The 288,358-nt window shown below is 41.3% G+C and overlaps 3 protein-coding genes and 1 pseudogene across 6 annotated transcripts in view; 1 reads left to right on the forward strand and 3 right to left on the reverse strand.

The window, feature by feature from the left end:
• Positions 1-68,283, reverse strand: part of PLEKHA7 (pleckstrin homology domain containing A7) — a 211,985-nt gene extending 143,702 nt beyond the window's left edge. The window contains exons 1-3 of the mRNA XM_034645328.1: positions 68,210-68,283; positions 67,901-67,977; positions 67,752-67,809 (exon numbers count right to left, since the gene is read on the reverse strand). Coding sequence (XP_034501219.1) covers positions 67,752-67,809; positions 67,901-67,977; positions 68,210-68,268 — 194 coding nt within the window. The 5' untranslated portion in view covers positions 68,269-68,283. The remainder of the gene's footprint in view (positions 1-67,751; positions 67,810-67,900; positions 67,978-68,209) is intronic.
• Positions 68,284-81,036: 12,753 nt separating this feature from the next.
• On the forward strand, positions 81,037-81,136 carry LOC117796883 (annotated as a pseudogene).
• Positions 81,137-106,787: 25,651 nt separating this feature from the next.
• RPS13 (ribosomal protein S13) lies at positions 106,788-109,845 on the reverse strand. The gene is made up of 6 exons (XM_002925144.4): positions 109,693-109,845; positions 109,497-109,545; positions 109,244-109,322; positions 108,076-108,245; positions 107,513-107,613; positions 106,788-106,907 (listed from the first exon to the last, which is right to left on the reverse strand). The coding sequence occupies exons 1-6, from the start codon at positions 109,713-109,715 to the stop codon at positions 106,874-106,876; spliced, it is 456 nt and encodes a 151-aa protein (XP_002925190.2). The 5' UTR covers positions 109,716-109,845; the 3' UTR covers positions 106,788-106,873.
• A 6,970-nt stretch (positions 109,846-116,815) lies between these two features.
• On the reverse strand, positions 116,816-214,222 carry PIK3C2A (phosphatidylinositol-4-phosphate 3-kinase catalytic subunit type 2 alpha). 4 transcript variants are annotated; one of them, XM_002925145.4, is made up of 33 exons: positions 214,090-214,222; positions 189,336-190,470; positions 176,232-176,335; positions 168,408-168,565; positions 166,373-166,493; positions 165,544-165,655; positions 164,035-164,114; positions 163,840-163,903; positions 158,413-158,556; positions 157,099-157,147; positions 156,808-157,018; positions 154,782-154,904; positions 153,554-153,721; positions 148,203-148,314; positions 147,679-147,824; positions 145,912-146,100; positions 144,802-144,895; positions 144,233-144,327; positions 143,745-143,925; positions 139,931-140,035; positions 138,225-138,317; positions 136,564-136,693; positions 132,439-132,575; positions 129,878-130,047; positions 128,292-128,448; positions 127,555-127,664; positions 125,035-125,242; positions 123,742-123,866; positions 122,518-122,635; positions 122,359-122,431; positions 121,947-122,056; positions 121,733-121,858; positions 116,816-119,952 (listed from the first exon to the last, which is right to left on the reverse strand). In XM_002925145.4, exons 2-33 carry the CDS (start codon positions 190,404-190,406, stop codon positions 119,770-119,772), a joined length of 5,067 nt encoding a protein of 1,688 aa, XP_002925191.1. In that variant the 5' UTR covers positions 190,407-190,470; positions 214,090-214,222; the 3' UTR covers positions 116,816-119,769. The 4 variants fall into 4 exon arrangements, with proteins under 4 accessions (XP_002925191.1, XP_034501726.1, XP_034501727.1 ...); XM_034645835.1 differs by having other exon boundaries at positions 214,080-214,183; XM_034645836.1 differs by lacking the exons at positions 153,554-153,721; positions 154,782-154,904.
• Positions 214,223-288,358: the final 74,136 nt, after the last annotated feature.

The raw sequence follows: 288,358 nt of genomic DNA on the forward strand, positions 1-288,358 counted from the left end.
ACCCTGCCCAGCTGACTTTCTGTGGTCCAGTAAAGTCTGCATCCCAGCCCCATTCTCCGAACCAGTTTCCTGGGAGCCAGACTCCAAGAGGCAACACATAGAGCCTAGAGGTCAAGGAGGAGAGGCTGGAAATAGGAGCTGCGTGCGGAAGGAAGGTTATCAGGCATCTTGCCGGCTTGTGAGAAGGGGACTTCTGACCCCCTCCCTTCCACTTCAACACTTTTTTTCAGTCCTCCTATCACTGAAGCCCGTCCGGGTGTGAGTCCCCGGACTGCTCACAAGGGCCTGAGTGCGATGATAATGAAAGTTTCCAAAATAAGCCTCCCACATTCAGGCTTCCCAAATTCCAGCCTGGCGTCCTGGCTGTAGCATTCTCAGAAAAGCAGCAACCTCGCTTGATAAAATACCTTCGGTATGGACACCTCCTTGGCTTGGAGGAAATGGGTGTGTGCGTTAGAGGTCAGGTAGAGGTTGGAAGAAAGAAAAAATGGCAACTTTTAAAGTTCAGCTGAAATGTCAGGAACATGAAGCAGCCCATGTTTACGCAGAGCTTTCCAAAACGGAGACCCACTTCCAAGTAACTGTAAAAAAAAAATGGCTATATCAACTTGTCCAATGAAACGGCTTTTTAGTTTAACAGAAACAGACCCGGGCTGTTCTCATTCTCCTTGCGTCCTTAGGCTTAATCTCCTAACATAATTTATACTCAACTGTGGCTGATACTGATTGTTTTATTTCTTATTCATATTGTATCCCTTTCCCTCCCACAAGCAGCCTCGAATCCACTGTGGAGCAGGATAAAGCAACAGATGAACAGACAAATAGTGCACCGTCTTGACATTCCTGGATATTAAACTTACAAATCCACATAGTTCGCAAAGGCTGTTTATTGTGGATATTAATTGCACGTTATGGGGAAGAAATACCTAATTAATATGTAAAACACTTAAAAAATCTGATCTCCTTATGTAAAAAAAAAAAATCTGGTAATAATGAACACCTGCATTTTTCACATTTTTCTGTCCCTAATTTTCTACACAATAACTTATGGGGAAAGAGGGGGTGAAATCTTCTGTCTTACGTAGGTATGGATGATTTTGTGGCTCTTAACATTCAAACTGGGAACAACAGGATGCCAGTTCAATAATTGTGATGCTTCATCTTCCAAATAAGAAACTGTCAAAGCCGCTGAAGGAGATCAGAATAAGACTCAATCTAAACCTATCCACGGAGCTGGAATCTCCATCCTTTCCTGGCATGGGGAGGTAAAGGCATACTCTCTCTGGTGTCCTCCGAAATGCAGGAACAAGCTTAAGAATATGAAGTAGCCGAAGCCTGGGAACGCAGCTTTGGAGACATAGAAATTATTAGGTTTTCTAAATCACTGACATGAGCCCAAAATCCTTCCCGAGACGAGGGGGCCAAAGATAGCACCAAAAGCCTCCTCGCATTTACAAACATCCCCTTAAGTGCCTTCTTCGGGAACACTCTCTCTACCATAACCCTGAATGTAGCAATTATTCAGATCCCCATGTGCAGGAAGCAAATGTTTTTGAGGAGGCTTATTCTCAAGGGAGCAAAGGAAAAGTGGTATTTTGGACTAAAATTTTTTATCACCAGAAGTCACTGGAACCAGTGTCTTGGCACTCTAGAGCACTCAGTGATGACAGATGCTTATAATGTGCACCCTGAGGACTTGCAACCTTGTAGAGGAACAGACAGATCAAATTATGCCTTGTTGTAGTTTGAAATGTGTTTTATTGCCTTCTAGGTTTTTGAAGATTGACACTCCATGCAGAACACGGTAGGTGGCAACACTGAGCCATGAGACTATTCCATTTGCCAACCTTGGTGAATAGGGAAAGTTTAATGTAATAATGAACCCCATGCTAAAAATTAGGTCTCTATCAAAATAATGACAACAGGCACAAAGTCATTAAAAATACATGCCTGACAAATCTGGAATCAAATGCACCATCAAATGTACTTCCTGGCATGCTGTCATTTCCCACCTGCACTCTACCAATCACTGGGCAAATCCAATTATTGCTTGAGACGACCGAACTGTGCATCTCCTCTCCCCTTCTCCCTAGTGACTTTCATGAAAATAATATTCAACGTTAATGCACCTGCACTTCAGGAGACTACGTGACAAGAGCAATAAACATATTCTCTGTGTGCAAAAACCAGGGAAAATGAGATCTGAGAGACCACCTTTGCCAACCCCAGGTGTGGGCCTTCCTTCCCCAAACTCAAGAGAGACTGGAACGTAACAGCTGTCAGAAAGCAGCAATGGCCTATGCCAGAAATACTCTGGCTGCGCAGCTCTAATTGCCAAGAGATAAGAACCCATAACTCACATAGACACTTGTGGCTCAGGCTCAGACACAGCAGACAGAAAGGAAAGAGCAGGAGCTCTGGAGTCAGACCAATAGCCTGACTTTTACCAGCTCTGTGACCTTGATCTAGCTGATTCCCTCCCCTGAACCTCAGTTTCCCTCATTTGGAAGGACAGGCAGCAACGTGCACCAAGGGCTGACTACAGGATTGGACTTAGAGAAGATCCACGATACCCTGGAGTTGTTACGATTAACAGTCCCTGAAGGGCACACTGAAGTTAAATGAACTTGGGATGTCCTGGGCACCATGGTGCTCAAGCTCCCCGGATAAGAGATAGTTGGCAACCTTGAAAGAGCCTCAATTTTCCGTGAGAGGTACAAGGATCAGTCACATAAAATCCCTGGCTGCTTTGGCCTTACTCATTTGTGCAAACAAGTATTTGCTGAGATCTTACAGTGTGCCGGGATTACTCGAAGCACGAGGACAATATGGCCTGGCCTCTTGAGTCTGATAGTCTAAGAAGAAGACAAGCTTTCAAAATAAACACAAGTGTAGATGTAAATATATGTCTGTGGTGAGTACATATAGGAAAGGTACATGGCCATCTGTAACATGGCCACCTAAAATGAGGAAATTGGCCCAGTCTGAGGAGCTGCAGGAGGACGAGGGCTTAGTAAAGACAAAGAAGAAAGCTGAAGAGGACCTTGGTGCCACACCCTCAGTGCCTCTACATAAGATATTTAACTTAAAGGAACAAAGTAGGACGCTCTTGGCTTCCTCTTAATGAGTAGGATGTTTTTCCTAACAGTAAAATCCAGAAAACCTACTATTCCCTTTTTGTTTTGGCTGCCAGGAAGCTCTAAATCAAATGTAAAGCTCAACAATAATACAAACCCGTAATGCATGAGTATTTATATTCTCCCCAACCCCCTTGGTTTGTCTTCTTCCTCTTACTTATATTTTCCCTGATCCTGATTTCAAATTCCTGTTTCTATTTTATCATCGTATCTAGTGTTCATGGATCTTGGGTAGAAGGAAGCAGGATACAAACAGAGACTTACTAATACTCTTTCTAAGGCTAAGGGGCTGAACTGGAAAGAATTAACAGAGTGCCCTCTGTATCCCTGCCTGGCGTGTTACCCCAGAGGCAGAAAAAGACATGTGGCTTGGTCCGCTTTTGTACAAGCAGTGCGTTCCTTGTGACTGTGTCATCTAGCACAGTGGTGCTTTTTCCCAGAGTCACTTTATCGTGTCACGTTTCTATCCTAACAAGCAGCTTTCCTTTAGCTCATTTTTCCCTGAAACGTTCACTGACCTATATTTACAGTGAACCTATATTCTGGATATTCCAAGATAGGAGCTCCCTTCCCTCCCCACCCCCACTTTTATTTTTTTTTCAACTTTCTCTGTTGAATAAAGACAGCTCATTAAACATATAACTAGAGCATCCGTTTACACCTCTGAAAGGCATGGTATACACATACAAATCCCTCACCAGGACATATGTCACAACTTTTGGATCAGAAAACAGTCATTCTTCTCCTGTGATGAATTCATGTTCACATGCTGAAAGTTGAAAAAAGATTAGAGATGAGGTGAGACGAGCTGTTGCTGATTTTCAATGTGCCATTTATATACACCATTTAAAAAAATAGGATGTTTTATGAGTAAAAGGTCCATTTCTTATAGAAAACTCCATTCCTCTTCCTGGGAAGATAAAATCTTTGTAAATGATAATTAGACATAATTCCAAGAACTGCAGATTGAGACACTGTTCTTCTTATTGGGTCCCTTTATATGGCAAAAACTTTAAGCTATCTCAAAAACACATAAACACAACTTCAGACAGTTTGAGGGGATTCAAGGACCTCCTAAAAGTCCATTCATTAACTTCTTGGGTACTCTCCCTAAAAATGGAGCAAATACCCAAGGGCGCCCAAGGTGGCATGTGGCAAGAGAGCTTGGAAAAAAATATACAAATACTATAAATAATAGTTACATGTAACATCGATAAGAGTGATGAAGGTTAATAAAAATGAATATGAAATTATTTCTTTAAATTCACTTTAGTAGTTTTAACTGGGTCAATTTAAAGAAAAATACTGGGGCCCCTGCGTGGCTCAGTTGGCTCAGGTCATGATCCCAGAGTCCCAGGAGTGAGCCCCGCACTGGGCTCCCTGCTCAGTGGGGAGCCTGCTTCTCCCTCCACCCCTCACCCTTCTCTCATGCTCTCTCCCACTCTCTCTCTCTCAAATAAAATCTTTAAAAATAAATAAATAATAAATCAATAAAACCCTGCAGATACAGTGTAAAAGTCATGATACAAGTGTCCAACCCTGCAGAATGTACACCAAGAGTGAACCCTCATGTAAACTATGGACTTGGGGTCATAATGACATGTCAGTGTAGGCTTATCAATTGTAACAAATGTGCACTCAGGTGGGGGGTGCTGTGATGGAGTGGCTGTGCGTATGTGGGGGAAAGGGGTATGTATGGGAGGGTAAATTCTGCTCAATTTTGCTAAGAACCTAAAACTGCTCAAAAAAATAAAGTCTATTTTTTTAAGTCCCTCTCATAAAGCAGTTCATTCCAGGCCATCCTCCCCCCCCCCTTTTTCTCTCCTCATGTTCCTCCAGACCAGCTAGCTTGGCAACACACATCCCCATGTCACTCTTATCCCTCCGGGGCTTCCTTCTATTACGAGCCAGAGGACTCCTGGTTTGTTGCAGATTATGAAGGATGAAAGGCTGCCCAGGCATAGCAGACGTGTGCAGGGAGCTGCCTGGACAGAGGTATCTGACCAGGGTGAAGTGACAAAGACCAGTCACTTTTCCCTGACACCCGGGATTTCGTGACACCCAGACATCGCCACAGGAAGTGAGTCAGAAACCCAGGAGAGCAGACAATGGTCCCAGGTTTGCCAAACCAAAGGCAGGGACACGGAAACATGAGCAAGAAAGCTAGGGAAGAGCCACCGTTTGGACTGTCTGTGTGGGTGTGTCTCCTCCTCACAGACAACCAGGACCTTAAAGTTACTGACTTGGTGCCTGTCTCCCCTGCTGGGCTACAGCTTCTACGAGAAGGACGGCTTGTGTCTTCTCAGCCCTGTATCGCCAGGCCCTAGCACGGTGCCTGGCACATCACAGGCGCTTTGAGGGAATAGAAGAGCCGAGCTACTTCTGGGAATGAAAAACAGAAGATCCCATCTTTTCTCTTCTGCCCTCTGGTGGCTAGCAGGGGCTCTGTATCAGCCGATGCTCAGGAAATGGTTCTTTTAAAACCAAATAAACTGCCTGATGGAACAGCATTTTGCTTTGTTTTTTAAAGATGATTATCATTTTAAAAAAAAGAAGAAGAGCAAATGAATGCAGCAAACAAGTGCCTTTCTTTTTTCACTCCCTGTAGGCAAGTCCAGGGTGGCCAACAGCTGAAGGAGTGATTGAGACCAAAGGTAAAAGCTGGCTGTGTCTGCCCAGGGCTGGCTGAATGCTCCAGACACTCCTCCACTCGCCACCTGGCTCTGAAGTTACCTCCATCTACCCCAACTCCAGAGAAGGGCAGGTGTGGCACCAAGCCCGGGTGCCCTCTACTTTCTGGAAGAACAGTGTGGTGACAAAAGATCCGCCCCTCTCCAACTCAACCCTAATGCCTGCCTGCAAGAAATTACTACACACAGGAGAAGAAAAAGTACTAGAGGGAAGTCTGTCACAGCAAATGCCCCCACCTGGCTGGGTGGGACAGAGTGCCTCCAAGGTCACCAGTTGCCCTTTAGAAATGAGTGCCCCGGGGCGCCTGGGTGGCACAGCGGTTAAGCATCTGCCTTCGGCTCAGGGCGTGATCCCGGCGTTGTGGGATCGAGCCCCACATCAGGCTCCTCTGCTATGAGCCTGCTTCTTCCTCTCCCACTCCCCCTGCTTGTGTTCCCTCTCTCGCTGGCTGTCTCTATCTCTGTCAAATAAATAAATAAATAAAATCTTAAAAAAAAAAAAAGAAAGAAAGAAATGAGTGCCCCAAGGTGCTAGGGTGATCAGGTGCCCCTCCCGCGGGCTTCCTTACACAGCTGGATCCTATGTTGACGATTAAACAAAGCCTCCATAACCTCAGAGCTCACAACCACAAGGCCCATCCCTTTGCAACACCCTTGCCTACTGGTGGCCTGCCTTAGCTATCACCAGTGATGAGTGACTAACTACCTCTCAAAGAAACTCTCTACATCTTTGGGCAGCTCTACTGAAATTCTGGATCTGTTGTTTTTCTCAGGAAAAGAATATGGTTTTCCAAGGTATTCCTGAACAACCTTGCTTAGAGAGTGGACACCAGAGGAGAACATGAGTCAATTTCCCTTTCCACCAGCCTGAGGATCTTTTCATTTAGAACCACTGACTTCCAGAATCTCTACAGCTAGAAGCAATGGCAATCATAGTTAATCTTTACAGAACACTTACTAGGAGTCAAGCATACGCTAAGAGCTTTACAGGCATTATCTCACTTAATACAGTGAAAGCTCATACTCTCCTTTGAGTAAGATATTACTTGTTAACTTCTTTATAGGTGAGAAAATGAAACCTTGGGGAGTTAATATAACTTGCCCAAGGTCACACAGTACCAGGTAACCTAGGAATGAAATCCAAGGCTTTGCATTTGCTTTATTTTGTTTTAGCAATAGAACTCTTTAAAAAAAAAATCTTACTGTCAAATCCAATAAATAAAATAAAATGAAGCACAGGGTCTGTAAGGCTGCTAAGGCAGTGACATACTCTGGTAATTATAATTAAAACACACTTTAAATTCCTCTCCTAAAAATGCCTCTCTCCCAGGGAGTTTTACTGCTTTTTTACTGCTCTGCCCAGTGCTTAGCACAGCACCTGGCACATAAAAGACACTCAAAAAATATTGCTGACTGAATGAATCCAATGTTCACTGAGTGTTTACTATCTTCTGGGCACTATTCTAAGACTCTTACAGGTTTTATTAGCTCGATTAACTTCACAAGAGGTTCCAGTATCCATTTTACAGATGAGGAAAGTGAGGCTCAGAGAGGTCAAGTACGTTTCCCAAGGTCACACAGCTAGTAGGCAGCAGAACGGGAATTCAGTCAGCAGTCAGACTTTTAACTATATTGAGCCTCTACTTCCTTAATGTATTGCAGGAGAAAGATCTGAGACCTACAGAAGAGAGCCTGCTAGCCCCAGAAATAGTTAACGGCAGAGAAACTAGACCTTTACTATCGTGTACCTGATGTCCTGCCTTTTGATTTTTCCTTTTTATTTCTCATAATTCCACCGTGAGGCAGACACAAGAACTTTTAGCATTGCCACTTCAGAGATGAAGAAAATGCTCTGAATTCCCAGGAATACTGCCATTTAGAGAGAGAAATCAGCAACCAGTGCCCACTCCAACTTGGCCATTGCTAAATGTGTTTTTCTCAACCTCACCGCTGAGTGCCTGGCTGGGTCTCACACACGGTAATCACAAAACCACATCAGGGGAAGAGAGAGAGAAAGCAGAGGGCTAGGGAGAGGCCAAAAATGATTAGAAAAAGGGTAAGCAGTGCTTTCATTGCTGTAGCACAGAGGTTTCATCCCAAGCCCACAGTTAAAAAAATGAACGGCGGTGTCCACCATACACTGCTGTCTTCTGGGCTTTGCAGCTCTGCAATAAAAATCCGATCTGAGCAAAGCCATTTCTCTACGTAGGCTTTCTTCTTGCCCCTCCTAGAGATGTTAGAAAAGACTCTTTTAAAATAGCAGATGAGCCACAAATGCCCTTTGGACACAATTTCATGAAATCTCCACTTCAAAAAAAAGCAAAAACAACACTTCAAATATTCAAGGTCAAGTTAAATGATTTGGAATAACTGCTCTGTATGTCCATTTCAAATGTGAACCCCACCTTTTGAATTTGCAAACAGAGGAAACATCGTAAACTTTTTGAACTGGCCCCCCAAATTGACTTAAACCAGAAAGCAGTACTGCCTGATGAAATATAAGGCAAGCCACATAATGCAATTTTAAACTTTCCAGTAGCCACATTAAAAAAGGTAAAAACTAGTGAAATCAATTTTGATAATATACTTCAACGCAATATTTCCAAAATATTATCATTTCAACTTGTAACCAGTATAAAAACTATTGATATATTTTATATTCTTTTCATTAAGTCTTTCAGATCTGGGATGTATTTCAAATTCGGAGCCCATCTCAATTTAGACTAGCCAAATTCCGAATGCTCAATAGCCACATGTAGCTAACAGCTACCTTGCACGACAGCACAGACCTCAAGCTTTCAAATCCTTAATCATAAACGCCTGGCATTGTCTCTCCCTCCACCTGATAAAAGGAAAGTATGCAGACAGACCCCAGCTTAGAATCAGAGGCTTTTAACAGCAAAAAAATTGCTGTTAGGCCAAAGCACAGGCTCTTGCTCCTTATTTTACATTAAATCCTATGAGAAGCAACCACAGGCTTAAAAGATAAATGTGTGCAGTGGTGACTCTGATTAAATTGTTAGGGGAAGAAGTGGGACTGAGAGGAAGAGACTGTCGTAAGGAATGAACAGAAATGATAATCCCTTACATTTAGGGAGCCCACATACAAGTGTTCTCACTCACCATCTTGTCAGACACCCACATCTGAAAAGCCTGGGACTCAGAGGGCCTAGTAACCAGCAGGTCACTCAGGTAGACAGAGGCAGTACCAGGAGAAGCTAAGCCTAGTACTTGGCCTCAGAGTGCCGGGTACTGTCCTAGGTTCCCTAACTGAGCTGCAAAACAGACTGTCCGAAGGCACTTATTTAAAACACAGACTTCCAGGCCCTTGCGCAGATGTTCTTTCACCAAATTGCACTGTTGGTGTTATTCCTTTCACTTATGCTGAAGCATGTTGCAACAGACAGGTTTATACGACTTGGGGAATTCATGCTGAGCAAATTGTTCACGTTTTTCTCTGCATTTTCAGTGACTTCCCTCCAAGGATCCCAGAGGAAGTTTCTTCTCTGACTTTGATAATAATTACAATAGGCAATATTTATGGAACAGTTACTGTGTTCCACAAATATGCATTACCTCATTTAATCCTTAACAATCCTATGAGGCTGGTGCTATTATTACGCCTTATCCAATTTACAGATGAGGGAGCTGAAGCTCAGAAGAGTTAATATCTCTTTTTAAGATTTATTTATTTATTTTAGAGAGAGCAAGCAAGCATGTAGGAGGCAAGGGCAGAGGAAGAAAGAATCTCAAGCGGACTCTGTGCTGAGTGCAGAGCCCAACATGGGGCTTGTTCTCAAACCCTGAGATCACGATCTGAGCCGAAACCAAGAGTCAGACCCTTAACCAACTGTGCCACTCAGGTGCCACAATAAGAATTAATACTTTTAAACAAGCTTAATTTGAAGTAGGTCTGTTTAAAAAGCATCACTATCATTATCCCCCCTAGTACTCAAAACTGGTAGGTTTCATTCCAGCATCTAATGTGTTCTCATCTTACACGATGAATGACCATTAACAAATCCAGCCCAGGTGCCCCTCCTCTGTCATCCCGCAGCCCACCAGACTTGCTCCTGTACTTGACTGTTGTCTGCCTTCTCCAGCGGCCTGGGGTTCTTTAATATTTGTACCTCTTTCTATCACATGTATCTCTTTTCCCAGAGACTTCACAAAATCCTGTAGTACCGGGTAAGCGCTAGTTGGACAGATACAAGCCTGATAGGTCGCTGGACTTTATCAGCTAAATAAATGGAAGCTCCATAAGGTTATTAAGCAGGGAACAGAATAAAATCTTTGGTCAGGAATATCTGGTGCTCTTTGGAGGTGAGGGGCTGCAAGGGGACATGGGGGGAGGGGAGCTGGGGGTCCTACAGATAACAGATAAGAAGGCTGTATTAAAAGGCAGTTTCAAAGGAATCGGGGGTCTGGGTGTAGGAAAAGTCTGGACCATGAGCCCAGTAAGGACCTGACTGGGAACAAAGTCCTACAAAATCTCCTACTTTCACTCTCTGGCCTTAAAGCACACCACTGCTTTGCTCTCTCATTTTGATGACTGGTACTTTTGGTTTTGTTTTTAAGCAAAAAAAGCATTCCCTGACAGGCAATCTGCGTCAGCTCACCCACGGAGCCACAGACAGGAGCCAGCCAGATTCCCTCCACTGTGGTTTCCTCAGCCTCTTCAATATAGGGGGAGCCAGACCTCCACTGTGGGGGAAGTTCCTCACTTTCCCAGTCGTCCTCATGGGGGCAGCAGGAACCGTCTGTGGTGCCACCCTCGCTCTCCACATGGGGTGCTTCTGCTGTTGGTTCCCACAGCCCTCATGCTGCTAGATGAGGAAAGGTGGGCAAAGCTAACCAGGGAAGCTGGCACTCATGCGAGCGGGAACCCAGTCAGCCTGGGACTGAGGCTTCCAGGCTTCCTCCCAGTGCCTTCTCCCAAAGTCTAGTCACTGAATTACCAGCCGTGAAGAGGACTGGACACCCTCACCTGCAGAGCCCTCAATCCTGAGACCCCCCCCCTTAAAGTGTGAAACCCTCTCTCCTCATTTAGTATCACAAAGCAGGATTACACCAACCTTAAAGTGAAGGGGGGATAGGAACTTCAAAACTGGACACCCAAAATTTTTAGGGCTTGGGAATCACTGGGATTTTTGTTTATGTTGACTTTTTTGATGTGTTCAAAGAATTTCACTTCAAGTGTCTCCCAAGAGGTTCACAAAATCGGGATGTACAAAGGGTGCCACAAGCCTGCCCACAAAGCCCGACTCCGGTGCCTAATTAGAATGGCAAATCAGGGCATTTGAAGGCAAATCAGGTTTTGAAGTGAAATTTCTGTAGAAAACAGCAAAGAGTATTCATTACTGACAGGCCCCAACTTGCTGTGGGTCTTAATGAGATTCTGTTCGACTCCAGCTCTGGCAACACACACCCACTGCACACTGCAGACCTAGGGGAACATCCCTCAGCTGCCTCTCTCCTCTGTAAGGCAGTTTCCTCTCTGCTGATCAAAGTGGAGGAAGAAGGAGTCATTCTCAAGTTCAAAAACCCCCATTCCAGCAGAGGAATTCACGGCCCCTAATCCCTGGGTGAAAGATAAAGTGATTGGGTTATCTGGGCTGATGGTTCCAAAATGCAGCTCCATCAGCATCAGCAAGTGCCCCTGGTAGCTTGTGGAGAATACAGACGCCCGGGCCCCACCCGACCTGGGGAGCTGAAGTGTTATTAAGCCCCTTTGGTGACACAGAATAGGCTACTGTTTTCTCAACTAAAAGCACATCCATATGTACCAGCGTATCCTGCATTACCTCCCGCTCCATTTCCCTCACACACAGCAAGTTGCTACCAGCGGTAGCAATGAGGAAGAAAGGATAGGTAAGGGGCGCCTGGGTGGCTCAGTCGTTGAGCGTCTGGGATCGAGCCCCACATCAGGCTCCTCCACTGGAAGCCTGCTTCTTCCTCTCCCACTCCCCCTGCTTGTGTTCCCTCTCTCGCTGGCTGTCTCTCTGTCACATAAATAAATAAAATCTTAAAAAAAAAAAAAAAAAAGGAAAGGATAGGTAAAACAGTATCTGCACAATTACCCGTGTACGTGTACACACACACACACACACGGCTGGGGAAACTGTGAGGCAGGATAAAGGGGACACACACACACACACCCTTCCAGGTTCTCTGGCAAATTCACAGGTGCTGAAGATGATTTTTAAAAGCACAGAAATTTGAAACAAGGAAGATACATTCTCACATCAAACATGGATGAAGGGTTTTAGAACTTGATCGTGAGTACCAGGGTTCCCACTGCCCTCTCCAGGAAGCCCCTCCCCATCTCCCCCACTCCTGAAGGACATCCTCAACACAGAGAGGGAACAGCAGGCCCTGCAGGTAACAGGTGCACACAGAGGCCTACACTCCAGTCTCCTCAACAGCATCTTTAAGGCAGGAAGTCACCACTCCTCAGCATGGCTCTCAAGCCCTCATGACCTGAGTCTGTTGTCTTCTGCTCCCCCTCATGTATTCCCATCCACCAACCCAGACTCCTTGTCATCCCCACACTCCAGATTTCTCACCTCCACGCCTTGCTCATGTCGGTGCCCCCTCCCAGAAAGCCTCCCAACTGCCCCTCTCTTTATGCTCTGTCCACCTCTACTTAGCAAGCCTTATCTGTCCACCCATTTCAGTGTGACCTCCCCCACTTCCTCTGTGCTCCCCTCCCATTCTCCACTTTACAAAAGCCATGACTTCCATCCAAGTCCCATCTGCCCTGAAGGTGAGAACGGATGGAGAGCAATCCAGCTCACCTCTCAGATCTCATCTAGAAGACACCTGGTGCTCAGCAACTGAAATGCATTTATAAGCTTGACCCTTAAACAAGAAGTTCAGATTTCAGTGAGAATAAGATCCCGGGGGAGGGGGGGTTGCTTGTTTAAAATGCAGACTCCAGAGGTGCCTGGGTGACTCAGTGGGTTAAGCGTCCAACTCTTGGTTTCAGCTCAGGTCATGATCTGGAGGTTGTTGGATCAAGCCCCGTTTGGGCTCCGCACTAGGTATGGGGTCTGCTCCAGATTCTTTCTCCCTCTCCCTCTGCCCCTCCTCTCTCTCTCTCAAATGAATAAAAACTTAATCAATCAATCACAGACTCCAGAGTCATACTCCCAGAGATTCTGCTCCAGTAAATCCAGAAAGGGACCTGAAACCTGTGTTTTTAACAAGTAAGGCACTGGCCACCTGGGTGGCTCAGTTGGTTAAGCATCTACTTTTGGCTCAGGTCATGATCCCAGAGTCCTGGGATCAAGCCCTGCATCAGGCTCCCTGCTCAGTGGGGAGTCTGCTTCTCGTTTTTCCTCTCCCTCTGCTCCTCCTCCCTACTCATGTTCCATCCGAAATAAATAAAATTTAAAATCTTGGGGAAAAAAAAAAGGCATCGTACATACCTGAATCTGATGCTGACAGTTTGTGGGAAACATTTTGAGAAACTCCACTAAGCGGTTAACTTACAACAAATCCCAAAAAAGTGTTAGCTCATTCCTGTATTCCAATGTCCCACTATATGCCGTACTAGGCCCCCGGGGAAATAAAGAGAATTAAGAACTGGATCTTGCCTAAGAGTCTAGCACTGGACTTAAAAGACATGAATATAAATCACCACAGAAAATCAAAGTACAAGAAAGACAGTGACATGGGGCACCTGGCTGGCTCAGTCAGTAGAGCATGTGACTCTTAACCTCAGGGTCGTGAGTTTGAGCCCCAAGTTGGGTGTGGAGCCTACTTAAAATGAAAAAAAATTTTAAAAAGAGAAACAAATGCCATTAGAGATATCATAAGCCACAGAAATTCAGAGAGAGAGAAATCAAACTGGAGACAGGAGAGGGGAACAGAGAGGAGAGACCCGAACAGCAGCCAAAATGAGGCTTTGAGAAAGAGAGACTGGTCAATAAAGTCAAAGAGTGAGGGAAGTGGCCTTTAGGCTTGGTAAGCAGGAAGCCAAGCAGATCTCAGAGTGGAGTGGGGAGTGCAAACCAGTGAAGATGGAGTGACTGAGTGTGTGGAGGCAGAAGAAGGCCACAGAGAAAGGAGAAGTCAGAGTCAGGCAGCAGAGAGCTGAGAAGGGTTTCCTCCTCACTACAGACTATGGACCTAGAATCTGTGAGGTGAGACCATGGAGAACCAATGGGCATGGCCATGACTACCATTACAGGTGAAGTCTCAGGTGAAGGCAGAGGAGCCCTCGAAGGAATGGAAGAAGAGCTCCCACACCAGTGCTGGGAAGAGATGCCCGGTGTGGAGAAGCTTCCAGGGAGCCAGTGTTTCCTGGCACAAAGCTGTCCCTAATGTTCCAGGGAGCTGGACAGAAAGAGATGTGAGGAGCAACTCCTTCAGGTCATCAGGGGGATCAAAAAAGCCATGCATATCCAGAAAGGAGAGATTTCCCTATTTCCCTGACCTTTGAGAAAATCAGATCGATTTTTCTTTTCCATGAAAGAAAACCTCTACTGGATACAGAATGAAGTCCCGACTCCAATCTAGTGCGCAAGCGCCCGGTTGGCCTGACCTGCCACTTTGCCTCCACAGGTACTTTAGCCCTACCTAACCTTGGCCAAACACACCATCTAACTGTCCCCTCAACCTGAGCCTTTCACACCTCCAAGCCAATGCACACAGGGCTACTCTGCATGAAACACCTTCTTCCAAACATCTTTTCCTGACTCAGGTACCCTTGCCTAACTCCCAGGCCTTTAAGCCCCACATCTAATGTCCCCTACCCACCCCTCACCCCAGCTCCCTGTTCACATTTCCCCAACTACTCCCTCCTCTGAGTTCCCACAACATTCAGAGAATCCTTCCATTTTGGCACTCATTACACTGGTTATAAATCATCTGTGAGCTCCCTGAGGGCAGGGAACCAGTCTTACCTACATCCCCAGCATCCTTTGATCACTATTTCAAGGAACATTCACTGAGGGCCCAAGGTTGGAGAAGCACTACCCTGAAAGACACAGGAAGGTCAGGGAAAGCTTCATGAAGGCTTGAGCTAGGTCTTGAAGGCTAAGGATTAAGGTGCCAGATGCACGAGAGGGATAAAGAAAGAGCACTCCAGGCATATGTAAAGGCATGGAAATGATACATCCAGATTCCACTGGATTATATATTCTCATAGACAAGCCTTAAACCTCGCTCTTCACAGTAATCAGCTAATCAGCTAATATTAGTTTATTGACTAAATGAAAAAGTGAAGGAACCAGAAAAAGTTATAAGAAAGTTCTTTTGTGAGTGCTAATGAGACTGTAATCTACAAGAAGTCTTAGAGTTCTAAGAGTTTATGCCAAAATATATATATTTATATATCATATTTATATACATTTATATATTTATATTATATTTATAGGTTTGTATATTTATATATTATATATAAATATATTTATATTATATATATTTATATATTATATATATGTGAACAATTATGTGCACCATCGCAATTTAAAAATTAAATAAGCTAGACCAAATGATAAGGACTAGGGATTTTCAGAATGGTAATATACCACGTAGACCCTTGATCACATGTTTAAAATATAAGATTTCATTTTATGCACTATGAATTTTTATACTGAAATAGAAGAACTTCTACTGACAAAGTTTACATCCAAGCTCTTTACTAATTAGCTTTTTTTTTTTTTAAGAGAGAGAAGGTGGGAGGGGGAGGGACAGAGAGAGAGGAAGAGAGAGAATCTTAAGCAGGATCCACGCCCAGCACGGAGCTGACCCAGGGCCCAATCTCATGACACTGAGATCATGACCTGAGCTGAAATCAAGAGTCGGACACTTAACCGACTGAGCCACCCAGGTGCCCCTACTAATTAGCTTTTAATGTTTGAATAAATAGTACCGCATTTATAAACACAATTTAAGCTATCTGCTAAAGGAAAATTAATCTGGTTGATTTGACAATGTTTTTCTAGTTTGTGTTTATTTTTGTTGTTCAAATAAACGAAAAGTCTATTTACTCCGCAGAAAATTCAAAACAGATTTAGAGGGTGCTTATGTTTTTCTTTCCCTTCCCCCTCAAGAAACTGGTAAGACAGGAATGTGCCAAATTGCACCAGGTCTCTAAAAGAATAATTTGGCCTTTATCATGATTAGAAAGTTGACTCACCAAACAGAAACTTATGGAAAGTTCAGAAACTGACCCCTCAGGCCCACAGGAAGCTAACCTGAATCAAGGCATGAGAATGGAAGTTCAGGGTTTCACTGGGTAAGCAGCAGACTTCACACAAAGGAAACCCCACAAGGTAAGAGAGATTTGTAGGGTTTCTGCCCCTCTATACTGTGTTACTCAATAACAACCAATCATGAAATAAAATAAAAGCATCACCATCAATGTTCTCTTACCCAGTACTATCAAAGCACAGAATAAAAAAATATATAAGATGTTGTAATTATCTGAAAGAGCAAAAAAAAAAAAATCCCCCAAATAAATCCCTCTGGAAAACAAAACAATTAACAAGAGGGTTAAATATAAAATGCATACCTTAAAGTTGCCTAATGCTTTATTTTCATACACATTATTTCATTTGAAAGTCGGTTTCTACAAATGTCAGAATTCTTACTTCCCTTACGTATCAGATGAAATTTTTTATTTACTCACGTTTTCCCAATCGGTATATACAAAGCACTATGCGAAGCACCGTAGAGAATACAAAGAAGAAAATCTAAACTCCTTTTTTTATAATATTTTTTATTATATTATGTTAGTCACCATACAGTACATTCCTGGTTTCTGATGTAAAGTTCGATGATTCGTTAGTTGCGTATAACACCCAGTGCACCATGCAATACGTGCCCTCCTTACTACCCATCACCAGTCTATCTCATTCCCCCACCCCCTCCCCTCTGAAGCCCTCAGTTTGAAAACTCCTAACAAACCATGGGCCTAGGCTGCAGCGGGTAAGCACGAGACTTGCTGAATGAATGAATGAATGAATGATGAATGAGAATGAGTATTGCCAGAATACTCTTCCCGGGGGCGCCTGGGTGGCACAGCAGTTGAGCGTCTGCCTTCGGCTCAGGGCGTGATCCCGGCGTTATGGGATCGAGCCCCACATCAGGCTCCTCCGCTATAAGCCTGCTTCTTCCTCTCCCACTCCCCCTGCTTGTGTTCCTTCTCTCGCTGGCTGTCTCTATCTCTGTCGAATAAATAAAAATAAAATCTTAAAAAAAAAAAAAAAGAATACTCTTCCCGTACCCATCAATAAGGCAACTTCCTACCCATCCATCCTTCAAGGCCTGGTTCAAATGTTGCTTCCAACCGAGCCTGTCCCATGGAATGGATCCAAACCCCACACCCCCACTGTGTGCCTGCGCATTCTATACACATCCTCCTGAGGACACTCCTTACATTACAGTTGTTTGTGTATCTGTTTGTCCCTACTGGCCTATGGCGCCTTGAGAAGCCATGATTTGCTCCTCCTTGATTCCCCAGCATTAACTGAATTAATTCAGTTGTTTACAGACTAAAAGAGAAGATAGTATATGTACACTTAAGCTCAGAATCAATGAAGCTTAAAGAAAATTACTGATCTAGATAGAATTCTAAGTTGTTGTTTTTTTTTTTTTCTTCTCCAGGCCATGTCAAACATGAGCCAGCAATTCATAATGTCCATAAAGAACAGTAAAGACAACCCCAAAAAAACTCTACAATGGCAGAAGGGAAGGATGGGATTTTAAGGACTACTCCCAGTTACCTAAAAGGAAGGCGGGGTTAATGAGCCCACACAATGGATCTAAAATGACTGGGGCATGGTTAGAGACCCAGCCACCTAGAAAAGGGGAGATTTTAGAGACCATACACAGCAACTGGAAACCAATGTCAGTGGAACCACACCCAGTGATCTAGTTTGTAGGAGTATGTTCTTTTTGTGTATATCCTACAGGGACCAGGCAAATAGGGATACCCTACAGTCATAATAGAGCAGCTCAGAGGAGTGTGCATGTGTGTGCATGCTCACACAAGTGCATGCTGAGTGCTCACTCTGGGCCAGGCACTGTGCTAGGCTTGGAGAAAATAGTCATCACTGATGGCCCAGCAAGTGCAATTCTGAAGGGGGCACAAATGCCCAGGGCAACTCAACACTCACTTAAGTACAGACAACCTGTTTCCTAGAGAGGAGCAGTGCCTTGCCTGAAGTCACACAGCTAATTAATGGCACAGCAAAGATAAGACTTCCCTTCAGCGTTCCTTCCATCAGCATCCCTGGCTCACAAGGCCACACACAGTAGGAGTCAAAGGTAGCCCATGTTTTAATAACACCTACCCCAGGTCTGTGACAAGGATAAAGGAAATCGTGCCAGTCTTGAATTCTGCAGAAGTCTGAAGCGTCTCCAGGAAGCCTGTCTCTGGCTGTGCCCTCACCACAATGTCTACAGGGACATCTCACAGCCAGCCTTACTCTGGCACTTCCTGCACCTGGATGAGAGACAAGCAGCAGCAAATTACCTTTACCTGAGGTCTCTGGCAGTTACAAGTTCTGCAAGCACTGGCCAGCCCTGTCAACTCCGTCTAAAGCAGTTTAACCAGTCTCTGCGAAAGTTATGCTGCCCTTGAAGAACAGAAAGGTTCTGCAAAAACAGCCTAGATGACCCCAAGGGAAGAGGCAGGTTGAAGTGCTGCGGCACTATCACCTTGCAGGGTCTAAGGCAGCAGGAGTCACCCTTGCTAAGGAACTGCTTTGATGGAAGAGAGAAGACTTTCAAAAAAGCAACAGGGAGCCCAAAGGTTAGAGGCAAGAGTATTTCATTCAAGGAGACCTCCCCACCAAAAAAAGAAAAAAGAAAAAGAATGATTTTACTTCACAATGACTCCAAATTAAATTGCATGGATATATTCAAGAACATGTGTCCTTGCCAATCCGAAATACAAAGAGAAATTTATGCACAAAGATGTTCAACACATTACCTGTAGGCATTAAAAACTGCAAACCACCTCAGTGTCCAGAAGCAAGGGATTAGATAAATTATGGTATATCCATATGACAGAATCCCAGCTCCTGGATGGTGGACCTCACATTGAAGACCTGGGACCTCCTCAAATAGATAAAAACCACACCATGCAGCCATTAAAAACCATGTCTCAAAAAAAACCAAAAAACAAAAAAAACCCAAACCCAACCAAAACATCCACAAAAACAAAAAACACAGAAAAAAATCATGTCTCATGTAGGATTCCATTTACATGAACTATCCAGGAGAGATAAATCTATAGACATTGGTTGCCAGAGGCTGGGGGAAATAGAACTCCCTAATGGGTAGGGAGTTTTATTCTGCATGAGGGATATGTTTTGGACCTAGACAGACGTGGTGGCTGCACAAAACTCTGCATATACTAAATGCCACTGAACCATTCATTTTAAAATGGTTCATTTCACATTACATAAATTTCACCTAAATAAATTATTTTTCAAAACCATGTCTCAGGAAAACTGTATGTCATGACACACATTTATAGGATATTTTTTAAGTAAAAAGGGAAAAGAAAAAGGATGTCTTTATATGCATGATCCCAATTCATGGTGAGAGAGAACGTGTGTACATCCTTGAGAACAAAGACTGGCAGCGTATGCAAACAGTCACAACAAATGGCTGGCTCTGGATGAATAATCCCAGTCATTTTTACTTTTCATTCTGTGCTTTCCTTCTGTATTTTCCAAGTTTTCCACAATCAAATGTGCATTGTGTCTGTCATAAGAAATAACCATTCTGTAAGTGCAAGATATAGACAGATATGGATAGTGTTAAGACCTCAATAATATTCTTAAAGGCCCCCAAAAGTCTATAAGGAAATACGGTAAGACCTTGACTATCATTATCTATTATCCTGGGGTGGTAGGATTACGGGTGACTTATTTTCCTCTTTGCTAATTCCTTAGTTACACAGCAGCTGTAACCAGAGAAAGAATATTGAAAAGGAAAAGCGTGAGGTCTCTCAGGAGCACAAGCAGTCCCCACTGCAAGAATGGAAGTTGTCAAGGCTGTGGGTGGGTGAGTGTCCAGACCCTGCCCAAGCCAGAAACTCTCTGTCTTCACACTGGGGGACCGGCCACCAACCAGCCCAGCCTTTCCTACTTCCCTCCTGGACTCTTTACCACCACTGCCTGATTAATTTCCAGTCTCTTCCATAGAGTGGGAACTGATGGAATTATAAATGAACATGACAACTGGAAAGAACATTCAAAGCCCATCTTGTTTGTGCCAGATTACCTTGAGAAATTGAAGAAAACACGTTTGTAAATGTTTAATAAAACTCACAGAGCCAAGAAAACGTGTCTACATGCTCGGGTTATCTTTTTCCAGGCTCAGCACCCTACGAGAGTGATGTCTCAGGGAGACGCCAGGCCAAGAGTTAAACCGAATTGGAAAAAGCAAACCCATGGGGCCCTAAGTAATAAAATCAGGGCTGAATACCCCAGGTGGTAACAGACCAAAGTAATGAACCTGAATTGGCTCACTGAAACCGCCCGAGTATTGAAACCACCTTGGTTAGAAAGGGTCCTGCAACAAAAGGCCCACTCAGTAGAAATCTAATCTGTGGTAATTAACGTCCCTGAGAATGAGAACACTTTATCAGCCATGCTCCTGGCTGGAGCTCTCCCATAAAATGTGGCTCTGCGGTGGAGGGGGCTGAGGGTTTCCTCAAAGGCCCGCACCTCCAAATGGCTCACCCCAGGTCAAACCCAGGGGAAAGAGCCCAGATACCACCAATGGATTTTCAGAGCTGGAACCGAATGCCCCCAAGGGACCCACTGACGACCCAAGGATGCGTGCCGACTGTGTGCACTCCACGTCGCAGCCCTCCACACTGCCACTAAGACTGTATGCACACGTGCACACACACACACACCTTCACACCTTCATAACCGCCCACGGCTCATCCAACCATACCCCTTGCTGTGAACTGGCTTTTCTGTCCACCTTGGGCCACGTGTCCTTTCAGTTCCCATGACCTCTTCTTCCTGGATGCTGATTCCTATTCTTTTCTGTCCCAAATGCCCAAGCACTCCTGCTTTTAAAATGGTTAACGCCCAAGCACCTCCCACCCCCTGGGAGAGGCCAGCACAGCCCCCAAGGGTCTGGCACTCTGAGCAGGATGTATGGCACCCAGGGCCAGAGCTGGGCCAGGGAACAGGAATGAGATGAGAAGCCACTGAAGATGTAGATTCCACACTCCCTGCTGGATTTACTAAATGGTTGCTGAGACCTGTGCGCCAGGCACCATGAGAGTAAGCAACACTCCCTGGAGGCAGGGGAGAAGGGTGGGACGGGGTGCGGAAAGAGGGACATGCATACTGTAGCAGCAGACACAGGCACTGCAGGAGCCCAAACAGGAGGGAAGAGCCTCTCTGGAAATTCCAGAACGGCTCCTTGGCCTCCATGACTAAGCCATGTGGAACACCTGTGCACACCCCAGGCAAGCAGTTGGTGCTAACTACAAACAAGTGATCGCAGGGTCCAGCCGAGAAAGGGGACCCGCAACTTAAGGTGACACTCCACCCACAGGCCCCTGCTCAGCCACAAGAGAGGTGCTTAAATAATAAATAATGACAACAACAGAGTAATGGCTACACTCCGCAGCTGCGGCCTGCAAAGCTGCACGGCAGCAATGCTACCAGCAGAGAATTTCACCCTGACATACAGGTGGAGGCACTGAGGCACACAGGGGGCCGGCCCAGGGTGGGGAAGAAGCTCTCACTCTAGTTACCAGCCAGCTCCTTGAACCCAAACTTGTCCTCAAACTTCGGGCTTCCTCTCATCACCTCTGTCCCCACCCTCCGCATCTCTAGTCCGTGCTCCCCAAGAACAGACCCAGCCAGCAACTCCCCCTTGCACCCCTCCCGGAAGCCTACGGCCATCTGTGCCCGTGGGGGTCTCTGGCTGAAAAGCCTAATTCTCTGAAACATATTCCTCCGCATTTTCTGGCTACAGCTTTCTCCAAACCCAAAACACAAAGCCCTCAGGATTTAGAAAAATCAGATCATTGAGCAAAGTTTCCTCACTGAGTCTCCCAAACCACCCTGCCCCAAGCTTATTCCTCAGCCGCTCACCAGGAAGACCAAGGCTCCTGAAGAAATGACAGAGTCTCGGCAACTCAGCCAGGAAGGGCTGCAGAAAGGCTCCCAGCCCGAGTGATCCTGCTGCCAGCTCCCATGCGGCTCCTCAGAGGACAAGCCTCAGAGAGGGAAGAGCACCTGCTTCTCACACCTGCCTCGGCCCCTCAAAGGCACTGATCCTCCCTCTGCTGCCCTTGGCTGAGAACTCCAGAGAGTTTACAGTTACGGGCCACAGGCAACCGGAGAAGTGGCCCAGAAAAGAGGCCCTTGGTCCTGCACACCCCCCCGGCCACACCCAAAGGGGGGCACCCTAGCTGTTACTCTCCCAGAACACACCTGTGGGACACCTGGGGGAGGTCATGAGGACCCTCCTCTCCTGTCTCTGCCCCAGCATCTTTCCTAGAAAGGGCAATGTTGTTTCAACCTTGGCCCTCAGACCTACCCTGGCATTATCAAAGCCAGAGATGGGATTTCGGCGGAGCCAAAAGTGAGGGAGGTCAGAGCAGGCCCACTGCACTGCATGGGGAAGAGGGTGAAAAGGCCACGGACTTTTTAATCGGATGGTCCTGAGATCACGTTAAGGTTCTGCTTATTAGCTATTTAATGTGGGCAAGCTGTTCACCTCTCTGAGCCTCGGTTTCCTCACCTGTAAATTGGGAGCAGTAATACCTAGCTCCTTGGCCATTGAGATAATATGGGTGAACACCTATCAAAGGGTCTGCACACAGTAGGTGGTCATGGTGGGCCCCACCAAAATGCACCAGATGGAAAGCAGGAGCCTGCATGCCGAAGTCAGGCTGACACAACCACCACTCCAGGAGAGGAATAAGTGGGGGAAAGCAGCAGGGCAATCTTTATTATGTCCTTTCTCCCAATTCAGGAGGTCAGGGGAAGAGCACCAGGGCCCTGAGTCCCAACTCTGTGCCTCAGGGGAGGAGGAGGCCTGTGGCTTTGGCAGAAACAGCTAGGTGAACAGGCCCTAGAGACAGACTGCCTGGGTTCGGATCCCGTCTTTACCTCTTGCAGGCTGGGTGGCCCTGGGCAGGATACTTACAGTTTTCCCACTCAAACTGGGCATGACCACAATGTGCACTTCTCAGGGTTGTCGTGAGGCCAGTCTGTACAAAGACCCTCGGAGACAGGCCTATATGCAGTAAGTGCCCATCCTTCACTACGGTTACTATCTTCTCCATGCAACACTCACTTCCTACAACAACCCCAAGTCCTTGTTCCTGCAGTCTCAGCTTGGGCCTGTGCACACCGGCCCTTGGATATGCCCCTTGAACCTGTGTTTCTGAGACTCTCTCATGCACCCCAGTCTGCCAGCACCCAGGAGCAACAAGAAAAGTCACAGTGCCTGAGACGTGGGGCTTGGCGACTGGAGCCTTGGGAACTAGGTGGTACGAAGGGGCTTCTGAGTTAAGGGCACCTGTCCCCAGGAGAATCAAGGGCTCACCGACATTTTGGGAAAGGCAGTAATGAGAAGCAGGGGCGGCCACGGTGACCCATGGGGACAGTCATCATGGTACTTCTTGGCTTCAGCCTCCTCATCTGTAGAACAGGAAGCCTCCACTCCCCCCACCAGCAACATGCATCGTGAAAGACAAGGCCTTATTTTCTGGGAGGAGGGTGACGCTGTGCCGCTCCAGCACTGGGACGGGGCAGGGGTGGCAAAAATAGAAAAGCAGAGAAGCAAGCACCTGACCAAGCAGCCATACATGGTATTTTCCAGATTTCAGCATCTTTTATTTTTAGAGGGATGTGTTCTAATTTGGTTGAGGTATCTTCAGGTTCCCTGTACCATGCTTAATTTAGTACATTTTTTTTTCTTTTTTGGTGGTGGGGTAACAGTTAAATACAGCTTCTCTCAGCCACCCCTGGGTTCTAAGCCCTAAATTTAACTCCAAAGAAACCTGTCTGCCCTACTTCATGATTCCAACCCTCCCAGGAAAACCATTACCTGCTTCTGAAAATCAGAGAGCTCTGACAACCGAGCAGCCAGAGAGGTGTGTCCTCAATCACAGGGTGCTGGGCTGCAGTACCAGAGCGGGCATCAGCTGACTGGGGAGAGGGGACAAGACGGGGGACAAATGGACCTACTTCATGGCCTCAATCCTGATGACCATTCCCCTGAGGGGAGGCTGGAGAGCTAGTTGTACAGCCAGTCAGAATGGCCAGGGTGTGTCCACAGGTGTCCCATTCTAGCAGCCCTAATGCCCGGCACCGGTGCCCACAGGGATGGGGACAGTCTGCCATCTGACCCACAGTGGCACCACATTCGGACAAAGGAAGTAACCAACCGCCTGTCCTCCCACCCCTACCTCCAGCCTCTTCTCCTTGCTTCCTCCTCCTTTTTAAAAGTTTTTTCTTATTTTATTACATTCACAATGTTGTATAACCATCACCACTATTTATTTCTAAAAGTTTTTCATTAGCCCAAACAGAAACACTATAACCATTAGTAGCAATAACACCCATTCCTCTCTCCTGCCCCCCCCAGCCCCTGGTAACTTCTAATCTTTATGTTTTTTATGTATTTGACTAGTCTAGGTACCTCATACAGGTGGAATAATACAATATTTGTCCTTCCCTGTCTGGCTTATTTCACTTAGCAGAATGTCTTTGAGCTTCATCCATGTTGTAGCATGTGTAAGAATGTCCTTCCTTTTTATGGCCAAACAATATTCCATCCCACATGTATACTATATTTTGTTTCTCTGTTCGTCTGTTGATGGATACTTCTACCTTTTGGCTATTGTAAAGTCCCTGCTTTCAAACCCTTTCAGCATATACCTGAAAGCTGAACTGCTAGATCATGTGGTTAATTCTATTTGGATTTTTGAGAAATCACCAGTGTTTTCCATAGTGGCTGCACCATTTACATTCCCACCAGCAATGCACGAGAGTCCCAATTTCTCCACATCCTCACCGATCTTTGGGCTGTACCCAAGCCCCAGGAGACAGCCTTTCCCTCATCATCCCTAGGATGACTTGCAAGGTGTTGGGACTGACTGCCGAGCTCAGGAATAACAACAAAGGCCTGCAGCCAGAGCAGCAGCTAGGAGAGCTTCCCCCTTGCTTCCAGTCCATTTGGTAAAACTCTAACCAAAAATCATGAGGCTGCAAGGCCAGGACCTGCCTGCCTCTGCAAATTAGAGCACCTAAAAATGGAGGGTTCTGTCACATGTGCCTTCTCACGGGCCACCACAATCACGGAGCATTGATCCGATAACTGGGGGGACAGCAGGGGTATCCAAAGTGGGGCATACTCAACCTTGAGGTGCTCGAGATGACCTACTGCAGTTCAGGAAGAAAATATTAGAACATCTATTCATGTTTATTTCTACATCATCCTTTTAAGTGTGTGTGTGTGTGTGTGTGTCTTCTACGTACATTAGCACAGCAGTTTGTGTGTATAATTTATAAATGCGTCTACATATATTTGGGTACATGCTAATTTATTAATGGGATATACATGATCAAAAAAGTCTGAAGACTCCTACCTTAGACCGACCCCTCCTTTGTTGCCATTTTTCCCTTCTGATTTTTATATATTATACCGATGGCCATGATAATGATAACAGGGGGAAATAAACTCACAAAACCCACCACGGCAAACTTCTCAGAGCCTGACACTTCTCTACTGCCAACTCACCTTTATGGGCTCCTATGCCAGGGGGAGGTGAGAGACAGCTGTCTGTAAACAGCGGAATGCTGGGGAGGGGAGAATGGAAGCATTTTTTTTTTCTCCCCCAGGTACCTACTCTATTTCAGCTCAAAGCCTAGAAAATGGGAGGTTTGTAGCCTAGAAGTTAAGAACTCAGCTTTTGAATCAGAGATATTTGTGGGTAAGCCGTGGAATCACCATTAACTTCTGTGGCAAATAAATGAATCCCTCTTGACCTTGACTTTCTCATCTGTAAGATGGCAACATTATAATACTAGCACCTACTTCCCAGGGTGGCTGTGGGGAGTCAATGAGGCAGTCGACATAAAACATTAGTGCAACGCCTGCTCGGTGTACACTAGGTCTTCTATTAACACAGGTGGGGTGAGGACACACACGAGGGAAGAGGACAACTCTGGATGAGGCTGGGGAGATGGGACAGACTTGGGGGCAGGAGTGGAGGCATGGAGAGTGTGTGTTTGTGTGTGTGTGCACGCACATGTTGCACACAACTGTAATTTACCACCCCATGTGTTCCCCAAACATCCCCTGAGCAGCCACTAGTGTCAGACACTTTGAGGGACACATTTACAAGACAGACAAAGTCCACTGTCCGAGCTCATGTCCAGGGCCACACTCTGAACCACAAGCCCACCGGGGCACCAGCGAGAGCCAGCAAGATACAAGCACATCTGGAGTCAGTAGCCACAGCGTGAAAGTGAAGTCGGAAGCTTAAGCTTAGAGAGGGCCTGACTGAGATCCAGGGACTCCAACAAAAGGTACCAATCTCCTGCCGTAACACACACCGCTCAGAATCCAAGAAGAGTCTTTGTTTCAATTTCCCTAAATTTTCCATTCAGAGATTTTGGTGGGTTTTTTTTTTTTTTTAACTTCTTCTCTTTTCCAAAGCAAACTCTGCAGAAGGACTTTGTCATCTCAGATACCAGAGCAGAACTCCACTCCCTGCTTTATTCCTTCAGCCAGCCCCACCCTTGCGGGGCCCTGAGGGTTTTATCGCTCTTGCGCCCGGAGCTTCTGTCTGCTGCAGGATGTGGAGAGCTCACGGCTCTGTGGCAGCCTCTCTGACGGGGCTTCCCACCCTGGGAAAAGCTGCCCCGGCGTTATGGCTTCACAAAGTGGGGAAGTGGGGAAATGGCTTTCTGCTTCATCTGCGAATGGGCTGCACAGTAAATGACTTTTCAGGGACAGGGAGCCCAGCATCAGCACCTCCTGGAAAGGCCACCAACAAGAACAGGGCCACTGAAACCCTCCCGGTCAGCACAAAACCGCTTATTCCAACAGAAACACAGAAATCATTCCAGGACACGCGTGCTCTGGATGTCCTATTTTTTAAATTCCCTACCTTGTTTTTTAAATTGGCTGTGAAAGTTCAGGTCAACAGCTTACCAGGTACATTATTAACAGGAAAACATTTCTTTGGTTTGCCAGTTAAAGTTTAGAAAAGAACATTCCCATTAACATATAATTTCTCCAACTCTGAGAACAGCCCAGAGAGCATGTCATCAGGGCAGGCCTCAACTAGCAGCTTCGTCGTCTCCCCCACTCAGATTTTCCCAATCTGGCTTCTTTTCTCCTGCAGCAGAGATAAGGACAATTCAAAGAGACCCTCAGCTGGTATCCCAAGTCTGGGCCGTGCCGATCAAGGACAAATGTTAAACAGACACTCAACATAAAGCTCTCCACCAGGATGGGGAACGGGAAGGCAGAAAACAGCTTTGCTTGATGCCACAAGACCCTCTTCCATTCCTGAGGTCTACCCACAAGTCATCTCCTACCAGGGAGCCCAGGGTCCCACTGGAGCCTGGACCCAGAAAAGAACAGCCCACCAGCTGTCTCACCTCCCTCCACTCGCTCCCCTTCTCCAGTGCAAAAGTGTTCTGCAGACCAGTCTCCTCTGGTGTGACAGCCCAGGAGCCCAAAACGAGCCCCAGACAAGGAAGCATTTGTCTTGCATCCTCCAGGTACCAGAGTGATTTAGGCACCCCCATTAGACACACAGACTTGCCAGCTCACCGCCTCAAACCCCTCCTCAGCCGCCAACCTCAGCCTTGGACTCTAGACCCTGCTGCCCTGCAAGAGGGGCTCATCTAAATATGTGGAAGCTGCTCCTGGTCTAACCAACCCCCAACCTCCCATAGGGTGGAATGGGGGCTCAAGGCATGTAGTGAAGGAAAAAAAGTGCCCCAAACAATGAAGGAAAGGGAGGAAGGGAGGCAGAGAGATGGAGACAGAGTGAAAGAGCGAGGATGAGCAGACAGAACTCCATTCAGCCCAAGGCAAAACCAAAAGTCCAACTGGGATCTGGTGGGGCCAGGGGGACAGAGAGCTACGAGGAAGTCACAGGAAGTCACCTAGATGTCAACAGGACAGACTGCCAAAATATTGAGTGGTCTGGCAGACCCACCTTGAGGTGAGGAGACCCCGGGCGCCCCTAATGCTCATGCTCAGAGGGAACTGCCTCCCTCTCCTCCCAGGCAACCGGCAGAGAACTGCTCGAAGACTCAGATCCAGGCACAAAGACACACAGCACACCAGGCTCCACCAGACCCACTGGGCCACAGAGAAAAGGCCATTCTCTGGTGTCATTCCTGCTTGACTCACAGGCAAGCCAGTGCCTAGATTAGACCTCCTGCCTGTCACTGTTTGTGGACTCAGGACCTTCTAGGGCGAGGCTCCCCCACTGTCCCCTGTTCTCCAGGGGTCTCTCCGGATGCTGCTGTCCAAGTCTGCTTCTGCCAGGCCATCTGATGCTGCATCAGATTAGCACCACATACCGCTGGAACAGCTGCCCGTCCAGCTGTCCTCTCTGAAGGGCCGCTTTGTGTTTCTTGCTTGCAAAGGAAGAAAACTGTTTTTATAGCTAAACAACAGTTTGGAGCCTTCAGTAGAGCAACACCAATGCCACCCGCTCACCACCAAGAATGCCTGCATGCAGGAGGCTGCCACAATCAACCTATTACCCAACGAAGCCCCCAGGGACTTCCAATCCACTGCTCGCCACCCTGTACCACTGAAGACTTCTAGGGAACCTGCAGTGCCTGGTAGCCTCTGGAAATGGACCTATGCTTTCTCCAGCATACCTCCCATACCCACCCATGCCAACAAGTTCTTAATATCGAATCTGGATCCTCCCTACTTCAGCTAAGTCCACGTGGGGCCTCAGTAGGAAAGCAGACTGCCTGATGCCCTTCCTGGCAAGCTCTGAACTTGAACCAGAAGGCTGACCTCATGGGCCACAAAAAATAAAACAACAACAACATCGACAAAAACAAACAAAAAAAACTGTAGAGGTTTTCAGGGGAGGGAGAGGTAGGAGAAGATTCCGGCTCTTTTAATGAGGCCTTCATTCCCTCATTCCCCCCCCCCGTCCCCCCTCCCTTCACTGAATGTCAATCACACCTATCACCTGACTACAGAGTGCACTGAGCTGGAGGGAGCCCATATGCCACATGACAGAATCAGGGCTAAAGGGTCTCAACGGGCTGATTCTCTGGACCCAACACAGCCATATGAAATCTAACAGGGGTAAGCTTAAAAACCTAAATTTCAGTCCAAAATATCCCAGCAAAAATAGTACAAGAGAGGAGAAAGAGAGCAGCAGCACTTGGTGTGATATGACTACACATTAATAGGGAACCTATTTTGATTTTAGGTTGCATTGATAGAAGTATAATGTTGAGAAAAAGAGAGATGGTGATTCCATTCTCTTCTGAGCTGGCCAGAGACCACCAGGCACACAATGCTCAATCGTACATATCACAATATGGGCATGCACTACTTACACACTTTTCTTCAATGAAGACTACCTCCCCACACTGTCAGGTTGCACCTGTCAGCTACCCAAAGGGTACTCATCCAAGGGGTGAGCCTAGGATCCAAGCAGGGCCGATCAAAATCTTCTCCAAGAAGTGATACACAGATCCTAGGAGAGTGAGCACTTGGGGTCCAACAGTGCCAAGGCCAGGTCAGATCTACCCCTGGAGTTCCCAGTTACTGGAACTGATAACACTTGCTTTTCTGTTAAAGCTAGTTTGAGTTGAGTTTCTGTCACTTCCAACCTGAAGTGCTGATTAATACACACCTTAAGAGGATTACTGATAAATTACTATATGTCCACAGCAGTACCAAAGACAGTAAATAAATGAAAAACCACACTTCATGAGCAAAAAAGGATGATCTAACTCAGAAAAGGGCATGCTATGGCCACATGGGAGTCTCTGTTAATATTTAACGAACAAACTTGTTCTATGTGGGGCCAGAGGGCAGATCCATGACATGGGTGGAAGTTATAGAAAGCGGAATTTCTGGAAAGTCTGTATAGTATGACAAAACTGATAAACCTGAACCCACCTCCTACTCTATTCTCTCTAACTCACTGGATTAAAGTGATTCTTTTTATCATTCCAAAGTAGTTTCGTACCTTCTATAAACTTCAGCTTCCAATCTGTACAATGGAGATACTAATCCCTCCCAAACCAGCTTCAAAGGTTATTTTAGGGATCAGAAGAGAAAATGTAAATGGAGAGTGAATTATCAGAGGCTGATGTCATAGGACCCAACAACGATTCTTCCAAGATTTTATCCTAAGGAAACGACCAGTGATGTTCATAAAGGCAATGGTGTTTATAACAGCATCATTCATAATAATGAAAAAATTGGAAACAACCTAATGTCCTAGATTTGAGGATCACTCATAAAAACTAGACACTGTAGAGGAACAATTAATGATGGGCAGAAACGTCTACAACAGATCAGTGAAAGAAACAAGAATCAAAACCATATGTACAACACAATCCCAAGTTTATAAAATTTACAATACATTTGCAAAGAAGAAGACAGGAAGAAAAAATGTTAACAATGATTATCCTTGAGAGATTAGAAATAGTTTTTCCTTCTTTGGACTTTTCTCTATTTTCCTAATTATACAATGAATATGTATTCTTTTTAAAATTAGGAATACATTATATATACTATAAATCCTGTAAAGTGTTTTGCCAATTGTAAGAGCTATGGAAACAAAGCAATGCAGTTCTTAAACTGCATTCATTTGTCTTTTTTGCTCTGAGCACAGCAATTAATTCTTGATTACAGAATGTCTATTTTATTTAATAGAAACAGATGAAGGTAATAAGGACAACACTGTATTCTTACAAAAGACCCAAAACCAAAATCCTATGTAACCTTTAAGCAAGTCAATTTCCTTCCAATAAAATGAGGAAGGTGATAGCATTGCTTTGTATGAATGTGGGTTTAAACATTCACTGAGAACCTCCAAATGCCAGCCTGTTTCATAATTTTCTTTTATCTACCAAGGTACAGGGAACATTTTCCATATCATTAGTTAATATTTTACAGCACCATTTTAAATGCATGCATAGTAATTCACTGTATGACTATTATCACCAGTGAATAAAAGGAGTTTTTTGCTTGGTTTGATTTCTGATATGGAAATAGTTAATCTCCTCAGCAACCCTTTGAGCTTAGGTGTTCCAAGTGCAGAACTGTAGGATATACTCAGTAAATGTAAGCTATTATTACTGCCATATTAGCCACCATTACTATCACGACTCAGGCTGCAGTGAGATAGCCAAGTTCAATCTAGTATTTTAGGCTTTTGAAAATGTTTCTCTAGTATACGGATATTTTAGAATCTGGCCTCCTTGTTTTTTGTTTTGTTTGTTTGGGGGGTTTTTGTTGTTGTTTTTTTTAAAGATTTTATTTATTTATTTGACAGAGAGAGAGAGAGATAGCCAGTGAGAGAGGGAACACAAGCAGGGGGAGTGGGAGAGGAAGAAGCAGGCTCCCAGCGGAACAGGGAGCCCGATGTGGGGCTCAATCCCAGGACCCTGGGATCACGCCCTGAGCCAAAGGCAGACGCTTAACGACTGAGCCACCCAGGCACCCCTATTTTGTTTGTTTAATATTTTTTCTTAATTTGTGTGTTTCCTTGATTGTTTGTTTGAAAGAGAGAGTGCACAAATGGGGAGTGATAGAAGGAGCAGGAAAGAGAGAATTCCAAGCAGGCTCCATGTTCAGCACAGAGCCCAAGTCAGAGCTTGATCTCACAACCCTGAGATCATGACCTGAGCTGAAACCAAGTGTCAGATGCTCAACTGACTGAACCACCCAGGCACCTCTGGCCTCCTTATTTTCTAAACACCTCCAAATATTATGATGAATGGACATCAACATACCAAGACACATGTGGTGTCACCAAGCAGCTAATTTTCAAAAATGCCTGAAAAATTAGACACGTTCTGGCCAGTAACCATACTGCCTGCTACAATAAAACAAAGGGTTTCCCAAAGAGGCATAGACCCCACAGCCCCTAACAAACCCATGGACCCAGGTGGGCTCGTGGGGAAAAAGCGGACTAGTGGTGAAAAGAGAGAGGTTCCACTCTGACTGGAAGTATACCAGAAGGTTCTCACATACAGCCTAATGGGCACATCCAACCTGCAACGTAGACTGCGCACCTGCCTCTTAGCCAGGCCCTGTGCCTTCTGCTTTGAGCGCACCCACGTTTCCTCCTTCCAATGACCCTGTGGTGTTAACATTCCCTAGTCCCATCTCACAGGTACAGGGCTTGAGGTTCAGCGAACTAAGCGACTTCTTGGGAGTCTCACAGCCAGTAACGGGTGCGGCTGGGGCTGCAGCCCACTCTGTGTGCTTCCAAAGTCCAAGCCCTCCCATGCTGGTGCTCTTCCCTCTGGTTACTCAACCCGGGTCTTCCTCCCCAAAAACTGCGAGTGTCAAACAAGGAAGGCCTTGTTCATCTGGGTGAGCCCCCACAAGGGCCGGGACACTCAGGCCCCGGGAGGCAGGAAGAGGAGCTCTGCCTGAGGTAGGGTGGGCGGGCCCACAAGCATACAGAGTGAGCTCCAGCACTGGCCCGACCCTTTACTGACTGAGACAGACTCCAAGAAGTTACTTACCCTCACGGAGCCAGACAGAAGTCCTGCCCCTCTGAGACAGGGCCTTGCCCTCAGGTACTTATGAAGACCTGAGCTACAGCCATACCAGGGGCGATTTGGCCAGAGCCCCAAGACTCAAAGGAAAGCCACTGGAGTTTCTCAGGGTATGTGGTCTTCTGAAGTGAGTGACATGGTCCCCACCACCTGGGCCTTCAGAAACAAGCCCTGGGAATGAGCTATCAAACCTTGGGCAACTGACGAGGATGTGAGCCCAGCCAAAGCCTCTTTGAACTTCTGATCTGGGGCCTCAATGACCCACAGAGGAAGGGAGGCTGCCCTGTTTGAAACATTTTGCCTCTTCCATTTCTTTTTAAATTTATTTTATTTTATTTTTTTTGAGAAAGAAAAAGAGAACAAAAGTGGGAAGGGGCAAAGGGAGAAAGAGAGAGAATCCCAAGCAGGCTCCACGCCCAGTGCAGAGCCCAATCTCGCCACCCTGAGATCATGACTTGAGTCAAAATCAAAAGTCAGATGCTTAACCAACTGAGCCACCCAGACGCCCCTCACCATTCCATTTTTAGTTATTTTTTTAAAGATTTTGTTTCTTTATTTGTGTGAGTGAGAGAGAGAGAGCACAAGCAGGGGGAGCGGCAGGCAGAGGGAGAAGCAGGCTCCCTGCTGAGCAGGGAGCCCAACGCAGGGCTTGATCACAGAACCCTGGGATCACGACCTGAGCCACCAAGGCGCCCCTCACCTTTCCATTTTTAATGTCTACCCTATTCCCCATTTCTCCTCTAGCCCCTTCTCCCACCCAAGGGCAGAACCCAGGCTGGGAACACTGGCTCATCCAGGGAGAAGAACCAGTATGGTATGGGGCAGGAGTACTAAGAAGCACAGAGATTCACAGAAACTTGCTGTACAGCTCATAGGAATTCCCCCAACATCTAGAAGGCCCCATTGTTTGACTCACCTCTAAGTTAAGGGGGTTGGACTAGATGCTGTCTAAAACCCCACACCTCCAGTAAAGCTCTGTCCCAGAGTTTCCTCCATAAGATCTTACCTATAGTGAGAAGCAATGTTTTCACTCTAGTGGAACCACCAGGCTATGGAGCAAATTGTTTTCTTAAAGCAGTTCAGATGTTTTATCTGTACCTTTTTTTTTTCCCCTCACATGACATTTACTTTCAAAGCCAGACCCAAGGAGGGGATCGTGTCTGTTTTGCTTACTACCATACACTCTAGCTTAAGTGCAATGGTTGACACTCCATGAATAACTGTTGAATGAACGCATGGTGCCAACCATTCTTTAATCTAACCCTTCTGTAAGTGTGGACCCACACACCCCCTGGACTAGCACACACAGCTATCTGTTCTGTTTACTGTCAGGACTATCACATATCCAAGTCAAAGTAGATCTGACACACCCAGTCCCCTTCAGCCAGGACATCTCTACCCCTCCCACCATTATTCTCAGGGTGGATAGGTAAACACTCCAGAGAGGTGAGGCAGCTCTCCCTCGCTCCCTTCATCACTCCACATTTTATACCACTGCTGGAAGAACTACCCTAGGACTGCTCCCCTCCCCCCATCAGCTCTGTTCAAAACCCTTCAATGACATCCCGATGGCCAACAGACACATGAAAAGATGCTCAACACCACTCCACATCAGGGAAATGCAAATCAAAAGCCACAATGAGATCACCTCACTCCTGTCAGAATGGCTAATACCAAAAAACAAAAAATAACAACTGTTGGTGAGGATGTGGCGAAAAGGAAGCCTTTGAGCACTTGGTAGAAATTGTAAATTGGTAAAACTGTTACAGAAAGCAATATGGAGATTCCTCAAAAATTAAAAACAGAACTACCAGATGATCCAGCAATTTCACTTCTGCGTATTCATCCAAAGAAAGCAAAAACACTAACTCAGAAGGATATCTGCTCCCCTATGTTCACTGCAGCACCATTTACACTAACCAAAATCTAGAAACAACCTAAGTGTTCCCTGATGAATAAACTGTGGTATGTGTATGCGTGCACACACACACGCACACACACACACGCAATGGAATATCATTCAGCCATAAAAAGAAATGAAATTTTCCCATTTGCAACACCATGGATGGACCCTGAGGACATTATGCTAACTGAAATAAGTCAAATAGAGAAAGACAAACACTCTATGATCTCACCTATATGTAGACTCTTAAAAACAACAACCAAGCTCACGGGTACAGAGAAAAAAGGCTGGCGGTTGCCGGAGGTGGGGGTGGGGAGGAGGGTAGATGAAATAGGTAATGGAGTCAAAGCTACAAACTTCCAGTTATAAAATAAATAAGTCCTGAGGATATAATGTACAGCATGGCAACCATATTTAATAATACTGTATTACATATTTGAAAGTTGCTAAGAGAATGGATCTTAAAAGTTCTCATCAACGGAAAAAAAATCTATGTATGGGTGACGGACGTTAACAAGACTTACCGTGGTGATCATTTCACAATATATACAAATATTGAGTCGTTACGTTGTACACCTGAAACTAATATAATGTATGTCAATTATATCTCCATTTAAAAAAAAAAAAAAGCAAAGCCTCCCAACCAAGCTTGCACTCCTCACCTCCAAGAAACCCCCACTTCAGCCCAGACCCGCCATCCCTACACAGTTGCTCACGGCGTCCTCTTGCAGCCCACCAGCCCACATCTGTTCCACTGGCTGCTCCTCTTCAGCCTCCCTCCACCTCTTGTTTTCTGCCATCCCTCTTTATCCCTCACCACCTCCAGCTTTATCTCCCCAGATAAGAATGAGTGACCTCAACCAGATGGCTAACTAGGCAAGGACAGTGTCATCCTGGCCTCTTCTCTGTGTCCTCCAGTACCCAGCATCATGTTGCATACACAGCAGATATGAATTAAATACCTGACAGGTGAACTCTCATCCTGCCCCAATTCAGACGCTCCCAACCCCTTGCCCACCACCAATGCTAAACCACACAGCAGCCGGGCGTACCAGCCTGGAGCCAGCCCCTGCTCTAGAATCATTAGCAGTGAGCAGAAAGCAAAGTCTGAGGGCAGACAGAGCTGGGATCAAATCCTGGCTCTACCGATTCCCAGCTGGGCAAGTTTTTCAACCTCTGAGCCTTGGTATCCTTGTCTACAAAATGAGACAGAGTTGCTCCTTCATCTTCAGGCTGCTGTAAGGATGAAACAAGGTAACATAAGGTGCTAGCACCCAATAGATGTAAGGCAAAGCTTCCCCCGCCCTTTGCCACCCCAACAAAAACCCATCAGCTCGGGTGTGCATGAAACCAGTTGGACAGCAAGCACACCTCATCTCCCCTCACCTCCAGCTGGCTCCCTAAGACAGAGGAAACAAAGCCTGAATGTCCTCTGGCTCCTCTCAAGCAGGGAGGTCTCTGGAAGAGGTCTTTGTTAACACAACTTTAGTTTAGAACCTTCTTTATGAGCCAGACACACTGTTTCTTTTTATAAGAGGGAGAATCAGCCTACAGCTTAATATCACTTAATGGTGATAACAAGGCCTTTTGTTCACATCCCTCAATTAAATTCTGCAATAATTAGCGGCCACCTACTCCTGTTGCTTGAGGGAAGCAAGGCGGCAAGTACAAGCCATGGTTCTTATTCATAGTGACCCAGACGCAAAACAGTTATCAAGTAACATTAAGACAGAAAGTCATACACAGGGAAAAAGAGCAAGTCTGACCTCAATGGGTTTTTGAATCATGGAAAAGGATGGCAAAGGGGTAGCAGGCTAGGTGCTGTACATATGTTATTCTACTCTTTCATGTGATACATGTATGTTATCTTGCTATGTTCAGAAAAATAGGCCAGCAGCAACATTTCATGGTAGCATGTCTCCATAATTTAGTTAACTGACTCCTAACTGATGGACAATTAGGTTGTTTTCAACTTCTTAGTATTATAAACAAGGCTGCAAATGACCACCCTGTATGTAAACCTCTGCCAATTGTCTATTTCCCACCCTGGAAGAATGGAGCCATAGCAAGGGAAATGCTAGGTGTCTGTACTTCTGATGATCTCAATCACCAAGGAAACTATCAATGTGCACATAGAAGGTTTGACCCTTTCCCAGAGCACATACATACAAATACACACACACACACACACACACACACACACACACACACACACACAAAATACACAAATGTGCCTCGTGTCCTCCTCCATGCCCACAGCCCTGACTCAGTTCAGGCCTGGATCATCTCTCACGGAGATCGTCATGGGCGATCACGGTCAGGGCAGCTAGCAGGTGTCCCTGCACAGAGCCACCAGAATGAGATCTGCAAAATACCAACCTGATCCTGCACTCCAGTGCCTCAAGCCATTCTGCCCCTACCCCTGACAAAGACTCAACCCTTAGCCCATCTCCAGCCCGATCCGCAGGTAGCCTCTTCCCCACATGCCCACAACCCCATCTTCACCCTGGGCATATTTCTATAGCACCAAGCCATGTTTGCCTCCAGCTTATGCCCCCTTCCCTTCTTATCTCTACCCCACTCAAGTGTCACCTCTTCTGGAAACTATCCCCTGACCTCTCAGAGTTAAGAACCAACATACCTTCTATATGCTTCTGGCAAAGCACTTGCCAGTCATGTTCATGACGGCTATTCACTCACCTCCATCTGCCTACCTTCACCTCCATCTCTAAGCTCCAGGACAGAGGAGATCATATTCTGTCCATACTTAGATGCCTGGCTCTGGGACTCAGTAGGTCTAGCAAAAATTAATTGAAGGAATGAACAAATATGAATATACAAGAACACAAGACCTTGAAAACTACCCTGGGAGGCAGGCAAAGCTAGATGGTTATTCCCACTTTACAGATAGGAAATCTGAGGCTCAACTTGCTCAAGGTCATATAGTCAGTGACAGAACCAGGATAAGGCCGCAGCTCTCCTGACTGCTGAGCCCCGTAGTCAGAGAACCAAGGGGACATGAACTGCACATCAGCATGGCTTCCCAAAGTTAAATCCCCCCCCTTTTTTTCCCTTGCTCTTTCTAAGGCATTTCACCAGTTTCATTGTTTCAGTGAGAGGTACCTGCAAGATAACTCAGTCTCTGAGAACCTGGCCCTGTGAAGTCTGCAAGATGAAAAAACACATACTCTAGTCTTCTTCAGCAGAAATGCGTTATCTGGCTAATCTCAAGTCAGAGCAATTCACTTTGGTCCACAAAGACTTCTCATTTGGTTACCAAGTGGCCCATCCACAGACAGGTAAACCCATCCATAAGCAAGCAAGTCTGTGTACACAGAGTCTCCACACCTTGGGAGTCAACCCTGTGTCTGTTACCTAGCTGTCACTACAAGGAGTGGCCACATCCAGGAGCACAGTCACTGCCTGAGAAGGAAGGGGTCCTGCCATGGACAGACTGGAGTGAGGCAAACCGTCCCTGGCCCACAGCAATGGCCAAAGGCCACAGGAAGTGCTAGGCAAGATAGGGAACCCCTGCTTAGACCTCCCTGAGCCACTGAACCTCTCCAATTCCTCTTTTCCCCAAAGAACACTGGTCTAGTGTTGAGCCTGCAAAGAGAAATACTCCAAACAGAAAAAATTTACATCAAAGCTTTGGAGAGATTGCAAAAGCAAGAACAGCTAACATCTGCTGACACTCAAAATAGGTCAGGCGTTATTCTGAAAACTTGATGTGTATTAACTCCTCACAACAAACCTATGAGGCAGCTATTAGTAGGGCATATCTATGGCCACACAGGGAGTGCTGGAGCAGGATTCAACCAGAGCCAGCCCCCTGCAGTCAGACTGGCCAGTGGGCTCTCAGCCTGCATCCACCATCCCCTGTGGGAACCCCCAAACTTCCCCAGGCCAGTCTACTTCTCCAGATCCACAGCCACCACCCACAGGGCACCCTTGGCAGAAGGCAGAACATGCACAAAGACATAGAGGACAAAGGCCAATAAAACACCAGAGAAGAACAAGCCATCCTTTGAGGTAGAGTTATATTTTTTTTGGTTTGGGGTTTTTTTTCTTTTTTTGGTTTGGTTTGGCAGAGTAGGGGAGAAAAGATTAGCAAGATAAGGGCCAATTAAAAGGAACAATCTTCCATTAATAAAATATCACACAGGGATGTAATGTACAGCATAGGGAATATAATTAATAATACTGTAACTAGACCATTTCATAATGTACATAGATATCAAATCAGTATGTTACACACCTGAAACTAACACAATACTGTATGTCAACTATTCTTCAATAAATAAATAAATTACTAAAATAAAAATAGGGCCAATAGATGAAAGCTATACTTTGGACTTACTCAAAACGAGCAGATGTACACCAAGTGCCCAGTACTTAGCACACAGTAGGCCTTCAATAAGCAGAAATTCCTTCCTCCGTATGCAGAGGCATCAGTGGGGACTCACTGAGGCTTTCTAAGCCAAGGAGTGACAAGAACAAACTTGCATTTTAGAAAGAACATTGCTCTGTCCTTCTTGCAGTCTCAGAGGAAACCCTTGCAGGGTAAAATGTAATATTAATGATGATCAGGACATAATATTAAAATGATGTAATATGGGGCACCTGGTGGCTCAGTTGGTTAAGCGTCTGCCTTTGGCTCAGGTTATGATCTCAGGGTCCTGGGATCGAGCCCCATGTCAGGGTCCCTGCTCGGCGGGGAGTCTGCTTCTCCCTCTCTCTCTGCCTCCCACTTGTGCTCTCTCTCAATCTCTCTAATAAATAAAATCTTTAAAAAATAAAAAATAAACTGGCATAATATAATGATGCATGTACTTACTAAGTAAAGTAAAAAACTTACTAGTAAATCTAAACCTAGTAAATCTAGGTTCCAGTATTATCCATAACACTCGATACTGCTAAATTCACTTAATTCTCACGACTGTCCTAGGAGTCAGACACTATTCCTATCCGCATTTTGCAGATGAGAGAACGGAGGTCCAGAGAGGTTAAGCTGGGAAGTGTACCTTGGGACTGCAACCAAGTCAGCCTGACTTCAGGCCCAGTGCTCCCAAGCACCAGCCAGTCCCGTCCCAGGGGAGGAGAGCTTCCCGGAGCACCTGCTGTTCCCTGCCCCACGCTGACACCCAGACCCAGTTACAGGTATGTCTCCCAGCCACCTGCAGCCCTCACCCCCAGCCTTCCTCTCTCTTCCCAGTGCCAAGTCAGCCCAGGGCAAGCCACCCCCAGGCTGGAAACCATTCCGCCCCCACAAGAGGCTGCTAATATTAGAGGGGGAGGCGCTGCAGTAACAACCTGGCTCTTGAGCTGCAAAGAGAAAAGGAGCGTACGAGGAGGAGTGGGCCACCAGATACCCGCAGACTTCAGGGTGGAAAGTGTTCAATTAAAATGCATTCTGCTGGAGCTCAGCAGCGTTTCAACAGAGCCACCATTGTCTCCATCTAAACTGCTGCTGCCCACAACCCGGCAAGCAGCAACGAAACAGGCTGTTGTCATGGAACCGGAATGTGGGGTCCCGGCCCTCCCGACAGCACCAGAAACGCTGCTCTGTTTACCCACGTTGCCCCTATTTAAAAACAAAACAAAAAACCCCACTCCACCATCAGCCCTTCAGCATCCAAAACACCAAGGAAGGACAGATAGTGGTGGGAGGACACTCCATAGGCCAGCAGTGTGAGGCGGGTCTGCCAGAAGATTCCCGAGGAGGCGGCCAGGCTGGGAGAGACAGCCCCCCTGCCCCAGGAGGCTGGAAATGTACTTTGGGAAATATACAAAAATCAGATACAAAAAGCTATCTGTGTGGGGCATAAACAGAAACTGCCAGGCCCTGGAAGGGTCCCAGGCCCCTTTAGAAAATGTTTATGGCCAAAGAATCTGGAATGTTTGGCCAAGGGCTTGGAGTCCAGACACTGTTCATGCCGAGTCCCCGCATAAATGAGACACCCTACAGGGCAGAGACAGGCCTGTGTGTCCAGCCCACTATGGGACAGAGACAAACTGAGGCTGACCAGCCATGGCCACAGCATCCTGGCCTCCTTCTCAACCCATGAAAGGGGTTATCAAGATGCAGGAGCCCAGAACCAGGCGCACCCGTACACTGAACACAGAAACAGGATGTCCAAGGCACATTCAGGGTACTGACTTGTCCCCAACTCCACTCTGCAGAAGTCCGAAGGACAGGTTTAATTGGCAACCCCAGGACACAGCAGAAAGGAGAGTTGGAGGTACTCAAAAACCCATGTATCAGTTCTAGGAGAATGTGAGACCTGTGGGTCCCCAAAAACCCATTCTCCTAGGCAGTTCTCTGACCTCAGGTCCACACCCCTGGCAGGTCACAGGTGGCCCTTCATGCTCTGACTCTGGTGTGCTCTGACTTGACCTTTCAGGCTTCACCTCCCCCACAGTACCCTATATCCTACACACATGCACACACACACATTCTCTCTCCCTCTCCCTCCCTCCTTCCCTCTCCCTCCTTTTCTTTCCTTCCCTCCCTCTCCTTTTCTTTCCTTCCCTCCCTCCCTCTCTTTCTCTCTCCCTCCTTCCCTCCCTTTCTTTCCCACTGTCTCCCTCTTCCCCCACCCCCTACTGTTCCAGTGATACCAAATTACCTAGGATCTAGAATTCCTGAACTCTACACACTATTTAAAGACACCATCTTACCTTCTGCTGCAAAGGCTTTTCTTCCCTTCCCGATCTGGCTAACCCCTCCCCCTGCAGGACCCCGCTCAAGCACCCTGTACGCTACAAAGTTCTCCTTGACCTCTCCAACCAGGTGATCCCTGAGTTAACAGAGCCAGAACAGCACAGAGCCTCTTGAGAAACTAGTAAACTTCTACCTAATAGAGGATGGGTAGATAGAAGGGGGGGGGTGGTAAGAGGAACCATCACTCACTCCCCATATTTCAGAACTAAAAGCAAATGAGGAAGTCAGAGCAGAAGAGATTTCAACTTCAGAATGGAGCCTCCAAACACCACTCCAGGAGGGGCCGCCCTGTCAGGCTGTGCACCCTGTCAGGCTGTGCACCCCTCCTGCTATACAAAGTAATCCATCAGAGGCAGTCTGATCAGATGCCAGAGGCCTTTCTATACGGGGTGAGCAGGTAAACCGCCTCAGAGACATCAGGGACCCAGATCTTTCCATAAAGGCCTGAGATCCTGAGATTCTGGGGGTGGAGGCAGGAGGGGATGCTCATGGTGAAGTCCTGGGAGGAGGGAGCAGCTCTGCGTGCAGAGCTCCAGCTCCTCCTGAGAATCCTAGACCACCAGGGGAAGGAAGGAGCAGAGATGGAGAAGACACACATTCCGGGGACAGCTGGCTTGGCATGACCTGGAGTGAGCCATGCAACTGACGGGAAGCTCCCGAGGGCCAGGTCAGGCTTTCTAGCCCAGGTTTACAGCAGCCAGGACTTTTCTCCTGCCTCTTCTCCTGCACCGCTGCCAACATCACCACTGCCACCACCCCCTCACCATGACTACTAAACAGAAGATCAAGAAAAAACACAGCCAAAGATTCAGACACCTTCTCCCTCCTTATTCCTGAGCCCAGAACCCATCACTCTGCTCAGGGAGAAAGAAAGCATCGTGGATGCTGCAGCTCCTGGGAGGGCAGAGGGTAGGTAGGAGGGGGGCCCAGGCCAGGACCAGCAGGCATCCAGGTCAACCTTTAATAACATTATCATCGAGACCGACACTACCACTTAAGGAAGGCTTCCTTGCCAGGCCCTGTGCTAAGCACACTACTTACACTGTCTCTGAGCTGTCTGTTCTCTGCACAACCAGAATTATCCTTCTCCTAAACTAAGAGGTGCACCATATCACTCCTTTGTTCAAAGCCCTTCAAACGAGGACTACCACCTAACTTACGTTGAAAGCCAAAGTCCCATCAAAGTTTGCAAACACTACACACACACACACACACACACACACACACACACACACAGCCACCCCTCTCTAACCTCAGCTCCTACTCTCTTTGTCCTGGCCACACTGGCTCCTTGCTATTCTATCAACAAGCCAAGCATACTGTGGCCTCAAGGTTTCTGCATTTGCTGTTACCTCTTCACGGGATGTCTTGCCCCCAGATGTCTACCTGCCTGATCACATCTCTACTCAAATTTTATCTCTGCAGAGAGGCCTCCTCTGACCATTCTACTTCCCCACCAAGTCTGCTCTTCCAGTGCTCCTCACCTCTTTCCTGGCTTCTTTTCCTTCATTGAGCTTACCATCCTGATACTATATATTTTAACCATTTTGTTTCCCGTCTTTCTCCCACTGAGATGTAAACTGCATGAGGGCAGAGACTTTTATTGACTTTGTTCACAATCCCCTCACCAGCATCTAGACCAATGCCTGGCACAGATTATGAACTCAATGGATGGATGAATGAATGAATGAATGAATGGCTCTACAAAGGAGACCTTCTTACTAGTCCCTTATTAAAAATGAGAAGACTGAAGTTCAAGAAAAGTTGACTCAACTGATACCAAGGGACAGAGATGGGATTGAACTCCAGGCCTGTCTAACACCCCCTTTAACTCTATGTTGCCACCAAGGGGAAGGATCTGGGCATCCTACACCCCACCTGTCCTCATGTTCCTCCATCTGGGCTCAAGGCAGACGCCTCTGCTTCCTTCATCAAAAATGCCCAGCACCTAGCTCGGGGCCGGTACACAGCAGGTGCCCACCAGAGGTTTCTGAATACATCGACCCACCTCTAGGCACTTGGTCTCTCCTTATATTTTTCTTTCTTACTGCAGCACTCCACATATTGCTCTTCATTTTACTGACTACAAGGAAGGGCAGAAACTCCAAGTACACAACTGACAACCAGGGGAGGGAGAAAGAAAGGATGTAGACACAAAAGGTGTAATATGAAGGAGGCCGGTCATGTGAGCAGCATGCATGGTGCCGGGAGAGTCCGGGGGAAGACGAGGTGCTGCACGCAAGCCTCAGGACATACGTGCCCTGCGGGTGGATTAGGGGGGATCTCTCATTCATCCAACACTAACTTTTAAGGTTTTCTTTGCCAGACCCTGTGCTGAGCGCTGGAGATAGATGAATAAGGCATGAGGAGAACTCACAGGCTAATGTGGGAGAGAGAGAAACACTGTATGAACTAAGGAGATATGTGGCAAGAGAGGATGCTAGGCTGTAAGCTCCAGGAGCACAGGCGCCTTGTTTCATTCACAGGCTGTAATCCCCAGCACCTGTAACACTGTGGGCACGTAACCGCTGCGCACGACATAGTTGCTGAGCAAGAGAACGAAAGCTGCCGTGAAGGGATATCACAAAGCCTTGGTGGAGGGTGGTCAGGGAAGCCCTCCTGAGGTAAGGTCTGAGCCTTAAGCAAGCACAGGAGCTATCTGGATGGTACGGGGTATTCCTGGGAATGGAAACTGCAAAAGCAAAGGCTTAGAAGCAGGAGAGTGCTGGACACAATATGACGGTGCTGGGCTGAGTTCAGGCCAAGGTGAACAGGGGCCTCTGCCGGATTGCAGACCACACAAAGAGAAGCCCCAGGGTAGGAACACCTGGGAAGGCCTTAATCAGGAGGTACATGAGGAGATGGTCTTTGGGTCCCTGGAGGGAAGACAGGGCTGAGGCTTGACAAATGTCAGGACCAACTGCACCAGCCCAAGTGTGAGCTGGTGAGGGCAGGGCCTCCAGGAGGCACCAGAGAAAGGCAATGTGCAGGAATCCCTTACCAGTTACAGGTGCTGGACCTCACTGGCAAGGGACACACTGAGATGAGCCAGTGCAGGCTTGTGGGCACACAGAAATACATGCTGCAAAACTGCTTGGCAGAGATGGGAGTAGAACCATGTCACACCCTGTACACAATCACCAAGGCAGTGACTGGCTGGGGGCAAGGAGGAAGTCAGGGGAGAGAACCAGAAAAAGTGCTATTTATTAGAAATGAGATTTCTGGGGGCGCCTGGGTGGCGGAGTCATTAAGCGTCCACCTTCGGCTCAGGGCGTGAGCCCCACATCATGCTCCTCCACTAAGAGCCTGCTTCTTCCTCTCCCACTCCCCCTGCTTGTGTTCCCTCTCTCGCTGGCTGTCTCTGTCAAATAAATAAATAAAATCTTTAAAAAAAAAAAAAAAGTGCTGTTTATTTCACTTTCACTTTGAGCACACCAGAACTGGGAGAACACACCCCAGCGTAGGGAGAAATCTGGCTAGTGTCCCAGCTATCACCAATGATCTGAGTGACCTTGGGCGGGTTACCTCACCCCCTGGGGCTCAGCTTCCCCATCTATAAACCAGAGCTGCCACCACGAGCCCCATCCCAACCCACCCTTAACACCACCCTGGAAAAGCTCCAATCAGATAGGTACCAGCTCTGCATGGCTCTATAAAGCACCTACTGTGTGCTCTTCCCCGACCCAGAGAGGAGGGCATGCTCAGGCCCTGCCCGCAGTGAACAATTTAAACAGGGGCCCTGGAAGGCAGTGCAGAATTCTGGGAAGAACATTCTGGGACATTCTCCGGCCAGTCTAACTGCCCAGCCAAGGGAGGGGGAGAGGAAGTGGTGAGCTGTTTTACAATCCATCAAATTAATTACCCCAAATGGGAAATTTACAGGCCTCCTACAGCCTCCTGCATATCCCATAATCTCCTATGGCCCTAATCTGAGAAAGAATGCATGAGCTGTAATCTTTCCAGCCCAATGCGCTCAGGGGCAATACCCTGGACAAACCTCAGTTCCTATCGTTAGTCACCCCCAACCAAAAACCTCCAGCTTATGGCCCTCCAGGGCCTGACCCCACCCACCTCCACCCTCCAGGAGCCAGCCCAGCTGACCTTGGCCTAGACTCCAGCCTCAGCAAGAAGACCTGCCCAACCAGCCCCTTTGGTAAATACAACTTTGTTCTCTCCTCCTTTTCTCTCTTAAAGGTAACAGCCTGCCAGGAGGCAGAACCAGGAAAAATGGAGTCTGGGCAAAGTCATCCACGGGGCACAGTGAAAACAACCCCCAGATGAGGTATGGGGCACTGAGTTCTAGCCTCAGCTCACCCTGTGCTGGCTAGGAAACCCTCTCCCATCTCTGGCCTCACCTTCCTCTGAGAAACAAAGAGAATATAAAGTCTCCCAGGAACTTCTCTTCCCACCTCTTCATGACCCAAGTGTCACCAGCAAACTGCAGTAAATCTGGATCTCTTTCAACTATCAGAGAGCTTCAAGCTCTACTGTCAGGAAGGGAAGAGTCTCCCAGCTGGCAGGAAACACCCACCCCAGCATCTGGTTCTCCCTCTCCATGTCATTTGTACCCATTTGCCTGTGCCTCCTCTAGGCCTTTGCCCCTCTCTCCACATAATGAAGTATTTGTCTAGGCCCTACTCAAATGTCACTTCTTCCATGAAGGCCTCCTGGATCTCTCCCTTCTTAACACCTGTTCCTTTCTCTCCTGCCTCCTCCACTCAACAGGTCTCAAGGGCAGGGGACTCTTACTCATCACTAGCAACGGGGAACTTTATCACAAAATATTTCGGAGGGCTCTGCACAAACCTGGAGCCAGTTCTCTAAAGCATTTGCACCTAACAAGTCCTCAATACCACTGAGTGAAGTTTCCCAGACACTGTTTGGAAGGCCAATCTCCTTGAAGTTGATTATGCTCCTGGTGGCCAGTGCAGCACCTGTTAATGATCCATGCTTGACCCCTTTCTCCTTGACAGAGAGCTTTCTCACTCACTACCTTACAAAAGTCCAGCAGGGGAGGAACTGGTATGATCCCCTTCTACAGAGAAAGCAAATGTGCTGCCCAAGGTTATACAGCTACAAGGGGCTGAGCTAGGATTCAAACCCAGGTCTTCCCATTCTGATTCTAACCCTGTGTTCTCCCAACCACGCCTGGCGGTGCATGCAGTCCTGGAGCCTGCTGAGATCTGGGCTTGGGCAGACGTCACCTAAGTCCTCCGACTCTGTACCCACTCCTGGGAGCGACATCAACAGCAGCAGAGACAGAGCCACAGTCAGGGACTCCAGGCCGAAGGATGGAAGAGAACATTTACTCCGTACTCTCCACGGAGTCTCCATCTGTGCGTGATTACCTCTGGTGACAGTTCGCTCACTATAGACCGAGATATTTTAGAAGGTTCTGTTGTAAACCCAGAGCCAAAACCTTTCTCCCTATAGATTTTCCAGATAATAAGGCTCTTCTATGTGACAGCCCTTCAGAGATTTGCAACCAGCCCTTATTTCCTTGTGGGTCTCCTCTTCCCCACATGAAATCCCCACCAGTTCCCTCAGCTGTTCCTCAGAAGACAGGGTTTCCGGTGCCCATCATAGTCGTTTCCTCAGAACGGCTTCGAGGAGTCACATACCTCTTAAAAAGGTAATCCCAAAATGGACTCCAATACTCTATCTCCAAGAGGAGAGCAGCACCATCATCTCCCATGTGGTGAGCACCATACTTTCATTAATGCAGCCTCAAACAAAACCAGCATTCTGGATGGTCACATCATCCTGTCAACTCCTATGGAGTTCATGGTCAGTAAACTCCTTTTTCCACCCGAGCTGTGTCTCCCAGCGGGCATCAGCCATGCAGGAGCATGAACAAAGCTCATTCTCCTCAGCCGGATAGAGCAGAAAGTACAGGAACTTTGGAGTCAGACCTGGATTGGAATCCTAGTCCTGCTACTTATTTACTGAGCGACTCAGATAAATTATTCATTCTCTCCAAGTTTTAAAATCCTCAAGTACAAAATGAGGAAAAATTTTTCCTCCCTAGGCTGAGTCGAAGAATAAATGAGACAAAGTATGTAAGCACCTAGCCCAGACCAAGAACATGCCAAGACCAAAGATGATAAGTGGTTAAGAGTCAAACTCAAGTCTGCCAACACAAAGCTTTGTGGCCTTTGGCACCATGCTACTACCCCAGGCTGTTTTCTTGTCCCACAGCCCTTACCCCCTGAAGAACATCTTTGGTTTGTCTCTCCCTATGCTGGACTATGAATTCCTTGAAGACATCCTTGTCTTTGTAGCCCCAGAATCTGGCATGGTGCCATCTGGTACAGAGCAGGAGCTAATAAACTGTGATGAGCAAATGACTGTGTGAACAAGTTGATTAAACTGATACCAAGATAGGCACCCCTTCTGCCCTCTTAGCAGCTCCAACCTCACCAGCACTAGCTGGGGGGCAAGAAGCATTTACTTCATAAGGGCTTGCATACCGAATTAGGCTAGCACTACCTCCCACACCCAGACAGGGAAGCCAAGGTCACAGTCCCCAGTTCTTTCTCTGGGCTCTTCCCCTACCCAGGACATGGCCACGTTCTGCTTTCCCCAACCACAAGACCTCCAACACTGGTGAGGTTTGCCCTCACCTGCTTCTGGAGCCAGGCTGAGCTGCATGGAGTCAGATGAGCATTGTCTGGGATGGCCCCTGGTGACCCCAAGATGCATAGGTCCTATGTTGCAGAGGGGTGATCCCAGGGTTTTGCCAGCCCCAGCTCTCTAGGGCTTCATTACAGACATCCTCTCCCAGTTCCCAGGTAATTAATAATAGGAAAAAGAAGGACACACCTATTCATATTCAGCAGGCTGTCTCAAAACCATCTAAGCCACACCTGATAGAGCACTCCTGTCTCATCATCTGTGTCGCCGCTCGATGCCACCTGTCCCCCATGCCCCAAATACTAATGGTCCTTCACAGCCAGGTTGTGATGTCCCCTCTAAAGCCTTTCCCAGCTACTCCCTAAGGCTCTGAAGTGAGAGTCTTGGTCCCATCACTTCTGAGCCTTAATTTCCTCATCCCATCAAATGGGCACACAATCATGAACCTCAAGGTTCAGTGTGAGATGATTACGTAAACATCGTGCCTGTGTACGACACACAACAGGGGTTCACTCGACCTCGATTTCTTTCCTTCTAGTCTATTACACGCTCAGCTCTGAATCATTCTGTTGTCCTGGGCACAGCTCAAATCCAGCTCCGCAGGGAGAACCTCGAGGTATGGGATGGCATCTCCTCCAGCCACCACAAGGATCTGTATGGCTTTGAGAACTCAACGGGCATCCAAATACTCCCAATGGTTAGCTGGTAAGCCAACACATTTTCATTTGCTGTGGTCACTGTGGATAAGCATGACAGAATACATTGATTTTTCAGAAAATTCCCCAGAAGGAGTGACTGGAAGCCAGAATGGAGATAAATAAGAATGCCATGTGATCCCCAGACTGGAGGAGTCTTTGGGGACACCCAAGCCAGCAGACCCAAGGCCCATCCCTCTGCTCTCAGGCTACAGTTCCCTTGGGTACAGGGAGGCACCGCTCAGTGGCTGACTAGCTTCTCAGGAAGAGTCCCAAGAAAGAATAGCACAGGTTCAATGTACCATTTAATAAATTCATTCAACAATTACCTTCTCTCACCACGCACCAAGATAGTAACCACAAGAAGTTACGCATGTATTAACTATCTCAGTAGTGATCATTCCACAATATGCGTGTGTGTGTGTATGTGTATATATACATATATATATGTATAATCTCAAAACATCAGGGGTACATCTTAATTACATACAATTTTTTTTGTCAATCGTATTTCAATAAATCCAAAAAATTATTTTCTAAACACCTACTTGTTCTAACCACTGTTTCAGGCACTAGAGGTACACAAAACAGACACTCTCTGTGTCTTTACAGACATTAAATTCTAGTGGGAAAGACAAACAAATTAAAATATAATGTATTTGGGTTGACTGTGAACTCTAAAGAAAAAGAGAGAGTTAAGGGAATAGAGTGTGCTAGGCGAGGGGAGTCCAGAAAGGCCACCCTGAAAAGGTGATATCTGAGCAGAGACCTGAAGGAAGTGAGGGAGCAGTGGCCAGTGGAATATCTTTAGGAAAACATTCCAGGTAAAGAGCACAGTGCATGCAAAGGCCCGAAGGCTGGTTGCCTCACATGCTGGAGGAACAGCAAGGAGGCCAACATGGCTAGAGCAGAGCAGCAGGAGAGCGGGAAGAAATGAGGTCAGAGGGGTAACGGGTGGGAGCAGATGACGCAGAGCCTCGAGGACCTAGGATTCTGCTGTGAGATGGGAGCCCTTAGATGGTTTGAGAGGGGTGACATAATCCAAATTCCACTGGAGAACAATCTCTAGCTGCTGTACTGGGGGAGGGGGAGAGAAGCACAGGGACTAGTAAGGAGGGTATTGCAAGAGTCCAGGCAACAGATGACAATAGCGTGGACTAAGGTGGTAACAGGTCATGAGTACAATCTGACTCGATGTATTTCAAAGTAGAGATGGCAGGATTTTAAAAGTTCCCTGGAAATGTGCCTGATGCCAAGTAGTCCTGGGCATTGCCAGCTGCTTGTACTGAGTACACCAAAAGACAAACTGAATTTGATCTCCAGAGCCCCAGCCTAGACATACGAATATGGAAAGTGCATGACAGCAGAGTGGCAGGCAGGAAGCCATGTGACTCTTGGTTTGGGTGTGAAGAGAGGTGCAGAAGCCCTCACCTGGCCAGGAGGGGCCTCTCGCTGCAGGACTCACCATCCTTTTCCCCCTGCCTCTAAAGGGCTGGGTGGCTCATGGGCAAACTGCTCCTGTTTTCTAAAGGTGGAAGAACTCCTTCACAAGGATGCCAGTGAGGCAGCTTGGTGATCTGAGTCCCAGTCCCAGCTCCACTACCTCCCACTGTGTGACCCTGGGTAAGTCTTTTGAGTCTGGATCTCAGAGCCACAGGTGCAAATGAGAATTGCAACATACGACCTAAGGTTCTTACAAAGTTTAAATGTGTGCTGTGCAAAAGCTGGCCAACAGGTGAATCAGAATACACTAACCACTCCTAGTTGTGTGACCCTGGACGTATCGTCTCCCTGGGCCTCTGCATCCTCCTCTATAAAGTGGGGGGAATAACACCTTTTAGGGCTACCGTGAGGGTTAAAACAAATGTGTGAAAAATGCTGGTGATATTTATAAGTGAGATTTGATCTGATCCTATTGAATCTCTTCTATGCCATCACCTCGCCCCTGCCAACCCTGTCCACCCTTCCCACCTGCCCACCATGAGAAGAAGCTGAGGCATTAGGAAGACCCTCAGCTCACACTCCTCCCTCCTTTCAGGCTCAGAACCAGGAGCCCACTCCCACATGCTCAGCAAAATGTCCTGCCCATTTTATTTTTTTTTTAAGATTTTTATTTATTTATTTGACAGCGAGAGAGGCAGCGAGAGAGGGAACACAAGCAGGGGGAGTGGGTGGGAGAGGGAGAACCAGGCTTCCTGCTGAGCAGGGAGTCCGATGAGGGGCTCAATCTCAGAACGCTGGGATCATGATCTGAGCCGAAGGCATCTAAGGCAGATGCTTAACGACTGAGCCACCCAGGCGCCCCTGTCCCGCCCATTTGAAGCACGGCCTCAGGCTCCAGCTCCCTAGAAACAACCAGCACTCTGGGTGCTCCGTGGCAGCTTCTGCTCTCAGCTCCAGGGGCTCTCCCTGCTGGCGGCACCAGCCTCACAGGGCCCTCGTGAAGGGCTGGCAAACACACAGTAGGTGCTGAATAAGTGGTGGTTACGTGATTACAGAAACAAATGCGGGGCACCGCCCCCAACACCAGATTGCAGACCAGAAAAACACCACTGCCACAGGGGCGCCTGGGTGGCACAGCGGTTAAGCGTCTGCCTTCGGCTCAGGGCGTGATCCTGGCGTTCTGGGATCGAGCCCCGCATCAGGCTCCTCTGCTAGGAGCCTGCTTCTTCCTCTCCCACTCCCCCTTGCTTGTGTTCCCTCTCTCGCTGGCTGTCTCTGTCTCTATCAAATAAATAAATAAAATCTTTAAAAAAAAAAAAAAAGAAAGAAAAACACCACTGCCACAATGGTTAGAGGAAGCCACTCCACACGCCTGCACTGGCCATCTTCACAGTGTGTCAGACTCACAACCCCAGGTCAAGTTTAAAACGTCCTGCTCAAGAACCTTTGGCAGATCCTGCATGGGAACTATCAGCTCTCTAAGTCAGTCCTGAAGGCCTCAGAGAAATCAGACAGACCAAAGGAAAATGAGGCAGTGGGCCTAAGAAAGTGACAGCCTCCACGTTTACTCTTCCCCGCTATCTCTGGGTGGCATTTAAGGAAGTCAGGAGCCAGGGTGGGGAGACAAAGGAGGGAAAGAGTGTTACTATCTGTCAGATCATGAAGTCTGTGAGGAATTAGGATACTCTGTGGGGGAACTAAAGCCTAAATATAAAGAGTTTTTCCTCAAAGTCGTCTTCAATCGACTCCAGCTCCTTCCCCTTCCTTTCCCTTACTCACAGCACCCCCGCCCCTATCCCTTTCCCACAGCCTGGGAACCAGACTTCCTGCAATCGGGCAGGGCCAAGGTCACCCGCCACAGGACTTATGCACATTGCCCAGAGCTGAGGAGGGACCAGGTAAGCAGGGCGAGGGTGAGGGTGGCTCTCGCCCTTCCAGGGGGTCAGGTTTTAACTAGGTCACCGCTAGGACACTCACACCACCCACTCTTTATCTCCATCTCTTTCTATTTTAAGGCAGCAGTGCTGCCAGGCAGTGGTATGGGTTACCCAGCTTCTCCTCCTTTGGAGGCCAATGCATGACCTGCTGGGGGGATCCCTCACAGTCTCCAACCCACTTTCTCCAGCCCCCCTCCGTGGATGCCCAGCACCCCAGTATATCCCCTTCTCCTCCCGCACAACCATGGTGGGGCCCCAGTCACGGCCCTGCTCGTGCCCTGGATCCACTGCCCTCAGGACGGAGCCTCAGCTCCTTGGAGCAGCCCTTTTCTGCGCCTCCTTCCTCTCCCTCTTCCAACGTCTTGAACGAGTCGTATTCTCTTACTGCTCTGCCCATGCTGCTTCCTCTCCCAGCCGAACTTCCTCTTGTCATCCAACAAATCCCTGCTTTTCAAGGTCCAGCTCAGGTTCCCCTTCCCCACCAGAAAGCCTTTCCTGGCCAGCCCTCCTCTGTGCCCCTCCAGTCCCCGTGCTCTCCTTATCAAGTCATTTTCACAGTATCATCTAGCTGTCCCCATGTCTGTGTCCCCACCACAGGTGAGGCTCCCAGGTTCCTGGACGACACCAATGGTACTTTGACTCGTTAACTGAAGGCTTACTGTGTACCAGAGAGCATCTGAGAGCCAGCAACATAGCAGTGAACACAACCGAGAGAGAATTCCTGCCCTCGTGGAGGTCATGTTCTAGGGATAATAAACAGCCAACACACAGGGCTACTTTCTATGTTCAAGACTATTCTGAGTACTTTATATGAACTCATTTAATCTCCAGCACAATAATTATTATTCCCATTTTACAGATGAAGAAACTGATGTTCCACGTTATCTAACTTGCTCAGGATCCATAAGCTAGTAAGTGGCAGGGCAGGGATTCAAACCCAGGCAATCCCGCACCACGCCATGCTCCCAAGGGCCACTGTGCCTCTCAATACTACGTTCTCCACCCTGCCTTACTCATTTTGGTATCCAGGGCCCAGGCAGCAGCGCTCAGTAAAAGTCTGGTCTGCTAAATGAAGGGACCCTGATGATGAATGCTGTCCCCCTGAAGCACCCACTCCCTCTCTTGTCCCCACCCAATCCCAACTCATAACCCCCCCCCAAGTCTTCCGTGACTCCTCCAACCCCTGAACTGTTTCCTCCTGGACATTCCTCTCCATGCCGCACCCACACTACTTACCTGACACTTAGTCACACGCCACTTGACCATCCTATCACCTGAAGCTGTGCAGGTGCTTCACCAGCTCCCTGGGCTCCCTGAACTTCCCCGGAGTGCAACAAATATGGTGCCAGTACACAGCAAAGGCTAAACTGAATCCAGCCTCCCCTCTTCATTTTTCCATTATTACCAGCGTTATGTCTCCCCATGCCCAGGGGAAGCAAGCCAGAGCTTGGGTCAGATACGATCTTTGCTGCAACTATATCCAAATTACCTAACAAGCTCCTCAGCTGTAACAGTCAACGTCATAATTAGGGAACAGCAGTCGTTACAAACAGCAAGCACAGTTGGACAGTTTTAACCCTCAGCGAAATGCCCGTGTCCTCTATTAGAAAATGCCTGTAACTGAAAGTCTGAACTGGACAGTATACACAAGTACCCTCGGTGTATATCAGAAGATAAGAGTTGCTGTGAGATACAAACCAAGGAATTACCCAAATATGCTTGGACCAATCAGCCATTACAGAGAAACGCATTCATGGAAATACTTATTAAATTTGCTAAACTATACTATGCTCTGAGAATTGAGTATTTCACATGTCCATATTTCCTCAACCTACAGTGGGGTTATATCCTGATAAACTCATTGTAAATCGAATATATCAAAGTTAAAAATGCATTCAATACGCCTAACCTATCCAAAGCCATAACTTAGGCAAGCCTACCTCAAATGTACTCAGAACAGTTAGGCTAGCCTACGGCTGGGCAAAATCATCTGACACAAAGCCTATAATAAAGTGCTGAAAATCTCGTGTAATGTATTGAATCCTGTACTGAAAGTAAAAAAAAAAAAAAAACCCAAAAACAAACCAACAAAAAACAATGGTTGTAAGTCCATTGGTTGTTTACCCTCATGATCTCGCGGCTGACTGCGGGCTGTGCTCACTGCCACTGCCCGGCATCACCAGACAATGTCGCAACACCTATCGCTAACCCAGGAGAAGATCAAAACTCAAAATTCAACGTATTGTGTCTACGGAATGAGTATCACTTTACCACCACCGTCCTGTCAAAAAATCATAAGGTGAACCATTATAAGTGGGGGACTGTCTGTATTACTCTCACTTAACCACAACAAAGGACCCATGGGACAGATACCAGCATTCGCCCCGGTTTGTTCAGAGGTTAAATGACTCACCTGAGTTCCATGGCCACAAAGCTGGGCTGCCAAGCCTGCAAGCCCAATCGCAGCCCTACAGTTCCCCCTGTGCACTGCAGCACGGTGGAAACAGCCGCGCAGGCAAAGGGCCTGTGGAGACCACCAGTTAGGGGTAGCTGGGGATGATTCCCGCCCTGCCCCCTCTCACCAGTGCTTCAAGTTCTCTAACCTGCCTGGGCCTCACAGTCCTCATGTGTAAAATGAGGATAAGTACCTACCTCATAGGGTCGGTAGTGGGATTAAACGAGCCCATGTCTGTTAAGCCCTTAAAACAATGCTCGTGGTGAGCACTAGATAAACATTTGTAAAACAGCCAAATAAGGATTCAACAAAAGCAACTGGCTTCTCAGTGTGACGGTCCCTCTGTCCTAGCGCTCACTGAACCCCAAAACCAAGCCAAATCCAACACAGACCTTAAAGAAAAAAACAAATTCTCAAACCTTTCCATGGACTCAAGAAGACAATCAGCACCAACCAGTCCTGCTGGCCCCAAGGAGCAGCCTCAAAAGGCCCAGGGACATCGTCCACAACACAGTCATTACATCTTGAATCGCTGGGCTCCTCAGACACATGGAGCTTTTGAAATAAAAAGAGTGTGCTTTGGATTCTAATTTAAATATCTACCTATTCACAGAATAGGAAGCCAATTACTTTCCTCAACCCCAAAGAATTAATATCCCCACTGAGTTTTATAAACCATCTGGTGCCAAACACACAAATACATCTATGCATTTTCAGGTGCGGAGGGCTGAGAGAAGCCGACGGAGCAGCTCTCCAGCTCCCGCCCACACACCAGGGCTCAAAAAATGTAATTATTCAAAGCCTCGGTAAATGGACGTAATTTCAGATACCACCAATTCCACTTAGAAATGCATTAATGGGCACGGTGATTACAGATCTTCAGCTTTGCAGCATTCTTCCATTTCTTTAAATCCCCAGGTCACAATGTGCTGAGAAAAAAATCCCTCCCGACAATTTCATAGGCAAGGAAGGAAACCTTTTTCCCTCCCAGGGATCCTGACCATGGACTTTGTGGTCAGCTTACAGCCCCGATTTACTCCCAATTCCAATCAACTCTCTCTCCTTGTGTGTCTGCCAATGTCAAGAAGGTCATGCCAAATGTCAGATCAACCAACCCACACCAATTTGGCTGAGGACTGGCTCTGTGCCCGACACTGTTCCCAAGGAGCTGGTGAGCTATCCGCTGCCCCGAGTCACAATCCCGCCCCTGCTCCATCTCCCCCAGGACCAGCTCAGGGGCAACAGCAACACCAGACACCTTACAACTTCCTCATCATCACCACTGCTCACCAGGACACATCTATTCTCCCACGCAGAGTAGCATTCCCATTTCTCAACTTAACTGCAGCCTGCTTGCCGGCTCTGGCTTTCAACGTCCATCACTCAGAATAACACACCCCTACTGCAGGCCTTCCTCTGCCCTCAGAAGGATTGCTAAGTAGTCCTGGGGTTCTGAGACGTGGATGTGCCAACCCACCCCCGTAGGCAGATGTAGTCCCCACTCAGTGCTTACCCACATGACCAGCCCTACTGTCTACCTCTAGGACCGCCAGCATTGTCTGGGCAGAGGGAATGGCAGCACACTCCCAACCTCCATGGGGGAAACCAGAGGCCCACCAGGGGCCAGGGATCTACTCTGGGTAACAGGGTGGGCATTAACAGAGAGCTGTGCCTACTGACGCTTTCTCAGGGCCTTCCCAGAGCCTCATCCAATCAGTTCCAACAGAGGGCTTTCTGTAAGTGAAAAGCCTCGTAACGCGTGAACACCTACCAAGTGCCTATCGGAGCTGCAGACAGGCCATCACATCAGAGTCTCAGTAAATTCTCAATAACACCAGGAAGGAAAGCAGCATTATCATTATCGTACAATATCACTATTGTGGGGAAGCTGAAGCTCTGACACGTTTCCACTTTTGGCATCCACAGAACCACTCATGGAACTTGTAATAATGCTGATTCCCAGGTCCACCCCCTAGAAGTTCTGACTCAGCATTCTAGAACAGTTTCTGCTTCACGTCCACCCTTACTATTCCTTCATGAAGTGCTCTGGCATAGACACCGGGGTCACTACCTCCAAAAAAAGAGCTAGATGCCCTTCGGGGAATGCAAACACTAATACTAACACCAGGGAACCCTCTCCCCAGGGGGTGGGGGTGGAGGATGAAAGGGGAGGAGATCAAAACTGCCCATTTGGAAAATGTCTTGATCATAAGTACGAGAAACCTATTCAACTTCTTTCTGGTTGGATACAGCCACACAGGGCTTCAAAGATGAGGAATCGTTTCTTTGGTATTTAGGCACCAATGACTTAATGCCCAGCTTCCTTTTAAGGACAAGTCTTGACAAGAAAACACACTTCTCCCTCCTGCTAGCCTGATCTCAGGAGATTTCCCCAAAGACAATGAACCACAGCTCTCTGCTGACTGTGCCACCCTTCATCACAGGAACGGGCTTCCTCTCTAGAAGTAGGAATGATAATGGTTATTCTTACATAGCATGTGACATTTGTCAGGTACTATTCTAAGCCGACAGTACAGTCGTTGTCCCCGTTCTACAGATGAAGAAACATCTGAAGACACAGAAAGGTTTAAGTGACCTGTCCAAGCTGGCAGCAGAGCCAAGATTTCAAATGGTACTGAGACTCCAGAATTCATGTTTTATAAGCCCCACACAGCACCACCCCTCAGACACAGGAGTTGGGGACCCCCTAGGGCAAGATCCCCAATTATACCACTCTCCTGAAGCCCAGCTACTACTGGTAAAGGGTGTTATCCAGGACCAGTCCCTATGCCTCAACTCAGCACCAGCCTCTTCGAGACACAGACAAGCACACACATACTCTACATTCGCCCCACCCCCAACTCCTTCCAGTTTCCTCCACTGGCCTCTCTTGCCTCGGGCTGCCCACTGCTCTGCTCCACAGATGCCTGGCCTTCCTCATACTCACCCTCTAAAGCTCCCTAGGGCCCCGTCCTCAGGGCCCCCAGCCCCTGTCACCTATACTGAAGTTGTCCAGTGTCCCTCTCCCCTCCTGGACTGGCACTGCCAGAGGGCAGAGATGAAGATGTGCATTTCTCTCCACAGCACCCAGTTTGGAGACTGGCATATAGCAGATGGTTCATCAGAGTCTGGAGTCTCAACAGGTGAATCCTGGACCAAAAGCCCATCCAGCCTCTCATTAAACTGCCCCCCCAATAAGATGTTCACCACTCTTCAAGGTGGCCTACTGGTTCCACCTGTGAACATACACAGACAACTCAGTTTGCAAGTGAAGAAGGTAAGATTACTGCAAAGGCGACTGCACTAATCTAACCTTCCTGGCTCCACTCCTCCCGGGAAGGAGACTGTCTCACCTCCCACTTCACCCAGGGGGCAAGAACGCTGGAGGCTATGCAGCCAGGGGCCTGGGTAGAGGGCCTCAATGGGCACTCTGCCCCTTCCATCCCCAAGCGCACCGCACCCCACCTGCAGTGCAGACTGTTCCAGGGAAGCACAAGAGGTAGCCAGCAGCCCCTGGAAGAGGCTGCATGCTAACTCCAAGCTGTCAGACCTCGAGAGGATGAGGGCCCGGCCTTGGCAGAAAAAGCCCCTGAGAAACCCTGAGAACACTGGCTGTGACGCTGGAAACACTCTTCTGGCAGAACCTGAAAGAGACAGCCTGGCTGTAAGCAGGATTAAGAGGCTCATCAGCCCCTAAGCTGTGGTCAGCTGACATGGGGAGGTGGGGCGCGGGCCACTCTCCCAAAGCACCAGGGACCTGCCCACTGTCCTGCCTAGGGACCATCCAACCCACGCATCACTTTTTTTTTTTTAATTTTACTTAAATTTATTTTTATTTATTTTTTTTATTAATTTTATTTTATTATATTATGTTAATCACCATACAGTACATCCCCTGATTCTGATGTAAAGTTTGATGCTTCATTAGTTCACGCATCACTTTCTGAAGGAGGTCCAAACGGTCATCAGGGAAGGTACAGAGGACCAATTTGGGGGGGGGGGGATAACCCTACAGGAGGATTCAGTACAGAGGGAGTGGCTATGTGAGTCAGAAGACACCATGGTAGAGACAGTGCACAGATTTGGAGCCAAGACAACTCAGGTTCTAAGTCCCAGCTCGCCTACTGTTGCTCTGGCATCAGGAAGGTCTTTTAACCCCCGTCCCTCCCCCAGCCTCCACTGCTTGATCTGTAAAATGAGGCTAATAAAAATACCTGCCTCTAAAAGGAATGTATGTGTTTTTCAACTACAGAGTACCATGAAGATTATTACTGTTGACATCTGGGGCTCAGGCAGCACCAGACAGTAAGTCTGTCCTTCAGCAGTCAGAGCCGATAACCAGGTGGCCACCCAGATTAAGGAGCGGACATCTGTGCAGCCTTCTGAATGCCCAGGAAACAGCCAACCCAGGAGTATTTTCAAACCTCATTACCCTGGGCTCTTGGTCCCCAGGTCCCTGCAGCCTGGACAAGGTACCCGTGGCCTTGGGGCAGCATAGCCCTGATGGTCAAGGTAGTGTTGTTTTTTTTTAAACTTTTAATTTGAAAATCATTTTAAACTTAGAGAAGAGGTACAAGAATAGCACCCCTCACCCAGACTCACCCACTGTTAACATGTTGCTCCATCCGCTCTAACATCTGCTCCCCGACACACACAGACACACACACAGTTTTTTCTCAACCACTGGAGAGCAAATGCGTCAGTACCTCCCAAGAATGAGGACGTCCTTTTAATAACCATAATGGTTATGCAGTTTTTACTGGTCCAAATTCTGAGTTGAGTCCTACAGTTTGCATGCTCCTGACCCAGGCAACCCCAGTTCAAGGGCACCAGATTTCTCCACCAGCAGCTGAATGTAATAGGCTCAGAATTCACATTTCCACCCCATCTCATAGCTGTGTGGATGTACAAAGAGCTCACATTTATTGGGCATTTACTAGGTGTCAGGCACCTGCGAGGCACCCTTTCCACCAATTAATTCATGTAATCCCCACATTTATCCCCATTTCATTGGTGAGGACGTGAGGTTTAAAGGGAATAGGTAACCCACCAGGATAAAGAGCTGTAACTGGTGGAACTGGAATTAGAATCCGGGAATCCAGAGCCAATGCACCTACCCAGCAACCACCTCCTTACACACACTACCACTACATACACAACGCCTGTACATTTTTCTGCATGATGAAGTTGCCTGGCTGGCTTTGGCTTCCAGAAAAACCTAGCCAGCATCCAGGTGACCGGGAGACAGAGGGGTGGTCTGGCACAACTCAAAAGATGACCCGAGGTCTCAACAGCTGCTGACGTCTTCCTCAGAGCCTGTACATCTTGGAGACACAGCCCAGAGAGGCTGGAAAGCCAATGAGCCATCTCCCCACATTCCCCTGGTCCCTTAAGACTGAACAGGGGAATTGGGTGTCCCGGGAGCATGTGTTTCTGTCTAGGAAAACCAAAGCCATACGACAAACATGATACATCCCACCAAAGCACTGATCTTAATGGAAGATATGGGAAGGGATTTTATAATAAGTTAAATTGAGGGTCAAGTCCACATGAATTTTTGGATAGTACCCACATTTTGATGACATTTCCTACCATCCAATCTCCCAGGGGAGATCATCCTCTTCTGTCATTCCGCTGTGGCTGAGAAGTCTGAGAAGCCCTTGTCTGAGACAACAACATGTCCGTGTCTTCTCTGAACTCTGAAAAGGCTGAACTAACACAGCATAAGGCTTTCGGAAGTCCCTTTATCCCTCTGAGCCCACTTTTCTGCACTGAAAAATGCAGTAACTGTGAGCCTCCAACCAGATAATGTCCATGAAGCACTCTGTAAACAATAAAACATTAACCCAAAACACTTGTCATTTCAGAAAATCAGAAACAAATGTTTTGACAGCCATTTAAAGGCAACAGGCAAACAAAACCATATTCCTCCATGTTTCTCCCTCTGCCAGTATTGACGTAAGACCCATGCCAGTTTACTGAGCAGAGATTCAAACCCATGCTCTCTTCTGAAGAGATGGGAAAAGTGGAGCAAGCACCTCATTAAATCACTAAAGAGTCCACTTTCTGATATGCTTTCTCAAAGAGACTCCTTTTTCTGAAGCCCTAATTTAAGAAGCCCAAAGTTTACTCCCACAAATACCAAGAGAATGGACAATCAATGCACATGAAAACTCCACCACCCCCCTCCACACACACAGCACTGGAAATTGGGGATAGCCCCCCCCCACCACCCACCCCTGTCCTTTCTTTGAAGCACATCTCTCACAGGGGTGAAGAGCCTTAAGAGCAACTCACAACCGTTTTTCTTAAAGAGGTTTTCCCAGATCTTTTCTGGGATGGTTTTGAGAGCGTGGTACAAATCACAGCTCCTAATCCTTCCTTCTGCTTTCTGCACAACACCGCTGTTGTTCCCTTTGTATGGGACCTAACACTTCAATCCCTGAGCCAGTTTTCACTCTTGATAAAACAACCAGGAAATGAAACGTAAAGTGTGGGATTATGCCAAAACTGGCCAAGCTGGGAGAAGCTTTTCTTAACCTTCAACAAGAGGTTTCAGAATTTCCATTTTAAATAGATGTGAGCTGCTATTTCCCAGAAAATTCTTTGCAGAACTGTTGCTTTCTGGTTTGAAATAAAGTTTCTGGGACTGCTGTTCCCAGCAATGAGAAAGATGACAAATGAGAAAGAGGGCAAATGAATGAACAAACAGTTTGGCACTCTACAAGACAAATTTCACTAACATGAAGTTCAACATTTATCTGGGGAGAAAAATGTGGCAGACAGGAAATGTAGGGGGGCCTGGAAGACTGTCCCTTGGGTGATGGCATAATTAAATCTCAAGAGGGCACATTCCCAGGCCTTCCAGTAATGACAGACTTTTCCAAAGGACCTTCCATACTTGGTACCTACAGCCCACTGGGGACCCCCGTGGACATTCTGTCATCCCTGGTTCAGCCTTCATTCCCCAATTCCGCTTTCCCTTTAATTTCAGAGAAATGGGTTTCCTGTTACAAAAACATGCTCCAGATATTTAGCATCATCTCTAGAACAGCAACCGTCCTGAAGAAGGTTTAAAGTCTTGGCTCATGCCTTGTCCCCACTCCCTGCCTCCGCGGGGCATGTTCTTAACTGCCTATTCCCAGCCACCTAGAGCCCCAAGCTCCATCCAGCCTCCCGGCTCTTCATTCCTGTCCAGGAGAGCCTGAGCACCAGTACCCTTGTCTTGTGGTGCTTGGAGTGGGCATGGTGGTGGTGGCTCAGCGCACAAGGTCATCGCCCTGATGTTTGCATTCAGAATACTGCATTCAAAATATTTCACAATACAGACATGAACGTGAGAGCCATGCTAGTAATTTGATTTTTTTTTTATTTAGAATAACTTTGAATAGCAAATAAAAAACACCATGACCAGTTGAAAGAAAAAACTACAGAAGAAAAGATAAAGTTTTTAATACTTAAATACCGTGAGTGGCACTTTTTCCGGCTTTGTGAGCAAGTACCCCCACACTTTATTTTGCACTGAGTCCTGCAAATGATGTAGCCAGGCAGGACCTGCTGCGGTCCGAAGGGCTAGGGAGGGGAAAGTCGGTCTTGCTCCAAGCCTCAGAACTGTCTTTTCCAAGGGCTTCACTGGCCTCACTTGGGGCTGCGCACGCACAAGGAGAATGGCACCTACACAGGATGGCCCTGCAAGTCTCCAAAGCTAAAACTGAGGAACTTAAAGCTAGAAGACACCTTGCATAATCAGCTGCTTCCCACCAGGACCCTGGAGCCAAGTCACAGAGAACACCAGGACCCTGGCAACCAGGGAGGCAAAGAACCAACAGCAGACCCATTCCCCAGATGCAGAGCATGAGGTTATGGGGTGAAGGAGCCAGAGGAGGCCGGGTTCCTACCTCAAGTGCTGTTCTTGACAGCAAGCAACTATATTCCAGAAGGCTGAGATCCAAGCACCAGCCTTGACAGGCATGGTTCCTGGTTGCTTTGCTTCTTTCACCTTGCCCAGTCTCCCCCAACCCCTGATCTCCTCCCCAACAAGTTTTCCAAAACCTGGAATACCGACTAAACTCACTGAGTCCCTTAAGACACTACTGCTTCAATAACTACCAAGCGCCTACTCAGAGCCCAGCGCTCGGCTGGGTACCGAGGTCTCTGAAATGCAGAACAGGGTACCAGGCTTCAAGGAGCCACCCTGGCACAGGCAGGGTGGCCAAGACCCCTCCTCTCTCCATGCATCCTCTTTATTGACTCAGGACCTATTCAAAGCCTGCTGCAGGGAGAACCCAACCCACGGGGTGCCACAGACCCCCAAAAACCAGCCCAGTGTAAGACTCTTGCTCCCAAGGCCTGCTCTAGAACTTTACCCTCATGGGTCTCACATTCGAAAAGGCTGTGTCTGCCACACTGCTTTTACTAATTAATAATTAATGTCTTCCATTTCTTACGAACCAAAGACCGATACCACCACCAATCAGCTCAGGAGACCAAGGGACGCTGCCTTTCTGGGGCGCCTCAATCCCCAGCAAACGCAAAGAAGGACTCTGGCCCTGTGAGCCTTGGGCAGCCTGACTCGGAGCAATGGCACCTGGTACAAGGCTCCTTCAACTACCAATGCTGCCTCACATCTGTGACCTGGGGCAGAAGCCACCCCACTACCGTGGGTACCATATTAGAGACTGAAGACCTACTTTCTGGTCCCAGCTCTAAGCACTCCAGACAAATCACTGAACCTCCATAGACCGGAGTTTGATCATCTGAAGAATACGATAATCTCTGCTCTTCTGCTGTTACAAAAACCAAGTAAGAAAAGGTACCAAAAAAAGCCAACTGCCCTTTGCTGTTGGAATGCCCAGGATTACTATGAGTTTCCACATCAGTAAAAGGAAACTAGTAACTGTTCCTACCTCATCAAATTGTGAGAATTAAATCACATAATAGTTATAAAACAGTTCCTGGCATTTTTCAAAGACTAGAAAAGATGAAGCTATTACATAATTGCTACTACTGTCATTGCTGCTGCTGTTAATGACACTATTATCTCCATTAGTATTATATCTTGCTACCTGGCTAAGAGACTCATGAGAAAGTGGAAAAGTTTTAGAGTATAAGCCTTCTTTTTTTTTTTAACATTTTATTTATTTGAGAGAGAGAGAAAGCAAAAGAGAAAGAGAGCATGAGCAGGGGGAGGGGCAGAGGGAGAAGCAGACTCGCAGCTGAGCAGGGAGGGGACAGGAGAGGGAAAGAGAATCCCAAGCAGACCACACTGAGTGCAGAGACGGGGGGCTCAGTCTCATGATCCTAAGATCACGACGTGAGCCAAAACCAAGAGCTGGACACTCAACCAACTACGCCACCCAGGCTCCCCACATTAAGGATATTCTTTTTTTTTTTTAAGATTTTATTTATTTATTTGACAGAGAGAGAAAAAGCACAAGCAGGGGGAGTGCCAGGCAATAGCGGGGAGCCCAATATGGGACTCGATCCCAGGACCCTGGGATCATGACCTGAGCCAAAGGCAGATGCTTAACCAACTGTGCCATCCAGGCACCCCTAGAGTATATAAGTCTTCTTAAAGAGGATATTGGCATCACCCAGTCTAGAATTAGGAGATCCAGGAGTAGATTCCTTTATGTATTTTCCCTAATCCAAAACTGAACCCAAGTGCAGAAATCAAAACCAAAATTCACCAGCCCTAGCTCGAGTTTCTCTGCTTTAAGACATGTACTGGGGGGGGGGGGTTCCTGGCTGGCTCAGTTGGTAAAGCATAAGGCTCTTGATCTCAGGGTCATGAGTTCAAGCCCCATCTGGAAAGAAAAGAAAAGAAAAGAAAAGAAAAGAAAAGAAAAGAAAAGAAAAGAAAAGAAAAGAAAAGAAAAGAAAAGAAGAAAAGAAAAAAGAGAAGAGAAGAGAAAAGAAAAGAAAAGAAAAAAGAAAGGGAGAGAGAAAGAAAGGGGAAGGAAGAAAGAGGAAGGAGAAAGGTGGGCAGGTACTCTGGAGAGTATCAAACATCTGTTAAATACCAGGAGCAACTGATGCATCCTAAAAACCTCACACAACCTTCCAGACCAAGGATCCATCGGTGAAAATAAAACCAGCTACGCCGATGCTTTGTCCTTCTAACTGAGGCATATTAGAGGAGGATCCAAAAAAAAAACAAAACAAAACAAAAAAACCATTCAGAAATGATCAGAACAAATCTCAGAAAGCTGACTGACTAAAGCAAAGCATTTTTGATGTGAGCAAAAGGAGAACAATTACTCCCAAACCCTTCAGTCTCTCAAGAAGTTGTCTCAGAAGGTGACTGCTTTCCCCTAGGCCTAGGAGGACCCTGGGGGTGGGGAGCCAGAGCTTGCTATAGGATAATCACTAGGGACTTCATAGGGTCACCACAGAAGAGTCAACAAAAGAGAGGATGGTCGGGAGGCTGTGGCAATGGCTGACAGAGGCCTACCCAGCCCTCAAGTCCCCCAAGTCAAGACTTAGCCTAGTACCTCATGGTAAAGACAGATACCATCAGACAGGAACACCGATGTCTCCCCTCATCGAACCTATTGGCCTCTAGCACGGGCTCTGGCATGGGCAGCCCTCCCTCCCATCAAATGAATTAAAGGCCCTGTTTCCAGCTAGGACCCCTGAGACCTAAGCCCGGGATCCCCAGATCCCCGCCCTCTCACCTTGTCACTAACACTGCTCCAGGAACTGTCCCATCTCTTTCCTGCTTCATCCATTTCTCCCTCTGTACTGGATCATTCCCAGCAGAACAAAACATGCTCTACCCTCTCCCACTAAAAAACAGATACCTCCACCCTCACCTCAAACCCACAACCTCCCCAATTCTCAGTTAATGTCTCAAACCTGCTTCATAACAAAACTGCCTGAAAGATTCACCTATGCTTATTGACCCCAATTCCGCACCCCATATTTTCCCCTCCACCTACTCCAGTCAGGTTCTGTCCTTTAAGCTTTCGTGAACCCCTCATTCTACTGGGTTTCCTCCTATCTCCTCAGTCTCCTTTGCTGGATCCACCTCTTTTCCCAACCTCTAAATGCTGCTATGTCCCAAGGCTTAGGTCATTTTTCTGTCTACACTCTCTTCCAAGGTGAATTCAACTAATGCTGTGGCCTTGAACACCACCTACAATACCCAAATAGACCTCTGCAATCCTCTCTCTCCCCTGAGCTTCAGGATCCATCCATCTGACTAGTGGACATACTCATATCTCAAATGTCAGAACAGGCTCTCATGCTCTCCCCCACTCCAAGCCTGCTCCTCCTCCCAGCCGTCCCATCTGATGTTATGAGTTCCATCCATTCAGGTGATTAAGCCTCTGGGAGTTATCTTTGATTCCTCTCTCTCTCACAGACTGCGTCCAAATCATCAAGCCTGATCTGACCACTTCAGATGAAAGCATCTCCGGTGTTACACGCTCAGTCAACAGCAGCAGCCTGCTACTGCTATCCTGCCCACTACAGCTGCCCACCTACACACAGCCCACTCTACAACAGGGAGAATGATCTTTCTAAAAATGCACATCAAACCACATTGGTCCCCCACTTAAAACCCTCCAGTGATTTCTCACCGGGCTTAGAATAAAGTTTAAAAATCCCTTACCCTGCTCATAAAGTCCTACACCATTTGCTTTCTCCTATCTGTAACCTCTTCTCTTGCGTCCTTCTCCCTTGCTCACCATATTCCAGCCACACTGGCCTCTCCACTCTGAACCTGAAGCTTTTTCTGCCTTAAAGCCCTTGCACTGGCTGGTCTCTTCTGGAAATGCTTGGCCATCTCATCAACACAAGGATGGCTCCTTCCTCTCATTCAAATTTTACCTTAAATGTCACCTATTCAGAAACACCGCCAATGACCTCTCAATCAAACACCACCACCCAGTCACTTGATATCACATTATTTTAATTTTCTGCTTGGTAGTTACCGCTGACACTATTCTTGATTTTTAAATTTATTTTTTGCTCCCTCTCCCCACTAGACTGCAAACTCCATGAGCATCCAGATGTTATCTGCCTCATTCATTTCTGAGGTTCCAATGCCTAGAACAATGCGTGGCACACAAGGAGAAATCTAATAAATATCAATGAATGCAGTTATGCCCAGACAGGTCCAATGACTGACAGGTTCTGAGGTCTTAGCTCTCCAACTTCTCTCTCACACACAGACAGACGTGAGGGAGGACCCCAGCCACAGTCCTAGTGTCCACTTGTATAAATCTCATCCACCAGAATTTCAAACATCCTACAAGAGCCCAAACTAGGGAGGAAGGATCCAGGATTTTCTGTGACCATCGAGCTTCGATGAGGCTGCCCCAGTACTGACTAGTAGTGTCTCCAGGTGGTGAAGAAAGGAATTCTGACTCACGGCCCCCAAAAGTAATAGTACTTGTCAGACCGCCGTCCAGACCTTGGCAAGTTCATTCATTCCGTAAACAAAGATTTACCGAGTGCCTACTTTGTGCCAGGCACTGGGCACAGGACCAAAAGCAGCTTCTGACCTCAGCGAGCTGACTGGCGAGCACGCAGAGCGTTACACAGAAACGCAGCAACACACGTACCCGCCTGGTACCCGCCGGAGCGGGAAAGTAACGGCCATACTAATGCTCGCGGCTGGGCGGCGCCCTAGCGTACTGCCCCGCGATTTCAGGTCCACAGCCCCAGGTCTGGGGTAACCTGGCTAGCGGCGCAACGCTCGCCGGCCTTTTCTGAACAACCGCTTTGCTAGCGGAGGCAGGAGTGACTGCCCCGTGGAGCACCGGCTTTCCCAGACGCGCGGTGCTCGAGGAATATTATTGGCTGATGGGTTCCCTCCCCAACCCCCACCTCTCCCCCGCAGGCCCGCGCTCCGGATGGCCAGGGGGGTGCGGCTCCGACTCTCCACCACCATCCCAGAGAACGAGATCGGAAACCAAAGTCCTCCCCACAAGAGATTCCCTCCGTCTCTACTCCCCACCTTCCAGCCCCCAGTTCCCGGACCCCGGACGCAACTCCTAGTTCCACTCTCCCCACCCCCGCCCACCCCGGTGGGGCACCGCCGGGGTCGGAGCTGCCCCGGACCCCGGCGGGGAGGCGTGTCCGGCCCCACACACCGGCGCCCGAATCCCGCCCAACTGCAGGACCCGGGGGCAGTTTGCGGCCCCCGCCCCCTCTGTGGCCCGGACTGCGGGCCCCCCGCGGAGATGCGGACCCCGCCGCCCCCTCTCCCTGAGCCCGCCACACAACTCCAGCACACAAAACCCCACAGGGGTGCGGCCGCCGCGCTATGCGCGCCAACTCGCCCGGGACCCGCGCGGGAAGCGGAGGGCGGGGGCGCGCGGCGGGAACCGGTCGGATCCCGCCGCACAGGTACGAGCGCGGCGCCCGGGTCACTCACTCGATGAAGTAGCTGGCTCCCTCTTCCGTGAAGCCCTCCTCCCAGCCGCGGGGCAGGTCTGCGGAAACGCCAAAAGTCGGGTCAAACTTGAGCCGCCCGGGCGCGCAACCCCCGAGCGCTGCCCCTCGCCCCGCTGGCCCGGCTCCCACCTGAGCGGATCATGTGGCCCGAGTTGACTGGCTCTCCGGTGCGCGGGTGCAGCCAGGTCGTGCAGCGGAGCTCGTCACTGCGGGAGAGAGGTGCACCTGTTAGCGCCGCGGCCGCTCCGGGGCGCCCGCCCGGCCCCGCGCCCGGTCCGGCCCCGCGCCCACGCCCGNCCCCGCCGCGCGCCCCTTGGCCCCTGAGGCCCGGAGCCCCGGGCGGGGCCGAGGGCCGTGTTCGGGGCGCCGTGAGCAAACTCCGGAAACAAGGTGCGCCCCGAATGCTCCAGGGAACCCCACCCGACCCCCATGACAAACCTTCTGCCTCCGGGAACTGTACTTTCTGAACCATGCAAACCTAAACAGGTGGCATCCATATTTCGAGCCTCGGTTTGTACCTTCCTCTGCAAAATAAAGTTACCAGTAAGTGCCACAGGGATTGTTGTGCAGATTATATGAAGTTACAGTGGTGTAAAGTGCTTAACTGGACCCTGGCCTGGAGCAGTTGCTCTATTATTAATGCCAGGTCAAGCATGATTTCATTTTCCTCTGAAGCAGCAGGGTGCAGGTTCTCCCCACATACACCATACACAGCCCTGAAGTTCCTCGGATCGTAGGCTTCTGCCTTCAATTCCTGTCAAGTGACAGATGCTGTAGACCGGCTGTACCTCAGTCATCTTTAGAAGAGCAGACCCTCCAGACCGGGCCTCTAGTGAGGCCTCTAGAAAGTTCTTTACATGGCTGGAGCTTTCTCATAGTCAGGCCTGTGCTCGAATCTCAGCTCCTGGGGGGTCTCTCCCCTGACCCCTTTGTCCAAAGGAGACCCTTTCCCTTCTCCCTTCACTCTCTATTCCATTACTTGTGTACACTTCATTGACATTCTTGTGCGTGTGTGTGTATTTATTGCCTTGTATGTTGTATATTAGCCACCTGCACACACACTAAAATTTCAGGGGGATGAGGGGAGAGAGGGACCTTGTTCTGTCTCATATACTGCCATATTCCCAATGCTTAGAGCAGGGCCTGACTGGTGTACACATTCAATAAATGCTGGAAAAGTGCATAATACACACTCCACACTGACATCCTGTATGCTGAGCATGGACAGAGTAAACTGGACCCTGGGAGATGTCAAGCCCAACCTACAGCATAGGCTGTAATTGGTGGAAAGGCTCACAGGAGACTCTAGGTAGTGTGGGCACAGTTATTCAGAAAGGCACCCCAGACAGTTGGACCCAGAAGGAGTGGTCAGGTCTGACTCAGAAGAGAGCATCCCAGAGGGGAAGGATGGGAGAACAAACACAGGCTCCTGGGAAGGGTATGGTATGTTGAGGCCATAAAGATGCCCTTCTTTGAGACAGTATTGTTGGGGAAGGTGGCTGATATGAGTTAGAAAGAGGGAATTGGTGTGATTGTGGAGACCACTGAACATCTGTTTGAGAGGGTCTCCAGCCTTCAAGGTGGTTCTTGAGCAAATGACAATGAGAAAGTTGTGTTTTTATTCTTAAATATTGATTTAAAATTATAATGAAATGGACAAAGGATATGGACACAATTCATAGAAAAGTAATACAAGTGGCTTCTAAACAAACAAAAAGAAGGATGCCTGGGTGGCTCAGTCAGTTAAGCATATGCCTTCGGCTCAGGTCATGATCCCAGAGTCCTGGGATCAAGTCCCACATTGGGCTCCTTGCTCAGCAGGGAGTCTGCTTCTCCCTCTTGCCTGCCGCTCCCCCTGCTTGTTCTCTCTCTCTCTCTGACAAATAAATAAAATCTTTATAAAAAAAAAAAAAGATACTCAACCACCTCATAATAACAGATTAAAATTAAGGTGAGATACTATTTTTTAGATATCAGATTGGCAAAAATGTGCATTTTAGAGAAAGACATTCATTAGTTGGTGGGACTATAAAATGGTTGTCTCTTTGAAGGCAATTTGGCAACAGCTATTACAATTTAAATACAATACCTTTTGACCTAGTAATTCCACTACTAGAAATTTATCTTACATTAGTGCTCAGAGACACAAAGACCTGTGTACCAGAGTATTCACTGCAACATTGTCAGTAGTTACAAAGACTGGATACAACCTAAATGTCTGTCAAAAAAGAACAGGTTTGTATGGTGATGTTAACTAGATTTAGTATGGTGATATTTTGCAATATATAGAAATATTGAACCATTATGTTGCACACCTGAAATTACTATAATGTCATGTGTCAATCATGCCTCAACTTAAATAGAAAAGAACAGGTTAATTAAATTAAGTCATACTGCTACAATGGGATGCTATTCAGCTGTTAAAAAGAATGAGCTAGCAATGAAAATAAAAAAGTACCATATGTCAAGGGACCTGAGAAGAGTCTCACCCACATGTTGCATTGGGCAATGGGCATACATACCTTGGTCCCACTGTGGACCTGCAGTGGCCCATGAATCAACCCCAGCCCCTCCCAGCCAGCAGCCCCTGGAGAGCACTGTCTTAGACAATCACTTACAGATGAGAGAGTCTTTGTAGAAGTACAGGTTTCCAGTGAAGGAGTTCCAGCACACAGCTGGGGGAAAAACACAAGTTTAGATGCATTGAAGAAGGTAGTTACCAAAAACTAGAGGAGGTGACTGCTCTTTCAAATATGGAGACAGCAATACAAAACTTCAAGGAATGTGAAACATAGACCACGATAATCTTTCAGTAACCAATCTCAGTATGGAGACCTGCAATTTACCCAATAGATAATTTAAAAAGGAAACTCAATGAACTAAAGGAAAACACAGAAAGAGAATCCAATGAAATCAGGAAAACAATACATGAACAAAATGAGAAGTTTAACAAAGAGAATTCATAAAAAAAAGAACCAAATAAAAATTCTGGAGCTAAAGATAAAATGAATGAAGTGAAAACTGCAATAGAAACCATCAACAGGGGGCGCCTGGGTAGTGCAGTCGGTTAAGACCCTGACTCCTGGTTTCTGCTCAGGTCCTGATCTCAGGGTCATGAGATGGAGCCCTGTGTCTCGCTCTGTGCTCGGCTCAGAGTCTGCTTGGGACTCTCCCTCTCCCTCTGCCCTTCTCCATCCCCTCAAATAAATAAATAAATCTAAAAAAAAAAAAAAACCCTCAAAAACCCAACATCAGGATGGATCAAGAAGAAAGAATTTGTGAGTTAGAAAGATAGGAACTTTGAAATGATCCAGTCAGAGGAGAACAAAGAAAAAAGAAAAAGAGTGAAGACAGCCTACATGAATTATGGCATACCATCCAAAGAAATAATTTAGGGACGCCTAGGTGGCTCAGTCGGTTAGGCAGCTGCCTTTGGCTCAGGTCATGATGCTGGGGTCCTGGGATGGAGCCCCACATTGGGCTCCCTGCTTGGTGGGGATCCTGCTTCTCCCTCTCCCTATGCCTGCTGCTCCCTGTGCTTCTGTTCTCTCTCTGTCAAATAAATAAATAAAATCTTAAAAAATAATAATAATTTATGAATTACAGAGTTCTAGAGGGAGAAGGGAGAAGAAAGCTTATTTAAAGAAATAATGGCTGAGAACTGCCCAAATCTGGCAAGAGGTTTGGATATCCAAGTTCAAGAAGCTCAAAGAGACCCTCTCTAAGACACATTATAATAAAACTCTTTCATTCAAAAATGAAAGACAAAGAAGGAATCTTAAAAGTAGGAAGAAAAAGAAGCATGTAACTTACAAGGAACCCCCATAAGGCTATCAGCAGATTTCTTAACAGAAGCCTCAGAGGCTAGGAGAGAATGGGATGATACATTCAAACTGCTAAAAGAAAAACAAAATAAAACAAAACAAAAACTACCAACCAAGAATACTCTACCTGGCAAAGTTATCCTTCAGAAATGAAGGAGAAATAATTTCCCAGAAAAACAAAAGCTAAGGGAGTCCATTACTGCTAGACCTGACTTAAAAGAAATGCTGAAAGGAGTTCTTTAACTTGAAATGAAAGGATACTAATTAGCAACAAGAAAACATACCAAAATATAGAACATGCTGGTAAAGATAAGTATATAGACAAATTCAGAACACTCTTGATACTGTGATGCAGTGGTATGTTAACCATTTAACTCTGGGATAAAGGATGAAGGACAAGAATATTAAAAATAACTACAATATTTCTTAATGAATATACAATATAAAAAGAGGTAAATTGTGACATCAAAAACAAAAAAGGAGGAGAGCAAAAGGGTAAAGATTTTCTGTGCAACCAAAGTTAAGTTGTTATTAGCAGAAAATGGACTGTTCTATCTATATGATGTTTTATGTAAGCCTCATGATAACCACAAAGCAAAAACCTACAGTAGATTCACAAAAGATAAAAAGAAGGGAATCAAAACATACCACTAAGGAAAAGCATCATTTCACAAAGGAAGGCAGCAAGAGAGGAAGAAAGGAACCAATGAACTATAAAATAGCCAGAAAACCATTACTAAGATGCATTAGTAAGTCCTTACCTATCAATAATTACTCTGAAGGTAAATGGTTAAATTCTCCAACCAAAAGGCATGGAGTGGCTGGATAGATTTAAAAAAAAAAAAAAAAAAAAAAAAACACAAGACCTGGTACACCTGGTTGCTCAGTTGGAAGAGCATACAACTCTTGATCTCAGGGTCATGAGTTGAAGCCCCACCTTGGTGTAGATATTACTTAAAAGTATACAGAGGTGCCTGGGTGGCTCAGTAGGTTGAACATCTGACTCTTGGTTTCGGCTCAGGTCATGATCTCATGGGTTGTGAGATCAAGCCCCAAGTCCATCTCCCTGCTCAGCAGGGAGTCTGCTTGAAGAGTCTCTCCCTGTGCCCCTCCCCCACTTGCTTTCATTCTCTCTCTCTAAAATAAATAAATAACTCTTTTTAAAAATAAATAAACTTTTTAAAAATTTTTAAAATTAAAATAAAAAAAAAGAAGACCCAACTATGTGGTGCCTACAGGAAACTCATTTCAACTGTAAGGACACACATAGGCTCAAAGGGAAGGGTTGGAGAAAGATATTCCATGTAGATGGAAACCTAAAGAGAGCAGGGTAGCTATTCTTATATTAGACAAAATAGACTTTAAACCCAAAACAGTAACAAGAGACAAAGAAGAGCATTATATAATGATAAAGGGATAATTCATCAAGAAGATAAGCTTAAATATATATGCACCCAACATTAGAGCACCCAATTATATTAAGCAAATACTAACAGATCCAAAGGTGGAAATAGACAATATAATAATGGTTGGGGACTTCAATACCACACTTTCAACAATGGATAGATCATCCGGACAGGAAATCAATAATGAAACAATGGACGCGAATGACACTTTAGACCAAATGGACCTAACAGACATTCGCAGAACATTGCATCCAAGAGCAGCAGAGCACACATTCCTGTCAAGTGCACACAGAACATTCTCCAGGAGAGATCATGTGATAAGTCACAGAACAGGTCTTAGCAAATTTAAGAAGATTGAAATCATACCAAGTATCTTTTCTGACCCCAATGATGTGAAACTAGAAATCAATAACAGGAAGAAAACTGAAAAATTAGCAAATATGTTGAAATTAAATAAAATACTCCTGGGGTGCCTGGGTGGCTCAGTCAGTTAAGCATCCAAGTCTCGATTTCGTCTCCAGTCATGATCTCAAGGTCGTGAGATAGAGCCCCATGTCAGTGGGGAGTCTACTTGAGATTCTCTCTCTCCATCTGCCCTTCCCCCTGCGCGCTCTCTCTCTCTCTTCCTCTCTCTCTCTCCTTCTCTCAAATAAATAAATAAATCTTTTTAAAAAATACTCCTGGGGCGCCTGGCTGGCTCAGTCAGTAGAGCATGCAACTCTTGATCTCCAGGTCATGAGTTTGAGCCCCATGTTGGGGGTCCAGTTTACTCAATCTAAAAAAAAAAAATTTTTAATAAATAAATAATATACTCCTGAATGAGTATGAGTCAAAAAAGAAATGGGCCAAAAAAGAAATCAAAATAGCAAACTAAGAGGTGCCTGGATGGCTAAGTTGATTAGAAATGCTTTTCACTCAGGATCCTGGATTCCCAGGATCGAGCCCTATGTCAGGCTCTGCACTCGGCTGGGAGCCTGCTTCTCCCTTTGCCCCTCCCAACTCGTGCTCTCTCTTGCTCTCTCTCTTACTCTCTCTCAAATAAATAAGTAAATAAAATATTTTTAAAAACTAGCAAACTAAGTCCAAATTTAGCAGAAGGAAGGACATAACAAAGATCAAAGCAGAAATAAAGGCCAGAAAAACAATAAAAAAGATCAATGAAACTAAGAGCTACTTTTTTCAAAGAATAAACAAAACTGACAAACATTTACCTAGACTAAGAAAAAAAGAGAAAAGACTCAAATAAAATCCGAAATGAAAAAGAGGGCACTACAACTGTACAAATACAAGGAATCATAAAGATTACTACAAACAGTTAGAGGCCCACAAATTGGATAACCCAAAAGAAAAGATAACTTCGTTGAAACATACAACCTACCAAGACTTAATCATGAAGAAACAGAAAATCTGAACAGACCAATAACAAGCAAGAAGATTGAATCAGTAATCAAAAATCTCCCAACAATGAAAATCCCAGGACCAGATGGTTTCCATGGTGAATTCTACTAAATTTAAAAAGTTAACACCAGTCCTTCTCCAACTCTTCAAAAAAATTGAGCAGAAGAGACCACTCCCAAATTCATTTTAAGATGCCAGCATTACCCTGATACCAGTGCCAGATAAGAACACTACAAGAAAGGTGCCTGGGTGGCTCAGTCCATTAAGTGTCTGCCTTCAGCTCAGGTCATGATCCTGGGGTCCTGGGATCAAGCCCCACATCGGGCTGCTTGCTCAGCCAGGAGCCTGCTTCTCCCTCTCCCTTTGCCCTTCCCCTCCATTTGTGTTTGCTTTCCATCTCTCTCTCTCTCTCTCTCTCTCAAATTAAAAAAAAAAAAAAGGAACACTACAAAAAAGCTACAGGCCAATAGCCCAATGAATATAAATGCCAAATTTCTCAACAAAGCATTAGCAAACCTAATTCAGCAGCACATTAAAAGGATCATATACTATGATCAAGTGGGATTTATCTCTGGGAAGAAAAGATGGCTCAACATATGCAAATCAATAAATGTGATATACCACATATTAGAATGAAAGATAAACATTGGGGAGATTACACACACACAGAGTGGAATATTACACAGCCATAAGAAGGATGAGATCATGCCATTTGCAACAACATGGATGGACCTAGAGGGTATTGTAAGTGAAATAAGTCAGACTGAGAAAGACGGGTAGTATATAATTTCACTCATTTGTGGCATCTAAAAAACAAAACAAATGAATAAACAAATAAAAAGCAGAATCAGAACTATAGATACAGAGAACAAACTGATGGTTGCCAGAGGGGTGGGTGATGGGAGGATGGGCAAAATAGGTTAAAGGGAGTGGGAGATACAGGCTTCCAGGTATGGAATGAAGAAGTCATGGGGATAAAAGTCACAGCATAGGGAATACAGTCAAAGATATTTTTTTAAAGATTGATTGATTGATTGATTTGAGAGAGAGAGCAGGGGGGAGGGGTAAGGGAAGAGGGAAAGAGAGTCTCAAGGAGAGTCTGCAGAGCCCAACATGGAGCTCAATCCCACAAATCACCACCTGAGCTGAAACCAAGAGTCAGACGCTTCACCCACTGTGCCACCCTGGTGCCCCGAAGGTATTTTAATAGCATTGTCCGGTGACAGATGGTAGTCACACTTGTGGTGAGCATAGCATCATGTATACACTTATTGAATCACTGTGTTATACGTCGGAAACTCATCAAGATTGTGTATCAGCTACACTCAAATAAAAAAATATTTTTAAAAATTAAAAGGGTCACCTAGCTGGCTAAGTCAGTGGAGCATGTGACTCTTGATCTTGGGGTTGTGAGTTCAAGCCCTATGTTGGGTGTAGAGATTACTTAAATAAAATCTTTTAAAAAATAAAAAATAAAAAGACATAGGTAGTAAACAAACAGAAGGAATGCTAGCTGTAGTCCTAAAGTAAGACTCTGGATACCTTAGTCATTGGATCCCAGGTGAGGTCTGGAAATATTGGGGGGAAAGATGGAAAGTCCTACACCAAAATCTTGACAAAGCAATTATCTTTGGGTGGCATGAATATTTTTATTTTCTTTTTGTGTGTGTGTGTGCATACTTTCACTTTCCCTCAATTATAAAATGGACATCATAAAAAAGTAAACATCATATCTCAAAAGATAAAAGTTATTTGACAAAGTACAACATCTTCTCAACAACTTGGGTACAGCTGGAACACACCTCCGCGTAAGAAGGGTCATACATAACAACTGATGGCTGACATCATACTTAACTGTGAAAGGTTGAAAGCTTTTCCTCCAATCTAAGATCAGAAACAAGACCATGGTGCCCACTTTCACCATTCCCATTCAACATAACCCTGGAAGTCCTAGCCAGGGCAACTTGGCAAGAAAAAGAAATAAAAGGCATCCAAATTGGGAAAGAAGAAGTAAAATTGTCTTGTTTACAGATGACATGATCTTGTACGTAGAAAATCCTAAAAATTGCACCAAAAAAACCCTGTTAGAATGAATTAACAAATTCAGTACAGTTGCAGGATACAAAATCAACATACAAAACTCAGTTGCATTTCTATAGAATAACAACAAAATATGTGCAAAAGAAATAAAACAACTCCATTCACAATAGCATCAAAAGCAATGAAACTCTTAGGAATAAATTTAACCAAGGAGAAGAAAGATCTTTGCAATGAAAATTATAAGGCTTCAATGAAAGAAATTAAAAAGGACACAAATAAATGGAAAGATACCCCATGTTTGTGGATCAGAAGAATTAATATTAAAATGTCCATACAACCCTAAGCCATTTAGAGATTCAATACAATCCCTACCGAAGTTCCAGTGGCATTTTTAACAGAAATTGTAAAAACTCGGGGCGCCTGGGTGGCACAGCGGTTAAGCGTCTGCCTTCAGCTCAGGGCGTGATCCTGGCGTTATGGGATCGACCCACATCAGGCTCCTCCGCTATGAGCCTGCTTCTTCCTCTCCCACTCCCCCTGCTTGTGTTCGCTCTCTCGCTGGCTGTCTCTATCTCTGTCGAATAAATAAATAAAATCTTTAAAAAAAAAAAAGAAATTGTAAAAACAATCCTAAAATTCATATGAAACCACAATAGACTCTGAATAGCCAAAGCAATCTTGAGAAAAAAGAACAAAGCTGGCAGAACCCCAGATTTCAAGCTATACTACAAAGCTATAGTAATCAAAACAGTATGGTATTTGCATAAAAATAGACCAGTGAAACAGAATAGAGTGCCCAAAAATAAACCCTCACATATATGGTCAACTAATATTTGACAAAATAAGCCAAAAATACTCAATGGGAAAAGGATAGTCTCTTCAATGAATGGGGTTGAGAAAACTGGATAATTACATCCAGAAAAAATGAAATTGGATCCCTATTTTACACTCTCCACAAAAATTAACTTAAAATGGATTAAAGACTTAAGACCCCAAACCATTAAACTCCTATAAATGAGCATAGAGATGGGGCACCTGGGTGGCTCAGTTCATTAAGTGGCTGCCTTCGGCTCAGGTCATGATCCCAGGGTCCTAGGAATGAGCCCCACACTGGGCTCTCTGCTCAGCGGGGAGCCTGCTTCTCCCTCTGCCTGCCACTCCCCCTACTTGTGCTCACTCTCCTCTGTCCAATAAATAAATAAAATCTTAAAAAAAAAAAAGAACATAGAGAAAAAGCTCCTTGACATTGGTCTTGGCAATGATATTTCAGATATGCTACCAAATGCATAAGCATCAAAAGCAAAAAAAATAAAATAAATAAAAAATAAGTGGGACTACATCGAACTAACAGCTTCTACAAAGCAAAAGAAGCGATCAACAAAATGAAAAGGCAACCTACAGAATGGAAGAAAAAACATTTTAAAAGCCTATATCTGATAAAGGGTTAATATCCAAACTAAGGAACTCATACGAGTCAATAGCCAAAAACAATCCAATTAAAAGTGGGCGGAAGATCTGAATATTTTTCCACAAATGGCCAACAAATACGTGAAAAGATGTTCAGCATCGCTAATCACGAGGAAAATGCAAATCAAACTCACCATGAAATATCACCTCACACCTGTTAGAATGACTCTCATCAAAAGGCAAGAAATAATCAGTGTTGACAAGGATGTGGAGAAAAGAGAAACCTTGTGCACTATGGGGGGAATGTAAATTTGTACAGCTACTATGGAAAATAGTATAGTGTTTCCACAAAAATTAAAAATAGGGGCACCTAGATGGTGCAGTCAGTTAAGCATCCAACTCTTGATTTTAACTCAGGTCCTGATCTCGGGATCATATCAGGCTCTGTGCTCAGCAGGGAGTTGAGACTCTCTCTCCCTCTCTCTCTGCCCCTCACCACTGGTGCTCTCACTCTCTCTCAAATAACTTTAAAAAATTAAAAATAGAACTGCCATATCATCCAGCAATCCCACTTCTGGGTTTATATCCAAAGGAAATGAAAACAAAGGAAAGAGCTATCTGCACTCCCACGTTCACTGCCTGAAATGTATTTACTGTAGCCAAGATATGGAAACAACCTAGATGTCTGTCAACAGATGACTGGATAAAGAAGTTGTGAGCTATATATAGATACAGGTATCTATATCTATATGAGGATATAGATATATAGAGTCTATATAGAATATTCTATATTCTATAGAATATATAGAATCTATATATAGAATATATAGAGAGAATATATAGAATATTCTAGGATATAGAATATTCTATATAGAGAATATAGGAATATATAGAATAGAGATATCTATCTATATTCTCATATATATATAGGAGAATATTATTCAGTCACGAACATGCCACTTGTGACAACATGGATAGACCTTGAGAGCATTACACTAAGTGAAATAAGTCAGAGAAAAATAAATACTGTGATAGCACTTATACGCAGAATCTAAATTCACAGGTGAACTCCTAGAAACCAAGAGTAGAGTGGTGGATGCCAGAGGGTAGGGGATATGGGGAGATGTAGTCAAAGTGTACAAACATCTGGTTTTAAGTTCTGGGGATCTAATATACAGCATGGTGATTATAGTTAACAACACTGTATTATATACTTGAAAGTTGCTGAGAGACTAGATCTTAAACGTTCTCACCACAAAAAAGAAATGGTAATTACGTGAGGTGATGGAGGTGTTAGCTAATGCTACTGTGGTAATCACTTCACAATCTGTAAGCATCAAATCAACACGTTTTACTTGTTAAAACTAATACATAAATAACTATAAATACAAATATATACAGTAGATGAAAACACAAGAAACAGGTAAAGTGATTGTTCCAGTGGTAGTGATGGGAAGAGACTTACTTTTCCTTGGGTTCCTTTTTGTACTGTTTGATATTTTTATCGTTTAAAACATATATGTGGAATTGGCAGTGAACGCAGCCTGAGGCGGCTGAGGCCGGCTGTTGGGGCCTTGGAGATGGGCAGCCAGATTCTTTATAATGACTACCTGGCAGTTTTCCTACTTGCCTGTGAGAACCGCCGCCCGCCTCCCTGCCCCTGCACGGATTCCTCCTCTGGAGGGGGTATGCCACGAGGGCTACAACAATGAGTTGACCCAGTTTCTGCCCCCAGTCATCACACTGAAGAAGCCGCCTGGAGCTCAATTGGGATTTAACATCCAAGAAGGAAAGGCCTCCCAGCTAGGTGTCTTCATTTCCAAGGTGATTCCCTACTCTGACACACATTGGGCAGGACTTCAGGAAAGAGACCAGACCCTAGCTGTGAATGATGTGGATTTCCAAGAGATTGAGCACTGAAGACAGCCAGCAAAGTCAGCACACATGTCTGCGTCTCCCGTATAAGCATCATCACCAGGAGAGGACTGTGCACTGGAGAGTTACAACCCACAGCCCTATGCTTGGAATCTGCTGGGAAAAGCTGGCTAGCCCCAGGGCCGCCACTGGGGAAACCACTCTCAGCCCATCCCTGGCAGAGTGGAGTGGGGAGGACAGGGAGACAGTGAGACCCTGCACTGAGCCAGCTAACCATACACATCATCCAAACTACTGTACTGTCAGTGCCCTAGTTTCCCAGGTTGAGTCTCATTCCTGGAAAGGAAAAGGATGATGATGTCTAGGTAAAACCTAGCCTATGGAGAACCTGCTAGGAAAGGCAACTGACATTTACTGAATACCGTGTTTTAGGCACTTACATATGTCATATCGTTTTCATTAGAGTTTAGAAATCAGAAAAAAAAGAATCTTGGAGGCCTTCCATCCAATCTGCCTAGCCATCGCCTCCCATCTTTGTACTACCAGTCTCATACTTTGGAGATTCCAGTGGGACCCTGTTTCCCCCTCTTCTTCCTTCTCCTATTCTGTCCCCCCCCCAAAAAAAGTAAAATGTAACATTGGAGGAAAAACAAAGTATAACTTAAGGATAAAATAATGCAATTCAGGGATGCCTGGGTGGCTCAGTTGATTAAGGATCTGCCATCAGCTCAGGTCATGATCTCAGGGTCCTGGGATTGAGTCCAGGAAAGGGGTCCTTCCTTGGCGAGGAGCCTGCTTCTCCCTCTGCCTGCCGCTCCCCCTGCTTGTGCTTTGTCTCTCTCTCTCTCTGACAAATAAATAAATAAAATCTTAAAAAAAATGTAATTCATCAAAAGAGCCAATAAGAGATACCATGAAATTATCTCAGTAAATGTCAAAAGATTTATTTGATAAAAACCATCACTAATTTTTAAAATTATGCTAGAATCTAAAATTAAAAATAGTGATGATATCAAATGCTGGTGAATATGCAGAGAAACTGTATCTCTCATACTTTGCTAGTGGGAATGTGAAATCTCATAGCCATCCTGGAAAGTAGTTTTGGCAGTTTCTTTAAAAAATAAAATTCACTTACCCCATGACCCAATAATCCTACTCCTGGACATTTATCTCAGAGAAATGAAGCACATGTTCACATAAAAACTTGTGCATGGTTGGTCACAGCAGCTTTTTGTAATGGACAAAAACTAGAAACAAATAGAATGTTCTACAATAGGTGAATGGTTAAAAAAAAAAAAAAACTGTGGTACAGTGCTTGCTTCAGCAGCAAATTTACTAAAATTGGAACAGTACAGAGGTAAGCATGGTCCCTGCACAAGGATGACATGCAAATTCCTGAAGTGTTTCATATTAAGAAACAAAATAAACTGTGGTACTTCTGTACCATGGATACTACTTGGTAATAAAAAGGAACAAACTATTGATACAACAACTTGAATGGATGGCCAGGCATTATGCTGAAAAAGCCAATTTGAAAAGGTTACATATTATACGATGCCATACGTTCTCAAAATAAGAAAAATTATAAAGACAGAGAACTGATTAATGGTTGCCAGGGACTAGGGATGGTGGTGGGGCGGGGGAAAGATGTGGCCATAAAGGAATGGCATGCGGGAGGTCTTTGTAGTGATGAAACCATTCTGTATCTTGATTGCCATGGCGGCTACACAGGTGGATAAGATGACTATAGCAGTATACATTGTACCAATGTCAATGTTCTGCTTTTGCTATTGTCCTGCAGTTACATAAGATATAACCATTGGGGAACTAGGTGGAGAGTAAACTGAGACCTCTCTACTGTCTTGCAAAATTCTGCGAATCTATAATTATCTCAAAAGTTTTTAAAAAGTATTAGAAAATTACAAATAACCAAATGTTTCTTTTGAGCGTATCTCTCTCAGACACATAGAAACATTCTTTAACAGGGGCGCCTGAGTGCCTCAGTCCGTTAAGCATCTGCCTGCAGCTCAGGTCATGATCTCAGGGTCCTAGGATCAAGCCCTGACTCAAGCTTTGCTTCTCCCTCTTCCTCTGCCCTGCTCATGCTCTCTCTCTCTTTCTCTCTCAAATAAATAAATAAAATCTTAAAAAAAAAAGAAACAAGAAACATTCTTTAACAATGAAACATTTAAAGACATTCTCATTACAATAAGAAAACATTAAAAAGAAAACAAGCATACCTATAGTGATGCTAGTATTTAATGTTGTTTTATAAGTTTTTACCAATATAATAAGACCTGAAACAGAAATAAGAGATTTAAGTATGGGGAAGGAAATAAAATTATCTTTATTTGCAGATAATATGGCATGATGCTTTATGTGGAAAACAACCCCAAACTCTTAGAATTATAAGGGAGCCCAGGACCAAGATAGTATCACAAATATCAATGGCTCCATAACCAGCTACTGAACAATTCTCCCTTATGATAGCAGCAAATATACAAGCGACCTAGGAATAATCCTAATGAAAAAATATATGCAAGACATATATGTATAAAACCTGTATGGTGAAAACTGAAAAGCTTTACTGAGAGATAGTGACTGTCATAACAACTTTATTTCAAATTTAAGCATGTAAGTGTAAAAAAAAAAAAAAAGCAATGCATGCATTCTAAGGGTCTTGGTAAGATTCAGAAATTCTTGCAACTCCATCATCCAATGACTTATAAGCAAAAAACATTTATGTTATATATTCTAGCTCAGCATTACTCCAAACAGTAGCCATTGGCCCCAGGAACTATGACTAGTCTGCGTCGTCTGAATTGATATGTGTTCTAAGTATAAAATACACAAAAGATTTTGAAGATTTACTATAAAACATGTAAAATATCTCATTCATAATTGTGTTGATGACATGTTGAAATAATATTTTGGATGTATTGGCTTATGTAAAATTTATTATTAAAATAGTGGTTGCTACAACATTTTAAGTCACGTTTGTCCCCTTTGTGGCTCACATCATATTTCAATTGGACAGCACTGTTACAGCTTTTTCATTTCATGCTTTCATGTCCCTATAGACCTTACTGCCCATTAAAATTACCTAGTTGCTTTTTTTAAAAGATATTTATTTATTTATTTATTTATTTATTTATTTATTTGGGAGAGAGAGAGAGAGAACAAGCTGAGAGAGGAGCAGAGGGAGAGGGAGAAGCAGGCTCCTGGCTGAGCAGGGAGCCCACACAGGGCTGGATCCCAGGACCTCGGGATCGTGACCTGAGCCGAAGGCAGACACTTAACTGACTGAGCCACCCAGGCACCCCTACCTAGTTGCATTAAAAAGAAAAAGCCCAGGGGTGCCTGGGCGGCACAGTCAGTTAAGCATGGGACTCTTGGTTTTGACTCAGGCTATGATCTCAGGGTCATGGGATTGAGCCCTGTGTCAGGTTCTGTGCTCAGTGCAGAGTCTGCTTGAGATTCCCTCTCCCTCTGCCCTTCCTATTCATGCTCTCTCTCTCTCTAAAATAAATAAATAAATCTAGAAAAGGAGAGGAGAGGAGGGGAAAGGAGAGGAGGGGAAAGGAGAGGAGGGGAAAGGAGAGGAGGAAAGAGGAGGGGAGGGGAGATGAGGGGGGAGGAGGGGAGAGGAGTGGAGAGGAGGGGAGAGGAGGGGAAAGGAGTGGAGAGGAGAGGAGGGGAGAGGAGAGGAGAGGAGAGGAGGAGAGAGGAGAGGAGAGGAAGAGGAAGAAGAGAGGAGAGGAGAGGAAAGGAACGGAAAAAAGCCTGGGCCCTACTCCAAGAAATACAATTGGTGTTGGTAGCATTGGTACGATCTTCAATCTCCTCAATCTCCCTTAGGCGATTCTAATGTATTCCCGAGGTTAATAACCACCATGATTGACCTCAAGCTATCAAGCCCTACAGAATTCTTTTTCACATTTATCATTTCCTACAATTAAGGAAAGGTACTCACGAGGCTAAGAAGTAACATTTAAATCTGAGACGTGGTGCCAGTTCCATTCCGGATAGATATATTCCTCCTGTGATTGATTAAAACAAGATGTGAATTTTTCCCAGCTTATGACCTGATCATGGCAAGATTTCAGTTAATAAAAATGAAGTAGTTCTTTTTTTTTTTTTCAAGTTTTACGTGATTCTCAGAGCACAGTTACTAATATTTGAGCTGGTTCTGAGCAGATGGAGTAAATGATGGATTTAAAACACAAAGGTTTAGGGGCACCTGGGTGGCTCAGTCATTAAGCGTCTGCCTTCGGCTCAGGGTGTGATCCCAGATCCCAGCGTTATGGGATCGAGCCCCACATCAGGCTCCTCCACTGGGAGCCTGCTTCTTCCTCTCCCACTCCCCCTGCTTGTGTTCCCTCTCTCACTGGCTGTCTCTCTCTGTCAAATAAATAAATAAAATCTTTAAAACACACACACACACACACACACAAAGGTTTGTGTGCTTTCTCCCCTTTCTGGTCACAGCATCTCCAGGATGTGGGCAAGGCAAGAGTTTTTATCCCCATTCCTAGATGAAGACATTGGGACCCACAGAGGGCAAGTGGGTTCCCAAAGGTTGTGTGACTAGTTACATAACAGAGCCTAGATTGGAACACACCTTTCGTGACACCCGTCCAAGGCCCTCCCTTTCCGACCAGTTTGTCTCAGGACAAATCACTATGACCTCTGATAAAAGCAGCTTTTGTCCAGAGGCTCTTGCCTCATCACCGTAGTGGAGCAGTTCAGTTTATGCCAGATAGTCCTGCTGGCGTGCATGGCATTAAGCCAGCAACTTAAACGCAAAAAGTTCCTGCTCCAAGATGAATCAAAATGCGATTCAGTCAACCAAACACGTGCCTCCAAATTTTCAGCTTCCAGGTAACCAATAATGCATTATTCTCCTGTAAAAAGTCTGCTTTGCTATCAAGGAGACGGTATGGCCTGATGGAAGAGCGTGGACTTTGGGGTCTGTCGGGCCTGCATGAGACTCTGGCTGCTGGCCCTCACGAGGCTGTGCGGCCTTGGGCATGCCCCTTCTCCTCTCCATTGAACACCTACTGGCAGTAGACACTACCAAATCCCAGAGCTTCGGGGGAACACACACCATGGTCCCTCCCCTGAGGAATTCTCAGTGTGTGGAAGAAATATGTCCTTCAAATGACGGAAGACCAGAGTTGCTGTGGAGCCGCTGGGGGAGCGTTGCAGGAGCCTGGAGACAATGGTTCAGGAAAAAATGGAGATACGTGGGGAAAGATAAAGGAAATGTGGCAAAAGGTTAACAATTGATGAATCCAGGAATATGGATATTCATTTTATATCTTGTAACTGTTTTATAGATTAGAATGTTTACCAAATAAAAATTGGGGGGTGGCAAAGTTAAAAAAATATTAAATATTAAAATATTTAGCAATAAACTTATTAGAAATGTGAAAATCCAATGTGGAGAATATATATATATAATAGCAGTTACTACAAAGTTTATAGAACTTGAATAAATGGGGGAGACTTGCCGTGAGGAGGAAGATACCAAATTGGGGGGAGGACAAGAATAAGAGATATTATGGACTGAATTAGTAACCCCCCAAATTTGTATATTGAAACCCTAATTCCTCATGTGACTATTTAGAGATAGGGGCTTTAAAGAAGTAATTAAGATTAAATGAGGTCATAAGGGTGGGGCCCTAATCCAGTAGGACTGGTGTCCTTATAAGAAAAGGAAGAGAGGGTCACCTGGGTGGCTCAGTGGGTTAAACATCAGCCTTCGGCTCAGGTCATGATCCCGGGGTCCTGGGATTGAGCCCCACATCGGGCTCCTTGCTCAGCAGGTAGTCTGGTTCTCCCTCTCCCTCTGCCTGCAGCTCCCCCTGCTTGTGCTCTCTCTCTCAAATAAATAAATAAAATCAAAAAATTACTTTAAAGAAGTAATTAAGATTAAATGAGGTCATAAGGGTGGGGCCCTAATCCAGTAGGACTGGTGTCCTTATAAGAAAAGGAAGAGAGGGTCACCTGGGTGGCTCAGTGGGTTAAACATCAGCCTTCGGCTCAGGTCATGATCCCGGGGTCCTGGGATTGAGCCCCACATCGGGCTCCTTGCTCAGCAGGTAGTCTGGTTCTCCCTCTCCCTCTGCCTGCAGCTCCCCCTGCTTGTGCTCTCTCTCTCAAATAAATAAATAAAATCAAAAAATTACTTTAAAGAAGTAATTAAGATTAAATGAGGTCATAAGGGTGGGGCCCTAATCCAGTAGGACTGGTGTCCTTATAAGAAAAGGAAGAGAGGGTCACCTGGGTGGCTCAGTGGGTTAAACATCAGCCTTCGGCTCAGGTCATGATCCCGGGGTCCTGGGATTGAGCCCCACATCGGGCTCCTTGCTCAGCAGGTAGTCTGGTTCTCCCTCTCCCTCTGCCTGCAGCTCCCCCTGCTTGTGCTCTCTCTCTCAAATAAATAAATAAAATAAAAAAAAAAAAAAAGAAGAGGAGGAAGAGTGACCAGAGCGCTGACTCCCTCCCGGTTCTCCACCCACCCCATCTCCCTCTCCCATCTTTTACAGGCACAGACAAAAGACTGTGTGAGGGCTCATGGAAAAGACAGCCATCTGCAAACCAGGAAGAGAGGCCTTACCCTGCTGGCCCCTGGATCTTGGACTTCCAGCCTCCTGACCCTAAAGGAATAAATGTCTATTATTTAAGCTGCCCAGCCTGACATACTTTGTTATGACAGCCTAAGCGGACTGAGACAAGTTAAGTGCTGTACCCAAGGCCAAGGTCATAAGATGAGGGCCTAGGGGATCCTCAATTTGTACCCAGAACTAATTTTTTTTAAAGATTTTATTTATTTATTTGAGAGGGAGTGGGAGAGAGAGCACAAGCGGGGGGAGCCACAGAGGCAGAGGGAGAAGCACACGCCCCGCTGAGCAGGGAGCCCGATGGTGGCCTCAGTCCCAGGACTCTGGGATCATGACCCCAGCCAGAGGCAGACGCTTAACCTAACCGACTGAGCCACCCAGGCGCCCCTGTACCCAGAGCTGTTTGGACCCCACCCCCATGTAGTGATCCTGTGAGTCGGGTCAGCGCTTCTCAAACTTTAGTGGGTATCAGAAATGCCCAGGAGGGGGCGCCTGGCTGGCTCAGTTGGAAGAACACGCCATTCATGGTCTCGGGGTCGTGAGTTGGACCCCACGTTGGGTGTAGAGATTACTAAAATAAATAAATAAATAAAAAGATTGGGGTGCCTGGGTGGCTCAGTCATTAAGCATCTGCCTTGGGCCCAGGGCGTGATCCCAGGGTCCTGGGATCAAGCCCCGCATCAGGCTCCCTGCTCCACTGGGAAGCCTGCTTCTTCCTCTCCCACTCCCCCTGCTTGNAAGCCTGCTTCTTCCTCTCCCACTCCCCCTGCTTGTGTTCCCTCTCTTGCTGGCTGTCTCTCTGTCAAATAAATAAATAAATAATCTTTTAAAAAAAAGAAAGAGAGAAGAAAAAAGAAAAAGAAAAAATGCCCAGGGTAGTTTGTTAAAATCAGGGATTCCCTTATCCTGATTATGGTGGTGTATGGGAAGCCTCAAATTCTGCATTTATTTTTTTTTAAAGATTTTATTTATTTGACAGAGAGAGACAGCCAGCGAGAGAGGGAACACAAGCAGGGGGAGTGGGAGAGGAAGAAGCAGTCTTCCCAGTGGAGGAGGTTGATGCGGGGCTGGATCCCAGAACACTGGGATCATGCCCTGAGCCAAAGACAGACGCTTAACGACTGAGCCACCCAGGCACCCCTTAAATTCTGCATTTAAATAAGTGATAGCCCCACCAGGTGATTCTGTTGAAGGTGGTCCCAGACCGCGCTTTGAAAAATGCCCCTCTGATCTCAGCCTGGAGGTTGAGAGAGATATTTAAAAGTTCTACAAAGATACGCAAAACACATTGTCAGCCTCTGAGGATGCTTGAGGGTCTGGGAGGGAGGTTTTTAAATTTTTGTTTCGTATTTTTTATTTTACTTAAAGATTTTATTCATTTATGTGAGAGAGAGAGAAAGCACTAGCGGTGGGGCGGGAGGCAGAGGGAGAGGGAGAAGCACACTCCACACTGAGCAGGGAGTCCCACGTGGGCTCTATCTCGGGACCTCCCCCCACAGCATGACCTGAGCCAAAGGCAGACGCTTAACTGACTAAGCCACCCAAGGGCCCCTGTTTCATATTTTTTACCCTTAAGAATGTACTATTTTTCAGGGGCGCCTGGGTGGCACAGCGGTTAAGCGTCTGCCTTCGGCTCAGGGCGTGATCCCGGCGTTATGGGATCGAGCCCCACATCAGGCTCCTCCGCTATGAGCCTGCTTCTTCCTCTCCCACTCCCCCTGCTTGGGTTCCCTCTCTTGCTGGCTGTCTCTATCTCTGTCAAATAAATAAATAAAATCTTTAAAAAAAAAAAGAATGTACTATTTTTCAATTAAAAAACTAACTTGAGGGGTACCTGGGTGGCTCAGTCAGATAAGCATCTGCCTTCAGCTCAGGTCATGGTCCCAGGGTCCTGGGATCCAGCCCTGTGTCAGGTTCCCTGCTCATTGGGGAGCCTGCTTCTCCCTCTGCCTCTGCCTGCTTGTGCCCTCTCTCTCTCTCTCTGTGTGTCAAATAAATAAAATCTTGGAAAAAAAACTAACTTGCAAAAAAAGAGATATCATGAACTTCAAGAGCTTATTATCGGCATGTTGCCCAACAAACAGGTGCTCAACAGGTAAAAATTCCTGTTTTTTGTCTTCCACCCGAACATTTGCCATCCCTTTCCTTCCCTCCCTCACCCCCACCCCACAGGATCTCCATTTGTGCATTTAATTAACAAATACTACTTAAATGTATATTGTATTCCAGGCACTGTTCTAACAGTATAGCTGCTCGCAGGAAGTAGACACAGTCCCTCCCAGCCTGCAGAACGTTCAGTCCCCATCCTCACCTCTGGCAGTTTTGCCTTCTTAATTCCTGTCTCCCCAAACTTACACAGGCCATCTCCATACACAAACCTAAACTAGCTTTTCCACTCCCCTCCCTCAGAACCTGACCCAAATTCTCCTCCATGGAGCCTCCAGACCCCCAGTGATATTCTTAGCAGGGGGACCCCTAAGAGTCTTTGGGCCAGCTTCCTGCTGCCCTCTGCTGGGGCTCCTTAGGGCTCACGTCCTTCTTCAGGACCTACCTCTCTCCGCTTGGCGTCTACTCGGGTGCGTATGTGCCCCCAGAATATACTGGCTTTTCCTGGCCCTGGTGGCTCAAAGCTGGGCCCTGTGTGATCATATGTCTGAGCCAGAATGTCCATAAAGGCCACTGTCTTGGAAGAGGCAATGCTGTATGGGCGGGCGGTAGAACTATTCTCTCTCTCTCTCTCTCTCTCTCTCTCTCTCTTTCTCTCTCTCTCTCTCTCTCTCTCTCTCTCTCTCTCTGTGTGTGTGTGTGTGTGTGTTGGAGGGATGGAGGGGGGTGTGGGTCCTTCAGGTGAAATGCCTTTAATAGGATTTTTTTATTCTTTCACTCTTTGTTTTTTATCTTTTGCCAAAGGCAATTGATATTCCTTTAGAAACATCAGAAAATAGACATGAAAAAGATTTAATATCATCTAGAGACCATTTCTGCTCCTATCTGGAGCAGGAACAGAGGGGAAAGAGTACTAGGCCAGGAGCCAGGACACTGGGTTCTAGTCCTCACTGTCCCCTCACTGTGTGACCCTGAGCCTCAACTTATCATCACAAAAGATCACCCCGAGAAAGTGCCCGTTGGGCTTTCCTCTGAGATCCGAGTCAGGGGTCCTGGGCAGTCCCTTCCTCAACTAGACCCTTGGGCTCTTCCAACTTTCACTCACTACAAGTATTGAAAAGCAGTAAAATAGGCTAAAACAAATTACAAATAGGGGGGAAACTCTGAAAAGTTCTGAAAATGGACAAAAATGCTTAAAAATTTTTAGAGGATTGAAAATGGCCTTATGGAGCATGAAAACAGCTGACACAATAGGGAGAAAAAACCCAGCAACTGGGGAATTTTTATTTTCAATCAAACTGTTTCAATCAAAATGTTGTGTTCATGAGAATGCTTTCAGAAAGACTGCTTTCAGTCCAGTCCTATATCTGTATGAGGCAGCCAGCAAGCAAGAGCTTCCGTCCCCGTCCAGCTCCCCTGTGAACTCGGAAGAAGTCTGAGATCCCCACTCTTGGCGAAATGAACATCAGACCAAGCGTAGGCAGGCGTGTACCCAGCGAGCATTTACCGATTGTCTTCTTGTCGGGCTCTGTGCCGGGTGCCTGTGATACGTGGCAACCAGGACAGCCCAGCCATCCGCTTCCCACGGGGGCTCCCAGCCAGCCTGACAGGGCAGACAGACGCGTCCACGTGCCATTCCAATCAGGGTGAGACGAGGCGAGAACTGGAAGTCACAGCAAATGGAAAGAGGCAGGGAAGCCACCACCCTGTCCCTCCAGCCACCATGAAGCTATAGAAACTCCCCATTCCCCTCCTCAGTAAGATGTTCCTGTCATTTTTGCTGTGAAACACATTATTCCAATATTCAGTGTCTCAAAACAACCTTTTTTTGCTCAGAATTCTATAGGTCAAGAAATCAGAGGGCACAGCAGGAATGGCTTGTCTCTGCTCCGAAATGTCTCGGGCCTCCGCTGGGATGATCGGTGGCTGGGGGTGACTCCAGGGCTGGGGGCAGGAGTCACACGGAGGTATGTTCACCCGCGTGCCCCAAGGTTAGTACTGCCTATTGCCTGGGCCATAACTGTGGCAGTTTTCCAGAGCGCCTATGCAGGGCGTCGGCTCACACAGATGGAGGCATCAGGGTCCCAGCTGCCCTACGTGGAGGCTCAGGACCCCACACAGGAGTGTCCCAGGCAACAGGGCCTTTCCTGCCATCACTACGGCAGTCCTGAAGTGTCATTTCTCAGAATCCTGTTGGTTACAAGCGAGCCACAGGCCTGCCAGATGGACCAGGACGATGATTAAACACCATGTCTGGACTGGAGAAGAGTAAGGTTCCAAGAAGACCAGTGGGACGGGAGGTTTCGTTGTGGCCGTCTTTGACACCATTTACCACACCCACGGTGATCCAGGCCCCCCATTGGCTGCCCAGCATGGCAGGGCGGGCCTGAGTGGGGCCCAGCTGGAGGTGGGGTGGCGGGAAGGAAGCTGGACTCCTCTCCAGGGGCGATACCATTTGACCGTGGCTTCAGTTTCTACTCCTGTCTGTGTTCTTGTGAACAATGGAGGCGCTGATACTCTCCCCCTCCAGCCTAATGCGTGTAAGTGGCCAGTAAGTGGCCGTTATTATTGGGCATCTCTGTGTGGTTATCCTAAAGACAATTCAAACCCAACGTCCCCAACACTGAACTCATAATGTGCTGCCCATGCCTGCCCCTTCCTCGGTGTCCCCTGCCTACAGGAACTGACCACCTTCCCTCCTCTTCCCCATGTCAGAGGCCTGGCAGTCATCTTTTATACCTCGTACTCTCTCTCTCTCTCTCACTCCCCATAGCCAACCCAACCCCCAGGCTTAACAAATTTACTTCCTAGGTGTTTCTCTAATTTTTCTACTCTTCTCCATCTGTACCCTAACACCTAGTCCAAACTTACAGTCATCTCTCCTTTGGACTCTGGCCTCCTTACTGGTCTTGCAAAGTCACTAGGCCCTTCTATCTGCCCACATCCCTTCTTCACAGAGCAAGCTGACATAATATTTTCAAAATGTAAAGCTGATCATGTCACTCCCCCTGATGAATGCCCTCTATCCCTGTCACCCGAAAGCAAAGGCAGATCTTTTAAAAGGTCCACAAAGTCCTGCCTCCCTCGCTCATGTCAGTTCCACTCTCCCTCCCCCACACTCACTGCTCCCTTCTGCCACAAGGTCTTCGTATCCCTGTGCCAGCAGTGCCCACGCCCCTTCCCACTTTGCTCCCCCTTCCTGCAGATGAACAGCTCAAGGGTCACCTCCTCCGAGAAGCCTTTTCTGCCTACCTGTGAGATTCACCCTCCCAACCGTGGTAGGCTCTTGCAGCACCAGGCAATCTTTGTACTTGTTACAGCTGGCATCTACATTTGTGTGGTGATTATTTGAATATCTTTCTCCTCCAAAACCCTGCAGGCTCCATGAGGGTAGGGACCGTGTCTGGTTTTGCTCACTCTTATATCCCAAACCCTAAAACAGCACCTGACACATAGTTCAATAAATATTTGTCGATTGGATGGATGGATGGATGGACGGATGGATGGATAGATGAGAGAGGGGAGGAGAGGGGCCAGGGCCATTGGAAGCATTTAGAGAACATTGCTGAATGAAGAAATGGGCAGGTTGGACGGAGCCTAGAAGACGACTCACAATACACCTGATTTTCCAACCTTCAGGCAGAGGCGAGGCCAGAAGGGAATCTGTTAGTAAGCTGGAGGAAAAAGTGATTCCGTTAGGACTGGAAACACTCATCATCCCTGCCCCAGGGCTATCTTCTGGAGTTGGATAGTTTCACCTGCTTCCAGAACTCAGCATGCCTACCTGGTCCAACCTCCCTTTCCAGATGAGGGTCAGCCTGCAGTGAGACTTGGCCACCACCACGAGGCGATGCAGGAATGGAGAAAACGGGTGTAGGCACTCACAGACCAGGGGCCATCCCAACTGTGCTATGCCAGGTGGTTATTCACCCGCCCTTACTAACAGCGGATAGCCCTAGGTCTCCTCCAGAATAGTCTAGCAGCTTGGCCTGGACGTGGGCCCTCTGGGAGTTGACCTAACTCCTTTCCCAGACTTCACTACTAAGTTCACCAAACAGATAACTCACTGGACCCTCACACTGCGCACTCTCCACCTCCATACTTTGCTCATGCTGTTCCCTCTGCTTCGAAGGCTCTTTGCCTGCAGTGCACCCCCTCCCTGCTTGCCCAGTGTGTCCTTCCCGATCCAGCTTAACTGACATCTCCTCTCCTGAAGCCTTCCAAATTTTGTGATTTTTCCTTAACACTTTATCTGCATCTCTCTTCTGAAGCTAATTTTGGCCTCGTGAGGTTTGCATGCCTCACGGATAATGTGCCCCACCATGCACTGGTCTGTAGGTCTTTTCACATGCAGGACCAAGCAGTGCAGGGCCGGGCAGTGCAGGGCCAGGCACGGGTCATCTTATCAGCATCTGGCATAGCATGGTGCCCGCAGCAGAAACTGTGCGCTCAGTGTGCGATGGGAATGGATTAGCGATGAATGCAGACCCCAGGTAGACTGCTGCTCACTGCTGTATAGAAGAATCTTTGTCGCAGAAGTGGTCAGTAAATATCTGCTGAGGGAACAAACTGCTTTTATAATGGTAGACCTCACAGAGACTTTTTATGTTGGACATACAAAAAGACACAGAGACTATAACAAAAACCCCTTGTACCTAAACCTATGCTAGAAAAGAAGGCATTACAGGTGCACCTGGCTGGCTCAGTCGGCTAAGCGTCTGCCTTTGGCTCGGGTCATGATCTCAGCGTCCTGGGATTGAGGCCTGCATCGGGCTCCTTGCTCAGTGGGGAGCCTGCTTCTCCCTCTCCCTCTGCCTGCTTGTGCTCTCTAATAAATAAAATCTAAAAAATAAAAATAAATAAAATAAGAGCATTAGGGACACAGGTGAACCCGTCTGTGTAGCCCCGCCCAGTCCCGCTCAGCTCCTCCCCGCTAGATTGGCACGGCTATTCTGATAGGGCTGTCATCCCCAAGCTACCGCTACACAGGCCACTGTGTTTTGGGCCACAGCAACACATTGTAGTGCAAGCAGCCGTGCACCGCAGGTGAGGCTGGGGTGCTGGCGACAGCACTCGCTTGGAGCGGAAAGGCGGCTCTCATCCTTAGCTTGGGAAAATGTGCATTTTACTTATAGGGAACAAAATTAGAGCAGCGCCTAAAGTCACTCAGATGTCTGGAGATTTTAAAATTTATTTTCTCACGGCGCCTGGGTGGCTCAGTTGGTTAAGCATCTGACTCTTGATTTCAGCTCAGGTCTTGACCTCAGAGTCGTGAGTTCAAGCCCGGCACTGGGCTTCACGTAGTGTGGAGCCAACATAAAAAAATAAAGTAAAATTTGATTTCTCTAGTGGACATATTTCCATACATTAGGAATTAGCTAAAATGTTAGTTTATTTTTAGGTTGGTTTGTCTAGAAGAACGTGGATCTTTTTTTTTAAACCTTTGTATGTATGTGTTTATTTTAAGTAATCTCTATGCCCAGCGTAGGGCTTGAACTCATGACCCCTATATCAAGAGTTGCATGCTCTACTGACTGAGCCAGTCAGGTGCCCTGAACAGGGGTCTCTATTATTTGCACTCCTCATAAAAACAAACAAAAACAAAACAAAACTTGAAAAAAAGGATTGCAGGAGGCATCAAGGTATAGTGACAGGAACACTAGACCTCCTAATGGTCTTGGTTTGAGTTACCTTTTCTGAACCTCAATTTCTCCATCTTCTTTTTTTTTTTTAAGTAGGCTCCACGCCCAGTGCAGAGCCCAATGTGGGGCTTGAACTCACAACCCTAAGATCAAGACCTGAGCTGAGATCAAGAGTCAGATGCCCAACTCACTGAACCATCTAGGCATCCCTCCCCATCTTTAAAATGGAATATATATTTTTTTGAATTTATGCCAGCTTCCTTCCAAGAATATCTGGAGTTAACTTTTGGAAAGTTGTGAAAATCAAAGAAATAATAAATGTGAATATACATTATACGAAGCTGCAGGTTCTATGGTCGTTGTTAGCAGCAGCAACACACTACGCCACCTAGTAGCGAAAAAGAGTAACTGCATCTGGGTATGCCTACTTGTGCTCGCCCTCACGTGCTCTCTCTCACAAATTTTTTTTTCTTTTTTTAGATTTTATTTATTTATTTGACAGAGATAGAGACAGCCAGCGAGAGAGGGAACACAAGCAGGGGGAGTGGGAGAGGAAGAAGCAGGCTCCTAGCAGAGGAGCCTGATGTGGGGCTCGATCCCATAACGCCGGGATCACGCCCTGAGCCAAAGGCAGACGCTTAACAGCTGTGCCACCCAGGTGCCCCCTCACAAATATTTTTTAAACGTGCAACTATAAGCATTTTATCTTGTCTTTAAAGATTTTTATTTATTTGAGAGAGACAGAGATAGTGACAGAGAGCACGAGCAGGAAGGAAAGGGAGAAGCAGGCTCCCCACTGAGCAGAGAGCCTGACTGGAACCTGAGATCACGACCTGAGCCTAAGTCAGACACATAACCCACTGAGCCACTCAGGCATTCCTCAAACAAATAAAATCTTTTTTTTTTAAGATTTTATTCATTCATTCATTCATTTATTTATTTATTTGACACAGAGAGTGACCACAAGCAGGGGAGCAGCAAGCAGAGAGAGAGGGAGAAGGCTCTCCCTGCTCCATGGAAGAGAGAGCCCAATGTGGGGCTTGATCCCAGGACCCTGGGATCATGACCCGAGCCAAAGGCAGATGCTCAACCGACTAAGCCACCCAGGTGCCCCTAAATAAAGTCTTAAAAAAAAAAATTAAAGGAACAAAAATGAGCTCTGAGCAGTGGTGAACTGGATCTGGCTCGTAAGGGCTCATAAGAGCCAACTGTTAAATTTTCGGGAATTCCGCAAGCCAGTTACACACAGGCGTTATTTAAAAATAAAATTATGAACTCAAAGGTAAATAAATTATATTCAAAACAAATGTAATAAATACTTAACCCATCATTTCCTGTTTTATAGTTTTACTATTATTTATGGTCTTGCAATCACTTACATTTGTTTCTGTATAGGGGAAATCCTATATGATGGTCTACTACCGAGCATCTCTTCCCAACTCCACACTATGACATCCCTCTGGTAGCTTGAAATAGGCCACAGTGGGAGTTCTTACACCACCGGAATAGGTAAACACTACAAATCAGTGTTGTCATCTCCCCCACAAGAGTTAAACTTTCACCAACATAAAACATACATGCATGTGTACAACATAAACGTGTATACCCACAACATATATACACACACATATGTATATACACATGCAACAACATACATATAACACCAACATACCACTGACTCTGGGAAATTTAAAATATGTAGGAAAAGAGATGGACAATAGTTGGTAAAAGAAGAAAAAAATAAAAAGATCAGTCCAAAACGTCTGAGCAAATAATGGGTTCCAGAAAGAGAACACAGAAAATAGTGTGAAAGAAACATTAAAGGAATAATTCAAGAAAATCTCCCAGAACTACAAGACAATTTTAAGACCGAACTAGCTCACTGAGGGGGCGCTTGTGTGGCTGTTGGTTAAGTGTCTGTCTTCCGCTCAGTTCATGATCCCAGGGTCCCGGGATCAAGTCTAGCATCAAGCCCCCCATCAGGTTCCCTGCTCAATGGGGAGTCTACGTCTCCCTCTGCCCCTTACCCCACTCGTGCTCTCTCTCAAATAAATAAATGAAATCTTAAAAAAAAAAAAAGAAAGAGAAAAAGAAAAAGAAATAGCTCACTGAGTACCTCATGGAACGAGTGAAAAAAAAAAAGGGGGCGCCTGGGTGGCTCAGTCGGTTAAGCATCTGCCTTCAGCTCAGGTCATGATCCCAGGGTCATGGAATCAAGCCCCACATTGGGCTCCTTGCTCAGCAGGAAGCCTGCTTCTCCCTCTGCCTCTGCTCTGCCTACTTGTGTTCTCTGTCAAATAAATAAAGAAAATCTTTTTTAAAAATGAAAAAAAAATAAAACCAAGGTATTATTGCAAAACCGAGAAAACTAAGATATAAAGAGATGATCCTAAAAGCAAGTCCACACACACACAAAAAAGACAAGACACAGGTTACAAAGGAGTGGGAGACAGAATGACACCTGACTTCTCAAACAGCAGTTTTTTAATCTAGAAACAATAAGCACTAAAAACTTTTAGGAAAAATTATTTCCCACCTAGATTCTAATCCAAGTCAAGTTCTCTATCACTCATTAATGAGGGTTGGAAAAAGCCTTTTTCCAAGATCTCCAAAACTTTTTTCTACTCTTGTGTACATTCATTTAACATTTATGTGCATTAATATTGAAAACGTACTATGTACCAGACATTATTCTAAATACTAGGGATACAGCAGTGAACAAACAAGGTCTTTGCTCTAATGGGTCCTGTAATCTGAAAATATTAACATAATATGTCAGGTAGTAATTGGTACTCTGAAGAATGGAAGGAATTGAGGGGAAGGAGGGCTGGGTGGGAGTGTGCCCTCTTTTAGATTGAGCCTATGATGTTACGGTTGAACACACCTACGGAAGGAACAAGTCACATGACTAGCTGGGGTAAGAGCCGTCTAGGCAGAGGAATTAACAAGGGCAATGGCTCTGGGAAGTGTCTATGAAATCAGGCCACCAGGACTGGAAAGGGTATTAGATGAACAGAGGTGGCTGGAGGAGGCCAGGACACAGGGGCCCTTTGTACTGGATACTTTCCTCTTGTCCCTCCAGACCCACTCACCACCCTTCTCTGCTGCCCGGGAACCTGATGTTCATGGACCACATCAACAGGCTCCCTTGACCTCCGGCTTCCTGAGATTTGGCCAATGGGAAGCCCCTGCAATACATCAGAAGGCTGGAGTCCTTACTGAGGATCACAGCTTCCGTCAGGTGACCCTCCCCAGCTCTGAGTTCCCTTGCACTCTTCAGGCTAGGGGTGAGAATGCCCAATGTCTCCCCAAGGTTTCTAGCTTGAGGGAATCATACACACTATGCCCTGTGGCTTCCCTAAACCCCACTCACATCTTTGTAAAATGTTCCTTTAGTAGATTCTCTCCAAATTCCTCAACGTGAGTATGACGTGTTTTCCACCAGGATCCTGACACTCCCTTATAGGGCAAGAGGATTTTCAATTTTATTCTGAATGAGATGGGAAACCACTGGAGGTTTTTGAACCTATGAGCTATCATACGATTTACATTTTATTTTTTAATAAAAAATGAATGGGGGGGGTGGAGGGTGAGGGAGAGGGAGAGGGCAAGAATCTTAAGTGGACTCCAACTCAGCACAGAGCCCGTTGTGGGCTCAGATCTCACGCCCCTGAGCCGAAAGAGTTGGGACGCTTTAGGAGGGAGTTAAGATGGCGGAGGAGTGGGGGACCCCTTTTTCAGCCGGTTCCCTGAGTCGAGCTGGATAGGTACCAGACCAGCCTGAACATCCACGGAATCAGCCTGAGACATAGGAAGATACATCTGGATCTCTACAAATGAACATCTCCAGCGCTGAGTATTGAGGCACGAAGCGGGGAGCCGTGACCGCGCATAGATATCAGAAGATAAACGGAAGGGGGAGGGAGCTGCTGCATTCGGGCGCCAGGAAGCAGTAGCCACCTGCACAGGGGAGCAGGCGGACTCACAGACCGGCACCCGCAAGACAGGAGACTGAGACCGTGCGCCGGGAGCGCGCTCTAGCAGACTTCTCATGGAACTCTGGAATTCCGGTGTGCTCACTGGAATCAGACTGAGACCGGGAGCTCCGGGAGCATGCGGGGGGTGGCCGGCGGCTGGCGGCGTTAGAAACACAAAATACAGAGACGCACCGGCCCTGGAAGTGAGGGCTGGGACGCCGGGTGTGGGGCGCACTCCCGGGATGCTGCAGGGTTGAGCAGCACCAACAGAAACAGAGTTAAAGTGGCCAGAACATCAGTGGAGAATGGTCCGCGATCCCTCTGTTCTGAGACAGAGGCTGAGATTCGGCCGCTGCTGCTCTGACTCTCAGAACAGGCACAGCAAACCGCCAGGGAAAGCCGCCAGAGAAAAAGAGCCCGGAAATACCGGCTCACAGCCTGCCCATCCCCATCCCCCCTCGCAGGGGACATGGAGACTCTACCCAAACAGGGCTCCCTGAGTATCGGTGCGGGGCAGGCCCCTCCCCCAGAAGGCAGGCTGAAAAATCAAGAAGCCCACGACCCGGGGCGCCTGGGTGGCGCAGTCATTGAGCGCCTGTCTTCGGCTTAGGGTGTGATCCCGGCGTTCGGGAAGGAGTCCCTCATCGGGCTCCTCCGCTGGGAGCCTGCTTCTTCCTCTCCCACTCCCCCTCTTGTGTTCCCTCTCTCGCTGGTTGGCTCTCTGCCACATAAATAAATAAATAAAATCTTTAAAGAAGAAGCCCACATCCCTAAGATCCCTATAAAACAAGGGGCACGGCCTGGGTCCCAGTCAATAATTTGGGCTCTGGACAACCCCGCAATCTCTCATCAGAATGACAAGAGGAGAAGCCCCCCCCCCAACCCAGCAAAGAAAAGACAGTGAGTCTGTGGTCTGTGCCACAGAAATAATGGATATGGATGTAACCAAATTATCAGAAATGGAATTCAGAGTAACAATGGTCAAAATGATGAGTAGACTTGAAAAAAGTATTAACGAAAAAGTTACTGAGAATATAGAATCCCTAAGGTCGGAAATGAGAGCGAATATGACAGAAATTAAAAATTCTATGAGCCAAATGCAGTCAAAACTAGAGGCTCTGACGGCCAGGGTCACCGAGGCAGAGGAACGCGTTAGCGAATTGGAGGATGGGTTAGTAGAAGAAAAAACGAAAATAGAAGCTGGTCTTAAAAAAATCCACGCCCACGAATGTAGATTACGGGAGATTACTGACTCTATGAAACGATCCAATGTCAGAATCATCGGCATCCCTGAAGGGGTGGAGAAAAACAGAGGTCTAGAAGAGATATTTGAACAAATTGTAGCTGAAAACTTCCCTAATCTAGCAAGGGAAACANTCCTAATCTAGCGAGGGAAACAAACATTCGTGTCCAAGGGGCAGAGAAGACCCCTCCCAAGCTCAACCACGACAAACCTACGCCACGTCACATCACAGTGCAATTCGCAAATATTAGATCCAAGGATACAGTATTGAAAGCGGCCAGGGCAAAGAAATTTCTCACGTACCAAGGCAAAGGTATCAGGATTACGTCAGACCTGTCTACAGAGACCTGGAATGAGAGAAAGGCTTGGGGGGGCATTTTTAAAGCTCTTTCAGAGAAAAACATGCAGCCAAGGATCCTTTATCCAGCAAAGCTGTCATTCAGAATTGATGGAGAAATAAAGACGTTCCAAAATCGCCAATCATTAACCAATTTCGTAACCACGAAACCAGCCCTACAGGAGATATTAAGGGGGGCTCTATAAAGGTAAAAAGGCCCCAAGAGTGATACAGAGCAGCAAGTCACAACCGATACAAAGACTTTAAAGAGAAATGGCATCATTAAAATCATATCTGTCAATAATCTCTATCAATCTAAATGGCTTAAACTCTCCCATAAAACGCCACAGGGTTGCAGATTGGATAAAAAGACATGACCCATCCATTTGCTGTCTACAAGAGACTCATTTTGAACCCAAAGATGCATTCAGACTTAGAGTAAGGGGATGGAGTACCATCTTCCACGCAAATGGACCTCAAAAGAAAGCTGGAGTAGCAATTCTCATATCAGATAGACTGGATTTTAAACTAGAGGCCATAGAGAGAGATACAGAAGGGCACTATATTATTCTTAAAGGAAGTATTCAACAAGTGGATATGACAATTATTAATATATATGCCCCCAACAGGGGAGCAGCAAGATACACAAGCCAACTCTTAACCAAAATAAAGAGACATATAGATAAGAACACAGTAATAGTAGGGGACCTCAACACCCCACTATCAGAAATAGACAGAACACCCTGGCAAAAACTAAGCAAAGAATCAAAGGCTTTGAATGCCATACTCGACGAGTTGGACCTCATAGATATATATAGAACACTACACCCCAGAACCAAAGAATACTCATTCTATTCAAATGCCCATGGAACATTCTCAAGAATAGATCATGCTCTGGGACACAAAACAGGTCTCAGCCAATACCAAAAGATTGAAATTATCCCCTGCATATTCTCAGACCACAACGCTCTGAAATTGGAACTCAACCACAAGGAAAAACCTGGAAGAAACTCAAACACTTGGAGGCTAAGAACCATCCTGCTCAAGAATGACTCGATAAACCAGGAAATCAAAAAACAAATTAAACAATTTATGGAGACCAACGAGAATGAATACACAACGGTCCAAAACCTATGGGATACTGCAAAGGCAGTCCTAAGGGGGAAATACATAGCCATCCAAGCCTCACTCAAAAGAATAGAAAAATCTAAAATGCAGTTTCTATATTCTCACCTCAAGAAACTGGAACAGCAACAGAGGGACAGGCCTAACCCACTGACAAGGAAGGAGTTGACCAAGATTAGAGCAGAAATNTAGTACTAGAAGTCCTTGCAACAGCAATCAGAAGACAAAAAGGGATCAAAGGTATCCAAATCGGCAAAGAAGAAGTCAAACTGTCTCTCTTTGCAGATGACATGATACTCTATATGGAAAACCCAAAGGAATCCACTCCCAAACTATTAGAAGTTATAGAACAATTCAGTAAGGTGGCAGGATACAAAATCAATGCCCAGAAATCAGTTGCATTTCTATACACGAATAACGAGACTGAAGAAAGAGAAATTAGGGAATCCATCCCATTTACAATAACACCAAAAACCATGCGTTACCTTGGAATTAACTTAACCAGAGACGTAAAGGACCTATATGCTAGAAACTATAGATCACTTTTGAAAGATATTGAGGAAGACATAAAAAGATGGAAAAATATTCCATGCTCATGGATTGGAAGAATTAACATAGTTAAAATGTCCATACTACCCAGAGCAATCTACACTTTCAATGCTATCCCGATCAAAATACCGAGGACATTTTTCAAAGAACTGGAACAAATAGTCCTTAAATTTGTATGGAACCAGAAAAGGCCCCGAATCTCCAAGGAACTGTTGAAAAGGAAAAACAAAGCTGGGGGCATCACAATGCCGGATTTCGAGCTGTACTACAAAGCTGTGATCACAAAGACAGCATGGTACTGGCACAAAAACAGACACATCGACCAATGGAACAGAATAGAGAACCCAGAAATGGACCCTCGGCTCTTTGGGCAACTAATCTTTGATAAAGCAGGAAAAAACATCCGGTGGAAAAAAGACAGTCTCTTCAATAAATGGTGCTGGGAAAATTGGACAGCTACATGCAAAAGAATGAAACTTGACCACTCTCTCACACCATACACAAAAATAAACTCCAAATGGATGAAAGACCTCAATGTGAGACAGGAATCCATCAAAATTCTAGAGGAGAACATAGGCAACAACTTCTATGACATCGGCCAGAGCAACCTTTTTCACGACACATCTCCAAAGGCAAGAGAAATAAAAGATAAAATGAACTTATGGGACTTTATCAGGATAAAGAGCTTCTGCACAGCCAAGGAAACAGTCAAAAAAACTAAGAGACAGCCCACGGAATGGGAGAATATATTTGCAAAGGACACCACAGATAAAGGACTGGTATCCAAGATCTACAAAGAACTTCTCAAACTCAATACACGAGAAACAAATAAACAAATCATAAAATGGGCAGAAGATATGAACAGACACTTTTCCAATGAAGACATACAAATGGCTAACAGACACATGAAAAAATGTTCAAAATCATTAGCCATCAGGGAAATTCAAATCAAAACCACACTGAGATACCACCTTACGCCAGTTAGAATGGCAAAGATAGACAAGGCAAGAAACAACAATTGTTGGAGAGGATGTGGAGAAAGGGGATCCCTCCTACATTGTTGGTGGGAATGCAAGTTGGTACAGCCACTCTGGAAAACAGTGTGGAGGTCCCTTAAAAAGTTAAAAATTGAACTACCCTATGACCCAGCCATTGCACTACTGGGTGTTTACCCCAAAGATACAGACGTAGTAAAGAGAAGGGCCATATGCACCCCAATGTTCATAGCTGCATTGTCCACAATAGCCAAATCATGGAAGGAGCCGAGATGCCCTTCAACAGATGACTGGATTAAGAAGCTGTGGTCCATATATACAATGGAATATTACTCAGCTATCAGAAAGAACGAATTCTCAACATTTGCTGCAACATGGACGGCACTGGAGGAGATAATGCTAAGTGAAATAAGTCAAGCAGAGAAAGACAATTATCATATGGTTTCTGTCATCTATGGAACATAAGAACTAGGATGATCGGTAGGGGAAGAAAGGGATAAAGAAGGGGGGGTAATAAGAAGGGGGAATGAAACATGAGAGTCTCTGGACTATGAGAAACAAACTGAGGGCCTCAGAGGGGAGGGGGGTGGGGGAATGGGATAGACCGGTGATGGGTAGTAAGGAGGGCACGTATTGCATGGTGCACTGGCTGTAATACGCAACTAATGAAGCATCGAACTTTACATTGGAATCCCGGGATTACTGTATGGTGACTAACATAATATAATAAAAAATCATTTAAAAAAAAAAAGAAGGGGGAATGAACCATGAGAGACTGTGGACTCTGGGAAACAAACTGAGGGCTTCAGAGGGGAGGGGGTGGGGGATTGGGATAGGCTGGTGATGGGTATTAAGGAGGGCACATATTGCATGGTGCACTGGGTGTTATACGCAAATAATGAATCATGGAACATTGCATCAAAAACTAAGGACGTACTGTATGGTGACTAATATAACAAAATAAAAATTAAAAAGAGAAAAAGTTGGGACGCTTTAAAAAAAAAAAAAAAGTTGGATGCTTAATGAACTGAGCCACCCGGGTGCCCTAACAACTTACATTTTGAAAGCTCACTCTAGATGCTGGATGTATAAAATGCCTCAGTGGGGCTCACAGGTGGAAAGAGAACAGTTAGGCAGCTTCCACTGTAGTAGGGGTAGAAAGTGACTTGGGCTAGTACGGTTGTAGTAAAGGTGGTTAAGTGCTTAAATGTACAGTTTACTTAAAAAAAACCGAACAGCTGTAACTTAAAGGACGTGATTTTTAAGTTGCTTTTATTTTTTAATTTTTTTTTAAGATTTTATTTATTTATTTGACACAAAGAGAGACGGCCAGCAAGAGAGTACACAAGCAGGGGGAGCGGGAGAGGAAGAAGCAGGCTCCCAGGGGAGGAGCCTGATGTGGGGCTCGATCCCAGAACGCCGGGATCACGCCCTGAGCCAAAGGCAGACACTTAACGACTGAGCCACCCAGGCACCCCTTTTAAGTTGCTTTTTAAAGTAAACTCTACGCTCAACATGGTGCTCAAACTCACAAGGACCCCAAAGTCAAGAATTGCATGCTCCTTCGACTGAGCCAGCCAAGCGTCCCAAAGAAAAGATGATTTTTAAATGAAGAGAACAGTTGTTGAAGGAAACCTTCAAACCCTAGCTGCTCACATATGGGTAGATTTGGACAAACAGTATGCGTATGCTGATTCCAACTGTGTCAGAAAAGATGTTACGAAGAAAAAACACACAGAAACTTTTGCATAAAAAGGAAGAATAAATGTCTAAGTCTGAAAGACAGATGAAGACCCTATTAAACAGAAGGGGAAGCAGGAAAAAACCGATTTAATTAGACTGATCCATTTTTTAAAAACAGATCTTAAGAAAAATCATTAGGGACAGTATCAATGAAATTCTTAAACTTCTAACAAGATGAAAAGACAGAAAATTGGGAAAAATATTTGTAGCACACAATAAAGTGTTAAGAATTACCATGTTCCAAAAGAGACAAACTGGAATAACATGAATAGGCAGCTCACAAAAAGGAAACATAAGATATTTGTTAACCAAATAAGTACAACAGAATGAAACAAAATAAGAACAGTATCATTCTCATTCTCTTTCAAAACCAATTCTGAAAGGATGTGAAGAAATGACATTCTCATGCACTTGAGAACTTTATCAGTAGAATCTTGAAATGCAGTTTTGCAAAATATACAAAATTTATATAAAAGATCCATGCCAAAGTTCCCACTCCTGAGTTTTATCTTGAGACAACTACAAGGCAAATTACAGTAGGTGATACCTATGGAATTTTAAAACCAGGACATAACCACTACAAAATGACGACGGAATGATGCCCATGTACCAAAAATGTCTTTGTGACTATCAGAACAGGTAGCTATCTGGGGGAGTGTTCACCAAATAAACTGCTACGTTTCTCTGAATGATTTTACTACCACCACGTATTAAGTACCTCACGTAGTCCTTACAGTAAGTTAGATTCTTGAGATTTTACCCCCATAGCCTTTAAGTGGCAGGGCTGTTGCCGAAAACCAACTTTGACCCCCTCTATCCACTATTTAAAAGGACTGCAGGTGTTTTTACATTTTTTTACTATCAAGTATACTAATTTTTTAAAGCATTAAAAACCTCCCACACGTAGTCATATTTGATATTTGCAGTAATTCTGTTGGCTTGATGGCAAGACACAAATACACAAAATGCTTTTTTAAGTAGGCTCCATGTCTAGTGTGGAGCCAGTGCAGAGCCCAACACAGGGCTTGAACTCCTGAAAGTGAGATCAAGACCTGCGCTACGGTCAAGATGGGACACTTAACCGACTGAATCACCCAGGTGCCCTGCAAATACTTAATTAAAAAGAAACCTAGATATGCTTTGAAACATCAAACGCCCCGCCAACTATTGACTAGTTTTTGGTCCAGAACCACCAACATCCAACATTTGCACAGCTACCTAGGGATTGCAAAGGACCGTGCAAAGGACCTTGTTTTACTTGTTCATCACTCTTGGAGACGTTTGTCTTATTAGTCAGTTTAATTCCTGGTTTATGATGGTTAGCCACTTTTAAGACATGAACACAAACACAAGGGATTAAAAAATCTAACACGAGGTTAAGAATTGAGTAAAATAGGGGCGCCTGGGTGGCTCAGTAGTTAAGTGTCTGCCTTCGGCTCAGGTCATGGTCCCAGGGTCCTGGGATTGAGCCCCGCCAACAGGCTCTCTGCTCGGCAGGAAGCCTGCTTCTCCCTCTCCCACTCCCCCTGCTTGTGTTCCCGCTCTTGCTGTGTCTCTGTCAAATAAAATCTTAAAAAAGAGTAGGAATTATGAAAAAAAAAAAAAGAATTGAGTAAAATACTGAAAACAGATTTCTTCCTATTATTTGTGAACCCATTAGGAAGTGGGGGCTGAATCAGCTTGTATACACAGCATAGAGCAGTGTCCAGTAGGTGAATAGAGCAAGTGCCCTAAGGAACAAGGTAAGTCACTTGGTGTTTGTACCCCCAGAGCACAGCACTCCAAAGGCCATCAGTGCTAGCTGATACTGGTCTCTTGAAAACAAGGGATTTTGCCTAATAGTGGGATTTCAAACATAACTTTGATAATTGCTTAGAATAAAGCTTAAGTAAAAAGCTTATTAGTTTACTGTCTTACAATCTTCAATAACTCACTCATTGTGCCAAGACTTGCCTCTTTTACACAGGGATACCCACACATCACTCATTAGGTTGTTTTAAGAATTAAATATTCTGCAAACACCCAGGTGAGTCCATTTTATTTTAACCCATCCAAAAGTTGCAAGGCTCAGTCACCTGTTCTGGTTCCCTCTGCTCCAGATGGAACTGTGCTTGCTATTATCTGAATTCCTTCTTCCTCGTCTTTAAGTCTTACCAGCAAGACTGGGATCAAATACCAGTTCTTCCTGCGGTCCCTCCATAGTAAAGATGCTCCTCCTGCAGAGGAACTTTCTTAAACATTTCTGACTAGATTACTACATACACTGGATGACATTTATCACAGGTCTACCTTAGTACTGACATCAAACGTAGAAAGAATACTTAGAAATGGGGCACCTGGGTGGCTCAGTCAGCTGTCTGACTTTGGCTCCGGTCATGATCTCAGGGTCCTGGGATGGAGCCCCATGTGAGGCCCTGCGCTCAGCGGGGAGCCTGCTGCTCCCCCTCCCCCTGCCCATGCTCTCAGTAAATAAAATCTTAAAAAAAATACTTAGAAACACCTTTGTCATGACATCAAAATAATTAAGTCACTACACCTCCTAGTCTCTTCCAGTCCTGCCACCCTCCCTCCCCATTTAACAACCACCCATGAAGTTATAAACTGCTCAACTAGTTGAGCAGTGAAGGGATAAAAAAGATGGGTGCTATCTGGTTGCTCCCTGCGGAGTCACACGCTTATTGTGCCAACACACTTCCACATCAAAAAAGATCAACACACGTGAATGAATGAGATGTATTTTTTAGGGAAAGAAATACAAAATATCCTTCTAGTTAGACAATGATTTTATTGCTTGAGTACATAGTCAAATTTATGCGACCAGGGCAGAGGCTGTGGATGACTCGCTGAAAAGGAAAAAAGGGGGAAGAGCTGAATTAAAACAGGTCCTCCATATTCATTCAGACTCTCACACCTAACAGAGCTACTTCCAAACAGCTAAAATAAACCACAAATATATAAAATGCACTGAAATGCCAAGTTCCTGAATTAGCTCATTGTGCTCCAGTGTAAGGAATGAAGATGGTCACTCATCTAAGGGAGAACTGGCCAAAATAAGGATAAACCCTTCTGGTAGAAACTGTGAATGTTTGGAAATTATTATAGTGAGCAATTTATGCAAAACTGGAGACAACATAAATATGGGGATCAGCGGTATGAACTGCAACTTTGCCCACCATCTAGAAGTGATTCAAAGGGCTTACTCATGTTTTAAACCAGGGATCTGCAAACCTTTAGCATGTCTCTGGAAATAAAGTTTTAGTGGAACACAGCCATGCCTGTTTATGTACTGTCTATGGCTGTATTCCTCCTAATAATGGCAAAGCTGAAAGAGTAGCTGACCACGTAGCTATGGCCTAAAACGTTTACTAACTAGCCTTTTACTACACTGCTACTATATTTACTATATGGCTAACGTCTGTTCTTATTAACAAAAAAGATTAATACTTACTATTTCCAATTGGGGGGGAGGACTCTTTTGGTCTTGTAATATCGAGCCAACCGATGAATACGGCTCTCGATCAGAATCAGTCGGAATTTAGCATCCTTATCCTAAAAGTAAAAATTGATGGAATTAAAAAAAAAAACACTCAAAACAACATTATCAAATACTATTTTAACAAAAGAATGTGTGGCTACCACGCACTCTAATGAAGTTACCCAATGGCCTGTAATAGAATCATAAACTAGGGTTCAAGTGGCTAGACTAAGTCCTTAAGGTAATTTAAAGCTTCCAGAAATCTTAACATGAATGATTTGCAAAACTCTGCAAATAAAAAAAAAATAAAGCAACCACAAAACTCTGCAAATAAACACCTCAACATTTCCAACCAACTGAATATACTGTATCTCGTAGTGCCAAAGCCACTCCCCCACCCCAGCTTCTTCTGGTACAATTTATTTCAAAGCAACTGGAGTGTGACAAGTTTGTGCTTTAAGCCTCTTTACGTAATTCACATCAGATGCATTATACTTTACTGAAATAAGTTCATACAAGCAATTCTATTCTCTTACCTTTCTGTTCCTCTCAAGATGCTTTCGAACAGCAACAGCTTTCTTAATCAAATGGTAGAGATCCTCAGGAAGATCAGGAGCAAGTCCTTTGGACTTAAGAATTCGCAAGATTTTATTGCCTGTCACAAAACGTACTTGTGCTACACCATGGGAGTCTCTCAGGATCACACCTGAAAAAGGAGTAATACAAATTCCCTCACCAAACACACAGCTGAAGCATGTGATATCAAAGCTCTATGATCAAGTCATTTTCCAAGTTCTCCTCTGTAAAATGGAGTTACTTATATATCACAGAAACCAACATGAGAATGCACGCAAAGCTCAGTCATCCAAGGCTGGTTTACCCAATGCTAAGAAAAACCTTTCTAGAAGAAACTGTAAATGTTGGAAGACCATCATCAGAGCAAACCTGCTGGAAATCAATGAGATTCCTGCTATGTATATTTGCTCAATAATTAAAACCCACCAACATTTATTAAGAAATTGTATCAGACATTCTGCTAAAAACTTTACATATATTATTCAAACCTCAAAATAGCACCATCTGAATACTTGACAGTCTATTACCTATTTCCTATAGCGTATAATACCTCTGCTAGATTATACAAGCTCCAAGAAGGCACATATTTTGCCCTTTTCTGGCCTACTGTATTCTCAGGGTCCAGAACCACACAGCAGGCAAACACTGAATGAATCAAACCACCCGCACGAAGTTACACACAACTGAGGTTCACACCACAACAGAAGAGCGTAACAAGTACTCTGAGTTGCCAATCCCAACTACTCCATTTAATAGGTGAGTGATTGGGGCTAGTTGTATAGCTGCCCCGTGCCTCAGTTTCCTCAACTGTTAAGATGGAGAAAACTTCGCATTTCAAAGTAACAGCGGTCAGAACTAAATGAAGTCGGTATATTTTACATATGTTTAGAACCATTCAGCTGGACAGCACCGAGCCCATCGGAGAGCATTTTAATAATGTTCTCCTCTTCCAAATAGGAGCTTGAGGTCCAACAAATGAACACCAGGCGCCGGTCATGAGTAGTAAAGCCAGGAAAACGAGCAAAAAGTTTTCAAAGCACGTATGCGGCACATTTACCCCCAGCGACTTTTCCAGCAGATTACACACGAGGGCGGGCGGAAGGGGCTACATTACACAGAAACACCCACCGATTTGTGAGGGAGTAAGGCCCTTCTTGGCCAGTTTGTAGATCTGCTCCTTCACGTCGTCAGAAGTCAACTTCAGCCACTGTTTATGGAAAAGAAACTGGCCTTACGACGAGAAACCAGAGATGGTACCGAAACTACCTTCCTCACCACCCTCAGCGGCGCTCCTCGTGCCCCGACCCGGCATTGAGTCTCCCGAGAAACGGATGGCAGCCCCCCCTCCCCGACTTCTCCGGCGTCCCCCCACGCTACTTACGGTGGGGACGCTGCGGCGGTAAGGCAGAGCAGACTGGGACAGGCCCTTCCTGGGGAAAGAAAGAGTCTCCGGATGAGATGGTGCTCAGTGCCACAACGGCCTAGAAAATCATCCTCTCGACTCGCTGCCCACACTCTCTCCATTCCACTCCGCCCCGCGGCCCAGCCCTGCAACCCGCTCAGAAACCCGAGCTCACCCGGGAGCGTGCATGCGACCCATGATGGCGGCGGTCAAGCAGCGGAAAGAGAGCGAGAATAGGAACGCCGCAGGAAGCCACCCAGCACACAGGAAGTGACCTCACACACGGCCGCGCCTCTCGCATGCAGGAAGCGAGCTACGCTGCGTGGCCCTGGCGTCCGCAGGCTGCACATCCCGAAATGCACTTCAGCGTGGTACTGCAAGATTCCTCAATCGTCAGGACTACACATCCCAGCATGCGTCGGTCTTTGAGGAGGCTCGTGGCCCGAGCGGGAAATTAAGACGGCGGCCGGCGGACTTTATGGAGGAGCTGCCTGAGCTACCATTGTGCAGGTTCGAATCCCGGCCTGGGAGTGAGCGTGGCGCAGCTGCCGCAGGGGTTGATGGATTTGGTCCTTGCCCTAGAAAGTCCGTTCATGTGCGACACCGCCGGTCAGCGAATTTGGGTGCCTGAAGTTCAGCCATACACAACTGTTCATTCATTCAGCAGCGCCAGGTCTTGTCTTGGGCTAGCTACTTCAAAGTCTGTCCCTGCCCGTAATAAATTCACTTGTAAAATACCATGTCGGTAAGTGCTACAGTGGAAGTCCTGATAGTTACCGCCCAGCCACCGCTACCATTTCCTTTTTTTTTAAGATTGTATTTATTTATTTGAGAGAGAGCGCGCGCGCAGGAGCAGGGGAGAGCGACAGTGGGGGAGGGTTGAGCAGACTCCCCGCGCAGCAGGGAGCGGGATCCGGGGCTCCATCCCAGGACCCCGTCAGGGATCACGACCTGAGCAGACACAGCCCACTGAGCCACCCAGGCGCCCTCCCATTTCTTATTTCTATCCTAATTTAATGTCTTGTGGAGAGATTACTGACCACAGAGAAGAACCCAGAGATTTGAACCAGGCCGGGTTGGGCCCCCTACCCACTACCTACCCCTCCACCTGGTAAACTTCCACGTTTCCCCTACACAAGGTGTGGGGCTCTTGGCTGGGCAGGGAGGCGTGTTGGGCGGATCCTCATAGAGTTGCGTGCCCCTGTGAGAGAGATTGGCCAACAGGGAAACGATTGCAAAGGCAGGTGCTGGGCGTAGAGATGAGAGGAGGTGTGGAAGATGAGAAATAGAAACAGGTATTGAACTTCCTGGCAAAAGGGAACTGTCACTGAAACTCTTTTAAGACTCAGTGCTGGTACATAGGAATGAGTTCAAAGAATGGGCAAATGAAGGGGCTTGTTTAAAAAGCAGCATGGGTCTGGGAAGGAGGGAAGTCAAATCAGGAAACGGCTGTCGTCAATGTTTAAAGTAACTGGTAAGACTTAGAAATTAAAGTACTAAAACATCCACCTCCACTCTTTCAGCCTGTCACTGCCTGATGAGGAATTTTCTTCTAAAGCATTAGGAATTCCATTCAAATTGAGTTATCTATTGTCCCGTGCAAAGATGCATTCTTACCATTAGCCAAATTTACGTCTTCAGAGCAGATACGGAATAGATAACTCAAAATTAACAAGGCTCCAATTCCTAAGCCCCATCCCTAGTCACCTACTCCAAACCTCTTAATTTCAGTTGAACACCACCCATTTGCTCAACCACAAACCTTGGAATCTCCTTTTGTCCTTTTTGTCTTGTTCCCATTAGGAGTCATCTCAGCTTTACCACAAAAATATATCATGAATACATTCGCACTTCTCCATTCCTGCTGCTACTCCAAGCCACTATCATCATTTATTTGGGCAACTCAGTGGTATCCCAGCTATTTGTGCTTTCCACTCATGTGTCCACCGCAAACACTTGCAACCCATTTTCCACCCAGCGGTGATCTTTAAAAAAAAAAAAATTTTTTTTTTAAATTTATGTATTTGAGAGAGGAAGAGAGAGCGAGCACTAGCGGGTGGAGGGATTGCTGAGGGAGAGGGAGAAGCAGGCTTCCCACTGAGCAGGGAGCCCAGGGCAAGGCTCCATCCCAGGACCCCCCTACCTGAGCCAAAGGTAGATGACTCTTAACCAACTGAGCCACCCAGGCACCCCTAGCAGAGTGATCTTTTAAAAACAGAAATCGAGGTTTGCCTGGGGGGCTCAGTTGGTTAAGTGTCTGCCTTCCACTCAGGTCCCGATCCCACATGGGGATCCTTGCTCAGCAGGGAGCCTGTTTCTTCCCTCTGTAGCTCCCCCTGCTTGTGCTCAGGCACTCTGTCTCTGCCAAATAAATAATCTTTAAAAAATGATAAAATAAAAACATAAATCGGATAATCTACTCTTCTGAGTAAATCCCTGCCTCCTGTGTTCTCAGTGCATTTAAAATAAAATCCAAACCCTTGATCTTGCCACACCCCTTGGTTCTAAACATGCCAGCCACACTTAGACCCCTTTCTGATCCTCTGAGGTAACAGGGGTGTTCCTTTACTCTCAGTTGCTACTACCTGAACTGCTTTCCCCCAAGGTTTTCTCAGGTCTGCCTTTCAGATCCTGACCTTAGGTCATCTCAAAAGAAGCCTCCCCTGAGGAAGACCACCTAAAGTAGTCTTCCCTTCCAACATAACATCCTGCTATCTTCATAGTGCACAAATCTCTGACATTTTCCTTTATAGCTGCTTTTTTGGTTGTCTGCCTCCAACAAAAACAAAACAAAACAAAACACAACACCCAACTCTGAGAATAGACTGTTCATTGCTTTTTCATTGCTTCCAGCAACCAGAACAGTGCCTGGCAGGCAGGAAGTTAGGCACTCAATAATTATTTGAATGACCCTAACTAATTTTTTACCCATTTGAAGATGTCTAGACTACTAACTTTATTTCAGGAGGCAGAAGATAGTGAGAATAAGATTTGGCAAAGTAGACCAGATCACAATACATCTGTATGTAATTTGGGTCATGCATTGCTGGAATGATTTGCTTTGAGTCCCCTGACTTGTCATCACAGTTATTATTATTTTTTTTTTAGATTTTATTTATTTGACAGAGAGAGAGACAGCCAGCGAGAGACGGAACACAAGCAGGGGGAGTGGGAGAGGAAGAAGCAGGCTCCCAGAGAAGGAGCCCGATGTGGGGCTCGATCCCAGGACTCTGGGATCACACCCTGAGCCGAAGGCAGACTCTTACCAACCAAGCCACCCAGGCGCCCCCACAGTTATGTCTTATGGTGGAATTGACTGAGGGATTATGATATAACCAACAGTAACGCTAGATTGTTTTTTGAGATTGTCACTCTGGTTTAAAAAAAAAAACATTAGAATCAGTTGGTAAAAAGACCATATAACATTTCTAATAAGGAATGTTGACTTGAATATTCATGGAATAGGAATTATAACTATTATTTCAGGTGGCTTTTTGTTGTTTTAGTCATGTTTAAGCCTTTCACTAGTTGTTTTTTTAATCAGACAGAGTGCACAAGCAGGGGGAGTGGCAAAGGAAGAAGCAGGCTCCCAGCTGAGCAAGGAGCCCCATGTGGGACTTGATCCCAGGACCTTAGGATCATGACCTGAGCCGAAGGCAGACATTTAACCAACCCAGGTGTTCCGTTCCCCTAGTTTTTAATTCACCTTATCTGGCTGTTTGTATATTTAGTAATATCAAAGGTAAAATACGTGTGTGCTGAATGTTAATCAAATGGCATTTACCTTCTCTTATGGCATGTCGTATTGTCTTTATATGTGGCATAGTTTGAGACCTTTTGTGAATCAAAACCTGATTTTTTTTAAGACAGGAATTCTATCTGAAAAGGTTACTATTAACACAATTAATAAAAATAGAGATTCAGTGATCAAATGGTTTGGAGCCCAAGGTGGGCTTGATCCCAGGACCCAAGGATCATGACCTGCGCTGATGTCAGACACAACCAACTGAGCCATCCAGGCACCCCTAGGGATTGAACTGTTTTAAAAAAAGATTTTATTATGAGAGAGAGAGCACGCATGTGCTCCAGCAAGTGGGGTGCAGAGGGAGAGGGAGAGAGAAACTCAAGCAGACTCCTTGCTGCTGAGCCCGGGACCCAACACAGGGCTCGATCCCACAGCCCTGAGCCAAAATCAAGAGCCAGAAGTTCAACCAACTGAGCCACCCAGGGCCCCCCAGGATTGAACTTTTAGATATTTTTTTGAGTTAAAATTCACATACCATACAATTTGCTATTTTAACCATTTAAAAGTGTACAATTCAGTGCCTTTTAGTATTTTCACAGTACAATCACCACTAATTCCAGGAATTTTCATCACCCTGAAAGAAGACTTGTACTCTTTAAGCAATTAACTCTCCAGTCTCTCCTCCCCCGACAGGCCCTGGCAACCACTAATCTGCTTTGTGTCTATGGATTTGCCAGTTCTGGACATTTCATATAAATGGAATCATACAGTATGTGGCCTTTTGTATGTGGTTTCTTCATTATCAGTGTTTTTAAGGTTCACCCATGTTGTAGCATCTGTCAGTGCTCCATTACTTTTCCTTTTTTTTTTTTTTAAGTAGGCTCCATGTCCAATGTGGGGCTTGAACTCAGGACCCTGAGATCCAGAGTCACATGCTCCAGTGACTGAGCCAACCAGGTGCCCCAGTGCTTCATTACTTTTTATGGCCAAATAGTATTCCATTGCAAGGATATACCACATTTTACTTACCCATTCATCAGCTGATGGACATTTAGCCTACTTTTACTATTTGGCTATCATTAATAATGCTATGAACATTCATGTACAAGTATTTGAGTACATGTTTTCAATTCTCTTGGAAATTATATATAATTACATTATGAATTGCCACGCCATCGGGTAACTGTTTAACTTTTCTGACAACTGCCAAATGTTGTGTAGATCAGCTGCACCACTTCTTTCCCACCAGAAATGAGGGCTCCAGTTTCTCCACATTTTTTTTTTAATTCTAGCTATCCTAGTGGGTATGAATTGGTATCTCATATAGTTTTGTTTTTTTTTTTTAAGATTTTATTTGTCAGAGAGAGAGAACGAGCATGCACACGAGCAGGGGGAGGGGCAGAGAGAGAAGCAGGCTCCAAGCTGAGCAGAGCCTGATATGGGACTCGGTCCCAGGACCCTGGGATCATGACCTGAGCCAAAGGCAGAGATGCTTAACCAACTGAGCCACCCAGGTGTCCCTCACAGTATTTTTTATTTGTTTTTTCCCATTGACTAATAAAGTTGAGCATTTTTTCATGTGATTGTTGGCCATTTTGGGGAAATGTCTAAAGTTCTTTGCCCATTTTTAAATTAGGTTAGCTTTCTGTTGTTGAGTTTTAGAATTCTTTAAATACTCTGGATACTAGCGCCTTATCAGATACATGATTTGCAAGTATTCTTTCTCATTTGAGAACTGTCTTTTTACTTTATAGTGTCCTTTGATGCACAGAAGTTTTTAATTTTGATGAGCCAATTTATCTATTTTTCTTTTGTTGGTTGGGCTTCTTGTGTCATCCTTACAAAACTCTGATCTAATCCAAGGTTACAAAGATGTACACCTACGGTTTCTTCTAAGAGTTTGATAATTTTAGCTATGTTTAGGTCTCTGATATATTCTGAATCTTTGTATATGCTGTTCATAGTCCTACACTTCCTTCTTTTGCATGTAGTTAGCTAACTGTCCCAGCACCATTTGTTGAAAAACCTCTTTCCACATTGATCGTGGCAGTCTTGTGTCTTTCCTGGATCATGATGTAAACAAAAATAACCAAATAGTTGCTCTAGAAAATAAAAATACAACAACCAGGGGCGCCTGGGTGGCACAGCGGTTAAGCATCTGCCTTCGGCTCAGGGTGTGATCCCGGCGTTCTGGGATCGAGCCCCACATCAGGCTCCTCTGCTATGAGCCTGCTTCTTCCTCTCCCACTCCCCCTGCTTGTGTTCCCTCTCTCGCTGGCTGTCTCTTGTCTCTGTCGAATAAATAAATAAAATCTTAAAAAAAAATACAACAAACAAAATTAAAAACTAAATGGATGAGTTAAACAGTTGAAGAAAGAAGTAGTTAATTGGAAAGGAAGTCAAAATAAAATATTCAGAACTGAAGAAAAATTTAAGAATAGCAAATCCTAAAAAAATAAAACAAGATTTTTATACCTAAGCCCATCCTAGCTAATATGGATAAAACAAGATTAGCCCTAGGGTAATAACTATTGAAAGTATGTGATGGAATCATTCACGGAATTCATTACACTGTTGTCTAATTTTGTATATGCCTAATATTTGCATGATAAAGTATTTCAAAAAAAAAAGGTGAAATTAAAGGTTGGTTTTTTTTACTTTTTTTTGTTTTTTTACAGAAAACAAAAATGATGAGCCCCCCAAGAACCTAGCTCTAACTGTTTAAGTTATTACTCTTTCATGGTCTTTGGGCCCTTTTACATGTTCTCTCTAGGGTCAGAGAACCATAGCCTTACACTGGTATCATTCTGGAATGATGGAGGTAAAATATTGGAAGAATCTACATTTCAGGATGCCTGGATGGCTCAGTTGGTTAAGCATCTGCCTTTGGCTTAGATCACGATCCCAGGATTCTGGGATCGAGTCCTGCGTCAGGCTCCCTGCTCAGCGGAGAGCCTGCTTCTCCCTCTATCTGCTGCTCCCCCTGCTTGTACTCTTGCTCTCTCTCATTCTCTGACAAATAAATAAAATCTTAGGGGAAAAAGAAAAAAGGACGTATCTACATTTCTCTGTTCTGTAGATAGGTACAGAATATGTTCTTACTATACTATTTAATATTTAAGTAAACCACCAAAGGTAACCATACTTACAGAAGTCTGTAAATATTGCATATTTCATCATTCCAATTATATGAAATGGTGATGGGGCAAAGAAGCAATCCAGAACCATGGTTTGGTTTTAAAGAACCACAGGCAGAAGTCAAATTTGTCATTTTTAGGGGCAACTCACAGGCCAGGTTTGAAATTCAGGATTTTTGAACCTAAGAAACTCGTGGGTGAGATACAAAGAACACAACACTGAGCTCATATCAAAGTTTATTTTTTAAATATTTTAAGTAAACTCTATACCCAAAGAAGGGCTTGAACTTAACAACCCCAAGACCAAGAGTTGCATGCTCTACCAACTGAGCCAGCCAGGCTCCCTGAGCTCATATCAAAGTTTAGAACCAAAAATGTTAATATGTTGATGAGGAAAGAAATGATAGCACAGTTCCTTTATTCCAGAAATAGTTTAATACAATCGTAGTACAGTTATGAAGTCACATTCAATGCACTGAATATATTCAAGGTATTAACAAAAATATTATACATCTTTACTACCTTAATATAATTAAAGTATTTGGTTCTTATGGATGAGACTATTTGCCATATTCATTCATATTTGCACTGCTAATCAAACAGCATGTAAGTAAATCCATGGATTATGGTAGTGGGGCTTTTAGTCCTTCCTGATCTGAAATCTAAGTATCAAAATTGAGTATATTTTTTTAAAATGCCGCAATACTTGAATCCGAGAAAGAACAGTCAACCAATTTAAGGCAAGATATTGAAACTTTTATACAACTTTAATTTGAAAAGATAAAAGAATACTTTATCAAAGATCATACATGCCTTAACAGTGAGCTACCTACAGATTTTATAAAGGCAGTAACAAAAAGGTCAGTGCAAGTTCTACACTGGGCTCCTCAGTAGAGAAAATAACAGGTTCTTGGAGTAGACCATTATTTTCGAATCCCAAAACACTGCAAGAGGAAAGAATTCTGGTGCAGGACTTACATGTAGCATCATTATTTTTACTCGGTAAAGATAGGTATAAAACATTGTGATTACACATAAAAATTAGTGTCTTGGCCAGTTTGTTTCAACTTTTGCTTCAGATTTACTTTAATGCAAGCTTTTAGAAAAATGTTTTAAAAAAACTGATTTAAAATCTACTTAAAGTAGTAGTGCAAAGAGGCGCCTCTGTCCCTTTTTTTTTTTTTTTTGGTAAGGGCTGAAGATTAGCGTTTTACAAAGAAATAACTTATATTAAAATATATGTAAAATATGTGTATTTTTTTTAATGACCAAAGAAGGCACAAAATGAGTTAAATTAAGAAAAACATTACCACTTGTCCTGAACTCTGGTTAACTGTACAGTATTAATCATAATATACATTTTCAGGTAAGAAATCCAGATTTCTTGTGATTGAAAAGTGACATCACATTTTCTAGCTCTATTATTTGTGCTAAAAGACACTGCTGTAACAGACTGCAAACAGGCAGTACATACTGCGTCCCATTAACAATGACCTTTTACCAAGACAGATTTGGGTTTTGTTTGTTTGTTTGTTGTTGTTTTTTACAGTGGCTAAGTGACAATTCAGGGAATGGAATTAGGTCCTAAAAGCTTAAGTGAAAATATCTAACACTTCTTTATATCTGCAAAAGTACTTACACTCTTTAAGGAAATGTTAACTGGACATGGAAAAGGTAAATTAACGGTGGTGCTTTGATTTGTATTTTAATTAAGTTATTAAATAGACAACACATTTTAACACTAAAAAAAAAAATAGACATTCATATATCATACTAACGGGGTTTCCTACAAATGGACCATTAGTGTTAGGCACCAAAAATTTCAAGTGTTTTTATTTTTTAAACCTCTCTCACTGATACATCCTCAACTGTTCTATTTCTGCTCTGTAGGTTTTACCATTTACTTTAAACATCTGCACAGTTCATAAAAATTATGGGCAACTGAATAGGAGATTGTCCTTTCTCTGTTGGTATTCTTCATTGCATATTTTGTCAGTTATCTCACAGCAGCTAGATTACTACAATCTCTATTACCATTTAAAGTGTCTGAAATTCCATTCTAGCCATGAGAATTAATATATCAACATATTTATTCAAACGAAACACAAAATTATGTGTGTAGCTGAATAATAAAAATGAATTTTATCCTTAATGGTTACTGTAGAATAATTTCAATTATGTCCCTTAAGATTCTGAATCCCACTGTATTAAGGAAAATAATTCATGTGAATGTATAATGTTTACAAATATAAGACAGCTTACAAGACAAAATTTGATATAAAAGTCTACATTAAAATTCAGTCTGGACCCTAGAATTCTTGTCCTGGGCCTCCTGTGAAGAGTCCGCCCTATTCATGGACTTCTACTGAACAGGAATGGGTACGTAAGTGAACAATTTTCACTTGCTTAATGAGCAAGTGGAGTATAGATACATGGAGGTGGATTACCAAAGTTCAAGTCACACTCCTGGGAGTAAATGTAGGATTATAATGGAATGATGGCATTTAGCATACAGTTACATCGATGAATCTCATTCAGTTACAGGGCAACAAAAACATAAATGTCTGTTTAAGTCACATGAGAAGTAGAAAAAATCATCTTTCTGTGGGAAAACATTAGTAAATGTACATAATTCTTTAGTAAGCTGAAAGTGAGTGAGAACTACTTACTAATTATTTATCAAGTCAGGAAAAAATCAGAATGAAGTGCCAGGGAAGCATACGAAGTTAAGGCACCATTATTTACAACTTCAGTGATTGGCACTTATTCTGAAAAAGATTTTAAAGACACGGGTGATAAAAAGCAGTATTATATTCCACTACTTCTATAAACTACGTAGTAGTTCTGAACATAACTATTATTTGTGCTTTGCTTTCGGCCCTGTGAATAGCAGCTGCATTTTCTGGTAACATCCTGCACCTTCCTTTCCTTTGGTGTTTGTGAACACACGCAGTGGTAAAGGTTGTAAAAGGTGCAAAACAGGAAAACATGCTGAGTCTGTGTAATAAGAAACAATGCAAAACAGAGCGCTGAACTGACATCGTACTATCTGACCAAACTAAAGCTATTACTCCGAATTACTCAAGGAAGGATTAAATCCTTCACCCACTCAAAGTCTTTCTCAGGACTTATTATATATTAAGTTTAGGGTTTATAGCATTCTATATTATGACTTTAAAACAGCAACAGCTTCAACAAGTTCATAAAAGTTAATTATGTGACTGTTGGTCCAACAGATGCATTGAAATGCAGTACGTACATTTACTTTATAATTTCTGTCCAAGTATAAAAATACTATACAAAATTCCCAATTGTGTGTGTATACGTGTTTATAACTGTTCTTGCTTCTAAAATTCAGAAATTCACTAGCTTACAAATAGGTTGCTGCAGTCAGCTGATACCACTTAACCGTCTCTTTGCTCAAGTTGAAATCTTTTAAAGGCAGGGTCACTCCACCCAGGAAAAAATTCTCCCGCAGAGACTCTGCACTGAGAACACTGAGTTGAAGTTCTCTCTGTCTTAGGGTTTCTTTGCTATATCCACTGTACACAAGCTACAGCAAAGGCAAAAAGAAAACAGTAAGTTATAAATTTTGTTTGTTTTGTTTCTTGTTTTGTAAGTAAAAACAGAAGTGAGATTAGTAGTTAAAGAGACAACAATTAATGACATTGATCATGACACATCTAGTAGAATTTGCCTCATACTTTAGATGCACATTTTCTATTTTAGGATTCTTGGATTTTATTATCATTCCTCTGAGTGTCTGATATAGAAATGCACAGAGTAGAAAATTATTATTGGTAACAAGTGAAAACATGGATTTTTGGAGATGGAGGTATGGGGAAGGGAAAAGCAATTACAAGGCGGCATGCCTTGAGATGATCTGATACCTGGGAAAGAGACTGGAAGGAAGCAAGTGGGGATAATGTAACTATTTTACAAAAAAATGAGGGATTAGAATTTCTTTTTGTTGTCTTTTTTTTTGTTAGATTTTATATACCATGAAATAATTTCTGATTATCCATACTTCAATGCAAATTCACCAACTACTGATACAGTTTACAGCGAATCTGGAATGCTAAAAGGCTCTGACCACCACGTTCAACACTTGGAATTTTCTTCAACAACGCCTCATCATAACTTATGAGAAACATCTCTGTAATCTAGTCCTTCTCACTGTTTGACTAATAAAAACTGAAAACTGACCACATTTCATTTCTTGAAAGTACAACACTACTAATGAGGGAAAAAGCCAATACTACTTTCTGAGAATAACACCAATCTGTCTTCACCAAACATTGTATATGCTTTTCAAGAGCTAAAAGGCTATTCTGTGGTTTTAACAAACTGATGAAAATCCACATTTATTTCCTTCCAAATCTCTACCCAGACATTTTTGTGTGGATGTAATGTTAATGTACATAAATAATGTGGTGTTTACCCTAAAAAAGTAGTTGACTAAGAGCAGGTTTTAATAGTTGAGTAAGTTTCTATGTTGACCGTGAGTAGCTCAGCAGAGTCACAGTTCTGCTCCATCCTGTTCAGCCGATGCTTTGCTTACTGCTTTTAGTTTAGAGCACTCTATCTGAAGTGGGTTGCTGACAGATTAAAATGAATTAGGAGGAGGAGGATTTTGAAACTACATCCTATCATAGGTAAAGGCAGTGAAGATGTTTTAAAAGGATAAACGCAGTTAGTTCTGTGTAGTTCCAAGCGGGCCAAGTGAGACCCACAGGTGCAAACTGCAGGCAATGAAGATTTCAGCCCAGTATTAAAAAAAAAAAAAAATCTACGAGCTGGAACTGCCCAAAACAAAGTGGATGGACTGGAAATATTTCAGCACAGACTGGACAACCACTTTTTGAAAATGTTGTAGAGGAGGTTCAGACACTGGAAAGGTGGTTGAAGATAACCACTAAGATCTCTTTAAAACATAAGGGTCAATGATGGCAGGTTCAATTCTGCAACATTTTGATAAATATCACTACACTGCTATTGATTGGCTTTACTAGTACAAAAATACCTCTGCAACTGGTACCTAAAATTTTTAATTTTTTTTTAAGATTTTTTAAAAAAATTTATTTGACAGAGATAGAGACAGCCAGCGAGAGAGGGAACACAAGCAGGGGGAGTGGGAGAGGAAAAAGGGCTCATAGCGGAGGAGCCTGATGTGGGGCTTGATCCCATAAGGCTGGGATCATGCCATGAGCCGAAGGTAGACACTTAACCGCTGTGCCACCCAGGCACCCCCTAAAAATTTTAAATTTAAAGTGTTTAAAACTTAAAATCTTGAAAGAACAAATCTAGGACATTTTTAGATGATTTTAACTTACCATCTCATTGAATGTTGGATTCCTAGTTTTTCGTGAAATTTTGGTTTTACGTTTGGATGTTTTGTGGGTATCTGGAAGTAGGTATGTTTTGACATATGGATTTGGGTCTGCTCCATCCTCAGTAACCTATAAAGAAAAGTTTTTCTTTAATAGTAAAACTTCCTACCAAGGTATAGGTTTTCCTCTACAATCATCATTATTTATAATCACTCACAAGGTCTTTGATGTGCATCACCATGATGAAAAGAGTACCATTTCGGTAAGAGATAGATAATTTCACTGCTCCTCCAATTTGGCCTGGAGTAGGACTGAATGGACCTGCATCTGAAAATATAAATATGTTCATCTTTATTTTTTCTTACTTACAGTGGTACAAACTATGACAAAAAAATTTCTGCTTTAATTCCAGGATCATCATATGTGGGGAAAGGAAAAGGTAAATAACCCAGTAGGCCACTGATTTATACTTCTTTAATAATCACATTCTGTTAGGAAAATTATGTTTACCCAGAAACTGACAGGCTTAGAAGGAATACCCTCCTCTCATTCTCACTACATTGAGAAATTATAACTTGCAAGTCATAGGGAAGCCATGAATTATCAATAAAGAGAAAAAATAACCTTACCGGCAGACCTAGCTATTCCTTCAGCTTTTTCATCGCGAAGTAACGGGTGGAAAAAAGTACAAACAAGATCACACTAAGATAGAAGAGGAAAAAAAAATATTAATTTAAATGTCATGCAGCACAAAAAATAGTATGTTCTTTTTCAATTAGGACAGTCACCTCTGCTACATCCGTTGAAGCACTCATCAAACTCTGTAAGTAACTGTTCAACTCAATTTTCCTTTTGGCTGCTACATCTTTTATGTGTGTTCTTCCTAGAACCATCCTATTAGGAAAGCTACAAAAGAAAACACAGGTGGGATTTAAACTATTTCACTTGGAAGTATTTATAGAATTAAGCACAATATTTATTTAGAAATATATATATTTTAAAATACTTAAATACAAAGTGGAATCTTAATCTTCTAGAAAGTAAATTTTTGTAATTTCAAAGTATTGGAGATAAAATAGTTCAAGTACTTGTTAGCCTTTTATAAACCTTGGCACAAAAGAAACACTATTTTGCTATTTATTACTTATTTTCTATTTTTTCTAAAGATTAATCAATTTGCAAATATTTTATGCATATCTTATCCTCCAAAACAATCATTACTCAATCAGCCACAGTTACTGTTGATATCAGTCCCATACCCTGTCAATATTGTGTCCACAAGTGACATAGGGCCCAAATCAAGAATAATCTTAACTCTGCATATTTTGTTGGCAATGAAAAATGAGACTGCATGTGGAAATAAACTCTGATACCCACTTTGCTGACTCTTCTGAAATCTAGTCTGAGAAGAATACGAGCAACATGACACAAGAAATCTATTAGTCATTAGCTACGTTAAAAATGAGGGTTTTGAAAGGGTAACAGATACAAAACTAAGTACTAAGATTTTGACCAACAGTCTCAATGCCTCAGCTTATTATTTTTTAGAGGAGCTCGGTATGGCCATAATTATTTCTGCAGTGATTTAAATCTGACTTTTCGAAAACCAAGATCCCAAATTATTATCTTATGTTGCAGACTATGGTAGAGACAACAAATTAAAAGATTCAACTAAGTTCCTTGACCTCACTGTAAAGGTAGCTGAAGTAACGATTTACCTAATCCAATATGATTAAAAAAAAAACGCTTCAGCTGAAATTAGAAAGCTAGAAAATCCCCCATTTTAAGTTTAGGATCTTGATCATTTATTCACTGTTTATTCATTCAAGAAAACCTTATAGTTCCTTGTCTATGTATAGTACTTTTATCAGGCCCTTGTGATACAAAAGAAAGTCAGTCACACATGGTCCACTGTATCTTACTAAATGTTTACAGAAAGCTTTTGACCGACACTTGGTAAGAAATTGTTTCCTATTAAAAAAAAGGATTAATGTACAAAAATGGGAACATACCCTGGTAACTTCCAAAGTGGAAAAATAATACTGAGCTTATTGTGAAGTTCCTGAAATTCATCAAAAGTCCGGAACACAAATGATGGCTCTAGCTGTCCTTCCCTCAAAATTCGGACTACATAAATCTGAAAAGAAACCACACCCCAAATACATTAGATTAAAAAAACAAAACAAAAAACCTCTCCTGACAGAAAGTTTACGACTTGACCATTCTATATAATCGCAGTGCTAGTAATACATATGTCACCAAGAGGAAACAGCAAACATAAAAGTCATTGTATTTATAGACATCTAACTATATCTAAGAGTGATATTAACCACTGTAAGATATATAAACAAGAACTGGAAAGTGAAAGTCATTTATTTCCAGGATTAAATATAATAAATGTACTTCCTGAAATTTATAAATTTAGTACATTTCCAATGAACACATTAATAAGTTCATTTAAGAGAGTAAATGAGAAAGGCAAAATTTATGGTGGCAGGAGGATGAGGGAAAACTTGTCTTACTGGATATTTAAAGTATTATAAAGTCACAGTACTTTACAGAGTAAAATACTGGCGTAGAAAAAAGTAATATTTATCTACAGAAGACCAGAAATAAATTCAGGGATATACATTTAAAATATGCTAACATTATAATATCTATATTATAAATCATTAGGGAAAGAATGGAATATTCAATAAAATGGTGTTAGGATAAAATACTAAATAAACTTACAAAAATTTACTAACAATAAAATAGGTGAAAATTAAAATAATAAAGTTGCTTTCTAAGATACCAGTTTGTCAAAAACTTAAAGACTGTGCTGTAAAGTATTTCCCAATAAAAATATTAGCACAAGGGTGAAAAACAGCAATAAAACAGTTGATAATGCTATCCATGGGGAGGTGGGAAGCATACTAAAGATCTTGATTTTGTTTAAGGATGTATTTTATATGTGTGTATGTTTAATAATATTTCATCCCTAGAAAGTAGAATGAGAACTGAAGATTTTATGTGCTTTTACATAGGTTCAATTTGTTACAATGAGCAAGCTTTACCTTAAATTAAGAACAAATTGAAGAGAGGAAAAAAGCAAAATAGCACCACCTTTTAAATCTTGTCTCCAGAAGTAAGAATATCATTTGTCCCCCATGGTTTGGGAGCAAATTTACCAAGAAATAAATACCAAAAAACAATTAGGGATTCCTCAAATATTTATTTATTTTTGGGCCATCCATGGGAGAAAAAAGTATGAAAAGAACAACAATGCATGCATGAGTCTCTACAAATACCAAAACCAAACTTACATAATGTTTATCTGGGTTGTATTTCTTATGATAAGTGAAAACAGAGACTTCCTTGATTCCACCATCTTGTCTAAACGAGTATGTTTTGGGTGAAAATGAAAGGATGGGCTCATCATTGGAAGGAAGACCAGAAAAACGCAACTGAGCAAGATTGTGAATGAAGAAGTTAAACTTTGTGGCAATGCTTCCCAAACTTGATTCAATAAGTCTACAAAATAATCGGAAAATATGTTAATAGTAAATGTTCACGAGAAAACATGTTCAGTTCTTTGAAAATAATAAAGGATGAAAAACATTTTCATTCCTTTTTAAAAAAATTTTTTTAAGATTTTATTTTTAATCTCTACATCCAATGTGGGGCTCAAACTTATAACCCTGAGATCAAGAGTCACACAATCCATCAACTGAGCCAGCCAGGAGCCCCTCAAATTCTTTTTTTTTTTTAAATCTACCTATCTATCAATCAAGATATACAAATGTTCTTTTATTAAAGTAAGCTCTAGAACCTTGGGGCGCCTTGGTGGCTCAGTCGGTTAATCATCTAACTCTTGATTTCTGCTCAGGTTATGATCTCAGGGTTGTGAGATCGAGCCCTTTGTCGGGCTCCTTAAGATTCTCTCTCCAACCCCCCCAAAGGGAGCTCTAGGCCCAACATGGAGCTTGAACTCATGATCCTGACACCAAGAGTCACATGCTCTACTGTCTGAGCCAGTCGGCACCCCCACTTTCATTCCTTTTAAAATATTAAGCAGATTCTCATTTTGCCAGGATTTCCTTTGTTCTTTAAGCCCAAAACTCATTAAAAGATATTCCATCCCAACAAAACATTTTAGCACAAGAAAATCTCTATTCCATCCCATCCCACTGCCTCCCAAGAAATGATGCTGTATTTCTTGAGCTCTGTGGGATCTAACACTAACTAAAAAACTATGAGGGATAGAAGATGACTGGTATAATGCCAAAAAAGATGATCATTATTTAATTCCCTTTTAATAAATAGGGAAGTTGACAACTAAACAGGTATAGAAGGAAGCATCGAAAGTAATCCAAATTTAATAAAATCTTTCTATCAAACAGTAGTAGAATCTGGTATCAGATTCCTTCAGATAACTGTAATTTCCCTCAGTTGGAAAAAGAAGTTTTGACAGGATAGGGAGTTTGACAGGGATATATCTGGAAAGCAGGCTTGGATAAAACATTTTAGGCATGCAAAAGAAACAAGAAGTCTCAGAAGCAGGATAAAGAAATCCAGAAAGAGGAAAAAGATTCAAAAAGAATAGTCTAGAACCTCACACAAAGGTTCCCGCTTTGCTATGGACTGAATATTTGTATCCTCCAAAATTCCTATGTTGAGACCCAACCCCATAGGACCTTTATGGAGTCAGTAATTAAGATTAGATGAGGTCTTAAGGATAAAGTTCTGATCCAATAAGATTAGTGTTCTTATAAGAAGAGACAAGAAAGTTTATGCTTTCTTGCTCTTTATCTCCTTCCTTTCTGTGAGGAAACAACAAGAAGGCAGTTGTCTGTAAGCTAGAGCCCTCACCAGGAAGTGAATGAGCTGGCACCTTGATTTTGGACTTCCCAGCCTCTAGAAGTAAGAGAAAATAAGTGTTTATCGTTTAAGCCATGTTGTCTGTGGTATTTTGTTATGGCCGCTCAAGCGGACTAATACATGCCTGCTTTATAGTTTTGCCCACAGGCACCAATGAATCTCTTTTGAAAAGCAGAACAAAACCCATCAATACCTAAATTATCAGGATTAGTTTGGAAGGCTATACAAAAGCCAGCTTCCTTCAGTTCAATTCAGCCCAGACTCTTGAGACTAGGGAAGTCCTGTCCAGTTTTCTATCTTTTCCACTGAGAGGAAGAAAGCAAGAGAAAAAAGAAAAAAGAACATGAGCTCATAGGTCCCTCCCTGCTGTGGCATAATAATGAGGTGGTACCACTAGATAGTGGCCAACCTGGTCACCAGACTTTTAGAACACATTTGCCAGGAAGATCTGCCTTTAAAGCAAAAATGACAAATTCAAATGCCAATAATCAGTATATGTGTTTTAATACTACATCATAGAGTAAAAATTTACTACAGCAGTGTCCCAGAGTTTGCAGTTTTAAGTATTTATGGTATCCATGAAAGTTGTTCAGGCAAAATCTTGAAAAACAGATTAGTACAGATATTATTTTAGAAAAAAACAAAACAAAAACTTTGTACTTGGCACTACAGGAAATATGCTTTCCAGAAATAGTTCATAGATAGGATGTTTATAATTCAAGTCATATACTAAATAAAACTTGAGTCATTTTAAAATAAATTTTTTAAAGTGTTATTGCAAATCCTTTACATTTACTCAGTAAATAAACTTCTGACATAAAATATACTTTTGATAAGCCTATTTGCAATACTGTGAATCACAATTATTTCCTAAAAATCAGATTTTTGATATACAGCATTTGTTTAAACTAAGGAAAACAAATCAAAGCTCTGTGCCTTCTCTAATATATTTAAATATGCCTTACCTAGTAAAGAAAATTGTAGCTTCTGCATCTGTAGTTTGCGGTTGAAGTGCATCTCTAACATACTTCAAGTCTTGAATATTTGTAAGTTCTGGTAACCCTGAAGGAATCATCTATAGAAAGGGAAAAAGAGTTTGTGAGTTAAACTTTTTAAAATTCTGTTCCCCACCCCCCAACCCTTAAAAGCTGGCCAAGTAATTAGAACTAAAGCAAACAATCACAGTTTTGAGGAGTTTATATTAGTCTTATAGGGACCTAAGTTATTCAATTATAAATGAGAAAAATTGAGGTCAAGTAAGTCAATTGTTGGAAGTCACAAAGCCAGTTTATGGAATAAAACCTGTGAAATCCAGACCTTTTGTCCAGTCCTCTGTTTTATCAAGTTCAGTCAAAATAATCATAGCGGAGGTTTACTTTTAACTTAAGACACATCCAGAAAAGTATAGAAATCTGAACACATCCAAATTAAGATACAAAATATGTCCCAGCATCCCAGATGACTCTCTCGGGGTCCCTTTCAGTTTCTTTTACTCCTCACCCCCAGGGCAGATGTGACTTAGGTTTTGTATTTTATATAAATGGTGTCTGGCATATTTTACATAGCAGCAATTTTTGATTATTTTGATAGTATTTCTGACATTTGAAACTACAGTAAATTTTATTCCAAAATATCCTTCTTTAGATATTGAAACACAGAGCATTAATGTAAATTATTTAAAGGCTTGTAAAAGAATAGTTACCAGTGAAAGGAGGTTAAGAAAGAGGTTTGTCTGTTTTCTTATTAAGTTGTAGGCCTGACAACAGAGGTCCACAAACAACTGGAAACGAATGGTAGGCTTTTCACCCCCATTAATGACATATGCCATATCAGAGGTCAGCACAAAAGGAGCCCGATCCCTATTTAAAAAGAAAGTATACAACAAAAAGTATTATTTACAGAAGATATTCAAATAGTGCTTTTGTTACCACATGGTTATTGAACTAATCTATCTGAGCCATAGCAATTTCCAATTGGGAAATTTAGAATCAGGCAGGTTTGAATCTGCATTAAAACTTCTAAATTTGCATTTTCAGGAAAGCCATCATATAATCAATCTCATTATTTAGATAGAACACACATATGAATTTTTTCCAAGATATTTATAAACCCTCACACTCAAATAGAGATCAAACAGTAGTTACAAATATACAGAGAGAAAAATTTGGCACTCATTGCCGTTATACAAATGGGAACATTTCTAATAGGTAGCACTAACTAGTTAAATATACCTTAATTCATTTCAACAAAGGTTACTACACACACACACACACACACACACACACACACACATTCTTATCTACTACATGGTCAAGTCATCTCTTAGGGTCTTTTTTAATACCTAGTCTGGCTCAATGGGAGCTAAAAGGCAAAGAACAACAAGAAAAGAGGCAAGTTTGGGGACATTAATTTGTGAAAATGTGCCTTTCTTTTAAAATAAGTTGTGTCCAGGGGCACCTGGGTAGCTCAGTGTCAGTTAAGCGTCTGCCTTTGGCTCAGGTCATGATCCTGGGGTCCTGGGATCGAGCCCTACATTGGGGTCCCTGCTTGGTGGAGAGTCTGCTTCTCCCTCTCCCTGCCACTCCTCCTCTCCCCACTGCTTGTGCTGTCAAATAAATAAATAAAATCTTAAAATAAAATAAGAAAGTTCTGTCCACTAATTAAAATCAATGTTATGGCTAAATGTGTCAAAAGAAAGGTTCCTCAAAATACACAAAGACATCAATCTTAAATAAAATTCTGATCCTATCAAAATGAAAACACCTTTAGCATTACTTGAAATGACTGAACTTGAAATCAATGACCTCTTGAATTAATCTGAGAAAACAAACCAACAACTTCAGTTTTCTTAGGAAGAAAAAAGTGGACAGGAAAAGTGGAGAAGGAATACTTAGATTGTAGAGAGGCTGACATTAAAACCACCAAAACCTTAACCATCGTGTGGTAAAAGAAGTCGATTTCTTTTTCCTTCGAGTAAAATTATGGAAACTCTTCCAGATACATATACACATGATGGATGGATATAGATAATTTTATTAATACCTTTTGAAAAGTGATCCACAATGTGGAAACCTGCTTCAGGATTACCTGGAGTACTTGTTTTTCTTGTTTTTGTTTTTTTAAGGTAGGCTCCACACCAAAAGTGGGGCTTGAACTCACAACCCTGAGATCAGGAGTTGGATGCCCTACTGATTGAGCCACCCAGGCGCCCCCGGGGGTACTTGTTTAAAAAAAAAAAAAGTGCCCTTCTTTTCTTTAGCAACAACAATAACAATACTAAATCAGTACCTTTTGAAGCTGCCAAACATTTGTGCATGGCCCAAAAACTTTCCAAAGTCAATATGAAACATGTGCCCTGTGCTTCGAAGCATTATATTATCATTGTGTCGATCACAGATGCCTAGAACATAGGTGGCTACACAGCATCCAGCACAAGAATAGATAAAATTTTCAGAAGCCTATAATAAAGATATAAAATTATTTTAGAAAAAAATATTTTTAAAGGAGGCAGGTTATAAAGATTAAAGTAGTTCATCACCCTTTGAAAACACTACCGTAATTCACTTTTTCAACAGCTTATAAACTAGGTTATGGTAACAAAAGCCAGCCTTGTCGTATTTCGAAAACAAAAACACCCTTCTAAACGTGGTTACTGCCCTATCTCTCTAGCTATTGTCTTTTAACAGGCAGAGATACTGCCAGTCCCTACTTAGGATATGTGCTGCCTTTGAACATCTTTTAAGAATCATCTTTGTGGAACTCTGCTCTCACAGGCTCTGTTGTTTAGTACAAGTAGTGTTAACACTGTGACAAAGATTAATCTGAATAAAAGAATATTTTTCCCTTTTTTGGCTTATAGGGAAGGCATGTATGAAGAAAGTCAGCTTGCATCTTTAAACATACAGTAATATAATTAATGTGTTCTGTTGACTCCTTATGTGTCACCTGCAAGTTTTTCAAAGCTGGAGCTCTTCTTTCACTTCAGTCTTGCCTGCCCTGGGGATTAAATTACTAACATCGTATCATACAGAAGGATGCACCAAGATGTACACAATGAGTATTTTTACCTAAAGCATGTGCATTTAATTTATTCTCAAGATGCTACATTTCTGAACTGAGCAGTCATATGGCTCTACATGTCCATGTAGTTATTTCATAACTCCCCAAAAATCATTACTGATGACGGTAAGAGCAAACGTTTACACAGCACTTACCACAAACCAGGCACTACTCTTTCTACACACCTACACATACACACATGCATGTACATGCACACTATGACATAGGTATGATTATGATTGTCATTTTATGTATGAGGGAAACTGAAACACAGAAGCTCTTTGCCCAAGATCACATAATTGTTAAGTGGCAGACCCAAGATTCACCCCAAGCAAAATGACTCCTGTATGTTATATTCTTAGTAAAGGACATTGAGAGTTAAATGCATAAAAGGCACTCAACATATGTTATCTGACAATTATTTTGTGTCAAACCACTTCCTCAGAACCACAAAAGAGCCAACATTACTATAAACAAGTATTGCTTCTGTTGAACTGCTTTCCCCACACAAGTAAGAAAATAGAGTGATCTTAAACAGTTTAAAAGACTAACAAAACGCAAAATTCCTCTATCTTCTTAGGTCAACAGATAAACTTTGTATGTATTGGTAAATGTGATACATTAATGACTTGACATAAAGTAGGCAGGCAAATGATATTAAAACTGAGATCTCCTTATGTTGCCATTGAAAGTGTTCTTGAAAAAAAAAAAAAAAGTATTCTTAAGTCTTTCTTAGGCCAATTAAGGATCATTAGAGGCCTTATGTCCTAAGAGATTTCCCTTTCCCTTTTTCCCAATTTTTTTTTCCTTAAGTAAACTCTACTCCCCCCCCTCCACTGACATGGGGCTTGAACTCACAACCCTAAGGTCATGCATGGGGCACCTAGCTGGCTCAGTTGGTTAAGTGTCTAACTCTTGGTTTTAGCTTAGGTCATGTTCTCATGGGTGGTGGGATTGAGTCCTGCATTTGGCTCCTGCAGCAGGGAGTCTGCTTGAAGATTCTCTCTCCCCTTTCTCCCTCTGCCCCTCCCGCCACTGGTGTGCTCACATGCACTCTCTCTAAAATAAATAAATCTTAAAAAAAAAAAAAAGTCACACACTACCGACTGAGCCACCCTGAGATTTCCCTTTCCTATTATAGAATTCAAAAGTATGCTAAAACAAAAAATTGACACCTCTAATAATAACAGCTATCAACTACAGAATTTAACTCTGTGTAGGGCTTTCTATATAAATTCATCTAAATCTTACAATAGCCTTATAGTGCTATTATTTTTTACAGCCATAATACATACTATAATACCAAAAAAAAAGTACTATAATACCATAACACATACTATTTTATATCCCAGGTCACTGAGGCATAAAGAGGTTAATACTTTGACCAAGGCTCAATACTTGGTGACTTGGAACCTAAGTTCAAGCTCAGAGAGTCTGGCCCATAATTTTCCTCTCAACTCCATACAATACAGCAGTCTTACTCATTTCCAAAACTTTTCCCAAGATCTTTGTGAAATATAACATTCTGGGTCATGAAAATACCTGTTTTGCTGGCTTCTAAATGCATGCTTGGAATGTTTTGGGGGTTATTAGGCATTGGTTTCACTCAGATTCTTGCCATTAAACGCAGTGTTTATACACAAACATATATATATGATTTTTTTTTTTTTAACTTAGAGAAAGACACTGTTTTCACAACTTTGACTACATGGCTGGAAGATGAAAGCATTTATGACCTATGTAATACATTTTTGACAAAGTTATCTGGAATAAGGAGACTTGCCAATCACCTTTTCATATTCCTCTTCAGAAGGATTGTATTTCCTCAACCACTCTGCAAGGGGTTTATCTTTAAAGGATCCGGTCACACCATATTCCACTTGGATTTTCCTGAGGGTATCTGAAGCAGGAACTAGCTCCACCATACCTTTAACAACAAAACATTAAGCTATTCAAAAATATCTCCCCAAAAGTAAGCCTTTAAAAAATCTATAGCTTTCAATCTTTGACATAAGACGTCGTTAGGAATTATTTTTAAAAAATCAAGTCTGGCAGCCCATGCTAGAAAATTTGAGAAATCAAAATAATTTTTTATTTTCAGAAGCACCCAAAATATAACAGTTGAATTTGACTTTGAGGCTCCATAATCTGTACAACCATGTACTACACCCCCCCCACAAGAATAACAATTTTAATTACAAATTAGATGATACTGACTTAGTAAAGTTACTTAGTTAATAAACTTACTCTGATCATGTATTTGGGCAATGATGGAGTGTTTCAGAGTACACTAAGCCCTTTCAAAGGGAAGAATAGATTAAGATTGTCCTTGTGACATATTTAAGTATCAAGTATGTGTTTCGCCTTCCTACATGAAATGTAAATGCCTGGGTAAGCAAATCATTTTTTTTCTCTACTTTTAAAACAAGTATCAAATTAATATATTATGGGACATCTACATAAGGGAATACAATGAAGTAGATCTTTATGTGCTTATGCTCAAAAATAAGCTTTAAATACAAAATCCAGATAGAGGACTGTCCTTTTGTGCTTAAAAGAAAGACTGGGATGCCTGGGTGGCTCAGTTGGTTAAGTGTCTGCCTTCAGCTCAGGTCATGAACTCAGAGTCCTAAAATTGAGCAGGGAGCCTGCTTCTCCCTCTCCCCCTGCCCCTTGTCCCCTGCCATCTCCCACTCATGCTCTCTTTCAAATAAATAAATTCTATTACATGCTACATTTACTATGTGCATGTATTATTTCTATAGTTATAAAATTAGTTTTACATATTTTCAAAATCAAGGAGATGCACTGGTGTCAAAATAAAAGATATGGACATAGAGACCTGCTTCAGACAAAAGACTGGAAGAAACCAAGTTGGCCAAGGCTTTCAGACCACCCCAAAAGAAAGGGCAGGGCCAGTTTGTAATCCTAGCAGTCTGGTCACACAATGAATAATGAATTCATTTGGATCTTTTACGTTGTTTTCGTTGCATCATCTAGTTTATAGTTCACAGTGACATCCTTTTTCAATGAGTACCTGCACCATGATTCTATGACTGTGTTTAATCAAATTTTTAATATACACACAAATTTCTAATTTCATAATCAAATATACATATATATAAATTACTATGTGCTAAAACAGTGGACCAAAGTTCATAAAATATACAATGCACTACTAGCCTTGTAAGATATGGTCCCTACCTTGAGAGAACTTAAAATCAATCCGGGGAGGGGGGAAGATACACCAATAAATATCTGGTGAATATTTAGACAACTTTTTTTTTTAAAAGATTTTATTTATTTATTCAACAGAGATAGAGACAGCCAGCGAGAGAGGGAACACAAGCAGGGGGAGCGGGAGAGGAAGAAGCAGGCTCACAGCAGAGGAGCCTGACGTGGGGCTCGATCCCGTATCGCCGGGATCACGCCCTGAGCCGAAGGCAGATGCTTAACCGCTGTGCCACCCAGGCGCCCCTAGACAACTGTTGAGTCTGAGAAAGTGAGGGTTGACTAGAAACACTGAAATACTAGTTAAAACTTCACAGAGGATATGGATGTGATTTCATTTGAAAAATAAGAATACTTGTGAGGTTAACACAAATGAAAAGCTAAGGCCAGAACAAGACACAAAGTAAGCACTTAACCATTAGTTAGAAACAACATAAAAAACGAGAGGAATTTGAATGCCTCCAAAGTTACAAGGAATTCCATAAGAAGAAAGAAGTACAAGAAAAGGCAACCTAATGAAATGGTAGGCTCTCACTGAGGAATCTTACTTAATAAAACAACTTACACTTACAAGACTTATATGAAAACCAACCAGGAAGAATTCTTTTTTTTTTTTTTAACCAGCAAGAATGCTTGAGATTTTATTTATTTTAGAAAGAGAGAACAAGAGAGTGCATGCATATGAGGGGGGGAAGGGGCAGAGGGAGAGAATGTTCAAACAGACTCCCTGCTGAGTGCAGAGCCTGATGTGGGGCCCCATCCCACAACCCTTGAGATCATGACCTGAGCTGAGACCAAGAGTCAGAGGCCCAACCGACTGAGCCACCCAGGCGCCCCCAACCAGCAAGAATTCTTTTTTTTTCCCAGCAAGAATTCTTAAATTGACCTGATTTCCTTTTTGACAAGATAAAGCCTGTACATCCTAAATTGAGAAAGGAAAGTGATGAGGCTCTCGTACTGTCTTGATGGATAAAATGGAGAAATGTGGAGTAGTTGAGAACACAATGAAGTAGATAAGTACCCAAGTAAAATACAGTACCTAAAGATGTAGCAATCACCTGAAAGGAAATCCCATGTCTCTAGTGACATGACACAAGGGCTGGTCCTTGGTCCTCTCTTAGTAAACATTTTCTTCAATAACTTAGCAGAAGCTACAGAATATATGTGCTTCAAATCAGTTCATGACACAAACTAAGAGGTTCAATGACAGATAACAAAACCCAGATTCTAAAAAGAATCCAAGAGGCTGAAAAGTAATGGATCAAATACAAGAAAGTTAAAGGTCCTATACTTGGGTGTAAGATACAAAAAGTACAAGTACAGAATGGCCACAACACGATTTAGCAGGAACTAGTATGATGGTTTTATTTGTAAGTTCTGCACGTGCAACACTTTGCCTACTTTGCATTCTACAAAATCCAGGTGCCATTCTCAGAGACTGAATCACTTGAGCCCTTTACAGTGGGAACAATCAGATAATAAGGTAATCTAAAGCCATATGTGATAAATGGCTGAAAAATGTGGAACTCAGGATCTGAGGCCATAATATTCATCATCACAAAGAAGGATTTGACTTAATTACATGAAAGTCTATAAACAGAACTGGAACCGATGGGTAGAAGACACTAGGAGTCAGTTCCCATTCACCAGAATACAAGAAAAACTCTTCTTGCTCAGTGAGGAGCCTGCTTCTCCCTCTGCCTGCCGCTCCCTCTGCTTCTGCTCTTTCTCTCTCACTCTTTCTCTGATAGATAAATAATATCTTTAAAAAATTCTCTTAGAGGGGCGCCTGGGTGGCACAGCGGTTAAGCGTCTGCCTTCGGCTCAGGGCGTGATCCCGGCGTTCCGGGATCGAGCCCCACATCAGGCTCTTCTGCTGTGAGCCTGCTTCTTCCTCTCCCACTCCCCCNCAGAGAGAAAGAAAACGAGAGAGGGAATACAAGCAGGGGGAGTGGGAGAGGGAGAAGCAGGCTTCCCACTGAGCAGGGAACCCGATGCGGGGCTTCATGACCTGAGCCGAAGGCAGACGACTGAGCCACCCAGGTGCCCCTTATTAAAGCATTTTCAAATTACTTTATATGTCTTTAATTGCTTCCCTCTAAATATAAACACTACATGGTATTAGCATTTTGTAGATGGTAGATCAACAACAAACATTTGTTGAATAAGAATAATGATAATGGTTACAATTTATTTAGCACCTAATATATATCAGATACTGGGGTGTTTTACATTCATTATCTTTTAATTATCACAATATTTCTGGGTGTAGTGCTTTTATTATTCACACTAAACACACGTGGTAAGGAACAAAACTTATTCAATAAGATAATAAGATGAAGCCTGTGCTAAAGTAGAAAAAATTTTTGAAGCCATTATATTATTTTGCAGAAATGAAATCAGAATTGGTTTAACTTAGACACCTTAATTTTAAATTAAAAGCTAAAGACCATAAAGTCCTCATTCAGTCAATCAATGGGACCCTCTGGTTACTGCAAAGCATTTATTAGGGCTGTTCAATTAGTTATTTCATTGTGAACAAATAAATCAGTAAAGTAACGCTAAATTAAAGTAAGAAACAACTGCGATCATAGTGTACCAGCATCAGGACTCCCTTAGGACAGGTATACTCTAAGTTCATAAAAAGAAATAATAAGACACCAAAACAGAGCTGACAGACTTACCTCGATCTCTGCCAGTTGAGAGGCATTTGAAAATTACCATCCTCAGATCTAGTCCTTCTTTAAGCCAGATCTTGTCCATAATCTTTATCATCTGTAAAGCTAACATATCTTGCCGAAGATCTTCACCAACCTTGAAATCAAGGAAACAAGATGAAACCTGTACCTTTCCAAAAGACTTACCATGTTATATACTGTAAAAGGCAGGGGCTGGGGGAAATGGTGGAAAGAGTGATGAAACAGAACTGCCTCTTATTTTTCTACAGCATTCCAGAGGAAATTACTTAACCTCTTCAAGTCTTGGTTTCTTGAACTATACACTTTTTAAAAGGTTAGATTATATGGTATGTGAATCATATTCAATTTTTTAAAAGGGCAAAATGGAGGATCCCTGTCATGATCAAAATATTCCTTACCTTGACTGTATCAATGCCAATATCCTGATTGTGATATTGTATGATAGTTTTCCAAGATGCTACATTGAGGGAAACTGAGTAAAGGATACTTAGGATCTCTGTATCATTTCTTACAACAGACTGAATCTACAATTATCTCAAACTAAAAGTTTACTTAAAAAAAATTAAAATTAAAAAAGTTAACCTTCCCCAAATGAATTAATTCTAGCTGGAATCACATCAATTTTTCATTTTCTTTTTTAAACTGGACAAAATAACTTTAAAACACATAATGATGAATACATTTTTTGAGAGTAGTCAAGCAAATTACAAAAAAAAAAATTAGGGGAGATTAGCCCTAACAAATATTAAAACTTAACATACAAAATTTCTGTATTCAAATAGATGGTACTGTTTTAGGAAAAGGCAAATACATCAGTAAAATATAGTCCAAAATCAGATTTGAGTTATGAGAACCTGCTATATATACACACACACACATATATACAGATTATACATACATACACATATACACATCTGTATGTATTCATAAAGATACCTTCTCTTGAGCCATCTTTTATATACATATATATATGAACCTGCACTAACTGAACTCATTGAATTAACTAAAACTCTCCATTCTTTCTTAAAAGTATACAAATTATGATCACAACACACAGAACTTTGGTCATAGATTACTCTGTAGTATTCCACTCCTGCTGGTTCCCACAAGTTATGTTATATGTTTCCAAAAGCCAGTGCCATTGCTCATGGTTGTACAGTTTCACGCTATACAACTCTATGGGGTACCATTCACATCAGAATCTGTGTGAAAGGCACTGCCTGCTAAAGTAATGATGTGCTCAACCAGCACAGCCGTATGTAGCAGCTCTGGCCCAGAATTGTATTTGTTCCCAAATCTGTTCGGAAACAGTTTATGTCAGCAGTAATTTTTCACAGAACTACTCAATTTAATTAAATATTAAATAAAATTACATTTGCAATTTGGAAAAGGAATTTGAGAAAAGAATTTTTAAAGTACCATTTAAAAAACAAAGTAACCTTGGGGTGCTTGGGTGGCTCAGTCGGTTAAGTGTCTGCCTTTAGCTCAGGTCATGATCCTGGGGTCCTAGGATGGACCTGCATGGGCTCCCTGATCAGCAGGGAGTCTGCCTCTCCCTCTGCCCCTCCCTCCCACCTGTGCTCTCTCTCAAATAAATAAAATCTTAAAAAATTAAAATAAAAACAAAGCAACCTTATTTTGCTCACCTTAAACATGACATTAATTTCTTCCCCCATTGGATCAGCATTCACCATTGTCACTTTTAGGGGCATAGCATTAGAACTGAAGAAGGAACATGACTACAAATACAACATGTTATGCATTAGGAAGATAACACCGGAATAAAAATGGGTTTAAGATTTTTTGTCCTGGGGCACCTGGGTGGCTTAGTCATTAAGTGTCTGCCTTCTGCTCAGGTCATGATTCCAGCGTCCTGGGATTGAGCCCTGCACTGGGCTCCCTGCTCAGCAGAAAGCCTGCTTCTCCCTCTCCCACTCCCCTGGCATGTGTTCCCTCTCTATCAAGTAAATAAATAAAATCTTAAAAAAAAAAAAAGATTTTTTTTGTCCTAAGCATTTCTCCTTTCACTTGTTCCTCTGAACTATGGCAAATGAAATAACACATGTGAAGTGCTTTTTAGATCATCCAACAGACAAGAGGTATTTAAAAATACTTTTTGAAACTTAAACATAGCATGAGTAAAACATCATCTACTACTCTCCAGATGAGAAGCAAAACTTTAAAAGCTTGAGACATAAATTACTAAAAGTGTGAGCTTTAAAAGCATCATAATTCCTCAAAAGAGGACAAAATTTTGTATATTCTTATCTTTCCTCTAAAGCAGCATGATCTGGGATGAGATCTCTACTTCTCCTATTTATGGTACTCTTATAATTAATAATGAGCCATGCAAATAGTGACAGTAAATTTAAAAATTTCATTATCAAAGATCAAATCTTATTTTAAAATCAAACTGGTTAGGGGCGCCTGGGTGGCACAGCGGTTAAGCATCTGCCTTCGGCTCAGGGCGTGATCCCGGCATTATGGGATCGAGCCCCACATCAGGCTCCTCTGCTATGAGCCTGCTTCTTCCTCTCCCACTCCCCCTGCTTGTGTTCCCTCTCTCGCTGGCTGTCTCTATCTCTGTCGAATAAATAAAAATAAAATCTTTATGAAAACACANCTTTAAAAAAAAAAAAATCAAACTGGTTAAAAAAAACTAATTTAAGATAGACCAATTAAGGGAAACAAACAAAACCCAAGGAGAAAATGTGACCCCCTGGCCCCACCAATGACATACAACTCATGCACCCACTGTTAAATTTCAGTAAAGAGCAGCCATATATCAACTTAAAAAGAAATCAAATCTGAGACCCCTTTATGGATACTTGTAACCCTAGCCTTTCAAAACCACAGACACTAATGGATTAATTAATTGGTTGCTTTCGCTGAATTCGTTAAGAGAAAATCCACTATTTGCGTAATGACTGGCCCATTTTGAAATAAAATTACTCAATGCTGATGATTCAACTACTTTTTGATGGCTCTAAAAAGTGTTATAAACCTGGGAAGAGTCTTTCTGACCATTCAAATGGGAGGAAAGAAAACGCTATAGGTGACTGGAATTACAACATATGCCTACAAGGTAGCTATCATACCATAGTAAAAAATAATTTATTTTGAGACAGCAAATAATTTTATATTGCTTTTTCTTTCAGGAACAATGATTAAGTAAAAATATACTGAGGTAAATAAGGATCTTACACAGACATCCATAAATATTTATAACCAACCTATGCAGATGTTATCCTCATTTGCCTTAAGTATCAGCCCATTTGCTTTCTTTCTATACATTTTTCCCCACAAATTATTTTGAAGTGTAATATGAACTTATTAGTATTTTATATGTCACCTTAATATTTAATTCTTTTGCAACAAGACTTGGATTGAGAGGAAGACGGCATTTATTTCTTAGAAAAAAGGACTGTACTCGTTCCATACTCCTCTGAAGGACAACCTAGGAAAAGAAAATGATACTGTAAGTACATAATGAAAATAAAGACCTACTTTTAAGACAAAAAAAATTATGATACGGACCAACTCAAATTTTAAAATACCCAACTGTCAAATGGTCAAAAACAAGTTGTTGCTAAAGAGTTAATTTTCACTATAAAAATAGAATGGGCAAAGGCATGGGGGGGAGTACATATGGTCTATTTAATATATTAATTAAAACTCTCTAGCAGTCAAATGAATAGAAATTAAACAGAAATGAGATGCAATTTTTCATCTAACAGATTAAAAATTTAAGGTAACACCCAGTTCCAGCAACAGGGCAGGAAAAGACAGTTTTGTAATCTATTGGTGGAGAAAAAGACATAACTAAAAATGTACACATTCTTGACTCAGCTACTTCGCCTATAGGAATAGCCTATAAGGAAATAGCAGCAAAGGGGCAAAAATGTATACACTATAGTTCATTGTAGGACTGGAAAAATAAAAATGTGTAAACATCTACAGAACTAATGGTTCACAATTTATGCTACAATACCTTGTAATATTATGTACCCATTAAGAAACATGAAGTTTAACTATAGGTCTTCACACAAATTCAATAAGATGAAGTAAAAAAAAAAAAAAGCAATTATAAAAAAGAAAACCACAAAAAAACCACATAATTGCTGAAAGAAATTAAAGATCTAGATGAATGAAAAGACATCCTGTGTTCATGAACTGGAAGACTTAATATTATTAAGATTGCAGTATTTTCCAAATTAACCTACAGACTCAACACAATGCTTTTTATTTATTTGACAGAGAGAGAGAGAGAGAGAGAGAGAGAGAGAGAGAGGGAGGAAGGAAAGTACAAGGAGAGGGAGCAGCAGAGGGAGAGGCAGAGGCAGGCTCTAATGCGGAGCTCGATGCCAGGACCCCAAGATCAAGACCTGAGACGAAGGCAGATACTTTACTGACTGAGACACCCAGGCACCTCACAGACTCAACACAATTCTTATCAAAATTCCAACTTCGTTTTTGCAGAAATGTGTAAGAAGGCCCTCAAATTCAGACAACATTGCAAGGGACTTCTGAATAAACAAAAACAAAACAAATAAAAACCCTTGAAAAAGAACACAGTTAGAGGACTGATACTTCCTGATTTGAAAACTTACTACAAAGCTACAATAAATGAAAACAGTATGGCATTAGGATAATCTTATAGATCAATGGAATAGAACTCAGAGTCCAGAAATAAACGTATATGTCTATGGTCAACTGATTTTCGTCAAAGGTGCCAAGATCATTCATGGGAAAGAATAGTCTCTTCAGCAAATGGTACTGTGAAGTTTTGAAGATGCTGCCCAAGGGAAAAAGCAGTTCTGGAAAAAGCGCGGGGGTGGGGAGTAGGGAGCAGCCTCCAGGAGTGACAGTTCTGACAAGAAGTCTCAGGGTTCCTGGGGCGCCTGGGTGGCACAGCGGTTAAGCGTCTGCCTTCGGCTCAGGGTGTGATCCCGGCATTATGGGATCGAGTCCCACATCAGGCTCCTCCGCTGTGAGCCTGCTTCTTCCTCTCCCGCTCCCCCTGCTTGTGTTCCCTCTCTCACTGGCTGTCTCTATCTCTGTCGAATAAATAAATAAAATCTTAAAAAGAAAAAAAAAAAAAAAGAAGTCTCAGGGTTCCAAAGGTGGTAGCAGACACATTAAGTGTGAAAAACATGGGAAAATCATGGGAGCTATGGAAAAGTTAAAATCTGGAGTGAGATTAAATAAAGTGGCTGCTCTTTATAGGGAAGATAAAGCGATGTGGGTTGGATGACCAGAGGTTTCATGATGGGACCATTTCAAAAAGCAGCACCTTTAAGTGGGCTGAATAAGCCTGTGTTTACAGACCCTCCAGTTAAGACAAACTTTGGCTATCGTATCATTACGAAGGGAGAAAATAAAAAAGTATAAAAAACTGGAGCAACAAAAAACAAAAAACAAATGGCGCTAGGACAACTGGATAATCACATGTTAAAGAATAAAGTTGAATCCTTACCTCAAAGCATATAAAAAAATACTCAAAATGATCAAAGACTTACATAAGAGCAAAACTATAAAACTCCCAAAATATAGGTGTATATCTTTGTGACCTTGGATTTGACCACAGATTCTTAGATATCAAATGCACAAGCAACAAAAGGAAAAATAAACTTCATAAAATTAGTAACTTTTGCTCATTAAAGGATACTACTGACGAAATGAAAAGATAATTCAAAGAATGGGAGAAAATATTTACAAACAGTATCTCTGATAAGGGTCTAATATCCCAAACACATAAAGAATAATTCAATAACAAAAAGACAAACCAATAAAAAAAAAAACAAACTTAGAACAGAAATTTCTCCAAAGAAGATACACAAATGGCCAAGAAACACATAAAAATGTGCTCAAAATCACTGATCATCAGGGAAATGCAAATCAAAACCACAAAGAGATACTACTTCATACCTATAAAGATGACTATAATTTTTTTTTAAAAAGGCAGAAAATAACAAATGTTGGTGAGGATGTGGGGAAGTTGGAATCCTCATACATTGCTAGTAGGAATATAAAATGATGAAGCTACTTTGGATAACGGTTTGGTGATTCCTCAAAAAGTTAAAACATAAAATTGCTTTATGACCCAGTAATTCCACTCCTAGGTAAAATGAAAAGAGGCATCCAAGCAAAAACTTACACACAAATGTTCACAGCAGCATTATTCATTGTAGCCAAATATTGAAACGAGCCAAATGTCCATCAACTGATGAATGGATAAACAAAATGTGGTATATCCACCCAACGGAACATTATTCAGCCATAAAAAGGAGTGAAATACTCATACATGTTAGAATATGGATGAACCTTGAAAATATTAGGCAAAGTGAAAGAAACAAGACACAAAGGCCACATACTGTATAATTCCACTTAAATGAAATGTCCAGAATAGGTACATCCATAGAACAGATCTATGCTTACCAAGGCCTGGGAAGAGGAGGGAATGAGGAGTGAGAAGTTAGTGGGTACAGGCTTTCTTTTTGGTGTGATGAAAATGTTCTGGAATTAGTGGTAGTGGCTGCATAACATTGTGAATGTACTAAAAGACAATGAATTAAATAGGTGAATTTAATCTCAACAACAATATGTATGTATGTATCTACGTGTGTGTGTGTGTATTTCTTTAAAAAATTTTTTAAAAATCCAAACATTAGTATATATATAAGTCATATAAAAGACCAAAAAGGACATAAAACAACTATGAACAGATACCTAACGGAGAAAATGAACTGGAAAATTTTTAATTTTAAAATGAAAAATTTTAATTAAAAATTTTTATTCTATAAATTATTTGGATTTTTTAAACATTAGCATCAACTCATACTTGCATTACTTTTACAGTCACAAAAAAGTTAAAAAAAAACAAAATAATGAAAAAGAAACTCAAGACAACAATTGTCACCAGGAAGGAATTCGTAAGTGTGGGAATTAAAATATTCATAAAATGGGAATTTAAAAAAACTGATTTTCTGCATTAGGTTGTAAAATCTTTTCCTATGGTTTTAAACAACCTTTGAATTCATCTGCTCAAAATAGCATAGGTATAGTTACAGTCTATTGGATGTCTACTGGTAAAGAATAACAACTCAACAATACTATAGAGATCCTTTAACATCAAAATATTTATGTTCCCTCTTTTGAGTACATACCTGTCTGGCTGATCCACTAGCCTGCCTTACTTTTTCTGCTACTCCTCCTAAAAGTTGTACAAGTTTTGTCTGCTTCAAAAGTTCTTCTCTGAGTCCTTTTCCTCCTACTGAGAGGAGAGCACCCAAAACCTGTTCGTATCGGGCTCCAAACTGTGCATCATGCAGGGCATCCTTGAGGAGCCTAATACAGCAAAATATTTAAGTCAGCCACTTTGGAATCCAGGAATTTATTTTAAGCTACATAAGCAAGTAAAAACTCATTATTATGGGGCTCTAACATGCCAAGTGTCTTTGCAATTAAGAGTTTTGTTATTTTGGGTTTTATTTCTGAGGACATAAAAATCTGGCTTCTTTGTACTAATGCCCTTAATAAAACATCTGGTATTGACAATAAGCAGTCTGAGTACACTGTTTGGACTTTCAGAGTACATCATCTCCATAAATACTAGGAATGGAAATAAATTACTTTAAAAAAGTTTAAATCTTACCAATATAAATTGTGTGCTATGTGTATATTTCCCAATGCCCTGGACAGAAGGAAGCGGACTAATGAACTGTTCAAGTAAATCTCGTATTTCAAAGCCTTCACATAAAGGAAAATAAGAATTACTAGTGGTTAAGCCCAAACTCATTAGGATAAAATTATCAAAAGAGAAACTATATAAAACAAGATGTAAGATAACACTGATAAAAATGAAACAGATGAATTAACTTAGGCCAAATTAATGAAATCAAGCAGAAAACTGTAGATTTGGGAATAATATTCATTAGTTAAGTTTAAATGGCTAGTAAAGAAAAACCAAAGAAAAACTCAAGTCTGGTTTGTTCTGAGAATCTAAAAATGTGAAAATTAAAAATCCAGGTACATATATATAATATTCAAGGGGACAGCTAACAATAGTGGAAAAAAATTCATACTACATCCAAATGTAAGGTACCTCAACATTCCACAAAAGTACTTTTAACCAAAACAGAATGGGAATCCTCTAGCAAGTTCCCTACTCATAAAAAAAGGGTGGGAGAGTAAGGTGGACAGGTAACCTAGTAAAGAACTCACCTGTACAAACTGTGGAAGAAGATCAGTTAGTTCATCATCACTTATAGCCTCAATCCACGTCACAGCTACGGACCTCACTTCCTGATCAGCAAATCTAGGGAAGTACACAAAAATCAAGATTTGATGGCGATTTCTTTCTAGTAAAGCTATATTTCCTGAAAACACGATCTTAATCTATACCTGACAAAGAATATTCAAATAGCTCTTTATTCAAAAGCAATGTGTCTCTTTCTTTCTTTGGAAGAAAAATCTTACTGTACTATGCAAATTCAACTTTAGGACTGTTCAGAAACCTTAAGCTTATGAAAATTTTGATCCACATCATAAAAATACAACAAATTACTCAAAATTTAGAACTCAAATCCCTCTTTAGGTTAGTTTTATTTTTTAATTTTTTAAAGATTTTATTAATTTGAGAGAGCGAGAGCCAGAGAGTGCAAGCAAGGAGAGAGAGCATAAGCAGAGTGAAGGGCAGGAGGAGAAGCAAGACTCCCCCCTGAGCAGGGAGTCTGACGTGGGGCTCCACCCAGGGACTCCAGGATCAGGACCTGAGCCAAAGGCCTAACCTACTGAGCCATTCAGGTGCCCCTTTAGGTTAGTTTTTAAGATTTTATTTATTTGACAGAGATAGAGACAGCCAGCGAGAGAGGGAACACAAGCAGGGGGAGTGGGAGAGGAAGAAGCAGGCTCATAGCAGAGGAGCCTGATGTGGGGCTCGATCCCACAATGCTGGGACCACGCCCTGAGCTGAAGGCAGACGCTTAACCGCTGTGCTACCCAGGCGCCCCGACATCTCTATTCTTTTTCTAATTTGTTTTTAAAAGTAAACTGTACACCCAACATGGGACTTGAACTCATGACACCCCCCCACACCCCAGATCAAGAGTCTCATGTTCTATTGAATGAGCCAGCCAGGCACCCCATGACATCTCCTTTTAATAACCCCAGCACAAAAAGTATGTTTGTAAAAATACACATTTACACATTTATATTGCACTGAATTGCTTTCATGTTAAAACAAAGGGAAGTACTCCTGCAACATAATATACCTTACTGGAAAAACTGACAACAATAAAATAGAGCAAGTACATTCAGTCATGGTTAACTTACTTTGAATCAAGTAGTTCCAACGCAGTCAGTGGGTGCAATGGAGACCACTGCTGAAGCAGTGAGTAAGTTTTGGCAAGATTAGCCCACTTCCAGTTTGGGGCACTTGCTAGTACTTTAGGAAGACAATTTGGGTGTTTGAGGCAATAATAGCGTTTCTCCCACAAAAAGGCTTTATCTTCTTTAGAAAGTCTGCATATATAACAATTAAATTACTTCTCAATGATATCATAATGACAGTTATAATCTCAATGATTAAAAATACAAAGAAGAAATTTATTCATTTTAGGACAGCCCACTTCTTGGTGGAATCATTAATACTAATTTGGAATAAAAAATGTATGTACAGCAAACACTACTAATTTACTCTAATTTGGGGGATAGAAAGAAATCATTCTGCCTTGATAAAAGTCTTAGTTATGAAAATGAAGGATAATTCAGTATAATAAAAATTTATTGAGCTCCAACCAGATGTCAAGCACTAGAAATCAGAGTTGAATAAGCAGAACCCACCCTAAGAGATAGCAAGGATTTCACCCATTTTATACAAGTAAAATCGAATGTCATGCAAAAAAAAAAAATGCTATTACATTTTAGAGGATGATTTTAGAAGATGAGTATATAGCTCAAATGAGGAACATTCAAAATAAGAAGTATTTGTCTGGGAGGCTCTAATTTAGTCTTAATGACAACTGTTTATGTGAAAGAAATATCCACTATTTTACTACCCATCCATTTTTGTGTATACATGACTGATGCATTCATGTCATGTGGAGTACTGAAAAAAAATTCAAATATTGCAAAAGGGTGCAGACTGAAGTCTCTCCTTCCAGTTCCCCTCCCAGTGACAACTGCCTAATAAGCTTGCATACCCTCCAGAGACAGTCTACTTGTATAGAAGCATATACATAGGTATGTGTAGTTTTTTTTATGTAAAAGTAACACACCACAGAAAATATTCGCCTTGCTCTCTTCATTTAACATCTTACTAATATTAGTACATATAGCTATAAGTTCATTCTTAATAGTTACATAATGCTCCATTGGATAAACGTACCATAATTTAACCTTTACTGATGGATACTCCCTTGTCACTTTTACAATAATCCAAATACCGCAATGAATATTCTTTCCTCCATAAGCAAATATAAAAGGTTTTCTCTAAGATATATAATTAAACAGAAATATAATCCTAGGTTACAGACTATGTACATTATGACCTTTAATGATTTTGCCAAATTGTTCTCCAAAAGCTCCTTAGCCAACAGTTTAATTCCCATTTTTCTGTATCCTCAACAACACTTTACGCGATGAGACATTTTAATTTTCAACGAAGTCATGTGTGTAAAATGTTATCTTGGAGTAATTTTCCTTTTCTTGATCACTGAGGGGTCAAACATCTTTTCAGATATTTAAAAGGCATTGTATTTCTTTTCCAAAAAATTATCTAGTCATATTCTTTGTCAATTACTAAGTTGTTGGTTTTTCTATTGATATGAAAAAGTTCTTTATATATTTTTTAAAAATCTACTGATATTTACTATAAATTTAGTTCTCAATGTTGTTTGCCTTTTGAAAGTTTGACTTGTACAAATTTTGAAAGTTTTATGTACTCATATGGTTTTTTAATAGAATTAAAAACAAAGAGAAAACTTTCCATACCAAGAAGATTACTATATCATGAACTAAATCAGGGCATTTAATAAACTATTAACTTGAGATTTACAATGTAAGAAATACCCAGGCAAAACAAAAATCAAAGGAGCATACCCAAGTGATGAGTCTCTATGAAGAATGTCAAGAAGTTTCCCTTTAGTATCATTCTTCAATGTTTCTAAGTTGTGTTGCTGTATAATGCTTCTGTCAACTTGAGGAGTAGTATAAATGACATCAAATGTAGGAGAAGGAAAATCAACCTTAAAAATTTAACAGAGTTTGATCAGATTGCAGCTAAATAGCCCACATATCTGACACAATAACTTATCTTTAAGAAAGCTGATTCTTAGCCATCAGGGTGACTATTAGATTGAATACTGAATTAATGCTTCTTGTCCTTTCACTGAAAGTGATTACCATCATTGGTAATTCTCAAAAGCACACATATTGCTTAGGATGGATACAAGTTCATTTTTTTGCTGTTTCTCAGAAATAGGAAATGGTTCATTAACATTTAAATCGAAGGTCCTAAGATCAAACAAAATCAATTAGGCTTTAGTTAACAATCCAAATCATGGAATACATATACATCTTAATAAGAAATTTCAACCTCCCCATGTATCAAGAAGTACCATTACCTGTAACACTATTCTTTCCATCACATACCCTTTTCTGGGTACTGTTCCGGGAACAGGATTTGTATGTGACGAAGTCCAAAGATACAGAAGCTTAGTTCCACATGTTAAAAACCTTCATGAATGTAGACAGAAGAATACTGTAGCTTTCATTTATTTTTGTAGTTTTCATTTTAAAAATTGCTTCAAAACTCACATCACACACACACACACACACACACACACCAAAAAACTCACTTCACATGGTAATTTGAAATGGTTATCCAAACATTTATTCTCCATTAGATAAAAAGAGTATCACCTTTAAGAACATACCAGAGTCATTAGCCATAGTATATTAATACTTCAGATAAATGTACTGAAGAGTGGGGATTGGGACAAAGGGAGGGGAGAATGAAATAATGTATCTTGGGAGGAATGGGGTTGAGGATAGAACACAAAAGGGTAAAGACTTGGAGTCACTTAAAAGCAACTTTTAAAAGAGATCAAGAGTTCAATGCTCTACTGACGGAGCTAGAGGGCATCCCCCACCCCGCCAAGCAACTTTTATAAATAGAAAGGTGAAGAACAGTCTTTAAAGATCATCTACAATGGAATACATCTCAAGGTAACAGTTTGGATTACGTAACTGCTCACTGACTTTCACCTTAAGAACAAACCACATGCCAAGGAAACCAATACCTACTTTGTAGCAAAACACTAATCGTTTCAGATGAGAAGTTGTATCTGTGCTCTAAACCAGAGGTCAGCAAGCCTTTCTGTAAAGGGTCAGATGGCAAATATTTTGGGCTTTTGGGTCAGACAATCTCTGTTGCAGACTCAACTCTGCTGTTATACTGCAAAAGTCGCCATGAACAATACATAAGTAAATGTGCGCTGTGTTCTAACAAAACTGTTATTTACAAAAAACAGGCAGTGTGCTGGAGTATGCTGACCCTTACCCTAGACCACCAATTTATGGTCTACTTAAAAACACTTATCAATAACACATTGATATATCTTTACACAGAATAAATTTCTGAAAAATAACGTGTGATATATAAAAGCAGGAAACTGTAAACTTCATCAAATTTTATTCAAACAGCAAATATCCTTTCCAAAACTAGACTCTAGTCTTAATGTTGTCTCTTGAAGGTTAACAGCCTTTAAATCTTCAACACATTGTATTCTTTTTCACATCCACCCTCACCCCCAACTAGATTTTAAGGCAAATTCTGATATTTCACCTGTAAATAATTTTATATCTCTCTAAACAAGAAACACTGTTTTACTTTAAAACAAGTACAACACCATTATCGCTCCTAAAATAATGAACAATAATTATTTAAAATCATCAGCTATCTAGTTAGTCCTCAAATTTCCCTGATTGTCTCACAAGTTTATTTACAGTTGGTTGTTCAAATAAAGATACAATCAACTTCCAACATTACTTTTGGTTGATGTTATTCTAAGTATATTTTAATTTAAGGGCCTAACTGCAGGCCCACCACCTGATTTTGTAAATAAACTTTTATCAGAACAAAGCCACACTCATTTATATATTGGCTATTGTTGCTTTTTGCCTTTGCTTTTGCATTTGTGACAGAGATTACAGTTAACCCTTGAATAACACCCTTGAACTGTGCAGGTCCATTTATATAAGGATTTTTTTGATACAATACTATAAATGTATTTTCTTCTATGACTTTAATAACATCTTCTTTTCTTACCCCACTGTATTATAAGCATACACTATGTAATACATCTTAATATACAAAATACGTGTTAATCGACCATGTGTTATCAATAAGGCTTCTGGTCAACACCAGGCTACTAGTTGAGTTTTTGGGGAATCAAAGTTATATTCAGGTTTTTGACCGCAGTAGGGGAGGGAAGGCACTACTAACCCCCGCGTTGTTCAAGAGTCGATTGTATTACGACCTGCAAAGCCTAAACTATTTCTATTTGGTCCTCTTTACAGAAAAATTTGCCGACTCTTATTTTTATCTATACATTCTTCCTCTCTCTTTTTTTTTTTTTATCTCCGCCATTCGTTGAAGAAACCAGGTCTTTTGTTTTAAGAATTTTCTATACCCTGGATTTTACTGATTGCATTCCTCTAGTGTCATTTAGGATGTCCCTTTATCTCCTACATTTTCGTGAAGTAGTTAAATCTAGAGGCTTGATCTGATTCAGTTTTACTTATCTCGCAAGAATATTAAATAAAGGTAGAACTGCATACTACTTCCTATTATATCAAATAAAGAGGCACACTGTTTGGTTACTCTTGGTGTGAAGATAATCAGTTTGTTTGGGCCCAGTCTATACTACTCATTATAATGTTCCAGAAAAGTTTATCACTTAATGGTTTTAAGCGAGCATTGATAATCACTACTTAAATCAATGGTTTTCAACCAAGAGTGATTTTGCCCCCATTGGACGTTTGGCAAGGTCTGGAGGCACTGTTGGTTAGTAACTAGGGGTGCTATTGGCAAATAGCGGGCAGAAGACAGGGATGCTGCCAAACATTCTACAATGCACAGGACAGTCTCCCACAGCAAAGAATGATCTGGCCCAAAATGTCAGTAGTGCCAAGACTGAGAAACGCTGGTCTTAATCTATTATTTCAGTAGGGGTTACAAAATTGTGATATTCTATCATTTCTTGAGCATTTATTAGCTGGAATTTTTCTATTAACTTTCTCACGTCAATTATTTGGTAACCCTGAAATACAACTGTAAAGGATAGGCAGGTTAAATGCTCGATTCTGTTTAAAAATAAGTTAAGAACTCATTTGTTATTGAGGCTGACTGAAATGCCTGTAAGTTTTTTAGCTTCCCTCTGAAAGTGACTTCATCAGGTTGTATGCAGTTTGCACCTTAAACATACACTATTTTTAAGATTTTATTTATTTGAGAGACAGAGTGAGTGAGAAAGAGAGAGAGAGAGAGCACACGAGCAGAGGGAGAAGCAGGCTCCCCTGCTGAACAGGAAGCCCAACGCGGGGCTCCATCTCAGTACCCTGGGATCATGACCTGAGCCACAGACACTTAATGGACTGAGCCAGCCAGGCACCCCAACATAAGTTATTTTGAAAAAGAATTTCAAGACCAGGATTTCTGATCACTATACTACAGTAAGTTAACTGAATTAAATCATTAACACTTTGTATTAATGTTTAAGCATCTTCCCTTTGAGTATTTCTTGAATAGTAAGATCTAACATTACGTATCTAGATCAATTGCACTACTCGGCAAAGTCTCAAGCTAAATGCCATCTGCTCGCTGTTTTAACAGCAGAGTGCTGGATATAAACTATTTGTCTAACAAAAGCCAACTGCCCTTCACCTTATGCTTTTGAATTTTTAGAGTGTTATATCATTTATCTAAAAAAACAAAACGAAACAAAAACCCATTTATTACATTTACTACTAGACAATAAAAGTGGCAAAAAGTGATGGTACTTCTCTAATGAAGCAGAGATCCCTGGTGCTTTCAAGAGCACGGTTTTCAGAACTGATTAATTTATTTAAAAGATTTTATTTATTTAAGAGAGTGAGCGAGAGAGCGGGAAAGAGCGTGAAGGAGCAGGGGGAGGGGCAGAGGAAGAAGGAGAAGCAGACTCCCCGCTGAGCAGGGAGCCTGAGGTAGGGCTTGATCCCAGAGCTCCCGGTTCATGACCTCAGATGAAGGCAGACACTCTACTGACTAAGCCACCCAGGTGCCCCAGAACTGACTTATTGATAAAAATTAATGTTAATGATGCAATTACATTTAATTTTCTCACATAACTGCTCCCTGACACTAATTTATCACAATTGAGGACACAATTTCCCTCCTTCACGTGGCCAATATTCTGTTTTAGAGTAATTACGGATTATATTTGCAAAAGATTCTCAATACTCATCTAATAACTTCAACTGCTTTTCTCTTGCCTTTGGTGGTTCAGAATTATTTCAGACATCAATAAAATTTGAGCCTACCTAAAGGTAGTGAATAAAAAATCTTATACTGCCTCCTCAAATGTGAGGAAAGTAACTAAAAGAGAAAAAATAAAGGAACAGATGCTATGTTTAAGTACATGGGAAAAGAACATTTCAAGAACAAAATTTGTGAAGTCACTGTATGATTTTAATAAATGATTACTAGAAAACCAAAGTGCATTTGCCATTTAAGAGGAAAAAGAAGAACTAGATTAGCAGAATTTTTTCATTCTTAATTTTTGTTTTATTGTAGGATAAATAGATGAGATTTAATAAAATCACTTCTCAAAATGTCCCACAGAATACAATGTTTCAAAACATATATTCCAGAACAAAAAAAAAGTACCATGGTATCAAATAAATTTGAGAATGGCAATTTAGGGTAATAAGAACACAGATCCTAAGGCCGGACTGCCTAGATTCAAATCCCAATTCTACTACTCATTAGCTAAGTGCCCTAGGACAAGTCAGTTCAGCTCACTGTACTTTGATTTCCCTCTCTGTATAAAGGAATAGTAACACCTGCCTTCATAGGGTTGGTGTAATATGTATACAGCACTCAGACTAATACCTAGTAAATACTATGTGTTTGTCATTACAGTAATACTGTTATTAAACACAATAGGCTTCTTGACTGCAGAACTTCAGAGATACTTTAATATGCTAATGTGCTATCACTCAGCAAACGTTACCAGGTACTGTATGAAACATATCTGGGGCTTATTCAATTGATAGATTTTTTTTTTTTCCATTTAGACAGACACTTGATAGTCTCATGGAACATACTACTTAAAACATTATTAAAATAGTCAACTGAAAGGCCAGATAGATTACACTACCCCAGTGGCTATTAGACACAAGATTCAAAAGGAATTCTTTTACCCCTAAGGAATCAGTAAGTTTTTGTACATATGTGAGACTTTTGGAAACAAAGGCCAGGGGCCCACAGCAGTAAGGGTAGATCACTCAGGTAAAAAGAAGGAAATAATGTGCAGTTGTAGACTCTGAAACTGGAGAAGAATGGGAAAAGTATCAGAAGAAGAAAAATGGGAGTGTTTCATTGGTATCAAGGAAATTTATAAGACCATGACTATTATGTCAATAACATAGTACTTTGCATAAATGACAGAGAGTGAACTGGCTGTTGCTTTTCTCCTGGAATAGTGAGTGGCAAACAATCCTCTAAATACCCAGACAGCTATGTTCAAACTATAGCAGAATCACTTTGCAGTTTCTTCTGATCTGTGTCTCTGAAATAACCTCCTTTTATCACACTGGAAAAATTGAGGTAGCTCATTATCTCATATACGTCCCCACCCTATTCTCTAGCCAATTTTGATGTTGAAGATGTGTCCACCACAGTAACTCACCATCACAACTCAGTAACACTTACCGTTTAAAGTCAAAAAGAGGTAAAGAAATTTTGCCCAAAGTTTCTGGCCCCTTTCTCTGCTTATTAGAATCAGGGGAACTTCCACTGCTCTGATTTAAAATTCCAAAAAGAGTAAGGTGAAGAAGTGATTCTAATGGCAATTGTGATATCTGGATGGGAAAAATGATTCTAAGGGGGGAAAAATGTATTAATAGAAAAAATAAATTAGATCAAATATGAAATTTAACTGTTTAATGAGACTGACAATTTTAGGTATTTTATTTGACTTATCAAAAAATCTTTAATCCCGAGTAACTTTTACTTAAGTAGCAAGGTTGGACAATATGTACTATAAAAAAATCTTAAATAAATTTCATTAAAATTTCAAATATGAAATATTTCTTAAAAATTTCTTAGTGGCTTTACTCAAGACCTCATAATGTCAATTTCTAGGCAAAATAACAGTAGTCACTTTTATTTCCTTTAGGAAAAACTAGGTGACTGTTCATGAGTATTTCTGATTCAGATATATATGTACATACACACAAGGAGACACATATGTTTACCATTTAAAAAATTTTTTTTAAGTCTGAAAGGATACATTGGGTCAAAAGTGGTCACTCTAAAGAGTCGTAAGATGGTAACTGTTCAAAATAAAATGACACCCTTTTTACCCATACATATTTTTTTGTACTATTGTTTTCAACGATGCGTTATTTTTGTAATTTTAAAAAAGAAAAATAGGGAAACAATAAATGCAGAATAAAAAAGTTCTGTAATTACACACCTAAATAGTGAAAGCATTCCCTTACTTTAAAAACAGTATTTTAAAAATATTAACAGTGAAAGTATCTTATACATGGATTTAGTTTTCTTATGTTAACAAGAGCTAGGCTTCATATATACAGTATTACAGAATAAATACTAAAGTAAGCAATGTTATAAAAACCATATTTCTATGGTCTGTATGTACAATTATATGTAAATTTATAGTTTTAACTTGACAAAAGCTTAAGAACAATTAATGGCATGTTTCTGTATTTTAACAATATGTAGATTTTTCAGAACAGTATTTCATATTTTTAAAGGAGAATTTGTCTCTTTCATAGAATATCTAGAAGAAACCTTAAGATGTAAGAATTTAATGGATTTTAATGGAAATTGTGATAAAAATGAAAACTAGGATGCATACATGGAAAAAAGTAACGAGGGCATACTGAAAAAATAAAAAGCCAAAACTTTCACTTACAGTTCATCCCACTTAATAAGATAGAAGAAATTCTTATAAGTGCCAACCTTCTTTGATTGAATAGGTTTAAAAAGATCCTTTCCATTGTGAGACAGGGAACATATCAAGTAGTATTTTTCATAACTGAGAAAAGAAAGACTTTTTAAATTTGATAATACAAATTTGTTAACTAAATTATTTGGTTACCATTCATTTGTATTTTTGGAAAACATCTGAAATCGAACTACTGCAAATTCTACAAAAATAAAGAAAATAAAGTATAGTAGAGGGAGTACAGAAGGAAACGTATATCCCCAAGTGCCAGACTAAGCGGGCCATGCTAGAAACTTTACCACAATTTTGTGCTGGTCAGTTAGTTACTAGCTTTAGATTTTAGTTGAATGGCACTGAAGAATTATTTCTAGGTAAATTCTTAGGAGAAAAAGTATAAACATTATCTTCCGTAGGTTCTATTTTCCTTTGCTAAGTAACTGAAATAGAGTCCATTAAGCATATTAATGGTGCACGGGCCTGACTTGCACTGAGCCAGTCTTTCTCATCTATTAGGATGCTTCCATCCATTGAATACATGCTGTTGTATTCTCATTAGACAGCAATGATTTAGCCCCTAATAGCCGCAAGTACAGAGCTGGTTAGATACCATCAGGCAATCTTGGCTAGGAGCCTCAGGTTCAATAAAACTGTATTCTCCTAGATTCTAACTTACTGCTAGGCTTACCGATTAACCATTTTGTTCATATATACAATCCATTAATCATTCGAAATATATTTTAAATCTGATCTCAATGGTTCACAAAACACCTCTAGCTAACTACTTGACTACTTTTCTCAACCTCATTCTATTTATCCCTCTTTTCTTCAGCATTTTACTTTCTTTCCATCTTAATTATCACTGCAGTTTTCTGTATTGTCTTCTACTGAGTATTTGCTTTCCTCATTAGTATCCCCAAATTTGTGTGTATATATGAATCTGTATGGAGGATGTGGAAGGTATTATCCAGTAACATTTAAAAGAATCAAATACCTTCACATAGCAGTAGTACCCACTTAAAGGCAAGTTCCACGAGGGCAGAGATTTTTTTTGTTGCCTTGTTTACTGCTGAATCCCTAATACGAAGAACACTGCCCAAAGATGGTATTCGGTAAATATTTATTGAATAATATATTACTTTCAAGTAATTATGTATTATATTAATCTAAAGCTCAATTTAAGCAGAATTTATGTTTGGTATCTCTTCACTAGTCTTTATTTTACTTTATAGAATTAAGTTAATATGGAACTATTTCATTAAAAATATTCAATTCAGACTTTTCAGTTTATATTAGTCATTTCATAAGCTGAAATTGGCAAGCTTTGTGGCATTTTCAAAAAAAAAAACAGAAAGGCGGGGCGCCTGGGTGGCACAGCGGTTAAGCGTCTGCCTTCGGCTCAGGGTGTGATCCCAGAGTTATGGGATCGAGCCCCACATCAGGCTCTTCTGCTATGAGCCTGCTTCTTCCTCTCCCACTCCCCCTGCTTGTGTTCCCTCTCTCACTGGCTGTCTCTATCTCTGTCAAATGAATAAATAAATAAAATCTTTAAAAAAAAAAACAAAGAGGAAAAACCCATATTAAAAATTCAATAGAAATATGCTCTTGCAGACTTCAAAGCCTAGCAATCAGTAAATTGTAAACTACTAAAGAGGGGGGAAAATGTGCTAAAGCCTAGTGCCATAACACTGTTTCAAATGACCCTAGTTCTAAAGGAAAGGCTGAAAAACAGTAGTCATAAATTGACTAATTTAATTAGTATTTGCCTTTATAAGTTTAAACATATATTTTCCCGCCCTTTTTGCATGTAGTGTGATATTTTTTTATTGCAACAGCTTCAAACATCTCTGCAATTTTTATGAAAACCACAAAGGTATCTGGTGATTGCTGTATCATCCACTTAAATATTACGAGAACAGTGGATGGTTGACATTTTATGGAATTAGAACAGCTTCTGGGTAAAGCTGTACATATTCTGTTTTAAACAGCTACTTACTTTGATACCCAATTACTTGAAATTCCATGTGCAGCAAAAATTGTAAACTGAAGCTGTTCTGTTGTTGTCCATGCTTCCTTGATGTTCCTATTACTTTGGGCACAGTTTGCAGGACTCCTACCACAATTTGCATGGAGTCTGAGAAGATCATAAATTGCTGCAGTTAATTGGTCCATGCTTATTTGAACAGGATTTTCAGGATTCAGTGATCCTAGATTTAAAGAAATTGTTAATATAATTCCCTGAAAAATCAACAATTATTGCTATAGTTTAAAGAACTTAAAGACATACCACTAGACGAACTCTTGCTAGTACCTCCTTCTCCAGAGAGTGAAGTCACCTGCACACACACATACAAATTAGTTAGAAAATTGCCTATGATGTATTGAATTAAAGGTAAAAATTAAATTAAATGCTATATCAGGAAACCTCCCAGAAGTTTCTGCAGAATAAAACAAAATAAAAATGCAAAAAGAAAGTGAAAACCCCAAACCAAATACAGATGATTTTTAGTTAACAAGAAAATCAGAATAACCGAAAATTAGTGCACAATACAGAAACTCAACAAAATCTGCCTCATTAAATCAGTCTAGTAATTAAGATTTGAAAACCAAAAGTGATAAATACACTAATATGATACTTTATATTCAATTAGTTGCTTTACTATTAGTATAAGAATATCTTTGGGGAGCCTGGGTGGCTCAGTTGGGTAAGCATCTGCCTTCAGCTCAGGTCATGATCCCAGTGTCTTGGGACTGAGCCCCACATTGGGCTCTGCTCAGCAAGAAGCCTGCTTCTCCCTCTCCCTCTGCCAGCTGCTCCCCCTGCTTGTGCTCTCTCTCTCTGTCAAATAAATAAAAAATCTTAAAATGGGGCACCTGGATGGCGCAGTTGGTTGAGTGTCTGACTTGGCTGTGGCTCAGGTTGTGATCTTAGGGTCGTTGAGACTGAGCCCTGCATCGGGCTCTGCACTCAGTGTGGAGTTGGCTTGGAATTCTCTCTCCCTCTTCTGCCTCTCCCTGCCTCTCTCTCCCTCTCCAAAAAAAAAAAAAAAAAAAAGAGACCCAAATTTCTAACACCATATAGATAGGCTCTCTGTGAGATGAATGGATAAAGCTATCTCTTAGATATCTGTTGAAAGGTATACCATCAATATAACATTTCCTTCCTTTTAATTTATTGTGTCACTATTAGTGAGGCTTCTGGGTATTTTCAAGAGGAAGAGATATTGCCAAAAAAGAACTTCTCCCATGGGCAGTCATGGACATTTCCATCCAGAAGGACAAATGGTAACTATTACCACACAGGTTTTGAAGCTCAGTGTCCACCTTGAACCCTCCAGCCAACTCGTTTATGCCACAATTCCTCCTCCACACATAAAAGGTTCACAGTTTGACAATATTAACCCTCACAAAGCTCTTCCAAAGCAGTCTTAGGAATTCCCAACTTTGCCAAATTAGTGACCAAATCAACTCAAAAGTGATAGGCAAGGTTAAAATGGTTAACACTTTGTCTGGAAGAAGCAAAAATCTCCTAGTTTAAGTGATATTCACTGAAATACATATTTGCATTTAACAAAATGCTAATTACCAAAAGAATACTCACATCAGCACTTTTACTCCTCGGAAGATTAACTGCTCTCTTTAGCTTCTTTACTGATTCTGTAATGGCAAGAGTCTCTACACCATCTAAAGCGCTACAGATTTTTCTTACAGCTTTAATTACTTGATCTACTGCTCGGTGCTGGTTCTTTAAAAATAAAAAGTAAAATAAACATAAGTGTGTAGAATTTAAAGGATGTGTTTCAGAGATAAAGTCAGAAACTAGACATTTTAGATGCTTAAGAACAGATATCCTTTGCTCTTTTGTGATGAAAAAGAAACAAGATAACCTTTTCAATTATCTACATTATTTTGAATAGGAAAAATTGATTTTTCACTTTGTCTGATACAATTATTCAAAAGCAAATGCCATTAATTTCATATTAGAATAATAAATTAACAAATTACTAGGTCATTAAAAAAACTGGGGTTATTTTTTACTCTCATTTGGGATTAAGTTCCACATTAAAAATACCAATCCTGCCTGCCAAAAATCTGGTATCAAAAACCAAGTTCTTCAGAGGTTGGTCACATACTAATGGGCAACAGTTATGAGACATAAGTCAACTTTTAAGCATTGTTTATATCTGTACAACCATCACTTTTTAAGTTTTGTCTGATGGAAAACCTTCCTTGAGGACAATCCCTACATAGTATTTAACCATAGTTAATTTCACCACGATTCAAAAGTACACATGTACAAATATATTATAAAATCATTTACCAGATAAGAATATTTAAAAAGTATATATCTCATTAAGAAACATTCTTACACAATGAATTCATCAAATATTTATGCCAAACTTATATGCCAAGTACTGTTAGAACTTAGTACTGTACCATCCCTTAAAAATTTAAACTTTTCCACCCCTGAGGCTTGGCAACCATAAACTAAATTCTCCCTGTACCTTCATGCTTAGTAAAACCACCTCATTTTCTCAAAGACACAATTACCCTCCAGTCCTCAGGACCTGACAATCTGTTTTCCCGCTCCCCATTTTTGCTTACATAATTTATATTTCTGCTTACTTTTACTTCTACACCTTCATGCAAAAACCGTTCCAGTTTTGAGGCTCAGGTCATTCTCCTATACTATTCCCCATCATTTTTTATGTGCCAGTTGTCAATTTATTGTCTACCAATTCCAAATCCACCCTTCCTTGCTCTAATTTGTGATACTGAAGCTAGACCTATGAACATTCTCCTTCACCAGCTGACCCAATGTTAGATTTTGTCAGTAGAGGGCACTGAAGGGACATTCATGCAAAAGCAGCATGCCGCCACTTCTCATCAGGGTTCTAGTCCTCCATTTTTTACTTCAGCATTGGAACCCGAAATCCTTGAAGCTCCAGCTGCAAACCCCCCCCCCGCCACGGTCTCCCAATCTAACAACTCTATCAAGTTTCTTTGCTATAGGCAACCTATGTGGTCCTGTGATAGCCAAACCCTCTTAGAAGAGGCTGGATTTCAGCCTGAGGTTAGGTTCTATTTTAAGTCCTTAGAATTCCTTCACTATTCATTGTTCCTCAACCTAGAGTTGACAGCTGTTTTTTTCATACCTATTTCTTCTGGACCCCTCAGAGCATGACTGGCAAACTTTTTAAAGGCCAGGGAGTAAATGTTTTAGGATTTGTGGGCCACACAGTCTCTGTCACAATTCAATTCTGCTATTATGGTATAAAACAGATACAGATAATACATGAACCAATAAACACAGCTGTGTTCTAATAAACCTTTATTCAAAAAAATAGGCAATAGGCCAGATTTAGCATTCAAGCCATAATATGCCAAACCCTGCTTTGGAATCCTCTTTTACCCTTTATAAGAATTAACTACCTTTTACTAATTAATGACTCTTTAAATTTCCCTGTTATACTACTGTATTTTGTGTCTTCTAAGTTGGCCTCTGATGGCCTGATCTGCCTTATAATTGACATGTGGTCATTTCCCTCACAGTACGATCTATTTTTGGTCTGGATATTCACCTGACTTTCTACCCTATATCCTATAATAAGCCTCAGTTATATAAATGTCCATGTAAAAAATTCATAGCATCTTCAACCCTAAAACTATACCCTATTAGAATCTTAACTACAGTATCATACTCTGTTCACAACCTCCTTTGTTCCCACACATTCATTCTGACTAAATGCAATCCTTGAGCTCAGATTCTATTCTCTGCTTCTTCTATCAGGTAGCTGAATACTTTCAAAGAAAATCTCAGAGCTGTACAGATTCAACATTCCTTAATTTCAGCAGGAACCTGCAGGCCACTTAATATTCCTTTTACTTGGGGCGCCTGGGTGGCTCAGCTGTTAAGCGTCTGCCTTCGGCTCAGGTCATGATCCCAGTGTCCTGGGATCGAGCCCCGCATTGGGATCCCTGCTAAGCGGGAAGCCTGCTTCCCCCTCTCGCACTCCCCTTGCTTGTGTTCCCTTTCTCGCTCTGTCAAATAAATAAATAAAATCTTTAAAAAAAAATTCCTTTTACTTGTTCTTGGTCAGTTTTCTTTCCCATTCTTCTTAGAATATGAAGCAAAACCATTATTCCTTGGCTCAAAACTTTTGCTGCTACCCTAACTTCATTTTAGTAAAATAAATTAACACCTTATCTCTAGAAAATTAAGGCCAGCAGGAATCAAAACTTCTGCAACTTCCTGACCTCCCCTAAAACCTAAATTAAAATGTACATTGACAGAAAGACTTATTCGTGAATGTTTATAGCAGCATTACTCATAATAACCAAAAACTAAACTGTGAAAATGTCCATTATTTGGTGATAAACAAAATATGGTATATCCATACAATGGAAGTATTTAGCAATAAAAAAAAGTAACAAACCGTGGATACACACTACAACTTATATACAACATGGACAGAGCTTAAAAACAGTACGGTATATGAAAAAAAAAATCAGATGTAAAAGATTCCACAGGGTATGATTCCATTTACATGAAATCTCCATTAAAGGCAAATCTATCAAGACAGGAACCAGATCAGGTGTTATCTGGGGGTGGGTCTGGGAATGGGGAATGACTGCAAAGTAGCAAATGGAAACTTCTGGAAGTGATGAAAACTTTCTAAAGAACTACACTGTGGAATAATTATACAACTCTATGCATTTACTAAAAGAAATCATTGAATTATATACATCCATTGGATACATTTTATGGTATATAAATTATATCACAATAAAGTTGTAAAAAGATGTGGGTAATAAATGATAGTCACTATTTTAATAATTTTATTTTTTAGTCACTATTTTAGTTAAGACGGCCATGAAGACATCTGTGATAAGACATTTGAGTGCAGACCTTAATAAACTGAAGGGTAAGCCATGCAAATATCTGGGGGAAGAGGATTAAAAGTAAAGGGAACAAAGGGGCACCTGGTTGGCTCAGTGGGTTAAACATCCAATTCTTGACTTTGTCTGTCTATTGACTTTGGCTCAGGTCATGATCTCAGGGTTGTGAGCTCAAGCCCTGCATCCAGCTCTGCCTATTTAACACTGCTATTAAGGTGAATAAAAGTCAGGGCGCCTGGGTGGTTAAGTGTCTGCCTTCAGCTCAGTTCATGATCCCAGCATTCTGGGATTGAGCTCCACATCGGGCTCCCTGCTCAGTGGGAAAGCCTGCTTCTCCCTCTCCCACTCCCCCTGCTTGTGTTCCCTCTCTCGCTGCCTCTGTCAAGTAAATAAATAAAATCTTTAAAAAAAAAGTGAATAAAAGTCATCACAAACATAAAGCCCAAAATTAAGTTATCTTCCAACCAAATCTGTTCCTCTCCTGGTTTCTCCCTCTCCAACCCCTCTCTCCCCCTACCCATCCTCTGCAGCTAGCAAGCATCTTCCTAACTGATTTGTTTCCATTCTCTCCCCCCTTCCTCACTCTATCCTAGCTAGAAAGACAGACCTTATACATACTAGGCACCCTCCTGCTCCCCTGATAACCAGATAACTTCTTTTTCTCCTCCAGTTCTTTGCTCAAATTTATCTTCTCGATGAGGACTTCTCTGAATACAAATGTTGAAACTGCAACATTACCCTCCTTTATTTTTCTCTGTAGTGCTTACCACCTGATGTAGCACATGTTTTGCTAGTTTTATTGTCTGTCTCATCCAACTAGAGTGTAAACTAAGAGCTGGGATTATAGTTTCATTTGTTCACTGCCATATCCCCAGCACTTACAACAGTCCTCACAATGAGGAGATATTCAGCAAATATTTATTGAATAAATGAATATGTTTATATGCTGACAAGAATGTATTTGAAAAATTGAGGTCATCCTAGAAATTTGAGAGTCATCCTACACTATTTCTTCTCTTACATCTCATTACTTACCAAAATCTTAACAATTTTATCTCCTAAATATTCCCCTCCTTCTTGACTTGGCACACTCATTACCTTTCACTTGGACTACTATAAAAAACCTTCCTAAGTAGTCTCCCTGAAACCAATCCTGACAGAACTAAATCTAACTTCCATAGTATGGCCAGAGTGATTTCAAAGCTTAGGACTAAACAAATCACCCACCCCATCCCACCCACTACCCTCAGCTAAAAATGCCATAAATGGCTAGAGCAGGGGTCAGCAAATAGCAAATATAAATAGTTTAGGCTTTGCAGAACATACAGTATCTGTCCCAACTACTCAACTCTAGCATTAGAGCACAAATGCAGTCACAGAAAATATATAAACTAATGGGTGTGGCTGTTCCAAAAATTATTTACAAAGATAGAAAGTGGACTGGATATGGCCCTCTAATCTAGAGGACAGAGTAAAAGTTAACATGGACTGTAAAGTGGTAACTTATATCTGGTTATCTACAGTGTCCTCTCCTAATCCTCCTGTCACACTCTGTACTCTATTACAGAAGTGCATATATTTCCACATATGTATCACACCTGTGTGCTTTTGTTCACATGCCCTTCCCAACTATCTTCTAGCTAAACCATACAGTTGATTTGGCTCAGGCAAACTCCCTTTGTAGAGGCTTTCCATGAACTCTCAAGTTGGAAGAAGTGCCCTTCTTTGATCTCCCAAAGAATGCAATGCATACCTCTATACTACGTTTACTACACTATGTTGAAATTTTGTTTAAATCCATCACTAGTTTTAAGTTCTTGGTAAGTGGGGACTAGGTCTTTCATTTTCATAACTCCGGCATCTAGCATAGAGTAAACATTCAGTTAATGCTTTCTGAATTAAACTGAAGTGTCCTCTTAGTAATAAAGCTGAAATGAGGTGAAGTGCTGACTCATGCAACATTGAGAATTTTGGTTAACAAGATGGGTCACAAGTCACCAAACATCAACAGCAAGAATAGTTTAAATCATCCTTCTAAAATATTTCCTCCAACACCACACTAATATTTAAGATAGAACAAAGACAAGAATCCTTCAGTCATCATGCCAAAATGTGAATTAAGACTTACTTCAATTTGAAGAGCCAGTTCCACTTGGTTGTGGTAAGAATCTAAAAGTTCTTCAACAGGGTATCTGAAATAAAGAACAGTTACTGTGACTGAAGGATACCATACACAAATGATTGTTTTATTCACCAAAATAAAGGTTATTCACATCCAAAAGCAAAGTTTGAAAATCTGGAATTAATGCTTTAGATGCCACACCTTGTCATGACTTCTTTATAAGGTTTTTCCATTTGATGCAGGTATTTGTTTAAATCCACAGGTGTTTTATCATCTTCTGCCTAAAAAAATATATGTATACACACATTTTTAGCAAAAAAATAAAATCCATTCTTTGGTCTTTCTATTGCCAAATTAAATATGGTTAAGTGTATGATAAATTCTTGAAACTAAAGTGATTTTTCAGAACAGAGGCTAAAATATTATCAGAATTAAATACTATTTATAACTGAGTCAGGAAAAAAAGCAAGTCAATATTCTGAAAAATTAGTTTTAATGCTTTTAAGTTCAGAAATAATATAAGTAGCTGCTAAAGTAATAACTACTTCTGTTTTATAAGGAGTAGAGAGCTTTAAAAAACAAAACTTTTATTTTTTTAATTTTTATTATTTTTTCAAGATTTTATTTATTTATTTGAGAGAGAGAGAGGGAGGGCACAAGCTGGGGGAGAGGCAGAGGGAGAGTGAGAGAGAGAAGCACACTCCCCACTGAGCAGGGAGCCTGATATGGGGCTCGATCCCGGGACCCTGGGATCATGACCTGAGCTGAAGGCAGACGCTTAACCGACTGACCCACCCAGGAGTCCCAAAACAAAATACTTTATTTTAAAGATGGCTAACAGCTAAATGAAAATGAAGGTAGGGTTGGATCAGATGGGGAAGAAAGCACCTGAATGTCTGCATTATTTTTCTAATGATAATCAGATTTCCTCCAGGCTTACCCCCCATAAACAAGATTCCAGTCTCTTCTACCATAAGTCTTTATTATGCAAATATACTCAAAAACATCACTCCTTAAGAAACTGAAGAGAAGTCACTAAAGATTGCTAAAATGTACTCAATTTCATGAAATAGTTTTCACCAAAATGAAACAAAAACTATGAAACATAGGAGCAAAACCTAAGAAAATAAAGTAGAAATGACTGCTATTTTTCCATCCAAAGTTCTACCAAATGAAGAATAATTCTCTTTAAAGATTAAAATTTATCAAGTGTTCATACGGTAATAAAACAGCCTAATTTCCTGCATTTTAATTTGCTTTAACTTCAAAAGAAAGTACTGCATTTTAAAAAGAGAAGTTTTCATTTGGTGCAGAATAATGTATTTTTCTCAGTATGATGCAAAAATCAATGTGGATCTTTTCTTCCCCCAAATTATATTTAGTATTCAAAATCTTTCCCCCTTCCTCCTTTCTCTTTGACCCCAATGTTTTCATTCTTGTGTAAAACCATTACAAATCAAACTTCTATTTCCTCCACTTTGATTTTCAAATATGCCTCCAGCTCAGACTAGTATGCTACCTAAGACTCCATGATTGAAAAGTTCCCCCCATCTGCTGAAAACCCTTGTTGTGGATAGAATTAGTTCATCATTCCAATCCATTCACCAATCCAACCCAGAAATCTTGGAGAATGCACAAATTCCAAATTGGCTAATTACAGAATTACTCAGATTCAACCAAATGCAATTCAGTTATAAGGCACATACTTACTGTTCGGGCCAGATCTTGGCACATTGCGTTGAAGGTCAAAAGTTGTAGTTTAATCTCTGTGTCCCATTTTCGGCAGTTTTGAATATATTCATGACTTCCAAGGCAATGATTACTATTAAAATATATTAATTATTCATCAATGTTATTTTCAAACTAGAAATTACAGAGGTAAGAGTAAAGTATAACTTGTATCAGCATCAGAAATTGAAGAAAATGGTAAAATGTAGAGATAGTTTTTTAACCAAGTGTGGGCACTTATATAAAAGAATAATTCTACATGAGAAGAGTCACAGCACAGAAGAAAGAAGATGAAGATGAAAAAATAAGAAATATAAGGGCAGGTAACTTAAAATAATGAAATTCATAAAATAACTGGACTAAAAGCTAGATACAATTATCTGGTTCAGAAAAAAATTATAATGGTATTTCAGGCAACTAAAAAGGAAGTCACAACTGACCACTGTGTGAAAAGTAATATTACATGCTACAAAAGGAAAATGGAGTCTAATAATGAAGTGACTATCGACTCTTAGCAGAAAGAAAAAAGCCATTAAATTCACTTATCATCAACCAATTACCCGCTGTTCTTCCCATTTAGGACTATATGCTTAAGGGCAATACCACGTCTTAATTATGTCTGATAATCTCCACTGTCTTAAACACATCTTAAAACAAAGTATTATCTCCATATAAGCTTATTGATCCAATGAATCAATTAAACAGGACCCAATGTATTCTTGGATTACAAATTTAACTTGAAATTTTTCTAATTTAACCCCTTAAAATTAAATTTCTGAAGATGTTGCTCAGTAGTTAAATGAATACTTACTTTTGCAGTACTTCCTCTTGACCACAAACTTTCAGAACATAGCTGCCAACATCTACTTGATTCAAGTCATCATGTACCCAGCAAAGGGCTTGCATTATAATGATTTCTACAGTAGAACTCACTGTAAAAGAGGCATCATTTTCATTTTGCTCACTTAATTCTATATGCTTACTGAGAATGTAATTCTTATCATTTAAGAGAGCACTAAACAATAGAAATATAATGTAGGTCACATGCAGAATTTAAGATTTCCCACTAGCCAGATTGAAAAAAGTAGAAACAGGTCAAGCTAATTTCTACATGTTTTATTTAACCTAATAAATCCAAAATGTCATTGCAACACATAACCAGCATTTTAAAATTACCAATGACACATCTTATTTCTTTTCAAATTGGGTCTTTGAAATCCACTGTGTATTTTACATGTATGGCACATCTCACTCTGTATTAGCCACATTTCCAGTACTCAATAGCCACATGGGACTAGTGGTTACTGTATTAGATAGGGCAGATGTAAGCTAAGAAAGCCAACTCCCTATTACAGACTCCTCCAAAAAGGTTGACATTTAGCAGTATCTAGCAAAAAATGATTTAAACCAAATCATGAAGGCGAAAAAAAAATCACCTTTTTAATGTTTGACATGCTCCTGATAAATTTTCTAATGAAAAATAAAAACATAGCAAGTAGGAAGTATTGTTCAATTATCATTCTTGACAATAGCTGGATACTAAGATTACAACAAATTAAAAATTAAAGTAACCTTTTAAAGTAATCTATTTCTATACTTAGAGTTCCTATGTTCAATTTAGAAGACAAGTGTTAAGTTCAGACTTCACGAAAATCAACAGCCTGGCAAAAAAGGACATAAAATATCTAATGCAGTGGGGTACATTCCTGAATAGTCAATTGTATGGTAACACTTACCATTTGGACACACTTCTACCATAATATGGTTAAGTTTCTTAACAAAGATGTACATTGTAAATGTGCACATTTATGAAGAACCAAACTACACGTATTTGAGATACTTTCTCGAAAAATAATCATTATCTTGATACATCAAGTCAAGCTTTGATACAAATTAAACCATTTGTCATTAACACTTACTATTTCTATTAAGGGGCCTATTGATCTTTCTTTACTTCAATTGTAGTAGTAATTCTTACAACATATGGGTTTGAAATAATTCCCCAAATCAAAACTTAAAATATGTTTTATAAGAATAGTTCTTCCTTTAGAAACTAAAAGAATGATTGTTATAGTTGGCTAACATTTTTGTTTCAGATTCATATTTTTTTCAAAGAGCCTTGAAAAGTGCAAAGCTACAAAGAAAGTATCCAAATATTGGATATATTCCTAGTCATAACCCCTACAGAAAAAAATGGCATCATTTTTAGGCCAAAGTACTGTAGAAATATAGGCTCTTATTCTACTGTTGGAATCCCATTAAAACAATATACATCACGAAAATCAATACACTATGACAAAAAATTTCCTACAGGCTTTAGGATACATTTCTAGAAAGGATATCCATCCCAAATTTGGAAGAGAGAGTTAGAACCAAAGGAGAATGATCTTCTCCTTAGAGGAGCTTAGCAAGACACCTGGAATTTCAATTTCATTGACAGTTCTTTATAAATAAGCATTATTCTTGCCATAAAATGAAAAAAAGAAAAAAAAAGAATTGGACTATAATTAGCCTTTCAATCTCATGCTTTGGGACCTTGAGCAAGAGCCACCAATTAACCAAAATTACTCAGCATTTTTCAGAGAAATATGCAGTAATAAAGGTAAACTAATTTCCCACTAGTCCTAACCTGAAAATTATCCAAATGAATGTCAACTTTTTGCAAAGGGTAACTAATGAATGTTAAGTATTTTAACACACACACACACACACACACACACACACACACACCCTACAAATTTTTTTAAAAGGATACCTAATGATAACAGGGTCAAGATTGATTAAAATTAACATTTTAAACATTTCTCCCTAATCAGAGCAAGATAGTTGGGGAACTACAAACCTACCATCACATGTAAAAGTAACTGGCAGTTGAAATCCTTCAATTTCAATGGAGACCTTCACACTAGCATTTTCTCCACATATGTTTCTTTGTACTGTAACTGGACTTAACAAATAGCCTGGATTTGTCCAGTGGTTGGTATATGGAAAGTTGGTCTTCAATCTGTTCACAAGAAAGAAGAAATTAATTTTTTTTAAAGCTGCATTTGAGAGCCCTAAACAAAACTTTGCATGCTTACAGCCATTCAATTCTGTGTCTTTGTTCAATTCTAAGAACAGCTCATGAGAACTGTAATGAATGGACCCCAGTCAAGCTCCAAATACCAGCATTTGCCTTTTAGATAAAAGGAATCCAAGAAAAGAGATTAAGTACTGCCAGGATATCTGTGGTAACATTATCAACATTAACCAGACACACACTGGATACAAGGCATTAAATGAGGTTTTCTGCTTCAGATTTTTTAGCTATACAGTATAATTATACAAAATGTACACTTTTAATGAATCCACTGAGAATACAGGCAAAGTAACCCTCAACTGCAATTGCGAGAGGGATAAAAAGTTCGTTGTCTTTTAAAAATCTTTTTCTTAGGGCCCTTTCCCCACACTTTGGGGGAAGGGGGTTGTGATAAAAAATCAAAGTGTAGTGATAAAAAATCATTATCAGATTTACACTGCTATAGGCCTTTATTCTCTCAAAGTGATTTCTAAAACTTAGGGAATGGCAAGAATTGCTTGTGAAGTTATTCACAGAAAAAACATAGTTTAAATTGAAATACATGAGTATGGTATATGTGGCTCTACTCCAGACAGCACTTCTGTTATCAGCAAACAAAGGAAAATTCGATGCCTTATTTAAACTCGTAGCCTTCCTTTAACTGACTTTTTTCTGGAGGTTAGAAGACAAGATCCAATTCTCCTGTCTGCTTTTCATAGGAATATAACTGGAATGAATGCTTGAAGTATTGTGTATTTGCTTCTGTAGAAATTAAAATAATCAATAGGAATAGAATAAAACAGTTTGAGTTGACAAAAAGAAAAGGTTCAGGAGAGGGGCACCTGGGAGGCTCAGTTGGTTAAATGTCTGACTTTTGGTTTCGGCTCAGGTCATGATCTCAGAGTCCTGAGACTGGGACCCTCGACCGGCTCTGTGCTGAGCATGGAGTACGCTTGAGATTCTTTCCCTCTCCCTCTCCCTTCCCCTCTATTCTTCCCCCTGCTTGAGCACTCTCTCTCTCTTAAATAAAATCTTGGGACACCTAGGTGGCTCAGTCAGTTAAGCATCTGCCTTCAGCTCAGGTCATGACCCCAGGGTACTGGGATTGAGCCCCACATCAGGCTTGCTCTCTCCCCTGCTCATGCTCTATCTCTCACTCTCTCACTCTCTCAAATAAATAAATAAAATCTTTAAAAAACAAAAATAAACTGCTGGGGCCACTGGGTGGCTCAGTCGGCGAAGCATCTGCCTTTGGCTCAGGTCATAATCTCAGGGTCCTGGGATGGAGTCCCGCATCGGGCTCCCTGTTCAGCAGAGAGCCTGCTTCTCCCTCTCCCTCTGCTTGTGCTCTCTTTCTGACAAATAAACAAATAAAATCTTAAAAAAAAAAAAAAAAAGGTTAGGAGAGGCAGCAAGTGTAACTGTGCACAGTCTCTAGAGTCAGACAACCTGAGTTTAAACCCTGATGTTACTACTTACTAGCCATGTGACCACAAGCAAGTTACTGAATCTGTTTCCAGCTTCCTCTTTCACAAACTGAGGATAATACCAAACTACTACCTTCATAAGGTTGTTGTGAGAATTATGTGAACTAAGTTTATAAAACAGAGCAAGTGCCTCGTAATAGAGGCGCTATAAGCATCTTGTCAAATGAATTAAAAAATCTTTGAGTTCTGCACTGTGGTCTTAAGCACCACAAAAGATCCAATATTAAAAAGAAGAAAAGTAAGTTTAAAAAACTAATATAAGTTGGGGTGTCTGGGTGGCTCCGCTGGTTAAGCGTCTGCCTTTGGCTCAGGTCATGATCTCAGGGATCAAGCCCCATATCGGGGCTCCCTGCTCAGCTGGGAGTTTGCTTCCCCTCTCCTTCTGGCCCTCCCCACCACTTGTGTTCTCTCTCTTTTGCTCTCTCAAATAAATAAAATCTTCAGAAAAAAAACTAATACAAGTAATAAGCTTACATTGATATTGGAAATACACCTTTATACACGGACACAATATCTTCAGATATTTGTCAAACTTATGCCTCCACAATGTAATGCCAAGACCCTCATCGGACCTTGCCTAAGATTCTTTTTTCTTATTTACTAGGTAATCTCTTGTTTTCTACAGTATAAAATACATGCTTACAGCAAATCACATAATTAACTAATGCATGATCTATTACAGAATTTCGTCTATATCCAAACAAGGATTCAAGTCTCAGAAATCCTTAAAGATGATGAAAGGACAATCAGAAATTCCTGATAATAGCTCAAAAAAATAGCTCAGGAATTTATTAGACAAAATTTCCAGTGATAAGAGCTGCATTCAATGAACTTAATTTGGTAGGGGGGAACCCTTCATTTCCTTTCCTTAAAGTGAGTCCTTTTTTGAATACATGAACCCCAATGTTTATAGCAGCATTATCTATAATAGCCAAATTATGGAAACAGCTCAACTGTCCACTGAGTGATGAATGGATAAAGAAGAGGTGGTATGTGTATACACATACACACACACACAATTGAAATATTACGCAGCCATAACAAAGGATGAAAGCTTGCCATTTGTAACGACATGGATGGAGCTAGAGAGTATTATGCTAAGAGAAAAAAGTCAGAAAAAAGACAAATACCATACGATTTCACTCATATGTGGAATTTAAGAATCAAACAAATGAGCCAAGGGCAGAGGGGAAGAGAGAAAGGCAAACCAAGAAACATACTTTTTTTTCTTTATGTAGGTTCCATGCCCAGCATGAAGCCCAGAGTGGGGTTTGAACTCACGACCCTGAGATCCAGGCCTGAGCTGAGATCAAGAGTCAGATCCTTAACTGACTGAGCCACCCAGGTGCCCGCAAGAAACAGACTCTTAACTATAGAGAACAAAGTGAGGGGATGGGTTAAATAGGTGACAGGGATTAAGGAGTGCATTTATTGTGATGAGGACGGGTGATACATGGAAGTGCTGAATCACTATATTGTACACCTGAAACTAATATTGTACCATATGTTAACTAACTGGAATTTAAATAAAACCTTCAAAAAAATGAGTCCCTTTTTTACACATCAGTGTGAATGTATTTAATACCAAACATTTGTACATGTAAAACTGGTTAAAATAGTAAATTTCACATTATGTATGTTTTATCACAATAAAAAAAAATTTTTTTCCTAAAGATTTTATTTATTTATTTGACAGAGAAAGAGACAGCCAGTGAGAAAGGGAACACAGGCAGGGGGAGTGGGAGAGGAAGAAGCAGTCTCCCAGGGGAGGAGCGTGATGTGGGGTTCGATCCCAGGACTCTGGGATCAGGCCCTGAGCCAAAGGCAGACGCTTAACGACTGAGCCACCCAGACGCCCCACGCACAAAAAATTTTTTAAGTAAGGAGCACCTGGGTGGCGCAGTCGGCTGAGCACCCCACTCTTGGTTTTGGCTCAGGTCATGATCTCAGCGTTGTGAGGTCATGCCCCATGTCGGGCTCCTTGCTCTGCACTTGCAGGAGTCAGCTTGAGATTCTCTCTCTCCTCCTCTCTCCCGCTCTCCCTCTGCCTCACCTCTCATCCTCCCCGCCACGACGCTCTTTCCCTCTCTCAAAAAAATAAATCTTTAAAAAAAAAATTTTTTTTTAAAGATTTTATTATTTCACAGAGAGAGAGAGAGAGAGACAATGAGAGAGGGAACACAAGCAGGGGGAGTAGGAGAGGGAGAAGCAGGCTTTCCACTGAGCAGGGAGCCCAATGTGGGGCTCAATCCCACGACCCTGGGATCATGACCTGAGCTGAAGGCAGATGCTTAATGACTAAGCCACCCAGGCGCCCCCCCAAAGAATTTTTTTTTAAAATGAGTTCTATCTCTGCTTGACAGCTTGGAAGATAATCCAGAAAAAAACAGTAATTTCGTTTCTATAAAACTGAATTTTTTTTTTTTATTCTTATGGTTTGGTTTGCTTCATCAAAATTGGGGGAAAATTAAGATGGTAACAGATTCCTTAAAGTTGGGTTATTTTTTTTTGTTTGTTTGTAACTCAACTTTTAAACATACGAAAGCAAATTAATAAACTGATAATTGCTGAATTATTTATTTTAAATATAATAAACCATATTTTTATGGACACTCTAAGTCATACATTGTAGCTTGATGTTCTTAAGTAATTACCTGTAAAGATGACTTTTTTAAACTCTAATTTTCATTTTCTAAAATTTCTACTTCCTTGTCACCACCAAAGAAATGGCTTTGTTTGCTTGTTTATTTTTTTTTCTTAAAGATTTGCTTATTTATTTTAGAGAGAACAAGAGAGCAAGAGAGAGTACATGAGCAGGGGAGGTGCAAAGGAGAGAACCCCAAGCAGACTTCCTGCTGAGCACAGAGCCCTCGGTGGGGCTCAATCCCCAAACCCAAGAGATCACAACCTGAGCTGAAACCAAGAGTCAGATGCTCAAGTGACTGAGCCACCCAGGTGCCCCTTTGTTTGCTTGTTTAATGTGGCTCTACAGTTCAGGAAATTTAAATCCTTTATAGTTTATTTTCCTAGTGTGTGCTCTATCAAGCTGAAGTTAGGTACAGACAGAGCCAAATCATGCAAAATCAGGACAGGAAAAGAGATAAAAATGAGGGCTTTAAAAGGTAAAAAATAAAAATTAGGGAAGTCAGTATTGTTTAGAATAAAATTACCTAAATGCAGAGGTGAAGTCCTTGAAAACATACAGGGAATCCTAGGGAATCAAGACACTATTGCAGGATATAAATACTAGATTTGAACTATATAGGAAAAAATGAAACTAGAAAGCTATTTAAAATTATAAGTGTAAAGTGTTGTTACTCATCCTAACTCCTAAGAAACCATCAAAAATTCTGGTACCTAATGTTCCTCTAAGAACTTTCTCTGAGGGGCGCCTGGGTGGCGCAGTCGTTAAGCGTCTGCCTTCAGCTCAGGGCGTGATCCCAGGGTCCTGGGATCGAGCCCCACATCAGGCTTCTCTACTAGGAGCCTGCTTCTTCCTCTCCTACTCCCCCTGCTTGTGTTCCCTCTCTCGCTGGCTGTCTCTCTCTGTCAAATAAATAAATAAAATCTTAAAAAAAAAAAAAAAAAGAACTTTCTCTGAAACTATATAACTAGCAGATATAGCAAGCTTTGTCAATTATGATAAATGGGAAAGGAAAGAAAACAAGAAATAAAAACCAGAAAGATGCAGTAATGATGAAATGTCCTGAATCACAGCATTATAGTCCTTTAAACTAAAAGAGACTCTTGAAATCACTAGTCCAACTCCCTAATTTCACACAAGAAAAAAAAAAAAGGCTTAGAGCCAGCAATGTATCAGTCTATTATACAAGTAATCTTAATTGCAAACAAATATCCTGACAAATCTCTCATAGCTGAGTTAAAATGATTAAATGAGTCATTTTAGATTTCAAAAAGTAAAGAGTTTAAGGAGTAAGAGTATAAATACTTGTTTAAAAACTCCAGTGCACAGGGCGCCTGGGTAGCACAACGGTTAAGCGTCTGCCTTCGGCTCAGGGCGTGATCCCGGCGATATGGGATCGAGCCCCACATCAGGCTCCTCCGCTATGAGCCTGCTTCTTCCTCTCCCACTCCCCCTGCTTGTGTTCCCTCTCTCGCTGGCTGTCTCTATCTCTGTCGAATAAATAAATAAAATCTTTATAAAAAAAAAAAAACAACTCCAGTGCAGAAATGACCATACTGAAAAAGTAGAGCCATTAATTTCTTCAAGGGACACCCAATCTCCAAAGTCACAGGGGAAGAAGAGAGGAGCCTAGAACATGGCCTTCAAAACACCTCTGCTTCTTACTTCTCTGAAATATTTGTTGCGATCACTCTCTAGTAATGGAAATAAAATTACAAAAAGAAGTCATTATCTCCTTAGTTCATCTGGGGTTTCAGATTACATAAGCCATTGTGTGTGTGTATAAATAAAAATAATCATTTTAGCTTAGTGGCAGAGTCTGTGTAAATAACTCTATGATTCAAATGGGGAGAAAAGGTAGCTCTCAGACAGCCTGATTTCTCAACCTGCAAAGCTTAAATGCATAGTCACTCAACACAGTCTAACAGAAAGCATACAGGGCTTATTTAGGGAGAAAACTGAAGGAACTAGATAAACACATAACAGATTACTTCCAAACAATTAAGGCAAAAGAGTATTTCCAAATTATTAACCACACACACATGGTATAATGACATGAAGGCAGAGGTAATTTATAATGTATGTAATTTGAATACTAAGACACCTAAATGTCTCTTCTATATTAAATGCCTGCTGAAAACAGAATTTTAAAAATCCAGTTAAGAGTAACCTGTGCAGGGAAGAAAAAGTGGCTCTACTGATATTTTTTCTTCTTTTTTCTCCCCTAAGGTATTCTGAAGAAAAGAAATGCTAGTTAAGAGGTAACAAAGACAGAATTTTAATAAAATATTACCAATAGTCTAGAAAATCTAGTTAATAAGCCCCTGAAACATTAAAATGATGTATATATTCAAAAATGATTTGGGAACCCCAAACTGCTTTGCTTAAAGCAGACCACACTGAGTAAAATACTGAATTCAGAATAAATCCCTCAGTGGTGATATACTTTCTTTTGATAACAGATTTCAACCCCTTGGCCACAATGTTTGTTGTTCCACTCTTTCCTTCCGTGGGATTTTTCTATTTGGTGCTGCCTGAAAGGACTCCCTTTCCTCTCTGATAGCAAGACCATTAGAATATGAAGTCTAAGCTACTAGTGGCTATATTCCCTGCCTTCAATACCGCATATGCAGTAGTAGAAAATGAAGCCAGCATGCAGGGAGGAAGGGCAGGAAGAAGGAAAGGATGAACTGGGAAAGGGGAACCCAAAGGGAGGAGGGATCAACTCAAAGCGTGTTAATTACTAGATCTTGCTGTCACTGAATTCTGCTCCATCCTTCCTCTTTCTGCTGTAGGGGTTTATGAACCAATACATACTGTTCTTGATTTAAGCTAGTTTAAGATGGGTTTCTAGCACCCACAACAGAAGTCCTGATATAATGGAAAGAAAACACACTGAATTAGAAGCAAAGGAGACCTGGCTCTCTCTGCTGCTGGCTAGCTGAATAAATTTTAGTAGGCAACTTCTCTGAGTCTCAGTTTCCACATCTATAAGAAGTATTAGACATATTTAAGATAAAAAGAATATTTTAGAAATACATTATTCTAATCTTCAGAAAATATATTTGCTCCTGTAACCTCCTGTTGTAAAAGCGATCTCTTAACGAAAAAGGACGGTATTCTGAATGTCAAAAAGTTTACAGCAAATTAAGTCTCCCTAAAAATAAAACAGGCATTTTCTAAGTGTACCAAAACTTTTATTTGTTTAAGCCATGTTTTCAATGGTTAATAGTGAAATTAACTGTCTGACCTCAATTTTTTCTTCTAAATACTTACAAACTAAACAGGTAAGGATACAGTTTCAACTGCAGTTAGTGTTAATGTGTTAATTAATGGTCTCAAAATTTTAGGCACGGGAAAACATAATTAAAATTTTTTAAATTTTAGAATTATTAGTACTAAGCTTGTTTTCAAGTTAACTTTTTTAAAAGCAAGCATTTAATAAAAAATAACTTTTAATTTATAAAGAAAAATTCCTTACTTTGTAATGGACTGACAAAAAGCTGCCACTTCCTCATTCTGTACTTCAATTTCTTGTAGAAGAGAACTTCCAGTTGACAAACTACTGGTCCCATTTGGGTCTTTCTGTAACCAAAAAAATATTTTTATTTTAATAGTCAAAGATCGCCAAATGCTAAATAGCAGCACAGCACAAACACATTCTTTCAAAACTACGTACAAAGATATGGAGGGAAAATAAATCCTATCAGTTACAAAGTTTTATATTATAGATTTTTATCTTTGTAAAAGTAATACCAGCTAAGCTTTGAAGTTCATTGGTTTTACTTGCTCAAAAGTAGAAGTAGGCTGTACTTTGTATTGGTCAACAAGAATGGAATGCTAAAGATATTTCCATTCAAAATCTTCCTGAAATAAATGCTTCGGAAACTTAACAGCTGAATAAAATTAAAGGACTATGCTGTTTTAAGAAAGTGAAAAGATCAAACCCATTTGGGACTCCTCTAGTAACCAGGAATTCTATTTTTTCAACTTTGGCCCCGAATTCCAAGAAAACAGCTGGTTCTTTACGTAAGTGAATGAGTTTTAGGAGTTAGCAGGCATTTTCCATGTTAATAAACTTATGCAAACATCAAAAGTTTATTGTCTGATCAAACTGTGCAATGCTTTAATAAGATAAATTCACTACCCAAGCATAGACAAACAGCAGAGTTAATTTGGAAGTGTCTTTTTAAAAAGAGATTTTATTTATTTGAGAGAGAGCGTGCGCACAAGTGCCTGAGCGGGGAGGTGGGGGGTTGGAGGGGTGGTGGCTGAGGGAGCAGAGGAGGAGGGAGAGCGAGGGCGAAAGAATGTTAAACAGACTCCATGCTGAATGCTGAGCGCAGAGCCCAACATGGGGCTTGATCTCAGGACCCTGAGACCATAACCTGAGCTGAAACCAAGAGATGTTTAACAGACTGGGCCACCAAGGCACCCCCATTTAGACGCGTTTTGACTTACTACATAAAAATACTTAGTCTGACACAAATTTCAAATGTAAATTTCTTTTGAAATTAAACTGAAATTAATTAAATTAAAATTGGAATATTCTCAATTCAAAATTAAGTGAATGAGAATACAGTACATACATTTCAAGAATTGTAATGGAATTCATTGACCATGGCACACAAAAATACCTTGTCAGAAAAATTATTGAAAATTTAGGGAAACAATTCCTTTATGAATTTCCTTCTTTTAAAATGTGTCAGAGCCCTTTCTCCTAGAATGTGATATGCACATTTAAGAGGGAAAACAAAACAAAACATAAAACAAGCCTTGAGTTCTAGAAAATCACAACTAAAAATAACACAGCTCATGAGAAAAACAGAGTTAAAGCAAACAATTCAAAATCAGTGTAACTTTGTAATCAAGGCCTCAACCAAAATAACAAGTCCTTATAAAAGATACGCACACAGTTAAATCTCCACTTGACTTTGCACCTAGCATTATGGTCCTAGATCCTTTGAAGCCTTAAACCCTGGAACTCCTGCTTCCTCCTTTGTGATATGGATTCTTGAGGGCATTTGCTTCTAGTCAAGCCCAATTTCAGCGAGGTTAAAAATATAATCTAGGATGTAGACAACTTCACGAAAGTTCTTAAAGCAGAGACAGGTCTTCACAGCTTCTTTGTCCGCACTTACTGCTTTACCAGAGAGTTTAACACTGAGTCGCTTCAAGAATGATTCCATATTCCACAATCAATCACCATCTTCACTAGAAGACAACACTTCTGCAGGATTTCCAATGTTTTTCTTAATATTTTCTCACATTACTAAGGCTTCCTCTTTAATTGTGAGAAAGTTTGTTCTTGATTGTTTTAAAATGTTACATGCTGGAAAGATTATGTCTGAATTAATGCCACTTCTCCACTTTACTGACATCAAGCTGATATTAACCAATTACATAAGTTAATTTGTGTTACAGAAACAAGCACTGTAGCAAATAAACCATATAACCCTGAAAATGGGATTTGATATTTCTACAAATTCTCTGGTCTGACATATCAAGTTTGCCATAATCTAATCCAATCGCATTTCCCAGAACTTCCCAAATGATTTCTATGTTCCAATTAGCTTGAATCATATCCTGTTCCTAACAGAAACTGAACTATCCTGCCTATGAATCTTTGTTTTAGTGTTCAATGCCTTCCTCCTAACCTGCCCTCAAAACCCAAGTCAAAATCTGTTATTTTTTAAGGCCCAACAAAATGCTACTTCATCTGCAGTGCCCTTTATGATTACTCAGCATGAAACAATTCTCCCCTCCTACCACTTCTAAGTACTTAGTCTGAACCAAACACTGTATCATCACATCCTGTTTTATATTTGCCATAATGTGAAAGTCCTTTGAAGATAAAAATCTAATTTTATTGAATGTTATATTCTTGTAGAACTTTATATCCAGTTCAAAAGACACCCAATCATTGGTTCAATTTGGGAAAGGGAGAACAGAGAGTTATTAATAAGTATAGTTTGTTTTATAAGATGAAAAGTTATGGGAATGGATGGTGGTGATGGTTGTACAACAATGTAAATGTATTTAATACCACTGAACTGTACACTTAAAAATGGTTAAGATGGTAAATTTGGTTATGTGTATTTTACCACCACCACCCAAAAAAATCTAGCAGTTACTGAGCATTTATTACATGCCAAGCCCTGCTATAAGCAATTTACAAGTATATATGTTTCATTTATTTCTCACAAAGCTCTAGTAGGTGGGTAATGTTATAATCCCCATTTTACAGGTTAAAAGGTGGTGCACAGAGAAGTTAATTAACAAACACAAGGTCACACAGCTAATATAATCAGGATTTCAAACCAGGCAGCCTAGCTTTAGAATCCCATGCCTAATGACTCTGCCATCTAACCTCTCAAAAAAGTCCCCCTAAAAAACTTAAAAACACAATGAGAAAAACATTATGACCTTTTCAGAAGCAATGCTAAAGAAAACTTGTATTTTTGCTTGACCCAATAATCATCTTTCCTCCTTTAATTCTTTTTCATATTTTACTTATTAACAGATTTTGAATCTCCTTAGTGGCATTTATAGGTTTTAAAAAAATTTTTTATAGATTTTTTTAACCAAAAAATTGTATTATTCAGAGTGCCTTTCATGAATTAGGTCTTTCCTTTCAAGAAGGTTATAAATTTCAATTGACAGTGACAGAAATAGGCTACAACTAATTGTCTAGTCATACATCAAGACAAAAACACCACCTGAAAAGTTAACTCAAAAATGTTTTTGTTTTTACAAAGTAAAAAACAGTTGAGATACCAAGGTGTCATCTCATACATTAACATTAGGTTTTTTTTGTTTTTCTCCTTTCTGGAACAAAAAAAAAAATTTTTTTTTTAAAGATATCTCAGTGAGGAGGCCATCTCACATGCCTTTATTTTTTTTTTTAAAGATTTTATTTATTTATTTATTTGACAGAGACAGCCAGCGAGAGAGGGAACACAAGCAGGGGGAGTGGGAGAGAAAGAAGCAGGCTCCCAGCGGAGGAGCCCAATGTGGGCCTCGATCCCATAATGCCAGGACCACGCCCTGAGCCGAAGGCAGCCGCCTAACGACTGCGCCACCTAGGCGCCCCTATTTTTTTTTTTTTTTTAAAGATTTTATTTATTTGACAGAGAGAGACACAGCAAGAGAGGGAACACAAGCAGGGGGAGTGGGAGAGGGAGAAGCAGGCTTCCCCCTTAGCAGGGAGCCCAATGCAGGGCTCAATCCCAGGACCCTAGGATCATGACCTGAGCCAAAGGCAGATGCTTAACAACTGAGCCACCCAGGCGACCCCCCAATTTTTTTTAACATTTTACACTTTCCACCTATTCCCTCAAAACCTCCCTTAAATTCCACTCAAACAACCTAGGCATCAAATCATCTCTTTCCTCCATTCATCTTGCATGAACCTTTATGCAGCATTCAAGGCTTTCTATGTTGTAATGCAGTTATATGCACACACACGGTGTCTCTTCCTTCTAACCCAAGTTCTTTAAGGATTCGGCCTGTGAATGGTTAATTTGTAACCCATACATTGTATCCTCAAATATTTTTCAACGAACCAAAGAGACAAAAAATTGCTAGGGGTGCCTGGGTGGCTCCGTCATTAGGCATCGGCCTTTGGCTCAGGGAGTGATCCCAGCGTTCTAGGATCGAGTCCCACATCAGGCTCCTCCACTGGGAGCCTGCTTCTTCCTCTCCCGCTCCCCCTGCTTGTGTTCCCTCTCTTGCTGCCTGTCTCTCTCTGTGTCAAATAAATAAGTAAAATCTTAAAAAAAAAAAAAAGTGTGTATTCACATTTAAAAAAAAAAAGAAAAAGAAAAAATTGCTAATGCTATTATCTAATATACAGAAGAAAGAAAGAAGAGGTCTAGGCGAGAAGATAGAGAGTTCTCCAGTAAACATTTTAGGTTTGTAAATTCATGTAGTTGTTTGGTTACCATCTACAAGTATTCTATTCCAGGGCTAAAGACATAGATTTGAGGATCATTTAATTTCTGCAATTTTCTACTGAGAAATTTCTCTCTGCTAATGGCTGTAGGCATCCATTAAGATCAATGAGAGTGCAATATCCCATATATATACATATGTAAAGAGATTTACTATATGACATTGGCTCCTGTGATTATAGAGGCTGCCGGGTCTCAAGATTTGTCAGTTGGCAAGCTGGAAACCCCGGAGACAATGGTATAGTTCCCAACTTAGTACAGCAGGCTCAAGACCCAGGAAGAGCTGATGTTTTAGTTGGGAGTCCAAAGACAGGGAAAAACCCATGTCCAGCTCAAAGGCAGTCAGACTGGAGGAATTTCCCCTCATTAGAAGTAGGGTCAGCTGCTTTGTTCCATTCAGGCATTCAACAGGTTGGATGAGGTCCACCCACATTAGGGAGGGCAATCTGCCTTTACTCAGTCTACTGATTCAAATATTAATCTCATCCAGAAACACCCTTACAGATAAACCCAGGTTAATGTTTGACCAAATGTCTGAGCACCCCAGGGTACAATCAAATGGACACATAAAATTAACCATCAGAGCATCTCAACCAGAGAACCAAGGAGTCATATCATTGCAGGAATGTAGACCAGTAGCTTTCAACTATCTTGGAGCCTCAAAATTAAGCACTGACCAAGAGAGTACAGGTAAAAGATATTAAAGACAACTAGAGCAAATCCTTGGAGAAATGCCTATGTTTAGAAGCTAGACAAAGGAAAAGAAATCAAAGATTACAGGAGGAAAACTAGGAAGTAGATTTAACTAGGGCCACAGAAGAGAAGTTTCAAGGAAAAGATGTAGTCAACTGTTGCAAATGAAGTAAAAGAGTGAATATGGTCACCAGATTGGCAATTAGTATTCATATTACCAGAAACAAGCTTCTGCAATATGATAAAAACAGGAGAGGATGGTGAGAGACTGGAAGGGCAGTAACTACAAATTCTTCTTTAAAGAGTAATGGTAGAAAATACCCTGGGGAGACAAGTACAAGAAAAGAGCTAAAAGAGTGAAGTTTCAAAAAAGTGAAGGAATAGCTCTCTCTTTCATCCAAAACAGAAAGAAGAGGCAAATCTGAGGTGGGTAAATGCATGCAGAAAATGGTCTTAACCTCAGTTAAAAAAAAAAAGTAGTAAGGTCATGCACCAGAGGAGGTAGAAAGGGTAGATTAGGAAAGTGATGAAGGTTTGAAATAACTCACAAAACTCTACCAGTATATGTTTTGTAAAGCAGTTTTAAGAATATGGGAAAGCTTTACACCTACTCAGATGCAAGATTCAGGCCATACTGTCCCAGAAATTAGACTGCACAGCAAATTTTCAATAAACATACTTTAAGCATTACGTATGTGTGTGTGAGTGTGTGTGTATTATATGTATTTATCAGTTACTATTTGGAACAAAGTTAATCACTTCCTTATTTGAATTTTTAAACAGTTTTACAAAGAGACGTCACTAAGCTATTCAAATAGTTTACTACATCCAGCTAGACAATGAAAATCATTTTGTTCTGTGTTCCCTCTTGTTTAGGGGCGCCTGTGGCTCAGTCAGTTGAGCATCTGACTCTTGATTTCGGTGCAGGTCATGATCTCAGCGTAATGGATCAAGCCCCAAGACATGGTCCAAATTCAGCGTGGAGTGTACCTGGGATTTTCCTCTCCCTCTGCCCCTCCCCCACAAAATAAATACAATCTTAAAAAAAAAAAGATTCCCTCTTGTTTAAAATTAATGATAGACATTCTGCCAATGGGGGATATAAATGTTTATAATGTTAATATAGTTAACTTTTAGGAAGAATCAATACCCATAGAACTTTGCAAAGCCAGTACTATGAAAATAATTTTATTCACTACTAAAATCTTTGCAATCTGCTCCAAGTAGCTAAATTTATAGCTATTAACTGAAACTTAAGTTGCCATAAGACAGTTCTAAATTCTATGCTGCCTTTTCCTGGTATTGGTCACAAAAATCTGAACCAAAGCATTTAGATTATTATTAACAAAAGACACTAGAAGGAAACAGGAAGTAAGCTTGCTGAGTGAGAAGAAAAACACTCTTTCACCACAAAGCATAAAATTCTTACAGGAAATGAATACTTGAGCATGTAAATTAATTATAAAGAATAGGCATTACAATCTTATTTCCCAATAAAAAATATAAATCTCAGGGAAAAGTTTTTAAATAAGGACGAACGGTGTCTGAAAAATTAAAAGATCCATGCCTGTTTGTACCACAGACTTTGAAAGTCAGCCTATTATCAGTGTTCTCTTTACCTGCCCCTTTTGGCCTAAATCAAACCAAACTTTATCTTCATGTACACAAACAAAATGATGAAATCTTAGTGTTAATAAGTATGAACTTAGAATTTTTTTCTTTTTTTCTTTTTTAAAGATTTTATTTATTTATTTGACAGAGAGAGAGAGACGGCCAGCGAGAGAGGGAACACAAGCAGGGGGAGTGGGAGAGGAAGAAGCAGCCTCCCAGCGGAGCAGGGAGCCCGATGCGGGGCTCGATCCCAGGACCCTGGGATCAGGCCCTAAGCCGAAGGCAGACGCTTAACGACTGAGCCACCCAGGCGCCCCAGAACTTTCTTTTGATAATAAAAATAATTTTACAGCATTTGTAACAAGTACACACCAAACCTCTGATTGAAGACTTCAGATAATAGTGCACTGAACTGAGAACCTGACAGGAACCATCATTATTAAATGACTATTTCTAAGTTCCACTGTCAATATTTAACTATAATACCTGCCTCCTTGAATTTTCTTCCTCATTGGTCCTTGTTATATTTTCTGGAACAATGGACTTTAAAATTAAGTTACTAACCTGAATTTCTCAATTCACATCGAAAAATATGAACAGGATTTGTTTAATTTTAACCTTTCTGTAAAACTTTCAGCACCTGCTACCACTTGTCTGTTATAATCTAGCACAAAATGCTACTATACTGTAGCACAAAGGTAACATACTTCATGTACTGTGAAATTTAGTACATCACTATTTCATCTTTTTTACAAGAATACCATGATTTTCAGTTATTCTACTTCCTGAATTGGTTTGAGAAACTATGTCCAAAATACAAAACTTTATTTTTTTTTAAAAGATTTTATTTATTTGAGAGAGAGTGAGAGTGAGAGAGAGAGAGAAGGAGAGGGAGGGAGAGATCACGAGCAGGGGGAAGGGTAGAGGGAGAGGCAGACTTCCTGCTGAGCAGGGAGTCCAATGCAGGACTTGACCCCAGGACCCTGGGATCATGACCTGAGCTGAAGGCAGACGCTTAACCAACTGAGCCACCCAGGGGGCCCCCAAAATACAAAACTTTAGAAGAAAGAAAAAAAGTCCATTTCCTCTTACATGGGAACTTTCCAAACTTTAAATATTATTCCTGAAAGGGATCCCAGAACTCATCCAGTCTGATGGAGGGACAGAAGCAGAAAAATATTCACCTTTAGTCCAGAAGGCTGACCTATAGCCTGCATAGTTTCGGTAAGGTTGCTAAGTTCTTAAAGGGTCTCATGACTGCCTATAAATCTCACTGATAATTAATATCAAACTGAATAAGCACCAGAGAAATATTATGAAGGTAGTTTTACGAGTAGAAATTCAAAGACATCTATGATTTAATACTCCCTGCACATCCCCTCCCCCTTGAGCACTAAGCATATAACCATCAGCTTCATACAAGTTAAGCTCTTTTTGCCCATGGGTCCTGTCCCTGTTCTAATTAAATAAACTAAGTTGCTCCGTGAAACATCTCAAGAATTCTGTCTTGATTATCACATTCAACGATCCGGCAACATAACCATCTTTATTTCATAGATGATGAAACTCAGATCCAGGGAGTGACTTATCTTCAATTAATATTCTCTTCAAAAAAAAAAAAAAAAACCAACACAACTCTTCTTCAGGCAGAACATTTCCAATCTTTTCAACAGTTCCTTAAAGGACACAGCTTCTAGATCCTGAAAACTGTAGTCATTTCTTCTCATGACACACTCTAGTTTGCCAGCGGCTCCTCTTAGAATATGGAGCTCACACAAAATTATTAGGTAGGATTTTAATAGAACAGACTATAATGGAATGATTAACAACTGCATTCCTCAGCCAGGCTGCACTTAGACTCCTTTAAGACTGGGCAGGTAGCCTAAGCCACCTCAATTCAGAAATTGTGCCATTTAGTAAAGCTGTTGATACACACATTCTAATAATCAAGCTCCAATCTGACTGCTCAGCTGATCAAGTCATGCTATTTTTGCTTACCTGGCTTTGCATACTCATGTTTCTCATAAAAACAGTTTGCTCACTGCTTGATCCTTACCTCCCCCATACTTAAACTTTTTGATTTTTTTAAAGTAGGCTCCACACTCAGCATGGAGCCCAACGTGGGCCTCAAACTCATGACTCTGATTTCAAGACAGGAGCTAAGATCAACAGACACTCAACTGACTGAGCCACCCAGGTGCCCCACCCCATACTTAAAGCAAAATCTACAGGCTTCTGTTAAAACTGATGCTCAGAAGCCTAGTTAATTCTTGGTGTCTGAGCAACTAGCAGTTCTCTGCAACTTGCATGTGATCTGATTTCCCAGATCTTCCTAGGGAAACTACCTACCCTCATTAGTCCTGGAAGATATTCTCTGCAAGCACCACAAATATGGAAAATATCAAGATGGTAATATGACAAATATTAAAAATAAGGAGGAAAAGATGTATGCAGGGAGACAATGAAAGGTACATGGGTATCACAGTCCTGTCCCCACCAAAAGAAAGGGTGGAGAAAACAGGAGTTGAACTATAAGAGACCAGTCTAAACTAAAGAGAGGAAAAGGGAAAGGAAGCAGGGTTTTGCAGCAAAAGTATTAACAACCTAAACTGCAAAGAAACTATTTCCAGGGTACTTTATTTTTATGTTTTGCTATTTGTCTTGTCATATTCCCAATTTCATAGGCTCCTGAGGTATGAAGAAACTAAATTTAAAGTTATCTAATCAAGAGGTTCCAAATGCCAGTCCAAGGGAACATGTTAGCTGCACAAGAATCACTTATGGAAGGAAATTTTTGATAAAAGTTATCTTTCCCCTCAAATTCCAAAATCTCCCTCTTCCTCCCACCCCCAAACACACAAAATCAGGACTGAATAAGCCCAAACTCCTCTGCAGGGCACTGTAACATGCATGTTTGGGAAGCTGATTATTTCACCCATGTCTGACTATCTCCTGTAACAGGAAACTTAACTACTTCCAAAATAGCATGTTCTATTCACTAAAAAGGGGGAAGGAAGAGCGATTTTAGAGTCACATGGGTCTGAATACCAGCTTTACGAATAATTCTATGGCATTTTTCTTAAGCTCTAATGTAATATTATGGAAATTTTCAGACATAACAAAAGTAGAGAGAATATAATAAACACCCACATATCCACCACCAGCTTCAATAATTATCACATATAGCCAATCTTGTTGCATCTATAAGCACCCCATTCCCAGCTCCTCATTCTATTAAAACTATAAAGCAATTTATTACACTTCATTTGCAAATTCTTCAGTATACATCTCTAAAATATAAGAGCTCATTTAACTTCAATACCATTATTACATGAAAAAATTAATAATTCCTTAACTTCTTTACATTTCCTCAACTGTAAAATAGGTATGGGTTGCTCTGTCCTCATAGGATTCTTAGGAACTCTCTATTGTCTATTAAAAAAAAAAAGTGCAGTTTGAACATTTACACACAAAAAGAATATAGCTCTTAGATTCTGAGTTCTGATCTTGGATCACTGGACAGTAAATAATTCCAGTGATCCAGAAACCTTAAGATGATAACCACAATTCATCTAGAATGGTAATCTCAGCTCACCTGGAATAATGTTTCCCTTAGTGGATAAATGACTTTCCAATCCTGAGAAAGTTAGAATTTAAGACAGATAATGAAATAAACCAGTCATTTAGAAATATTTTATTAAATTCAAGATGATCTACATATTGTGGTCCCAATGCATATATTGTAGAGATGGGAATACATACATACAAAGGTGTGATGCAAGGAGCAGGATTATTTGAAAGTGACCTGGATGCTCATTCTGAATTGCATGGACAATCAGGGGCTCTCTGTCTTCTACCACTGGGAGGACTGAGCCTACACTTAGCTCCCTACAGGACTAGGAGCTTCCTTTTCTCTGATAGCAGAACTTTCCATAGTTCCTAAGATCTCCAAGTTCTAGGCAGTTGCCCTTCCCAAACAACTCCTGAGAACAGCTGAAATCCCTAATCCAGACTACATAGTGTCAGGCACCATGCTGTCAGGCTTCACCCATAAAAAGGAGACCCACACTTGGGGAGGGATCTCTTCATTGGAACACTGACCAAAATGTGAATCAGCCATTTAAAAATGTACAATTCACTGGCTTTCAGTACATTCACAATGTTGTGTGGTCATCACCACTACGGTAAGAACACTGAAATGGTCTAATTCTAGAACATTTTCATCACCCCCCCCCCAAAAAAAACCCTGTACCCATTAAGCAAACATCCTCATTCCCACCTTCCCGCACCCCTGGAAAATACTGGTCTGCTTTCTTTCTCTATGAATTTGCCTTTTGGGGACATATGATATAAAATGAATCATACAATACATGGTCTTTTGTATCTGGCTTCTTTCATTTATAATGTTTTTAAGGTTCATCCATGTGATATATCAGGACTTCACTGTTTTTTTGTAGGTAATATTCCATTGTATGAACATAACACTTTGGTTTACCCATTCATCAGTTGATGCGACATTTGGGTTGTTTCCATTTTGGGGCTATTATGAATAGAGTTACTATGAACGATCTAATTTTTAGAATGAGTAAATGACTTAAATAGACATTTCTCTAAAAAAGATATACAAATAACCAGTTAAGAACATGAAAAGATACTCAACATTATTAATCATCAGGAAACGTAAATCAAAACCACAATGATCCATCAGGATGGCTATAATCCAAAAAAAGGAAATTCACCAGGTGCTGGCAAGAATGTGGAGAAACTGCATCTCTCATACATTGCTGATGGGATATAAAATGGTGCAGCCACTACGCAGAGCAGTTTGGTAATGCCTCAAAAAGCTAAACATAGAATTACCAGCTACTCCTCTTCTAGATATATTCCCCCTGCCCCCGTTTATTTTTATTTTTGTTTTTTTATGACTCACGTCTTAAAGTTTCCCCTTCTCCTTTTAAATACTTTAGAAAATGATTGTTATTTTGTAAAAACAAAAACCACAAGATGACAGAGATATTAAGAGAAAATAATTGTACATTATATTTAGGATTCCAATTTAAAATGTATAATTAACTTGCAATTTTTGAAAAGTATTAAGAGATTATGTGACTAAATCTGTAAATACTGAAAAGCTTAAAAGAACTTAACACACTCTTAGTGCGAGCTGTAGTCAAAATACACTTATAAAACACTGTATTAGTTAAGATTTTCCTCTTTTCTGATAATGTCATCCAAAAACATCCTCATCTCTTTTTCTAAGCCTCCTTACTACCTGCTTCTTTCTCCAAAATAGCTTTTGGAAGTCACAATTCAAGATACACCTATCCAAAATCATGCAAGATCTGATTCTTTGTGGGTGGGAGGATGGGGTAACTGGGTAATGGGCATTAAGGAGGGCACGTGATGTGATGAGCACTGGATGTTATATGCAACTGATGAATTGCTGAACACTACATCTGAAACTAATGGTGTACTATGTGTTGGCTAATTGAATTTAAATTAAAAAAAAAAAAATTTGCTTCTCCTTCCCTAAAGGTTAGTTGATTCCCAGTGCCTACAGAGTGGTTAAGTGCTGACCTAATTAGCTGAACGCTATAATTCACATTAAGGGGAGAATGAGGCTTAAACATTCCCAAGATCCACAGATATTATAAGAGCAAAATAGAAATCTGCAAAGATATACTGTATTTCAAAAGGAAAAGTCTAAACCCTGCTGCCTCTCTTCTGAAGGAAGAAGAGATCCTTTCCCAGCCACCCTTAACTAATTTTTACAGATAGTAAGACGATATGAACTCAGCCAACTACACCACATAGACTATAGCTCCATTCCTGACTTTTATCAAAATAGGTGTTTAAATAGAGTCCTTTAATGGCTTTTATTTCCCTCCCTCCCTTTCTTCCATTCATTGATTCATGGTTAAAATCAACAAAATAATACATGAGGAAATTTCCATAATGGGGTTAAAAACCAAAATTCCTTGTTTACCCTGAAAAATTAAAGAGATAATGAAGAGAAAGTAGGACCACATATAACAAGAAGACATGGAAAGACGGATAAAAATTATCTTAAATTCCTATCAGTGACAGCCAGATCCTTGTAGAGGCTTTTTAAATTTGTAATTCTATAAAAAATATTAACAGCAACTAATTGCTCAATTGACCTAAACACATTTAATCCTTTCCCACACAATCTAAGATTCACAGCACATTTAAGAATAAAGAAAACAAGATTCAAAATGAAAAATAGTTTTTCCTAATAGATTATATACTTAAACATGAATTCTGTGTTATACTACTAAGTTTGAGAAGTTGGTAAGAAAAGACTATACCTGAGATATTTGGCCCTGGACTTTTGTAAACTGAGTTGTTCGAATATTTAAAGACTGGCTTCTTGTTACCGTTGCCCCAGAAGGAGATTTTCCATTCACCTTTCTTTCAAGGTGGCAACTTGCTGGTGATCGCTCTTCAAGAAGAACAGCATCCCAAGGATCCTCTGCTAGTAAACCTGGAATATTTTTCTCTTCTTCATGGTCTAATACCTCCACACTGTCCACCTTAGGTTTACTTAGGGGGTCCAAGTCTAACCAGTCGAATTTACTTATATCTTCAGACTTAGGAGATACCTGTAGATTGTTGACTGTTGCTTTTGAATTTGTGATCTCCAAATCAGTCCTTGCTTTTCCATTTTTTAAAAATTCTGATGTACTAGCTATTTTGTCAAACAGCTTTGCCATGTCAGGACTGACTACTGGACGATAGACAGGTAAGCTTCCTTGTGGATGAAAGGGCGTGGCAGGTGTCAAAGGGTATGAAAAATATGGAGACTGTCCTGGAAAAGTTAAATATATAGGTTCTGTTGATGGAAAAGTAGGCATTCTTGGATTGAAGCCATTTTGGAATGCAGTCTGTTTACTGCTATAAGTTGACTGATAAATAGAAGGTAAAGTGTAAGTGGAAGGCCCAGATAATCCAGGTGGCCACTGTCCTCTCTGAATAGTAGGTCTAAGATAGACCTGTGTTGAAAATGAAGGGCTCAGAACAGGAGTAACTGGCAAGACAGGTGTTTTCCTAGTCTCGAAACTGTCATCCAGCAATAGTTTCTCAAGTTCAGCTTGGGTGAGCTTTTCTACATCAATATCTACTGCTCTTTTTTGGCTATCAGATTCAGGAAACACCATAAGATCATAATCTTGTTTGTTATAAACTTGTGCTTTTTGTCTGGTGTTGCTTGACAACTCAAAGCCTCTCTGGTTATCAGTCACTCGTCTGTCCTTTTGCAGTTTTGCTAAAGCCTCTGCTTCCATCTGTAATGCTTCTTCTTTGTCCACTTCTTTTGTTCTTGTTGCTTCCAGATGTGATGAACATTGCTTAAATCCATTATTGCTAGATATCTGAGCCATGTCCACTTAAAAGACCAAACCTTCCCTAATCTATTTTTTCTTGTAGCTTCCAAAATAGCAAGACCTATACATAAAAATAAACATAAAACTCAATTAGACTTTTTAAACACAAATTTATTGTTTGTAACCTACCTCATATAGTTTAGGATTTAAAGCCACTTACAAATAAACGACCAAATCAAATATAATAAAATGAACAGTTCTGGGAAATCTGGGTGAAAGGAACATTTTAAAAATATCTTATACACTGCTGGGTTAAGGGATATGTTTAGACATACATGACTTTACTTCATTCCCTGACCTAACAGGAAAGCTAGGACTGTAAATGAACTCAAGAACCTTTCATTTCAGGTATCACAATGGCTACTGTTAACCAACGGCACTTTTGGCAGGCCTCTTGGCACAAAATGGCTTAAATGCTAGTCACATTTTCAGAGTTTGAACAGGGTTTACTGTTAAGCAAACAGCAAGTCAAAATGGGTTCAATCTTTTCCTGTTAAATTACTCATAAGCCAATTAGCAATAAAAGTATTCAATACCTAATCAACGAAATCAAGGAACTATTATCAAAACACCATATGAAAAACTTATTAATGGCTTATAACATTCTACAATTATTAATGTATAACGTAACATAGATTAGAAAAATAAGAGTGTTAAAGCTACAAGAAGCTGCGCTACTCCATTCAAAGGTAAAATTACGGCTGAATTTGTCACAGTTTTGACCACACTTCTGTTAGGTTACCTGTAGTTAAATCATTGGTTATAATACTGGGGGACCTTGCTGGCTCAGTTGGTGAAGCATGTGACTCTTGATCTCAGGGGTTTGAGTTTGAGCCCCACATTGGGCACAGAGTTTAAGAAAATAGTTATAATACTAAAACTTCTTTTTAAATTGCTAAAATATTTATTCATAAACTAGAAGAAATAGTTTATTAAACTTTCTCATCGATCAGTTCATAAAAATTTGTGGTCTTCTATTTAAGATAAACACAATTCAGATCGAAATTACCCTATGAAGCAAGATGACCAATTAAAGGGTTAGTTAGCTACTATGTAACAGAAGGCACATTTCTTGCTTCTAATCAATATGATTCAGGGGTTAATTTTGGGTTCTGGAGTCACATCACCTTGATTTATGAGGTTGTAAGAGTTTGGGTAAGTAAACACTTTTCCACATGTCTTAGTTTCCTAACTTTTAAAATGAAAAAGTAGGGGTGCCTGGGTGGCTCTGTCATTAAGCGTCTGCCTTCGGCTCAGGTCATGATCCCAGGATCCTGGGATGGAGCCCCGCATCGGGCTCCCTGCTCAGTGGGAAGCCTGCTGCTCCCTCTCCCACTTATGCTGCTGGTGTTCCCTCTCTCGCTGTGTCTCTCTCTGTCCAATAAACAAATAAAATCCTTTAAAAAAAAAATAAATAAAATGAAATGACAAAGTATCTCCTAAACTATAAGGATTAAATGAAACAATGCAACTAAAAAGTGCTTATCATTGGCCTTGAGCATAAGCATTAAATAAATCACATCTATTATTAATCTAAATTAATTTGAGATTCACCTAGTTTGAACACCCAGAAATCAGTGGAGCTCCTCCTTACATCTTTTTTCTAGCACAGTGCTTGTCTGTAGTATATACAAAATAAAAGTTTAATGACAGGAGGTAGGGAAACACTCAAAGTGAATTCACATTAATGTAACACAAATGAAAATCCTAAGTGTTGAGGTAATACTAAATGAAAAAGTTATTAGTGATGAGGACACAGAGATATTCAAGGAAGATATCCTTTGCAATTCTTTTATACAACTATAGTTGAACTTCTGAGGCATTTCACTGAAAAGCTTTTCCAAATTTTTCCCTTCTGTGGTAGACTGCAAAACTAGGCACAAAGTACTCTTAAATTTGTATACTTCCTTGTATGTAAACATTTCATCTCAAGAAAAAACTGTAAACAAATATTGACTTTTACTAAATATATACAAACTACTTAAAGTACTGATGTCTATTATTTACTCTGAAATTCATCAAAAATAATATAAGTTAAGTATCTGATAGAGGGATAGATGGATAAACATGTGATAAAGCAAGTACAGGAAAATATTAACAGAACAATCTAGTTGATAAGCATATGGGTATTCACTTTGAAATCCTTTCAACTTGCGTGCATGACTGAAAATTTTCACAAAATATTGGATGAGGAAGAGGAGGCACAAATTCCTCTCATTCCAGTACACACTTCCCCTTTATAAAGGTACTTTGCGTCTCCTCCCATAAAGAGGGGTGGGGTGGGGTCTATTTCTCTACTTGATCTGAGCTGGCTCCGTGACTTGCTTTGCCCAATACAATATGAAAGAAGTGACACTATGGGAGTTCTAAGTTCAGAAGAGCCTGACTGCTTCAGTTCTTCCTTTTCTGAGTGCAGCCACTGCCATGTGAATGCTTGTAGAGGATGAGAGCTCACTAGTAGAAAAAGGTCCAGCCGAGAGTCATCACCAACCGCCAAATATGAGTGAAGCCACCACCTCAGACCATTCATCCACAGTCCAAATGACCACATCCACATTAGTCAACCAAGGCAAGATCAGAAGAAACCACCTAGCCTGAGTTCAAGCCAAATTGCTAACCCAGGAAATCATTTTGAAATGGTTTGTTACATAGCAATAGATAAGTGATCAACCTTTTCTTCTTACTTTTAGAAAGCAAAACTGAAGCCACTAACCAATTTAACAGCAAATTTCTGTTTTAACTTCCACAGCTACCACCACCACCTTCAAGTGTCCTCAGAGAATGAACACTTCCCTTTTCCTTCCTAAATCTGCCCCCTTCTACTTATATCCTTAATCCCACTGAATTCCCTTACTTCTTTATCAGTGATTGCCTCCTCTGCATTATTTTCTTACTCGCTTCGCTCCTCTGCCATAAAAATGCTCAAATTTTCTACATACTGAGGTGGAAAAAAAATCTTAACATTCCTCTTTAGACTCCAGTAGCTTCCATTTTAATATTCTTTCACTGCCAAACTTCTCAAATGAGTGACTTAGAAAGTCCTTTCTTTACTCATTCTGTCTTGGAAAAATTATAATTGTCCTTCAGGGCCCAATTCAAATACAACCACCTGTCTGAAGCTTTTCTTAAGCAGCTCCTATTAGAAACTATCTTTTAGCTCAAATAAAACTTTTATTTTTCATAGACTTTATGCTGTTTTTCCCCCATCAGTATCCCTTCTTCTGGTAGAATATGTAACTTCCTTTTTGGAACCTCGTCACCTCCCTTTTGTTCCATCTAGTTTAAATAGGGCTGGAACATCCTTACTCCCTACCCTCCCACCCCCCAACCACACCAGGGGATCCAAGTCTGGGCAATTAGAGTTAATCCCAAAACTTCTGAAACTATTTGGAAAGGAAGCCTATCATTAAAGCTGTTAAACTTATGGGATATAAGCCTGGCATTGCTGTGGCATCTTTGCCACCACTCACTGAAGGAGATGCTGCCCGAGAACGGATTCAAGCCAGAGAGAGTGGAGCTATGATAAATAAAATGAAATAGATTCTGGATATTACATTAAGTGTCTGGATCCAACCCATGTCCAAGGCCAGTCTTTTCATTTACGTATGCCAATAAATTCCTCTTTGCTTAAGCTGGTTTAAAATTACTTTCTCCCATAATAACTAAAAACCACTTTTTTTTTTTTAAGATTTTATTTATTTGACAGAGAGACAGCAAGTGAGGAAACACAAGCAAGGGGAATGTGACAGGGAGAAGCAGGGAGCCCAATGTGGGGCTCGATCCCAGAACCCTGGGATCATGATCTGAGCCAAAGGCAGACACTTAATGGCTGAGCCACCCAGGCACCCCTAAAAACCTCTTAACACAGTATCTGTAATCTGTATGTCTACCCAATAGACTAGAATAAGCTTAAGTGCAGAAACCTACTGTTTCTTTCCTCCCTACGTTTCGAAGCAACCACCTTAATAAATATGGAGCTTAATTTAATGAATGTGTTTTAAAGAAGGGAATAAGAGCTATCAGACTGCTTGGAAGAAGAGATTTCAGATAGCACATGACTGGAATATATGATGGGAGAAATTAAGCTTAACTGCCTGTTACTGAACACCACAACATGGTCTATTTTTCACAAAATCAGATGGATTAGAACAAAACAACATTTTGCAAAGGGAAGAAGGTACTGAACTGCAATTCATCTTCCATAAGCATACTGCCAATTTATTTAACCATTTTCCTGGCTACTATACTTGGTAATGATACGACATTGTTCTGAAAGAGGGAAGCTGGATTTTTTTTAAGATTTTATTTATTTGTCAGAGAGAGAGAGAGAGAGCGCATGCACAAACAGGGGGAGTGGCAGGCAGGGCAGGCAGAGGGAGAAGGAGGCTCCCCGCTCAGCAAGGAGCCCAATGTGGGACTCTATCCCAGGACCCAGGGACCATGACATGAGCCAAAGGCAGCCAGCCACTTAACCGACTGAGCCACCCAGGCATCCCTAGGGAATCTGGATTTTTTAAGTGAGTTTGAGATACAGTTTATTCAATAGAGAACACACTTACTCTGAATATTTCAAGTTACTGTTACCTCTTATTTACTGACAAGGTATAAAATAGTTTGAAAAATATTTTAACAGTGAATGTGGCATTTTTTCACGTCATCAATTCATATGCTTGCTCCATCCCCAGTATTAACCCAAAGCAGTATATGCTAAAGTAAATTCAGCTCAAAGGTAGTAAGAGTGAGCTCTCTGTTAACAGTTGAAATACCGTATTTTAGCTTTCCAAAAGATAATCATGCATGTATACTCTAATGGTAATAAAGGACCTAAAAAGTTGTCCAAAAGTAACCTAGTGCTTCAGCTATTTTTCTGAGGCTGCTACACTGACATGCTCCATTAATTTTTTAAAATAAAACATTTGATGACAAACATTTAACAGGAAACAATTTTGCACATGCTAATTCAAAATGCAAACTTCAATGCTAATGTTCTCCTAATTCTAGCTGGAAAAGACAATATAACCGGTTTCTGAATGACGACTGTATGCCATCTGCCAAAATTTCCCAACATAGAGTAACCCAGTGATGATTACAATGCTGTAGCTACTTTAAATTCTTCAAAAGAGGGCAATTAAACTATTCAAACTTTGGGATACCATTTGCAGACCCAAAAGAATTAATTTAAAAGCTCTTGGCTTCTTCTGTGGTAGACATTCATTTACAATTTAAATTTAAATCTCAGGGGGAAAAAAAAAAAGCCAGTCCTGCTACCCATCTAAATACTTTCTGATATTAAAATTCAAGATAAAAAAAATAGAGAAATAATGATTTGAGTTCAACAATGCAAATATTTCTCATCTAAAATGAAAATGAATCTCAAAGAAAATTAAATAATGGCACCCCTATGGAACTGAATACTATGCCACCATTAAAAATTAAATTATTAACACTACAGTAACCGTGGAAAATATTAAACTGTAGTAACTACATATCTCTATCATACATACATCTATAAGCATACACCTATATACATTGTATGCTAGAGATATGTAGACACCAAATGCCAAACACTGCTTAAAGCAATGTATTAACTAATTTAATCATAAATTATATTAAGTAGCTGCTATTATCTCTAGTATACAAATGAAAACACTTCATACAAATTATATAATCTGCCCAAGTTCACAGTAGCTAACAAGTGGTGAGAGAACTCAAATACAGGCACTGCTAATTCACTATATTTTTATGTTAACAGTTATCTGGAATAAGTGTCTAAACATACCTTATCCTTCATAAATACCAACTTTCTTCCTCAAGGTTACCTCGTTTTGCATTAATAAATTTTATTGTTTTAATTCTATCATAGAGCAATTAATGCTATTTAGTTATAACATGTGCCAATTTATTAGTTTATTACCACCACAAGACTTGCAAATTTACCATTCCATCGAGGGCAAGAATTCTTATTTTATTCATCCTCCTCTTCTACTCTACTGTAGTTGTTGAATGAATGCCTCAATGACTAGGGAAGTTAAGACGCTATTCTTTTTTTATCAAAGAGAAGCTCAAATTCTGCAACAAACAAAACAGACTAAAAGAGCTTACTTATTAATAAGTCAACTAAAACTGAAAAATCACGTGGCTGAATTTAGAATAAACAAGTGGTGGCAGAAAAAAACTATCTTGGAAACTAGGAGAGAGATGGCAACAGAAAACTAAAAATAGGAGAGGAGGGGGTGCCTGGCTGGCTTAGTCAGTGGAGCGTGCGACTCTTGATCTCAGGGTTTTGTGACTTTGAGCCCCATGGTGGGTGTAGAGATTACTTAAAAAAATAAAATTCTTAAATAAAATAAAAGTAGGAGAGGAGCTTCATCTGTTCTAAAAGGAAAAACTCTAGTAGACAAAATAACATTCTCCTCTCTCTATGATTCACGTAGGGAAAAAATTACTCTGACAAAAGTAACCAAGTACTTTCATATTAGGCACTATGCAACTTTGTCAAAAAGATAAAATGGAAGAATGTCCAGGTGTTTGTTGAAGTGACATTAGGTTAGCACTATTCAATAGGAATGGAATGCAAGCCATACTGAATTTAAAAATTTTTACAACTACATTAATGGGAAGAAATAGATGAAATTATTAATGATATACTTTATGTAATCTAATATATTCAAAATACTCTAACTTCAATAGGTAATCAATAATATCAAAATACAGATGGGACATTTTACCTTCTTTTTCTGTATTAAGTCTTCAAAACACGGTATATATTTTACAGTTACACATTTCAACTTAGACTCGCCATATTTCAAGTGCTTCAAAAGCCAAAGGTAGCTAGTGGACAAGTTACGATTAGAATTTATAAGGAAAGGAACAAAAAGCATGGTGAACAAGCATCATTAATTTCTGGATGATAAGGAAAAACTTATCTTCCCAAAGGGAAGTCATCCCTTCCCTCAAGTCAATAAAATACCTCCAATGTCTATTAGTTAATTTTTCAGGGGAAGAAAAATTTTGTTTAAGTCCCCTAGATTACATATAGCCTTTTAACTAAGGTTTGTCTCACCATTCTTGATAAATTTTGTATTTTTAAAGTATACAATTTCTAATTGTCCTACAATTAGCAAACTGTTAGCAATCATAGATAAATGTGTTTACAATCAACCAAACAGGATTACAAAATTAGAAAAAGATTAACTATCTAAGTGCAGGAAAAAAAAAATCATAAAGCCAAAATAACCTGTGGAATTCTTAGTTGAATATGATTCAAAGCCAGGAGAGTGTATTCAAATACGTATCTGTTTTTTAAAAAAACTTCTTTTTGGTAAACAAGCACCACATAATTTATTCATTTCTTCAATAAATGTTTATTATTGGGTGTATACTAGATGCTGAAAAGCAAAATAAAAATAACTTAACCATTAGGGGTTCCTGGCTGGCTAAGTCAGAAGAGCATGTAGCTCTTCATCTCATGGTCCTGAAACGGAGAAACAGACTGGGTGTAGAGATTACTTAAATAAATTTAAAAAAATTAACCATTAAAAATATCAATAAAAAAAAATAAACTTGGGCCGCCTGCGTGGCTCATTAGGTTAAGCGTCTGCCTTCAGCTGGCTCAGGTCATGATCCCTGGTTCCTAGGATGGAGCCCAAATCATAGCATGGAGGCATTGGGCTCCCTGCTTAGCGGGGGTCTGCTTCTGCCTCTGCCCACCCCCACGCATGCTCTTTCCCTCAAATGAATTAAAAAAAAAAAAGTTATACTAAACCTAATTGTATACCAGATAGATAACACACACACAAAGAGAAAAAATACTCATCATACCAAAACTTGTTGGATACATAGAACAGTAAGTAGATAAGTGAAAATTTACAGTTTTAAATGATGCTAGAAAAGTGGAAAGGTTGAAAGATGAAATAAGCAACCATCTCATGAAATCAAAAAAATTACAGCAAAATAAAAGCAGAACAAAGGGAATAAAGACTAGAGAGAAACTAATGGCACAGGAAACATACAACAGAGAAGACTTAAAAAGCCGAAATTTGGTCCTTTTGAAAATACCAGTAAGATATCTGGTGATGCTGATCAAGAAAAAATAAGACAGGAATAAATAATATCAAGAATAAAAAAGGGACATCCAACAGATGTAGCAGGCAATAGAAAGATAATTAGGATATTAACAAGTTTAAGGAAATAAATTTTAAAATGTACACCAATTCCTAGAAGACAGTGACTTACTAAAAATGACTGAAGTTGAATAATCTTATAACCACTAAAGAAACTGAATTAGCAGTCAAAAATATTTTCAAGAAAACTGCAGGGTCAGATGGCTTCACTGCTTTATATAAGGAAGAAACAATAACCTTTCACAAACTCTTCCAGAGAACAGACAAGAAGGTATGCTCCCCAACTTTTTATGAGACTGCTATAACTGATAACAAAACCAGGCAAGGATGAGAAAATTACGAACCAATCTTACTCTGAAATACAAAATATAAAAAGTCCTAAACAAAATAGCAAACCAAACTTAGCTGTAAATACAAAATGCAATTTACCACATCAATAAAGAATTAAAATAGAAAAAGCATATGTTCATCTCAATAGATATTCTTAAGCAACTACAAACAGAAAGGAAGTTCCTTATTTGACCATGAGTAGCAACAAAAATCATACCTAATGATAAAACCTTGAAAGCTTCCCCCTTTGATCATGAACAAAAACCAGGGTGCCCACAACCACCTCTATTCAACACTTTATAGGCTCCTAGGCAGCACAGAAAAGAAAAGGAAAATTTAGGATCAAATAGAAAGAAACAAAATATTATTTGCAGATAAGGTAAAAATTCCAAAGAATATGTAGATAATAGCAATGCTAGATTTTAGAAAGATTATTGGAAATGACACTAATATACTAAAATCAATTGTATTTCTATATACCCACAACAAATGGTTAGAAAAGGCAGTTTTTAAAACGATAATATTTACAGTAACACACACAAAACCCACTAACTAGCAATACATGTAACAAGTTGTGGGGGAAATTAGAAAACTTTACTGACAAATTCTAGGAATATCTGAATGTAAAGGATACTTTTCCATGTTTACAAACTTGAAAAGTTAATTTTATGAAGATGCCACTTCTCCTGAAATAGATCTACAGGCTTGATGAAATCCCAATCAAAATAGATCTATAGGCTTGGGGTGCCTGGGTGGCTCAGATGGTTAAGCATCTGCCTTCGGTTCAGGTCCTCTGGGATCAAGCCCCGCATGGGGATCCCTATTGGGCAGCAAGCCTGCTTCTCCCTCTCTACTGCTCCCCCTGCTTGTGCTCTCTCGCTCTGTCAAATAAATAGATAAAATCTAAAAAAAAAAAAAAAAAAAAAAAAAATTGATCTATAGGCTTGATCAAATCCCAATCAAAATCCCAGCTTTTAAAATAAAATTTGACAAGGTGATTCTAAAATTTATTCAGTAACCAAAAGGGCCAAAATAGCCAAAACCCTCTTGGAAAAGAACAAGGTGGGAAGATGTGCTCTACCCAACAAACACTTATTATAAAACTAATTTTATTTAAGATAATATGGTATTTATGCAAGAAGAGGTAAATCTAATAAAGAACAGGCTAAGAGGTCAAAAACAAACACACACACACACACACAGACTCCTATTGAAGACAAGTGGCATATCAGAGCACAGGGAAAGAACTGTCTTTTCAATTAATAAAGCTAGAACAAATGAAGGGAATATGAAATAGATTCCTACTTCACTCCTTAAGCAAAAATCAATTCAAGGCAAACCAAATGTCTAACTGTGAAAGGAAACACTAGAATCAGAGAAGGGAAAAATTTCTTAAACAAGACAGAAAGCACTAACCATAAGAGAAAAATAAATTAGAGTATAATCCACAACTTTAATTTATCAAAAGACACCAAAGAGGATTAAAAACAAGCCACAGAAAGGAAGACATCTTTAACAATAACCAAAGGATTCAAATCCTAGATAAGTAACTTCTACAAATTAAAAAGAAAGATAATCATAAGCACCTTCAAATAACACTGCCCACAATAGCCCCGAGTAAGAACTAACCTGGAAGTGGTCATTAGCTCACAATTTCCAGTTCCTCTCTCATCTCCAAAGGTCAGGGGGGTGAAACTGAAAGTTCCAATCCTCTAAACATGCCTCAGTATTTCTGGCGACCAGCCCCATCCTGAAACTATCTAGGGACCTCTGACACTATTAATTTCATTAGCATACAAAAGAAACTCTAGAAATTCCAAGGGCTTTAGGAGTTGCATGACAGGAACCAGACACAAAGACCAAATATTTATTTTTTATTACATCATAGTTAATTCAGTGGAATTCTATACAGTAATGCCAACGAACAAATTAGAGCTATAAGAAAAAATGAGTAAAACGCAGAAACATGACAAGCACGTGGACACGCAAAAATATATACAATGATTCCATTCACATAAAGTTCAAAAACATGAAAAACTATACTGTTTAAGAATGCTTACATAATGGTAAAACTGTGAAGAAAAGGAAAAGATTCTCAGAAGTTAGGATGGTGGTTACTCACGGAGGAAGGCAGAGAGAGATTTCATGACCAACGATTAGTACATTGGGGACTTCTGGAATACAAGCAATGTTCTAGTTCATGACCTACTGACCGGTTACACAAGCGTTTATTTCACAATTACTTGTTAAAGAATCATATATGCTTTATGTACTTTTCTGTGGGTTATTTCATAATAAAAAAAAGAATCCACTCCCCACATATTTTAAATTTAAATAATTTAAATATTTTCATATCATATTATACATGGTATGTGAAAATTACCACCACCTGTAATTAAGAGTATACTGGGTTCTTTAAAATTCACATTTGGCAAATTATATGAACACAAGAAGCTCAACTTTTTAATAATGTCATAAAAAATACAAATAAGAGCAATATTATCCCTTTTCATTTGCCAAACTTTAGGCTAAATTAAGGACACTACTCTTATTCATTAAGGGATATGGAGAAAGGGTAATGAAGACTGCAAAAGAAAACAACAAAACAAATTATGGTTTCCCAAATTTTCACCATCTGTGACTCACTTAATGGACATTGCACATAACATGATTTATGTTTAAAAAAAAGTTCATTGTACTTTAAAATGAAAGTACAACATTTAAAAATAGACATTCCCATCAGCGAGAGAGAGGACTGCATACTCATCATTGTATGTTATATCCAACAAATTTACTTTATTTGAATTGAATTAGAAAAATCCTAATTCAATTATAGCTTGTCAGGAACACAGCAGTGTTTGATGGTAGATAGCTATTGATATGTACATAAAATCTTAGAGGCTCCACCTTCAAATATTTCTTGAATCTTAGCATTTTTTCTTTATATTCCCGCTACCATCCTAGACCAACCATCATCTCTTGCCTGGATTATTGGACTAGCTCCCCAATATGTTTCTGCCAACCCTCCACCCTTCACCTTCAGACTACTCTCAATACAGAAGCCAGATCTTAGATCTTCTTACCCCTCCACTCTCAACAGAACTCTCAACAGTTCCTATCTCACTCAGAAAAAAAAAGGTAAAATCCTTACAACAGTCCACCAGGCACTCTAATATCTGGTCCCCCAGATATTACTTCTCTCCTATAACTCTCCTCTCCGCTACTGTCCAACTAGCCTCCCTGTTGTCCCTCAAACACATTATACTTCTCACTCAGAGCCTTTGCTCTTCTGTTCCCTCTGGACTGCTCTTCCCCTGGATAGCTGAATGGCACACTCTCCCTTCCAAGTATTCATTGAGAAGGTGACATTTGAGTAAAGTCCTTCCTGATAATCAAGCTAAAACTGCAACTTTCTCTAACTCCACTCTGTCTATGCACTTTACTTACTTTTTCCTTAGCATTTAGTACCACCCAGTGTACTACGGATTTTACTTATGTATTTTATTATCTAGCTTTCCCCCTCTAGACTATAAATTTCACGAAGCTGGGATTTATGTTAGGCTCACTCCTATACCCCCAGCACCTACAACAATCCTAGAACAAGCCAGCTTTCATTCAAATGTTTGTTAACAAATAAATGAAATTTAATCTAATATGGACCAGATTAGAAAGCAATTCTTCATTGTAGAGTGCCTCTGGTATTCTGTAAGATACTTAAAATTACATAAAAGTATCTTACACAAAATGAGTATTTTAAACTAAGAGATACCATTGATTTTTTTTTAAGATTTATTTATTTATTTGACAGAGAGAGAGGCAGCGAGAGAGGGAACATAAGCAGGGGGAGTGGGAGAGGGAGAACAAGCTTCCCGCTGAGCAGGGAGCCTGATGAGTAGCTCGAACCCAGAACGCTGGGATCATGACCTGAGCGGAAGGCAGCCGCTTAACGACTGAGCCACCCAGGTGCCTGGATACCACAGATTTTTAATCTACTCTTGTTGCATTCATTTTCATCTAAAGTACCTAGAAGTCATCTTAAATGTGCCAAATTAAAACCACTGATTTCTTTCTCTAAGGGAATAAAATTACATGTATTACTCTCAGAATTGTTCTTTAGAGCCACATGGTCCTTTCTAGTCAGACCAAAACACATGACTACTTTGAAGTACTTGTGGAAAATATAGTTCATGTCTGCTTGTTGGTAGAGATATGGGCCTTGGGCTCAACAGAGCAATTTTGCTAGAGATGAATCTTGAGGTGTTACCCATATAAAACTGAAGACCTGAAGTCATGAAAGTAGTTTCAATTGCTCTGGGAGAAAGGGTAAAGTGAAGTGAAAAAAAAAAAAGAGACAAGAAGGAAATCATAAGGGGCACTAATACCTAAGCAGGAAACAAAAGGTCAGAGGAAAATAACAGATGTGAAGACTGGTATCAGAGAAATAAGGGAATTCAGTGTCCTAAGAAGGACATAGTTAGTTGTGCCAGAAACTACAGAGGTGACACGGGATAAGGGTTGAAAAAGAAAAAAAACCTCGAAATCTAAGAGCTTCTTTGTGATTATTTTAATAATAGTTACATCAACATATAATTAACATAAAATTCACCCATTTAAAGCATACAATTCAGTTGTTTTCATATATTCAGAATTGTGCAACAATCACCACTACCGACATGCTCATCACCCCAAAAGAAACCCTTTACCATTAGCAGTCCCTCCTCATTTCCCCATCCCACAGACCCTCAGTAGTGATTTTTCAAAGAGAACAATTTGGAGAAGTGCAGAAAACTGAAAAAGTAAGGAATTACAAGTAGCAAAGGCATATTATTCTTTCAATTCATTGACAGTAAAGGGAACTAAGAGGTGTCAGGAATGGCTGTTTAAAATGGTTTAAAAAGGCCTTCAACACACAGTAGATTGAAGACAGTAATTCAGAGTACAAAGACTGAAAGACACATAAGACTGGAGATTCACACTAGCTTAGATATTGGGTACAGCTGGATATGAATCAGAAGCATAGATGAAGGGTCTGTCTTGAAAAGGAGAAAACATCTTACTTTAGAAAACAGATGATAAAGGTAAGGAACTACTAGGTCAATAACTAAAAATGGAGGACTGGGGGGAGCCAATGGTGGAAAGCAGATTTTCACTAGCTAAAGTTTGGTAGAGTTTTAAATACTTCATCATTTGTAAGCTTTATTATTTTAAAACAAAGGTAATAAATACGTAACAAAGGGATTTTCCTGTTATTAGGATATACAAAGTAGCAAGAGACTGTCTTACTTCAATAATGAAAAGCAAGCTAAATAAGCTTAAAAAAATACTTTTAAGAGACATCAGAAAACAGAGGACACACATTAAAAACCCTACCGAAGGGACGCCTGGGTGGCTGTCGGTTAAGCATCTGCCTTTGGCTCAGGTCGTGATCTCAGAGTCCTAAGTTTGAGCCCTGTGTCGGGCTCCCTGCTCAGTGAGGATCCTGCTTCTCCCTCTCCCTCTGCCCCTCTCCTCTACTTGTGCTCTTGCTCTCTCAAATAGATAAATAAAATCTTAAAAAACAAAAAACAACCCTAATGAGTTAAATTCCCAAAAGTGATAAACTTCTCATAGGAGAGGCAGGTCCATTGTTATTCTCACCCCTGGTACAGAAAAGCAGAAGAATGCACGGTAGACAGGAAAGAGGAAACACAAATTAGACTTTTGATAAACACTTTTAACAGCCAGGAGTAGGCTACCATGACGGATCAGAATTCTGAGACGTGGTGGAGGTAAATCTGAGGGGTCTAAAGCCCTGGATTAAGAATTATAAAGAGCCCCAGGCATGGAACAAGTCTGTACCCATCCACCAACTCTTTCCCTCAGGTCTTCACTAAATGCATAGGTAGCACACTGAAAGCTGGAGATAGGGCAGAATAGCTGAAAGAGATCTCCCTTGAAGTATGTGGGCCTCCCTGAAGTATAAGGTAGTCACCCTCCAGAGGGCTGGGCAAGTGAGCGGGGAGAAATCCACCGGAGGCACTCCAAGCTTTTAGCTACCAGCGGCTGGAGATGGGTGAGGAGAGCTGAGAAAAAAGCCCTCCAAAGCATTCTAGGCCTTTATGAAAGACAGGTGCCAGTCAGAGGCTGGGCTAAGGGCAAAAAGGCAAAGATCTCCCAGAAGACACAGAAAGCCCAGAACAAAGAAAGTAGAGAACAAAGGGACTTCCCAGCAACCCAAAAAAAGAAAAAGGAAAAAAAAAAAAAAAAAAAAGCTAGCAGCTAGGCTGCAAAACAAATCTCTAGAATCAAGTCAGTGTTCAGATCCCAAATCCTTCTAAAGAAAAGTCATCACAGCCACCCAAAGTACTTCAACCCACTAGTGAACTGAATCAAATTAAAGTTGCAACAAAGCACAGACCCATTTTACTTATACATCAGACTTTCTCAGTTTAGTGGCCTGACAGAATAAGGTACATTTAAGTGCTAATATATTATTGAAGATTATGAGACAAAGAAAACGTGACCCAGGGCGCCTGGGTGGCTCAGTGGGTTAAGTGTCTGCCTCCAGCTCAAGTCATGAGCCCCACATAGGGCTCTCTGATCAGCGGGGAGCCTGCTCCTCCCTCTCCCTCCGCCTGAGGCTCCCCCGGCTTGTGCTCTGTCAAATAAATCAAATAAATAAATAAAATCTTAAAAAGAAAGAAAATGTGACCCATGGTCAAAGAAACAGTCAAAATAAGCAGATACAGCAATGGCCCAAATGTTGGAATTATCAAACAGGAACTTAGAATGAAATTACTAATTAGGATGAAAGCACTAAATGATCTAAGCAGAAAAAATGAAGGAGGGGGGTGGCAGTTTCAGCAGAATGAAACAAACCAGAAAAAAGAATCAAACAGAAATACTAGAAAAATAAATCAGAAATGAAGAATTAGACGGACTGAACAGCATTAGAAAAGACTGATAAACTTGAAGACAAATCAATAGGAAACATACAAACTATGACAGAAAAAAAGGAGAAAGATAAATTGGCATGCCTGTGGGACAATTTCAAATGGTCTAATATGCTGGCTAACTGAACAAAATTTTTAAAAATTAAGCCTAATTTTACTCTGGATTTTTAGTGAAACTTTTTTTTTTTTTGGTTGGAATGTTTTCTGATAAAAATTAATAATAAATGGGGCACTTGGGTGGCTCAGTTGGTTAAGCGTCTGCCTTTAGCTCAGGTCATGATCTCGAGGTCCTCTGATTGAGCCCCACATTGGGTTCCCTGCTCAGCAGGGAGTCTGCTTCTCCTTCGCCCCCTCTCGCCCTCCCCCTCTCATGCTCACTCTTTCTATCAAATAATTAAAAAACCTTCAAAAAATTAATAAGCAAAATCACCAAACTCAATTAGCAAAAAAAAAAAAATTTCTCAAAAAATTCTTACATCTATCAATAAAAACTTTCTATAATTAAACAATAGATTTCCAAGGAGGAAAAACACTAGTATATTCAATTACTATGTGTGATAGGAAAAAAAAAAAAGGCAGTGACATGATAAACAGTGACGTGTTAAAAAATGATTTAGTTGTGGGGAGGGGATACTATTTTTAATGGTATAGTCAGGAAAAAGATGAAATTGGAGTAATAACCTGGACATAAGAGGTGAGTCACGGGAAATAACCTGGACATAAGAGGTGAGTCACGGGAAAAGCCAAGAGCCTTCCTAAACTTCACAAGTTTAAAGATGGATAAGCCTAGCCAGCTCCCACATTCCTTAACTTCCATACCACACTTTATAATAATGCTTTGCCGAAGTACTACAAGCAATTAATAAAGGGCTTGATTCTCCCTGATAGTCATTATACTACCTTCAGCTCTTAGGAGCAACATTCTACACATAAAGATTCACAACAGGGCATTCACCAAGAATGCATTCTATATCTGCACATATGTATCACTTTTTGGGAGGGGGACAAGGAGGGGGGAATACAGTTACACTAAGAGATTGCTGTTGAAAAGACATTTTACTGACAAAGCAGTTTTCAATCTAACTGAAAATCCCAACAGTAGTACTGCTTTGTGAAGATAATTACTGAACTCTGAACTACTTTATTGTCCATTCATTTTACGTGAATCATTAAATATACTCTGACATTACCCCAATTCCTACATGACAAATAACAGTAAGCTTTTGTGCTAAATGTTATGGTATATGCCTCCATTTCCAACATAGCTTAAGAAAGAAAAACATAAAACTGAGTTACAACTGAGAACCCCCAAAAAGGGAATAATGAAAAACTGACATGAATTATTTCTGGAATTTTCCCCCAAAGCTCCATCATTTCTATGGCTAACAAAATCTTGCTTTCAAATGACACCAACTGCATTAAATTGGTAGTTTTACAGAACAGTGATAACAAAGAAGAGAAAATGATGTAGTAGCAAGACTTGAGGCTCAAATATCAGACCTCTTAGTAACCGTATAATCTCAAGCAAGCTACTTAATCTCCCTTTGTCTCAGTTTCCTCCTCTGTAAAAGATCATATCTGTGTTGTCAGGCTTAAATAAAATAATATATATAATAACTAGTTTACAACAGACATCTAATAATACATATATGTATTACATCTTTCCAATTATTGGAACAACCTTCAGTATATTCATACCACTAAAAAAAGGCAGCTTATCGGGGAGCCTGAGTGGTGCAGTCAGTTGAGTGTCTGACTGGTTTCAGCTCAAGTTGTGATCTCAGGGTCATGAGGTTGAGCATGCCTGCCCCCCACCCCCACCCCTCCCTACACTAGGCTCCCTGCTCACCATGGAGTCCACTCGAGATTCTCTCTCCCTCTGCCCCTCCCACTTATGCTCACTCGCTCTCTAGAATAAATAAATAAATCCTGGGGCACCTGGATAGCTCAGTCAATTAAGCATCTGCCTTCGGCTCAGGTCATGATCCTGGGGTCCTGAGATGGAGCCCTATCTCGTGCTCCCTGCTCAGTGGGGAGTGTGCTTCTCCCTCCTCCTCTACCCCTCCCCACTGCTTGTGCTCTCTTTCACACTCTCTCAAATAAATAAATCTTAAAAAAAAAAAAGGCAGCTTATCACCAATAATCACATGGGAAGATATTCAATATCATTACTCTTTAAGGAAATGCAAACCAAAACCACAATGAGATACCACTTCATATCTACTCGAATGGCTAAAACTTTAAAAATGGAAAATAAGTGTTGATAAGGATGTGGAAAAACTGAAACCCTCATACTTTGTTGATGGCAATGTAAGATGGTACAGCCACTTTGGAAAACACTTTGGTGTCTCCTCAATAAATTAAACATAGAATTTCCATATGACCCAGCAATTCCACTCCTAGATATATACACCCAAAAGAATTAAAACAGAGTAACTGTACGCTAATGCTCACAGCAGTACTCACAATAGCTAAAAGGTAGCAGCAGCCCAACTGTCCATCAAAAAACGGATATACAAAATGTAGTGTTTTACTGACTCTCAAAAGCATTATGCCAAGTGAAAGAAGTCAGACTCAAAGGTTGGAGCGCCTGGTTGGCTCAGTCAGAAGAGCATGTGATTCTTGATCTTGGGGGTGTGAGTTCAAGCCCCATGTTGAGTGTGTATTACTAACAAAACAAAACAAAACAAAACAAAAACACCTTAAAAAAAAAACTGGGGGAGGGATGACTTCCTGAGTTGCAGATGACCATTTGTTTAAAAAAAAAAAAAAAGATGAATATAACGTATGATGCCAATTTACAGGACATTCTGGGAAGGCAAAACTATAGGAATAAAAAAAAATCAATTGTCTGGAGTGGTAAGTGAAAGAGACTGATTACAAAGGAGAATAAGGATACTTTTTGGAGTGACAAATATTTTGTATCATAATTGTGGTGGTGGCAATAAAAGCTGTCACAATCTCTTCAACTTCTACAGCTGATACCTAAAACAAATGAATTTTACTATAAGTAAATTGTATCTCAATAAATCTGATTTTTAAAAAAAACTCTAAATAGATATAGGGTCATGTCATACATTTCAATACAGGCAGAATTCCAGTCTGACAGATGTCATTATGAGATCCAGGCTATTACATTCCCTGGAGCCAAAGACCACCTTTTCCCAACTCAGCACTGTAGTCTAAAAGATATGTAGTCTAAAAGATATGTATACTAAACTAAAAAGAGAGGTCAGAACAGTAATAAATTATGTTATGAACACATATAAAGGGACTTAATAAATCAACTTGGTTATGGATACTCACAGCACTATGGTTTTGTTTATAAATATAACTGGGTCTCTTCCAGAGCTTATCTTGGGTAAAATACATGCTTCGCATAATTCCCTAAACTGCAAATAAAACATCTGAAAAAATGTTTTCCGGTTTCCTAATTAGACAGGTGTTTTTTCTGTGTATATCACTCCAACATCCACATTCTTTTCCCACCTCACCAGATGGCAAAGTACCTGCATTGATTTCCCTCTATTGTCTCCTCTCATTTTCCCTACCCTTTTATCTCGAAAGAGGCTTTTGTCTTTGCTTTTCCCTTTCATTCCACAGAACTTTGTTAGTTTTTTAAGTAGGCTCCACACCCAAAATGGGGCTCAAACTCACAACCTCAAAATCAAGAGTCACACGCTCTGCCAACTTAGCCAGACCCCATAACAGAACTTTAATACTTGATGTCTCCCTGCCTCCACTGATACTTTCTTGAAGATAAACTACCAATTTCTGTTTTTATAGGAAAATATTTTTTTAACTAGCCTATTTCAATTATGATTTCCCATACTGCAAATTTTTTTTAACCAATATTCTTAACACTGCCTATTCCTTTCTCTTCTCACAGTCAAATTCCTTACCAAACCCCTACTCATTTCACAACAGGAACTAACAATTACTTGGCTGCTTGTTTAGAGTCACCAACTTCTCCTTCAGTTCTCTTAACCATGTTTTCCATGCTACTCAAGCCACAAGTTCACAGCCTATGCTAAGATTTCCTGAATCACCAATGTAAAAGTTCTGACCACTGGCCTCCAAGTTCTTTATTGCAGAGGTCTGATTCTTATCTCTTACTTCACCTCTGCCCTGTCCTTATTTTTTTCCAACAGAATTCACAAATCCTTCCTTAAACCTGTATTTTATTTTCTCTTATCTAAGTTTTTCCCCAAGTTATTCCCTGTGCATTGAAAGAACTCTGTCCCTGAAACCTCATCACCTTCTTCCTACAGTAACAGTTTAAGATCTAAACTCTTTGGGGCGCCTGGGTGGCTCAGTCGTTAAGTGTATGCCTTTGGCTCAGGTCATGATCCCAGCGCTATGTCAAGCCCCACATTGGGCTCCCTGTTCAGTGGGGAGTCTGCTTCTCCCTCTGAGCAGGGAGCTCGGTTCTCCCTCTGCCTGCTGCTCCCCCTGCTTGTGCTCTCCTTCTCTCTCTCTGTCAAATAAATACAATCTTTAAAATAAATAAATAAATAAATAAATAAATAAACTCTTTACTCAAGGGTCGTCTGGCTGGCACAGTGGGTACAGCATGCAGGTCTTGATCTCCCCATTGAGTGTAAAGATTAAAAAAAAAGAGAGAGAAATAGCTGCTAAGCCAATAATAATTGCTTTCAAATCTATTAAAATCAAGAGTGTTTAAAAATCCCATACACAGTCAGCCAGCGTGGCACAGGGAAGCAAAACAAGGGGCTTGACCCCAACATACTGGGGTTCAAAACCCAGTTCTGCCGTTCACTAACTGTAATCATGATTCAGCTGCTTAATCTTCCTGAGAGCCTAAAATTCATCATCTGTAAGTGAGGACGGTAAGCTTATTTTTTTTTTAAATCCCACTCTCAGGATGCCTGGGTGGCTCACTGGGTAAGCATCTGCCTTCAGCTCAGGTCATGATCCTAGGGTCCTGGGATGTTGTCCTGCATGGGGAGCCTGCTTCTCCCTCTGTCTGCCACTCCCCCTGCTTGTGCTCACGCACTTGCACACGTGTGATCTGACAAAATCTTTAAAGAAATAAAATAAAAATAAAAAATCCCACTTGCTTTTGTACCCAAATAGCTACATTAAAAATCTTAAGAAACCCAAAAAATAGTTTAAAATTGCACAAATCTCCTTTTCAGCTGCCTACAACGTCAATGTGCACTCTCCCATTGTGTTTTGAATCCATCAGTTGTAAATAATGGATTGCAGACAAAACGAAGGATACGACATATACATAAATGCACAAAATATCAAAACTGTGACTCCAGCAGGGAACAGGGAAAACAAATTTTCTTCTAGTCTCACTTTAAGCCTATGAACAACCTGAAAGATATCCTACAGCAATATCATTCCCAAGTATAACCATAATCCCAATAAAAAAAGATTCATGTATGAATACCATCAAAATGATAAATTATAAATTACTGGTAATACATTTCTTATAGGAGTTGCTTTTGCTTTTCAAGCAGGAATCCAAGATAGAAAAGCAGAGTTTCCATACTATGTATCTGCATTGTTCAATATGGTAGCTACTAACTACAAGCAGCTATTGAGTGCTTGAAACGTGCCCAGTCCAAAGTGAGATGTGTTTAAAGTGTAAGATAGACACCAGATTTCAAAGATGTACCAAAAACAAAAACAAAACAAAGGTAAAATATCTTACATATGTGGCTCTCATTTAGTATTTCTACTGGACAGCATTAACTTAGATATAAACTCCTAAATTAAAAAATGGGTACCAGAGTAAGCAGCTTGCTTAATATATCTTACTGCTTGGTAATGTCACAGCAAGGTCTGGAACCTGATCACTTTTTTTTTTTTTTTAAGATTTTATTTATTGAGAGAGAGAGACAGCGCAAGTGGAGGGGAGGGGCAGAGGGAGAGGAAGCAGCAGCTTTCCTGCTGAGCAGGGAGGCCATAGGGTTTGATCCTGGGATCATGACCTGTGCCAAAGGCAGACGCTTAACCTTAACCAACTGAGCCACCTAGGCACCCCAGAACCTGATCACCCTATCCCACCCTCATTAACAGAAGAAATTCATCCTTTAAGACTCAATTTGAGCATCATCTTCCTTATATGCACTCATTCCCCTTCTCTAGCCCATGTGATCACATTCTTTTTAGTACTATGGATTTACCGCTGCCCTTATAACCATACTGTCATAATCTGTGTGTATCATTTTTTCTATCCCTCAAACCACTGCAGTGCCAGGCATCCTTGCAGGCCCTCTGCAAACAAAATCTTTCAGAGGGTTAATTTTTAGCCGTACTCAAGTACAACAAATCAAATCATGTACTATGTAAATGCAGAGTCCTAAAACATTCACTTTTATCATTTACCTGCCTTAATTTATTCTTGAAACATGGAAAATATAATAAAATGGATAATTTTTATTATCAAAGTAAGTAACAAAAGCATTAAAAAAAAGTGCTTTGCACTGCTGCTATGAAAAGTTTGGTCTGATGCTCTGATAAGAACTCTGAACTCTTGGGAAATTCAACACCCTCGTTAGATGTTAAGTTCACTTATTGAATGTGCTTACAAGTGCAAAAACATTGTGCTATATTAAAGAAAGATTCCTGGACATGGAACTGATGCAACAATCTTCAACAGAAAATTTTAGAACCATTCATGACAGAAGGGAGAAACAAAGAATCAGATGCTTAATACACAGCTAATTACTTAAAGTTAGTTTCTAACTCCTAAATACAAGCACATCAACTTTTATGTTCCATGAAACAGAAAAAGTTGTGAAACCTATGGATGAAAACATTAAAATACATTGCTTGCCATGAAAAATTGCAAGCAACATGCACACAAAACAGATTTTCATAAGAAAAGAAATGCTTCAGAATATTCAGGTAAAATTACTTGTAGAAGTATCTCAATATATATATATATGCTTGGTAGCTATCTAAAGTCACTTTTGAATTAAGTTTGAGTTAAACAGTAATATCTATTCTCAGTCATAATGCTTTTCAGTACTCAAAAACGGTCTTACTATTAAACTAGCGATTATCTTCAACTGCATAGACCTCAACTAGGTCTGATTTGCCACGGTGAACAAGAGCACTAACACCAAGTATGGCACAATGCTAAAAGGAATCTCCTGTGGGGACTTAATCACAAGCCAAGGAGGCAAAGGTACAAAGTCTCTTCTGGAATCAGTGTTCCCGGACCTCCAGACTTCCCCTTTATATTCTGTCTTCACAGCTCTTCTAATAGCTTTCCTTTTTCTACATCTCTTCTAAGCTGTGGCTTTGATACTCCAATATATTAAACAATTTTCCCAGCACAGCTTTTCCGACACCCACCTGAACAGATTTTAGAGTACCTCTTTAATAGGTAATCTCGTTCAAAGACGAAGACCTCCTTCCTTACTCTCAATTCAACACCCACTGTTCAAAATAAAACTATAATTACAACCCCAACTTCTATCAGGCTAATTAACAGAAGGGAAGAAACACACCACAGGCTCTCTTCTACGTTCTTTATCCCCAGACTTTCCTGCTCACTTATTTTTCCCCTCATTTCCCTCCTTAATCCTGGCTCCCCCCGAAAAAATTTCCATAGTTAGAGAATCTCCTTTTTAAAGCCAAACCATTTAGTAAGGAAAATAAGTATGTGATTTTTTTCTTCAATTATGTATTGTTCCTCCGTCACTCAGGAAGAGTTAAGCAAATATTTTTAATCTGACCGCACTCCCGGAAAGATGATGCGCTAAACACACACTTAAATAATACTGTTTTCCCGAGGCAAGTGGATTCGCGGCAAAAAGGCAAACGGGGAGAAGTGAGAAGAAAAAAATCATTATCCCAAAAGCTGGAGATGGGACAAGGAGGTGAAGCGGAGGACACAACTGAGAAGTGCAACACACTTCGCCAGAATCTAACAACAAGAGAATAGGACCGGTCACAGTGACTCCGGCCCCGTACTGAAGGACGGGGGTGGGGGGGTCTCCCCTCCTCCTTGGGACAAAACTAACTCCCAGGCACACCACCTCCCAGCCCCCGCCAAGAGGGGCCTAAAGGGGGCGCGGGCCCCTAGTATCTTAGGCGGGGCTGTCAAAAACGGTCTGGGTGGAAGCAAGGCCCGGGGGAGGTGAGTCGGACTGGGGCAACGCCAAAAGCACTAGATGGGGGGTCAAAGGCGGGCACCCGCGGGCTGGGGGCCGCGGCAAGGGACCCTCCCATCCTGGGCTCCCCGGAGTCCCTCGTTGCCCTTCGACAGCAGGGTCCCTGGTATCCGCCCCCGCCGCACCTACCACTCCTCACCTCACGCTGCCCGAGCCTCTGCCTCCACCACAACCCGAGCCGCCGCAGCAGCCACGGTCCGAGCCATTTCCCTCCCGGCCGCCTCAGCCGCCGCCAAGAGTCTCGGCGGACTCTGCGGCCAGCCAAGCACCGGACGTCACTTCCGACCAGGGAAGCACAGCCTTCCGAGCCCAGGCTTCTAGCGGATTGGCTGGTACAGACGGCCTACCTGAGGTAGTGGGCGGGGCTTGGGCGCGTCCCGCGAGGCTAGAGCTCGGGTAGTGGGGGCGTGGTTGCCGCTTCCCCTGGGAAATGCCGAGTTGGCTCAGGACGTCTCTGTAGCACCGGACCAGGGGCTGGGGGTGTACCTTCGGGGACCCCAGCCGGCCTCTTCTCCGGCCCGGCGTCCGCCAACCACCGAAGTACTCTGTTGTTCTCGTGCCCTCTCCAGGGACTCGGCAGTCTCCTCCAGCCTGGCTGTGTTTCCCAAATTCGTGGTTTTGGCCCCACGCCGCGGCGAGGTTAGTTTGTGACTGGAAAACTGAAAGGAACAGGCAAGATATAAAATCGTGCACTCCAAGCAGCATTTACCGACTGCTCACGGTGGATCAGGTGCTGTGGGGCGTGTAATTAGCAGCCCATCACGTGGATTGCGTAAAGCTCTTTCACGCCGGTGTCTCATTTAATCCTCCTCAGCCAGGTGAGGAAGATAGCTCACTGATAACTCACAGCTAGACGGCTCTTCTCCACATTTCCAAGTATCTTTGCATGCAATCTCCAAATAATGCCTGCCTCATGATAATTGAATGAGATTACGCTTGTAAAGTTTAGGCCTTACATGTCCGATTTTAAAATTACATAACCATGTCAAGCAGATAGGAAAATTATCCCCATTTATAGATAATGAAGCTGGGAGCAGGATTCAAATTCAGTTCTGACTACAATTTGTAGCATTTTACAACAGATTGTCCCTTAAACAGTAAGAGAAGGGGATACCCTCCTTCCACAGGCTTACAATCTAATGTGGTAGACTGATTTGGGCTGCAGTTCTCAGTAAAAAACAACCACAACAAAAACACATTTTTTTTAATTGTGAGAAGGCTGTAAGTAGAAACTTCCCTCCAACACATAATAGGAAAGAAATCTTTTCTCTCTCTCTCTCACTTTCTCTCCCTCTCTTTATTTATTTATTTTTTTTGGTAGGGTGGATGTGAAATGGATGAAACCCTCTAATCACTCTAATAAACATACCTACACCTCCCAGGAAATGAGACTGGACGGAGTTGCTACTCTATGGAGAAGCCCAGAAGCAACTGTATTCCTTGAGGATGTGGCTACCAGCTCTTGCTCACCCACCCTTCCTACTCCTAGGTTTCCATCTCTTCCTCCCTCCCCCCCCCCCCCTTCCAGGCGGACTTTACACACCCTAGAAGAATGTCCCCTAGGAATCTGTTTAGTTCCACAACATTGTTCTGCTTTATCTTCTCATCAAAGGAGGAATTTCTAGAATTGGCAGCTCTTTCACAAGATTAAAAGGGGAGGGGAAAACGATTTATCTCAGCTGGTTTCCTAGCTTCTGCTCCAGAACTGAGTGTGCCTTCAGAAAAGAAGGAAGAGGCCTCGAGAGAACACTGTGTCTTTTGGGAAGATGAACTGTTTGACTTTTTTTTTTTTTATCTTTCTTATATTTTTTTCTTATGAGAAATATTTTCTCTGGGTCCCAGCAGCACAAGGCCCTTGATGAGTGAATTTATTATGCCTCTCAAATGGCCAATACTTAGTAGCCTCTGATGGACCAGAAAGGTCCCAATAAGAAGAGAAAGAGAGTTTGATGTTTCTCCAGATTCCAAAAAACCAGCATTCACAAATTGCCAGGTGTCAAGAATCTGACCTAGTAGTCATCCCTTAGCTGCTCATCTCTCTGGCAACGAGTGTATGAAGATGGATGTGTCAGCAGTAGAAACAATTTTAGGACAGACTGGTGCTGCTGTCATTTGGAACCGAAGAGAACATAGCTGGCAGCCATTTCTCTCTCTCCTACTAGCTTCAATATTAAGATTTGAAAGTAGAGAAAAGAATTGAGGAGGAGGCATTATATTTTTAAGTGTTCCAATCCCGACCTCCCACAGAGAACTTAACAGCACCGCAAATATTCCCAAACGTCTTCTAGAACCAAATGAGATGGGCAACCTTGTCTTACTACAGGTATAAAAAAAAAAAAAAAGAGTGGCTGATATTTACTGAGCATTTGCTAAGGTCAGGCCCTCTTCTTAGTTACAAGTCATTGAGCTCCTCTAACAACCTTAAACAGTGGTGCCATTATTATAGCCTCATTTCGTAGCTGAGAAATTTGAAGAACAGAGAGGATAAGGAATTTGCCTATAGTCGCACAGATACTAAATGGTACTACTGGATTCCAAACGCAGTCTAACTGTAAGGCCCATGCTCTTTTATCTTCACTCTGCCCCCAAAAGGCCATGGAGATTTTAACAGCAATAAAATAGCAGCTAAAGGCCATTTATCGGTAAGCCAGTTCTTCACTTTCCTTTCCCAATGTTGAATCCCCAACCCTGCTGGGTCCTATACCACACAACTTAAAACCTGTGGTTTCTACTTAGAGATCACCTAAGGCAGATAACACCGTCATAGAGAAATGACATTAAGAACGTTAAATGTGTAATAGCCGAACTATAGAAAGCGCCCAGATGTCCATCAACTGATGAATGGATAAAGAAGATGTGGTATATAAATATACAATGGAATACTACTCAGCCAACAGAAAGACAAATCTTGCCATTTGCAATGACGTGGATGGAGCTAGAGTGTATAATGCTAAGTGAGATAAATCAGAGAAAGAGAAATACCATATGATTTCTCTCATAGGTGGAATTTAAAAAACAGAACGGATGAACATACAGGATGGGGGAAAAAGACACAATTCATGAGAGACTCTTAATGATAGAGAACAAACAGGGTTGATGGAAGGAGGTGGGTGAGGGATGGGCTAGATGGGGGATGGGTATTAAGGAGGGCACTTGTTATGATGAACGCTGGGTGTTCTATGTAAGTGATGAACCACTGAACTCTACACCTGAAACCAATATTGAACTGTATTGTCAACTAACTAGAATTTAAACACCACACACACACACACATTAAATGTGTAGATAAAGAAAGGATATGAAGTTTGTAGAGGAATAGGAAATGTTTGCCTTGTAATTCATTCAGCAAAATAAAAGTATTGAGCCCCTGTTTTCAATATATCAGACACTATTGTCTGTGCTGGGGATATAGTAGTGAGCAAGACGAGTGTCCCTGCTCTCACAGAGCTTAGAGTCCAAGTTCAACAGGGGAGACAAACATTAAACACCTAATTAATCAGTCATTTATCTAAATTGTGGTAAGTGGTATGAAGGAAAACTACAGGGCTCTTTGTTTTAGAATGGAAGGCAGAAAGGCCTTCCCTGAGGAAGTGGCGTTGAGCTGAGATCTAAGGGATGAGTAGAAATTGAGTGAGAATGAAGTAGAAAGCATCCCAGGCAGAGGGACAGTGTGTGCAAAGACATTGAGGGAGGAGGGAGCATAGTTCAACTGAGGAACTGGGAAGCTAGTGTTGCTGTTGTACTGGGAAAAAGAGGGAAGTGGCTTTAGATTTGGTGGTGAGGCAAGTGGATCATGCTGGGCCTGGGAGGTTATATTAAGAATTTAGGTCTTTATCCTAAGAACGAGAAGAAGGAGTTTCAGCTCTCAAATGATCCAAGTTGCATTTTCAAAAAGATTTCTTACGGCTGGATAGAGCATAGAGCATGTATCGGAGCGAGGCTACAGAGGATTTAGGCAGCCCAGTTTGGGGGTTATTGCAACAATCTAAGGAAGTGATGATGGTGGCTTGAACTTTGCGTAATGCACAGTAAATATAAAGCTGAGCCAGGGCTTTTGTCCTTGGAGACAGTCAAGTAGAGGAGAGAGATTTAGAAAAAAGTATGATGTAGTGAGCATTACTAGAGATATGTTTAAGTAACTTTGGAAGCTTGGGGAAAAAGAGGGGAGGATGGAAGGTAATTAGTTATCTATTGCTGCGTATCAAATTACCCCAAAACTCAGTAGCTTAAAGCAACAAAAATTAACTATCTCACAGTTCCTTTGGTCAGGAATCCAGGTGTGGCTTAGATGAACAGTTCTGCTTTAAAGTTTCTCATGAGGTTACAGTCAAGCTCTCTGTTGCCGGTCTCACCTAAAAACTTGAATGAAGAGAGATCCACTTTCATTTTCACCCATGGGGTTGTTAGAAGGTCTTGATCTCTTGAAACATGGGTCTCTCCACAGGGCTGCCTCACAACATGGCAGCTGGTTTCCCCCAACATAAATGACCAGGAGAGAGCAACAGTGTGTGAGAGAAAGCATCCCTGAACAGAAGCTACAGTCTCTGTAACCTAATCTCAGAAGTGAAGTCCCATCACTTCTGCCATACTCTATTCATTAGCAGAGAGTCAGTAAGTCCAGTCCATGTTCAAGAGGAGGGGAATGCACAAAGGCAAGGCATACATGAAGACTTGCATCCTAGGAGGTGGGGGATCACTGGGAGCCATCCTAGAAGCTGGCCACCATAGCAGGTTTCACAGAAGAGGTAGCACTTGAAGTGGTTATATTGGATTTTTTCAGGAGCATCTCAGGAGGAAGGGCATTCTAGGCAAAGAAAAGGCTATGTGAAAGATACAGATGTATCTTTCTATAAATTTACTTCTATGACTTCTACCAGTATACTTGCATCTTTGTGAAAAAAAAAAGATATATACAAGGATATTCACTGAAGCATTATCATATTAGTTTGCTAGGGCTGCCATAACAAAGTACCACAAACTGAGCGGCTTAAACAAATTTATTGTCTCACAGTCCTGGAGGCTAGAAGTCTGAAATCAATGTGTTGGCAAGGTTGGTTCATTCTGACAGCCATAAGGAAAGTATCTGTTCTGGGCCTCTTTCCTTGGCTTACAGAAGGCTATTGTCTCCCTGTGTCTTCTTATCATCTTCCCTCTTAAATGTCTCTGTCCAACCTTACCCTTCTTATAAGGATACCAGTCAGATTGTATTAGGGCCCACCCTAAATGACCTCATTTTAACTTGATTATAAGGAACCTATCTCCAAATAAGGTCACATTCTGAGATATTAAGGGTTAGGACTTCAACATTTGAACTTTGGGGGTAATACAATTCAACCCATAATAATTATAGAGTAGGAAAAGAGTAAAAGCAACCTAAATTTCCAACAATAGGGAATGGGTTAAATAGGTTATGGTATGTCATAAAATGGGAAATGGAATGCTATGTAGCTGTTGAAAAGATGGACTGATAAGAAAAAAAATTCCAATGTGGAATAATCTTCAATATTCTGTTAAAGGAAAAAGCCAAGTTGCCACATTATTTGTGAAATGCTAGTATTTATGTAGAAAAACTAGAGTGTGTTGTAACACACCTACCTTGGGAAGGATACCCAAGAAATTGATAGTGTGTCTGTGTCTGTGAAGAACTCCTGAGAGGCTGGAAGTCAGCATGCAGGAGGGAGCCTTCCTTTTTTCTATAGACTCCTTTTGTACAGGTTGATTTTGTTACCATGAGCATGTATTACTTTCAAATTAAAAAAGAGAAAAATATAAGAGCTTAGTAATTTGGGCATGAAAATGGATGCTAATAATTTTTATTAGAAACTGAGTGACAAAAGAAAAGGTGGTTGATTTGGAAGTATGTGGAGTTGTGCAGATTCAGAGGGTATGATGAAGGATGGGGTTGTGATTAGTTCTTACATTATAAACCTGTTTTAAGGTTGTGGTGGGTGTTTTAAGTTATCAGTCCTTCAAGGATTTTCTAGTCCAGGATTTTCTAGCATAATCCTAATATTAGATTCAGTTGGGTTCAATAAATGTTAATTGTGATCAGCCAGAAGCCAGGCTGGGTACAAGGGAAACAAAGATGAATACAGTATGATCCTGCCCTTGAAAAGCCTATGGTCTAGTAAACCCAGAAGCAGAAAAGAAAAAACACAAAAGGTACACAAATAGAAAATGTCAATACACTGTGGTAAAAGTTATGGTGAAATTTCACACTGGTGCCAACAGAGGAGCGCCCGGCCCCACTGGAGAAGAGGAAGTAGCTCTGAAGACTGAGTAAGGCATTAATTAGGTAAGGGTAGGAAATAATGCTTCAGACAGAGGTGAAAGCATGAGGACTGCTACAAAGGACTCAAAATAGCTCAGGATATTTGGGACTACATGGAATTTAAATATTTCCAATAACGGCAACTATTTAAGTCGGTGGCTGAAAGATTTTTAAAATCTGTTGAGCTTTGTAAATTTTTTCACATGGATATATTAACAGATTTTTTTAACCCATTGTCCCATATGATGGGTCCTGATTTTTAATTATGGTCACTGAGCTGACAGTAATCTCCTTGTCTTCTGAAATCCTAACATCTAATTACTTACTCAATTTAGCCCTCAATTACCTCCTATCTCAGAGTGTTTTCAAATTGTTTTATAATTATAGCTTCCTTCCATCTATTGAGGTCTTACTGTTAGGCATTGTGTTCAGCATTACAGATCCTGTTTTATTTAGTCCAAAGCCTAAACTTTTTACCACTACCATCCTCAACTTCTCCCAGACAAGATCATAAACTCCCTGAGGGCAGAAATCAAAGTTTAAATGTTTTCCCTTTTCATAGTTTCCCTACCCAGTCTCTCTCCCACTTAACTCCCTGCGTGTGTAACTTCCCTTGACCTTATACCCCCTCCAGCTTCTGCCTGATTTCTTTGTTTCCGACTATAACAAAACTCAGAAGAACTGTCTATACTTGCTGGCTTTCTTATCCCACTGGGCTTTCATCCCCTCCATATTCTGAAATGTCTGCTATCAAGTCACTGTTGACCCACATCTTTCCGAAGTCAGATCAACTCTGTCTTCATCCTTCCACTCAGTGGTTTTTGACATTAGTGATCACGCCTTCCTAGAAACACTTTTTGCTCTTTAGGCTTTCATGATGCCAAGTCCACTTTGTTTTCCTTCAGCCTTTCCTGCCTGCATCTCAGTCTCTTATTAGCTCCTTCCTTTCTATCAGACTTCCAAAAGTTGGAGTGCACCAAGACTTAATCTTCAACTCTTTTTTCTTTGTTTATACTGTCTAACTATGTGATCTCATCAAGTCTCATGGTTTTAAATACCATTCCTAGGCCAATGATTCTCAAATTTATATCTCCAGTCCCTGACTTCTCCCCTGAAGCCTAGACTTGTGTAACCATGTACTTGGTATCTCCATTTGGATGTTGGATGGACAACTCAAAATTAAGCACAGATTAAAAACTCAATTATGGAACACCAGGGTGGCTCAGCCGGTTGAGCGTTTGCCTTCGGCTCATGTCATGATCCCACCATCCTGGGATCGAGTCCCAGGATGGGCTCCTTGCTCGGAGGAGAGCCTGCTTCTCCCTCTGCCTGCCGCTCCCTGTGCTTGTACTCTCTCTCTGGAAATAAATAAATAAAATCTTAAAAAACCAAGCAACTCTTAATTATTTCACCACATCTGTTTCCCACTTCCCCATCCCCTCAGCCTCCCATCCATCTCCATAATTGGCACCATCAGCCCAGTTAACATAGGCCAAATGGTTAGGAGTTATCCTTGATTCCTCTCATTTCCTCACATTTCGTTCAGTAAATTCTACTCGCTCTACCTCTAAAATATACCCTATTGCCTAAGCTGACCCTCTTTGCCGTCTCACTGCTGTAATCTGGTGCAAGCTACCGTCTTAATGGGCCTTCCTTTATCTAGTCTTGCTCCATTAAGTCTGTCCTCCAAGCGGTAATTGGAGTGATTTTAAGTGGTAAATCAGATCACCTTACTCCTGACTAAAACTGTAGTAGCTTCCCACTGCACTGAGAATAAACCTAGCCTTTACTTACAAAGCCTTGCACTATCTGATCTTGTTTACCTCTCTTCAGTGGCTCTGTACATTGCTTACTGTGTTTCAGTGGCTGTGGCCTTCTTTCCATTCCTAAATAGATAAGAATACCTAAGCTCAGTCCTGCTCTAATGACTTTACACTAGCTATTCCCTTTGCCTGGAATGCTGTCCTTTGGGTTTGGCTGGCTCCTTTTCGTCATGCAGATCTCTGCTTAAATGTCACCTGCTTAAGGGTACCTGGGTGGCTCAGTTGGTTAAGTGTTCGGCTCAGGTCACCATCTCAGGGTCAGAATCTCAGGGTTGTCAGATCAAGCCCTGCCTAGCGTTCTACCCCCAGTGTGGAGTCTGCTTGAGATTCTCTCCCTGTCCCTCTGCCCGTCCCCCTGCTCACGCACATGATCTCACTCTCTCGCCCTTTAAAATAAAATAAATAAATAAAAATCTTAAAAAAAAAATGTCACCTGCTTACAGAGAACTTACCCGACTACCCAATCTAAAATAGCCATCTGGTCCTCGTGTACATAATGTAACTTTATTTTAATGCTCTGTGAAGCATCAATCACCTCCTGATACTTTAAAAAATTTATTTTAGTTGGGGCACCTGGGTGGCTCAAGTCATGATCCCAGAGTCCTGGGATTGAATCCTGCGTCGGGCTCCCTGCTCCTCAGGGAGCCTGCCTCTCCCTCTCCCTCTGTCTGCTGCTCCCCATGCTTATGCTTACTCTCTCTCTGTCAAACAAATAAATAAAATCTTTAAAAAAAATCGTGTTTGTCTTCTACACTAGAAGGTAAGCTCAATGGCAGTGGGGTCTTTGTCTTATTCACAAATTCCTATACATTTAGAACAGTGCCTGGCACAGAGCAGGAATTTAATAATTATTGACTGAATGAGTGAATTTACTTCTATTTATATTTAATATCTTCCTCCTTCCAGCTAAAATGACTGTTAAGACCTATGTCTTAAAGGACTTAGACGTGAATGTGAATTATGAAAGAAAATATTATTTAAACAAAAGTCCTGCTTTGTAAACGAAGGGTGGAGAGCATTTATACTGCCACTGAAACAATAAAAAAGATTCAGTTGAGAGTTACTATATAAAACATAAAATTAAGTGGGAAACTTTTCAAGGAAGAACTATCAACTGTTTCCTTCATGTGCTTCAAAAAGGATATCAATTTTGTGCATCATAAAAGTTATATGTGTAGGCAATGACTCACAAGAGGAATAGCCAACCTACTCTTTTCTCTCCTCCTCTCCCCTCCCTATAAATATCATAAAGAAACAGCTATGACAGGCACTTGAAAGAGCAGCTAACATTTTCTGAGAGCTCACTGTGTGGTAGACTCTCAAAGTCTAACGGATTAGTGGATTAACTCATTTATTCTTCACAACAACCTGATGAGGAAGGAATTATTATAATTCCCATTTTCAGATATGAGGCACAAAGAGGTTAAGTAACTTGCGTGGGTCATACAAGGAGTGGTAGAGCAGGGCAAGCGGACCCCAGTGCCCAAGCTCGTAATCATCTACCATGCTCTCCTAGGGGATGGCATTTCAATGTGCATGAATGTTTGTCACCACTGTAGTCCTCTTTGAGACTACGGAGGAGGGTTAAGGAAAAATACGTGGCGCTGTGGAGGGAAGTGTCAAACCAGATAACCCACAGGTTTTCCTTTTTTGAACCATGGACCTTTTGCCAGTCAGGTGAAGTCTATAGACTCTTTTTTGAACTAATGTTTTTATGGCAAAACTAAAATACAATTGGAAACCAATTACATTGAAATACAGTTCTCAAAATGTTAAGTCAGCATTTGCTGTAATAACATGCATGCTTCCTTATTCAGGTACTAAGTAAGATCTAATACCAGACCTAGTGACTACCATAATTTCATAGTAGTATGAGCAAAAATGATATTTCAAGATATTTTTAACTGCTATAATGTGATGTAGAAATATTTCTTGGGATATCTATGGTGACAAAGTCACAGGTACTTCTAATACTATTGTGACTTGTTGCCTACATTAGTAATGGAAGAAATTGATAAATTTCTGTTAGAGGTTAATAAAAATAAAGATGTTATTTTTTTTCTTAAGTTTTTATTTAAATTTTAGTTAACATACAGTTAACATTAGTTTCAGGTGTACAATATAGTGATTCCACACTTCCATACAACACCAGGGGGCTTATCACAACAAGTGCACACCTTAGTCCCCATCACCTATTTAACCCATCCTCCCCACCTCACCCTGCACCCTACCCCTCACCCCCTACCCTTGGAACCATCAGTTTGTTCTCTCTAGTTAAGAGTCTGTTTCTTGTTTTTCCTCTCTTGTTTTTCCCTTTGCTCATTTGTTTTGTTTCTTGAATTCCACATATGATATTCCACAGTGATATTATATGGTATATGTCTTTCTCTGACTGATTTATTTTGCTTAGCATAATACTCTCTGGCTCCAAAGTTTATAGCAATATTATCTACAATAGCAAAATTATAAAAACAGCCCAAGTGTCCATTGACTGATAAAGGGATAATGATACATACATATATATATATGTATATGTATATATGTGTATACACACACACACACAATGGAATATTACTTAGCCATAAAAAAGAATGAAATCTTGCCATTTGCAATGATGTGGATGGAGCTGGAGAGTATTATGCTAAGATATCATAGTTTTTATTTCATTTTTAAATTTTTTGAAAGATTTTATTTATTTTAGAGAGAGAGTGTGCATGAGTGGGGGTAGGGGCAGAGGGAGAAGGAGAGGAAGAATCCCCAGCATACTCTGCTCTGAGCACAGACCCCAGTGAGGGGCTCAATCCCAGGACCCTGAGATCCTGACTTGAGCTGAAATTAAGAGTCTGATGCTCAGGTGACTGAGCCACACAAGTGCTCCAAGGATCATAGTTTTTAAACATAAAACTAGCCAGAGTCCCAATTGGGAAGTAGATGCCACCCTTAAAGCATTTTGATAACTAAGACTCCAGTTCCTAGAGGTTTTTCTCTAGAGCAAAGAGAAAAATTCCAAAACAGCACAGTTTCAACAAAAACAGAATGGATCCAGAAGGAACCAGACCAAAAGCGAGTACAGTTTCAGTAGCAACAACCTGGTTATAAAGGAACCAGACCAAGGGTTAGCATAGTTTAAATAGGAAGGGTCTGGTTCCAAACAAGAAGTGAAGAAGGCCAACACCGTTCCAACAGCAACAGTCAGATTGGGTAAAGGAGTCAGAACAAAGGCCAAATGAATACTTTCAGGAAAAAAAAAGAAGTCTTAAAACAGATCCCAAATAAAACACAGAGAGCTCAAACACAAAAAGAGTGGCTCTTGAAAGCCAAAAGAGTTACCTTCAAACTCTGCGGTTGGTGAGGAAGGAGCGAGCCTAGTTGCCTTTGCGGGTACTGGCACGTGTTTGCTCACCAGCTTCAGAGTTGTTGGGAGTCTTCTCTGAATCCCTTTTGATCCCCAAGTAATGTCAACCTTAAAAATAAAACTTTGTTGTTTTATAAGTAATAAAAAGTTTTTTGGTTTTTTTTTCAGGAACAACAGAGATTTGAAATCTAGATAAGCAAGCTACAGCAAAACCATAGGCATGTCTGGAGAGCAAAGGAGAGGACTGCTCTTTTATAGAGGAAAGGGGGGAGCTGGGAGGGCTGTCATAAACAATAGGTCTGCCAGTGTAAAGTGGGAGTTCTAAATATAGTGGCTTTTCATTGTCTAAGTTGTGACCATCTCTCATTGGCTGGGCTGTTCTGCTCAGCTGTTTTTTTTCTTCTGCTGGGGTGTTAAAGTAATATCCATGTACAAGGTGAGTTTTCCTGGTAAGTTTGAAACCACAGGCAGGTTCCCTTGGATTGATCCCAAGGTTTGGACTCTGCAGGGCTCACTGGGGCCTCAGGTGGGGACTAGAAGGGGTAGAAAGACAAGGCAGGAGTTGTGATGATAAAGTGCACATGAGCCAGCCTTTCCCAACACACAGGCAGGTTCCCTAGGATCGGTCCTATATATGAACACTCAGCGCTCTTCAGGGCCAAAGGTGGGGACAGAGGGCTGGTGGAGAGTGGGCGGGTGCTGCTGCCATGGGCCATGTGGGGCAGGCTACTGGAATGGTAGCCTTGGCGAGGGCTGGGCTCCCGTGGGTGCAAGGGCCACGACCGCCCCATGCCACCTGTAAGCCCCCATGGGCCAGGTGCAGGAGGGTCTTTGCTAGCCACTGCAGGCTGTAATGGCACTCCACCAACCCCAAAATGTAATTTTTTCCCCCCTAATCCAAGGCCATCATAGGCTTTCTGAGTTCTGTCCATGGATTTCTTGGGGGTTACTTAGGGGGAGGGGAGGTCTATGGACCTCAGGTTAAGAATCACTGTCAGCCAAAGTTAGGAGCAGTTTCTGGTAACCCAGTGTATGGACAAGAAGTGGGTAGAGAAGAGGCCAGGCAACTGACCAGGAATTTCTGGATTCAGCAGTGTGGACTGATTATTACCTCCCATAAGCCTGTTGATTGACAATGCAAAACTTAAATGAATTAAAACTTGTTCTGTGATATCTGAGAATAATTTTTTAAAGATTTTATTTATTTATTTGACAGAGAGAGAGTGTGTGTGCACCTGCAGGCAGGGAGGGAGGGGCAGGCAGAAGGAGAGAGAGAACAGGCTCCCCACTGAGCAGAGAACCTGGAATGATGACCCAAGCCAAAGGCAGACACTTAACTGAGACACCCAGGCACCCCTGAGAATAGTTTCTTTTTTTTTTTTTTTTAAAGATTTTATTTACTTATTTGACAGAGAGAGACAGCCAGCGAGAGAGGGAACAGGAAGAGTGGGATAGGAAGAAGCAGGCTCAAAGCAGAGGAGCCTGATGTGGGGCTCGATCCCATAACACCGGGATCACGCCCTGAGCCGAAGGCAGACACTTAATGACTGCGCCACCCAGGCGCCCCCCTGAGAATAGTTTCTTAAATGTGCTTCTAACATTTCCTGAAATATAGTTATTACCCGAATTTTTAAAATTAAAGCAAATTTGGGGAAAAAATAAAAATGGATAGGAGTCTATTTTTGGCATCTTGAGGATCTATAGCTTTGGTACAAATGAGTGCTTTGGCGTGATCAGTGCACTCTGATGGCAAGCCTTCCTCATTCTGCCACTCCCTACTCCCCAGTAGGGTTGTTTGTGGTTAGCAAACAACAATATGGAGATCAGAGAACAATTTCAGAGTATGTGTGGGACAACCCAAGGTGACCAGAAGTATATTGAAGCCCTACGGTGATGGGGGCACAGATCAGCACAATGTGGATAGGAACATAAATGTGACATCATTTACCACTAGAATTTGAAAAGTCAGAAGAAATTTGAACTGTATTGAAACTGCATCTTCCTATTACTAGGAAGCTTTGTAATAACAACTTCTAACATGAATTGAATGTTTACTATGTGTCAGGCACAGTTTGAAACACTTCATATGCACTAACATGTTTGATTCTTAGAGCAAACTTAAGAGCTAGGTGCTGTTATCTTCATTTTACAATTGAGGAGATGGAGATACAGAGAGGTAGAAGTATAGTCTTGACTCTGCTTAAATGCTATATTGACTATATACTAGCTGCTCTAACATAAACTTTGAAATCTTAGTGGCTTTACACAATGGACAGTTATTTCTCTCCCACATAAGCCCCATGAGAGTGAGGTGTTGAGGACCTAGACTGGTGGAAAGATCTACTGTGTTCAATATATCACATCCAAGGTCACTCTGAGGTTTCTCACACCACACTAAAGGTGAAATACATCCAATCCCACTGGCCGCAACTCACATGCCCACCCCTAACTGCAAGGGATGCTGGGAAATGTAGTTGAACTGTGGGGCTAGAGTGAAAGGAAACTGGTTTAGTAACCAGCTAGACAGTCTCTGTCATGCCAACTATCAGATAACTCTTTTGGTTCAAGCAGAAAACTTCCCCTTTATTTTCAAAATACGCTCCTTAATGAACTAAAACCACTTTTAGATGAGCTTAGTGCATGGCTTTTTCTTAAGGGAAAGATAATTATCTGCCTCTATACTAAGGTGTTATTACCACTCAGTAGGCTCTGAATCTTTCTGTATCATTAGGCTTGAGATCAACTCCTCTTACATCCAAATATTGTTTTTGGTAGCTGCTCTCCAACATTTAACTGATTTAATGCCAAAAAAAAATTGCACAGCATATAAATTCTGCAGTTATCTGGAAAGTTAATTTCTTAACTAAGGTATTCTCTTAACTAATAGAGCTAGAATGATCGTTTTTTTGTTGCTGTTGTTGTTGTTAAAGATTTTATTTATTTATTTGACAGAGAGAGAGGAAGCAAGAGAGGAAACACAAGCAGGGGGAGTGGGAGAGGGAGAAGCAGGCTTCCCGCTAAGCAGGGAGCCCAATGAACAGGGAGCCCAATGCGGGGCTTGATCCCAGAACCCTGGGATCATGACCTGAGCCAAAGGCAGATGCTTAACGACTGAGTCACCCAGGTGCCCCAAGTCTAGAATGATCTTGACTACACATGTGTGAAGGAACTTTAGGTCCTGAGTCATTATCTGATTGTGTTTAAGTGGGTCCAGATCTATTTTTTGAGGACAGTCTTAGACCCACTTCAAAATGGCAGTAGGATAGCTTTCCTTTCACGCTATCACACTGTTACACTTCTTACTTCTCCAGAAGAATGTCAGTCCCACCTTCGGTCTATTGATTGTTGATACAACTATTAATTAGCAGCAGCGGTGCCTGGGTGGCTCAGTCATTAAGCATCTGCCTTCGGCTCAGGTCATGATCCCAGGGTCCTGGAATGGAGTCTGGGAAAGGGGTCCTTGCTCAGCGGGGAGCCTTCTTCTCCCTCTGCCTGCCACTCTCCTTGCTTGTGCTCTTTCTGTCTCTCTTTGTCTCTGACAAATAAATAAATAAAATCTTTAAAAAAAAATTGGCAGCAAAGATCATTTCCATTCTAGTTTCTGGCCAGGGAACTAACTTCAAACTCTACTGCACATTATTCATCAAAATCTTAAGTGAAAGGAATAATATTCAATGAGGATTGCTTGATGGATAAATAATCCATCCATTTCTCTAGACATTCTAAATGTTATCCCTGATTTATAGCTGCTAGAATAAGCTGTGTAGCTGGACTGCCTCTGGTCCCTTGTAGAATTGCTTTTACTGGATTGCACTTTGGCTTTATACACTGAAGTTAGTTATAGGCAATGACCCTAGAAATCTTGCTGTTGTATTTATTGTTGAGGACTTTGACCATTATGTCATAAGGTGACTCATAATGAGGGAACATTTTTCTCAGAGCTTATTACAAGGAAGCTACATATTTTCTTAAAAGAACTACTTCAACTTTTATCATAGGGACATTAAGTTTCATAATAGTTCACATTTTCCTATTGCTTTGTTCCTGGAAGCTCAGAATCAAAAGATTCAGCCCAGATCTAGGTATTGTTTAGAATTGTATAACAATGCATTTTTGTATGTCAATCCTAATGGTTGACTTTAGTATATTTTCCTTCTGTTTGCCTTTAACTTCTCACCTCCACCCCAATTATTTAACTCATTTATTTCCTGTTATGTTTCTGTAAGTTTCTTTGAATCCTGTTGAGATATAAACTATTTACATGTTTGAGAATGTATTTGCATGTGTATGTCTATATATAAAGTAATGCTGAAGTATTTGGAATAACACACAAAAGATGTTGAGCTAGATGTTTGCCTAAATACTATTACTGAATATTTTTCATAAAAACAAGTTTTGTATTGGAATTTGTTTCTTTCCCCACACTCCACTGTTTCTAATATCTGTCCTCCAAGCCATACCACAAACCCCTCCCACCCTTGCTTTTTCTTAAGCTCTTCCCCACGTCTTCTACTCCTCACTGCCAAATCTTCCTTCAAGGTCTCAGAACTTGCTGCTCTCTCAGCCTGGAATGTTCTTCTGTGATGGGCTCCTTCTTCATGTCTCCTCAGAGAGGTTTCCTAACCCCCATCCACTCTAAAGCTAATGTTTGTCCCCTACTTACTCCACCTCATTATTCTCCTACCTAGACGTCTGTGTTTTTCTTCATAGCGTCATCTTGTTTTCGTTTTATTAATTCACTTGCTAGTTATCTGTCTCCTCCACTACAGCGTGAACGCATGAGGGAAAGTACTGTGTTGTTTGCGTCATCTAGGTCTTAAGATGAATGAATGAATAAATGGTTTAGCCCAAGAACTGCAGAAAATCTCCTCTGACTCTTCTGTACCCTACAGATAGCTCCTTTTATGAACTCCTGAATTTACTCCTGTCTGACCACAATCACTCACCACATTCAAAGGCTTTGATTCTTCTTCGTTTCCTGTTTCACGATGAATTTCTTCAATCATATTGTGAATTTTTAATAATTTGGCTAATGGATTAGACAAACACTGAAGGTATAGCCAGTAATAAATGGATTTCAGTAAGGGATTTCAATAGTCTCTTGTGATATTCCTAAGGGCAATGGTGGCAGAAAGGCAAGAAGGGGAGGTAGAAAGGGAGCTTGCATTTATTAAAAACTGCTTAGATCAGACAAGACAAAAACCAGTGAATGCAAGTGATAGGAAGGCAGATTTCAGCTCACTTCTTTAATAATACAGGTAAGTCAAGAATAGAATGAGTTACCTTGGAAGGGTCATTCACTCAACAAAATGTATTGAGCACAATTTCACATGCCAGGCATAATCTTGGGCACCAGAGATGGAGTGTGAATAAGACCCGGTCCCTCTTCTCACAATATTGACAGTCTAGTGGAGGCTGGGAGGAATCTATTTCAGAAAATGTTCTATTAGGCCTGGAGTCAGGGATTCTAGCCCTGGGCAGAAGCCAGATTCAGGAGGTGGGAAAAGGAAATGCATGAACATTTGTTGAGGGCTTACTGTTTGTCAGGCACCATCTGAAGCACCATACACAGCTTCTACATTCCCTTAAGACCTGTGGATCCTTGAGGGGAGGAACACTGCAGTGCTCTTGGGTTCCCTGGGGGAGCATAGGAGACATTGGGTACTCAATTGATTATGATATCATTCAAGTGCGTCAATGGTAATGAAATGCTAGTAGCATTCTTTTTTTTTAATTTTTTTTTTATTTTGACAGAGATAGAGACAGCCAGCGAGAGAGGGAACACAAGCAGGGGGAGTGGGAGAGGAAGAAGCAGGCTCATAGCAGAAGAGCCTGATGTGGGGCTCGATCCCACAACGCCGGGATCACGCCCTGAGCCGAAGGCAGACGCTTAACTGCTGTGCCACCCAGGCGCCCCGCTAGTAGCATTCTTATGCTCATTACACAGATGGTAAAATAAAAATTAAGAATAACATAAAAAATGGGACACCTGGCTGGCTCAGTTGGTAGAGCATGTGACTCTTGATCTTGGAGTTGTAAGTTTGAGCCCCATGTTGGCTGTAGAGATTATTTAAAAATAAAATCTTAAAAAAAAAAAAGAATGACACAAATAAACAAGCTAAAATTTTGCCAGAGGCCATTTTTTACAGTTGTCATCAAAGCTGCATTTATACTTAGGACTTCTTAGCCTGTAGTCTTGGGCTTAGACTTCAAAGCCACACCTCTCCTTCCAAATACGTGAGGTAACTGTAATTGCTACATAGCCAGTCATTATAGGAATGCTGAAAAGTTATAGCTACAACTATGCCACCCGTAATAAGAACCTTGATGAAAACTCTAGACACTATTTTAAATATGCCACGAGTTTTGTTTCCTCTACCTTTACATAAATGAGTTGATTTTTTTTAAGAAACAGGGAGATATTTTATTACATTTGATAACATTACCATAAGCCTTGGAAGTGCTCAACTCCTGTAAGCACACACCCAAGCAACAGTGGCAAATAGGAATTCAAAGTAAAACTGGGTGTTAATATGGTGTCCAACCCCTTGTTGTGAATCTGCACAGTTGGGTTAGAGGGTGTCAGTGCTCACTCCACGCCTGTTCTCTGACATGAACTTCCCACTTGTTGGATGATTCATGCTTGTATGGACACCACTGGCTCAATGGACACACACATATTGCATAGGAAGGAAAATACCCTATGATTGATAGTGGCTATTTTTACATGGCAGGATGTCAGTATTCTCAAATCTTCTATATTTGATTTTCTTTAAGACAAATGATTAGTGAATAAATACAATAGTGTACTTCGCCTGAGATAGAATATGTACCCCTAATAAGGTTTGCTTTAAATAACATGCAAAGCCTTATGAAAGACATGATAAATGCAATAGCAGCATATGTGGATCCCGGGGGAAGAAATGGTCTTGACAGAAGTCAAGAAAATGCTGTCACTTTACCTGAACTTCAAATGGGCAGGAAGGCTCATGGGACACTGATTACAATATAACTTGCATTTGTAGTGTTTGCCCGTTTTTAGATTAGTTTCTTCTTAGCTGGAAAGCCAAAGGCTCTGTTTCTCATTCCTTTCCTGCTCCTCTCCTTTGCCTTGCCAGGGAGGATGGTGCAGGAACAATTCAGTCCATACGTATTAACACCCACATCCACACACTTGTGCCCACACCCGCGAAACAAGCTCCCTGAGTAATGCCTGAGTAGCACCACCACTGTCCTGACAGTTACTCTGCATCTCCTTAGATCTCTGCTAAGAACTTTCCAGTTCCAGGCAGAGGAAGATGCCCCAACTCTCCCTAACGTCAACTCACTTTTCTTTGTCTAAGATAGAAACCTTACGTCATATCTATTTTAACAGAATTAAGATATGAAAATCAGAGCTTATACATCCCAGAGGATATATACATTTTACTTGGTGCAGAGATTTTTGAGTAGAGTCTATTACCAACTGATACCTTATTCGAAGGGCATTAAAGAAATGGTAACAGCAGTTATAAACCGTACGGTAGCTAGCATATTCCTCCCCAGAAACTTTTCTCTGTGAAAAAGAATTTTCTATTTGCTGATCAAAATGGATTTGAGGGGCGCCTGGGTGGCCCAGTCGTTAAGCGTCTGCGTTCGGCTCAGGGCGTGATCCCAGCATTCTGGGATCAAGCCCCACATCAGGCTCCTCCGCTATAAGTCTGCTTCTTCCTCTCCCACTCCCCCTGCTTGTGTTCCCTCTCTTGCTGGCAGTCTCTATCTCTGTCAAATAAATAAATAAAATCTTTAAAAACAAATGGATTTGAGAGATCTTCCATGAAAAGCTCAAGCCTTTTTCTGTAGGTGTTTTCTTCCTTCTTTCCTTCCTTCCTTCCTTCCTTCCTTCCTTCTTCTTTCCTTCCTTCCTATTATTTTTTATTAAAGTATAATTAACATACAATGTTATATTAGTTTCAGGTGTAGAATATAATGGTTCAACAATTCTGTATATGATTCAGTGCTCATCAAGATAAGTGTATTCTTAATCCCCTTTATCTATTTCACTCATCCCCCACACCCACCTCCCCTTTGGTAACCACCAGTTTGTTTTTGCATTTAAGAGCCTGTTTTTTTGTTCTTTTTTTCTTTGTTCATTTGTTTTGTTTCTTAAATTGCACATATGAGTGAAATCATATGATATTTGTCTTTCTCTGACTGACTTATTTCACTTAGCATTATACCGTCTAGGTCTATCCATGTTGTCGCAAATGGTGAGATTTCATTCTTTTTTATAGCTGAGTAAATTTTATGATATATATACTGCATCTCTCTCTCTATACCACATCTTCTTTACGCATTTCTCTATTGATGGATTCTCGGGTTGCTTCCATGTCTTGACTATTACAAATAATGCTGCAGTAAACATAAGGCTACATATATCTTTTTAAATTTGTGTTTTCATTTATTTTGGGTAAATACCTAGTAGGAGAATTACTGGATCATATGTTATTTCTATTTTTAGTTTTTTGAGGAAACTTCCATACTGTTTTCTATGGTGGCTGCACCCACTTGCGTTCCTACCAGTGGTCCATCAGGGTTCCTTTTTCTCCACATCCTCACCAACACTTACTATTTCTCATGTCTTGATTTTAGCCATTGTGTAAAACAATATCTCACTGGTTTTAATTTGCATGTCCTTGATAATGAGTGATGTTAAGCATGTTTTCATTTGTCTGTTGACCATCTGTCTTCTTTGGAAAAATGACTATTCAAGGTCCTCTGCCCATTTTTATTTACATATTTTTTTTATTTTTTAGATTTTATTTATTTGTTTATTTGAGAGACAGAGAGCTCAAGCAGGTGAAAGGGCAGAGGGAGAGGGAGAAACAGACTTCCTGCTGAGCAGGGGTGATCCTGAGACCCTGAGATCACGACCTGAGCCAAAGGCAGATGCTTAATGGACTAAGCCACCTAGGCAACCCCCCGTCCATTTTTAAATCAAATTATTTGTTTTTAGTGGGTATGTGTGTGTGAGTGTGAGTGTGTGTGTGTGTGTGTGTGTGTTGAATTCTCTTAGTTCTTTATATATTTCGGATATTTACCTCTCATCAGATATAACATTTGCAAGTATTTTCTCCCATTCAGTAGGTTACCTTTTTGTTTTGTTGATGGTTTCCTCTGCTGTACAAAAGCTTTTTATTTTGATGTAGTCCCAGTAGTTTAATTTTGCTTTTGTTTTCCTTACCTGAGGAGACATATCTAGAAAAATTTTCTATGGCTAATGTCAAAGAAATTACTGCCTATATTTTCTTCTAGGAGTCTTATGGTTTCAGGTATCATATTTAGGTCTTTAATCCATCTCGAGTTTATTTTTGTGTCTGGTGAAAGTGGTCCAGTTTCATTCATTTGCATATAGCTCTCTAGTTTCCCAGCTCCATATGTTGAAGATACCGTCTTTTCCCCATTGTAAATATTCTTCTCTCTTTTGTCTTAGATATATGTCCACCATATAAGTGTGGGTTTATTTCTGGACTCTCCTTTCTGTTCCACTGATGGGTGTATCTATTTTTGTGCCAGTATCACATTGTTTTGATTACGTAAAGGAAATGATTTTTAAAGCAGCATTTTACCTTAGATCCAGCAGGGGGAGCCAGATCCATGTAGATTAAAAACAAAACCCCCACCCCCCAACCAAAAAAAAATCCCCTAAAAAATGCCTTCTAATTTCCAAAGTATTCTATTTCCACCTTTCTTTAGTGTCCCTGAACAGTTCTTTCTTTCCTCTCTGAGACCTCAGGGCATAAAAATAAAGTTGACACATGTCACAAGAGAAAACTTTCACTTTTTTGAGTTCTTTTGAAGGCGCAAAATGTCAGTATTCCTTTTACCCATTTATCTAGTGTTGCTTACCCTGCCTGATGGTCTGGGGCAGGAGAGGAGACAGCCAGAGCAGGAAAGAGTCAGACTAGTGATTGGTGAGGGGGCAGCAACTAGGAAAGAGCAGTTACCTTCAGGAAGAGATCTTTGAATTGGATCTTAAAGGACAGTTAGCGTTCCTCAGCCAATCATGGCTGGAATTGGCCCTCCAGACTCTGGGAATGATATCAGCAAATAACAGATGGCAGTGTATTTGTGGAATTATGTATGGTTGAGGGTAGGTAAGATAATTCTGGAAAAACAATCTAAGTGGGGTTTATTTCAATGCTGTTGGATAATAGCTAAAAATAATAATATTCATGTTAAACAGATACCTAATATTCCACGAACACTTATATAGCACTTCCTGTTTCAAATGCAATTGTAAGCACTTTACAAGTATTAACTAATTCAATCCTCACACAATCTGATTATTGTCACCATTTCCAAATGAAGAACCTGAGGAAAAATGAGGTTGAATAACTTGTCCGAGGTCATACAACTTGAGAGGGATAGAGCCAACATTTGAGCCCTGGCAGCCTGGCTCCAGAATCTGCACCTGATCTAAATAATGGATCTGCATTCTCTCCTTTAGTTCTCAACAGCCACTCTCTGAAGTCACTGTGCTATCATTATGCCCATTTGCTATTTGATATCATTATGCCCTTCTGTACACAAAAAAATATGTTATTTCCCCTGTCCTATCACACAAGCTGTGTGTACCGTAAACATTGTTCTGCATTTGCTTTTAAAGCCTAATGGTAGGGGCACCTGGGTGGCTCAGTCAGTTAAGCGTCCGACTCTTGATTTCAGCTCAGATCATGATCTCAGGGTCAGGGGCTCTGTGCTCAGTGGGGAGTCTGCTTCTCTCGCTCTCCCTCACCCTCTGCCCCTCCCTCTGCTCTCTCTCTCTCTCAAATAAATAAATGAATCTTTAAAACCTAATGATATATCTTTGGAAAGGCTGCACAGTATTTCTGTGTATGGTATACTGTGTTTTGTTTAACCAGTCCCTTACTGTTAGGTGGTTAACAGTCTTTTGCTGTTAAAAACAATGAATGGCAATGAATAAAGGCTCTTGTGTATATGGCATTTCCCACAGGTGTGAGCCTATCTGCAGGATAAATTCCAAGAATGTGTTTGATGGTCAAAAATACCTGAAACTATAATTTTGATAGAAGTTTTCAAACTGCTCTCTGTAGAGGTAGTGCCTATATAAACACCCTCTTTGCAATATGAGTGTCTGTGTTTTCCCATTTCTTCACCAACAGGGGGTGTTCAGTGAAAAGTTGTTATCTCAGTGCAGGTTTAATTTGCACTTCCCTTGTTATGAGTCAAGAATCATTGAACATTTCTTTCTTTGTGAACTGTTTGATTACAACCTTAGTCTATTTTTCTGTTTGGTTGTTGAGCTTTATATATACATATCTTCCAGCTCCTGGCTGAAAACCTATAGTGTGATTTTCCAACCCCAGTGTAGGCCATTGCAAGGCTTTAACAGGGTGGGCCTCACAGGGGATGGCTGCGCCCACTAGACCTGAACCACAGGCAGTGCACGGCAGTCTCTGAAGGAGTTTACGCTTAGGCCTCCCTGGCCAGCCGTGGTCATAAGCGGATCTACCTACCTAGACCAGAAGCTTTCATTTGGAAGTCTCTTTATCTAGGACTTTCCTCAGGGGTCTCTGTTGAGGCCTCATTGGTGGGAGAGAAGGGAGGCAGAACCAGGAAGACATTTTTCTCCTCTGTGAATCAGTATTCAGTACTTTACCACTCTGACTCAGTCCTTTTCCACTCCTAGCCCTTCTTTAAACCCATTCAGCTCGTGCTCATCCACCTGAGCTCCATGGGAGAAAATGCAACAGGAGGGAGTCATAACTTTCCCTGCTTTCAGCCTCTTGCTTATACTCTCTCAGTAAGTGATTAAGTGCTTAAATGTTAGTCATTCTTGCCTTGTCATTTTAATCAAGTAGTCTGACCATCTGGCAGCTCAGCTTTCTCAATCAGCTGAGCCCTTGACTATATAAAAATATATCAACACATACACACGAGGTCAAGATAAACAATGAGAAGAGAAAGCTGAGTTAGGATGACCAACCTCACCATTAAGGGGGTTCCCAGGACATGGGACTTACACTGCTAGTACTGAGCTTGTGGGGTCCTTTTGGTTTTATTATTTATTTAATTAATTTAATTTATTTTTTTGAGAGAGAGAGCACAAGCAGGGGGAGCAGCAGGCAGAGGGAGAGGGAGAAGCAGGCTCTCTGCTGAGCAGGGAGCCAACGTGGGGCTTGATCCCAGGACCCTGGGATCATGACCTGAGCTGAAGGCAGGCGTTTAACCCAACTGAGTCACCCAGGCACCCTGATTTTCTTAGTTTTAAAACTGAATCACAACCAGAGAACACCTTCAGTGATGGGCAAATGGAAACAGTCAGTCACTCTATGTGACTTACAGTGAACACATCAACCTCTGACCTCTGCAATTCAGTGGGAATATGAAACGGAGACTCAGAAAACTATAAAGCAGAAAAGGGTAATAAAAAACTGTGAGGGAGTTGAGCTGTATAGGTACCAGACCAGCAGGAACATCCACGGAATCAGCCTGAGATGCAGGAAGATACATCTGGATCTCTACAAATGAACACCTCCAGTGCTGAGTATTGAGGTACGAAGCGGGGAGCTGTGAAACCGCACACAGATATCGGAAGATAAACAGAAGGGGGAGGGAGCCGCCGTGTCAGGGCCCCGGGAAACAGTAGCCACCTGCACAGGGGAGCGGGCGGACCATGGACCTGCACCCTTGAGACAGCAGACTGAGACCCTGAGCCGGGGGTGCACGCTACCAAGCATCTCACGGAACTCCGAAACTCTGGTGTGCTCACTGGGTCCAGACTGAGTCCGGGAGCGTGCTCGGGGCGGCTGGCGGCTGGCGGGCCACCTGCACCAGGGAGCGGGTGGACCGTGGACCCACACCCTCGAAATAGCAGACTGAGACCGTGAGCCGGGAGCGCGCACCACTAAGCATCTCATGGAGCTCTGGAACTCTGGTGTGCTCACTGGATCCAGACTGAGACCGGGGCTCCAGGAGCGTGTGCGGGGTGGCTGGCGGCTGGCGGGCCACCTGCACGGGGGAGCAGGCGGACTCGCGGTCGGCACCCGCGAGACAGCAGACTGAGACCGGGAGCTCTGGGAGCGTGCGGAGGGCGGCTGGCAGCTGGCGGGGTTAGAAACACAAAGGACAGAGACTCGCCGGCCATGGAAGTGAGGGCTGGGACGCCGGGTGTGGGGCGCACAGCCCGGGATGCTGCAGGGTTGAGCAGCACCAACAGAAACAGAGTTAAAGTGGCCAGAACATCAGTGGAGAACGGTCCGCGATCCATCTGTTCTGAGACAGAGGCTGAGTTTCGGCCGCTGCTGCTCTGACTCTCAGAAGAGGCACAGTAGACCACCAGGGAAAGCCGCCAGAGAATAAAAGCCTGGAAATACTGGCTCACAGGGTGCCCATCCTCATCCCACCTCGCAGGGGACACGGAGACTCTACCCAAACACGGTATCCTGAGTACCGGCACGGCAGGCCCCTCCCCCAGAAGGCAGGCTGAAAAATCAACAAGCCTACAACCCGGAGCGCCTGAGTGGCGCAGTCATTAAGTGCCTGTCTTCGGATGTGATCACAACGTTCCGGAAAGGAGTCCCTCATCGGGCTTCTCCACCGGGAGCCTGCTTCTACCTCTCTCACTCCCCTGCTTGGGTTCCCTTTCTTGCTGACTGTCTGTCTCTCTCTCTCAAATAAATAAATAAAATCTTTACAGAAGAAGCCCACATCCCTAAGATCTCTATAAAACAAGGGCGCACGGCCTGGGTCCCAGTCAATAATTTGGGCTCTGGACAACCCCACAATCTCTCCTCATCAGAATGACGAGAAGGAGAAATCCTCCCCAGCAAAGAAAAGATAATGAGTCTGTGGCCTCTGCCACAGAATTAATACATATGGATGTATCAAAATTATCAGAAATGGAATTCAGAGCAACAATGTTCAAGATGATGAGTAGACTTGAAAAAAGTATAACGAAAATGTTACTGAGAATATAGAATCCCTAAGGGCAGAAATGAGAGTGAATCTGACAGAAATTAAAAATTCTATGAGCCAAATGCAGTCAAAACTAGAGGCTCTGACGGCCAGGGTCACTGAGGCAGAGGAACGCGTTAGCGAATTGGAGGATGGGTTAGTAGAAGAAAAAACGAAAATAGAAGCTGGTCTTAAAAAAATCCACGCCCACGAATGTAGATTACGGGAGATTACTGACTCTATGAAACGATCCAATGTCAGAATCATCGGCATCCCTGAAGGGGTGGAGAAAAACAGAGGTCTAGAAGAGATATTTGAACAAATTGTAGCTGAAAACTTCCCTAATCTAGCAAGGGAAACAAGCATTCGTGTCCAAGAGGCAGAGAGGACCCCATCCAAGCTCAACCAGGACAAACCTACGCCACGGCATGTCATAGTGCAATTCGCAAATATTAGATCCAAGGATACAGTATTGAAAGCGGCCAGGGCAAAGAAATTTCTCACGTACCAAGGCAAAGGTATCAGGATTACGTCAGACCTGTCTACAGAGACCTGGAATGAGAGAAAGGCTTGGGGGGGCATTTTTAAAGCTCTTTCAGAGAAAAACATGCAGCCAAGGATCCTTTATCCAGCAAAGCTGTCATTCAGAATTGATGGAGAAATAAAGACGTTCCAAAATCGCCAATCATTAACCAATTTCGTAACCACGAAACCAGCCCTACAGGAGATATTAAGGGGGGCTCTATAAAGGTAAAAAGGCCCCAAGAGTGATACAGAGCAGCAAGTCACAACCGATACAAAGACTTTAAAGAGAAATGGCATCATTAAAATCATATCTGTCAATAATCTCTATCAATCTAAATGGCTTAAACTCTCCCATAAAACGCCACAGGGTTGCAGATTGGATAAAAAGACATGACCCATCCATTTGCTGTCTACAAGAGACTCATTTTGAACCCAAAGATGCATTCAGACTTAGAGTAAGGGGATGGAGTACCATCTTCCACGCAAATGGACCTCAAAAGAAAGCTGGAGTAGCAATTCTCATATCAGATAGACTGGATTTTAAACTAGAGGCCATAGAGAGAGATACAGAAGGGCACTATATTATTCTTAAAGGAAGTATTCAACAAGTGGATATGACAATTATTAATATATATGCCCCCAACAGGGGAGCAGCAAGATACACAAGCCAACTCTTAACCAAAATAAAGAGACATATAGATAAGAACACAGTAATAGTAGGGGACCTCAACACCCCACTATCAGAAATAGACAGAACACCCTGGCAAAAACTAAGCAAAGAATCAAAGGCTTTGAATGCCATACTCGACGAGTTGGACCTCATAGATATATATAGAACACTACACCCCAGAACCAAAGAATACTCATTCTATTCAAATGCCCATGGAACATTCTCAAGAATAGATCATGCTCTGGGACACAAAACAGGTCTCAGCCAATACCAAAAGATTGAAATTATCCCCTGCATATTCTCAGACCACAACGCTCTGAAATTGGAACTCAACCACAAGGAAAAACCTGGAAGAAACTCAAACACTTGGAGGCTAAGAACCATCCTGCTCAAGAATGACTCGATAAACCAGGAAATCAAAAAACAAATTAAACAATTTATGGAGACCAACGAGAATGAATACACAACGGTCCAAAACCTATGGGATACTGCAAAGGCAGTCCTAAGGGGGAAATACATAGCCATCCAAGCCTCACTCAAAAGAATAGAAAAATCTAAAATGCAGTTTCTATATTCTCACCTCAAGAAACTGGAACAGCAACAGAGGGACAGGCCTAACCCACTGACAAGGAAGGAGTTGACCAAGATTAGAGCAGAAATNTTATTCAACATAGTACTAGAAGTCCTTGCAACAGCAATCAGAAGACAAAAAGGGATCAAAGGTATCCAAATCGGCAAAGAAGAAGTCAAACTGTCTCTCTTTGCAGATGACATGATACTCTATATGGAAAACCCAAAGGAATCCACTCCCAAACTATTAGAAGTTATAGAACAATTCAGTAAGGTGGCAGGATACAAAATCAATGCCCAGAAATCAGTTGCATTTCTATACACGAATAACGAGACTGAAGAAAGAGAAATTAGGGAATCCATCCCATTTACAATAACACCAAAAACCATACGTTACCTTGGAATTAACTTAACCAGAGACGTAAAGGACCTATATCCTAGAAACTATAGATCACTTTTGAAAGATATTGAGGAAGACATAAAAAGATGGAAAAATATTCCATGCTCATGGATTGGAAGAATTAACATAGTTAAAATGTCCATACTACCCAGAGCAATCTACACTTTCAATGCTATCCCGATCAAAATACCGAGGACATTTTTCAAAGAACTGGAACAAATAGTCCTTAAATTTGTATGGAACCAGAAAAGGCCCCGAATCTCCAAGGAACTGTTGAAAAGGAAAAACAAAGCTGGGGGCATCACAATGCCGGATTTCGAGCTGTACTACAAAGCTGTGATCACAAAGACAGCATGGTACTGGCACAAAAACAGACACATCGACCAATGGAACAGAATAGAGAACCCAGAAATGGACCCTCGGCTCTTTGGGCAACTAATCTTTGATAAAGCAGGAAAAAACATCCGGTGGAAAAAAGACAGTCTCTTCAATAAATGGTGCTGGGAAAATTGGACAGCTACATGCAAAAGAATGAAACTTGACCACTCTCTCACACCATACACAAAAATAAACTCCAAATGGATGAAAGACCTCAATGTGAGACAGGAATCCATCAAAATTCTAGAGGAGAACATAGGCAACAACTTCTATGACATCGGCCAGAGCAACCTTTTTCACGACACATCTCCAAAGGCAAGAGAAATAAAAGATAAAATGAACTTATGGGACTTTATCAGGATAAAGAGCTTCTGCACAGCCAAGGAAACAGTCAAAAAAACTAAGAGACAGCCCACGGAATGGGAGAATATATTTGCAAAGGACACCACAGATAAAGGACTGGTATCCAAGATCTACAAAGAACTTCTCAAACTCAATACACGAGAAACAAATAAACAAATCATAAAATGGGCAGAAGATATGAACAGACACTTTTCCAATGAAGACATACAAATGGCTAACAGACACATGAAAAAATGTTCAAAATCATTAGCCATCAGGGAAATTCAAATCAAAACCACACTGAGATACCACCTTACGCCAGTTAGAATGGCAAAGATAGACAAGGCAAGAAACAACAATTGTTGGAGAGGATGTGGAGAAAGGGGATCCCTCCTACATTGTTGGTGGGAATGCAAGTTGGTACAGCCACTCTGGAAAACAGTGTGGATGTCTCTTAAAAAGTTAAAAATTGAGCTACCCTATGACCCAGCCATTGCACTGCTGGGTGTTTACATGATACAGACGTAGTGAACAGAAGGGCCATATGCACCCCAATGTTCATAGCAGCACTGTCCACAATAGCTAAATCGTGGAAGGAGCGAGATGCCCTTCAACAGATGACTGGATTAAGAAGCTGTGGTCTATATATACAATGGAATATTACTCAGCTATCAGAAAGAACGAATTCTCAACATTTGCTGCAACATGGACGGCACTGGAGGAGATAATGCTAAGTGAAATAAGTCAAGCAGAGAAAGACAATTATCATATGATTTCTCTCATCTATGGAACATAAGAACTAGGATGATCGGTAGGGGAAGAAAGGGATAAAGAAAGGGGGGGTAATCAGAAGGGGGAATGAAACATGAGAGACTATGGACTATGAGAAACAAACTGAAGACTTCAGAGGGGAGGGGGTGGGGGAATGGGATAGACTGGTGATGGGTAGCAAGGAGGGCACGTATTACATGGTGCACTGGGTGTTATACGCAACTAATGAAGCATCGAACTTTGCATCGGAATCCGGGGATGTACTGTATGGTGACTAACATAATATAATTAAAAAAATCATTAAAAAAAAAAAAGTGAGAACAATGGGTCATGGGGGCTCCAGAGGAGCTGGGAGTGGGGATTGCAAAGAAAAGTTATCAAAGCAAAATATGTCAACTAGAAGGGTATGAGTAAGTGTGGTTTGAAAAGATGGGGCATAGGGACGCCTGGGTGGCTCAGTTGGTTACGAGCCTGCCTATGGCTCAGGTCATGATCCCCGGGTTCTGGGATCCAGTCCCACATTGGGCTCCTTGCTCAGGAGGGAGCATGCTTCTCCCTCTATCTGCCGCTCCCCCTGCTTGTGCGTGCTCTCGCTCTCTGACAAATAAATACATAAAATCTGTTTTTAAAAAAGATTTTATGTATTTATTTGTCAGAGAGCGAGAGCACTGGAGAAAAAGCAAGCACTAGTGGGGACAGAGGGAGAGGGAGAAGCAGGCTCCCCGCCGAGCAAGGAACCCAACGTGGGGCTGGATCCCTGGACCCCGGGACCATGACCTGGGCTGAAGGCAGACGCTCAACCAACTGAGCCACCCAGGTGCCCCTAAAGAAATAAAATCTTTTTAAAAAAATAGTTAAAAAAAAAAAAAACCTGGATGCCTGGGTGGCTCAGTTAAGCATCTGCCTTCAGCTCAGGTCATGATCCCAGGGACTTGGGATTGAGTCCCACACTGGGCTCCCTGCTCAGCAGGAAGCCTGCATTTCCCTCTGCCTGCCACTCCCCCTGCTTGTGCTCACTCTCTCTCTCTCTCTCTCTCTGGCAAATAAGTAAATAAAATCTGAAAGATGGGGCATACTTAGCTACGTATTCTTCAATATTAGACAAACCCATTCTATGTTGACATAGGAATTCAGGATGGTTACTTCATAAGGTAATTGGCTTACAGCTTAACATCTAATGAAAAACACATCATGGTGGGCGGCTTAGTGGAGGTAATGCGTATACAGCTGGCATGGTGCTTGGTACCCCAGGGACACTCAGTGCCTGCTCTTCCTGACTTAATTCCTTGTTTTTCCTGAGATTGGCTCTTGAATTAAAAAGTAGTTTCATTGTCCAGCACAGTGCCTGGCACATAGTCAGTGTTCAGTTACCATTTGTTGAATGAATATTGAATATACACATCAATTAATTTGGCATTGATTTTAGCTTGATGCCAAGCCAGTTTCTAGGGATTTCTGTCACTGCTCCAATTTGCACTTCGGGATGCCCAGAACTTCCTCCCTTTAGATTCTGAATTTGTTCAGATGTTGTAAGCTGTATTCATCACTTAATTTTTTAAAAAAGATTTTATTTATTTATTTGAGAGAGAGAGAGAGAGACAGAGATAGCAACAAAGATAGTGACAGAGGTAGTGGGAGAGAGAGAGAGAGAGCATGAGCAAGCAGGGAGGAGAGGGAGAAGCAAGCTCCCTGCTGAGCAGGGAGCCAGACTCAGGGCTCAATTCCAGGACCCTGGGATTATGACCTGAGCCGAAGGCAGACACTTAACCGACTGAGCCACCCAGGTGACCCTATTCATCAATTAATCTTCAAAGGAAAAATACATTAAATTCCCTTGGGCTATGTGATTTTATCATTTCCTGATATCATAATATGCACAGTTACATTGCAGAGCTCAGCCAAGGATAGCAGGTTTCCTTTTGCTATCCTAAAGTGGAGCATTTCCCTGAAACCTTTCATAGGTTAAAACAGCACAAAGGGAAGAAGCAAGTACCATTAATTTATATGGAAATATTTTTGAGAATTCTCAGACCCCCCAAATAACTTCTCTTAGGCTTTTCTGATACATTAGGACACATCTTGCTAATGGATGCACAAAATAAACCGAGATAGAGCACAGATACTCACAGACACAGTTCAAAGCTATGACAGCTTGATGCTGAGATGCTGAGTGTAATTCCCAGAGAAGGAGCTTGGTGATGCCATTCTCACGATTAGGGGACATGTTGCCTCTATAAGGGCTCACTGCAAAACAAATGCTCAACACTATTTTTGCTTTTCACCTTTTTTTCATAAAAGTGAAAATCCTCTTTGGATTTCTTTCAGTTAGCGAAACAGGTGCTAATGTAGATCTTTATTTTTTATTTATTTTTTATTTTTTTTTAAGATTTTATTTATTTGACAGAGATAGAGACAGCCAGCGAGAGAGGGAACACAAGCAGGGGGAGTGGGAGAGGAAGAAGCAGGCTCATAGCGGAGGAGCCTGATGTGGGGCTCGATCCCATAATGCCGGGATCACACCCTGAGCCGAAGGCAGACGCCCAACCGCTGTGCCACCCAGGCGCCCCTAATGTAGATCTTTAGTAAAAGCAAAGTGTCCTAAGGAGAATTTTTGAAAAGCAGGGACACCTGTATTAAACTCCACAAGAGAGTAACAGCAGAGCGTGTATTACAATCATATCAGAGACTCTTAAACTACAGGAAACAAACTGAAGGTTGCTGGAGGGGAGGTGATAGGGGGATGGGGTAACTGGGTGATGGGCATTAAGGAGGGCACGTGATGTGATGAGCACTGGGTATTATATGCAACTGATAAATTATTGAGCACTACATCTGAAACTAATGATGTACTAGAAGTTGGCAAATTGAATTTAAATTAAAAAAATAAAATCATAATGCAATTTGAATTCCAACTATTTTGGTTAACTTTGGTTAAGAAAAATTTCTAATTGTGGTAAAATACACTTAACATGAAGTTTACCATCTTAATCATTTTAAGTGTACAGTTCAGTAGCAGTAAGTACATTTACATTACTTACATTAAGTAAGCCAACATTGTTGTGCAAATAATCTCCAGAGCTCTTTTTACCTGGCGAAGCTCAAATTCTATACCCATTCAACAACAGCTCCCCATTCTTTCATCCCCTCCATTCCCTGGCAACCATCCTTCTACTTCCTGTCTCCAGAAATTTGATTACTCTAGTTCTCTCTTAGAAGTGGAGTTATATAGTATTTGTCTTTTTGTGACTGGTTTATTTCACTTAGTATAGTGTCCTTAAGATTCATCCATGTTTAGCATATGTTAGAATTTCTTTCCTTTTTAAGCAGTCTCCTATTGATGGACACTTGGGTTGCTTCCGCCATTGGCTGTTGTGAATAATGCTACTACGAACACGAGTATACAAATGTCTTTGATATCCTGTTTTCAGTTCTTTAGGGTATGTATCCAGAAGTGGAATCACTGGATCATAAGGTAATTCCACTTTAAATTTTTTTGAGGCACCACAATACTGTTTTCCTTGGAGGTTGAGCCATTTTACATTCCTACCAATAGTGCACAAAGTTTCCAATTTCTCCTCATCAACACTTGTTATTTTCTGGTTTTGTTTTTATTTTATAGTAGCCATTGTATCTCATTGTGACTTTGTGGTTAATTTTTTTAAAAATCAAAGTAAAACCTTTTTTAAAAAATGGCTGCATGAGGTTAATAAGTCAAATAATGCAGTTCTAAAAGTGTTATAAGGTCCTCATCCCAATCCCATCCCTCATTGTCCCCCAATCCTGCTCTCCAGAGGCAGATTTTTTCAACTCTTTTTAGTTGTTTTTCTGGTCCTCGAGAGCATAGTCCTAATTAATATGCTAATATTGTGTTTTTTTAATTGTTTCAGTCGTTACAATTTTGTGATCATGGCAGACACAGATTTAGCATTGTTAAACCATTCTCTTCTTCCATTTTTCCCATTCTCCCAATGTAATTATGTAAAGATATTTAGTTACTTCAATATGACTAAGTATAATTTACTACCGAGTATGTATTGTACATAGATCATGTTTCTATATATACACACATATATACACACATATATATATATATTTGAAGATTTTATTTATTTGATAGGGAGAGAGAGAGTGCACAAGCAGGGGGAGCAGCAGAGGGAGAGGGAGAAGCAGGCTCCCCTCTGAGCCAGAAGCCAGATGTAGGGCTTGGTCCCAGGACCCTGAGATCATGACCCGAGCCGAAGTCAGACGCTTAACCAACTGAGCCACCCAGGCACCCCTCCTTCTATATTTTTTTGTTATTTCCAGATTTAATAATTGCCTCATTATTAAATTTCCTCAATTTTCTATATATCTATTGCTAATTCTCCCCATATACCCCAACAGCTTCTTTTCACAAGCTTTTATAGAGTCCGGGACGTCACATGATTCATGATCTCCATGTCTTCCTAGAGATGCTCTTCCTGTAGACCTCTGTCTTCACTTACCTCCAATCCAGATGTGTTGTTTTCTAAGCCTGTTACATAGTTGTTGTCTAAGGACTTCCTTTCCAATACCCTCTGGGAGTTGGAATTCCAGACTTTAAAAAATTCTAAGCAAATTAAAATTTCACGTGAAAGACATCGTCTGATGGTAATTAGCTTTGGGTGCATCCTACTTGAGTTCTTTGGATGGTGACTTCTGGCCTCCATTTCTTTAGTGTGATGCTCACTCCTTCACAGCACAGCTCCTTGAGGGTGCTACTGCCCAGGGCTCTAATGGTTACATAAGGGTAATAAGAACGGATGGAGAAACAGCTAAAGGAAAATGTGCAGTGTGCTTATTACCAAAAGGTTGGAAAAATAACAAAATGTGGAAACAATGTGGGACAATAATCCCAACACTTTCACATTCTCACAATAAAAGACAACCCCTGTTAACATCTGTGTCTATTTCCTTCTCATCTTTTTCTTCTGCCTGGATTTTGTTGTTGTTGTGATCATATTGTATATCCAATTTTATCTCCTGCATTTTTAATAACAGGGTCATATAAGTGCTTTTCTAGGGCTTATCAATTATTCAGAAATATCATTTTAAAAAATGGCTACATAATAGCCCAGCTAGTTGAAGTACTATAATTAATAGATCTTCTATTGTTGCATCTTTAGGTTGGTATCAATTTTCAATCATTATAAGTAATGTTTGGTACATATTTTGTTGGTAAATCTTGCGTATTGGGGATTCTTTCCTTTAGACAGATTTTTACTAAGTCAAAGGATATAAACATTTTTAAAGCTGAAAGTTTTTTTTATTATTTTTCTTTGAGGATGTATATTCAGAGACTGAAATTCTTATACCTAAATGATCATGATCCATTTCATTGTCTTTACTGGCTACATTTGAATGCAGCTAGGACTAGGGGATTTGATTAGCCATCTAGATTTAGTCACGTACAGTTCCGACAGAAAGAAAAAGATCAAAAGTCTTAGACGATCCCCAGACAAAATGCTTCAGAAATGCTAGAGTTTATCACTCCTCGCAGTTCAGAAGTGCTCTGTCCTCTGGCACATCACAAAGAAAACAGCCTATCTCTGTGATTGTCTTTATTGTCTCCCTCCCTCCTTCTCTTTTCCTCCTCTTCCCTTTCCTTCTTTCCTTCCTTCCTTCCACAACACACTATTACAACAGCACATCGTGGAAATTCTAATAGCTATAGGACCTGGAGGATATGCTAAAATGTTATTAAACAGAACATTGTTCATGTTGTACACTTAAAACTAATACAATGTTACATGTCAATTATATATTAATAAAACTGGAAGAAAAAAAAAAAGAATCCTGATTCCATCATTTCCCTGAATCTTAGACTTTTCACCTGAAAGCCTGCATTGCTGGCTCCAAAAAAGGGCTGCACCCCTCCTTGTGTTATAAAATTCTCTCCCAATTAAACCCCACAAGGCAAATAGTGCATCTTTTTAACAGTAAGCTTTCTGAAGGTGGTGACTACTGTTCGTTCATCTTTGTTATTCCAGCATGGAGCATCTTCATTTTCCCAATAGTGGAGGCACTCAGTGATTGCAGAATCATACAATGGGATGAAATCTAACAGACTCTTTAAAGACAGGATTTGTTTTTATATCCTAGACCAGGAGAAACAACTCATCTGATCTAGGAAATCTATCTCTTTATGGAGATAGATCATCTACTGAGCACTTTATCCAAGCACCATGTTAGACCCTCTATAAACATTATCTCACTTAATCTTTATAATAGCCCTATGATAGTGGTATTACTAGTATCCCCAGTTTACAGTTGAGGTAACCGAGGTATAAGAAGTGGAACTACTGGGGCAACTGGGTGGCTCAGCCGTTAAGCATCTGCCTTCGGTTCAGGTCATGATCCCAGGGTGCTGCGATTGAGCCCCACATCAGGCGCCCTCCTTGGCGGGAAGCCTGCTTCTCCCTCTCCCACTTATGTTGCTTGTGTTCCATCTCTTGCTGTCTCTCTCTGTCAAATAAATAAACTCTTAAAAAAGAAAAAAGAAATATCTTTAAAAAAAAAGAAGTGGAACTACTTGCATGAAAACACACAGTAAAGAGGCACAGGTGGAATTCAAGAAAGTAAGTCTGGTGGTGCCTGGGTGGCACAGCAGTTAAGTGTCTGCCTTCGGCTCAGGGCGTGATCCCGGCGTTATGGGATCGAGCCCCACATTAGTCTTCTGCTATGAGCCTGCTTCTTCCTCTCCCACTCCCCCTGCTTGTGTTCCCTCTCTTGCTGGCTGTCTCTCTCTCTGTCAAATAAAGAAATAAAATCTTTAAAAAAAAAAAAGAAAGAAAGAAGTAAGTCTGGGCACACGGGTGTCTCAGTCGGTTAAGCATCTGCCTTCGGCTCAGGTCATGATCTCCGGGTCCTGGGATCCAGCCCTGGAACCTGGCTCCTTGATCACCAGGAGTCTGCTTCTCCCTCTGCCTCCCCCCACCACTTGTGCTCTCTGTCTCTCAAATAAATAAATAAATATCTTAGTAAAAAGAAAAAAAAGTAGAAGTCTACCATGCCATTCGTCAAGGCGGATTGGGTGGGGAGTGTGGTGACAGACAGATATAGCTAGTGGCAAAGATGGCAAGAACTATTATTTCTTCCAAGGACACACTGTAGCTATACAGTGTCATAATGATCCCCTTCACTGAGTGACTATTGCTATCTTATTCACTGAAAAACCTTGTTTTCTAAAATCCAAGAGTATCAGAAACTTTTGTTGGAAATTATATCAGTAAAAGGGAAGCACCCTACTTTTGCCTAGAGGTTCTAAGTCACTTTGAGACAGAGAGGCTCTCTTGATTTCCAATCTAGGTGAGAGTTGTGGGTAAGTTCTTCACACAATATTCCTTATTTATCTTAACTTTGTAATATCCAAGGAAACAGGACCGTTGGTCCACTAGTAGTTCAAATCTGACATTAACCCATTTACAAATAGCCCTGTTTCACCTTGGGATTTTTATAATCAAAACACTGCTTCCCTCAATTACACTTAAAATTCTGCCCTTTCCCCTAAATCCTATAATAGTTCTCTGCTTTTCTTTGGTGAAATGCCTGATGGTTCCTCTAGTGTGCAGTCTCTCTTGTAGTAAGCGGTCAATTAACTTGATTTTGTCACCTGTATGCTTGTCCCTGTGGTCTTAGGCTGACTGGGCTAGGCCAGGTTTGAATCAGGTTTGCCTATAGCAGAGTCTAATGTTTAAATGCCAGGCCAAACTGGAAATTATCTAGTTCTTTTTCTGTATATATTGTCAATGCCCTTCAGCCGAAGACCAAACACTCTTATGGTTCAATAAATTTGGTTCAATAAAATAGAAATCATTGCAGCAGGAGAGGACATATACCATGAGGGTCTGCAGAGCATCTCAGTAAGAGGGTGGTAGAAAGGATTCATTTAGAACTGAGCTTTGGTTGAGTGAGTTTGAGGAGGCTACAAAGAAGAGGGAGTTCACTCTAGATTGAGTGCTTGTGGAAAGTAGAGACAATTCTATCACTGTATATCTGAATAAATTTTATCTATAGGATGGACAGACTAGAGTGAGGCTAAAGCTGTAATTAGTAAAGCAGCATCGCCACTCACCCCAGGCAGTACAGGGAGATATTTGGTGTTTTATGGCTTGGACAATGTTCTTGTTTTGTTTGTGTTCAGACGTGATCATTGGAGTGGGCTTGTTTTTGTCTTAATCCATCATGTTCACAGAGTGGTCTTGTCTGATGTTGATGTTCTGTGACATATCTCATGTTCAACACGAGAACACCAAGACCTACCTGTGCATGCCAGGCCAGTTTATAGCAACTCCAAGGCCCAGCAACTGGTAGTACCAGGCCAATTCTTGGATGTCAAAGGATGCAATTTTTCTTTCTCAATACCTACGTATATATGTAGGTATGTATCTGTGTACATGTCTGCGTGCCATAGATGCATAACTCTATTAAAATCATTTAAAATTTCAAGTCTAAAATTCAAACAAAAGGGGCTCCTGGGTGGCTTAGTCATTTAAACGATCGGCTCAGGTCATGATCGGGGGTCCAGCCTTACTAGCAGGGTGGGCTTCCTTCTCAGCAGGGAGTCTGGTTCTCCCTCTCCCTCTGCTCCTCCCCTCTGCTCATGCTCTCTCTCTCACATAAATAAGTAAATAAATAAAACCTTTAAAAAAAAATAAAATCCAAACAAAAGCAAACTGATACTTGGGTGTTTTCCATTTAACTAGGAGTGGCATATATATTTATGGCTTGGGTATGGACTATATTTTGTTTTGTTGTGGGAATGTGCTTATATATTTATTGAATATGTAATCCTGGGGTGCCTGGGTGGCTCAGTCAGTTAAGTGTCTACCTTCAGCTCAGGTCATGATCCCAGGGTCCTGGAATCAAGCCCCACATCCCTGCTCAGCATGGGAACTCCCCATGCTCTCTCTCTCTCAAATAACTAACTAACTAAATAAATCTTTTTTTTTTAAAAAAAGAATATGTAATCCATTCACAAAGCTAAAAAAAATTTTTTTAAGTAACCAAGAAAAGTCTCCCTTCTGTCCCTCCTGTCTGTTCAATTCCCACACTCTCCTGATAGGTAACTACTATTATTAGTTTTTGTGTATCTTTCCAGAGATATTCTTTGTATACAAAGTACACAGGAAAGTGAAAATACTCTTGTGTTTCATTTTTAAACTTAAGGGGAACAGATAAACATGAAGATTTGCATCTTGCTTTTCCACTAATACATCTGGGAGATCCTTCTGTGTGGGTGGCTCAGTCAGTTAAATGTCTGACTTTGGCTCACTTCGTGGCTCCCTGCTCAGCAGGAAGTCTGCTTCTCCCTCTCCCACTGTCCCTCTGCCCACGGGTGCTCTCTCTCTCTCCCTCAAATAAATACAATCTTTAAAAAAAGAGCATCCTTATTCTCAGGGCAGCTTTGTAGCAACTATATTTACCCATGCACATTTTATCTGTTTTCAATCTTTTGTGACAACAAAAATCATCACAACAAATACCTTTGTATGTGTGTCAATTCACATATCACACATCATTTCACACATTTCTCCCCCTTAGAATAAGTTTCTCAAGATGAAGGTTGTATCAAGAGGTGCATTCATTTGTAATTTTGAGAGATAATGCCAAACTGTCCTCTGCTGGGGTTACAGAAATTGCCAGTCTTGTCAGTGGAGTTGAGAAAGTACCTGTTGGCCCACAGTCTTACCAACAGTGTTTCCAAACTCCGTTTTTTGCTAATCAAATGATGGAAGATAACATTCAGTGGGTGTAATTTGTATGTCTATTATTATGAACCAGGAAGAATTTTTTAAAAAGATTTTATTTATTTATTTATTTGACAGAGCATAAGCAGAGAGAGAGAGAGAGGGAGAGGCAGGCTCCCCACTGAGTGGAGAGCCTTAAATGGGGCTCGATCCCAGGACTCCAGGATCATGACAGGAGCTGAAGGCAGATACTTAACTGACTGAGCCACACAGGCGCTCCAGGAATTTTTTTTTAAATAGGCCTATTTTTTTAGAGCAGTTTTAGGTTCACAGCAAAATGGAGAAGATACAGAGAGTTCCCATACACTCCCTGACCCCATACATGCACACCCTACTATACTATCAAAATCTTGCACCAGATAGATACATTTATTACAATTGATGAAGCTTCACTGATACATCATTATCACCCAAAGGTCATAGTTCACATCAGAGTTCACTTTTGGGGTTGCACGTTCTTTGGGTTTGGACAAACTAACAATGACACATATCTACCATTATATATCATGTAGAGTAGTTTCACTGCCCTAAAAATTCTCTGAGCTCTCTCTGCCAATTCATCTCTCCTAATCCCCTATTCCCTAACAACCACTGACTTTTTTACTCTATCATTTTGCCTTTTCCAGAATGTCATACAATTGGAGTCATACCGTATGCAGCCTTTTCAGACTGGCTTCTTTCACTTAGTAATACGCATTTAAGGTTCCTCCATGCCTTTTCGTGGCTTGATAGTTCATTTCTTTTTAGTGCTGAATAATATTCCATCATCTGGATGTATACATTTATTTATCCACTCATCTTACTGAAGGACATCTTGATTCTTTCCAAGTGTTGACAAATATCAATAAAGTTGCTATAAACACCTGCGTGCAGGTTTTTGTACAAGCATAAATGTTCAACTCATTTTGACAAATACCAAAGAGTGCAATTGTTAGCTAGTGTGGTAAGAGTATGTTTAGTTTTGTAAGAAACTGCCAAGCTGTCTTCCAAAAAGCAGCTTAACGTTTTGCATTCCCACCACAATAAATGAGAGTTCCTGTTTATCGACATCGTTGTCAGCATTTGGTGTTATCTCTTTTAGATCTTGGCTGTTCTAATGAGTAGTAGAATTTCACTGATGGAATTTGCAACTCCCTAATGACATATGATGTTGAGAATCTTTTCATATGTTTATTTGCCATCTGTGTATCTTCTTCAGTGAGGTGTCTATCAGATCTTTTGCTCATTTTTTAATTGTGTTGTTTGTTTTCTTCTTGTTGAGTTTTAGGAGTTCTTTATATATTGTAGATAACAGTCCTATATCAGATATGTCTTTTGCAAATATATTCTCCCAGTCTGTGGTTTGTCTTTTCATTCTCCTGAAAGATGAGTCTCTCTTTTTTTTATATGATGAAGAGCCATTGTAATATCATAGTTTTTTATGGTTCTTTTTTATGAATTGTCTGTTCAAATCTTTGATGGGCTGAATTTTAGAGTTATTTGGTTGTTATATTTGAGTGGAAATTACCTCTTTCTAGAGTCATCCGTGTCTCTACTCACAAATCCCTCCAAACTGACATCTCAGATCAACCCATCATCCTTTTGTATTTATGGCACTTGGGAAGCTAACTCTGAATGAAATGAAATTTAGTGGTAAAACTCACATCTGCAAATTTCTAATTTTTTTTTTAAAGATTTTATTTATTTATGTGACAGAGAGACAGCCAGCAAGAGATGTAACACAAGCAGGGGGAGTGGGAGAGGAAGAAGCAGGCTCCCAGCCGAGGAGCCCGATGTGGGACTCGATGTGGGACTCGATGTGGGACTCGATGTGGGACTCGATCCCGGAACGCCAGGATCACGCCCTGAGCTGAAGGCAGTCGCTTTAACCACTGCGCTACCCAGGCGCCCCAACAAATTTCTAATTTTTAAGCCAATAATGTTTGCTGGCAATAACTTCTTACCTTTCACTATCACTTAACTAAGAGAATACGAACTTCTGATCTTTAGTGTTATGCTGGAGCTGGTTGATACCAGCTCAGGGTTAACTGTTCAACTTTCAGGCATTTTGTAAGCCAGTTGTTAATGCAATTATTAAGAATTAACTTACATAAAATTATAATTAAATAAATTACATTGAGAACAAAGGCAAAAAAATGATCACTTATCACCTCCTTATTTTGCTACATTTTACTATAATGTTCTTGAGGTCATTTACGTTTACCGTGTATATACGATGTCAATCTTATATAATGGTGTGTGGTAACCACACTTCTTTCCTGCTCTGCACTCAGTGACACTGAAAAATTGGCCATGTTAGAAGCATTTATCCCTGCAAATGCTACTCGTCTTTAGATGAGAGGAAAGATTAGAACTTTTCTCTAGAAAGCCAGTTGTTAACCATGAACTAGCACTCCTTTCATTGCTGATGTGTTGGCTAGGGAGTATGTCCCTTTTTTCAAAAGTCATCAAAGTGTTCAGTCAGCCTGGCTCCAAATTTGCCTCAGTTTGTAAATTTAGAGAAAATGTAACTGAAACTGAAGCAAATTTCTCTTTTTTCTTCTTTCTTTCTTTATTCCAAATTTATTTGACAGAGAGAGACAGAGAGAACACAAGGAGGGGGAGAGGGAGAGGGAGAGAGAAGTAGACTCCCCATTGAGCAGGGAGTCCAATGATGGGGGACTTAATCCCAGGACCCTGGGATCATGACCTGAGCTGAAGGCAGACATCCAACCAACTAAGCCACCCAGGCACCCACAAATTTCTTTCTTCAAAACTGACTTTGGAGTGTGCTGACTGTATTTCAATTAAAAAAAAAAAAAAAGAAACACCTACAACAACTGACTTTGGAATGTACAAATATTAAATATTAAATCATTATGTTATACACCTGAAACTAATATAATGTTGTATGTTAATGGTCTTATTGATGTCCTCCACTCTTTTTTCAAGTCCAGTGAGTACCCTTATGCTTTAAATTCTCCATCAGGCATGTTGCTTATATTTGTTCTGCTAGATCTCTGGCCATGGCCTTGTCCTGTTCTTTCATTTGGGACAAACTCCTCTGTCTTCTCATTTTGTGTCTCTGTGCCCAGTTCTGTGTGTTAGGAAAGTCAGCTGTGCCTCCTGTTCTTGAGGGTAATGGCTTTATGAAGAAGAGGTCCTGTAGTGCCCTGCAGTGCAGTGTCCCCTGCTCCCCAGGGCCTTCCGGGAGTGTCTCCAGGGTGCCCTGCATGCACTCTACTGTTGTGTCCTGGCTACTTTATCCTTCAGGCCAGTTGTCCACAGGGGCTCTCTGCCTGTTGTGGGCAGTGTTTGGTCCCTGGCCTGATGGTAGTTTTAACTAGATATGCTCTGATCTGCTTGTGAAATGAGACCTGTCCTGGAATGAAGGCTCGCCAAACTTCCAGGTTGGGAGATGTGGTGTGGGCAGGGGTTTGGGGGGTCTTCTGGGGGAGGGGGCCCTTGGCACTGGGACTGAGGCTAGCAAGACGGGGAGGGCTTGGTGTAAGCAAGTGAAGTAGTGACTGTCAGGCTGCGCTGGTTCCCACAGGTGGCCCTGCGCTTATGCTGAGGAGGGAAATGGCGCCCGTCAGTTCCTTTGTTCCTGGAGGGTTCTCTCCATGAAGGCTGTCACTCGCTCCAGGATGAGCAAAGAACCTCCCCACTGAGTGCCCCAGGCACTTTTCAGATTGCTGTTTCCACACTGTATGTCTGCGGGCTGTTTGCCTGCCTTCTCTTTAAGAGCAACCCCAATGTCCTCCAAGTTCTCTCAGTGCCAAGCATGCTAATCTTTAAACTCCAGTCTTGAAGCCCTGGCAGTTGCAAGAACTCATGAAATTCAGTCCCCCTTTTGCTTTGGGGATTCATCTTCCCCCTGCATGCCCCTCTGTGTCAGTCTGTCTCTTGCCCTTCAAGAGACCAAGGCTCCCTCCCCACCTCAGCGGCCCAGATGCACTTCTCTTTCAAACCCTGCCTCTGCTCTACCTTCTTTGATGTGGTCTCTTCCCTACGTTAAGTTGTGGAATTGTTCTGTCAGTCTTCAGGTGAATTGTGGGGTATTTAGGTTGACTTGATAGTTATCTAGTTGTAGTCTTGGGATAAGGTGAGCCTAGGGTCCTCCTGCTCTGCCGCCATCTTCGCATCCTGCCACTCGGATTTCTTTTGCAGCTTTGGTGGGACAATGTGTCAGAGGCTCCCTGGGGCGCTGGGGTGGATAGCTTCAGCATTCTGAGTCAGGGAATCTCCCGCTTTTTAACTAATCCAGTCTGCCTCTAGTTCTGACTAAAGTGAGATTGCTAAGGAAGAGTCCTACAATACAGCAGACTTTCTCTGTTTTCACATTCAAATCTCAAGTGACTACCCTTTGATGGCTTTCCTGAAATACGGAATTTCTTTTTTTACACACTTTAAAAACTCTTTCATCCTCATTAGCTTCCATTTGATTAATTTAGGACTTCATATTTTGTATCCCAGTAAGTTCAAGCCCTCTTTTTTCTTTTTTGTTGAAAAAACACAAGATAATATTTGAGATGATTTTAGAGTAAAAAATGAATGAATGAAAAGGAACCACCCCAGATTTTAAACTCCATCCTTATTTAGCTATTATACTCTCAGACATTTTTTCTCTTTTCCTCCCTGCCAATATTTGTCCACATGCATAATATTATTTATATATTTGAAATAATGGTATATATTCATTTTACGGTCTGCTCTTTTTATGTAGTTTAATATCATAAATCTTTTCTTTGTGTTAAATGTAATTTTCAACGACTTAAAACCAGGCATGGCATTTGTGCAAATGTGTCATGGTGCAGCCTCTAAGAGGGCCCCAATGATTCCTGCCTCCTACTAGCCAAGCCCTTGTGCAATCTCCTCCCCTTGAGCAGGGCTGCTCTTATTGACTTCTTCTTCTTCTTCTTTTTTTTTTTTTTTAAGATTTTATTTATTGGAGAGAGAGAGACAGTGATAGTGAGAGAGAGCAAGAGCAGGGAGGAGAAGGAGAAGCATGACTCGATCCCAGGACCCTGGGATCATGACCTGAGCCGAAGGCAGATGCTTAACCGACAGCCACCCAGGAGCCCCTCTTAGTGACTGACTTCTAAGTGTAGGAGGGGAAAATTTTTCCTCCACTCTTAGGTTTAGTAATTGGGAGCCTGTGAATTAAACTGACAAAAGAGAGATTAACAGGAGAAAAGACATATTTTAAATTCACGTAATATTCAGGAGCACAGAGAAACATGAGACTGGAAGGGTCAGTTAGAATTTGGGGCCTATATACCATTTTAATAGGGAAAGGGGAGATGGAGAGAGGGCACTTACGGGGAAACAAATGATTTTTAGGAAAGATAAATGGGTCCTTAGGAAAATAGTTGGGACATAAGAAGGTTTTGTGACAATGTCTGTTCAGGTGATCCCTTGTCCTGGTGCTGACATCTGTCTCTGGTGTTAAGGGTCAAACTTCCCTGGTTAAGAAACTCCCTGGAAGATGATTTATGACAGTTGAATTATTTGAGGAGGCTCTGCTTTTAGGCAGATAATAGGAGTTTGGGAGTTGGGGATGAGGAGCGTCTTTATCTGTTCATTTTTACACTTTCAACTCGAAGTAATGGTTATGGGTGGACCCCTTCATATGGAAGAATATGGCAGAAATGATGATGTCATGTCTGGTATTAGGTTATAAAAAGACTGTGGTTTTCACATGGTGTGTTCTTTCTTTCTCCTCTCTTGGCTTGTTCACTTCTGGGAGAAGACAGCTGCCATGTAACGAAACAGCCTTGTGAAGAGGCGCCCGTGAGTCAGTGTAGAGGCAAATCCCCTGTGGCCTGTCAATGGCTACATGAGCGAGCCTGGAAGTAGATCTCGCTTCAGCCAAGCTTTGAGAAGACTGCAGCCTCATGGGAGACCCTGACCCAGAACGACCTAGCTGAGCTACTTACAGATGCCTGGCTCACGGAACTTGTAACATAATAAATATCTGCGTTTTAATCACTAAATTTTGGGATTATTTGTTATGAAGCCATGGATTACTAATATAGGTTTTTTATTTAGCTTTTTATTCAAGGATTTTATTCAATTAATTAATAAGGGAATTGGTAGGACATTAAGACCAATTCAAATGAGATAGTTGAGAACAGATAAAGAGAGAGAGAGGCAATTAAAAACAGTGAAATAGATTTGCTAAGAGATGCAAATCTGACTAATATCTTACAGGACAATAAAATGTAATGTTTTGGTTCAAACAGAAATTATTTATATTTCTATCAGACAAAATTCATGTGTATTTCTGCGGACAAAAATCTTTTTTTTTTTATTACCATCAGTTTTCTACAATTTAACTTCCAAAGAACTATAAAGTAGCCTAGTTAGAAGAAAGACAGTCCAAGGGGCACATCCCTGTAGAATCAAATTATCCCCAGTTGATCTACTAGACAATGGCATTCCACTGAAAGGACACCAGTAATCTTTTTTGCCTACTTTCAAATCTTGGCCAATTTTTCTAGACACTTATTTATGCTAAGGCTTTATAATTACAATGTTTAATGGCTGTATCCTATTCTAGCAATTTGAAACTCCCTAATTTTTAGTATTTTTTTATTTTTTAATTTTTATTTATTTTTTTAGAGAGAATTTTTTTTTTAAATTTATTCATTTGAGAGACAGAGTGCAAGCATGAGCAGGAGGATGTCAGAGGGAGAGGGAGAAGCAGACTCCCCACTGAGCAGGGAGCCTGATGCGGGGCTCAATCCCAGGACGCTAGGATCATGACCAGAGACGGAAGGCAGATGCTTAACTGACTGAGCCACCCAGGTGCCCCTAATATATTTTATTATTGAAGTTTAGGTTGTTTCCATTTTTTTCTTATTTATCTTATTAGATGGCATTTTAGTATTATTTTATGTAAATATTTAGTGGTGTAAATAATGATTATATGAATTTTTCTTTAAGGTAAATCCTCAGGGGTGAGATCAAAGTATAAGAACAAGTGTGCTCTCCAGTGCCCTCAGGAGACTGATTCCCACTCTGCCTTCCCAGTCTGGTTTCCCTGTTTCTTTAAATTCACTAGGCCATCCAGCAGATTGTTCCCCTCACCTTTCTGCTGTTAATAGTCCTGTGATCTCTATCTGGAATTTTCTCCCTCCTCTTACCTAGGCCAGAGTTTCATACATGGCTTTCAGGAGAGTCACAAGCCTCTGAAATAGAAAGGCAAAATTTTGTGTGTATATATATATATATATATATATATATATATATATATATATGCAGATATATGCTTTGTGAGAGAAAGCCAGAGATTTAATCAACTTCTCAGTGGAGGTATGTGGGATGCTGAATCTTTAGGTCTAAAAGGGTTTTTCTTACCTCTTCAAGTCTTACTGATCTTTCCGTCTCTGGAAAATATCCATTTTTTTTTAAAGATTTTATTTATTTGACAGAGAGAGAGAGCATGAATGGGGGAGAAGGACAGGGAGAGATGGGCAGAGGGAGAAGCAACCTCCCCCCCCCCACTGACTGGGGAGCCCCACAGGGGGCTCCATCCCATGACCTGGGCTGAAGGCAGACACTTAACCAACTGAGCCACCCAGGTGCCCTGAAAATATACATATTCCATATTCCTGATCTAGCTTTGTACTAATACTCCTAAACTGTTAACTAATAGCTTCAAGGAGATTATTTTGTTTCTTCAACTTTTAGGACAGATACTTTTAAATGGTGGGCAGAAAGAATAAAAGGAAAAAAATGAACATATTAGAGAAAATGTAGAGGAGACATTTAGGATGATGTCTCGTAGGTTCGGAACACAAAAAATGGTAGCTACTATCAGTTCTTGCTAAAATGCTTATCAGGGGAGAGGCAATGTAATATGGGCTCTGGATGCCAACTGAGGTGTGAATCCTGGCTTTGGTACTGAGCTGTGTGACCTCAGGAATGTTGCTAATATTCTCTGTGCCTCATTTTCCTTATCTCTGAAATGAGGATAATACTACCTAATTCAAGTGACTATTGTGATAATTATGTGAGATAATGTATGTAAAATGTTCTGAATGGCATCTGGCACATAATAAATCCTTGAAAAAGGTCACTATTATTCGAGATTGAAGCACTTTCATACATGTTTTCTAACATTCTCAAAGATCTATGAGGTTTTTTTTTTTATTCTTTTAATTGAAAATTTCCAAATATATACAAAAGTAGACAGAACAGTATAATGAATCCCTGGATACCCAGGACCCAGCTTCAATAATTATCAGCACATGGCCAGTCTTGTTTCATCCACTTTCCCCCACACCTGGATTATTTTGAAGCAAATCCCAGCCATAATATCATTTCATTCAATATGTATCTCTAAAAGATAAGAACTCTTTTAAGAGCTTATTAATCCCTTTTAATAGGCAGACTAATTGAGGCTCAGTGAGGTTAAGTAACTTTCCCAAAGTGACCCAGCTAGTATTAACCAAAACTCAAATATAAGATTGACTTCTTTTACATTGACATTTGCTGACTGATCTATGATCTGAAGGTTAGGCATCAAAACTCTAAATTTAAATAATCTTAGCATTTTAAAATTTAGAAGGAAAAATCAGCACAGAATAAAACATAGGTATTCAACATTGAGAAGGAATACAGCACAGATTAAGTTCCTTTAGATTTATTTTTTCTCCCGTTGAAAGGATTTACCTTGATCTTTGAAGTCACCAAGCATGAAGTTTGAAAGTAGGGCATCAATTGTTCAGACTTTGTGCATGGTGAATAACTGAGCTAATGTTTTTCCTCCAGCTTCCAGCACTACAACAAATGCCCCTGCACCTGTTTGCAGTTCATCACACTTTCAAAAGGAAACACTATATTCCTAGCAATGTGATTATTTAAAAGGAAGAGTATGCAGCCAGAGGCAGCATGTAGGGAACTAAAATTATAGTGCCCAGCACTGTGACAGCTTTCAACAAATATTAATAGATGATGATGGAAATGACAGTAATTATAATGATGTGGTGGACATATGACATAAACCACACGAAGGAGCAGGTAAACAAGTCAGTTATATATCTATAAATAGCAGCTTGCAAAGCAGCTCTGGAGTTTGCCTGAGGAACAGGCCAAAGAGGTGGTGTATACATTGCCGCACTTAAAATCACAGGCTTTGGAGCCAGCAAGAATTCTGATCCCCTACTACTGGGTGCGTGACCTTGAATACAGTACTTGACATCTCTGAGCCTCAGTTTCTGCATTTGTAAAATGGGGATAATGGTACCTATTGCATAGTGTTGTTATGAGGTTTAAGTGATATCATGTGACTGAGTTACAATGATTAAAATTATTTGGGAGTTAACAGGAAATGTCCCCCAAGCTTGAGCAAATGAGGAAACTAAAGCTGCCTTTCAGAAGGAGAGAAAGGAAACTAAGTGTTCTCAGCCTGGCAGTAATGTATCTAGAGAAATCCTGGATCATTTATGAGAGAGAATAAATATCCCAGGTTCACCTGGTAGCCTAGAGAGGCTCTTGCTGCCTGGGTTAAGCTTGCTAACAGGGAGAAATGAACAGGCACGCATATAAGTCCAGTGTTGGTGATGTCTCTCTGTGGATAACTGAATTAACATTTGGCTCCCGTGTGTTTTGGGTAGCCCAAGTCTGTCTTGCAGGCCCTGGGCACTCTGAGGTCTTTCATAGGAAAGGACAGATCAAGCCAGGCTGACCTTAGACAGTATGCTCACAAATCACTTAGAAGTCTTATTAAAACACAGATTTGGACTCGTTAGGTCTAAGGTAGGGCCTGAGATGCTCCCAGGTGATGCTGATCCTGCTGGCTCCCAGACCACACTGAGCAACAAAGCTATAGACAACACACCACCACTTCCAGTTACACCTCCACTTTCAACGGGGATTCATCAGCAATATTTATCATTCTCTCCTTCTTTTGGGGGTCACAAGTTTCTAACTCAGAACCTAATGCTTGCTATCCAAGAACTCTGCATCTAAGGACTGGAGCAAGTCTCGGGCTTGCTTCCTTTGTTTTGTTCCTTTGTATCTAGACTGAGGGCAGGATGAGACAATAATGGGTCCCAGGTGGGGATGGGGCAGGAGATGAGAAAAATATCTCTAGTCCAGGTATCCTGCTTGAGGTAGACTGAGGCTGCTTGGTCACAGGTCCTGGGGAAGCCAAAGGCAAAGGAGGGAAAGTTGAAGCAAAACATGTTGGCTAAGTGGGAAGAGATGGCATGAGGGTGGTGAAGAGATGGTGACAGGTGACTGCTTGGGAGCCAGGAGATCTCAGCATATCTGATAGAGCGTGAACTGGTAGCCAGCATGATAGTATCATCACTCCTGTGACAGGTAAGGCTAAATTTGAACCAAAGGCCACTGACAAGCCATATTCAGACTTGAGTTTGCTGAAATAAGGGACTGGCAATGTGAAGTTTTTAAGAGTATCTTATTTATAAAAATGTTGATTTGTTCATCTGAAAACAGAGAAATAAAATTAATGGATTATGTAAAACTTAATTAGAAGCAAGATTAAAACTCATCAATAGGGGCACCTGGGTGGCTCAGTTGTTAAGCATCTGCCTTCAGCTCAGGGTGTGATCCCGGGATCTGGAGATCGAACCCCTCATCTGGCTCCCTGCTCCGCTGGGAAGCCTGCTTCTCCCCCCTCCCCCCGTTTGCGTTCCCTCTCTCGCTGGCTGTCTCTCTCTCTCTGTCAAATAAATAAAATGTTAAAAAAAAAAAAACCTCATCTATAATCTTTACATGAATGGTATTATAGAAAAATAAAGTGCAACATGTCAGAGAAAAATTAACTACTGCTATGTTAATTATCAAAACACCTTCAAGTCTTGAAATCTTGTCCCTGTGGTTTTTCTCTGACAAGGAAAATCCTGTTATAATCCTGTTATAATTTTGAAGTCTAAATGAAGGCATTTTAATATTCCTTTTTTCCTGCATGTTAAATGTCTTATTGAATTATAAAATTGGAAAATTTTTGTCTTTCAGAAAGTTTTACTTAACTTTTTCATATTACACACTATTTAAAGCTGTTCAAAATTTAATTATGACCAACAACATAAGATAAAAGCTTCTAATCCCTCAAAGTAAATCACAATAAATGGAAGGACTTTATTTCCTTCAAAGGGAACTATATAAATAAAGGAAGAAAATTGTGTATTAAGCTAAGTGTAACATTGTTTGCTGCTACAGAAGAAACCAACAGGCACACAATGGCTTGGGGTCTAGCAAACAACAGAGCCCACAATTCTTAATCACGTAGTCTTGACTTTGATCTCAGCTAGATGTCTGACCTCGGGAAACCACTTGATCACTCTTAGCCTCATTTCTCCTCTGTAAAATGAAGAATTAGACTAGTTGGTATTCAGTCCCAGTGTTCCCCTGATTTAGTAGAAGCCCACTTTTGACTGTTAGAGCATCAAAAAATATTTGCCATTTCCCATAGCACTGAATGTCTTAGTGAGTGGGGGCCCAGAGAGGTGAAGAAGTGTTACAGGGGCAGAGTTCAGTTAAATTCCAAGATATGTGACTTCTAGCCAGAGACCCTTTCTACAATATTATGCCACTTGATATTCTTTCCACAGCTGAATGTTCCTGCTATCAACAAGAAAATGCACCAGAATAAACCACAGAAGACATTGGTTTAACATAATTTCCTCTGTGGGAAGGGTTAGTTTTCTGGGTGGCTTACTACAAATTACAACTGACTAATTATGAATGTAAATTATGTTAGATAACCACATGAATGAAGACCATGTTCTCATATATAGCCAGAATGGCTAGTTTCAAGATTACACAGTACTGGTTCTCTTGGTTCATGAGGAGGGCAGAGGCCATGCCTGGTCCATCTGTGCAGGGAGCAAGGCAGGCATTCTGCAGCTAGATTCTCCCCCTAGTGCAGGGCTCTGGGGCAAAGGAGTGGATCTGCAGTGTTAGGGAGAGGGAATTTCAGGAATTTGAAGAGTCTCGACTTCAGTAAACCAGCTCACAAAGTCTGTCATGGTCTAACTGGGCTAGTGAGACTTCATACTGGTTGATTTAGTCTGGTCCCTGCATGTCACTTTATAAGAAACAAATCTATCAATCAAAATGTAATTAGAAGTGAAAAGAATACAGAGAAAAAAAAATGTTTAGATTTTCCTTTCCCTATCTCTGTCACCTGCAGCCCCCTCATGGCAGCTACTCCCTGACTTTACCCTTGCCCTCGACTTCGAAATCCAAACAACCGAGACCTGGTTTGCAGAGCAGCAGACCCTAGCCTTTCCTTCACTCTGTCACCAGCATTCTCGCCAGTCAGAAAATATCAGTCTTGGAACCACATTCCTCATCCTCCATCTGATTCTCTACTCTTTGCAATGAAAAACCCTGGAAATCAAATGGGAAAAAGAAAACTTTCTGTAAAGGGCAAGAGAAAGGGGAAGGTTTTGAACTAACACACTAATAATTTTTGTAGTCACCGCTCAAGCAGGATATATGTAGCACTAAGGGAAAGGGAATGTCACAGAAATCTCAGAGCAGCCATCCTTCAGAATGCAAGGCTAGCCCAGGGTTCAGGTTATTTTATTATCCCTTGTTATTTATCATCTGATTGTTAATGGGACTCTTTGTCTAATTTCTGTTTCTCTTTGTGCCCTTCTCATATCTCCCCCTGCTGCCAGTGAATCTTTTCAATATTTCCTCGAATTTCGAATTTCAGAAGCAGAAAGCCAAATTGACTTAAATAACTTTTATCATGTCCATTGGTCAGAGCTCTGACCATGGAGCAACGTCATAGGTCACAGGCCGGTCTGTGGGTTTGGTATCTCTTGAATCAGGTCCTGTGGCTGGTCCAACCGGTAGCCATTTCTGTTTTCACGAGAACTTGGTTCCCACATCTTCCCTCAGTAGAGGGCTGGGCGAGGCAGCTTCCTCAGGAAAAGATAGTGGGTATGAAGCTAGAGATGTAAAGAATCAGCGGCTGTGTAGAATGTCTTCTAGAAAACTGGCTGCAGTGATCACAACTCCATCTGGTTCCCAGGGGTAGCAGTGGCAGGGGTCCAGTGTCAGGTTGGGGGAATCTATGAGACAAGCTGTAGTGTTTGGGCCTAGTGAAAGCTGCAGTATCCACCAGATTAGCTCTAGGGTGTGTTTTGGGCTTGGTCCTGGCTGCAGACCCTCCAATCCCGGTTTCCCAGAATTTCTAGAGATTCTGTGAACCACCAATATCCCTTTAATGAAGTTCTTTTTCTACTTGGCCCAGTTGATTTCTGCTGCTCATGAGATCCTAATTCAGACTATTACAGAAGAAACCCAAGGGTCAAAAGGCAGTTTTGCTGAACTTGTCTGTGGTCTCCCCACACCACTCCTAAGTCCATGAATCTAAGTAACTTGCCCAAATTCATACAGCTGGTAGCATGACCATTACTAAAATCTCCAAAACCCCTTCAGCAGACCTCTTGATTCTTAGCCCAGTTGATTTTCTTGTGAAAATTCTTGGGGACCTCTACCCCAGCCTTATACTTGGAAGGCAACTCATAGTTTCCTTAATTTGTAGTATGCACTTTATTATAATTCTCAGTTTTTAGAGTTTACTGGATCTCAAATTCTATTTAATGAATCTGAAATCCAACCAGTTAGGTAAGAGGATGTGACAGCCATCACACAAATGGAAGAGTTAGCCTTAGATGGGAGCTTGGATAAAGAATCCGTAGTTAGTGGGGAAGATAAACATTCGGGGAAATCAAGAGGTAGGTCAGCCAGTAGATTTAATTGGTGAGAGGATGTGGCAATTCTCTTTGGTTCCTTCAGTTTTCTCAGTGAAATAAAAAGCAAGTCATCATCTGAGAGTGGGAATGGAAAAGGATAGCAGAGGCCTGAGAAGGAGGAGGAGTTAAGTGGCATGTTAGGGGATTGGGTATGTGAATCGTCTAGGGAAATTAGCAGGGTTGCTGGGTACCACTGTGGGCCCACTTGAGGATTGTGGTCAAAATTTTTAAAATCAGATCAATTAGCATAACTGAGTATTTTTCTCTAGCCATGTTCATACAAGAGAATTATAATTCAAAGAATTAAGAAACTGAGAAACTAAGGTGTTGGATAGATCATCTGTGTATGAGAGTGTATGTGTTCACAAATAGGAACATAGAGTACATAGTTTTGTGCTTTCATCTTTTATTTTTTAAGATTTATTTGTGAGAGAGAGAGCGAGAGTATGCTGAGTGGGAGGAGGTGCAGAGGAAGAAGAGGGAGAGAATCTCCAGCAGACTCCTCACTGAGCGCAGATCCCAGTGCAGGGCTCCAGGCAGGGCTCGATCCCACGACCCTGAGACCATGACCTGAGCCAAAACCAAGAGTCAGACGCTCAACTGACTGAGCCACCAGGCTCCCCTGCTTCTTTCTTTTTTCATTGAATAATACATGTTGGAGATTATTACACATCCAACTGCTTTATACTTTCTATTATCTGCAGGGTATATGGGTGTGCTCATCCGTAAGAGGAAATGAAGCCCCACTGGTGAACAAAATTCATTGGTAATGTCTTAGCATACTTTTCTCTCATGCATACTCAAGTGTCTAATATAGGGTCTAACACATAGTACATGCTCATAGCTTTTTAAGATCTTTGACACACGTTTACCTAACCCTTCTGGAGATCACGTAATGCCTTTGAAGTCCAAGACCGACGCTCTGACTGAAAGCCAATGCTTGATGTCCTTTCAGATTAAGGGCTTTGCCAGGAACTCCAAAGACCCCTCACCCTTGCAAATGAGAGTTTTCTCAGGCTTACAAATGGAGCTTTGTCTTTTCTTCCAAAGATAAAGGAGTGTTCTGGGGACGTAGGCCTATACACCAGCTGTTGCCTTCCTTGATCACAGTATCTCATATAAACCAAAAGCCTATAGATTCTCTTACTAACAGAAGGAAAAGGCAAAATCAGATACTATAGAACTTTCACAATTTTAAGGAGCTAAGTTATCTAGGCTGACACAGGCCTGCTGCCCTCCAACTTACCTGACTCCAGGGATAGCTCCCAAGTCTGAGTGTCAGGAGTTGCATAGACCACATCTGGCTGAGTGACTACCAGAGTTGTTGGAGGTCTGAGTTTTTGGAATTCTGGGAAGTTGCGCCAACATGCAAGTGGTCCACTGAAGGTGATAGGGTTCTGGACACCTTACCTCAAGATATGGTAACTTGCCATATTGATATTTTAAGCTGAAGAAGTTTTGAGAAAATGGCAGAAGGAAGGTCACTTTGACCTTCCCCTTGCGCTTCTCACCTGAAATAAGTCATAAAACCCTCATGTGAGAGATGCTCTCCTTGTACCCAGAGAAGAGGAACACCCTCATTCTGAAGACAAAAAGATGTCAAGAAAAATCCTAATAGGCCTTGCTAAGCTTCCCCCAGTTTACTACACTTACCTCATACTCCTTAACCTACCATATTCCTCCACACTGTCTACTCTTCATCAAACCCAGCCAAAAATACTCATTAAGTCTTCATGTCCTTATGAAGGCTCCTGTGTCACATAAAAACTTACACTAAATAAATTAGTATGTTTTTCTCTTATTAATCTGCCTTTGTTGGTTTAACTTTCCAACCCAGACAGGGATCCTAGGAAACTTTTTCCTCCCTCAGAGATGCTGTGCTTTCCTCACTGGCCAATGTACACCACCCTGCAGCCCTGACCAGAGCCCCATAAGGCATCTTTCAGGGCAGGCCTCAACTGCTGTGTGCCTCAGAGCCCATGTGGAAGTCCATGTTTATCCTTACTCTGCCTATTTCTTTGCCAGATAAGTGTGCCAATACTGCAAGGGAGGTGAGGCAGGTGCCAGGCACTGTAGACAAATAAGTCTGCTCAACCCAAAGAGATCATTGGAGAATCCCTATGTTTAGGTGACAGGAGGCAGGATAGGAGTCAGGAGAAAAGGTCAGGGAAGAGGAAGAAGTTCAGAAGAATACCCTGTTAAGGAAGCCAAGGACGAGAGAGTGTCAAGAGGAGTCTGCCCAACAGCATCAAATGCTGCCAAGAGGCCAAGAAGGACAACAACTGCACAAAGGCTGGATTTGACAAAGTGAGAGCTTACCAAAAGCAGTACAGAGGAGGGTTTTGGGATAAGTCATTCAAGGGAGACTTCCTGCAAAAGACTAATTTTTAATTTAGCCTTGACAAATGTAAAGAGTATGAATTAAGAGAATAGTAGAGAGAACTTAGGCAAAAAGGTATATTTTAGGAAACGGAAGAATAAGCGAGATTGGCATTGTTAAATAAAAATTCGACTGAGTAAACTTGAAGATCTAATTGGCTTTATTCAATAACTCATGAATTGGGCAGCATCCCATCTAGCAAGTAGAAAGGAGCTCCAAGGAGCTGTACAAAATGGAAGGCTTCCATAGGAAGAAGGAGTAAGGGATAAGGAAAGAGATTACCTCACCTTCCTTTGGGGGATGGAAAGGGGTCTATGTGGCAGATTTTGTCACTGGTGCTGACCAGAAAATTCCAGCCTGACTAGTTAAGACTACATTCCTGGAGGGATGCTTGGGTGGCTCAGTCGGTTAAGCGTATGCCTCCCGCTCAGGTCATGATCCTGGAGTCCCCGGGAGTCCTGGGACCTGCCTCTCCTTCTCCCTCCGCCCTTCCCCCTCCCCCTCCACCCCTCTCCCTCCCCTTACTTATGCTCTATTTCTCTTGCTCACTCTGTCTCTCTCTCAAATAAGTAAATAATATCTTAAAAAAAAAAAGACTATATTCCTGGAGAAGTTTGAAAGTGTAATTAGGTTAGGTATTAAGCCTTGGTTTAGCTTAGCACAAGTGACTCCTTTCTGGGACCTGTTTTTGTTTTGTTTTGTTTTGTTTTGTTTTGTTTTGTTTTGTTTTAACAGCACATAAATACAAGATTTTACAGCACAGGAAGGTTCTTGAAACAATAGGAAAAGCAATGGAGCTGGTAAGATTGAAAAGGGAGGTGGCAGCTATTAGACAACCTTTAAGGCTCTCAAAAAGAGTTTGCTTTGGTGTATAGTTATTTTGATACTACACATGATCTTAGCCCAAAGGCCGAGAAACGATGGTGTATAGTTATTTTGAAGTCACTATAGAACCATTTTGGTTTTCTAATTCCAGAGATTGAAATAACTACTGACATAGCAAAATTGAGACCTGTAGGCATGAGAATTAAACCAGGCACACCAATCAGTGTGGTATAATCAGTGTGGTATAATTCTGAAGTAGGATCCTTGTGTAGCATACAAGGAAAAATTATAAGAGACTGAAACAGACCAAAAAGATTACTTTGTCTTCAATGGAAAATAGGTCTTGTCCAGCACACACGCCCAGGTTTTCTGATTCTATGGGGTCTCTGAGCCTTTTGTTGTCGTTGAGTTATTTGTAACACTGTAAATTGTAGATAACTGATACCAGTACAATGAGTCTTGTCTGAAGACGTGCAAATGAGTTTTGTTTGGCAGATATTCGATTGACTTCCCTCCCCCACTGTGGAAGAAATCAGTTTTGCATTTATTAAGCAAACTCTTTTCAGTATTCCTGATGGCTTTTATACTCCTTGGATTCTCTCTGAACCAGTCCAAATATCACCAACACAATCTGTTATAAGATGAAGCAGAGTTTATTGCTTACCATGGTAAGGAAGAACACCACTTAAAGCTTTGGAGTATTCTGGAGGGAGAGGGCAAAGACAGAATTTACAGAGAATTGGAAGTTTATTTAGAGTGACTTTCAAAATAAGGACTTAATTATGATCAGGTCAGAATCATGATACAATAGTTCAGGCTTGGTGGAAACAGCCAAGAAGTGATATGAGGGAAGGGATTCAAAGAATTCTAAAGGGCAAAGTTTTGATGTTCTCCATTAAAGTATTGATGGTTCTTTCAGGAAGTTCCTGTAATAAACAATCAAACCAGTTGTCTAGACAGGAGACTCCAGGAAAAATTAAGTGATGCTAAGAGAAGACAGGAGAATAACAAACTCATTCTAATAAAGACAGGACTAGCATCCTGTCATAGCAAAGTAAGGTATGGTTCCCTTTCTCAGTGTCCAGCTGAGTATGAGGGTTGCCAGGTAGCTAGTTTAGGTTTCACGGTTGTAACATCTTATTGGTTCTCTTATTAATAAACGAATTAAATAGAGATTTTGGTATGTGTTCATTTTACATTTCTATGACAGTCATGATTTTTAAAAAATCATCTCCTAATAGGTAATAGAATCCAAGTGATTTGAACTATGAAGAGTTAAATAGAACTGGGTAGTTTTATTCTTGCTACAGATAGGTAATGCTGGATTAGATAATGAATAGGTAAATCCGTAGTGAGTAGATAAATCTGTTCACTGTGAACAAGTAAGTGATGTTTGGTAAAAATAAGTTTCTCACTATAATCAGCATGTAAGATCTAGATTTCAGTTTTATTTTTATGGTAAATTTTAGTAGCATTTGTCAGGAAAGGAAATTGCTTCAGTTTCACTACCAGGCTGGCTTAAATAAGGGAACTCACTGCTATGTTTATGAGACAGGCTGGGTGTGGGTAGTGGGGGTGGGTCAAAGGCTCTTAGTTTTGGGGGACTGGACCCTGACATATCAAAGAAGATATTTCCAGAGTCTGGCCATCTCAGTCCTTCCCTATTGCAAGAGATATTTCAGCTGTGTCTGAATCAGCAGCTCAGTGGGTTTGTTGTACTACCAGTCAGATCATTCCCAAATAATGCCTCTGCTCAGGATAGCAGTGGCATTCTCTAGGGAAGGTTTTTGAAAAAGTTTCTCAGGGTATTTGACCATAATCTTCCTCACTTGGGTAGACTGGTTTCCTGTAGCCAAATGCACTCAGTTCTCTGGCCCAGTAAATGAGTATTGAATTTAAATTTATCTGATTTCCAGAATCAGAAACTGGTATCGCTCTTTGCCCTAGGGAAGGGACCACAGGGAGAGGGAAGAGTTTGGGAGGGGTTCAGTTTCTGAACCAAGAAGCCAGATAAAGTCAGACTTAATATACACTGGAAACATTTAAGAGAGGATCGTTGACAACTAAGAACAAGAAGCAAAGGCCAGACCAGGCTAGCCTGGCTAACTGAAAACCACATCCCAGTTCCCGGAAGAGTTGGTATCTGAGACTTTCTTTTTCTTTTTAAATTTTATTTGGGGAAAAAAAAATGACTACAGAAAGGTTCTGAAAAAAAATGTAACAAACCTGTGTTACCACCTAGAACGAAAAACTGGAATGTATAAATATGGTAATATATGCAATGATTTTTTTTAAAAGATTTTATTTTTAAGTACACAGAGCATGGGATTCAAATTCACAATCCTGAGTTCAAGAGTTGCATACTCCACCGACTGAGCTAGCCAGGAGCCCCTCATGCAATGATTATTTATTTATTTATATATTTATTTTATTATTTGAGAGAGTGAGAGAGAACGTGCGCACAGATACGCGCAAGAGAGCACAAGTGGGGTGGGGGTAGAGGGGGAAGCAGGCTCCCTGCTGAGCAGGGAGCCCAATGTTGGGCTCCATACTGGGACTCCAGAATCATGACATGAGCCGAAGGCAGACACTTAACTGACTGAGCCACCCAGGTGCCCTGCAATTATTTTTTACAACACAGTTTTTTCTTCCTTTTTCTCGACTCCTCCTTTATCTTCCCTTTCCTACTTCTACTCATATTAAACCCCCCAAGCCATATTAACAAGCTAGTCTTTTAAAATATTTTATTACTTTTATAATCCTACAAAAATCTAATTTTTAAAAGATTTTCTTCATTTATTTGAGAGTGAGAGAGAGAGAGAGAATCAGACTCCCTGCTGAGCAGAGAGCCCAACATGGGGCTAGATGCCAGGACCCAGAGATCGAGCTGAAGGCAGACACTTCAACCGACTGAGCCACCCAGACACCCCTCTACAAAAATCTATTTAGTTATATCTATCCATACATGTATACACATGTTTTTAAAAAAGGGATCTGTCAGGAAAGATTGTGAAAAAATTTTAAATGGACTAACAAAAAGATTACTAGTGCCTGTCTAATGTACCCTTCCCAGTTACCCCAACCTTCACTGTCTTTGAACTAGTTTATAACTCTTTAAATTGTAGAAAACAGAGGATAATGCAGATATTGTTGTCCAGAGAAATGGAAGTGAATTATGTCTGGTGGAATGCAATTGATTATTGCCCAGCTGATAGACCAATTTTGTATCTAATTGTAAAATTTATTTCAGCATTGTTTATTCTTCTTTGAACCCCACTATAACATCTTACTGGTTCCCTTATTAATTAATGAGTCCAATAAAATTTTTGATACATGTTTATATTTGTATCAGTCATGATTTTACCTTTTCAAAAAATGCATACTTTTAACTATTTTGGAGGTTATCCACCAGGATGTCCAATGGATTCACATGAAAGGGCAGGTAAATTACGCTGCTAGAGAAGTGTATCTCCTGGGTGGCCTAAGCCCAGATACTTATTTTTTGGCTTGTAGCGGTGAATGTTAGTTGGCAATAGAACTTTAACTTGGCTGACTTTCTGTTTCTCTACTTTCTCCTTTACTAATATTGTGCTTTGTTTTTTGTTTCTGTATTGCTTATGGCTGATAAGTTATTCTCCAAGCTTGACAGCAGATTGGGAATGTGGCTTTAAGGTCTGACTGTTGGGTGAAATATGCAGATGGACGATACCTATCTATCTCTGTTGGGTAAGAGAAAAACAGAGAACTGGTTTGTTAGTCTTACTTGTTTGTCTGTTTGTCTACTCTAAGACCATGCATACCATAAAGGAGAACAGTTTCTCACCAGGAAGGGTAACAACTCTTTGATATCTAAAGTAGTGGGTTTTTGCGTTCCTGTATTTACTCTCGACATGTAGTTGAAATTATAGATTTAGAGCTATAAATCTAGATCTCTGTCTATCCATCCGTATGTAATTTAGAAAGCCCTTTACTTCTCTTTGTAGAAGTGTGAAATGTCTTCCTATCTCTGGATGATATTAATAAATTTGATTATAAAGTCTTCTAAATTAAAAAGTGCTCTGTTCTGGTTGGCTTATTGAGATAAATAAGCACTCATATAAATCAACTATTCCTAAAATTCCCTTAAATAAGGAAATCAAACATCTGTTACTTTAAATGTGCCAAATTAAAAAAAAATTCTAAAAGAAACTAACTTAGAAACATTTTAAGAATCCAAGTTCACATAATTAAGGTAAATCTTTGATAAATGAGACTGTAGATGAGGCAAAACTTTTCCTCTACCCTCTTAGGGTTTATGGCTGGCTTGAGGCTTAGGTTGACATAGACTGAGTAAGAAAAGAAAAGCAGGGGCACCTGGGTGGTTCAGTGGGTTGAGCGTCCGCCTTCAACTCAGGTCATGATCTGGCTCAGGTGATGATCCTGGGGTCCTGGGACCGAGTCTCGCATCAGGCTCCCTGCTCAGCAGGGAGTCTGCTTCTCCCTCTCCCTCTGCCATTCCCCCTGCTTGTGCTCACTCTCCCCACCCCACCCCGCCTCTGTCAAATAAATAAATAAAATCTTAAAAAAAAAAAAAAAAAACCACACAAATTTTATTTTTACATGTACACAAGAACCTTCACAGGAAAATAAAGACCCAAAAAGTGGTTAGACCTAAGTGCTTTTATGCTAGGTTGAACAAAGAGTAGCAGTTGTGAAAAAGTAGCTAAAAATACTTGGGGAATCTCAAGGAAGGTAGGGTTATTTTAATAAGGTTTGTTTGTACAGATTTTTTGTGACCTCAGCTTCCTATCTCTGGTGATAGGAATGTTCTTTTCTTCCAGATACAAAGAGGACATCTTTCACATGGGAGTTTTATCTCCTGCTTGCAGGAAGAAAAGGGGAAGTCAGAGTGCCCTTCTTGTATCTACTGTTTTTCAAGTGCCTTTAGTTCAAAATAATCAGTAGTCCAAATCAGCATATTTTGAGGTAGCATCTTCCGAATCCCTTCAAAATTCTTTTAACAATTTTGGTTTAAAAAAATAGATTTCTCTTTTCTCTGGTTTATCAGTGTTAAATAAAATATAAATGTACATTTTGTTCTACTTGGATTTGTTTTTCCTAAACATAAGGCGGTTTACTGAACAAATAAGCTAACACTACTTCTATATCACGTTAATAAAGAAAAAAAAAAAGCAGCCCCTGACATCCAAGAACTGGACTGATTTATCAGCTGCTGGGTGCTGTGTGCTAAGAGCTGGCTTGGCACTCACAAGGACGGCTTGATGGTCTTCTGCAGAACATGAGCTATTTCACAGAACATCAACATTACATAAGGCCACTCTGTGACCATGATGGATTAAGACAAAAGCCAAGTCCATTCCTATAATCACGTCTGAACACAGACAAAACAAGAACATTGTCCAAGCCATGAAATACCAAATATCTTCTTATACCAGTGACTATGAGGGACTGATGCTGCTTTACCAATTATAGCTCTAGGCTTGCTTTACTTTGTCCTCCTTATGAATAAGATTCATTGAGATACTCATGGGATTTTCCCCACTTTCTGACAACACCCAACCTAGAGTTAACCCTTTTTTCCTGTACCTTCTTCCAAATCACCCAACCGAATCTCAAGTCCTATCAGTCCTTTCTAATACCCTTTTACTAAGCCACCCCATGGTGGCCTATCATATATGCTCTTTCCTGCTGCAATGAGTTATAAACCAAACTTGTTCAACCACAGGAGTGTTCCTGGAAGTCTCTGGCTAGTGGGCATTAATAATGTTTAAGATTATGAAATACAAAATCATGTTCAACTAAATTGAATCATTAAAGTGACAAATGTTTTATTTCAATAGTAATTATATTTTGCCATATGCATGATTTGTAGTAACCTAATTAATTTCCAAGTTTTTTTCAAAAAGATTTTATTTATTTATTTGACGGAGAGAGAAAGAGAGAGAGAGAGCGCAAGCAGGAGGAGTGTCAGGCAGAGGGAGTGGGAGAGGCAGGCTCTCTGCTGAGCAAGGAGCCAACGTGGGGCTCGATTCCAGGACCCTGGGATCATGACCTGAACTGAAGGCAGATGCTTAACTGACTGAGCCACCCAGGTGCCCCAATTTCCAAGTTTTTAAAAATATGAGACTGATACTAAATTAATAAATGGACAATCATTTGAATACCTAGGTAAGTTCTAAATAATGTCGAATACTGCATCATTGGTTATTACCAAGCATAGTTTAAGGTGTACATAGTTTTTTCTTTTAAAGATTTTATTTATTTATTCAACAGAGAGAGCCAGAGAGTACAAGCAGGGGGAGCAGCAGAAGGAGAGGGAGAAGCAGGCCCCCCACCGAGCAGGGAGCCCCATGTGGGGCTCAACCCCAGGACCCCGGGATGATGACCTAAGCCGAAGGCAGACGCCCAAACATCTGAGCCACCCAGGTGCCCCCTAAGGTGTACATAGTTTTGCTTCTTATTTTTATATGCCATGGAGAAGCTATAACAAGCATGTTAATAAACATTTGCTTTTGCTACTCTAAGAAGTTGAAAAGATACATATAAGTTATATTACATGTATTCATGAGCTTTGCTAGTCTGCTAGAAAACTCCTGTACAACAGGCAGTTCTCATTTATCCATCCTCCCAGTTTTCTTCGTGCAATAGAATTTAGTTACTTTGGTTAAATGTTAGTTAATATAAGTGGTTCAGACTATTCTGGGAGCAATACTGACAGAGAAAGATAACCATGTATGTCTTTCTGTTTCTTTAAGAGAAAAGAATAGGTTGTGTTCTAAAGAAGAAATTTTCAAATTTTTTAGTCTCCAGATTCCTTTTCACTTATACTTATCATATCGGAAATCAAACCAAGAAAATTTTAAAGACTTTTTTCGTGATTAAAGTTAGCAATGATGATTCCATTGCATGTTAACATACAATAAATAACATCTTAGTATTATTATGAAATAGCTTTGACTTTTGGATCTGAAAGGGAACTAATGACCTAAATTATAGAATGTCAGTTTATTTCGGATTAAAGAGCATAGTGAAGGAGAAAACCTAAAAAGCCAATTTTATTTGCTTTGTGTCCATTTGGGCTACAGAGCAAAAGAAACAATAAAAAGAAAAGGCAACCTACGGACTCTCACAAATATTAAAATGGCTATTATTAAAAAAAAGAGAAGATAACAAGTGTTCATGAGGGTGTGGGAAAAGGGGAACCCTGGTATAATGTTGGTGAGAATGTAATGGTATAGCCATTATGGACAATAGTACGGAAGTTCCTCAAAAAATTAAAAATAGAGCTATCATATGATCCAGCAATCCCAGTTTTGGATATTTATCCAAAGGAATTGAAATCAGGATCTTGAAGAGATAACTACACTCTCATATTAACTGGAGCAGTATTTACAATTGCCAAGACACAGAAACAATAAAAAATTTTATCAATAGATGAATGGATAAAGAAAATGTGGTACATACAAACAATGGAATATTATTCAGCTTTAAACAGGAAAAGAATCCTGCCATTTGCAACAACATGGGATGGACCCGGAGGACATTACAATAAGTGAAATAAGCCAGACGTAAAAACACAAATACTGAATGATCTTACTTATATGGGGAATTTAAGATAGTCCAACTCATAGAAGCAGAGAGTAGAGTGATGGTTACCAGGGGCTGGAGAGAGGGGAAACTGGGGAGGTGATAGTCAAAGGGTCAAATTCCAGATAAATAAGTACTGGAGATCTACTATACAGCATAGTGCCTATAGCTAACAATCCTACATTATACATTTAAAATTTGCTAACAGGGGCACCTGGGTGGCTCAGTCAGTTAAGCGTCTGCCTTCAGCTTAGGTCATGATCCCAGAGTCCTGGGATTGAGCCCCACATTGGGCTCCCTGCTCAGTGGGAAGTCTGCTTCTCCCTTTCCCTCTGCCACTCTGCCAGCTTGTGCTCTCTCTCTCTCACTCTCTCTCTCAAATAAATAAAATCTTTTTAAAAAATTTGCTAACAGAGTAGATCTTACATTAAGTGGTGTTACAACACACACACTAACAACAACAGTAAAGAGAGTGGGAGGAAACTTTGGGAAGTGATACATATGCGTGGCCTTGATGGTGGTGATGATTTCACAGGTGTATACTTATCTCCAAACTCATCAAGTTGTATATGTTAAATAGGTACAGTTTTTTACATGCCAATCATTGCTCAATAAAGTAGCACAAAAAAGTAAAAAAAAAAAAAATTTGCTTATAGTTCTTTTGGTCTTTAGCCTAAGTGTATATATGCCAAAATATTGTGCTTAAAAGTTACTCGAGTTATTAATTTCCTTTATCTTTGAATTTTGACCACATTCTGGTTTGACCTAGTTCCTGATTTGAGTTATGGGCTAATTGCATAGCCACGGAAAATCCTGAACCAATCTATAGCCCAAACTGGAACCCATATCTAAGATTAAACCTGCTGACCAGTCCAAGTGTATCAGTTCAGAAATCAGTTTACAGTTCAGTCAGAATCCCAGCCCATCTCAAGACAATGTGGCACCCAGACTGATACTGACATAGATAAACAACCACGTTGTCCTCAGCTAAGAGATCAGCCCAACTCAGAACATAGTCATGTGCCAGTGCAGCTTGACACAGAAACCAAATCACTCCTGACTAAGCCAGATGAGAACCAAAGCCCGGTTTAGGATGGCCCAGAGCCCAGTATAGGCTGGCTCATTCCCAGACTCATTCCCTCGTTAATTTATTCAACACGTGTTTATTATAGGCTTACTAGGTTCCAGGCACTGTGGTAGGTATTAATGCTTATCTGGGCATGGGAGGACTCCTGAGAGGCCTGCATCACCCTAGTCACCTAAATGCACAGTCGAGCTCTTCTATTGTAGTCAACACTTCCCGACTAGTGTCATCAGATAAGTTCTCGCAGAATTTTCTCATGACATCATATACTGCTTCATCCCCTTATGGCAATTTTTTATTATGCAATAGCAAAGTCCATCATGACCTGACCCCATAACCTTTGACCTAGTAGATTTCTATATCTGCTTAGGACCATTTATTCAACAAATATTTATTAAATGTTTTTAGATTACTAAGTCCTGGGGACACAAAAATACTGCCTTTAAGTAACTCACTGTCTTTATTTCTACCAAAGGAGATTAATACATTAAAAAAAAAAGCCTACTGCAGTTCTATAACAAAGGTATAACTTCTTTAATAATGGTATCTTCAAAACTCTATGAGAGCCTAATAGAGGAGTTATTTGTTTGTGCTAGGAGATCATGGTTAGGGGAAGTGATTTCTCCACTGTTCCTTGAAGAATGACTAGAGGTTTAGTGAGAGAGAGAGACAGTCCAAGAAAAGCCGCAGTCTGAGCCGTAGGCAGTAAGGACAATAGGATGCTCCAAGGACAAAGAATTGGTGATGTCATGGAACACCTTCTTCAAAGGAATACCTTTGAAGATATAATGGTTAATACCACTTCAGGGTAGTGGGATTTGTTCTAAACCTGACCCAAGGATGTTTGACACCAAGGATATCTGACAACAAACACGTAATAAGAATTATGCCAATATTAGTGAATTTTTTGGGAAAGTATCTTATGAATTAAATTCCACTGATCCAGCTTGATTTCTTGAATAATGAATAGGTTGCAAAGCTCTCAAATACGTAATGGGGACAAAATGCTCTGAGGTGAGAGGGGCAGATCAGAGAGTATTCTTGGGATTAAAAGCGCAGGATATAAATATTCTGCTTCTATCCTTGTCACGATGAATTTTCCAAGGTCTGTATACCTTCTTATGTCATAGATTACATTTACCTCTTATGACGTATTTCCTCAACATCGACTCACCTTTTTGTTCTATGGAGTTCCCCAAACCAGTGTCACAAACGGAAATGCGCACAAGTGCTAGGGGGATGATATGAGTAAAGCTAGCTAAGTGGGGACTGGTAAACGAAGAGTATCTGCCTCATCCAAAGAAGGAAGCCGTTATTTTGCTCCAGCCAGCCACTGCCATGTAGGAATGCAGACTAAGGCTTGTCAGAACTCCAACATTTTCAAGAGAAGCCAGAAATTCTGATTTTTATTATGGAAATTCTCAACTTGGCAACTAATTGGAATAAAAAAAAGCAACCCTCTAAGCAGGCCAACAGAACATGTCTGTGGGCCTGATTCTACTCCTGGGCACAGGTTTGTGAGACTTTGTCTGAAACTTTCCTCGTTTTCTGTGATATCATACTTGAAGGAATGAAGGACTGTTCCATCTCCTTCTGACATTACTGATTTCCTAAATATGGACTCACCCTCCTCTTCTTGTGAAGTACAATTTGGCACCACCCTCTAGTGATTTCAGAGTTTGCTCACCCCTTTACACATCAATTTTTACCCCCTCCTTGTGATATCATGAACTATGCCAATAATCTCCCCCTTCATTCTTGCCTGGTCACGCCCTTTACGAAATATGAATGGCCTTACCACCTTGGAATGACAACTCATTTCTTCATACCTTTGCAGTCCTTTGCATATTTCTTTGCATCATCCCCCTGTGTCATGATGAGTAACCTCATCCCAGGACTGCAGCTTGGGATGGGGAGTGGGAAGATACAATCTGTGGCATCACAAAAGGATGAGGTTGTTTGGAAAAGTTCATGGTGTCATAAGACAATGTCTGCATTAACAGAGATTTTAAAAAGAATCATAAAAGTTGGGGAAGGATGCTTAAAAACTGTGATTTATATCTCTTTAAAGTGAATAAAAAGTATAAACTTAGTTTTCCAAGTATTTCAAGTTAACTTTTATCATAATGAAGTTTTATAGGATATCTTTACAGAGACTTTGCTCTCTGGATATACTGTCTGTTTTTTAGGGGGAGTGAGAGGTTATCTTTTTTTAACTTCATGGAATGAAAATTCAGAGATTAGGAATAAGATTTCTATAACTGCAGTCATTGCACATTTTAAGGCTTTTTGCTGGAAGGAAAAAAATTATGAATGTAGCCCACAGTATTTATTTGATACTGTTCCTTATTGCAGCATGACTGAATTTTATTCTCACTAAATTTTTATAATCCATGGAATATGTAACTCAGGATTCTTCATACCACTTTGTATGAAGTAGTTTATTCTTCCTTTTTTTTTTTTTTAAGATGGCTAAGTGGGAGTAGGATTATTATTTTAAGGCTATTATAAAACATTCTGGGTAGGGATAGACTAGTTGTTAAAGTAAGAGGCTCTTGAAATTATGGTCCTTGTAACATGAATCTAGATATTATGATTTATGGTTATTAGTATTTATCTCCTATGTGTTAGTCACTATAATATTGGTGGGCAGAAGATAAAATTTCCATTCTATTTCTAAAGAAGAAAAGAAAAAAATAAAAATCAAATCCTTTTGCCAAAACACTGAGAAAAAAAAATTCCTAACAACATAATGGCCTAACATAATTAGGTGATTTTCCTTTCATTCATTCAATAAATATGTTTTGATTGCCTACTATATGCATCAGACACTGTTTTAGCTTTGGATAAACAGTAATAAACCAAGTATTGTCTATCCTCTCATGAATCTTCTGGTCTAGCGAAAGAGACAAAGAAAAATTATTAAGGAAAGAAGTGTATATATGTGAATATCTGTATATGTAAATGAATTTGTGCATTTATGTGCATACATACACACACACCATCAGAGAGAATAACGGAAAGGAAGAGAGGGAAGCTATTTTAGATTGAGTGGTTAGAGTAGATCTTTCTGAGGCAGTGGCCCTTCAGTTCTAATAAATAAGAAAGATCTAGCCATGCAAAATTTAGGGGAAATAGTGGTCTGCTGAAGTGGGTACAGCTTGGGCAAAAGCCTTAGCTGGGAATGGTTTCTAAGAACAAAGAAACTAACATGGCTAGAGCATAGTGACTGAGAAGAAGGTAGTGAGAAACGAGGCTGAACAAAAAGACAGGAGGTATCAGGAAGATCTTTGACAGAGAATAAGAAGTTTGGATGAAAAGCCATTGTTTTCAAGTAGAGTAGTGCTAAGTTTTATTTTTTATTTTACTTTTTAAAAAAGATAGATTGATTGAGTGATTGATTGATTTTAAACAGAGAGCGCAAGAGCAGTAGGGGTGGAGGGAGAAAGAGTTCCAAGCAGACTCTGTGCTGACCGCAGAGCCCAACATGGGGCCCAACCTCATGACCTGAGCAGAAACCAAGAATCAGAGACAAGGACACTTAACCGACTGTGCCCCGAGTAGTGCTATGTTTTAAAGATCATCCCCAACTGCTGTGTGGAGAATGGATTGTAGGGGATCAGAGTGGGAGTAGGAACTAGTTTGAAGCTATTTACAGTATTCCAGTGAGAAATGATGATGACTTGGATGAGGCTGGTAGCAGGAGAAAGTGGTCATGTACCTTAGAGGTAGAGTCAACAGAACGTGTTGATGGATTAGGCAGGTAGTATGAAGGGAAACTAAGAATCAGGTATGACTCACAGGGTTTTGGCTTGAGCAACTGGCATACCTCCAGAAAGCAGATGACAAGATAGGGCTAGGTGTGCAAAAGGTTTATCAGAGGATAACACTTCTGAAAGGAAAAGAGGCAGAAGCAGAAATGTAAAGGGGGAGGTCGCCAGCGGTGACGCAAACCTGACAGTCTCTGCAGCTCAATGGGGAGCTCTTGGGCAAAGATGGTGAGTTAGTGGAGTTCTACACTGGCCTAGGCCCTTGTCCTACCACCTTGCCTATTCATTGCTGGGAGCCTCCCCAAGAAGAATATGGTCTCAGTTATACCAGAAGAAGAGTGTAACTTTGGCTCTAAAAGCTAAAGTGGACCCTGAAGCAAATAAGAGCTAGAGGCTGTCAGCTAACCACACTCCTCACGGCTGGGCAGCCAGTCCTTTCTTGAAGGGGAACATCAGCAGCCTATCCCCGTATCTCCCACAGGGAGCAACAGGTAGGAAAAGATCAAGAATTTAGTTTTATTTTATTTTATTTTTTAAGATTGTATTTATTTATTTGACAGAGAGAGAGACAGCCAGTGAGAGACAGAACACAAGCAGGGGGAGTGAGAGAGGGAGAATTTAGTTTTAAACAAGAGGGAGATGAAGTTAGTTAATTATGTCATTGATTCCTCAAATACTTATTGAGCTTCTGTAATAGGCCATTCAGATAGAAATACTATGCACAGGGGCGCCTGGGAGGCCCAGTTGGTTAAGCATTTGCCTTTGGCTGAGGTCAGGACACCAGGACCCTGGGATTGAGACCCAAGTAAGTCTCCCCCTCAGCAGGGAGTCTGCTTTTTCTCTGCCCCTCCTCCCCACTCATGCTCTCTCTTCTCTCTTTCTCAAATAAATAAATAAAATCTAAAAAAAAAAAAAAAGAAAAAAGAAAAGAAGTACTATGCACATAGTTGCAGGCAGTCTAGATTTCAAAAGAAATGTATGGGCTGGAGACACTTACTTGAGAATTAGCATATGTGTGATATTTAAGGTCATGGACTGGCTGGGATCATCCAATAAAAGACAAAATCGTTTTTAACCCTGAGAGATATTTTTTTTCTGGGGACTGCTTGGAGGCAATTTGGGTTGTCACATTGACAAGAGGGACAAGGAGGTAGGGTCCAGGGATGTAAAACATCCTGAAATATGGGAAACATGGGAAATCCTGCCCAATGAAGAAGTGTCCAACACAAACACCAATAGTGCCCTTGTTGAAAAATTGGATGTAGACAGAGAAATGGTTCCAGAATCAACCCCTGGGACATTCCAACTTTTAGAAGCTGTGTAATGGAGAAAAATGTCTCAGTCTTAGGAGACTGAAAAGGAGTATCTAGAAAGGTAGAAAGAAAACTAGGAGAGAATGGTATGGTATCAGATGCCAAGAGTGCAGAGTGTTTCAAGGAGAGAGAAATTAGCAGCAGAGAATTCTCCAAATAGTTGAATAAGATGAAGACAGAAAATTGTCCATTCACAAGTGAGCTTGATAAGAGCAATCTCAGAGGAGAGGAGGAGATAGGAACCAGACTGGCATAAGCTGAGAGTAAAAGGGAGGGGAGCAAGTAGAGAAAGGGATTTTTAAAGAAATTTGCACAAAAAATAACCAGAGGAACAAGTTATAGGGTGGAATCAAGGTAAGGATTTTATTTCTCATATTTCATTATGAAAGTTTTAAATATACAAATATTACAAATTTCATGGTAAATATCACTAAATTCTATAATAAAAACGTTACTCTATTGGTTTTATCACATCTTTTTATCTATCAATAAGGAAGGGATTTTTAAAGATGGAAAACGCTCCTAGAGCATGTTTGTATGCCCAGAGTGTGGTTCAATAGCTAGCGGAGATTAATGACACAGGGAAGACGGGATGGCCAAGTGAGAAAAATGAAGTCCTTGAGAACTGAGGGGAATGGATTCAGGTAAAGGGACTGACTTTTATTGTTACAGAAGAAAGAGGAAATAGTTACAGAATCATGTAGGTTTGTGGATCTGATAGTAGGAAAACGTGGCATATGCTACACTGTTGCCTAACTAACAGCTTAGACCCTCTTCTCTTGCTAATAGAACCCAAAATTTGGCACCACTGGCCCAGACCCAGGGAGTTAATAGTGACTGGTCTCAGCCAGTCATGACTACTGCATTCCCCTTTGCTGGACACTAACTTTCCCATCATATCTTATAGCTAAGAGAATGGCCATAGAACCTATTTCTGCTCAATGGAACTTAAGGGTTGTTTGCTAAGGGGGCTTCAGTGAAAGCTTTTCTTTTCCTGAGAAAAGGGGAGGGAACTTCTCACATAAAAGGTTCTTTTGCTGTCTTCATCCAACTCCTGTGTTTTTCTTATTTTTGCATGTGGTCAAGTTCATAATGCAGGAAGTATGATAGCCATCTTTCAACCTTCAATAAACTTGAAGATGAAAAGCCAAAGCTGAGAGAAGGCAAGAGGTGGGCAATATGATGATATTGTTTAGCAGCTGAACCAATCAATGCCAACAACTATCTCCTCCAGATTTATTTTTATCACAGAAAAATAAACTCCAATTCATTGAAGCCCTTGTGGTCAGGTTTTATGTCACTTTAGCTGAATACAGATACAGAATATGAGGGAGGTATGGTGGCTATCCCTTTTTTCTCCTGAACACCTCTTCCTACCTTGATCCTGATTACAGACTCTATTCCCATGCCACAGGAATAAATACCTGATCCAACCAGAACTTGGATTCTTTCTGCTGAAAATTTTAAACTCAATTAGGAATACCCAAAGGCAGAAGGAGATAATCTATTATCCCTTCTAGAAAGAAGGCCCAAAATCTCTTGCCCCTGTGATTGTTTCCCTGCTTAGTCTGTCTAGAGTTACTCAATTATCCTCTCAATAAATCCCCCTTTTCTTAAAGTTAGCTAGAATTGGTTTCTGTTGCTTTAAACCAATGGTTCTCAACTAGGGGGATTTTGCCTCTTAATGACTATCTGGCAAAGTCTAGAGATATTTTTCGTTGACACAACTGAGGGGAGGTATTTTTGGCATCTAGAGTGTAGATATCAGGGATGCTGGTAACATCTATAATACAGAGGACAATGCCTGACAACAAAACATATTTGACCCAAAGTGTCAATGGTGCTGCTGTTGAGAAACCCTGCTTCAAAACAAGATTTCCTTAACTTGTACAAGGTGGTTCTCAACAAAGCTGACTTAGGGTTAGGTGAAAATGAGTGGGAAGGAAGAATGGAAGGTCTAAGGAGCAAGAAGTGTGGAATGACCTTCGAAGGTATGCAAGAGAGAATATGCTAGAGAAATATTGGAGGATTGCTGGGCAGTGGTTAGGGTCTGTCTGAGGTTGGTGACCATGAATTTAGAGACATGGGCCTAGAGATCAGGTCCTGAGTGGAACTCAAGATGCTTAACTGACTGAGCCACCCAGCTGCCCTGCTAAGAGAGTAAATCTTAAAAAGTCTCATCATAATAAAAAATTTGTAACTATGTCTGGTGATGGATGTCAACTAGACTTATTGTGGTGATCATTTCACAATATATATATTTGAAAATATAATTTTGAAACATTATGTTGTATACGTGAAACTAATATAATGTTATTTGTCAATTATACTTCAGTAAAGAGAAAAAAAGAAGAAGAAACACTGATGAAGTTGATCTCGAGACAACTGGTATCCCCTAGAGCTTGTTAGAAATGCAGAATCTCAGGCCTCATTGTAGATCTGCTGAATCAGAATCTGCATTTTAACAAAATCCCCAGGTGATTTGTATGCACATTAAGGTCTGAAAAGTAAAGGGTCAGAGGATTTGATGAAGGTGAAAATTTTTGCACTGGGGATGCTGAAAAGATGCTTCTGGCAGAATTTTCTAAATCAGAGGTTAGCAAAAAAAAAAAAATTTTTTTTTTCTCTAAAGACCTATGTAGTAAATATTTTTAGCTTTGAGGGCCAGTCTCCGTTACAAGCACTCAACTCTGCCATTGTAGTACAACAGCAACCAGGGACAATTCATAAACAATTGAGTGTGACTGTTGAGTATGCCTGTGTTCCAATAAAACTATTTGCAAAAACAGGCAGTTGGTTGATTTGGTCCAATAGCCATCATTTGCTGACCTCTGATCTAGACCTTAGTAAAATGAGAAAGTCTTGGCTCCCATGTAGAGTGTACTGTTGAGTGTTCTTGTTTCTGATTACTTACTGTCTCTTGTCAGTAAATACTCCTGCCTTCCTCTCCCCTCTTCTGAAGACAATGAAGAATTTGGCCAGTTGGTGTTCTGTGGGATCCTAGAAGAAGTGAGAAGGGGGAGAACCGAAGTATTAAGAAGCCAGAGTCCCCTTGACGTCATTTTTTTCTGCCTGAAGTACGAAGGGATGTACTATGGGGCAGGCTTCTTTATTGCTTCCATGTTAGAGATGGGGAAGCTATGCCATGGAGAGAGGTTAAGTAACTTGCCAGAGGAAATTCAGTTAATAAAGGTAGAGCTGGATTTTTAATCCAGATAGGATGGGGACCCAGTTCTGACCCCAAAACCTTGTTTTTTTTCCCTTGTAAAATGCAATAATAGTATGTTCTCCAGTCCTCCTCCCCATCAGATTTTCCATCAGTGTTAACCCAAGTTTTGGGTTACCTATTAAATAAAGTAACATTTCCTTATTAGTCCTTCAGATCATAGCATGTTTCCAGGGCTCATTCTCAACATTTCTATTTTTCTCTACCACAAAACAATCTTTATTAGTATAAGAGATGATGTTGCTTGCTTTATATGAACATGACATTCTGAAATATTTTCCTCAGCAATTTCTCCTAATCTTGGATCTTGCTCTTCAATCTTTGTTTGCCCCATCTTCCTTGTCCTCTCTTTTTTGTTCATGCCAGAATATTGCTGAGAATAATGCTGACATCTCAGTCACCAAGCTAGTGTACATTATCCTTTTCCTTTCATCTTATTGTTGGACTAGCCCAATTTTCTTATTTTCCATTCTTAATCTCCACTAGATCACTATAAATAACCTGATACATTATTATCAGATCTTTCAAAGGGTCTATCCCAAATCTTAGTGCCTGGATCAGGCACTATGTGTTTGGCTCTCTGGTAGATAATGGGTAATAAAAATGTGCAAGATGTATTTACAGTTTAGTGTTTTCCATAATGTTGGGATGTGGTATTGTCTCCTGATCTGACACTAACATTGATTACTAATGATATATAACCAATACACAACAATATTTCCTGTTTTTCAAATTGAAATTCAGTGCTCCTACACCATCACCTTTTGAATATTCTTTCTTACTCCAGTGCTTTTGTTCTTCAATCTATCCATCAGAACAGAACATGATTATTTTCCTTACATTTGCCTCTGCTATTAAACCTTCATTAGAGGCAGAATCACAACATCCTAAGACTTTGATGATGATAAGGGAGATAGTTTAAGATTTTAATTTAAAGAAAACGGACAAGTGTTTCTAACTGAACCTTTAAAAGGTTTGAGGCACTGTTCTAAGCATGTTGATGAGAAGTAAGAGGAAAGTTTGCTGGTCTTGCAATCCAAAGACTTGAATTATAGTCCTAGCTCAGCCACTAAGGTAAGAATGGCTAACATTTATTAAGCACTTAGTATGTGCTAGTCACTTTTCTACTGTTATGCTGTATGGAGGAGGGTACAATCATTATCCCCATTTTACAGACAAGGAAACCGAGGCACAAAGCGCTTAAGTAACTTGGAGTTGGTATGGTAAACTGAATCCGGTTTTGCAACATAAGCAGTCTGGCTCCAAACTGGTGCAGTTAGTTACTACCCGCCTTTATTTCCTGGTAAAAAGAATCAAGCAGGATTAACATACACGCAGCAGGTTCTGTACCGGTTTTCTGCAATGTTCTACTCATTTAATCTTCACTAACAACTCTGAAGTAGGTACCATTTTTTACAAGCTAGAAGACTAAGGCTCAGAGCGGCACAATTATTTGGCACACATGCTTTGAAATCAGCCTCGAGGCTCCGAAAGCTTCTCTAACCCTCAAACCACGTATATCTTTGAGCCTCAGTTTTCCCACCTTTAAAGTGAGGGGGAGTGCCGTAATGCCTCAGTTCTCCGACGGGAGGCTATAGAGAAAAGAGGTCTGTGCGCCGAACGGTGTGACAGTAGGAGTAGTTAAGAAGCAATCAAGCTCAATGGCCG

The sequence above is a fragment of the Ailuropoda melanoleuca genome, chromosome 16 (genome assembly GCF_002007445.2).
Source record: "Ailuropoda melanoleuca isolate Jingjing chromosome 16, ASM200744v2, whole genome shotgun sequence".
In the NCBI taxonomy this organism is placed as follows: domain Eukaryota; kingdom Metazoa; phylum Chordata; class Mammalia; order Carnivora; family Ursidae; genus Ailuropoda; species Ailuropoda melanoleuca.

Excerpts from the sequence above, each read along its gene's own strand:
- RPS13 (XM_002925144.4), bottom strand. The coding sequence starts at position 109,715 with ATGGGTCGCATGCACGCTCCCGG. Across the intron at positions 109,546-109,692 it reads GGTCGCATGCACGCTCCCGG|GAAGGGCCTGTCCCAGTCTG; the intron begins GTGAGCTCGGGT and ends TTCTTTCCCCAG. Across the intron at positions 109,323-109,496 it reads ACCGCCGCAGCGTCCCCACC|TGGCTGAAGTTGACTTCTGA; the intron begins GTAAGTAGCGTG and ends TTCCATAAACAG.
- PIK3C2A (XM_002925145.4), bottom strand. The coding sequence starts at position 190,406 with ATGGCTCAGATATCTAGCAATAATGGATTTAAGCAATGTTCATCACAT. Across the intron at positions 164,115-165,543 it reads GCCAAGATCTGGCCCGAACA|GCAGAAGATGATAAAACACC; the intron begins GTAAGTATGTGC and ends ATATTTTTTTAG. Across the intron at positions 127,665-128,291 it reads TTCTTAACCTCCTTTCACTG|ATGATTCCTTCAGGGTTACC; the intron begins GTAACTATTCTT and ends CCCTTTCTATAG.